This window comes from Somniosus microcephalus, chromosome 11 (genome assembly GCF_052327205.1).
Source record: "Somniosus microcephalus isolate GS21.2 chromosome 11, FLI_Smic_1.0, whole genome shotgun sequence".
NCBI lineage: Eukaryota > Metazoa > Chordata > Chondrichthyes > Squaliformes > Somniosidae > Somniosus > Somniosus microcephalus.
Window position 1 is genome coordinate 33,575,063 of NC_140997.1, and position 288,358 is coordinate 33,863,420.

Consider the following 288,358-nt stretch of genomic DNA (forward strand, 5'->3'; position numbering starts at 1 on the left):
GGGGAACACCTCGTAAAAGCACTAGAGTAGGCAAGAGAGCACTTAAACAAGCACTAGGAGCTCACATCAGTTTGATAATTAGTCTGTAGGCATTTGTGTGAACCAGTGAAATGATAAATGTTCTTGAAATCTATGGGGGGTGATTTTCCCACTGGAAGTGGAATGGAGGCGGGTTTCGGTTTGGGTGGATTTGAAACCCGCCTCCACTGATAATTTTCCCCTGATTGACCACTTGATTTCAAAGGTGTGGATTGCCCTTGGTCAATTAATGTTTTGGGACTGAAACTCGTTTCTGCTGACGTCACTTTTCCAGCCTGATTTTAGAGCTGTTGCTGCCTTGGATCATTCCATTGGATTTCTGCCTATGCTGCACCACCTGCTACATATTCTGAGAAACCACTATGTCCAATTCCAAGGCAAGGACCTCCCCGAGGTTCTCGGATGAGGCGCTGTAAATGTTGGTTGAGGGGGTGAGAGCTAGCAGGGAGGTGCTCTTCCCCTCATTTGGAAGAAAGAGGCCTCCCAAAGAAACCAAGACTGTGTGGGCTCAGCTGGCAAGGGATATAACCTCCAGATCTGTGTGCAGATTGGATGAATGTTTATGTGTTTTGCTGAAATGCCATCCCTGTTGGAAAGCATTAAAAACGATTTTATGCCAAAATGTTGGCATTATGGCACCTGTTCTTTCGCCTTAGGCAGCTCCACATTGCGGCCTCCGCGACACTTGCGTTGTCAGGTTGGTGGCCAGAGTGAAAGGAAGCCAGATAGTCATGTCCATTGTCAATGATGTCTTAAGATGGAGCCAAGGACATGTGCCAACTTGGGCAACCTATGCAAATCTGGCCAGGATAAGTTCATCCCTTCCATCCACGGTGGCATAGTGGTTAGCACTGTTGCCTCACAGCGCCAGAGACCCGGGTTCGAATCTGGCCTCGGGTGACTGTCTGTGTGGAGTTTGCACGTTCTCCCCGTGTTTGCGTGGGTTTCCTCCGGGCGCTCCGGTTTCCTCCCACAGTCCAAAGATGTGCGGGTTAGGTTGATTGGCTATGATAAATTGACCCTTAGTGTTAGGGGGATTAAATGCGTGGGGTTATGGGGATAGAGTGGGATATGTGTCGGTGCAGGCTCGATGGGCCGAAATGGCCTCTATCTGCACTGTGGGGTTTCTGTGATTTCTGTGATCCCGGGCAGCCATGTGCTCGCTTGCTGCTGCTGCTGCTGGTCGATACACCGGCGCTCTGACCTCCTCCCCACCCTCCTCCTGCTCCTCCTCCTCCTCCTCAGCCTCCCCATCCTCATCGGAGATCCATGGTGAAAGAAAATGAATAGCTCCCATGCTGCTTGCAGATGCCTCCATTGGGGAAGCGCTCATTGCAAGCAGGGAGAGGGTCTTCCAAGGAGGTCCCACAGTTGATAGATAGAAGCTGCAGCACCTCTGGCTTCGGAAGGCCTGCTAAAAGTGCTGAAAGACCTTTTAAAACAAAGTTCTGCCACCTGCAACAAATCCCTGATGAAATCTCCAATTTAATGTTTGAGCTGCAGCTGTGAGGAGACCACCCACTTGTCAACCCGTCAGGTTTAGCTGGCGTGGTTTAGGAGGGTCGTGGAACACGCTGAAATGGTCGAAAAATAACGAGGGCCTCTCAAAATAGGCTTAGAGAGGCCCTTAACAAGCATTTAAGCCTCTTAACGAGCTCTCTGGCCAGCTGCAAAACCGGCACCGGCAAAATCCTGCAGAGGCAGGTTGGAGGCGCGTTCTGAACCCGCACTCATTTTTTCTGATTTTCCCGCCTCCTCGGGCCTCAGAAAATCGCCCCCTTTGTGTGCAGAGAGTGTTCCTGTGGTAGTTGGTGATGCTGCAATGTTTTGTTGATGTGAATATCAATGTTGGTCTTCAGGCAGAAGCAGTTTATTGGAGGGTGAAAGAACTGGGAGTGATGTTGGACCTGACTGTTAATGTGGGGGGCAGGAAATGTTCAGCTGTGGTACTCTGCAATGAGCTGCTGCTGAAGGCCTCTAGCTGCAGGCAACTATTGGTCACTACCTGCTTCCTCACCATCCTCTTTGTCACCAGTATTGTCTCCCATATCATGCTGAAGGTCTCGTCCAATGGTGGCTCCATGTGTTGTCCCTGTTTCACAGCAAATTTATGGAGAATACAGCAAACCATTATTATACAGGACACTCTTCATGGGCTGTATTGCAGGAAGCCACCAGACCTATCCAGCCAGTGGAATCGTTGCTTGAGGACTCTAACAGTCTGCTTGATGAGAGCTATAGTTGAACCTTGGATCTGATTGTAGTGCAGTTCGGCTACCAAGTGTGGAATCCTGAGAGGAGTCACGAGCGAAGTGTGGAGGGGATAGCCTTTGTCCTCAAGCAGCCAGCCTCTTGCTTGCTGTGCAGGGGCAAAGAGTGGGGTGGTGGGGGGCAGGGATGGAGGATTACTACAATATAAAAGCACCATGCCAGCTCCCAGGAAAGTGGGCAAAGCCCTACATGATACTTTGCTAGTGATCATACACCAGTTGCACATTAACAGGGTGGTAGTAAAAGGATATTTACTAGTCCTAGCCCCTTTGGGGATATCCCAGATCAGGCGTATTTCTCAGATGTTCACTTTCAACTAAAGTTTGAGTTAGCCGAATCCTAAAGATGCTTAACTGGGTCTATCTCTCCCTAAAGGAAAGGAACAACACGAGAATGTTACCGTCCTCCAGACAGCACTTTTAATAAGTTTAGTTAGACTGTAACATCCTGGATATTATGAGGGTCCGGAGATCTCCTTCAGAAATGAACACTCCTCCAAAGAATGTACAGAGATTGGGTTCGCGAGTTATTGATACAGAAGACCTATGTGAGACAATTCTAAAAATATTAGAGATTTATTAAAAGAACCGACATGCAATTTACAGTTGGTGAATCAGTCAATCGCAACGTTAACAGTTCTAAAAAGAGAAAAAATATGATCTTTTTAACAGAGGATCTTACTTTTAAATCTTAACTTCGCTACAGTATTATAGTTCTTAAAATGTTCTATACAGAATATCCATCAATATCAAATCACCTTCAATCCCCGAGGTACAAAGAGTGGAAGACCACAGAGCCGCCTCTGTAGTCGAGAATCATCTTGCCCGATTAAAGCGAATCTGATATCCCATTTGAGACTTCAATATTTATACCCCTTTTCAGTTGTATCCCATAAGGTTTCTGCTGATCCATGTTAATTATCACTATTCATCTTTCTGCTGACCTCTTGCAATTCTTACTGCTACATCGGCAATAGTTATTGGGAGTTTTTATCATATAGGTGTGAAGACAGATGTTTCTTATCTTATGTGTCATCTTTAAGAGGTTTAATTTAAATCACTTATCCAGGGTTGACCATTGTTCTGTTCCCAAAAGGCCAGCCACTCGGAGCCACCCATTCTTCTCTTTCAATAAGGTTATTTATTCAGGGTCAACAACTTGTCCTGTTTCAATAGCCAGAATTCTTTCATAGCTATTTCATAGTTAGGTTTCTAAATTTCCAAACCCAGTTTGTCATGTTTCAAAGAATTTATAAGGTAGAGTTCCTTATAAGGTACTCTTCAGGGTCAACCACTATCTTATCTCAACAAGGCCAGAATTCTTTCATAAGATAGTGTATTTTTCTAAAAAGGTTATATAGTATATTCCTTCACAGTAGCCCTTTCAATTCATGAAGACAGTGTGGTTTTGTGAAGGGGCCCGCAGGGTGCAGTCAATGACATCTTGGTCTCGGGGGAAGCTGCAAACTGTGCAAACCCCAGAGCCCTATGCTGCTACTTTCGTGGAAAGTGATTAAAGTGTTTAGCAAACATACCATTAGACACCTGCTTTAATGCAAGCATGAACTGCAGACTGACTGATGTTACTGATATCCCCTGTGGCAGCCTGGAAGGAGCTGGAAGCAATGAAGTTGAAAGCTGCATTGACCTTGACTACAACAGGCAATGTGGTGGGAGCTGTGGCTGTTGGTTGTAGGCCTTGTTGCAGGAGGTGACACAATTCTGTGACAGCCTTCCTAGAAAAGCGAAACCTCCTTATGCACTGCTTCTCAGAGAAGCGCAGGTTTTTTGCCTTGGGCCTATACATTTTGTTGGAAGGATAAGTGTTCCCGTGAGCATGCCTCCCAGTAGCTACAGCGCTGTTTGATCCTTCCTCCTGTAGCTGCTCCTCCTCGTCTTCTAGCCAGAGGATAAGTGCCAGAAGGACCCCAATGACAAAAAAGTGCATTGCCAGAGCTGCTTCAGAGTTCAGAATATTGCACAGCCACAGCAAGCACTTCAACATTGTCTGAGTAACAAAGCAAAATGTCTCCCAAAAACCTAGCAGTATTTTAGCTGACATCAGGTGAATATCCCTTTAATTCCACTGGGAATGGCTGCCTCCCAACATACCACCCATGGTATGTGGGCAGGCTGAGGACTTGGCTGTAGTAATGTCAGTGAAGATGAAATGGCAGAGGGATCTTAACTGCCTCATTTGCTCCTAATTTGCATATATTAACCAGGCCCCTGCTGGTTTCCACCTGAGCAGTGTAGTGGTAAATCAGTGCCCAATCCTCCATGCAATTTTGATGTGACTACCACCCCATTTTTAGGTGTAAGCGGGGTGGGAGCAAGAGGAAAACCGCCGCCTAGGTATCCCGGCTGTTGTTCTACCCTCAACTAATACCAAAGATTGGCTGGTCATAAATTACTAGTCAGAGAAAGTCATGTTCAAGCTCTGCAGTGCTCTGGTCAGACCACACCTTGAATGCTGTGTCCTGGTCACGAAGACACAAGAGATGATGCCAAATCTTAGAGATCTTAAGCGATCTGAGTTATGAGGAAACAATGGAGAAACTTGGGCTCTTCAGTATTAATGTCTGAAAGGTGATTTTACAGAGGCATACAAGAACGCATGTCAACTGTGGCTCAGTTGGTAGCACTGTCAGAGTTGTTGCCTTTTGGATGAGACGTTAAACTGAGGCCATATCTGCCCTTTCAGGCGGATGTATAAGATCCCATAGCACTATTTCGAAGAAGAGCAGGGAAGTTCTCCCTGGTGTCCTGACCATAATTTATCCCTCAATCAACATCACTAAAAGCAGATTATCTGGTCATTATCTCATTGCTGTTTGTGGGAGCTTGCTGTGCGCAAGTTGGCTGCCGCATTTCCTACATCACAGCAGTGACTACATTTCAAAAAGTACTTCATTGGCTGTAAAGTGCTTTGAGACGTCCCGAGGTCGTGAAAGGCGCACTATAAATGCAAGTCTTTCTTTTAAAATGCAATGGAATAGGTAACTCTGGAAAATTACTTTAAATTAAACCATTTAAAGGCCTAGCAATTGGTCTTGGACGTGGCGTAAAACGGGCGGTATCGGATTGGCCGCCCCTTATACGCAGCACCTGATATTCAGTTCCATTGCAGCCACTGCCCGAGACCAATTTCTAGCCCTTAGAATCACAAGTTTTAACTTGCAACAGACAATTTTAGAACAGATGTCAGGAAGTGTTTCTTCACACAAAGAGTGATCAGTACATGGAATGGACTCCCGCATATATAGTGGAGGTGAAAGTCCTGGAATCATTTAAGAACCAATTGGAAACTGCAGTCAATGCTGGATGCATGAATTATGATGAGCTGAATGGCCTATTATCTTGTGATCTTCTAAAGCATTTTTATCAAGTTGGTTTAAGCTTTTGGGCCTTGTTAAAATGGAAGATTGGCTCCAAATGCTGGTACCAGTAGCAATGGATAGCCCAAAATAAACACAAATCCAGCTACAGTACTATTGTTTGAACTTGCACTAAATTTGCAATTTGGCTTGAATTCACACAGAAGTTATCATTTTGGGATCATAAACATTGGCCCGAATTTTGTGCTCTCAATGATGGCGTACACACAGCCATCAGAAAGGCCCCGCAAGTTCCAGGTTTCCACATGCACTGCACAGGCGTGAAAAGCCGGAACTTGCGATCTGTTAAGATTCGCCTTGACAGATCATCCGCAGCGACCCAAAAATCACTTCTGCTGGCACAGAGCTGGGCTATTTGCCCAACCACTGCCCAGCCAATGCCCAAGAAACCCTTACGCCTGGTAAAAGCAGGCATAGGGCCTGCTTTCACCAGCGTAAGGGTTAATAGAAGTCTTAAATTAAAAATGTTAAAATAAAAAATCATGCACAAACATTTAAAATTAGTTTATGTAACTGTTGGCCCGGATTAAAATGTTTAAAATTATTTTTCAAAACATTACATTTTTTTTGTAAATGCTTTATTGAAGGGACTTTTAATTAAATTTGAAAATGGGAACAATTATTTTTATTCCAGTTGTATAAATTATTTAATTATTTGGCGATTCCTAATAAGCTTATGGGGATTCCGTTTGTAAATGGAATCCCCATAAGCATATTAGGAATCCTCCTTTCTGATTGGAGGACCTGGCCCACGTGATCCCGGGGACGCTTCCGAAACGCCTGCATCCCTGAGATCCGTGGGCCTTTACACAGGCATACGCCAGCAGGCCCAAGACCTGAAGCCTCCGAAGCCCAGGAGCCTGAAGGTAGATGTGGATTATTTTATCGGTCGGAGACATACTCTGGAGGTACGCCTCCGACCACAAATTCCGGGCCATTATTATTGCCCAATTTATCGCCTCTATATGTTATTGGGATATTGTTAACAGGTATTATTTATTTAACACATTCTTTGGATTTTTAGTTGAGTTTGCAATCCTTTTTGTTATCCAAGATTTGCTGTGCTGTTCCCATTAATTTTTCTTCCTTTTCCTATTCTCCTGCAGGTCCTTGCTGGTATACAGTTGCCTCTCGCAAGTGGCCATTTTTCACATGTGAGTATCAGCTAACGATACACTTACAGGTGCATCACAGCTGAGCTCAAACCTGTCCTCACCTCAAATCCACACACATAGGGATCGATTTTGATTATGGGCGCCAAACAGGCATCCCAGTGCAGCTTGCTGGATTGAGGCCTCAGTATTGGGCCAGGGCGGCCCAAGGTAAGTTGCGATTGTAGAGGATGGAGGTCCCGGGCTGGCAGAGCTCCAGTTATTTTAGTGGAATCCGTAGGAGCACGCCACAAAAATAATTCTACAGTGATCTTTGGCGGGCCTCTTTTTTCAGTTGTGGCTCAGTGGGTAGCACCCTCGCCTCTGAGTCAGAAGGTTGTGGGTTCAAGTCCTGCTCCAGAGACTTGAGCACAAAAATCTAGGCTGACACTCCAGTGCAGTACTGAGGGAGTGCTGCACTGTTGGAGATGCCGTCTTTCGGATGAGATATTAAGCCGAGGCTCCGTCTGCCCTCTCAGGTGGACGTAAAAGATCCCATGGCACTATTTCGAAGAAGAGCTGGGGAGTTATCCCCGGTGTCCTAGCCAATATTTATCCCTCAATCAACATCACTAAAAGCAGATTATCTGGTCATTATCACATTGCTGTTTGTGGGAGCTTGCTGTGTGCAAATTGGCTGCCGCGTTTTCTACATTACAACAGTGACTACACTTCAAAAAGCACTTCATTGGCTGTAAAGCGCTTTGGGACATCCAGTGGTTGTGAAAAGCGCTATAGAAATGCACATCTTTCTTTCTTTCTTCCTTCGGCTCCATCACCCGTGTAACTGGTCGAGGACTGCATGGCGCAGGCTCCAATGAGTTCCGAACTAAAATGGCAATCGGGGTCCTATTTACGTCATAGTCTAATTTTCATACTAAAAGGGGGCCTATCGCCTGAAACAGGCAGGCACTTTGGACCCACCGATCAGCCCCCTGCAAAATGGAGCTGGCAGCATCTCCGGTGTTAATGGGGCAGTAAGGCTATCGGCCGCAATTTAACATCAGGGAGAGGGAATCAAAATCGACCCCATACACCTTCAGCAGGCATCACTGGCTAGGCAGCAGGTGTTGGAACCTGTGCTGATTTTCTCTCCTTAACCCAGGAGTACGAGGCCAATTTTAGCATTACTACTTCCACTCTGGCTGAGATGAGTGAACTCAGCACAGATCAGAGACCGAATATGGAAATTCGCTTTGGTACAGGACTCAGTACTCATTGCATTAAAGGTGCTGAGCCATCAGGGGACCTTTTTCTACTACTAAGTAACAGGTTCCTAAGCAATTTATAAAGTGTCATTACAGAGAGATAAAGTATTCACAGAGCTGATGGCAATTACCATTAGTGCTGTGGTAGCCTGCACATTTTGATGAAAGGGAAATCTTCTGAGCTACGCAAGGTGAATGAGATGCTGAGGCAACAGGTAATGAGACTGAAAGTAGAGGGAGATCGTCTGTGAAAAAACAGAGAAGGATAAAGGGTTCACTGATATCTGAATAACACGCTGAAAATACTGCATCATGAACTGCATTTATACAAACTAAACAACCAACAGATTTAATTTGGTAGCAATATAGTGAGTTTCTAAACAAAAAGCAAAATGCTGCCAATAATGGAAATCTGAAATAATTCAGTCCCCATTTTAATGTCATACATTCTGTCCTAATTTTTATATTTCCTTGATAAGTTCCTATGCCCATATTTATAACAGAAACTGGCAGAAGGGTGGAATTACATTGTGGCAAATTTACCTAGGCATTTTCCATTATAAATGGAAAAAAAATAGCACCATATTAAAAGGGGTACAGAAGAGACCTGGGGATTCACATACACAAACATTGAAGGTGGCAGTACAAGTTGATGGCCCAGATATTCCGATCGCAGGCATCCCGCAGGCGGAGGGCTGCGATCTGGAAAAATCTGCGCCCTGACCTGAGGGCTCCCGGGAGGTGCACAGTTCCAATGCTGGGCCTCTCCAAACTGCCGGTGCGCAGGGCCCACATATCCCAGAGGCGCAGGTAGTTCGCAGCGTCCCTGGGATCACGTGGGCCATGGGGAGCCAATCAGAGAAGGGAATCTCCCTTCATACATTTGACAGGAAGACCTGTCAAATATATGAATGGAAATCACCCCCCGAAACATAGTAAAACTTCAAATAAATTTTTAAAAAATCCATCACATTTTTAAAATGACTTGAAATTACATAAATTAACTATTTTAAACAAAAATTTAAATTTTTCCAAACAATAATTCAAGTTTTTAACGGGGCTAAAAATAAACTTACCTTTTTTTAAAAGTATTTTTAAATGATAAATCAGTGGAATTTTTTTTTTTTCAACTCTTACCAGGCGCAAGAATTGTAAGTGTTTTCTGCGGGCAGGGGGTCTCCAAAAAGCGGAACTCTCTGCCCGCAGAGGCCCTGCTCCAGGGTAGCCGGCGGATCTGTCGGGAGCTTTCTTGACAGATCGGAAATGCTGGTTTCCAGCGCATGCGCAGTGCATGCCTGAAACCAGCATTTCCGATGTCCCTACGGGTGAGTACACAGCGCGTACCCACCCATAGGGTTCGGAATTTCTGGGCCATCGATAAAGCTGTTAAAAAGCATATGGAATCCTTGGTTTTACAAATAAAGACGTTGGCCGGAATGTAAATCCACTCTCACAGACCCTGCTGTATCACTGCGTGAGGGGCAGTGCTCTGTGGAGCCGCTGTTCCTGACCCTGAAATGATGGATAAATTAGTGTTGTACAGTGAAGTGTCAGGACTGCCCGCGGCTCATTGTGGCTCTATTGGAAATCGATGGAGGTGAGGCTTCTCCACAGAGGATGAGAATTACCGAGGGCTCCAGGCTCCAGCTTTACACTGATGCTTCTCCCAGACTCTGTCATCACATTCTTTGCTGACCGCATTATGAAATTCAAGGGCCCGGCTCAATGCACAGGACAGCACAATGAGTCGTCCTGAACATCTTGCACATTCTTCGAACGCATCGGCACAGTGCGAGTTCAGTCAACCCGTTCAACCCGTGAGTCTGCTCAATGAGAGCTGCACATTGAGGGAGTGGAAGCCTTTGCGGTTGACAAAGACTCCTGGGTGATGATGGGGTGCCCTGATGGCCACATGTGTGCAGTCGATGCTGCCCTGCACCCATGAGAAGCCAGCCAGAGCGGCAAAGCTAAGCGCCCGCTCAGTAACACTGGCTTCATCAGTGTCAAAGTTGATATAATTGGCTGACTTGTCAAACATGGCATCAGTAATCTGTGTGATGCATCTGTGGGCAACCGACTGCGAGATGCCGCAAATGTCTGCTGTAGATCCCTGGAAGGAGCCTGAGGTGAAGAAGTTGAGGGCCTGAAAAGTACCTAATAATGATCCAAGTTAGCTCGGCCGCCCTGCTGTTCAGGTCATGGCCGCGCTGGCAAACATGCCCGAGTGAAAGGCACGTGGAGGCAGGATGACAGTGGGTTCCTGACCCGCGCCGAGATATTTCAACTTTCACTCCCGACTCACCTCCAATCCTGGCCACACGGACGCAAGAAAATTCTGGTCACGATTTTTAATATATTAGATGTCACCCGTGATGTTGCTCATGATGTGTCTGAGAATATACTGTTTTATAACGATAGTGATATTTGTGCAGTGTAGGGGATAATGTCAGGGCCACTGATGTACCGTGACTGAATTAATCAAATTCCAGTTTTATTGCAAGCTATTTGGGGATTTTATCTTGTGCTTTGGGGATTGAATTTCATGACTGTCTATTATTTTGTGAAAACTGTAAATGAGTGGCTGTTATTTTATCTGCTCATTAAACTATACATGAAAATAAATAAAAGTTACAACACAGAAACAGACCATTCGGCCTAACCAGTCCATATCAGCATTTACCCTCCCCATGAGTGTATAGTCTTAATCACATTTGCCTGCCCTGTTCCCCTATACCTTCATCCACTTTTCCTTTAATCACTTATCCAATCTAACATAGAATGTTGGCATAGCTTCTGCCTCAACCTCTAACCCTGGAAGTGAATCTCACAGCTGCACAATTCTTTGTGTAAAGAAATTTCTCGTGCTCCCTGTTTTAAATCTCTTACCTACGGCCCCTCGTTCTAGACCCCTCAACCAATAGAAACAGTCAGTATCCATCTATCCTATAGACATACTTTCATAATTTTAAACACTTCTATCATATCGCCCATGAAAAAAGTCCCAATTCTGCAACTCATTATACAGGAAACTTTCTGGTATCCGGCACTGACGGGACCGAGCTGTTGCCATTCCATCAAAACTGCTGGAGAAACCAGCGTTAATGTTAAAACATACGGAGCTTCTGAGCTCCGTGTGAAGCAACAAACCCTGTTGCTTAGCAACAGCTTCAAAACAGTCGGCGTAGCTTGCAAGCATCTCTGTAGCTAAGCAACAGCTTCAGCTAGACCTCGCAGAGCCATGACTGGAGAAAAAAAGCAACGAGAAGTAAAAAAACTTATCTGAACCGACTCCTGAATTTTGCCGGTGGATAGAGCTTTCCGGACATTTAACCTCCGGTTAAACGAAAGTTTCCTGCAGATATATATATATATATTTCCTCCAAGAAGGAAGAATCTTATTGTATTTTTGTTGTACCCACTCTCAAGTCTCAATGTCCTTCCTATAGTGTGGAGCCCAATACAGTACTCATACTGTATAGCAGTAAATGAGGTCTTAAGGTTTTAGATAGGCTCATCGCTACCTCTTGATTTTTATATTCTATACCTCGAGATAAAACCTAAAATTCCATTAGCCTTTTTGCAGCCTTATCAACCAGAGTTGCTGCTTTCAATGCCCTATGAACCCATATCCCACTGTTCTTCCACAGCACTCAGCCTACTGCCATTCAGAGTATAATTACTGCTGGTTCTTTGTTTTTAACCAAAATGTGTCACCTCACACTTACTGACGCTGAATTCCATTTGCCACTTTTTAGCCTATTCTTCTATCTTATCAATATAAGTTTGCAGCTTCTAAAGAATTTATTTCCTCTCCTATTTTTGGCATCATCTGCAAATTTTGACACCTGTTTTGTCTCTCTCTACTCCACCACCCAGTTCCATTTCCGGTCACCCCTAAGTGAGTACCAGCTTTCTGTGCCAGTTTGCGGGGGGGGGGGGGGTGTTGACAGGCATTGTCACAGAGTAGGGGGGACTGGACATTTAAAATGCACTAATACAATAGCAAAATACTGCGGATGTTCGAAATCTGAAATAACAACAGAAACTGCTGGAAACACTCAGCAGGTCAGGCAGCATCGAAGAGAGGAGAAACAGAATCAAGGTTTTGGGTCGAACCCTTCCCGAAACGTTGACTCTGTTTCTCCTCTCTTCAATGCTGCCTGACCTGCTGAGTGTTTCCAGCACTTTCTGTTGTTATTTAAAATGTACAGTTCTCCCGTGCTGTTAGAAGCACTTGTGAGTAATTCAACCTTGTCTCTCGGACTTGCGTATTAGGCTGCACAATGGTTGAGGATGGTGCTGTTCATGAAGCCTCTTCCTCCTTTTAGTTGTCGAAATATCCAGCACCATTCTTGACTGGATGTGGTAGGGCCACAGAGCTTTGGTCTGTAGGGCTACTTCGGTCTGTTTGTAACCTGCTCCTTTTGCTGCTTAGCAAACAAGTAGCCCTGTCTAGTAGCTTCACTGGATTTGTGCCTGAATGTCTAATGCTGCTCCTGGCATGGCCTTCTACACTCCCCACTGAACCAGGGTTAATGTGCTGGCTTGATGGTGATGGAGGAGTAAAGGATGAGTTGGGCCATGAGGTTACAGAATGTGGTGGTATACAATTGGCTGTTGCTGATGGTCCACCACACCTCATGAATGCTCACTTTTGGGCTACTAGATGTCACACTTAGCACAATGGTAAAAAGAAAGACTTGCACCTTTCATGACCTCAGGATATCTCAAAGCGCCAATGAAGTACTTTTTTTTTAATAGATTAACTGTTGTAATGTAGGAAACACAGCAGCCAATTTGCACACAGCAAGGTCCCACAAACAGCAATGTGTTAATGACTAGATCATCTGTTTTAGTGATGTTGATTGAGGGATAAATATTGGCCAGGACACTGGGGGTAACTCCCCTGTTCTTCTTCGAAATAGTGTCATGGAATCTTTTACGTCCACCTGAGATGGGCGACGGGTCCTCGGTTTAATATCTCATCTGAAAACCGGCACCTCCAACAGTACAGCGCTCACTCAATACTGCACTGGAGTGTCAGCCTAGATTATTGTGCTCAAGTCTCTGGAGTGGGACTTGAACCCACAACCTTCTGACTCAGAGGCTACCTAGTGAACCACACAACAACACGATGAACAGTGTCAAATTCACCATCCAATTTAAGTCAATTTCAAAAACACACTAAATGAAATTGTGGCAGAGCCACCAAGGGACTCTTATATCGATGTACATAATTATCTGTAACAGAATGAATCTGTACCTGTATTCGTTTTACTACATGTAAATAGCGCGGTCCCTAGAGGGTTAAGACCAAACGCGGTGACGTCACCACGTGGGTCACGTGACGTTCCCAATGGCGGGAAACGTGATGACGTCATGACGTCAGAGGGAGGAGCTCTCTCTCTCAGTCCTCGTGGAGCCAGCATTGAGCATAGACCTGTTTGTTAGTTCTCCTGCGTTTGATTGTTACTTCTGCAAAACAGTATTAAACTTCATTTGGTTAACAGACTGACTCGATCTCAGTCTTTTGATTAGGAATCTGACAATTCCTACAGTGGTGACCCCGAACTTTCGCGAACGATCTTCGCGGAGGAAGCGACGCGCAATGAGATGATGGAAGCGAACGCGGTGGCTTTGAAGCTCCCTCAGTTCTGGGAACAACAGGCGGCCTCCTAGTTCGTGCAAGCGGAAGCTCAGTTTGAACTGCGAAACATCGTGGCGGATCAGACCCGTTACCTCTCCGTGGTCTCCGCACTCGACGGCTCCACGGCTTCACGGATCATCAACCTGCTTGAAAACCCCCCGGTCAACGGCAAGTACAAAATGCTAAAAGCGCGGTTTTCAGCCTCACGAAGGCGGAACGCGCACGCCGTTTACTTACGCTGCCCGGGTTAGGCGACTCCAAGCCATCGGAGTTAATGTGCCAGATGCTCACGCTCCTTGGCTCCGAACCGCAATGCTTCCTCTTTCGAGAGTTGTTTTTGAGCCAATTGCTCGAGCAGGTACAGGCAGCCCTCGCAAGATCGGATGCTACGGATTGTGTCGCACTTGCCGCTGAGGCAGACACCATTTATGCGGTAACGCAGCAGTACTGCGCCGCCACGAGGCACCCCCCCTCGCGGATCCCGCCCCGACGCCTCCATCGCCCGGCTTGTGCTTTTACCACACCCGTTTCAGCGCGAGAGCCAGATGCTGTCGGCCTCCCTGCAGTTTCACGCCTCAACCGAAGAAAAAACACCAGCACCAAGTCCGGGAAAGGAAGCCCGAGCCTGAGGGATGTCCCACAGCCGCGATGGCGATCGGCGATTCCGGGAAGCTCCTTTATATTACTGATTCCATCTCCGGCCGACGGTTTTTATGCGACACAGGGGCGCAGTGTAGCATCCTGCCCACCTCCGTCCTCGACATCCGGACTGGGAGGCGTGGATTTCCCCTCCAGGCCGCCAACGGCGGTGCTATCCATACTTTCGGTAAATGGTGAGCCCAGGTGTGTTTCGGCGGACAGCGTTTTCAATGGGACTTCATCACCGCCAAAATCTCGCAAGCCATCCTCGGCGCAGATTTTTTATGCACCAACAGCCTTTTGGTGGACGTGAGAAATCGCCGTCTGATTAACACGGCCACCTGCAACTCCATCCCTTGTTTCCGCAGCACAGTTGTGTCGCACACGGTCTCCTGTGCTATGCCCGCGCCTAATGAATTCACTCGCCTGCTCAGGGAATTTCCGGAGCTAACCAAGCCTACTTTCTCCTCATCCACCACCAAACACGGCGTGGAGCACCACATCGCAACGACCGGCTCTCCGGTTTACGCACGAGCTCGGCGCCTGGAACCCACTAAACTCATGGCCGCTAAGGCAGAATTCGCCGCAATGGAGCGGTTGGGGATTATTCGCCAGTCGAATAGTCCCTGGTCCTCGCCACTCCATATCGTCCCAAAACCCGGTGGCAGATGGCAGCCATGCGGTGACTACCGACGCCTTAATGATGTTACAACTCCCGATTGGTACCCAATACCGCATATACAGGATTTCTCCGCGCATTTGGCAGGTAAGTCAATATTCTCGAAGGTCGACCTCGTACGGGGATACCATCAAGTGCCTGTACACCCCCAAGACATCCAAAAGACGGCGGTCATTACTCCTTTTGGCCTCTTCGAGTTCCTCCGGATGCCGTTTGGGCTTAAGAATGCGGCGCAGGCGTTTCAGCGTCTGATGGATTCGGTGCTGAGGGACCTTCCCTTTTTATTCGTCTACCTTGACGATATTCTGATCACCAGCTCCACCAAAGAGGAACACATCTGCCAGTTGCGCACCCTCTTTCACTGCCTCCATCAACATGGTTTGATAATCAACCCGGCCAAATGTCAGTTCGGCCTACCACATATCGACTTCTTGGGCCACCGCATCACTTCGGAGGGTGCGATGCCACTTCAGTCGAAGGTAGAGGCGATTACAGCGTTCCCATGGCCGCAGTCCATCAAGGCCCTCCAGGAGTTCCTGGGTATGGTAAATTTTTACCACCGTTTCGTTCCCAGGGCTGCTCAACTTATGCAACCACTCTACAAGGCTCTCAGGGGAAAGCCGGGTAAAGGGCCCTTGGTTTGGACGCCCGAGATGGACTGCACCTTCAGCGACATGAAGACCGCTCTTGCAAACGCAACTATGTTGGCACACCCACTGCCGGGTGCCACTATCGCTCTCACGACCGACGCTTCGGACTACGCCATAGGCGCCATGCAAGAACAGTGGGTCGGCGGCACGTGGCAGCCACTGGCGTTTGTTAGTCGCCAACTACGACGTAATGAGCGCAAATACAACACGTTTGACAGGAAGTTGTTGGCGCTGTTTCTGGCTATCCGCCATTTTTGATTTTTATTACAGGGACGCCACTTCACTGCGTTCGTGGATCACAAGCCACTGACGTTTGCTATGGCCAAGACCGCCGAACCATGGTCAGCTCGACAGCAGCGACAACTTACCTTTATTTCGGAGTTTACTACCGACATCCAGCACGTGGCCGGAAAGGACAACGTGGTGGCTGATTGTCCTTCGCGTGCGACTGTCCAAGCCGTTCAGCTGGGGATTGACTATTCCCAACTGGCTGCCGACCAAGCCACCGATCCGGAAACACAGGCGTTCCGTTCCGACTCCTCCTGCCTCCAGCCAGCAGATGTGCAGTTCTACTCAGCAGGCACCTCCGTGCTCTGCGACGTCTTCTTGGGGGATCCCTGCCCGATTGTTCTGACCTCCTGGCGTCGCAATGTTTTCGATGTCATACACAGACTTTCGCATCCTGGCGTGAAGGCATCTCAAAGATTACTGGTATCTAAATTCGTCTGGAGGGGGATGCGTAAAGATGTTTGCGACTGGGCTAACACCTGCGTTGTGTGTCAAAAATCTAAGGTTCAACGACATGTAAAAGGCCCCTTGGCCACTTTCAAAGTGCCAGAACGCCGTTTCTACCATGTCCACGTAGACCTCGTTGGGCCACTTCCGCCGTCACAAGGGTTCACACACCTCCTGACCATGGTCGACCGCACTACAAGATGGCCAGAGGCGGTTCCTTTGGTGTCTACTACCTCCGCTGATGTCGCCAGGGCTTTTATCTCCTCGTGGGTCGCACGTTTCGGTGTCCCGTCAGATATTTCGCCCGACCGCGGTCCACAGTTTTCGTCTGAACTTTGGAACGCTGTAGCCTCAGGTTTGGGCACCAAGCTCCATCGCACCACAGCCTACCACCCGCAGGCGAACGGGTTGTGTGAGCGTTTCCATCAGTCGCTAAAAGCGTCGCTAAGGGCCACCCTTCAGGGCACTGCATGGATAGATCAACTCCCGTGGGTTCTGCTTCGTTTGCGCACGGCGCCTAAAGAAGACCTGCAGTCATCTTCCGCGGAACTGGTGTACGGTCAACCACTCCGGGTGCCGGGCAATTTCTTGCCATCGCCTACAAAGCTGTGGTCCACGGCTGATCAACTCAGCACCCACCGAGAAACGGCTGACTCCGTTAAGCCGATTCCGACGTCACACCACGGCCTTCCTTCCTCTCATATTCCAATGGAGTTAAGGCAGGCCGAGTTTGTCTTCGTTCGCCATCGCGGTCCACTCCAGCCTCCTTATACGGGCCCCTTCCGGGTGCGGGAGGCAGGCGACAAGAGTTTTTTGGTCGACATCGGGGGCAAACCCGACTACATTTCGATTGACCGCCTCAAGCCCGCGCACCTGGACCTCGACCGGCCGGTCGAAACTGCACAGCCACCATGCCGTGGTCGACCGCCCGCTGCTACTATGTCCGAACAGATCGTTCCACCTGTCAGCCCATCTACCGCTCAACAAATTCCTCTCCGGGAATATAGGAGTCGTTCGAACAGACTTGTCCGACCTCCTCTTCGATTGACTTTCACTGTTAAAGACAATTCTGGGGGGGCGCATGTGGCAGAGCCACCAAGGGACTCTTATATTGATGTACGTAATTATCTGTAACAGAATGAATCTGTACCTGTATTCGTTTTACTACATGTAAATAGCGCGGTCCCTAGAGGGTTAAGACCAAACGCGGTGACGTCACCACGTGGGTCACGTGACGTTCCCAATGGCGGGAAATGTGATGACGTCATGACGTCAGAGGGAGGAGCTCTCTCTCTCAGTCCTCGTGGAGCCAGCATTGAGCATAGACCTGTTTGTTAGTTCTCCTGCGTTTGATTGTTACTTCTGCAAAACAGTATTAAACTTCGTTTGGTTAACAGACTGACTCGATCTCAGTCTTTTGATTAGGAATCTGACAATTCCTACAAAATATTGTTATACACAGAGATAAAATCCTACATTTTCCACTGAGAAAAATAAATAATAGGTTGTTTAAACTCAAACATGAACAAAAGCTATAACAGGTATAATCAGTGTAGTCTGTCATATAAAACGGAATCTCTGCTACTCTCCCTTTCACACACATTCAAATAAACCTTACCTTTATAAAGCGTTTGAAATTTGGCCTCTAGCTTTTCTTCAAATAATTTTGAAAAATGATCAAGCAAATATTGCTGGAAGCAGAAGAAAAGCATTCTATCAGTTGAGCTGAAGTAATGCTATGGATGCACATTGAACGTTCTCAGACTGTAATATCTGCCTTCAGCTAACCGAGATAGACTTCGGGTAAAAATATCAACTTCAAGCCCAGAGTTGTGGGAGAGGGTAAGATCTTCAAGTAAGAAAATCAAGTGAAAGCATTAGAAGATACAAAAGACAATCAATGTGTAAAGGTAACCATGTCATGGTGAATTATGTTACTTTTTGATGTTTTTAGTTTTGTTTAAGACTTTATTTGGCATAATAGAAATTTCAGTTACTGAGGAAAAAATGGTGGATGTAATTTTTTTCAAAACACTTTCCAATTTGGTCTTTCGGGATTTGTTGCTTCAGTAAGTCCTTAGTAATTTCTGACTGGCGGTATTCGACCTGCTTTCCTTCCATTTGATTAAAAAATTCCCAACAACAGAGTGCCACAGCAAAATAATGTAACAACAAAAAGTATGCACACTGGGGGAAAGGCTAGATCTATTATACATGTATTATAGATATAGAATAATCAATCACTAGTTAACCTCCTGTGCCTGTGGAAAAGTGGATGGGTTTATAATGAGGTAAAGTTATAAGTGAGAAATTGAGACTGAAAATGGATTTTCAAATGTAGTGAGCAGTTTGCTGAATTATAAAATATAATCAGTAAATGGATTGTTTAAAATTTAGTGAAAATTTAAATTATTATTATGGAATGCAATGAATACCCTAATTGGAAACAACAGAGAGCAATGAAGTCATTTGACAGAATATACAAAATGATTCATTCAGTTGCATTAGCATTTGTGGTATGAGTGCAAGGGAAACGCTGAAGTCCTATGCTTGTATTTATTCACATATGTGGTTAACTGTGGCATGAAATGTTAATGATGCAGCTCTGATAAATGAGAGGTTTGGGAAGTGAGAGGCATATAAGGTTCTGTTGTCATTTATATGCATATTTGCAGGTCAAAAATATATAAAGGAATTTCAAGTATTAATAACAGTTAAATTGCAATATCAGCTAGCCTGCGGAATCCAGCACAGGGCGGCAGAGCAGCTGATGACTGCCTGAGGGAAGATGATCTGTAAAATATTAATAATAATCAAAGGTAGCAGTGAATGTACCAGGAACTACTCCCCTCAATCACTAGAGTAGTTATGGGACAGTAGCTACAGTGGTGTAGATACAGAAAGTTAACAGTGGATCTGTCTGTTCTTTATGTGTTTTTAGCAGTCACTAAGGTGGGAGGCTATAAATCCATTTCGGGTGCGAAGGACCACGCGCCCAAACAGGGGAGCCCGAAGCCAATCCAAAATTTGACCTCAGGCCTCATTAATATTAATTGGCTGAGCTGCTAGCGCCTGTCTTCCATTTGAAGAAATGAATGTTGGGCTGCTTACCTCTCCGGCAGCGGTCCATAGCTAGGTCCCGGGGAGTGTGGAGCGTCAACGGGAGGGGGGAGGGGAGGAATGAGGGATGGGGAGGGGGACAATCGGTATAGAGTGGAGTCAGGGGGCACTCTTTCCCATACACTTTAGTGGTGGTCGCCTAGTAACTGCTTAAAAATCTCAAGCGGAACACTCTCCACTCTAACATTGAAGGCACCTCATTTACATATGTAAGAGGCTTAACACCTGTTCTAGGCAGCTGCCAATGATGCCTGAAGAATCACCCAACCCAATATCGGGTTGGACGTCTTTCAGGCATCCATTAGGGCACAGGACATTAAGCATCGAAATTGGCCCTCGTTGAGCCAGTTAAAACTGTTTAATTTTGGCGGGGGAGTTTCTTTATTCATTCCATCACACTCCTGCCTTGTAGATGGTGGAAAGGCTTTGGGGAACATAAGAACATAAGAAATAGGAGCAGGAGTAGGCCAATCGGCCCCTCGAGCCTGCTCCGCCATTCAATAAGATCATGGCTGATCTGATCCTAACCGCCAATCCACTATCACAGAACCATCTCCTGAATCTAACAGAATTAGACACATGAAATAGGAGCAGGATCAGGCTACACGGCCCCTGGGCCCGCTCCGCTACCCATAAGGCCATGACCGATCCGAACCTAGACTCATGTCCAAATTCCTGCCCGCTCCCCGTAACCCTTAATTCCCTTTACTTCTAGGAAACTGTCTATTTCTGTTTTAAATTTATGTAATGATGTAGCTTCTACAGCTTTTTGGGGCAGCATATTCCATGGACCTACCACCCTCTGAGTGAAGTAGTTCCTCCTCATCTCAGTTTTGAAAGAGCAGCCCCTTATTCTAAGACTATGCCCCCTAGGTCTAGTTTCACCCATCATCGGGAACATCTTCCCTGCATCCACCCGATCCAACCCCTTCACAATCTTATATGTTTCAATAAGATCGCCTCTCATTCTTCTGAACTCCAATGAGTAGAGTCCCAATCTACTCAACCTCTCCTCATATGTCCATCCCCTCATCCCCGGGATTAACCGAGTGAACCTTCTTTGTACTGACTCGAGAGCAAGTATGTCCTTTCTTAAGTATGGACACCAAAACTGTACGCAGTATTCCAGGTGCGGTCTCACCAATACCTTGTACAACTGAAGCAATACCTCCCTATTTTTATATTCTATCACCCTAGCAATGAAAGCCAACATTCCATTGGCCTTCTTAATCACTTGCTGCACCTGCATACTAACCTTTTGAGTTTCGTGCACCAGGACCCCCAGATCCCTTTGTACTTCAGTACTTTCCAGTTTCTTGCCATTAAGATAATAACTTGCTCTACGATTTTTCCTGCCAAAGTGCATAACCTCACACTTTCCAGTATTGTATTCCATCTGCCAAATCCCTGCCCACTTACTTAGCCTGTCGATGTCCCCTTGCAGGTTTTTTATGTCCTCCTCACTCACTACTTTCCCTCCCATCTTAGTATCATCTGCAAACTTTGATATGTTACACTCGGTCCCCTCCTCCAAATCGTTAATATAGATTGTAAAGAGTTGGGGACCCAGCACTGACCCCTGCGGAACACCACTGGTTACTGATTGCCAGTCTGAGAATGAACCATTTATCCCAACTCTCTGCCTTCTGTTAGATAGCCAATCCTCTATCCATGCCAGAATATTACCCCCAATCCTGTGATTTTTTATCTTAAGCAATAATCTTGTGTGGCACCTTGTCAACTGCCTTTTGGAAGTCTAAATACACTACGTCCACTGGTTCCCCTTTATCCACCCTATACGTTACTTCCTCAAAGAACTCCAGCAAATTTGTCAAACATGGCTTCCCCTTCATAAAACCATGCTGACTTTGTCCTATTAAATTATGATTATCCAAATGTCCTGTTACTGTCTCCTTAATAATGGACTCCAAAATTTTACCTACCACAGATGTTAGGCTAACCGGTCTATAGTTTCCAGCCTTCTGTCTACTGCCCTTTTTAAATTAGGGTGTTACATTAGCAGTTTTCCAGTCTGCCGGGACCTTTGCCGAGTCCAGGGAGTTTTGGAAAATTATTACCAATGCATCCACAATCCCTACCGCCACTTCCCTCAAGACCCTCGGATGTAAGCCATCAGGTCCAGGTGATTTATCCGCCTTGAGTCCCATTATTTTACCAAGTACCACTTCCTTAGTGATTTTGATCGTGTTTAGCTCCTCCCCCCCTTTAGCCCCCTGTTTGTCCAGCGTTGGGATATTCTTAGTGTCTTCTACTGTAAAGACTGATGTAAAATATTCATTCAGTGTTTTTGCCATCTCCATATTTCCCACCATTAATTTCTCGGTCTCATCCTCTAAGGGACCAACATTTACTTTAGCCACCCTTTTTCTTTTTATATAACTATAAAAACTCTTACTATCTGTTTTTATATTTTTTGCTAATTTACTTTCATAATCTATCTTCCCTTTCTTAATCAATCTTTTTGTTATTTTTTGCTGTCTTTTAAAGTTTTCCCAATCCTCTATCCTCCCACTAGATTTGGCTACCTTATATGCCCTTGTTTTTAGTCGAATACTATCCTTAATTTCTTTACTTAGCCACGGATGGCTGTCTTTTCTTTTACACCCTTTTCTTCTCAGTGGAATATATATTTTTTGGAAGTTGTAAAATAACTCCTTAAATGTACACCACTGATCATGTATCGTCTTACTCTTTAATCTATTTTCCCAATCCACTCTACTCAATTCCGCTCTCATACCTTCATAGTCTCCTTTATTCAAGCTTAGCACGCTTGTTTGAGATCCAACCTTCTCACCCTCTAATTGAATATGGAATTCAACCATGTTATGGTCACTCATTCCAAGGGGATCCTTTACTAGGACATTTTTAATTAATCCCATCTCATTACACAGGACCAGCTCTAAGGTTGCTTGCCCCCTGGTCGGTTCAGTTACATACTGCTCAAGAAACCCATCCCTAATACACTCAATGAACTCATCCTCAAGGCAGCCCTGCCCAATTTGATTTGTCCAATTAATATGATGGTTAAAATCCCCCATAATTATAGATGTTCCCTTATTACAAGCCTCAATTATTTCCTGATTGATACTCCGTCCAACAGAGTTGCCACTGTTCGGAGGCCTATAGACTACACCCACTAGTGTTTTTTTCCCCTTATTATTCCTTACCTCCACCCAAACTGTTTCATTATCCTGATCTTTTGACCCAATATCATTTCTCTGTATTACAGTGATTCCTTCCTTTATTAACATAGCCACCCCACCTCCCCTTCCTTCCTGCCTGTCCTTCCTGATCGTTAAATAACCTGGTATGTTTAATTCCCAGGCATCGTCACCCTGCAGCCATGTTTCTGTAATGGCCACAAGATCATACCCATATGTAGTTATTTGTGCCATTAACTCGTCTATTTTGTTACGAATGCTATGTGCAGTCAGATAGAGAACTTTCAAAGATGTTTTGTGACACTTAGTTCCTGCTTTTGCCCTTTTTATTACTTTACCTTTTACTCCATACCTTCTGCCCCTTCCTGACACGCTATGGTTTTTAATTTCCCCACTGCTACCTAAGTCTATGACCTTCTCTGTTGTCATTTTTATTATTTGCTCTCTAGGAATCTCCCCCCCCCCACTAGTTAGTTTAAAGCCCTCTCTACAGCCCTAGCTATATGATCCGCCAGGACTCTAGCCCCAGCACTGGCCAAGTGAAGCCCGTCCCAACGGAACAGCTCCCTCCTGCCCCAGTACTGGTGCCAGTGTCCCAGGAAGCAAAACCCATTTCTCCCACACCAGTCTTTGAGCCACGCATTTAACTCTCTAATTTTATTTGTCCTAGCCAAATTTGCTCGTGGAGGTAAGACACTCACCGCAGAATATCCAGCCTCTGACCTGCTCTTGTTGAAACAGTATTTATGTGGCTGGTCCAGTTAAGTATCTGGTCAATGGTGACCTCTAGGATGTTGCTGCTGAGCTTCTAGCATTCTCCTTTTAATTGATGGCTGCCCAGGTTCAGCACCTCTGCCCAGCTGAGTAGGGCTTGAAAAGGACGGAGCCCAGCGACGCGGACTCTCCACAGCTGTCCCTGCCAACACTCTCTGCTTGTGCTCACTTGTGCCATGCGATTCACCTATCTGTCTGAGAGGACCCACCGAGGTGCTCGTATCTACGTTGGTGCCTACAATGCAAGCGTCCTGTGACAGTGCCCTCAGCAGGAGTGAACTTCTTAAGAGTCTTCATCCTCTCTGGGCAGGGGCTCATGCTCTTTGTGTGATGGCCCTGGAGGAGAGAAGAGATGGATATGATTTAGTCATGGAACTTTACAAATGTTGAAATGCACATGATTAAAAAGTGATCATATTTGATAAAGAACTGAAATCAACTCCAGATGACTTTGTCTTGGAGGAGCTGAGAGTCAGAAAGTAATGTTGTCAGCCTGCTCCAATGCACTACCAGTCTCACCATCAATCTCCAAAGCCTCCTCCTCTGCCAGGTAAAGCTCCACGCTCTGTGGGGGTCTTGCCCCAGTCCTTACATTCTGTACGATAGCAAAATACTGCAGATGCTGGAAATCCTTACATTCTGTGCTCTCCTTTCCTGCAAGGTCGGCACAACAGACCTATGAGTGGCTCTGAGGTATGTGTGCATCCGATGGATGCAGTGCATTCAGTGAGGGTGACAAACAGGCAGATGCATCACGAGTGGCACTGACCTGCATTTGAGGATGTGTGCTGAGAATCAGGGAGCTGAATGAGGTGGTATCAGATGATATGCGGATTGGGATGACTGGCAGTGGTGGTTCATGGAAGGGGTTGGGGGGTGAGGGAGCGAGGATGAGATGATGTGCATGTAAACGGAACGATGGGTGCGGCTGAAAGTGAAGTGGGTGTGAGGATTGCTGTGAATGGAGTACACTTGACAAGACAGAGTGAGGGTTACACTACAAGATGTGGGTGCATCTGTAACTTTGCTCACCTTTGCTGACTTGGCCAGGTCATTGAAGAGTTTACGACACTGGATCCATGACCTCACGGTGACACCCCTGCTTCTCACCTCCTCTTCCATCTCCAGCCATGCCTTCATTATGTTGGCAGCAGGTTTCTTTTTGTCATTACTGGGAAAGAGGACCTCCATCCTGCCCCTCACTGCACCCAGTAGAACATCCAAGGCAACTCAGTAAACCTAGGGCAGTCTTAGTTCTCCTTCCAGCCAGCTCTATGTCGTCATAGCAATGCCCAATCTTCCAAGTTCCAAACTCCCTTCTCTGAACTGAGCCTCTAAATAGTTGCGGTGAAATCACGTCATGTGAGTTCGCGTCACATCTGCTCACGCGCAGTGGAGACAGGAAACGTGGAAGTAAAATGATAATGAGGCATCCCCATTAAAATTGGTCATTCCTATCTGGCTTGCAATGTTGAGCGTTCGTCACCCGCTATCACCCACACCCTCACCCCGTTCAGTTCCCGATCTCCGGGTTAATATCGGGGTCATCGTGTATTTTAAGTGGCATAAGCAATGGTATTGGATTACATGAGGATAGCGGTGACTGGCAGTGGTGGAGGGTCCACTAGTCCTGTAAATGGATGATGATTCTTACACAATCTCCTTTGATTATACTTGCATAACCTATTGCTTTGATCTGTTTAATGGTATTTATTAAATCATACGTATAATATTACAAAAATACTAAAACGAAGATTTTTTAAATCAGCGTGTCCATGCTCAGCACAGTTAGGATTGGAATCATTGTTACATCACGTGCTCCTCCCATCGGCTTGCACATTTTCAAGACACAGACTCACAATTGCACCAAACTTTTGTGAGCCCTAAACAAACATAAGTAACAGAACAAAATCACTTCTGATTAACTTCTACTTTGATTATAATGATGTACTACAACAATTTGAATCACAAATCAACAGGAGCAAATAGACGTGAGTCATTAACGCTGTCTTTACACTGTACCTGCTGGTCCAGTAACAACACAATTTCAGCAGCCTCTATGCCTCAGAAACTCTTCAATTTAATTTCCCTTCATAATACGCAACAATACATCTAATTATTTTTTCCACTCATTCCTGTGTGGATAATACTCGAGATAAAACTTTAACATTGATTGCATACATAAAGCTAACCTAAAGCTCGATTTCACTTTCTTGGAGGATGTCACACGTAAGGTAGCTGCTGTTTACCAGCATATCTGGAATTGGTATGTTTTGGCACACCAAGTTATGGGGACAGCTGCGTACCCGACGTCACTGCCAGGCAAAGAAACTCATTCTGAGTGAGTACATGTGCTGACTGCTGACTATAATCTACCGATTCCTAACAGAACCGTAAAGAGGCTGTAAAGTACTAACAGAGTTCGTGACTGATTTATTGATAAACCTGGCTTTTGTTCAAAGTTCTGAGTGTAGTTAATGGCATTTAGTAATTCAGAGTAAAAGAAAGTAACAGCAAGTTGAATGCCATGCTTTCTTTTTCATCGCCATTCTAATGGAGGAATGAGATCCCTGTACTGACTAGAATAAACAAAATCCAGAACAAATTTATGTGACAGCCTATTACTCAGCTTGGCTATAATGTGACATGTTTTTCAGGTTCACAAGAGAGATTAGATGCTAGAGGATGCATTTCTTTAATCGGAATAAAGAATTTTAACAGCATGTGGCCTTTAAACACAGATTTCAAACTAAGAATGAATTTAATGACTATGAATAAAATGATCTTTTATCTGGGTGTTATGCAGTTTTAAAAAATCTCTTCAAACACTAGAATTGGGATGCAATATTGAGGTAAAGATAAAGGACAAATTTTGGCCCTAGTATAAGAGGTTTTAGAATTGTCAACAGTCATAAAGTGGAAATTTTTCCCCTGCTGCCACCTCAAAGCTTGACCAACAAAAACGTACGTAACAGAATCTCTATTCTCAGCATGTTCACTTTCACTACAAAAGACGATGGCAGTGATACAAGGTCTTGCTGCTTTGGAATAAAGAATGGGTATAAACTATGTGGAAGTTTTTGCAAACATTCCACTGTTGTGGAACATTGTGCAGATTGGAGGTTTTGTTGAAGTTCAAACAATAGAAATGTTACCTCAGGGAGCACAGTCACTAATTATCATACTAAATGTGTGAGAATTCAGCTTGCATGTTACATTGTCCGGTGTAGTCAAACCTTGAGTTAATAGACTAAGAAGAGCGTTCACCTTAAATCTAGGCAGAACTGTTACTTGATGTGTGCAATTACATTCAAAACTGGGTAATTTATTTTTTGAAACTAAAGCTCGTTACCTTGGCCTTTTCATTCACAAGCCAATAACTGACATTGACAGAATGCAACAGTGTGTTGTAGGTCACAATAATTAATCTAACTCTTTAATTCTTTCCCACAAAGTTGTGACTGGATGTCATGGTGCTGTCTGGTGGGACAATGGAATGTCTTCAACCACAGCCTGTCAGTAATAAGAAAACTGCCAGACTTACAGGATCAAGTCTGCAGACCTGTTCCTGACAGCATCTTCATCATCATTAGCAAACCTATATTGTTATTGTTTTCCGAGGTCTTCTCTGTAATTAACCTTTATTGTAATTATGACTGATGGCGATTCTGACAGCATTCTGCATGAATTACTGTTTATATTGACATGGTTGCAAAATAGCAGAGATATGAATAGGCCAATTAAAAAGGAAGTGACTACAGTGTTCTCAAATGATCAAGAAAAGTTCCAATGAAAAGTTATAGATATGCTGAAATCAGAGAACATCGTATTTATGCAATGCCAAATCTAATTAAAGCGTTTAATTTAAAAAGCTCAATTTTTCATTTTATTCATCCCTTCACTGGCCTCTTGACATCCCATGAATCCTCTTCTTACTGCGAAAGCAGGATGTTTCCATGCCTACCATCAATGCCACTCAGTGATTGGCTGCAAGGACAGTGTGATTCATGCAAGATGAAATGAGCATTGCCAGTCTGGCAGACTTCTCTGCCATCTCCATTGCACTCTTTAAAGGGAATGCCTCACTTTTCCCTGATACACCACTCAGCAACCCAGCGCACAACTGATGAAATAGATTCGAATGAGCCAAGCAAGTTCCTAGGTCAGATAGCCTTGGGAATTATAGTCGTGAGCCTCAGCGAGGCAGTGAAGTGTTCGCCTGGTTGAATTATAGGGAGCATAACAAAATCAAATTCGATGTGTTATTCAGGATGAAAACTAACCTAAATCTTGAATCCAAGCGATCTAAAATCATGTGACTAGCTCCCCTAATGGTTTAGTTGGTGCTTGCAATATGTAATGGGCCGGATATTCCGATCCCTACGGGTGTGTACGAGCGGTGTACCCCCCAGTAGGGACATCGGAAATGCCGGTTCCAGGCAAGCGAAGGCGTAAGGCCTGCTTTTACCAGCATAAGATTTGAAAAAAGTTTAAAAAAATAATAATTTCACTCATTTATCATTTAAAAATACTTTAAAAAAGGTAAGTTTATTTTTAGCCATGTAAAAAACTTTAATTACTTTTTTCAAAAAATTAAATTTGTTTAAAATATTTCATTTATTGTAATTTCAACTACTTTTTAAAATGTGATTTTAAAAAATGTATTTAATGTTTTACAGTGTTTTTGGGGGTGATCTCCATTCATATATTTGACAGGTCTATCTACCAAGTGTATGAAGGGAGATTCCCTTCTTTGATTGGCTCCCCATGGCCCACGTGATCCCAGGGACGCTTGCGAACTGCATGCGCCTCTGGGATATGTAGGCCTTGCGGATTTTGAGTTGGAGAGACCCAGGAGCGAATGTGTACGCACCTCGAGAGCCCTCTGGTAAGTCCGTAGATTTTTTCCAGATCGGAGGCTTCCGCACACGGCAAGCCTCCGATCGAAAAATACGACCCATTATATGTAATACTGTCAGCTGTGGCTCAGTAGGTAGCACTCTCACCTTCGGAAGGTAGTGGGTTCCCCCAATCTTGTTGTAGAAAATAAAGGAAACATAGAAACATAGAAGATAGGAGCAGGAGTAGGCCATTCGGCCCCTCGAGCCTGCTCTGCCATTCAATGAGATCATGGCTGATCATCCAAATTCAGTAACCTGTTCCTGCCTTCTCTCCATATCACTTGATCCCTTTAGCCTTAAGAAATATATCCAACTCCTTCTTGAATATATTTAATGAATTGGCCTCTACTGCCTTCTTTGGTAGAGAATTCCACAGGTTCACCACTCTCTGGGTGAAGAAATTCCTCCTCATCTCTGTCCTAAATGGCTTACCCCTTATCCTTAGACTGTGACCCCTGGTTCTGGACTCCCCGACCATCGGGAACATCCTTCCAGCATCTAGTCTGTCTGGTCCTGTTAGAATTTTATAAATTTCAATGAGATCCCCTCTCATTCTTCTAAACTCCAGCGAGTACAAGCCCAATCGACTCAATCTCTTCTCATACGTCATTCCCGCCATCCCAGGTATCAGCCTGGTGAATCTTCGCTGCACTCCTTCCATGGCAAGTACATCCTTCCTCAAATAAGGCGACCAAAACTGCACACAATACTCCAGATGTGGTCTCACCAAGGCCCTGTATAACTGCAGCAAGACATCCTTATTCCTGTACTCAAACCCTCTCGCTACGAAGGCCAACATACCATTTGCCTTCTTAACTGCCTGCTGCACCTGCATGCTTACCTTCAGCGACTGGTGCACAAGGACACCAAGGTCTCGTTGCACTTCCCCTTTTCCCAATCTATTGCCATTCAGATAATAATCTGCCTTCCTGTTTTTGACACCAAAGTGGATAACCTCGCATTTATCCACATTATATTGCATCTGCCATGCTTCTGCCCAATCACCCAACCTGTCCAAATCATACTGGAGTTTCTCGGTATCCTCCTCACAGCACACACGCCCACCCAGCTTTGTGTCATCTGCAAACTTGGAGATATTACATCTAGTTCCCTCATCCAGATCATTAATATATATTGTGAATAGCTGGGGTCCAAGGACCGATCCCTGCGGTACCCCACTAGTCTCTGCCTGCCACTCGGAAAAAGAGCCGTTTATTCCAACTCTTTGCTTTCTGTCTGCCAACCAGTTCTCTATCCAAGTCAATACCTTGCCCCCAATCCCATGTGCTTTAATTTTACATGCTAATCCCTTATGCGGGACCTTATCGAAAGCCTTTTGAAAATCCAAATACACCACATCCACTGGTTCTCCCTTATCTATTTTACCAGTTACATCCTCAAAAAATTCCAGTAGATTAGTCAAGCACGATTTACCTTTTGTAAATCCATGTTGACTTTGTCCAATCCGGTCACTTTTTTCCAAGTGCTCTGCTATTACATCCTTTATAATGGACTCTAGCATTTTCCCCACTACCGATGTCAGGCTTACCGGTCTGTAATTCCCCGTTTTCTCTCTACCACCCTTTTCGAACAGTGGGGTAACATTAGCTACCCGCCAATCCATGGGTACTGTTCCAGAGTCTATCGAATTTTGGAAGATGACCAGCAATGCATCTACTATTTCTAGGGCCACTTCCTTAAGTACCCTAGGATGTAGATTATCAGGCCCTGGGGATTTATCGGCCCTCAATCCCATCAATTTCCCTAACACCATTTCCCTACAAATACTGATTTCTATCAGTTCCTCCTTTTCATTAGACCCTATGTTCCCTGACATCTTTGGGAGGTTATTTGTGTCCTCCTTTGTGAAGACAGAACCAAAGTATGTATTTAATTGGTTACCATTTCTTTGTTCCCCATTATAAATTCCCCTGATTCTGACTGCAAGGGACCTACGCTTGACTTCACCAATCTTTTTCTCTTCACATATCTTTAAAAGCTTTTACAGTCAGTTTTTATGTTCCCTGCAAGCTTACTCTCATACTCTATTTTCCCCCTCTTAATTAATCCCTTTGTCCTCCTTTGTTGAATCCTAAACTGCTCCCAATCCTTAGGTTTGCTGCTTTTTCTGGCCAATTAATATGTCCTCTCCTTGGATCTTATGCTATCCCTAATTTCCCTTGTTAGCCACGGTTGAGTCACCTTTTTTGTTTTATTGTTATGCCAAATTTGGATGAACAAATTCTGTAGTTCATCCATGCGATCTTTGAATGTTTGCTATTGCCCATCAACCGTCAACCCTTTGAGTGTCATTCCCCAATCAATCCTACCCAACTCGCACCTCATACCATTGTAGTCCCCTTTATTTAAATTCAGGACCATAGTCTCTGAGTCAACTATTTCACTCCCCATCTTAATGAAGAATTCTATCATATTATGATCGCTCTGACCCAAGGGGCCTCGCACAACAAGATTGCTAATTAATCCTTTCTCATTACATAATACCCAGTCTAAGATGACCTGATCTCTAGTTGGTTCCTGATGCGCTATCAACAATACCAAAGACTACGAAATGGACTGAAATGAAGTAGGCTTTTATTGACTAAGAACTAGAGCATGCCTCTGCTAGTGAATCCATCCTAAGAGCTCCTGGGGGAAGGGTGGTGAGTCACCTTTATACCCGGGCTTAGGGGTGGAGCCAGGGGCTGAGACATGCCTGGACTTGTACAGGGTTAACAGTGGTTTACCACACAAGCATGTACAGGTTAACAGTGGTTTACCACATTCACCCCTCGTTTAAAAAAGAGTCCGGCGGGGTGAAGTGTTTCAAAAGTTCGTATACAAAAGTCTCTCCGGGGGTCTTGTCTGCCGTAATGATCTTCGTGGTGCCGGTTGCGGCGGTTCTTTGCCCGCGGCCGCTTCTCGCGTGGGACGGAGCACTGGCGTGTCGTCCTTTCGGGGTAGGGATGGCACCGGCATGTCGTCAGTTCGTGGTGGACACCCCGGTGGTGCGTCGTGGGTAGTGGTGGTGGGTGGAGGTAGTGGATGGTGATCGGTGGTGTTTCGGGTGGTACCTGAGGGTGCGAGGTCTCGAATTGAGACTGTGTCCTCCCGCCCGTCAGGATACGTCACGTAGGCGTACTGTGGGTTGGCGTGGAGGAGGTGAACCTTTTCGACCAGGGGGTCCATCTTATGGCTCCTCACGTGTTTCCTGAGCAGGACGGGTCCCGGAGACGTCAGCCATGGCGGTAGTGATGTCCCCGAGGTGGATTTCCTGGGGAAGACGAACATCTTCTCGTGAGGGGTGGCGTTTGTGGCAGTACAGAGCAGTGATCGTATGGAGTGGAGCGCATCGGGGAGGACATCTTGCCAGCGGGAGATTGGGAGGCCCTTGGATTTTAGGGCGAGCATGGCGGTCTTCCACACCGTTGCGTTCTCCCTCTCTACCTGTCCGTTACCCCGGGGGTTGTAGCTGGTAGTCCTGCTCGTGGCTATGCCCTTCTCGAGCAGGTACTGGCGCAGCTCGTCGCTCATGAACGATGAGCCCCTGTCGCTGTGGATGTAATTGGGGAAGCCAAATATGGCGAGCAGGTCGTGGAGGCACCTGATGACTGTGGCGCTGGTCATGTCCGGGCAGGGGATGGCGAAGGGGAAATGGGAGTACTCATCAATAATATTGAGGAAGTACGTGTTGCGGTCAGAGGAGGGAAGGGGCCCCTTGAAATCGACGCTGAGACGTTCGAAGGGGCGGGTGGCTTTAATCAGGTGTGCCCTGTCTGGCCTATAAAAATGCGGTTTGCATTCGGCGCAGACCGGGCAGTTCCTGGTCATGGTCCTGACCTCCTCGATGGAGTAAGGCAGGTTGCGAGCTTTAATAAAGTGGAAGAACCTGGTGACCCCCGGGTGGCAGAGATCATTGTGGAGGGTCCGTAGCCTATCGACTTGTGCGTTGGCACATGTCCCACGGGATAGGGTGTCTGGGGGCTCATTAAGTTTCCCGGGCCGGTATAAGATATCGTAGTTGTAGGTGGATAACTCGATCCTCCACCGCAATATCTTATCATTTTTGATTTTCCCCCTTTGTCTGTTGTTAAACATAAATGCTACTGACCGTTGGTCAGTGAGCAGGGTGAAACGTTTACCGGCCAGGTAATGCCTCCAGTGCCGTACAGCCTCCACTATCGCCTGGGCCTCCTTCTCAACTGAGGAGTGTCGAATTTCGGGGCCCTGGAGGGTCCGTGAAAAGAAGGCCACGGTTCTCCCCGCCTGGTTAAGGGTTGCGGCTAGGGCGAAGTCGGATGCATCGCTCGCCACTTGGAAAGGGATGGACTCATCCACTGCGTGCATTGTGGCCTTCGCAATGTCCTCTTTTATGAGGGTGAAGGCCGCACGGGCCTCTGCCGTCAGGGGGAAGGAGGTTGACTTGATGAGGGGCCGGGCTTTGTCCACATAGTTGGGCACCCACTGGGTGTAGTAAGAGAAGAACCCTAGGCATCTCTTCAGGGCTTTTAGGCAGTTGGGGGGGGGTAGTTCCAGGAGGGGGCGCATTCGGTCGGGGTCGGGGCCGATGACTCCATTTTCCACCACGCAGCCAAGAATAGCGAGGCGCGCGGTGCGGAACATACATTTTTCTCTGTTGTATGTCAGATTCAGCCGTTGGGCCGTACGGAGGAATTTTTCTAGGTTGGCGTCGTGGTCCTGCCGGTCATGGCCGCAGATGGTGACGTTGTCTAGATAGGGGAAGGTGGCCTGCAGTGCGTTCTGGTCAACCATCCGGTCCATCTCCCTTTGGAAGACCGAGACCCCGTTGGTGACGCCGAAGGGGACTCGGAGGAAGTGGTAGAGGCGACCGTCAGCCTCGAAGGCCGTGTACTGGCGGTCCTCAGGCCTGATGGGGAGCTGGTGGTATGCCGACTTCAGATCAATCGTCGAGAATACCCGGTATTGTGCTATCTGGTTGACCATGTCAGATATGCGGGGAAGTGGGTATGCGTCTAATTGCGTGTATCGATTGATCATCTGGCTGTAATCAATAACCAGGCACTGTTTTTCGCCGGTCTTTACTACCACCACTTGGGCTCGCCATGGGCTGGTGCTGCCCTCGATAATCCCTTCCCTCAGTTGTCTTTGTACTTCTGATTCAATAAAGCTCCTATCCCCGGCACTGTACCGCCTGCTTTTAGTAGCAATTGGCTTGCAGTCTTTGGCGAGATTAGCGAACAACGGGGGGGGTTTGACCTTCAGGGTGGACAGGCTGCATACTTTGCGCGGCGCCGTGTTTAAATTCTGCTGGCTGCAGACTGTAAGTGGGGGCAGGGGCCCGCCATATGCCATCGTGACGCTCTCCAGATGGCACTGGAAGTCTAATCCTAGCAGTACGGGAGTGCAGAGCTGTGGCAGGACGAGGAATTTAAACTCTCTGTACTCCACGCCGTTCACTGTCAGAGTCGCTACACAGTAGCCGCCGACGTCCGCCGTATGGGACTTTGAGGCCATAAAGACCTGGTGGCGTGTGCGCATAACCGATAGGGAGTAGCGTCGCACCGTGTCGGGGTGGATGAAGCTCTCCGTGCTTCCGCAGTCGAAAAGGCAATTTGTGGCATGGCCATTTACCTTTACGTTCATCATGGACCTGGCTAGTTAATGGGGCCTAGATTGGTCCAGGGTGATGGAGGCCATCGTCGAGGTCAGTGGGTTGCTGTAGTATTCGCCCGCGCCGAGGGCCTGGTCCCGAGATGGTGTCCAAGATGGCGGCTCCCCCTCGGCTGGTGGTGTCCAAAATGGCGGCCCGCAAGGCTCACACGTGGTTGGTGGGGTCCAAAATGGCGGCCTGTATGGTTCACACGCAGCGCTGCTGGAATTGGGGGTCGATTTCGCCTTGCACACTCTCGCGTAGTGGCCTTTCTTACCGCATTTGGAGCAGGTCGCGTCCTTTGCTGGGCATTGCTGTCTGGGGTGCTTGGCCTGGCCGCAGAAGTAGCATTTCTGGCCTCTGGTCATTGCAGCTGTAGTTGGGCTGCTGGCGGCTTGTGGCCTTACCGGGTCCCAAGATGGCTGCTCCCGTGGCATCCACGTGGCCATCCGGTCAGGGGGGTAGGCGTCCATGTTCTGGAGGGCCACATCTAACGAGTTAGCGAGGGCCACCGTCTTCTGCAGGTCGAGCCCCCTCTGTTCCAGCAGCCTCTGCCGAGTATAGTTGGACCTGATGCCGGCTACGTAGGCGTCTCGGATGAGGTCTTCCGTGCATTCCTTGGCCGTCACCGCTTTGCAATTACAGTCCCGGCCGAGGACTCTCAGTGCCAGTAAATATTCAGCGCCCGATTCCCCGGGGCGCTGTTTTCGGGTAGCCAGGAGGTGTCTGGCGTAGACCTCGTTAACAGGCCTCACGTATTGTTCCTTTAGCGTCGCGATGGCGGCCGCGTAAGTAGTGGCGTCTCGGATGATCGAGTAGACTCGGTGGCTCACCCGTGAGTTCAAGACAAGCCGTTTCGCGTCATCTGTAGTGACAGTAGTGCTGGAGGCCTCCAGGAAGGCTTCGAAACAGCTCAGCCAGTGTTCAAAGTTATTGGCTACATCTGCTGCTTGAGGATCCAGGTCTAAACGTTCCGGCTTCAAGATTTGCTCCATGTTGAAAATTAGTCAATAAAATTGATGCGCTATCAACAATACCAAAGACTATGAAATGGACTTATATGAAGTAGGCTTTTATTGACTAAGAACTAGAGCATGCCTCTGCTAGTGAATCCATCCTAAGAGCTCCCGGGGGAAGGGTGGTGAGTCACCTTTATACCCGGGCTTAGGGGTGGAGCCAGGGGCTGAGACATGCCTGGACTTGTACAGGGTTAACAGTGGTTTACCACACAGGCATGTACAGGTTAACAGTGGTTTACCACAGTTCCTCAACATATTGGTCCAGGAAACCATCCCGTATACACTCCAGGAATTCCTCCTCCACAGTATTGTTACTAATTTGGTTAGCCCAATCTATATGTAGATTAAAGTCACCCATGATAACTGCTGTGCCCTTATTGCATGCTTCTCTAATTTCCCGTTTAATGCCATCCCGACCTCCGCATTACTGTTTGGAGGTCTATATACCACTCCCACTAATGTTTTCTGCCCCTTGGTATTTTTCAGTTCTACCCATACAGATTCCACATCATCAGAGCTAATATCCTTCCTTTCAATTGTGATAATCCCCTCTTTAACCAGCAATGCTACCCCACCTCCTTTTCCTTTTTGCCTATCTTTCCTGAATATTGAATGCCCCTGAATATTGAGTTCCCAGCCTTGGCCACCCTGGAGCCATGTTTCCGTAATCCCAATCATATTATATTCGTTTACCTATATTTGCGCAGCTAATTCATCCATCTTATTACGAATGCTCCTTGCATTAAGACACAAAGCCTTCAGGCTTGTTTTTTAACACGCTTAGATCTTTTAGAATTATTATTTACTGTGGCCATGTTTGATTTAAACCCTTGATTTCTCTGCCTGCCACTTTTGTTTTTCTCCTTCCTGTCTTTTGCTTTTATCCTTGTTTCCCTTTCCTCTGTCTCTCCGCTCAGGGTCCCAACCCCCTGCCATTTTAGTTTAAACCCTCCTCCAGAGCATTAGCAAACACTCCCCCTAGGACATCGGTCCCGGCCCTGCCCAGTTGCAAACCGTCCGTTTTGTACTGGTCCCACCTGCCCCAGAACCAGTTCCAATGTCCCAGGAATTTGAATCCCTCCCCCTTGCACCATTCCTCTAGCCACGTATTCATCTGAAATATCTTTCTATTTCTACTCTGACTAGCATGTGGCACTGGTAGCAATCCTGAGATTACTACCTTTGAGATCCTATTTTTTAATTTACCTCCTAACTCCCTATATTCAGCTTTTAGGACCTCATCCCGGTTTTTACCTATATCGTTGGTACCTATATGCACCACAACAACTGGCTGTTCACCCTCCCCTTCCAAAATGTTCTGCAGCCGCTCTGAGACATCCTTGACCCTTGCACCAGGGAGGCAACACACCATCCTGGAGTCTCATTTGCGGCCACAGAAACGCCTATCTATTCCCCTTACAATAGAATCCCCTATCATTATAGCTCTCCCAGTCTTTTTCCTCCCGTCCTGTGCAGCAGAACCACCCCTGGTGCCAGGAAGTTGGCTGCTGCTGCCTTCCCCTGGTAAGCCATCACCCCCCATCAGTATCCAAAGCGGTATATCTGTTTGAGAGGGGGATGGCCACAGAGGACCCCTGCACTACCTGACTGTGCCTACTACTCTGCCTGTTGGTCACCCGTTCCCTCTCTGCCTGTGCCACCTTTACCTGCGGTGTGACCAACTGATTAAACGTGCTATTCACGATGTCCTCAGCATCGTGAATGGTCCAGTATGTATCCAATCGCTGCTCCAGCACTGTAATGCGGTCTGCCAGTAGCTACAGCTGGACACACTGCACACATGGTTGTCAGGGACACAGGAAGTGTCCCTGAGTTCCCACATAGCGCAGGAGGAGCATACCACGGCACCGGGCTGTCCTGCCATGACTTACCCTTTAATTAATTCAAATTAAATTAAACAAATGAATCCCACCAATTTCACTACAGTTAAATGATATATTTAAGGGCCCTGATTTACAAGCTGTCCCCGCTACACCACAGAGAGCTTAAAAACTATAAACCACAGAGTTAAAGTTTAAAAAAAGAGAGAAATACCCACCAACCAATCACTTACCTGCTTTGTGGTGACGTCACACCTCGATTACTTTTTACTTCTCTCCCTCTGAGATTGGAGATTAGTAAGCCTACCCGCGCCTCGGGCTTACCTTATATACTGCCGCCGCTGGGATTCCCGCCGCTGCCGCACTGAGGCCTACCCGCGCCTCGGGCTTACCTTATATACTGCCGCCGCTGGGATTCCCGCCGCTGCCGCACTGAGGCCTACCCATGCCTCAGGCTCACCTTATATACTGCCGCCACTGGGATTCCCGCCGTTGCCGCAGTATATAAGAATTTTACTGATTAAAACACGTGACTTAGTTGAATGTACTGGCAAGATAACTTTGATGAATGTGTTTAATGAGGCTTTTGTACAAATTCAATAATGGGCCATAATTTGCTGTCAAAATAACGGTGAGGCCAATCGCACTCGCTATTATTTAAGCGTAAATGCTACAACAACTTGAGGCGAGGGCAGACGTCTTACTGTAATTATATAGGGCCCTGGTGAGACCACACCTGGAGTACTGTGTACAGTTTTGGCCTCCTTATCTAAGGAAGGATATACTTGCCATAGAAGGAGTGCAACGAAAGTTCACCAGGCTGGTTCCTGGAATGAGGGGATTGTACTATGAGGTGAGATTGAGTAGACTAGGCCCATATTCTCTAGAGTTTAGAAGAATGAGAAGTGATCTCATTGAAACATACAAAATTCTTACAGGCCTTGACAGGGTAGATGCAGGGAGGATGTTTCCCCTGGCTGGGGAGTCTAGAGCCAGGGGTCACAGTCTCAGAATAAGGGGACTGCCATTTAGGTCTGAGATGAGGAGAAATTTCTTCACTCAGAGGGTGGTGAATCTTTGGAATTCTCTACCCCAGAGGGCTGTGGAGGCTCAGTCGTTGAGTATATTTAAGACAGAGATCGATAGATTTTTGAATATTAAGGGAATCAAGGGATATGGGGATAATGCAGGAAAGTGGAGATGAGGTAGAAGATCAGCCATGATCTTACTGAATGGCAGAGCAGACTCGAAGGGCTAAATGGCCTACTCCTGCTCCTATTGCTTATGTTCTTATGTAAATTATGGCCCAATGTGTTTGCAACAGAGATGAGACTAAGGCCTAGAAATTGGCCTGAGGCGCCCAAGCGGCGCAAAGTTCGCCTGGGCAGTGGAATTTGCGCCGCGATCGCCGCATTAGCGATCGCCACAAATTCAGTTGAAGTGCCCCTAGAGGGAGACGGGGCGCGGCTCGAGGTGCTCCGCGTCCCTCTTAGGGCGCTGAAAGTGAATTTTGCAGCGCCACATGCCGCAGCGCCACATGCTGCGGCACGGCACGCTGCGGTACTGCAGGCCTTCCTCCCACTGTTAAGGGGGAGGGGCCTGCAACAGCGCGAGCCCCGATCGCGAGTGCCGGCAAAAGAGCCCGGCACCAAGGAGAAGTGCTGGGCTCTCGGGAAACAGCCGGCAATGCCGTGGGGGGGAGACCAGTAGGCCGGGGACGGAGGTGCTGGTAGGCGGCCGCCGAAAAAGCGGCCACCCCACACCTCCACCTTAACTTGCGCCTCTGCCAGCGCAGCAAGGCCCCGTGAACCGGGCGCAGCTACCAAATATCGAGGTCTAGGCGCGAATGGGGCGCTGCGCACACCGATGACGTCATCGGCGGCGGCGCAGCGCAAAAGGCTAACGCCACCATTAGCGTCCCTGCTGAATATCGCGGGAGGCGCAGCCAGTGGCGCTGCAGCCACTGACTGCCTCTTTAGGCGCTAACAGGTGGCGCTACTCACCCAATTTTTCCCCCTAACATTTTTAATACTTTAAACTCATGCATTGTCTATTTACTGCAAGCACCTTGCACAAATACAGCAACACCAACAATTTCTTGAAACCATTCAGCAGGTCAGTGGAAAGATGATGTTTCAAAAAAGGTCAGATTACAAATTACACCTCCCTCATTGTACAGGTTGTGGGAGCCCATGAAACCCTCCCGCTGTATAGGACTAACCACCCTATCCTTCCACTTCTTCACACTGTTCTCCAAGGCAGGAGTGCGAAGATACTGAAGAAAAATACTATTGCAGGTACATGAAGCTAAAATTGACAGGCATTTTATAATTTGAAAGCAGGCAATAAAATCAAAAGTAGCAGCTCTTCCTAATAGCTTATAGGGTAAATGTACTGCCCAGTGGGGTACGGAGCCTGGCAGACCAAGATGGTCCCTGGAATGTTAATTGTGTATTAATAGCTGCTTGCACTGCTCAGTCATTCCTCCCAACTAGTTCCCCCAGTGTGTCAATAGCAACATCCCATTTAAACCATCATATTCTGAGAGCTCACCCAAGGGCTCAGTGGGCAATAGAACTATTTGCTTAGCCATGCAGAACAGATTCTGAAGGGGCTTGACAGGGTAGATGCAGAGAGGATGTTTCCCCTCGTAGGGGAATCTAGAACTAGGGGGCATAATTTCAGAATAAGGGGGCACCCTTTTAAATCGGAAATGAGGGGGAATTTCTTCTCTCAGAGGGTTGTGAATCTTTGGAATTCTCTTCCCCAGAGAGCTGTGGAGGCTGGGTCATTGAATATATTTAAGGTGGAGATAGACAGATTTTTGAAAGGTAAGGGAGTCAAGGGTTATGGGGAGCGGGCAGGGAAGTGGAGTTGAGGCGAAGATCAGATCAGCGATGATCTTATTGAATGGCGGAGCAGGCTCAAGGGGCCAAATGACCTACACCTGCTCCTACGTCTTATGTTCTTATGTAACAGAAGGTCCTTGTAGTGTATGTGCTTTAAGTCAGAACTACTTTTTACAGCTCCTGTATACTGTAGTACCGGCAGTGAACACACCGGTATATAAGCTGTGTGCCTGCCTCTGTACCCCAGTCTAGAGATTACCCTCCTCCAGTAAAGACCTGTTATTTGTTTATGTACAGCATCCGTGTAATTATTTATCCACTGAACCACGGATCTAACAGTGGCGACAAGTGTTGATGCGAATCTACCTGCAACATAAAAAAAAAAATTAAAAATAAAAAAAAATAGACGAGTCCAGGAACACGGGCATCGACCGCGAGCAACCGCCCAGCAGTCAGGCAGAGATCCAACTTCGCTAGGGAGGCTGTGGAGAGCCGGGCTTGGTACCCCAGCCACAACGAGCAGTAAGAGACCGACGACAGGTCCAGAGCAGACCCTTCCCGAGCAGCGGCGGCTGGAGCCGACCGACGGCAGAGAGAGAGAGCCGGGCAGCGTCGACGGGGTAAGAAAGAGGGTGAAGAGAGCAGGGCGCAGCCGGGGATTGATCACCGAGCAGCGTCGAGGAAAAATACTGCAAACCGGAGAGAGAGAGGGTAAGAAACAGACGGGTTCTAGACTGAGCGGCGTCGACAAATATCAAGAGAAGAACGCGCAGAACACAGCCAGAGATCACGGGCTGATCAGGGTCCGCGGGGCGAAGCAAGGGGAGATGCCATTGAGCCGCGGAGAAGCAGGGAGCGCGCGGGAGGTGCCATTGAGCCGCGGAGAAGAAGGAAGAGTGCGGGAGACGCCATTTTGTGAAGCCGCAGCGGAGAAGACAGGCGAGCGCGGGAAGGAAGGAAAGCGCGGGAGATGCCATTTTGTGCCAGCGGAGAAGAAGGGGAAGCGCGGGAGGCGCCATTGGGGATAGTTAACGCACAACCAAGGATGCCGAAGAGTGGCAGTATCTCTACGTTCGACAATGAAGTCAAAGATTGGGCGACATATGTGGAACGTATTGAGGTGTACTGCAGGGCGAATGAAGTGCCAGATGCTAATAAAGCACTGGTGCTGTTAAATTTCATGGGTGCAAAAACTTATGGGTTACTGCGAAATCTAATAACTCCAGAGAAGCTGGTAAACAAGGATTTTGGAAGCATAGTAGAAATCCTACAGGACCACTTAAGCCCCACACCGCTGCTGATAGCAGAACGATTTAAGTTCCATAAAAGGAACCAACACAAAGACGAAAGCAATGCTGAGTACCTAACGGAACTGCGCAAGCTATCGAAATACTGCCAGCTTGGAGCGGACAGGCACGTTAAGGGACAAGTTTGTGTGTGGGCTACAAAGTGAAGGAACCCAGAAACGGCTTCTATCAGAAAAGGACCTTACGCTGGGCAAAGCTTTCAATATGGCAGTATCACACGAAGCAGCCGCAAGGGGCGCTGCAGAGATACAACGGAGACCGCAAGAATATGGCACCAACGAAATGACCTATGGAACAGGGAAGTGCTATCGCTGCGGCAGAACAACACATGACCAGAAAGATTGTTGGTTCAAGGACCAAGTGTGCAGACAGTGTGGGAAAGCAGGACACATAGCAAGAGTCTGCAGGTCTGGGAAGAAAACCAACAGTAAGAAATCTCCACAGGAGAAGTACAAAAAGGTACACCAGGTGATGGACAGTGGTTCAGACGAACAGAAAAGTGACACAGACTCCGGAAGCAAGGAGCTGGGTTGTCTGAAACTACATAATGTAACCGAAATAGAGGATCACCAGACTATCTGGGTTACTCTCAAGATAGACGGAGTCCAAGTGGAAATGGAATCGGACACAGGGTCAGCTCTAACAGTCATAAATCAAAGGGACTACAAGCGGCTATTTTCATACATACCCTTGAAAGCTACAGAGATTGTCTTGAAGACGTATACGGGGCAAAAAGTCTACCCCAAAGGAAAAATAAGGGTGAAAGTGACATATAAAGGTCAGGAAATACCTAAAATGGATATATATGTACTGCCAAATGGAGGACCACCACTGCTAGGACGTGAATGGATCCGGAAGATACATTTAGATTGGCATTCCATACAGGCACTGAAGGTGGAGGCCAAAAAGGATGACGACGTCACACCTGGACGACTGTCAAAAATGCTAACTGACGCAAAAGAAGTGTTCCAGGAGGGACTAGGAACACCAAAAGGAATAACAGCAACAATTAAAATAGAGGATAATGCAAGCCCAAAGTTTCTGAAGGCCAGACCAGTGCCTTATGCGATCAGACCAGTGGTTGAAGCAGAGCTGGAAGGGTTGGAACATTCAGGAGTACTGTCCAAAGTGGACTGGAGCGAGTGGGCTACACCCATCGTCCCTGTAATGAAGAGGTCGTTGAGTAATACGCCTGGGGAACCAAAGAAGGTCTGCATCTGTGGGGATTTTAAGGTGACAGTGAACCCAGTCCTTCACACGGTGCAATATCCGCTTCCACGAATTGAGGATATTTTCGCCTCGCTATCTGGTGGTAAACGCTTCACCAAAATTGATCTAGCCCAGGCGTACTTGCAAATGGAGGTAGAAGAAGCTTCGAAACATTACCTTACGATCAACACCCATAAAGGTCTCTATCAATACAACCAGCTGGTGTTTGGAGTAGCCTCGGCTCCGGCTATCTGGCAAAGGGCGATGGATCAGGTCCTGCAAGGGATTCCAGGGACCCAGTGTTATTTGGACGACATCTTGGTCACGGGCGAAAATGACGGTGATCACCTCGCTAACTGGGAGAAGGTGCTCACCAGATTAAAGGAGTATGGGCTATGAGCTAATCGCCACAAGTGCGAGTTTTTCCAGAAACAGATCTCGTATTGCAGCCACGTCATCGATGAAGAGGGGTTACATAAGTCCCCTGACAAGATTGAGGCAGTAGTCAAGGCTCCAGCACCGGAAAATGTGTCACAACCGAGGTCGTTCCTCGGGCTGGTAAACTATTACCACAAGTTCTTACCAAATTTGTCTACGGTACTACACCCGCTGAACACCCTACTGCAAACAGGGGTACCATGGAAGTGGGATGACGAACGTAGACGAGCTTTCCAGAAGTGTAAAGAATTGATCACATCAAAAGAGGTGTTGACCCATTTCAACCCAGCACTACCAATTCGTTTGGCATGTGATGCATCACCCTACGGCATTGGAGCGGTGCTGTCGCACAAATTCCCAGACGGGTTGGAGAGGCCAGTGGCCTTTGCGTCTCGGTCACTAACCTCAGCCGAGCGCAACTACGCCCAGATTGACAGGGAGGCCCTCAGCCTAGTATGGGGAGTAAAAAAGTTCAACCATTATCTGCATGGGCAGAAGTTCACCTTGCTGACTGACCACCAACCACTTGTCTCCATCTTTAATCCTAAGAAGGGCGTGCCAGTAATGACTGCACAGCGGTTACAAAGATGGTCCCTGTTTCTAGGGACGAATCAATATGAAATAGAATATAAAGGCACGAAACAGCATGGGAACGCTGATGGGCTATCGCGCCTGCCACTGCCTACGGTGGAGGAAGCACCAGCAGTGGACCCTATCGAGATATTTTATTCGTCGATAATTGAACGATTGCCAGTAACAAACGCGGATATAGAGAAGGAGACCCGCAATGATCCGACGCTGTCACGGGTATATGAATTGACAGTGAGGGGATGGCCAACACATGGCGACTCACTGTTGCCAGCATTCTCATCCAGAAGAGAACAGCTGTCAGTATGCCAGGGGACAGTGATGTGTGGATCCAGAGTGGTGATTCCACCCAAGTTAAGGGAGAGAGTGCTAAAGGAGCTACATGAAGGTCATCTGGGGGGAGTGAAAATGAAAAGCCTAGCTAGGGCTTATGTGTGGTGGCCGGGAATCGATCAACAAATCGAAGACCTAACTAAGAGCTGCTTAGGATGCCAGAAGGTCCAAAATGCACCACCACATGCCCCTCTACACCCATGGGAGTGGCCCTCCTCTCCATGGTAACGGGTGCATATTGATTTCGCTGGTCCATTCATGGACTCAATGTTCTTAATAGCAGTGGATGCTCATTCAAAGTGGCCTGAGGTGATAAAGATGTCTTCAACCACTACAGAGAAAACGATTGCAGTCCTACGGACCATATTTGCCAGAAACGGGTTGCCAGAGCAGATCTGCTCTGATAATGGACCACAGTTTGTGTCCGACGAGTTCCAAAAATTCATGAAAAGGAATGGGGTAAGGCATTACACATCCGCCCCGTATCATCCAGCCACCAATGGATTGGCTGAGAGGTTCGTACAAACCTTTAAGAAGGCGATAAAGGCCATGTGCGACGAGGAAATTCCACTACAGCATAAGATGGACAATTTCTTATTAGCCTACCGAAACGCGACACATGCAGTTACCAACCAGACCCCGGCCATGATGTTCTTTAACCGAAGGTTGAGATCTCGTCTGGACTTGCTCAGACCAAATGTGCGAAGAAATGTTGAGGACAAACAATTCCAGCACATCAACGAGAAGCCGACAAGGAGCTTCAATGTAGGGCAACCAGTCTTGGCCTGGGCCTATCGAACAGAGAAGTGGCAACCCGGAACGATATGTACAAGGCAGGGGCCATTAATGTACGCAGTGGATGTCGGGGAGAACATTGTGAGACGCCACGTCGATCAGATCTTAGCGTCACAGGAAGGCATCAACCCCATGTCTCGAGTACCTGGGGATGAACCCGACATACCGGTAGCATCTACTTCAGACCCAGTAGCAGTGGAACCCGATGAACTACCCGATGAAAAGGGGTCAGAATCGCCTCTGCACCAAGAACAAGAACCTCCGGAAAGGCGCTATCCCGAAAGGGTCAGGAAGCCGCCCCAAAGACTGAATCTATAAATGGACTTTTGTTATTAAATGTACATGTCAAAATGTAATTGTTATTTGAATATTAAGGGGGTATTATTAAGCTAAAAAGGGAGGAATTGTAGTGTATGTGCTTTAAGTCAGAACTACTTTTTACAGCTCCTGTATACTGTAGTACCGGCAGTAACCACACCTGTATATGAGCTGTGCGCATGCCTCTGTACCCCAGTCTAGAGATGACCCTCCTCCAGTAAAGACCTGTTGTTTGTTTATGTACAGCATCCGTGTAATTATTTATCCACTGAACCACGGATCTAACAGTCCTGAGTTCATATCTGGTCTGTCCTGCATTCTCTAGCCTAGGGTGGGGACAAATTTAGGCAGGATTCCCACTTCTGATTGCTATCCAAGAACCCCCGCTAGAAAGTGAGAAGGTGTGGCTATTGGTTGACGGGATCAGTTGAGCTAAAATGCCCTCTAAGTTGAATAGCCTGCTAGCACTCACTGTCTTGGATTCACACATGGAGAATGGCTACCTTGGCTGCTAACCTTGGCCTTCATAGCGAGAGGGTTCGAGTACAGGAACAAGGATGTCTTGCTGCAGTTGTACAGGGCCTTGGCGAGACCACACCTTGAGTATTGTGTGCAGTTTTGGTTGCCTTATCTGAGAAAGGGTGTTCTGGCCATGGAGAGAGTGCAGTGAAGATTCACCAGACTGATACCTGGGATGACGGGAATGACATATGAGGAGAGATTGGGTCGATTGGGCTTATACTCGCTGGGGTTTAGAAGAATGAGAGGGGATCTCATTGAAACTTATAAAATTCTAACAGGACTAAACAAACAAGATGCAGGAAGGATGTTCCCGATGGTGGGGGAGTCCAGAACCAGGGGTCACAGTCTAAGGATAAGGGGTAAGCCATTTAGGACTGAGATGAGGAGGAATTTCTTCACCCAGAGAGTGGTGAACCTGTGGAATTCTCTACCACAGAAGGCAGTTGAGGCCAATTCATTAAATATATTCAAGAAGGAGTTAGATATATTTCTTAAGGCTAAAGGGATCAAGGGATATGGGGAGAAAGCAGGGACAGGGTACTGAATTTGGATGATCAGCCATGATCTCATTAAATGGTGGAACAGGCTTGAGGGGTCGAATGGCCTACTCCTGCTCCGATCTTCTATGTTTCTATGTTTCTATGACCTCTGTGGAATTGTACCATGGCAAGAATCACCCTATTTCTGAGATTAAAAGGAAAAAATGCAAAGCCACAAAAGTAAACAGGCAAAACTATAAGAATAAAATTAATGTTATGGACATGGCTGGGGACTGTGTGTGGTATGGAACAACCTTAAAAAAAGAGTGCAAAGAACAGTGGCAGTAGAATAGGAAGCTAAAACAAACAAACAATAAAAATCAGTGTACCAGCCAATAGAGAGAGTGAAAGAGAGACAAAGAGAGAGACCAGGAGATAATTTGCATTTAAATACTTTTCACATCCCCAGGAATGTCCCAAAGCATTTCACAGACAATGGATAACTTTTAAAGTGACACTGTTGAAAAATGCTGCCAATTTGCATATAACAAGGTGCCATAAACAGCAAATGAGATAAACAACAACAGATAACTGACCTTTTTTTGATAGTATTATTTGATGGATAAATGTTGGCTAGGACACTGGAAAAATTCACCCGTTCTTCAAGTAGTGCCATTGAACCTTATACAGCCACTTGAACAGGCAGACGGAGCCTCGATTTAATGTTTCATTCAGAAGATGGCACCTCCGACATTGCAGCGCTCCCTCAGTACTGCACTGGAGTGTCAGCCTAGATTGTGTGCTCAATTCTGGAGTGCAGGTTTGAAGATATAAATATAGATCAGGATGAAGATTTAAAATGTGATCTGTTAGGGAGCAGGAAGCATCATTAGGTGTTAGCTATTACCAGTTAACCAACTAAACATCAGAGATATAAGGACCAATTTTAACTCCCAACTGGAGTGGACGGCAATCCCTTACAGGAGTCTTCATCGGAGGTCTGGCAGATTTTAACTGCCGACTTCACGCTGCTCATCCGTAGCGGGTGAAAAGCGCCGGCAGGGCGGGGACGAAGGTCAGGCGTCCAGAAGCCGTCCACTGGCACCAAGAGAAGCCTGCCAGCAGCAAGGTAAGCCCAGGAGGGAGAGGGTGTTGTGAGGGTCTCACGGCTGGGGGGCGGGGGGGGAAGCCCGACGGCCTCAACTTTCCTGTACCAGCCCAGGAGGACCACGCCTGTTCCTCCTGGCCCCGCTAAGGGAAGGTTTTTAAACTTTAAAGGCCTCACTGGCTTCCAAACAGCTTTACCTGGTGGAGTGGCCGTATTCAGGAACGGGTTGAATTACCATTGGGGTCTCGTGTACGTCACGGGACCCCAATTTGCATATATTAATGAGGCTTCAACTGGAGTCAGATGGGCGCCTCATCTGCCACCAAAACCAGCGGCATTAAAATAGGGAATCAGCAGGAACAGTGGGAAATGGAACTGCTCCATTCCTGCCAATCAGGCAGAATTACAATACCCCTATGGTGATGCATGCAATTTTTCTCATCCATTCCAAAGAGATATTGCAACACAAATTGAGAACAATTCTACAGAGATATTTGTACCTGTTGGGATGTGTCTGTCAAGGTAAAGTACCAGGATACAAAGTACAGAATAGAGCGATATTGTCACCTGGATTTTCTGAGCTCAGCCTCACAATAACCTCTCATGGGTCTTGATTATTTTCCTGGTTATCACCCTGGGCCTCTATTCATGCACACACACCCCAACCATTTCGATATTGCCTCAATGAGTTTCCAAACAGGAATTCTAAACATATAAATCCATGCTGAAACTCAAACAATCATATAATGCTTCTTGTGCAGTATTTTGGCAGTTAGAAACCAACTCATAGAAGGACACTAACACCCTGAAAGAAACAAGAATCTGTGCCAGCAAATAAGACCTTGGCTTGAACCTTCTGTGCATGTCAATAATCTAGTTTGTGATGACAAAGAGTGGCAGCTTTGACTTTTGTTATACTGGAAACAAAAATGAAGAAAGGACATATGCAATGTTTAATATGGAAATAAGAGCTCAATCAATAGAGTTCCATCTGAAGAATATTTCTCTATGGCGGTGTGAGGTGATGCATTTTGGACGGACTAACAAGGCAAGGGAATACACAATGAATGGTAAGACCCTAGGAAAGACAGAGGATCAGAGGGACCTTGGTGTGCATGTACATAGATCCCTGAAGGCAGCAGAACAGGTGGATAAGGTGGTTAAAAAGGCATATGGGATACTTGCCTTCATTAGCCGAGGCATAGAATATAAGAGCAGGGAGGTTATGATGGAGTTGTACAAAACGCTGGTAAGGCCACAGCTGGAGTACTGTGTGCAGTTCTGGTCGCCACACTATAGGAAGGATGTGATTGCTTTGGAGAGGGTGCAGAGGAGATTTACCAGGATGTTACCTGGGCTGGAGCGCTTCAGCTATGAAGAAAGACTGGACAGGCGGGGGTTGTTTTCCTTGGAGCAGAGAAGGCTGAGGGGGGACCTGATTGAGGTGTACAAAATTATATGGGGCATAGATAGGGTAGATAGAAAGGAACTTTTCCCCTTAGTAGAGGGGTCAATAACAAGGGGGCATAGATTCAAGGTAAGGGGCAGGAGGTTTAGAGGGGATTTGAGGAAAAACTTTTTCACCCAGAGGGTGGTTGGAATCTGGAACTCACTGCCTGAAAGGGTGGGGGAGGCAGGAACCCTCACAACATTCAAGAAGCATTTAGATGAGCACTTGAAATGCCATAGCATACAAGGCTACGGACCAAATGCTGGAAAGTGGGATTAGATTAGACAGGGCTTGATGGCCGGCACGGACGCGATGGGCCGAAGGGCCTCTTTCTGTGCTGTATAACTCTATGACTCTATGGGGGAGAAATTGGGTGAGTAGCGCCACCTGTTAGCGCCTAAAGAGGCAGTCAGTGGCTGTAGCGCCACTGGCTGCGTCTCCGGCGATATTCAGTAGGGGCGCTAATGGTGGCGTTAGGCATTTGCGCTGCACCGCCACCGATGACGTCATCGGTGTGCGCAGCGCCCCATTCGTGCCCCGTTCGCGATATTTGGTAGCGAACGCTGCAGTTGCGCCGCTCGCTACCCGCGCCCGGTTCACGGGGCCTTACTGTGCCGGCAGCGGCGCAAGTTAAGGTGGAGGTGCGGGGCGGCCACTTTTTTGGCGGCCGCCTGCCAGCACCTCCGTCCCCGGCCTCCTAACCCCCCCCCCCCGCGGCATTGCCGGCTGTTTCCCGCGAGCCCGGCACTTCTCCTTGGTGCCGGGCTCATTTGCCGGCACTCGCGATCGGGGATCGCGCTGTTGCAGGCACCTCCCCCTTAACAGTGGGAGGAAGGCCTGCAGTACCGCAGCATGCCATGCCGCAGCATGTGGCGCTGCAGCACGTTGCGCTGCGATAATCAGTTTCAGCGCCCCAAGAGGGACGCGGAGCGCCTCGAGCCTCGCCCCGTCTCCCTTGAGGGGCACTGAAACTGAATTTCTGGCGATCGGTATCACTCCGATCGCTGCGCTAAATCCTGCGCTCAGGCGACTTTTGCGCCACTTTGGCGCCCCAACCCAATTTCTAGGCCCCTGACTCTATGTTTAATATGGAAATAAGAGCTCAATAAATAGAGTTCCATCTGAAGAATATTTCTCTATGACGGGTCAATCATTTTTGTTTGTTTCAAGTAAACAATTATTAAAATGTAAAGAAGAAAATGACCAAAGTACCTTGTAATCAGCAGGCACTTAAATCATTTCTTGAACTTAGTATAACAACAGGGTAGAACCAGGTAGAACTGTAACAAGGATAGATACCCTATCGCAGACCTTTCCCTTTTGTTCCTCCCCTGCCCCCTTTTTTCTGGCTCTGTACTTGCTTAAAAGCTGTACATCTCTAACAGCTTCCAGTTCTGGTGAAAGGTCATCGACCTGAAACATTGGCCCAGATTTTTCTGGCGCATGCCCCGTTAGTTAGGCTTGTTCGTGCACACTTAGGTTTTTTAAAAATACGCCTACAAAGTTGCTGGAAGTACGAGTTGATAGTGCCGCAGCGAGGGCGACCGGGCATCTAGGACCTTGGTGAACAACGGGACAAACAGTGTATCCCCTTAACCAATGAGATTAAGGGATTAAGAATTAAACAGGAAGGACTGAGAAGGAGGGTGAATTAGAGTTGGGGAATTTAATGTCAAATTAGGTACAGGTCGGGGGTTAGGTGATCAGGGAAGAGGGAGGTCAGGGATCTCGGGGGGAAGGGAGATGGGGGATATGGGGGGAGTTCAGAGGTCAGGGCCAAGGCCTGGACATCAGGGGTCAGGGATCTTTGGGCCCCAGGGGTAACGATCATGATGGTGCTTTACAGGTAAGTAACTTCCCTTTTTTCTGCATGCGATCTTTAGGGTTAGTTTCACTGAGTACAGTCGGTGCTGGCACTGGTTACCTCGGGACAAAGCAATGTTGCAGCAGGGATCTGAAGCAGGTGTTCGGCCCCTTTGTTGCATATGCAAAGGGCCTAATGTCTGCTTCAGGCGTGGGTAAATGATGCCTCGTGTTTGTCCTTACCCAAGTGTGAGCACGCTTCCTGCCAGCCATTTTGGCCACATAGAAGGATACATCGCGTCCTTAAAAACTGGCACTACACGACCTAATGTCTAAGCCCAGAAGCCTTCTAGTACCTCACCTGTCCTTCATGTGTAAACCCAGAGAGTGGGTATTCAACTGGGGAGTGAGCCTAATCCTGTCCTCACCCAAACTCCAAACATAGAATCATAGAACGATACAGCACAGAAGGATGCCATTTGGCTCATCGTACCTGTGTGGCTCTTTCAAAGAGCTATCCAATTAGTCCCACTCCCCTGCTCTTTCCCCATGGCCCTGCAATGTTTTTCTTTTCAATTATTTATCCAATTCCCTTTTGAAAGTTACTATTGAATCTGCGTCAACCACCTTTTCAGGCAGTGCATTCCAGATCACAACAACTCGCTGTGTAATATTTTTTTCCTCATGTCGCCTCTGGTTCTTTTGCCAATTACCTTAAATCTGTGTTCTCTGGTCACTGACTCTTCTGCCACTGGAAACAGTTTTTCCTTATTTATTCTATCAGAACCCTTCATGATTTTGATCACTGTTAGATCCGTGATTCTGAGAGTATGATGTTTTTCAATAACTACACGGATGCTGTAACTTAACAATCAACAGGTGTTTACTGGAGTAGGATAGTCTCAAGACTGGGGGTACAGAGGCATGCTCAAGGCTTATATACAGGTGTGGTCACTGCCGGTACTACAGTATACAGGAGCTGTAAAAGTAGTTCTCTCTTAAAGGTACATACACTACAATTCCTCCCCTTTTAGATTAGCAGTACCCATAATATTCAAATAACAATTAACACTTTAACATGCACATTAAACAACAATAGTCCATTTATAGATTCAGTCTTTGGGGCGGCTTCCTGATCCTTTCAGGATAGCGCCTTTCCTCAGGTTCTTGTTCTTGGTGCGGAGGCGATCCTGGCCCCTTTTCGTCAGTTAGTTCATCGGGTTCCACTGCTACTGGTTCTGAGGTAGATGCTACCGGTATGTCGGGTTCATCCCCAGGTACGCGAGGCATGGGGTTGACTCGTTCCTGTGACGCTAAGATCTGATCGAGGTGGCGTCTCACAATGTTCTCCCCGACATCCACTGTGTACATTAATGGCCCCTGCCTTGTGCATATCGTTCCGGGTTGCCATTTCTCTGTTCGGTAGTCACAGGCCAAGACTGGTTGTCCTACATTGAAGCTCCTTGTCAGCTTCTCATTGATGTGCTGGAATTGTTTATCCTCAACATTTCTTCACACATTTGGTCTGAGCAAATCCAGACGATGTATTGATTTCTTTGTGGGTTCAATGATGAGACATTTATGAAAGAGAATGAGTTTTAATCTAAAGTCTGTTCAACTCTTTTATACAGCTTTTACAGGAGACACGATGCTGTGATGCATCTAGAACGAAACTGAAACTAAACTCCACTGCCTTGCTTGTCTCGGTCACATGACCTCTGCTGGTCAGGCACAAGCAATCAATACCTGCAATCATGCTGCTAAGGCATCATAATCGAACAGGCAAATACCATCTCTATTTGCTGATATCATTACATCTCCTTTCCTTAAAACAAAAGTATTTTACTTTTAACTAACAACATGTTTTCTTTGTATTAATCTGCATTTTAACTGTAACACTTAATGAACTTACATTATCATTATCATGATCAAGGTTTTTTAACCTTGTTTTGTGTGTTCACATGAAATATGAAAATACACTAGAACTTGAAGAGAGAATAAGATAACATTACTTCCTTCTATAACAAGAGTCCTTAAACTTGCTCAATTAGTCTCTCAGGAGGCTTCACGCGTCTTGAGGATTTTCTGATTGATTGTCCTTGAATCTGAGTTGTTGCCTCAGATGATTGGTTCTCAGCTGTGTGATCAGGTTGTTCAACAGTATCAGTCTTTTGACCTGCTGTGTGATCAGGTTGTTCAACAGTATCAGTCTTTTGACCTGCTGTGGCTGGTCCCATGAGAAGATCTCGATGATTTCTTCTCAGAACAGCACCCTCATCTGTCTGAATGGTGTATGATGTTGGTTGTACTTCACTCAGGACAGTTCCCTTCTGAGTCCATATGTTTGTTTTGTCTTTGAACCTTACTTGGTCACCAGTGTGGAGTTCAGGTAGGTTTTGTGTTCCTCTGTCATAGTAGTACTTTTGCTTTTCTTTCTGTTGTTCTTTGAACTTCCTCACTTTCTCCCCCTCTTTTGTTTTCAGGAGGTTCTCCGGGATGGGTAGGTTTGGCCTTAGCAGACGTCCCATAAGGAGTTGGGCTGGTGACATACCACACTCGAACGGCGTTGTGCGGTATACAAGCATGCTCTGGTAGAAGTCAGTTCCACTGTCTTTTGCCTTGTACCTCTGTCTTTTCACTGTCTGGACCGATTTTTCCACTAGTCCATTGGACTGTGGAAAGTGAGGACTTGACGTTGTGTGGACAAAGTCCCACTCTTTGGCAAAGTGTCGGAAACTTGCATTGTAAAACTGAGGTCCGTTGTCTGTGAAGACCTCGCTTGCCACGCCATGTCTGGAGAATATGGCTTTCATACATGTTATCACAGCATCTGCAGTGGTGGTGTGCAGTCTACAAACCTCTGGATACAGGACGTAATAGTCTGTGACTACAAGATAGTCCTTCCCTTGACATACGAATAGGTCAGCGCCTACCTTCTGGTAAGGTCTGTCTGGTGCTGGGTGTGGCTTTAGTGGTTCTACCGGATTGCTTGCTCGATATTTCAGGCATATTGTGCAGTTTGACACCTCATTTGTCACATCTTGGTTGATTCATGGCCAGTACATCACCTCTCGTGCTCTTTTCTTACACTTTTCGATTCCCAGATGTCCTCCATGGATCTTTTTTAGCATCTCTCTTCTCAGACTCTTTGGGATAACTATTTTACTTCCTTTGTAGATGATGTCTTCGACCACTGATAGTTCCGCCCTGCAGTTCCAGTACTCTGCTATATCAGGTGAGCAGTCTTGCTTCATGTTGGGCCATCCATCCAAGATGCTTTTTCTCAGTCGTCTCATTGTTTCATCTTTGTTTGTCTCAGTCTTTATGAGCTCCATTTTTGCATCTGCTATGGGCAGTGCACTTGTGATCATGTCCACGTAGGCATTCACTTTGTCATCCATTGTGGTGTTTGCGGGCTCACTTGGGTCTACAGCTCTGACAACGTGTCTGCTGTATGCATCAGCTTACCCGGTGTGTACACAACATTCAGTGTATAGCGTTGCAGCCTGATCATCATTCTTTGTATTCTAAGCGGACAGCTATTTAGTGGCTTTTGGAACAATGCAATCAAGGGCTTATGGTCAGTCTCTACACTGATTGCTTGTCCTGCCACAAACTGGTGAAATCTTTCACAGGCGTATGTGATGCTGAGCAGCTCCTTTTCTATTTGAGCATATCGCGTCTCCGCGTCTGTCATTGAGCGCGATGCATATGCAATAGGTTGCCAGTAGTCATATTGTTGCAGAAGAACGGCAACGAGCCCACTCTGTGATGCATCTGATGATATCTTGATGGGTCTCGCTGGGTCGTAAAACCTCAGAACTAGTTCCTCTGTGAGCAGTTTCTTTAGATTGCTCCATGACTTCTCATGCTCATGATTCCATTCCCATTCTATGTTCTTTTCAGGCGTGGGTTCGTATCCCACTTCTGACACCATGTGTTGATTTCTTTGTGGGTTCAATGATGAGACATTTATGAAAGAGAATGAGTTTTAATCTAAAGTCTGTTCAACTCTTTTATACAGCTTTTGCAGGAGACACGATGCTGTGATGTATCTAGAACGAAACTGAAACTAAACTCAACTGCCTTGCTTGTCTCGGTCACATGACCTCTGCTGGTCAGGCACAAGCAATCAATACCTGCAATCATGCTGCTAAGGCATCATAATCGAACAGGCAAATACCATCTCTATTTGCTGATATCATTACAGACGAGATCTCAACCTTCGGTTAAAGAACATCATGGCCGGGGTCTGGTTGGTAACTGCATGTGTCACATTTCTGTAGGCTAATAGGAAATTGTCCACCTTATGCTGTAGTGGAATTTCATCGTCGCACATGGCCTTTATCGTCTTTTTAAAGGTTTGTACGAACCTCTCAGCCAATCCATTTGTGGCTGGATGACACAGGGCAGATGTGTAATGCCTTACCCCATTCCTTCTCATAAATTTCCGAAACTCTTCGGACACAAACTGTGGTCCATTATCAGAGCAAATCTGCTCTGGCAAGCCGTTCCTGGCAAATATGGTCCGTAGGACTGCAATCGTTTTCTCTGTAGTGGTTGAGGACATTTTTATCACCTCAAGCCATTTCGAGTGAGCATCCACTGCTATTAAGAACATTGAGTCCATGAATGGACCAGCAAAATCAATATGCACCCGTTGCCATGGAGAGGAGGGCCACTCCCATGGGTGTAGAGGGGCATGTGGTGGTGCATTTTGGACCTTCTGGCATCCTGAGCAGCTCTTGGTTAGGTCCTCGATTTGTTGATCGATCCCCGGCCACCACACATAAGCCCTAGCCAGGCTTTTCATTTTTACCCCTCGCAGATGACCTTCATGAAGCTCATTTAGCACTCTCTCCCTTAACTTGGGTGGAATCACCACTCTGGATCCACACATCACTGTCCCCTGGCATACTGACAGCTGTTCTCTTCTGGATGAGAATGCTGGCAACAGTGAGTCGCCATTGGTTGGCCATCCGATCACCATCAAATCATATACCCGAGACAGCGTCGGATCATTGCGGGTCTCCTTCTCTATATCCGCGTTAGTTACTGGCAATCGTTCAATTATTGACGAATAAAATATCTCGATAGGGTCCACTGCTGGTGCTTCCTCCACAGTAGGCAGTGGCAGGCGTGATAGCCCATCAGCGTTTCCATGCTGTTTCGTGCCTTTATATTCCATTTCATATTGGTTCGCTCCAGAAAAAGGGACCATCTTTGTAACCGTTGTGCAGTCATCACCGGAACGCCCTTCTTTGGATTAAAGATGGAGACAAGTGGTTGGTGGTCAGTCAGCAAGGTGAACTTCTGCCCATGCAGATAGTGGTTGAATTTTTTTACTCCCCATACTAGGCTGAGGGCCTCCCTGTCAATCTGGGCGTAGTTGCGCTCGGCTGAGGTTAGTGACCGAGACGCAAAGGCTACTGGCCTCTCCAACCCATCTGGGAATTTGTGCGACAGCACCGCTCCAATACCATAGGGTGATGCATCACATGCCAAACGAATTGGTAGTGCTGGGTTGAAATGGGCAACACCTCTTTTGATGTGATCAATTCTTTGCACTTCTGGAAAGCTCACTTACGCTCGTCATTCCACTTCCATGGTACCCCTGTTTGCAGTAGGGTGTTCAGTGGGTGTAATACTGTAGACAAATTAGGTAAGAACTTATGGTAGTAGTTCACCAGCCCGAGGAACGACCTCAGTTGTGACACATTTTCCGGTGCTGGAGCCTTGACTATTGCCTCAATCTTTTCAGGGGACTTATGTAACTCCTCTTCATCGATAACGTGGCCACAATACGAGATCTGCTTCTGAAAAAACTCGCACTTGTGGCGATTAGCTCGTAGCCCATATTCCTTTAATCCAGTGAGCACCTTCTCCAAGTTTCGCGAGGTGACCACTGTCATTTTCGCCCGTGACCAGGATGTCGTCCAAATAACACTGGGTCCCTGGAATCCCTTGCAGGACTTGATCCATCGCCCTTTGCCAAATAGCCGGAGCCGATGCTACCCCGAACACCAGCCGGTTGTATTGGTAGAGACCTTTATGAGTGTTGATAGTGAGGTATTGTTTCGAGGCTTCTTCTACCTCCATTTGCAAGTACGCCTGGGCTAGATCAATTTTGGTGAAGCGTTTACCTCCAGATAGTGAGGCGAAAATATCCTCAATTCGTGGAAGCGGATATTGTACCGTGTGAAGGACTAGGTTCACTGTCACCTTAAAATCCCCACAGATGCGGACCTTCTTTGGTTCCCCAGGCGTATTACTCAATGACCTCTTCATTACAGGATCGATGGGTGCAGCCCACTCACTCCAGTCTACTTTGGACAGTATTCCTGAACGTTCCAACCCTTCCAGTTCTGCTTCGATGGCTGGTCGGATCGCATAAGGCACTGGTCTGGCCTTAAGAAACTTTGGGCTTGCATTTTCCTCTATTTTAATCATTGCTGTTATGCCTTTTAGTGTTCCGAGTCCCTCCTGGAATGCTTCTTTTGCGTCAGTTAGCATTTTTGACAGTCGTCCAGGTGTGACTTCGTCATCCTTTTTGGCCTCCACCTTCAGTGCCTGTATGGAATGCCAATCTAATTGTATCTTCCGGATCCATTCACGTCCTAGTAGTGGTGGTCCTCCATCTGGCAATACATGTAGGTCCATTTTAGGTATTTCCTGGCCTTTGTATATCACTTTCACCCTTATTTTTCCTTTGGGGTAGACTCTTTGCCCCGTGTATGTCTTCAAGACAATCTCTGTAGATTTCAAGGGTATATGTGAAAATAGCCGCTTGTAGTCCCTTTGGTTTATGACTGTTAGAGCTGACCCTGTGTCCAATTCCATTTTCACTTGGACTCCGTCTATCTTGAGTGTGATGCGCTATCAATTCTAATAAAAGGCTAGGCAGAGTTCAGAACAACAGGCTTTTATTAACTACTGAATTGCACTTCAGACAGATCAGGACTATGCCTCTAGTGGACGACCGAATGCTAGGAGCTGCCATGCGGCCGCTCTTATACTCGGTAGCCCAGGGGTGGAGTCAGCTGAGGCATAGTCAGGCACAACAGTGAAACAAGAGTGAACGACAACAACAACAACAACAGTGAACACAGTGAACTACAGTGGTTTACCACATTCACCCCTCGTTTAAAATTAAGTCCGGCGGGGTGAAGTGTATCAAAAGTTCGAGTAGGCGAGTCTGTCGGGCGGCCTCGTTTGCCGTCGAGATCTTCGTGGCGACGGTTGCGATGGTACAGCTTCCCATGACGCGTCTTGAGCGGGGTCCAGCACCGGCGTATCGTCCCCTTTGGTGTTGGGTGGGCGAGTGGGCTCCGGCTGGTCCTGGGGGCGCGGCATGCCGTCTACTGGGGTGGAATGGACAGGGGTGAGAATTGGGTCTACTGAATTTTGGGCCGTGTCGGAGGGGGTCGTGGTGGGGGGCAATGGTGGCGGGTCAGTGGACCCCGAGGGTGCCAGATCTCTAATGGAGACTGTGTCCTCCCGCCCGTCCGGGTATGCCACGTAGGCGTACTGGGGGTTGGCATGGAGGAGGTGAACCTTCTCTACCAGGGGAGCCATTTTGTGGGACCTTACATGCTTCCTCAGCAGGACGGGCCCTGGGGACGTCAGCCAGTGTGGTAGTGAGTTACCAGATGTGGACCTCCGGGGAAAAACAAACATTCGCTCATGGGGGGTTGCGTTGGTGGCTGTACACAGCAGTGACCGGATGGAGTGGAGCGCATCGGGTAGGACATCCTGCCAACGGGAGGTCGGAAGGCCCCTAGATTTTAAGGCTAGGAGGGCCGCCTTCCAGACCGTCGCGTTCTCTCTTTCAAACTGTCCGTTCCCCCGGGGGTTGTAGCTGGTGGTCCGGCTTGAGGCAATACCTCTCATGAGCAGGTACTGACGGAGTTCGTCGCTCATGAAGGACGAGCCCCGGTCGCTATGAATATAGCTGGGAAAACCGAACAGAGCAAAGAGGTTGTGCAGGCATTTAATGACCGTAGCGGTGGTCGTGTCCGGGCAGGGGATGGCAAAAGGGAAACGGGAGTACTCATCAACTATGTTGAGGAAGTACACATTGCGGTCAGAGGAGGGGAGGGGCCCTTTAAAGTCGATACTCAGGCGCTCAAAAGGGCGGGTGGCCTTGATCAGGTTTGCTCTGTCAGGCCTATAGAAGCGCGGCTTGCACTCTGCACAGACTGGGCAGCTCCTGGTCATGGTCCTGACCTCCTCGATGGAGTAAGGCAGGTTGCGGCCCTTAATGAAATGGAAGAACCTGGTGACCCCCGGGTGGCAGAGGTCGTTGTGGAGGCCCCGTAGTCTATCGATCTGCGCGGTGGCGCATGTGCCTCGCGATAGAGCGTCTGAGGGTTCGTTGAGTTTCCCTGGCCGGTACAAGATGTCGTAATTGTAGGTGGAAAGTTCGATTCTCCACCTCAAAATCTTGTCGTTTTTGATTTTACCCCTCTGCTTGTTGTTGAACATGAAAGCAACTGAACGCTGGTCAGTAAGCAGGGTAAATCGTTTTCCAGCCAGGTAGTGCCACCAGTGGCGCACCGCCTCCACAATGGCCTGTACCTCTTTTTCCACAGAGGAGTGTCTGAGTTCGGAGCCCTGGAGGGTTCGTGAAAAGAAGGTCACGGGTCTTCCCGCCTGGTTAAGGGTAGCGGCCAGGGCGAAGTCGGATGCATCGCTCTCCACCTGGAAGGGGATGGACTCGTCTACCGAGTGCATGGTGGCCTTGGCAATGTCATCTTTTATACGGTGAAAGGCTAAGTGGGCCTCCGCCGTCAGGGGGAAGGAAGTGGACTTGATAAGTGGACGGGCTTTGTCCGCATAATGAGGGACCCACTGGGCGTAATAGGAAAAGAAGCCCAGGTACCTTTTGAGGGCCTTGAGACAGTGGGGCAGGAGAAGTTCCATCAACGGGCGCATCCGGTCAGGGTCAGGACTGATGACTCCGTGTTTCACCACGCAACCAAGGATAGCGAGGCGGGCTGTGCGGAATATGCACTTTTCCTTGTTGTACGTGAGGTTTAGGAGTTGGGCCGTGCGGAGGAACTTATCAAGATTGGCGTCATGGTCCTGCAGGTCATGGCCGCAGATGGTCACGTTGTCTAGGTAGGGAAACGTGGCCTGTAACGCATTCTCGTCGACCATCCGGTCCATCTCCCTCTGGAAGACGGAGACACCGTTGGTGACGCCAAAAGGAACCCTGAGGAAGTGAAAAAGGCGGCCGTTTGCCTCGAAAGCTGTGTACTGGCGGTCCTCAGGGCGGATAGGGATTTGGTGGTATGCTGCCTTGAGCTCAATGGTCGAGAAAACGCGGTATTGCGCTATCTTATTAACCATGTCGGCTATGCGGGGGAGGGGGTATGCGTCCAACTGGGTGTACTTGTTGATAGTCTGGCTGTAGTCGATGACTAGGCGCTGCTTGTTGCCAGTCTTAACGACTACCACCTGGGCTCGCCAGGGGCTGGTACTATCCTCAATAATCCCCTCTTTCAGGAGCCGCGTCACCTCAGATCTTATGAAGGATCTGTCCCCGGTGCTGTATCGCCTGCTCTTTGTGGCGATAGGCTTGCAGTCGCGGGTGAGGTTGGCGAACGGGGGGGGGGGGTGATTTTGAGGGTGGAGAGACTACAGGTGGGGCGTGGCGGGCAATTTAAAAACTGCTGGTTGCAGACAGTGAGCGGGGGAAGAGGTCCGCCGTATGTCAAGGTGACACTCTTAAAGTGACAATGAAAGTCTAACCCCAGTAGAACGGCAGCGCAGAGATGTGGCAGGACGAATAGCTTTACATTTTTATATACGGAGCCCTTCACCGAGAGGGTCACTACGCAGTAGCCGCCGACGTCTGCTGAGTGGGATTTCGAGGCCATGGAGATCCGATGGCGCGTTGGCCGGACCGAGAGAGAATAGCGCCGTACTGTATCAGGGTGTATGAAGCTCTCCGTGCTCCCAGAATCAAAAAGGCAAGTTGTGGCGCGGCCATTTACCTGGATGTCCATCGTGGACCTGGCTAGCTGATGGGGTCTGGATTGATCCAGCGTGATGGAGGCCGCTGTGGAGTCGGTAGCGTCGCTGTAGAACCCCGGTGAGGCAGCGGTGGGTGAGTCGGGGGCCCGTTGGCAGAATGGCAGACAAGATGGCGGCGTCGGAGAGGAAGGACAAAATGGCGGCGCCCATGACGATCCCGATCCCCACGAGGCTGGAGGGAGGCAAGATGGCCGCTCCCACGAATCGCACGCGGTGCTGCTGGAGGTAGGGGTCTTCTGGCTTCTGCAGACGCCAGCGTAGTGTCCCTTCTTACCGCAGGCAGAGCAGACCGCGTTTTTCGCCGGGCAGCGCGCCCTGGGGTGTTTGGTTTGGCCACAGAAATAACATTTCTGGCTCGGGCGGGACATCGCTGCAGCAGTTGAGGCCAGGGCCCGTGGCGGCGCTGCGTCCCAAGGTGGCGGCGGCTGCGGCATCCATGAGGCGGCCGCGCGGTCCGGGGAGTAGGCCTCCATGTTCCGGTGGGCTACGTCCAACGAGAGGGTGAGTGAAATCGCCTTCTTCAGGTCGAGCTCGCTACTTTCCAGCAGTCGCTGCCGTGTGTGAGTGGACCTGAGGCCCGCCACGAGGGCGTCCCGGATGAGCTCCTCCGTATGTTCCGTGGCTGTTACATGCTTGCATTCGCAGGCTCGGCCGAGTTCCTTCAGCGCCCGTATGTATGCTTCTGTGGGTTCCCCGGGCTGTTGTTTGCGAGACCCCAGGAGATGTCTTGCGTAAACATAGTTGACCGGGCGTGCGTATTGCTCCTTCAAGATGTCGATAGCCCCCTGGTAGCTCGTAGCATCCCGGATAAGGGCAAAAGCTCGGTGGTTTACTTTAGAGTTCAGCACCCTGAGCTTGTCGGCATCGGCGGCGACGGTCTCGCCGGATGCAGTCAGAAAGGACTCAAAACAGTGCAGCCAGTGCGAGAACTTAGCAGTCGAGTCCGGTTCTTGCGGGTCGAGTTCCAGGCACTTGATCTTAAGAATCTGCAGCATCGTTTTTTTTTTTCAGTAGTTAATAAAATTGATGCGCTATCAATTCTAATAAAAGGCTAGGCAGAGTTCAGAACAACAGGCTTTTATTAACTACTGAATTGCACTTCAGACAGATCAGGACTATGCCTCTAGTGGACGACCGAATGCTAGGAGCTGCCATGCGGCCGCTCTTATACTCGGTAGCCCAGGGGTGGAGTCAGCTGAGGCATAGTCAGGCACAACAGTGAAACAAGAGTGAACGACAACAACAACAACAACAACAGTGAACACAGTGAACTACAGTGGTTTACCACAGAGTGTAACCCAGATAGTCTGGTGATCCTCCATTTTGGTTACCTTATGTAGTTTCAGACAACCCAGCTCCTTGCTTCCGGAGTCTGTATCACTTTTCTGTTCATCTGAACTACTGTCCATCACCTTATGTACCTTTTTGTACTTCTCCTGTGGAGATTTCTTGCTGTTGGTTTTCTTCCCAGACCTGCAGACTCTTGCTATGTGTCCTGCTTTTCCACACTGTCTGCACACTAGTGGGCATAGTCTATAGGCCCCCGAACAGTGGCAACTCTGTTGGACGGAGTATCAATCAGGAAATAGTTGAGGCTTGTAATAAGGGAACATCTATAATTATGGGGGATTTCAACTATCATATTAATTGGACAAATCAAATTGGGCAGAGCAGCCTTGAGGATGAGTTCATTGAGTGTATTAGGGATGGGTTTCTTGAGCAGTATGTAACTGAACCGACCAGGGGGCAAGCAACCTTAGATCTGGTCCTGTGTAACGAGACGGGATTAATTAAAAATGTCCTAGTAAAGGATCCCCTTGGAATGAGTGACCATAACATGGTTGAATTCCATATTCAATTAGAGGGTGAGAAGGTTGGATCTCAAACAAGCGTGCTAAGCTTGAATAAAGGAGACTATGAAGGTATGAGAGCGGAATTGAGTAGAGTGGATTGGGAAAATAGATTAAAGGGTAAGACGATACATGATCAGTGGTGTACATTCAAGGAGTTATTTTACAACTTCCAAAAAATATATATTCCACTGAGAAGAAAAGGGTGTAAAAGAAAAGACAGCCATCCATGGCTAAGTAAAGAAATTAAGGATAGTATTTGACTAAAAACAAGGGCATATAAGGTAGCCAAATCTAGTGGGAGGATAGAGGATTGGGAAAACTTTAAAAGACAGCAAAAAATAACAAAGAGATTGATTAAGAAAGGGAAGATAGATTATGAAAGTAAATTAGCAAAAAATATAAAAACAGATAGTAAGAGTTTTTATAGTTATATAAAAAGAAAAAGGGTGGCTAAAGTAAATGTTGGTCCCTTAGAGGATGAGACCAGGAAATTAATGGTGGGAAATATGGAGATGGCAAAAACACTGAATGAATATTTTACATCAGTCTTTACAGTAGAAGACACTAAGAATATCCCAACACTGGACAAACAGGGGGCTAAAGGGGGGGAGGAGCTAAACATGATCAAAATCACTAAGGAAGTGGTACTCGGTAAAATAATGGGACTCAAGGCGGATAAATCACCTGGACCTGATGGCTTACATCCTAGGGTCTTGAGGGAAGTGGCGGTAGGGATTGTGGATGCATTGGTAATAATTTTCCAAAACTCCCTGGACTCGGCAAAGGTCCCGGCAGACTGGAAAACTGCTAATGTAACACCCTTATTTAAAAAGGGCAGTAGACAGAAGGCTAGAAACTATAGACCGGTTAGCCTAACATCTGTGGTAGGTAAAATTTTGGAGTCCATTATTAAGGAGACAGTAACAGGACATTTGGATAATCATAATTTAATAGGACAAAGTCAGCATGGTTTTATGAAGGGGAAGTCATGTTTGACAAATTTGCTGGAGTTCTTTGAGGAAGTAACGTATAGGGTGGATAAAGGGGAACCAGTGGACGTAGTGTATTTAGACTTCCAAAAGGCATTTGACAAGGTGCCACACAAAAGATTATTGCTTAAGATAAAAAATCACGGGATTGGGGGTAATATTCTGGCATGGATAGAGGATTGGCTATCTAACAGAAGGCAGAGAGTTGGGATAAATGGTTCATTCTCAGACTGGCAATCAGTAACTAGTGGTGTTCCGCAGGGGCCAGTGCTGGGTCCCCAACTCTTTACAATCTATATTAACGATTTGGAGGAGGGGACTGAGTGTAACATATCAAAGTTTGCAGATGATACTAAGATGGGAGGGAAAGTAGTGAGTGAGGAGGACATAAAAAACCTGCAAGGGGACATCGACAGGCTAAGTAAGTGGGCAGAGATTTGGCAGATGGAATACAATACTGGAACGTGTGAGGTTATGCACTTTGGCAGGAAAAATCGTAGGGCAAGTTATTATCTTAATGGCAAGAAACTGGAAAGTACTGAAGTACAAAGGGATCTGGGGGTCCTGGTGCACGAAACTCAAAAGGTTAGTATGCAGGTGCAGCAAGTGATTAAGAAGACCAATGGAATGTTGGCTTTCATTGCTGGGGGATAGAATATAAAAATAGGAAGGTATTGCTTCAGTTGTACAAGGTATTGGTGAGGCCGCACCTGGAATACTGCGTACAGTTTTGGTGTCCATACTTAAGAAAGGACATACTTGCTCTCGAGTCAGTACAAAGAAGGTTCACTCGGTTAATCCCGGGGATGAGGGGATGGACGTATGAGGAGAGGTTGAGTAGATTGGGACTCTACTTATTGGAGTTCAGAAGAATGAGAGGCGATCTTATTGAAACATATAAGATTATGAAGGGTTGGATCGGGTGGATGCGGGGAAGATGTTCCCGATGATGGGTGAAACTAGAACTAGGGGGCATAGTCTTAGAATAAGGGGCTGCTCTTTCAAAACTGAGATGAGGAGGAACTACAGGTAGACTACCCTTTACCCGGACTTCCGAAAACCGAAACCCTCTAAAAACCGAAGGTTTTTTCGGTCAGCGTAAGTCCAGCGTAATTCGTGTGCACGATCCCCGTAAGTCGGCGGGGGTCGGGGTCGGCGGGGGGGTCGGGGCCGGCGGGGGGGTCGGCGGGGGTCGGGGCCAGCGGGGGTCCACGGGGGGGTCGGCGGGGGTCGGGCTCCGCGGGGGTCCGCGGGGGGGTCGGCGGGGGGTCGTGCGCACGACCCCCCGCCGACCCCCTCGCGGACCCCTGCCGACCCACCTTCCGAAATCCGAAATTCTCCGAAAACCGAAACACGGCTGGTCCCGAGGTTTTTGGATAAAGGATAGTCTACCTGTACTTCACTCAGAGGGTGGTAGGTCCATGGAATATGCTGCCCCAAATAGCTGTAGAAGCTACATCATTACACAAATTTAAAACAGAAATAGACAGTTTCCTAGAAGTAAAGGGAATTAAGGGTTACGGGGAGCGGGCAGGAATTTGGACATGAGTCTAGGTTCGGATCGGTCATGGCCCTGTGGGTAGCGGAGCGGGCCCAGGGGCCGTGTAGCCTGATCCTGCTCCTATTTCGTGTGTCTAATTCTGTTAGATTCAGGAGATGGTTCTGTGATAGTGGATTGGCGGTTAGGATCAGATCAGCCATGATCTTATTGAATGGCGGAGCAGGCTCGAGGGGCCGATTGGCCTACTCCTGCTCCTATTTCTTATGTTCTTATGTTCTTATGGTCCTTGAACCAACAATCCTTCTGGTCGTGTTTTTTCTGCCGCAGTGATAACACTTCCCTGTTCCATAGGACATTTCATTGGTGCCTTATTCTTGCGGTCTCCGTTGTATCTCTGCAGCGCCCCTTGCGGCTGCTTCATGTGATACTGCTATGCTGAAAGCCTTGTCCAGCGTAAGATCGTTTTCTGATAGAAGCCGTTTCTGGGTTCCTTCACTTTGAAGCCCACACACAAACTTGTCCCTTAATGTATCTGCTAGTCCCACTCCAAACTGGCAGTGTTTCGATAGCTTGCGCAGTTCCGTTAAGTACTCAGCATTGCTTTCGTCTTTATGTTGGTTCCTTTTATGGAACTTAAATCTTTCTGCTATCAGCAGTGGTGTGGGGTTTAAGTGGTCCTGTAGGATTTCTACTATGCTTTCGAAATTCTTATTCACGGGCTTCTCTGGGGTTATTAGGTTTCGCAGTAAGCCATAAATTTTTGCACCCATGGAATTTTACAAAACCAGTGCTTTCCTAGCATCTGGCACTTCATTCACCCTGCAGTGCACCTCAATACGCTCCACATATGTCGCCCAATCTTCGACTTCATTGTCGAACATAGAGATACTGCTACTCTTCGGCATCCCTGGGTGTGATTTAACTGTCAAAAATGGCATCTCCCGTGCTCTCCCTTCTTCTCCGCTGGCACAAAATGGCATCTCCCGCGCTTTCCTTTCTTCCCGCGCTCGCCCTTCTTCTCCGCTGCGGCTTCTAAAAATGGTGTCACCCGCGCTCTTCCTTCTTCTCCGCGGCTCAATGGTGTCTCCCGCGCTCTCCCTTCTTCTCCCCGTGGACACTGTTCAGCCCTTGAGCCCTGGCTGTGCTCTGCGCGTTTTTTTTTTCTGTGCGCCTTTCCCGTTTCCGCCGCTCGGTCCTGAACCCAGCTGCTGCTTTACCCTCTCTCTCTCCATTTTGTTTTTCCTCGACGCCGCACAGTTTTCAACCCCCGGCTGCGCCCTGTGCGCTTCACCCTCTCTCTTACCCCATTGACGCTGCTCGGCTTTTTCTCTGCCGTCGGTCGGCTCCAGCCGCCGCTGTCCGGGAAGGGTCTGCGCTGTACCTGTTGTCAGTCTGTTGCTGGATTGTCGTGGTTGGGGAACCAAGCCCGGCTCTCAACAGCCTCCCCTGCGATGTTCACTCTCTGCCGGACGACTGGGCGGTTGCTCGTGGTCGACGCCCGTGCTTCTGGCCTCGACTTTCTTCCACCGCCCTCCCGGACCGAATCCTCGAAGGGAAATGCAGAGTTGCAGGTAGATTCGAATCGACACTTGTCGCCACTGTTAGATCCGTGATTCTGAGAGTATGATGTTTTTCAATAACTACACGGATGCTGTAACTTAACAATCAACAGGTGTTTACTGGAGTAGGGTAGTCTCAAGACTGGGGGTACAGAGGCATGCTCAAGGCTTATATACAGGTGTGGTTACTGCCGGTACTGCTGTATACAGGAGCTGTAAAAGTAGTTCTCTCTTAAAGGTACATACACTACAATCACCTCTATCAAATACTTAACCTTCTCTGCTCTGAGGAGAACAACACCAGCTTCTCCAGTCTCTCCACATAACTGAAGTCCTTCATCCCTGGTATCATTCTAGTAAATCTCCTCTGCACCCTCTCTGAGGCCTTGACATCCTTCCTAAATTGTGGTGGCCAGAATTGGGCACAATACTCTAGCTGGGGCCTAACCAGTGTTTTACAAAGGTTTAGTATAACTTCCTTGCTTTTGTACTCTATACCTCTGTTTATAAAGCCAAGGATCCTGTATGCTTTCCAAAAGGGATCACAATGGCAATCAGGAGTGAGAATGCTGGAGGATTTCCCCTCTAACTAGCCTTCTTCCTAGCTAATAAGGAGGAGACTAAGTACAATTGCAGCATTGCAACTGCTGAATCAGCTGAGATCATTTAACTAGCATAAACCAGTATGGCTTGACAAATGGTGCTTTTGTACACTATGGTACTGGGGGAGAGACACTTGTTTTTATCCTTGATTTCTGGAGCTCCCAAAAGCAAGTTTTGTACCTTCTGTCATCGTTTGAATCGAATCTCTGATAGCTCAGCAAGGTTATTTATTGAGGTTATTTATTGAGTAGCATACCCAATCTAGAGCAGTAGGCTCCCAGGTTGGATTCCTGTGCTGAGTGATAATAAGGCCCTTTAAAAAAAAACAAGCACCCAGGGTTTATTTCTAGAGGGATAGAATTGTAAAGTAGAGAAGTTATGCTAAACTTCTGGAAAGATGAGAAAGAGATAAATGCTGGGAGTTATGTCCAAATAAACAGTCACATTGGTGTGGTAATAACTAGCTGCTTTTATTTTCAGACCTCCCTACCAAAGAATAATAAAGTAATACAAGAGAGACCTTGGAGTGTAATTGCTGCAATGTGCTTGTCTCATCAGGGAGCCATCTAATGTTCAGTTAATAAAATGCAAGTGCCATACACAGCACTTCCCTCCTCTCGGAATTACAAGGTGAAAATAATCATTTGTAAAAATGAGCCTGATTAATGGTTAAAAATCATTAAATAAAGAAATTCAGCCACTTCAACTTAAAATAACACGATTAAAACACATTAGCACTCTCCCGGGAATGCGCAGGAAAGATGGGTTATGTCGACACTAGAAACATAATGAAAACCACTACACTCACAGCTATCTTATAGTTCAAATGATTTAGAGGCTTCCTTGAGCTTTGGGGATAACTTCCAGTAGGTTTGACAATGGGTGAGCTGGGACTAATAAGAGGAGCAGTGCATGGCAACTTCTCAGGTTCAGTTTTAACACTGCCGGGTTTCAGAACCTTCTTCGGAGACCATCCTGGAGAATCCACACCAGGATCAGGAGTACGAGCAAGGTTCTGGGAGTTGGTTGGTCCGTTACACGTGGGGATAATATGCCGTTTTCTGAGGAGCAGTAACAGTTAATTCTTTAGGCATTGGTTGTAGGCCACCCTCAACATTATCATTCGTTACATCAAAGGCCATCGATTGATTCAGTTCTCATAACTGATCTTTATGACACTTCCACAGCATCCAACAAAACTAAAAATGTAACAGCTCCAATCTTCTGTTCAATAACATCAACACTCAATTTTTTCACATTCCCACGAAAATCAAGACGTGAAACTCTTTCTCCCATGCAATATTGCTTCGGGAGTTAGCGATCCAGCATTATGAAGTTTCCTTATGATGTTTTCAAGTCAGGTTTAAAAATATCAAAATGAGTACGTAACTTCCTCCCAGTGAATAACTCAGCAGGTGCCATAAAGGTGCCATAAGTATGAGTTGCCATACGATAACTCAATTTCTGATTCATGGTGCCAGGATCTTGTTACACCTTCTTGAGCGAAGTTTTGAATGTAAAACCCTCTCAACTTCCCCATTTGACAGCAAGTGTCTGGGTGCAGAACATGAGACACGCCATTCTTATTCAGAAATTGTATGTGTGAAATGGTGGTCCATTGTCAGAAACCAACTCTACAGCAAGTCCATATCGGGCAAACAAATACGGTTGCCATTGAATCTGTTGATGACATTGGAACTACTTCGAGTCATTTAGAATGAGAAGCCAAAATAAGTAAACTTTCTGCATCTTCAGCCCAGCGAAGTCAATATGAATACACTTAGTTGGCCATTGCCAAGTACTAGTTTCTACAGGGTTTACGGGTAAGTTGATCTGACAGGCTTGGCACTGATGAGCAGCATCTTCTGTGTTGCTATCTAGGGAAGGCCACCACATGTGCATTCTAGCTAATCCATTCATTCTTACTATACCAGGATGACCAGCATGTAATTCCTGGATCATGCGGTTTCAGGATTTAGGTGGAATAAGAACACAAAGTCCGCGGAGCAAACACCCATCTTTGATCAACATCTCATCTCAATGGCTACTGTATAAGTGTAGTTCTGCTGACAAAACTCCATCATCAGGTCTGCCATTCACCACATGGTACACAACACGGGATCGTGCAGGGTCATGTGTTGTAGCATTACATCTGATAGGATCTGCTCAGTAAATAATTTCTTGATGGCCAAATATAGCAATACATGAACCTGATATAGATAGGCAGGAGGAAAAATCTGCTTTGGCATTTGATTTTGATGGTTTAAACTCAATATCATATCTTATTAGCTGATAATTGTTCAGCCCATCATTGAATTCTCATCGAAGCTAAAACGGGTGTTCCTCGCTTCTCAATTTGAAAGCAAAAGGCCTATGCTCAGTATAATGAAAAGAACAACGCCCGAATAAGTACGTGTGAAATTTCTTCACTCCGAATATGATTGCAAGGGCTTCACGCTCGTTCTGTGACTAATTGATCTCGGAGGAAGTTAAAGAGCAGAAGACAAACGTTATCGGTCATTCGGTAAGAAATCACAGTTCCTATACCCACTTACAACACATTGGCCCCGATTTTCGGCTTGTGTGGGAAATGGTCGGGTTTCCCTGAATATGGGGTTTCTGGCACACAAAAAAATGTGTCAGCCAGCTCCACGCAATTTTCCCTCAAGTGGCCAATTAATTCCCAGCATGTGGGCAGCCTTGCTAATTGTCCAATTCGTGTCAGAAAGCCCCACAGTATTATGTCATCATTTGTGGTGCTTTCAAGGTCCATAGCAAGCACTGCATCCTCTGACGGCTTCCAAACAAACCATACAGGATGGCAGAGGAGCCTGCAGCAGCTGTGGCCAGTGCCAGACCTCGAGCTGCCTCCAAATGCGATGAAGCTTCACTGCAGGCATTATTGGATGGGGTTAGGGCCCACAGGGAGGTCCTCTTCCCTAGGTCAGGCAGGAAGAAGCCTCCCACTGAGACCAAGGCTGCATGGATGCAGGTGTCAGCAGATGTCAACTCGAATGTGCATGTAACCTTGGCATCACATCTCTAACTCCTTCCTCTACTCCCCCACAGGACCATCGAGAGCCCCCGTCCCCACTGTGGAGGAGGAAGAGGCTGTGCAGCCAGACTCCTCAGAGGAAGCTCCAGCCTCTGAGGGCGCAGCGTCAGCAGAAGTAAGGGCACCCAGCACCAGCGCAGATACTCACACCTCGGGGGGACCTTCGAGACATAGAGTAGTGTTGTCACCTGGTGCTTCACAGCTCACAAGTGAGCCTCAGCAGATTCTGGAGACAGGGACAGCAGTGGAGAGTCCTCGTTGGAGGGCGCAGGACTCTGCCAGCTCAGCTCAGCTGTGCTGCATGTCGGCCCTCTGCCTCTGGGTCCATCCGTAAGAGAAGAGGTGATGGATCTCCATGCACAGATGCAGGAGTCTCTGGCAGGTTTTGTCTCCCGGGTCGCTGCGAGTGTGGAGCAGATGGAGGAGTCCATAGCGACCATGAGCAGAGCCTTTGTGGAGTCATTGGCGCATGAACGCATCACCATGGAAAGGTTGGCAACCTCCATGGAGGAGATAACTCGCCAGGGTACGGAAAACATGGTGAGTGCTCATAAGAGAATGGCATCTCTTGAGCAGCGTTGGCCATCTATTGAACAGAGAAACCAGACCTTCATGGAAGTCCTTCTGAGTAGGACTGCCAGTGCAGAAACGGGTCCCCATGGCCCCCTAAAGCGCAGCAAGGTGCTCTCAAGCCACTTCCAAGCGCTGGCCCCTTCTGGCCTGTGCAGCTTCAGGTGAGTGAGCAGCAGCCTGGTGCTCGTGGTGCTCATCCTGCTGTTCCTGGTTTTGCTGCTGCCGCCTTTGCTGCTGGAGATCCTCTAATGGCAAGAAGGGAAGGAAAAAAAGGCATCCCATGCTTCTCGTAGATGCCTCTGCTGAGGAAGCGCTGAGTGAGGGTGGCGAGAGGGGCTCCCCAGGAGATCGTATTGGAGAAGTGTGTGAGGCTCCAACCTTCCACAGCTGTGCCCAAGCCTTGAAGAAGTAGCCCCAAACCTGCAACAACAAGGTCCTTCAACATACAAGTGCTGTCCCTTTAAATTGCAGCTTCTCCGATTGACCTGCAGCTGACAGCAAGCAAGCCGGCAAGCTTCACGCCAGGTCTCAGCAGCGGGGTTCCCCGCAGGCGTGTTTTGCGTGGGGAACCCCTGAAAGTCACAAGGGCACCCTAAAATCGGCTTAAACAAGGTGATAATTGATCATTACTGTTCCGACGGCCAGTCCCGCCAGTGACCCGCTTTTTCGGCGATTTTTCGGCCCCCGGCTGCATGAAAAGCTGCCCGACGGCTGCCAGAAAATTGACCCCATTAACTGATAAAATCTGCAGCAAATTAGGATCACAGGCCCCGATTTTAACAGTCCCCACCTAGCAGAAACCGGACCGGGTGGGGTGCAATTAAAATAGATATCTCGGGGGTTGTGGGGCTGGAGGAGATTACAGCGATAGGGAAGGGCTAAGCCATGGAGGGATTTGAAAATCAAGATGAGAATTTTAAAATCGAGGTGTTGCTTAACAGCCAATGTAGGTCAGCGAGCATGAGTGATGGGTGAATGGGACTTGGTGCGAGTTAGGACATGGGCAGTAGAGTTTTGGAGGACCTTAAGTTTACGGAAGGTGGAACATGGGAGGCCGGCCAGAAGTGAGTTGGAATAGTCAAGTCTCGAGGTAAAGTTGTTGGGCTAGAAATTCATCTACTTACCGCCACTCCATAGTGCCATGAAATGACGACAAAATGGCAGCAGCCGTTCTTTCACCATCTGGTGGCAGGTCCCACGGCGGCCGCCATATTCCTCTCCTGCTTTGCGCTACTGGTAACTGTAAAAAGTCACACAACACCAGGTTATAGTCCAACAGCTTTATTTGAAATCACAAGCTTTCGGAGCGCTGCTCCTTCTTCAGGTGAAGTGGAGAAATGCATAAAGACACAGCTTATATAGTCAGAGAATCATGTCAGATGTTTACAGGTAACCTTTCCAACTGCCATTAATCACACCTCGGCAGAGAGATAATCACAGCAGTCAAAGGTGTGAATGGTGTCCAAACAGGTCAGTCAGGGAAACATTACATCAAAGAACAATGAGGTGGGGTCACAAGGGGTCAAATATTGCAGATGCTGGGGTCTGTATGAAAAACAAAAAAACAGACAAAAAACATTTTTTTTTTTTTTGGCTGGAAATCACAGCAGGCCCGGCCGCATCTGTGTAGAGAGAACAAGCCAATGGCGACTCGAGTCTGGATGACCCTGCATCAGGTGGGGTTACATGTAGCGTGACATGAACCCAAGATCTCTGTTGAGGCCGTCCTCATGGGTGCGGAACTTGGCTATCAGTTTCTGCTCGACGATTTTGCGTTGTCGTGTGTCTCGAAGGCCACCTTGGAGAATGCTTACCCGAAGATCGGAGGCTGAATGTCCTTGACTGCTGAAGTGTTCCCCGACTGGGAGGGAACACTCCTGCCTGGTGATTGTTGCGCGGTGTCCGTTCATCCGTTGTCGCAGTGTCTGCATGGTCTCGCCGATGTACCATGCTCCGGGGCATCCTTTCCTGCAACGTATGAGGTAGACAACGTTGGCCGAGTCACATGAGTATGTACCATGTACCTGGTGGGTGGTGTCCTCACGTGTGATGATGGTATCTGTGTCGATGATCTGGCATGTCTTGCAGAGGTTGCTGTGGCAGGGTTGTGTGGTGTCGTGGTCGCTGTTCTCCTGAAAGCTGGGTAATTTGCTGCGAACGATGGTCTGTTTGAGGTTAGGAGGCTGTTTGAAAGCGAGTAGTGGAGGCGTGGGGATGGCCTTAGCGAGGTGTTCGTCGTCATCGATGACATGTTGAAGGCTGCGAAGAACATGGCGTAGTTTCTCCGCTCCGGGGAAGTACTGGACGACGAAGGGTACTCTGTTGGTTGTGTCCCGTGTTTGTCTTCTGAGGAGGTCTATGCGATTTTTCGCTGTGGCCCGTCGGAACTGTCGATCGACGAGTCGAGCGTCATATCCCGTTCTTACAAGGGCGTCTTTCAGTGTCTGTAGGTGTCCATCGCGTTCCTCCTCGTCTGAGCAGATCCTGTGTATTTGCAGGGCTTGTCCATAGGGGATGGCTTCTTTAACGTGGTTAGGGTGGAAGCTGGAGAAGTGAAGCATCGTGAGGTTGTCCGTGGGCTTGCGGTAGAGCGAAGTGCTGAGGTGTCCGTCTTTGATGGAGATTCGTGTGTCCAGGAATGAGATTGATTCTGAGGAGTAGTCCATGGTGAGTTTGATGGTGGGATGGAACTTGTTGATGTTATCGTGTAGTCTTTTCAGTGATTCTTCGCCGTGGGTCCATAGGAAGAAAATGTCGTCGATGTATCTGGTGTATAGCGTTGGTTGGAGATCCTGTGCAGCGAAGAAGTCTTGCTCGAACTTGTGCATGAAGATGTTTGCGTATTGGGGTGCGAATTTGGTCCCCATGGCTGTTCCGTGTGTTTGGCATTCTCCAAGGTGGCCTTCGAGACACACGACAACGCAAAATCGTCGAGCAGAAACTGATAGCCAAGTTCCGCACCCATGAGGACGGCCTCAACAGAGATCTTGGGTTCATGTCACGCTACATGTAACCCCACCTGATGCAGGGTCATCCAGACTTGAGTCGACATTGGCTTGTTCTCTCTACATGGATGCGGCCGGGCCTGCTGTGATTTCCAGCCCAAAAAAAAAAAAAAAATGTTTTTTGTCTTTTTTTGTTTTTCATACAGACCCCAGCATCTGCAATATTTGACCCCTTGTGACCCCACCTCATTGTTCTTTGATGTAATGTTTCCCTGACTGACCTGTTTGGACACCATTCACACCTTTGACTGCTGTGATTATCTCTCTGCCGAGGTGTGATTAATGGCAGTTGGAAAGGTTACCTGTAAACATCTGACATGATTCTCTGACTATATAAGCTGTGTCTTTATGCATTTCTCCACTTCACCTGAAGAAGGAGCAGCGCTCCGAAAGCTTGTGATTTCAAATAAAGCTGTTGGACTATAACCTGGTGTTGTGTGACTTTTTACATTTGTCCACCCCAGTCCAACTCCGGCATCTCCACACCATGGCTACTGGTAACTGGCAGTGCCCTGGAAAAAAAATGGCGACGTGGTGACGTCAATCGGCGTGCAGCGCCAACTTAACGTCACCAATGCGAACTTCAACACTGGCGCTGATTCCTAAGCATGCCAGGTTAACTCGGCGTGCAAGCAGGTTGACAGTGGCGATGTCTGGACCTCTTAAAAGGACACACACATCATTCAGGTAAGTTTGAATTTAAGGGTTTGGACTGTGTTTTTTGATTTTATTGAATAGGTGGCTTGCTGCAATAGATGTGAAAAGTTTTCTTAAGTGTGTAGGGAGTGCTGCTGGATGCTTTCAAGGGCTCAGATGGTAAATGAAGGCCTTTGAGAAGACAAAATATGCTGCGAATACTCAGCAGGTCACGCAACATCCGTGGAGAGAAAAAACAGAGTTCACGTCTCAGGTGGACATGCTGCCTGACCAACTGAGTATTTCCAGCATTATATGCTGTCATTTCACATTTACAGCATCCGCTTGCAGAGGGAAGAGGAAGACGCAGACGAGGAGGAAGCCAAAGAGGAGGAATCATGACAGAAGGATGCACCGCAGACAGCCCCTTTGTGGCCGGGATATCCGGGATGGAATCATCTGCCTGCGGTCCCATTGGCTGGGCATGCTGCCTCTTCTTGTTGACCCACTGGCTGGGCAGGCTGCATTTCTTGGGTGTGTGAAATGAGGAAGGCACAAGGGTGGAGTTGTGCTGATGGGAGGGTGGGAAAGCAGGAGGTGCAAGCCAGAAGGAGGATAACGTACGAGGATACCAGCATCTTGTATCCTTTCAGCCGCGCCGCTGGTCAAGGGCTCAGCCATGCCCCTGCCAAGAATGGCCTGCACCGTCTCCTCCAAGGGGGTGAGGTGAGGCTAAGAATGGGAGATGTGCCTCGACATTGGTGCAGATTGTTGGTAGCTGAGTGAATGGGGGTTGTGAATTGAGCAGTGTGTGACGCTAGTGGTGCAGTTGGTAGGAGATGGCTTTTGAAGATACATTCACTGACCTTGGCCAGTGGTCTGAGGTCATGTAGCTTCTTTGGGCACTGGAGCCAGGTGGTGGGGGGCGACACTTCTGGCAGTGATGACCTTAGTGATGTACTCTCTATCGTTCTCTCTGGTGGGCCTCCTGTCTCCTGTGGGTAGAGGGCCGCTTTTGCAATGTTGACCCCCTGCACAAAGCTGGAGTGCTGTGTGTGAGACCCTCGGTGCCCCTTCACTGGATTGCTGAGCCATTTGTGTTAATGCTGAGGCAGTTTTCTGATTTGTTGAGGTCAGGAAGGTAATTCCAGCTTTAACAGCTGAATATTCACATTTGGAACTTCTTTTAAATGTTGAACATTTTTTAAAAGGCAGAAAGGGCTGAAAAATGTATTGATTCACTGCATTTTATTTTGTGTTAGTCCAGTGTGCATGGCCCCTTTAAATCTCAGCCCTCTTACTAATAGTAAGATTGGGCAGAGTCAACATGGATTTATGAAAGGGAAATCCTGTTTAACAAACCTATTGGAGTTCTTTGAGGATGTAATTAGTGGAGTAGACAAAGGGGAACCGGTAGATGTGGTGTATCTGGATTTTCAGAAGGCCTTCGATAAGGTCCCACACAAGAGGTTGGTGAACAAAATTAGGGCACATGGAATTGGGGGTAATACACTAGCATGGATTGAGAATTAGTTAACAGACAGAAAACAAAGAGTAGGGATAAACGGGTCTTTTTCAGGATGGCAGGCTGTGACTAGTGGGGTACCACAAGGATCGGTGCTTGGGCCCCAGCTATTCACAATCTATATCAATGATTTGGATGAGGGGACTAAATGTAACATTTCCAAATTTGCTGATGATACAAAGCTAGGTGGCAGTGTCAGTTGCGAAGAGGATGTGAAGAGGCTTCAAGGGGATCTCGACAGGCTCAGTGAGTGGGCGAGAACATGGCAGATGGAATATAATGTGGATAAATGTGAAGTTATCCACTTTGGTAGAAAAAACAGAAAGTATTTCCTAAATGGTGAAAGATTGGGGAATGCAGATGCTCAAAGGGACCTGAGTGTTCTTGTACATGAGCCACTGAAAGTGAATGTGCAGGTACAGCAAGATATTAGGAAGACAAATGGTATGCTGGCCTTCATTACAAGAGGATTTGAGTACAGGAGTAAAGAAGTCTTACTCCAATTATATCGGGCCTTGGTGAGACCGCACCTGGAGTACTGTGTACAATTTTGGTCTCCTTACCTAAGGAAAGATATACTTGCCATAGAGGGAGTGCAACGAAGGTTCACGAGATTGATTCCTGGGATGGCGGGACTGTCATATGAGAAGAGATTGAGTAAACTAGGCCTATATTCTCTTGAATTCAGAAGAATGAAAGGGGATCTCACTTAAGCATACAAAATTATTACAAGGCTTGATAGGGTGGATGCTGGGAGAATGTTTCCCTTAGCTGGGGAGTCTAGAACCAGGGGCCACAGCCTCAAGATAAAGGGTAGGCCTTTCAGGACTGAGATGAGAAGAAATTTCTTCACATAGAGGGTGGTGAATCTTTGGAATTCTCTACCCCAGAGGGCTGTGGCGGCTCAGTCATTGGGTATATTCAAAACAGAAGTCGATAGATTTCTGACTAGTAAAGGCATCAAGGGATATGGCGATAGGGCCGGTGAATGGAGTTGAGGCAGAAGATCAGCCATGATCTCATTGAGTGGTGGAGCAGGCTCGAGGGGCCAAATGGCCTACTCCTGCTCTTATTTCTTATGTTCTTATTACCACAATTCCCTGCGAGCTCCACAGCTTCGCTCACAGAAACTGCGGGAAGCTGCAATGCCGGACCTGGACAGGAACTCCGTCCTGGATCCTCCAGCAATGCCACCAGGTCGGCGTTGCATGGTAGGTGAGCGCTGTGCCACCTATCTCCATGCCCACCCACCCCCCCCCCAGACCAATTTCACTCCGTTAGCGTTGCGGCCATTTCCAGCGGCCGTTAACTGCCGGCAACTTTGTTGGAAAACACAAATTTTTCCCCCATTGTGTCTCTAAATGTAATTAATCTTAGTATTTACAAAGGCTTTTTTTGAAGCTGTTAACAGATACAACATTTACTGGGACTTTACATAGGTAGCAGGTCAAGTTGAGAAGGCTGTTAAAAAAGCATGTGGGATCAATGGCTTTACTAATAGAGGACTAAAGCAAGGAAGTTCTGCTAAACCTTTATAAAACACTGGTTAGGCCTCAGCTGGAGTATTGTGTTGAATTCTGGGCACCACACTTTAGGAAGGATGTCAAGGCCTTGGAAAGGGCGCAGAGGAGATTTACTAGAATGGCACCGGGGATGAGGGAATTCAGTTATGTGGAGAGACTGGAGAAGCTGGGATTGTTCTCCTTAGAGCAGAGAAGGTTAAGAGGAGATTTGATAGAGGTATTCAAAATCATGAATGGTTTTGATAGAGTAAATAAGGAGAAACTGTTTCCAGTGGCAGGAGGGTCGGTAACCAGAGGACACAGACTTAAGGTGATTGGCAAAAGAACCAGAGGTGACGTGAGGAAACATTTTTTTTACACAGTGAGTTGTTGTGATCTGGAATGCACTGCCTGAAAGGCTGATGGAAGCAGATTCAATAGTAACATTCAAAAGAGAATTGGATAAATACTTGAAGGGAAAAAAATTACAGGGCTATGGGGAAAGAGCAGGGGAGTGGGATTAATTGGATCGCTCTACCAAAGAGCCGGCCCAGGCACGATGGGCGGATTGTCTCCTTCTGTGTTGTATCGTTCTCTGATTCTATGATTAGCTCCTCTGAGTTCACAAATTTCACTGGAACCAGTGAAAATGGTCATTAAACCATAATATGAGAGATTTCAAAATATATCTCAGTGTTTTCAATAGATAAATAGCTACTATTTTTAATGAACAAGGGAATTAATCATATCATTATTTTACCAAAATTATAGTTCATATATTGTGTACTTTGGAAACTGAAAAAAGTAATTGAGCAAAGGGTTACAGCAATACACAGATATTTATCATGTTCATTTGGGATATGGTTCAATAAACCAGCATATTAGCTCCACAGTGACAAACACATTATAAACTTGCTGTAGTTTATAACTGTAATTATTAGGACATTAAAAATACTTTGTTAGCAAACATATTGCAGGTGGTATTGCTTGTTGTTGGGTGATAATGACCCAGACTCTTAAGCATCATATTTGTTGGCCTTTATTTTTCTTTGAGTTGCACAGATCTGAAATAGATCCCTGAGGCCTCGTCTCTATACATCCCATCCCTAGAGAGTGTAATGCTCTGTGCTCAGTGTGCAATTAAAAACAGAACGCCTGATGAGGGAAGCAAAGCTAGTGCTTTGCCTGCTGATCCCACTCATAAACAACCTCTGAGGTTAGGAAGCTTATCATTTCGCTTCTGGGGACACCAGTTGCCATCCACTTTCATATTCTGCATACCACTTTTCAAGAGCAGACTGTCGAATAATCCCCACCTGGACCTGATGGCCTGCATCCTAGGGTCTTAAAAGAAGTGGCTACAGAGATAGTGGATGCGTTGGTTGTAATATTCCCTCGCGGGGGAATCTAGAACTAGGGGGCTTAGATTCAGGATAAGGGGTCGTCCATTTAAGACAGAGATGAGGAGGAATTTCTTCTCTCAGAGGGTCGTGAATATTTGGAATTCTCTACCCCAGAGAGCTGGGGAGGCTGAGTCAGTGAATATATTCAAGGCGGAGATAGACAGATATTTGAGCTACAGGGGAGTCAAGGGTTATGGGGAACAGGAAGGAAAGTGGAGTTGAGGCCAAGATCAGATCAGCCATGATCTTATTGAATGGCGGAGTCGGCTCGAGGGGCCGAATGGCCTACTCCTGCTCCTATTTCTTATGTTTAGGACTGCAGTAATGTTTCTGCACCAGCAGCGTCCTCAGATAAGTGGGACCGGGAAAGGGGTGACCAGGCGCTGACTGCCTCAGGGCAAACCAATCTTGCAGAGGGGGCCTCAAATAGGCATTAGGCCCCCTTATTTGCATATGCAAAGAGGCTAACATCTGTTTCAGGCCTGGGCACTGCACTCCGATTTTATGGCCTTTACCAATATGGCAGGTGACGCATTTCTGGCTCGTAATGAGCGTGTATTTCCTGCCCACCATATTGGAGGCTTAAAAGTTCACTTAGTATCTGAAAAAGGGCAATGCACGGCTGAATTTCTAGTTCACTCAGTTCAAGATTGCTGCAATATCATTACAACATACGTCAAATACAATATATACTAGGATTGACTGATGAACCTGAAATCTAAAATCTAAATCTGGATTTTTTTTTAATGGATATTTGTCATAATCTAGATTTGGGGCAATCAGACCTTTTTTGAATGCAATTGACCCTTTAATAAAATGGCAGAACAATTTTACACAGGAAGTAAAGGTCTCTCTCTATGCTCACCACCTCTTTCTGTGACCTAGCAAAGGTTTCTGTTCATCATGGAGAGGCACAGTAACAAAAATATTCATTATATGGTGGTTCAGTGCTTGTAACCTGGAAACTGCTATGAGCAATGTTAATATATAAATGTTTAATGTGCTCATATCAATCTCCTCTTGCTGCTATTTTAACAGATAAATAAATAGGTTAAAACCTCTGTTAAGACACCAGAGAAATATGGGGGTAATTTTTAACCCCCAAAAATGGGTGGGTTGGGGTCGGGCGAGATGTAAGAAATCTCAAACCCAACCCCAAACTGCCTCCAACCCCTCCAATTCCAGGTTTCACAGAGACGGAACAGGGGGCGACCGGCCAACCTGCTTCACCATTTCAATATGATAACGAGGCTGGGAGCCCCACATTTAACCTGTCTTACAAGTTTAACTCTGGCTGGCCAGGATTTCTGAGCCTCGGGAAACCCGGCACCTCAAGGAAGGCGAGGACAGCTTCGGGGAAAAGGTAAGAACTCTTACAGCACTGCTTGTGGACCAGGAGGAGCAGGAGTGCGTTCTCGCAGCCCATCAAGCTTGCCTTCTTCCCTGACATCGCATCTCCCCGTCATCCAAAGACCCCCCGCCCAGGATTGGGACACCCCACTCCCCACGCTCCCACTAGCCCAGCAGCAGGTTTGGGAGTTGGCCGACTGGGAGCTAAGCCTGTCAATCAGGCTGACTTCCAGGTGGGAATCCTGTAGAAAAAAAAGACGCACACATCCCGACCAAAGTTCCTCCCCCCCACCCCCGCCCTGCTTACGAAACCTGCCCCTGTCAATATCGGTGCCATGATAAAAGAAAAAGAAAGAATTTTATTTATGTAGCGCCTTTTACAACCTCAGGATATCCCAAAGTGCTTTACAGCCAATGAAGTACTTTTGAAGTGTAGTCACTGTTGTAATGTAGGCAATGAGCACGCTAAGCTGAGCAGGAAGTTGTCCCGATCAACATTCCTCCCTCAAGCTATGCCACAGAAAACATTAACGGGCCATTCATTTTGTGACTATTTGTGGGATCTTGTATGCATCATGTCTGCTGCATTAGCCTGCATAACAAAAGTGTCTGCACTTCAAGATAATTCATTGCATGTGAAATACTTTGGAATATTTCCGAGAGACTGAAGAGTGAGGCCTGGGAGATTTTAACTCTCGGGTCTCATCAGCCTGCCTCGACACTGACTCCCGCCCAAAGCTGGCGGGAATGTGTCACTGCCAGTGGGCTGGATTGGAAGCTCACCGGGGGACCCATAGAAATGGTCACTGGCAGGGTAAGTGAGGGTGGGGAGCGGTGAATTGGCAGAGTTCCTGATCGGTGGAGGGGGAAATCTGGGGGCTGGGGAGGCCAAAGATATCCTTGTGGGGCCAGGAGAAGCACAAAAAAAATAAACTTACCTGGGCCTCCTGTAGATACTGCCTGCTGCTAACTTTCACAGGCGGATCTGAAACTGTGTGATCCTTGGTTGGCCCACTGGTAAAATGGTGTGCATGTCATTGGGACGTCTTTGCCATTTAAATTAGATGGCTACTCCTCTTTGGTGACTTTAAGCAGTGTAGTCTCAGTGCTGTGGTGGAGCAGCAGCCTGATTGGGGGGCCAAAAATGGAGTGGTGGGAGAGAAGGGAGTCCAATCATTAGAGAGGAAGGGGCAAGGAACTTGGGACCAGCCCCTTCTGCTGGTATTTGCATGTGGGAAGCAGTGGAAGAGTGGCCAGCTGCGATCCCAGCAGGGGCGACAGGAGAGACATTCAGGTCAGGCGGTGAGATGCTCGTGGGCCTTACTGCCCAATTTTGCCCCTTTTTCTACCCCATCCCACCAGATTATGGGCAAGATAGCAGAGGAAAATCCAGCCCTTGGCGTCCACAGTGAGAATGGAGGGTGCAGTGCGAGATATTTGGAGGAGACGTTTAATAGTGGAGAAGAGATTGGAAGTAATCCTGCTCTCTACGATGATCTTGAAGTAGTATAAGGACTTGGCTGTAGCAAGGGGTTGATGGTAAAGCCTTCAGTGGTACACATTATGAAAAGTGCCTACGAGAAAGTTAAAAGCTAACTGCAGGATTTAACTGTTTACAAATCACTTGAACTTCCCATTCACCTTTTATGGTAACATGGAAAGTACATGAAGCAGCACATCTGCCTCCAGAGGTTGAGCAGTTGTTTGTTACCCCTGGTGCTGTGGGTACAGTCGCCATCCCTCCAGGATTGTCCTGGAGTCTCCAGGAATTAAAGATTAATTTCCAGGGCACTTTTCCTTTTACTTTCTTTGAACACTTTTGTTTATTAGTTATAAAATATTGGAGATGGGGAAAAAGGCTATTTGAGTGACAGTCAAGAATCATCCAATTAAGTAATGAAGAGTCCAATCACTTTACACTTGGTATGGGCAGATCGGGGGACCTCCTCGTGGGACTGCTCCTGGGCCTGGCCAAAGTGGCCATCAACTGGTCCAGGCAGCGGGCAGTCGAGGGGGGTCGCTCGGCCCGATTGCCTGCCTCTCTTCCGCGGCCACGTTCGCGCCCGGGCAGCCCTGGAGCTGGAGCACGCGGTGTCCGCCGGCACGCTTGAGGCCGTCCGCAACCGGTGGACACCGCAGGGGGCTGGGGTGCATCATCACCCCCGGCAACCAAATTTTAATTTAATTTGTTAAGTTTTATTTGATGTTTGAAGTTACAGTTTACTCGTTTGTTAGTGTGTACTAAAAGGTTACACTTGGTATGGGAAAGCGGTGCACCACAAGATAGACATGTCAGGTAACCAATGGTGGGAGTGTGGGGTCGGGGCGGGTGAAGGCGGGAGGTCATGTCATGAAACCTCTGGGAATACATCCAACCAGAGTTGGTAACCCTAGCTGTGGAATCCATCCTTAATATAAATGGTGCAAAATCCATAGCTTCGGGAGCCCCAGCACACTACAGAATAATTTCTATTTAAATATAATCACAATGAACAATATTATCTGAACCCTTTGATTTGTTTAACCCCATTTGAATTAGGTGATTTCTCTGTTCACCATAAAATATTCGTCCATTGTGCTTTCTGCAAACACTCAATGCTTGTTGCTGCACTTAAAAGGTAAGTTTCAACTCATACTGCAGGTGTAACCTTCAGTACCTTCTTGCCTACACCGAGTCCTATTGCTTAACCAAGGGCCTGTCCATTTTCCATCCTTTATCTCTACCAGCCTCCTGGGCCACTCAGGTCCTGATTTACAAGCTGTCGTGGCCAGGTGTAATACCCAGCAGAACTAATCAGTGTTAATTAACCCCAGTTGGATCCATTTAATCGTTTACTTTGCTGAACCCTTATATTTGGCTGTATTTTTAAGAACAGGTGCTGCAGTGAATATTACCTCCTGCGTTCTTGTGACAAAACATTTCATGCTTGAGATTCCTTTTAATTTCCTGAAATATTTCATCAAATGATTTTTATTGTTTACAAAAGCAGTTTTTAAAAAAGTGGGCCACTTCCTCTCTGTGCTAAAACTGTAGCCACATTTTGTACACCATTCAGGTTTAATGCTGAGCGCCTTTCGACAACTTGCTTTAAATAAAAGCTTTTCAGACTCTTACCAGAGATGGTTAGTCAGCAGTTCTGGGTCATGTTTGCTCATTTATTTTCAATTGGCACAAACCATAAGCTTACAGCAGCAGATGCACATCAGAAAGAAGCAAGCCAAGGGCTGCAGAATTTTTCTTTGCATTTATCTCAGCACCTTAATTCTGGGGGATGCAAAAGTTGTATTTGTTTAAAGGCTAATTTTGTTTTCCAAAATTGGTGTAGCAACAAAACATGAAGCGAACTCAATTTACATCTGCAAGTAGGAATAATGTCACCTGTGGGGAAAATGTATTTTTGTTTCTTGGTCTGTAAGGAATGCTGTTGTTTTTTCGTGATTCACCAATTAATTTTTTAAATACCGGTGGCAAGAAATTGTTCAACTGCAACACTTAAAAGTTCAGGATCTTGAATCTATAGTCTAGATTTTGCAATCAGCATTATTTTAACAGAAGTGCTAATTTAAATTCTTCTTATCGTGTCCACGGACAGTTTATACATAGCCCAGCCAGAACTGGACACATTTTTGCGCCTTGTTGTTGAATTCGGCAAGATCTGCAATAGTGCAAACGATGGGCATTGCAGGAGATGTTGCATAGTCTGTGCCTCAGTTCCACATTCACAAGTTGTCGGGCTGGTTGAATATCCCCATTTGCTTAATGACACCTTTGAGCAACCTACACCGGTCCTAAGTCTGTTAAGGCACTTCCAGGTTGCCCAGTTGCAATTAGCTCCTGGGGGAAGGCTTTCATCAGGTAAAATTTCCATCGCTGGGGGTTGTTCAAGACTGGCGAGCCGGTCTTTCCACAAGGCGATGCGGGCTTCAGATGAGGTTGATTGTAATGGAACAACACTGTTCATGAAGCTCTTCCTTGACTTTAGGCGGCTGGGTGTAGGTGTATGACAATGCAGAGGGTGCCTCTCATCTGATGTTTGACGGAGTCGCTCTTTCTTGCTGGCTACCGTTCTTCTTATATCAGGGGGAGCGATACCCACCAGGATATATAGGCTGTTGGTGTTTGTTGGTTTTAAGCAACCTGTGATAAATCGGCAGCTTGCATTCAGAACGGCATCCATCTTCTTGGCATGAGTAGACCTTTCCCATGCAGGGCAGGCGTATTCGGCAGTGGAATAGCAAAGAGCAAGTGCACTGGTTTGCAATGTTTTCGGGCTTGCTCCCCATCTTGTGTTAGTGAGCTTATTCAGGATGTTGTTTCGTGCGCTCACTTTTGCCTTTGTCTTCTCGATTAATTTAAATGAATTATGGTATATGTTAAAATAACAATTAGAAAATCTAGGGAGGAAAAATTCGGTTGAGTAGCGCCTCCCGTTGGCACCCTAAGAGGGCGCTAACGGGGCGCAAAGCAACTAGCGCCCAAGCGCAGCGATGTTTGCACCGCTCGCAAAATTGACCAGACATTTTGCAGCAGCATTAAACACTACCGTCACGATCTCCTGCGCCCGCAGATCGTGACATCAGTCGAGCGTGCAACACCCCTGTAGCGCCCCGGACCGGATATTGAGTCACGCCCCCTGCCTTTCCGCCTGCCGCTAGCAACGCCAGGTAGAGGCGAACGTTTTGCAGTCGAGAAGGGACTGGGGGAGCGCTATTTAAAGGCGGCCCTTTCCTGCCTTTTCTTGTCAGCAAAATTTTTGGTACACGTAGGTTGAGAGGGAGAGGCGCGTCTGGAAAGATTTAACACTGTCCTAAGGAGTTTTGGCCCTCAGCACCACTTTTGAGGTTCCTAAGTGCGAAGCTTTTTCCCTGGGCCTATCCATCGGTAGTACCAGCACAATTGATGTACAGGTCTCTCCAGGCCGAGATTCAAGGCTGCAATGAGCAGGGTGTGGCTGGACAGCAACATTGACCCTCCCCTTTAAGAACTGGCCAGCGCCAACCTGTCTGTGTTCCATTGCTAACTGACATCACCTAAGCTTCGCCAGCGCTCTGAGGTAGCGCCTCATTCCTCAATGTCAGTGCCTTAAGACATGTGTGTAGCGCCTGATTTAGCACTCAAATCACCTCCAGGAGCGATAGAGGCCAAGTTTGCAATCGGAGGCGATAATTAGCGCTGGGCGCTAAACTTTACGCCTGGCCGATAATAGCGCCCCAAATGGGGCGATACCAAATTTCTCCCCCTAGGACTATACTTCACATTTTATTGCCAAATGAATTGAAGTGGAGCATGAGCTGCGAACGAGTAAACACTTTACAATCCTCTTCATTCAGAGCTGCTTAGTTCAAATTTTCTGATAATTAAAATCCTTTTTAGCACTAAATACCCACTTTGCCATGTTATTTACTTAACTCAACTTATTGAATCGTTCAGGTTTTTTTTTTACAAACGGTAAATTACTTCAAATTATGAGTAGACCCTATTCTGAGAATCTAGAATTGAGCATCGATTGGATAGTTCACTAAGCAGCAATCCTGAGTGAGTAAAGGTATCATCCAGTACAAAATTGAGATATACAGGCCAAAGTGCCACAGGTTTTCTTCCCAGTCTGTGCTGAGCTAGTTGATTTCAACCAGGGCAGCTATAGAGGGACTATAATTGGCCTCAGTTGGTATTACTGTGCTGGGACAGAAGGTTGTGGGTTCAAGCGCCACTCCAGCACTTGAGCACATAGTCCATTTTGACACTGCAGTGTGTACTGTTGGAGTGCAGTGTTGTTGGAGATGCGGTCATTCAGATGTGTTGTTGATCTAAAGCTCGGGTGGATGGAAAACATCCCATGGCTCTATTCAAAGAAGATCAGGGAGTTCTCTCAGTGTTCCGGTCAACCTTCCTTCCTCAACCAAATGAGGCCGGCAGACCTCTTTACGCGCGTGCAGCAATCCAATTTCTTGATCATAATATCCTGTCCCGTTAACTAGGGTGTCCTTATTGTTACGCCTCTGGGTAACGCTATCCTATAATTAGACTTTGGGCAGTACAGGCACACTCCTGAATGTAAAGCGCTCAGACCGCTTTTGGGAGTGACCAGCACCACTTTATTCATGATAATTTCTAAGGCCGACCTGAAACTTAAACAACATATTCCTATCATTTGCCTCTAATCAGTTCAGTGATATTGAGAAGAAATAAAAAATGACCTGTAGTTAGTGTTTTGAGGTGGGGAGGTTGTTTGGATATAATGAATTATAAGCTATTTATTAAATTTGCCAGTAACAGATTCACTTCATTAATGAATCCACTGTGGCGGAGCCACCAAAGGACTCAGAGTGGTTGTACATAATTCCTTTAACAGCAATGTAGTTACTACCTGTGTCTGTACCTTTAATTACACTGTTTAACTGTACTATGTCTAGTTACCTTTACAGCGCGGTTTCAACGTGATGATGTCATGTCGTTAGTCACGTGATTCCCCAATGGCGGGAAGAACGTGATGACATCATGACGTCAGCCTTCAGACCAGAGGAGCAGTCCTCGTGGAGCCTTCAAGGAGAGCAGACCTGTATTCGATGTATTCCAGCAGTTTCCAGTTAAAACCTGTTTTGTTCCATTAAAATTCGTTATTTTGATTGCCTGAGTTGAACTCAGTCTTTTCGTTAGGAACCTCCGTTCCTACATTGGTGACCCCGACTTTCGTGAACAGTTTTCGCGGAAGATCTCCAGCATGGACACGAACGCCGTGACTCTGAAACTGCCACAGTTCTGGGAGCAACAACCAGACACCTGGTTTATCCAGGCTGAAGCCCAGTTCGCCATCAGGAACATCGTTGCAGATCAGACCCGTTATTACTACGTGGCCTCCGCCCTCAACAGTGCAACTGCCTCACGGATCGTCAGCCTCCTCGGTAGTCCTCCTACTGACAGCAAGTATGATACGATAAAGGCACGGTTGCTACAGGTCTTCGGGCTCTCGAAGTCAGAGCGCACTCGCCAGCTCATCACGATGCCTGGCCTTGGGGACTCCAAACCGTCCAAGCTCAGGAGCCAAATGCTCATGCTCTTGGGTGCCGAACCGGAATGCTTCCTCTTCCAGGAGCTTTTCCTCTACCAAATGCCGGAGCAGGTACAGGCTGCCCTAGCCAGATCCGACATTACAGACAGCGCCGAGCTTGCTGCCGAAGCCGATAAGATTTTCACTGTAACCCAGCAGTGCTGCGCGGCCACAAGGCACCCATCCCCCACAGGTGCGGCTCCAGCTCCTCCTGCAGCGGGCTGGTGCTCCTACCATGCCCGTTTTGGCGCGAAAGCACGACGCTGCCGCCCCCCCCCTGCAGTTTTTCGCCCCCCAACAAAACAAAGCTCCTGCAGCATTCCTGGTGAAGAAGGACCGGGTCTAACGGGCGCTCCGCGGTTGCGATGGCCGTCGGATCTACGGGGAAACTTCTTGAAATCACCGATTCCCTATCGGGTCGACGTTTCCTTTGTGACACCGGGGCGCAGTGTAGCATTCTACCTGCGTCGAAGCTCGATATGCAGGCTGGGAACCACGGTTTTTCCCTCGTAGCGGCTAATGGCGCAGCAATTCGAACTTTCCGAAAGCGGCGGGTCCAAGTCTGTTTCGGCGGTCAGCGCTTCTGTTGGGAATTCATCACGGCCACAGTCTCACAGGCCATCCTAGGGGCGGATTTCCTGTGTGCCAACAGCCTCCTCGTCGATGTCCGGCACCGCCTGTTGATCAACGCGGCCACCTTCCACTCGATTCCGTGCTACCACGGTGCCACCGTGGCGCGCTCTATTGCCTGCGCTTTCCCTCCTCCGGATGACTTCACTCGGCTCCTCGGAGAGTTTCCGGAGCTGACAAGGCCCACTTTCTCCTCCTCGGCCACGAAGCATGGTGTTGAACATCATATCACCACTACTGGCTCCCCGGTTTATGCGCGGGCTAGAAGGCTCGAACCCGGCAAGCTCGCGGCTGTGAAAGCGGAGTTCGACACAATGGAGCAGCTCGGGATCATTCACTGATCCAATAGTCCCTGGTCTTCGCTCTCCACATTGTTCCGAAACCGGGCGGCGGCTGGCGGCCATGCGGTGACTACCGAAGCCTGAACGACGCCACCACTCCTGATCGGTACCCGATTCCGCATATTCAGGATTTCTCGGCCCATTTGGCGGGAAATTCAATCTTTTCTAAAGTTAACCTCGTCCGGGGGTATCACCAGGTTCCCGTGCACCCGCAAGATGTCCCGAAAACCGCAGTCATCACCTCTTTCGGCCTCTGAGTTCCTGCGGATGCCGTTTGGCTTGACGAATGCGGCACAGGCGTTCCAGCGCTTTATGGACTTCGTGCTCCGAGACCTAAGCTTCATCTTTGTCTACCTTGACGACATTCTCATCACCAGTGCTAGCAAAGAAGAGCACATCTCCCATTTGTGTACCCTCTTTACGCGCCTCAGCCAGCACGGTTTAATCATCAACCCGGCCAAGTGCCAGTTCGGCCTGCAGCAGATCGATTTCTTGGGACACCGCATAACATCGGACGGCGCCGTCCCCTTAATGACGAAGGTGGAAGCGGTTACCTCTTTCCCGCGCCCGCCAACCGTCAAGGCCCTGCAAGAGTGATGCGCTATCAATTACTCATAAAAGACGGAGAGTTAGGAGAGTAACTAAAAGGCTTTTATTAACAAAGAACAGAGCATGCCTCTCGTGGTTGACTGGTTTCCAAGAAGGCAGGGGGCTGCAGAGCAGTCACCTTTATACCTGGGCATGTGGGTGGAGCCAGGGGTGGAGCCAGCTGAGGCATGCATAGATACAACAGTGTGCAACAACAACAACAACGGTGAACAACAATAACGGTGGTTTACCACATTCACCCCTTGTTTAAAATTGAGTCCGGCGGGGTGAAGTGTACTAAAGGTTCATGTAAGTAAGTCTATCAGGTGGCCTTGTATGCCGTCCTGATCGTCGTGGTGGCGGCGGTGATGGTGCAGCATCCAACGTTGACTCTGGCATCTCATTGAGTGGTTGGGTGGTCAATGACGGGTCCTGGGGCTGCAGCATGCCGTCTACAGGGGTTGGGTTGTGGGTAGTGGTGGATGGCAATGGTAGTGTTTCAGGGGCACCCGAAGGTGCGAGGTCTCATATGGAGACTGTGTCCTCCCGCCCGTCCGGGTACGCCACGTAAGCATACTGGGGGTTGGCGTGGAGGAGGCTCACCCTCTCGACCAGGGGGTCCGTTTTATGGGACCTCACGTGCTTCCGCAGTAGGACGGGTCCTGGAGACGTCAGCCATGTCGGTAGCGAGGTCCCCGATGTGGACTTCCTGGGGAAAGTGAACATTTTTTCATGGGGGGTGGCATTGGTGGCCGTACAAAGCAGTGACCGAATGGAGTGGAGCGCCGCAGGGAGGACCTCCTGCCAGCGAGAGGTCGGAAGGCCCTTAGATTTTAAGTTTAAGAGGACGGCCTTCCAAACCGTCACGTTCTCTCTTTCCACCTGGCTGTTCCCCCGGGGGTTGTAGCTGGTGGTTCTGCTTGTAGCAATACCTCTCGTGAGCAGGTACTGACGGAGTTCGTCGCTCATAAAGGATGAGCCCCGGTCGCTATGGATATAGCTAGGGAAGCCGAACAAGGCGAAAAAGTCATTCAGACCTTTAATGACCGTGGTACTGGTCATGTCTGGGCAAGGGATGGCAAACGGGAAACGGGAGTACTCATCAATTATGTTGAGGAAGTACACGTTGCGGTCAGAGGAGGGGAGGGGCCCTTTAAAATCGACGCTCAGGCGCTCGAAGGGGCGAGTGGCCTTGATCAGGCTTGCTCTGTCTGGCCTATAAAAATGCGGTTTGCACTCGGCACAGATTTGGCAGTTCCTGGTCATGGTCCTGACCTCCTCGATGGAGTAGGGCAGGTTACGGGATTTGATGAAATGGAAGAACCTGGTGACCCCCGGGTGGCAGAGGTCATTGTGGAGGGTCTGCAGCCTATCAACCTGCGCGTTGGCGCATGTACCACGTGATAGGGCATCTGGGGGCTCATTGAGTTTCCCGGGCCGGTACAAGATATCGTAATTGTAGGTGGAGAGTTCAATTCTCCACCTCAAGATCTTGTCGTTCTTGATTTTGCCCCTCTGCATATTGTTAAACATAAAAGCTACTGAACGCTGGTCAGTGAGCAGGGTAAATCGTTTTCCGGCCAGGTAATGCCTCCAATGTCGCACCGCTTCCACAATGGCCTGGGCCTCCTTTTCGACAGAGGAGTGTCGAATCTCGGGGCCCTGGAGGGTCCTTGAGAAAAAGGCCACGGGTCTCCCCCGCCTGGTTAAGGGTTGCAGCTAGGGCGAAGTCGGATGCGTCGCTCTCCACTTGGAAAGGGATGGACTCATCCACTGCGTGCATAGTGGCCTTCGCAATATCTCTTTTTATGAGAGTGAAGGCAGCACATGCCTCTGCTGTCAGGGGGAAGGAGGTGGACTTGATGAGGGGTCTGGCTTTGTCCGCATAGTTGGGCACCCACTGAGCATAGTAAGAGAAAAACCCTAGGCATCTCTTCAGTGCATTTTGGCAGTGGGGGAGGGGGAGCTCCATAAGGGGGCGCATTCTGTCGGGGTCGGGGCCGATGACTCCGTTCTCCACTACGCAGCCAAGAATGGCGAGGCGCGTGGTGCGAAACATACATTTGTCCTTGTTGTATGTTAGATTCAGCCGCTGGGCCGTACGGAGGAATTTCTCTAGGTTAACGTCATGGTCCTGCTGGTCGTGGCCGCAGATGGTGACGTTGTCTAGATAGGGGAAGGTGGCCTGCAGCGCGTTCTGGTCAACCATTCAGTCCATCTCCCTTTGGAAGACCGAAACCCCGTTGGTGACGCCGAAGGGGACTCGGAGAAAGTGGTAGAGATGACCGTCAGCTTCAAAAGCTGTGTACTGGCGGTCCTCAGACCTGATGGGGAGCTGGTGGTATGCCGACTTCAGATCAATCGTCGAGAACACCCGGTATTGTGCTATCTGATTGACCATGTCAGATATGCGGGGGAGTGGGTATGCATCTAACTGGGTGTAGCGATTGGTCGTCTGGCTGTAGTCAATAACTAGGCGCTGTTTTTCGCCAGTCTTCACTACCACCACTTGTGCTCGCCATGGGCTAGTGCTACCCTCAATAATCCCTTCCTTCAGGAGTCTTGCTACTTCGGATTTAATGAAGCTCCTATCCCCGGCACTGTACCGCCTGCTTTTGGTAGCGATGGGCTTACAGTCGCGGGTGAGGTTAGCGAACAAGGGGGGGGGAGACTTTTAGCATGGAGAGGCTGCAAATGGTGCGCGGCGGGCGATTTAAAAGCTGCTGGCTGCAGACTGTGAGTGGGGGGAGGGGTCCGCCGTACGCTAATGTGACACTTTTAAGGTGGCACTGAAAATCCAACCCCAGTAGAACGGCAGCGCAGAGATGGGGCAGGACAAGAAGTTTAAAATTTTTGTATTCTGTGCCCCTTACTGAAAGGGTCACTACACAGTAGCCACCGACGTCTGCTGAATGGGATTTGGAAGCCATAGAGATCTGATGGCGCGTTGGCAGGACCGGGAGAGAGTAACTGCGCACCGTGTCGGGGTGGATAAAGCTCTCCGTGCTCCCGCTGTCGAAAAGGCAGGTAGTGGCGCGGCCGTTTACCGTAATGTCCATCATGAACCTGGACAGTTGGTGAGGGAGAGATTGGTCCAGCGTCACAGAGGCCAGCGTATGGTCGAGCGAGTCGCTGTGGTCGTCAGACGAGGCGGTGGTTGATTCCGGGTCACCCGCGATTGGAGTTGGAGGCGTCCAAGATGGCGGACAAAATGGCTGCGCCCATGATCCCGATCCCCACGCGGCTGGAGGTGTCCAAGATGGCGGACAAGATGGCTGCCCCCACGGTTCACACGCGGCGCTGCTGGCGTTAGCGGTTTTACCTTTGCAGGCGCTGACGTAGTGTCCTTTCTTCCCGCAGCCAGAGCAGGTAGTGTTTTTCGCCAGGCAGCGTGCTCTGGGGTGTTTTGCCTGGCCACAAAAGTAACATTTCGGGCCCTCGGACATCGCTGCAGCAGTTGGTGCCGGGGGTGGCGGTCCCATGACCCAAGGTTGCGGCGTCCACGGTGCGGAGCGGTTAGGGGAGAATGCGTCCATATTCCGGTGGGCCGCGTCTAGCGAGAGCGCGAGGGACATTGCCTTCTTCAGGTCGATTTTGCCCTTCTCCAGCAGTCTCTGCCGGGAGTAGTCGGACTTGAGGTCCGCAACGAAAGCATCTCGGATAAGTCCCTCCGTGTGTGTCGCGGCCGATACCTCTTTACAATTGCAGGCTCGGCCGAGTATCTGTAGTGCCCGTAGGAATGCCTCCACCGATTCCCCGGACTGCTGTTTGCGGGATCTCAGGAGGTGTCTGGCATAAACCGTATTTACCGGGCGTGTGTATTGTCCTTTTAGCAGATCGATAGCCGCCGCGTAGGTAGCCGTGTCCTGGATGAGTGTGTAGACTTGGTGGCCCACCTTGGAGGCCAGGATTTTTAGTTTGTTTCCATCTAGTGTCACGGCTGAGGCTTCCAGGTAAGCTTCGAAGCAACGCAGCCATTGTGCGAACTTGGTAGATGAACCCGCCTCTTGAGGGTCTAGGTCCAGGCATGTTGGTCTGAGGGCATGCAGCAGCGCCTGCTGCTCAGCGTTTGGTGCCGTCCTTTGCTGCAGCGCCTGCTGCTCAGCGTTTGGTGCCGACATTTTGTTTTTGTTAATAAAATTGATGCGCTATCAATTACTCATAAAAGACGGAGAGTTAGGAGAGTAACTAAAAGGCTTTTATTAACAAAGAACAGAGCATGCCTCTCGTGGTTGACTGGTTTCCAAGAAGGCAGGGGGCTGCAGAGCAGTCACCTTTATACCTGGGCATGTGGGTGGAGCCAGGGGCGGAGCCAGCTGAGGCATGCATAGATACAACAGTGTGCAACAACAACAACGGTGAACAACAATAACGGTGGTTTACCACAAAGAGTTCCTGGGGATGGTCAACTTCTATCACCGATTCGTCCCTAAGGTGGCTCAGCTTATGCAACCCTTGTACAGGGCCCTCAAGGACAAGTCCGGTAAGGATCCAATCAGCTGGACAGCCAAGATGGACCAGGCATTTGTTGTGTCGGTACCTTTCTACCTAGACACAATTTAGGACTCAGAACTCAGAGATTCAAACATGAAGTGCTTTATTGGAAGGAAAGGAAGTTCTGGCAAGTTCTGAACAAAAAGAGCTAAACTTAACAGAGAACACCCAACCATTTATCTCCTGTGACAGCGCCACCACAGGTGGGAGGAGAACACACAATAGAACACACAATACATAACATTTCCTCCCCTCTTAAATGGAAGGTCCACATTATTCCTCAACAGGTAAGTTACTTTCAATGCACTCAACGAACCTAGGGTAGAGGTAGACTGCCTCAAACCCTGACTTTACCCTGGGGTTTATTCTGCCCCAGTCTTGTGGGTAAGTCACTAAGCCTACAGATCCAAGCGTCTTGGAGGCCGCCGCTCTCTGACAGGATACCGGCGGTCATCGCTGGCTTCCACAGCAGTAGGCATTGACACAGGCCTAGATAGAGAAGGCGCCTGTGTCAGTCGAAATTCAGGAGTTTGCACAGGTGGAACAGTCTCTTTGACGTCCTGTGTTGGAGAAGAGCACTGTGGCAAAGGACGCTGGTTTGCGGTATCATCCAGAAACAGTTCAGGCCAACCAGCCATTGGAGCCTCTGTGGCTGTCTCTGCTCCTAGCAACAGTTGATCTGTGTGTCTTCTCCAGACGACGTCCTCAGCAGTCTCAACCATGTAAGACACAGGGCCCGTCTGCGCGATCACCGTAGCAGGAACCCATTTCGGTCCAGTGTTGTAGTTTCGAGCTAGGACGTGCTCTCCAGGGTGAAACCGTCTCTCCTTGGCTCTTTTCTCTCTCTTTTCAACTTGAGCTTGTTGTTGACAATGGACAACCTGTTCTGCCCTTGGAGGTTTGAGTAAGTCAACACTTGTCCGCAACTGCCTCTTCATCATGAGCGAAGCGGGGGAAGTTTTGGTTGTGGCATGCGGCTCGTTCCTGTAGGACAACAGGAAGCTGTTCAGACGTTGGTGGATTGAGCCCTGACCTTGCGATGCCTTCAAGGCGTGCTTCAAAGTTTGCACAAACCTTTCTGCCTGGCCGTTAGTAGAGGGATGATAGGGCGCAGACCTGATGTGTTGGACACCATTTACATGCAGGAAAGTTGCAAACTCCTGTGATACAAATTGTGGACCGTTGTCACTTACGAGTTGTTCCGGTGAGCCATAACGGCTGAACATCTCACCAAGTTTCTCAATTGTTTTCTCTGCCGTGGTAGACCTCATCACAGCGACCTCCGGCCACTTGCTACGAGCATCCACAACCACCATAAACATCTTCTCTTCGAAAGGACCGGTGAAGTCCACATGTACTCGCTGCCACACTTCTGCAGGCCAATCCCAGGGGTGTAGGGTTGCCAGCTGATGAACATTCCAGACCCTTTGACATGGGAAACATGTTTTGGCTTTCTCCTCAATGTTCCCACCGAGACCTGGCCACCAGAAGTAGCTTCTTGCCATTTCCTTCATCCGAACCATCCCACTGTGGCCTGTATGAAGTTGTTGCTGTATAGATTCCCTCAGAGGTGGCGGAATGATGACACGGCGTCCACAAAGAAGACAACCTGCCTGGACGGAGAGCTCATTTCTTTTTGAAACGTAAGGTTTCAAACTAGGAGAATCTCCTATAGCTCTCCCTCGAATGACATCGTCCATTACCTCAGACAGGACTGGATCGTTGCGGGTGTACCTTCGCACCTGAACTGCAGTGACAGGTGCTCCCTCCACTTGTCTAAAGTAGAAGATGTCTATCTGACGAGGCTCTGGGGGAGTAACAGGCAAGGGTAGTCTCGAGAGGCCGTCTGCATTGCCGTGCAAGTCTGATTTGCGATATTTGATGTCGTATGTGTGTCCTGACAACAGTAAAGCCCACCTTTGCATCCTGCTTGCAGCGAGAGATGGAATTCGGTGTGGGGCCCGAAGATTGAAGTCAATGGACGGTACTGATGACATTTTCGAATTCCAAAAACGATTCCCAAGGCCTCGCGCTTGATCTGCGCATAGTTACTCTTGGCCTTGTTCAAGGTGCGTGATGCGAAGGCGATAGGTTTCCCTTCACCCGAAGGCATGATGTGGAATATGACTGCTCCCACACCATATGGTGATGCATCACATGCTAGCTGCACGGGTAGCTTTGGGTCGAAGTGTGTCAGGACCTCCGATTTCAGCAATGCTTTCTTTGCTTGGGCGAAAGCTTCGTTGCACAGTTCAGTCCATTTCCATATTTTGCCTTGACATAGCAACTGATGTAATGGCTTCAGCAATGTTGCTAAGTCTGGAATAAACTTCCCATAGTAGTTAGGTAGCCCCAGAAATGAACGTAACTGGCTCACATTCTGGGGTGCTGGGGCCTCCACGATCGCCTTGACCTTTGACGGCGCCTTGTGCAGGCCAGTAGCGTCAATCACATGCCCCAGGTACTCAACTGAAGACTGAAAGAATTCACATTTGTCTTTACGAACTCTGAGTCCGTACTCTTTCAGTCATAGTGTCGCATCCAAGTTCAGAAGATGATCCTCCTCATTTGTCCCAGTGACAAGGATGTCGTCCAGGTAGCAATGGACTCCTGGCAGTCCACTCAAAATCTGATCCATTGCCCTTTGGAATAGAGCAGGGGCCGACGTAATTCCAAACGGAAGGCGGCAGTACCTGTATAGCCCCTTGTGTGTCACAATTGTCAGCAGCTCCTTTGATTTGTCATCGACATGCATTTGTAGATAAGCCTGGCATAAGTCTATTTTGCTGAACTTTTGCCCTCCGGCCAGGCCCGTAAAAAGATCATCAATGAGGGGAAGAGGGTACTGTTCCGCAGAAAGCACCGGGTTAATAGTCACTTTAAAATCCCCGCAGATTCGAACAGATCCATCCTTTTTCAGGACAGGAACAATGGGTGTGGCCCATTTGCTCATGCTCACAGGCTCCAGGACTCCATTGAAGAGTTCTGCATGATTGTTTAACACTGCAGTCAGACCTGACTCCCCTTTTGACATCATGCGGACTGCAGGCCAGTCCAGCGTGATTTTCTCTAGCCACGCACGTCCCAGTAGCGATGGGTAATTTCCCTTTACCACATATAGTGGCAGTTTTGCAGTCTGTCCATTCAATTTAACTGTCACCTCAATGACGCCTCTCATGGCCACAGGTTCGCCGGTATACGTCTTTAGCACAATGTTTGTTGGCTGAAGGGTAAGATGCTTTAGCATTTTGTTGTAGACAGTGTCTGAAACAAGGGACACAGCCGCGCCTGTGTCCACCTCCATCCGCACTGATTGTCCCTCCACCAGTGGTGACACCCAGTAGCCATTTAAATCACCTGCAACCGTCAGTATGTGCACCTCTTCCTCCTCAGAGGTGTCGCTCCCCTCTGTTTTGCTTGTTCCATCATACTGCACTGAATGAACACTCTTTTTCCTCTCTTGTCCAAATACAGACATTTTGCTTCCATGCTTCCCAGCTCTGTCTGTTCTTTTTTTACCTCTACAGGCGCGTTCAATGTGACCCTTTTTGCCACAATTTCGGCATTCCAGCTCCGTACACCAGCAGTCATTAGCGTGATGGCCCGTTTTCCCACAACGGTAACATGTGCCGTTCCGCGCACCTATAGGCTCAGACGACACCTTGTGAACTCTCCCTGTTGAACTCAACTGGTGAGCCTCCTTTTCTGCCATCTCCATGGAGACACTAACTTCAATGGCCTTTTCATGAGTAAGGTTGTCCTTAGTAAGAAGGCGCTTCTGTGTGGCTGCATTTTGCAGACCACACACAAGTCTGTCTCTAATGGTGTCATTCAGCACCTCTTTGAACTGGCAGTGTTCCGACAACCTTTTTAAAGCAGCAATAAACATCGTCACTGATTCCCCCTCCTCTTGATTCCGTTTATGAAATCTAAATCTCTCAGCAATAACCAGAGGTTTTGGTGAAAAATGTGCTCCAAGAATTTCCACTAGTTGCTTATATGTTTTAGTTCCTGGCTTATCTGATTGCACGAGGCTGCAAAGTAAATTGAATGTCTTCGGCCCGATTACACTCAAAAAGGTAGGCACGACCTTTTCATTTGCCACCGCATTCGCCAATACAAAATAGTCAAAACGTTCTGTATAAGCGCTCCATTGCTCCACATTTCCATCAAAATCACCGATGTTTCCTAATATAGTAGCCATCTCACGTTTCAAATTAAATTTTCTGTTTACTCACTGCACCCGTAACGTACGCAGATTCGTCCGCTCCTCGTTGCCACTTGTTGTGTCGGTACCTTTCTACCTAGACACAATTTAGGACTCAGAACTCAGAGATTCAAACATGAAGTGCTTTATTGGAAGGAAAGGAAGTTCTGGCAAGTTCCGAACAAAGAGAGCTAAACTTAACAGAGAACACCCAACCATTTATCTCCTGTGACAGCGCCACCACAGGTGGGAGGAGAACTCACAATAGAACACACAATACATAACAGCGTTCGTCAACACCAAGAGCGCCTTGGTCAATGCAACCATGCTGGTGCACCCACTTCCAGGTGCCACCATCGCCCTTACCATGGACGCGTCAGACTACGCCATCGGCGCAGTGCAAGAGCAGTGGGTCAATGGCACGTGGCAACTGCTGCTGTTTTTCAGCCGTCAACTACGGAAAAATGAAAAAAAATACAGCACCTTCGATCGGGAGTTACTGGCCCTTTTCCTAGCCATTCGCCATTTCCGGTTCTTATCGGAAGGACATCCCTTCACGGCTTTTGTCGACCACAAGCCTCTATCGTTCGCCATGGCCAAGACCGCCGAACCGTGGACCGCTCGTCAACAACGTCAACTGATGTTTATTTCCGAATTTACCATGGACATTCAGCATGTGTCTGGTAAGGACAACCTGGTGGTGGATTGCCTCTCCCGTGCGATGGTCCACGCAGTTCACCTGGGGATCGACTACACCCTCATGGCTGCAGATCAGGCCTCAGACTCTGAGGTCCAATCATACAGAACCGTCCCCTCCAGTTTCCAAGCGACCGACATCACTTTCCAGGCCACAGGCGCCACGCTCCTTTGCGACGTCTCCATGGACGTTCCCCGACCTATCGTGCCGGTCGCATGGCGCCGGAAGGTGTTTGATGCCATACACGGGTTGTCGCACCCTGGGATGAAGGCTTCACAATGGCTTATGTCGGCGAAGTTCGTCTGGAAAGGTATGCACCTCGATGTCTGTGACTGGGCTAATACCTGGGTAGTCTGCCAGAAGGCCAAGGTCCAGCATCATGTTAAAGCTCCAGTGGCTACGTTCGCTGTTCCGGAGCGTCGTTTCCACCACGTGCATGTGGACCTTGTGGGGCCGCTTCCGCCTTCTCAGGGTTATACGCATCTCCTCACCATGGTGGACCGCACCACTAGGTGGCCAGAGGCAATTCCTTTGGTTTCCACCACTTCGGCAGACGTTGCTAGTGCTTTCATCTCCTGTTGGGTTGCCCGTTTCGGGGTACCGGCGGACATCTCTTCCGACCGTGGGCCACAATTTTCCTCGGAGCTTTGGAACGCTGTAGCTCAGGGGTTCGGCACCAAACTTCATCGCACCACCGCCTATCATCCACAGGCGAATGGCCTTTGTGAGCGATTCCACAGGTCGCTTAAAGCTGCCCTTCGGGCCAGTCTTCAAGGTGCAGGATGGGTGGACAGACTTCCATGGGTCCTTTTGGGTCTTCGTACGGCGCCCAAAGAAGACCTGCAATCGTCCTCAGCCGAACTCGTCTACGGCCAGCCTCTCCGAGTACCAGGGGATTTCCTCCCTTCTCCCACAGAGCCATGGTCCGCCTCCCAGCAACTCGTTAGCCACCAGGAAGCGGCCAGATGCTTCGCTCCGGTGCCTACATCAAATCACGGCTTACAGAACTCCCACGTGCCAGCAGTACTGAAGAATGCTGAGTATGTATTCATCCGCCATGGCGCTCACCGGGATCCGCTCAAGCCCCCTTACACTGGTCCTTTCCACGTCATCGAACCAGGAGACAAATCCTTTTCGGTTGACATCGGAGGAAAGCCGGATCACATTTTGGTGGACCGATTGAAGCCGGCTCACCTGGACCTGGACCGCCCAGTCATCGTCGCTCAACCACCGAAACGTGGCCGACCGCCCGCAGCCGCCATGCCAGATCAACCAAAGCCGCCCGCCAATTCGACCATGCTCGCCGCGCTTGCTCAACCACAATCGCCTGCCAGCTCGACCATCGATCATCAACTTCCTCTGCCAGGTTATCGAAGTCGATCAGACAGACTTGCCAGACCTCCTCCTCGTCTCACTTTTCCTGTTAAAGACAATTCTGGGGGGGGGGCGCATGTGGCGGAGCCACCAAAGGACTCAGAGCAGTTGTACATAATTCCTTTAACAGCAATGTAGTTACTGCCTGTGTCTGTACCTTTAATTACACTGTTTAACTGTACTATGTCTAGTTACCTTTACAGCGCGGTTTCAACGTGATTACATCATGCCGTTAGTCACGTGATCCCCCAATGGCGGGAAGAACGTGATGACGTCATGACGCCAGCTTTCAGACCAGAGGAGCAGTCCTCGTGGAGCCTTCAAAGAGAGCAGACCTGTATTCGATGTATTCCAGCAGTTTTCAGTTAAAACCTGTTTTGTTCCATTAAAGTTCGTTATTTTGATTGCCGGAGTCGAACTCAGTCTTTTCGTTAGGAACCTCCGTTCCTACACCACTTTATTTCACGTTTACTCAGATTAACCAGGCAATTATTCCTTTTGTGTTTCAGCTGGAATTCTTAAAATAAAAATCAGGTTGAAGCATGAAAATAACTGCACACACTTAATGAGAAGGTAATGTACAATACAATTTAATAACCAAATGGTTCTTTCCTGTGTTCCAAGAATTATCTTAAAGGAGATTGCATCACTGCAGAGTAATAAATATACATCGGAAATCTCCTTGGGGGTTCTCCTGATCAGCCCCCGTAACTTAGGTGGAAGAGAAACCCAAGGTAAACCCCATCAACAGGGTTTACATCTTAGCAACAGTGTTTTGAGGTATTGGAAAAGAGTGGGGGAGGAGGGGGGGGAAATTGGTCCCCGTCGCACATATTTCTTGAGCACGAAATGGACATAGAGGGACCAATTTTGGGGTGAAATCTCCCGCACCCGATGCCCCCCTGGAAGTGCGCCAACCGGTGACTTCTCAGTGCTTTGGACACCCTCCTAAAGCAGACGTTAGAACCCTTTGTATATGCTAATCAGGAGCCTAATGTCTATTTCAGGATCCCGTTGCCAAATTGAGCAAAAATTAGGATGGTCCACGAATGTTCCACTCAATTTTTCCAGGTCTGTGGCAGTCTAACCAGGGATCCTTTAAAGGACTTACCTATGAGCCAGCTTGGCGTCCAAGCCGGACGATTATGGGAAAGCCCAGAGCGGCAAGCTGCAGCGGGCACCCAGTTGACATCTGCAGCTCGCCTATATTATGGAGATGAGGCTCGAGGTCCAATTTGGAGCGAGCACCAGGCCTCGAGCTTTGGGCACGAATATTCAATGCATCATGGATTTCATGCCGATTCCTGGTAATAAGTCAATGTTTCCCCCAGTGAGTTAGAACACTGTCTGGTGTAACACTAAGCCATGGGGAACAGAAAGTTTATTTTCCTATGTTAGAATAAAATTTTGCTGGACAAGATTGCTGGACAAGATTTTGCTGGAAAAGACACAAACAACAAATTCGCTGACTGGGACTAATTGAATCACTGCACAGTGAGGCATGCCACGCTTACGCATGGCTGGAACAAAGTTCATCTCATGTCCTGACTGGGACTAATTGAATCACTGAGGACTAACAAGGTTCACTGGTATCCTATCATCGAACTAATCACTTGTATCCTATTATCGAACTAATCACATTCCGCCGGGGAACAAGACGGAACGAAGACCTGAAGAGGCAGAATTGGCAACACAAGTGTGTAAACTCCTGACTGGAGGAAAATAACAATATGCGCTAATAAACGAATTGATTGGATGAATGTAAATGATCTAAAACCAACTTCTTGGAATTGTATATAAGCTCGGCACGTACTACAATCAGGGAGAAGGTGCTCTCGCAGACCGTGTGGTTGCAGACGCTTCTCCCAGAGCTCTGTCATTTAATAAAGTTGTCTCTCTTACTCAAAGTCTAGTTTCCGAGGAATCATTTTTCCTACAACACCTGTTTGTGCTGAGTTGTTGCTTTTAATTCACTATTCAATTTTTTGTAGTTTTCACTTCCTTTTCTGAAGGCTTTCATGGTTCCATGGTGTGAGCCCCAAGATTATTCTTCACGTGTGAACCTGGCATGCTATTCAAATGTGGAGGACATTATTACAGAGGCAGATCTTGTCCTCAATTCAGATCCATACATGTGCACCTTCCAGATGAGGTCACTGGATGGCAATCATGGGCAGGAACCTTGGCTAATTTTTCCCTCCATAGTCCAAGGGGACAAAGAAAGAAATTAATTTATATAGGGCCTTTCACATCCTGATGATGCCCCAAAGCACTTCAGATAGAATGACTAACGTTTTAAGTGTAGTTACTGTTATGCAGGCAAACATGGCAGTCAACTAGTGCACATACAAGCCATAGATACAAAGTTAGGTAGGAAAGTAAGCTGTTAGGACGCAAAGAGGCTGCAGAGGGATTTAGCCAGGTTAAGTGAGTGGGCAATAACATAGCAGATGGAATATAATGTGAAGAAGTGTGAAGTTATCCACTTTGGTAGGAAAAACAGAAAAGCAGAATATTTTTAAAATGGTGAGAGACTGAGAAATGTTGGTATTCAGAGGGACCTGGATGTTCTTGTACACGAATCACTGAAAGTTAACATGCAGGTACAGCAAGTAATTAGGAAGCCAAATGGTATGTTAGCCTTTATTACAAAAGGATTGGCGTATAAGAGTAAAGAAGTCTTACTATAATTATTTGAGGCCTTGGTGAGACCATACCTGGACTACTGTGTACAGTCTTGGTCTCCTAACCTAAGGAAGAATATACTTGCCTTCGAGGGAGTGCAACAAAAGTTCACAGGACAATCCCCTCATCCCAGGAATCAGTCCGATGAGGAGAGATTGAATAGGCTAGGCGTTTAGGAGAATGAGAGGTGATCTCATTGAAACATATCAAATTCTTAAAGGGCTTGACATGGTAGATGCTGGGAGGATGTTTCCTCTGGCTGTGGAGTCTAGAACCGGGGGTCACAGTCTCAGAATAAGGGGTCGGCCATTTAGGACAGAGATGAGGAGAAATTTCTTCACTCCAAGAGTTGTGAATCTTTGGAATTCTCTACCCCAGAGAGCTGTGGATGCTCAGTCATTGATTATATCCAAGACAGAGGTCGATAGATTTTTGGATACTAAGGGAGTCCAGGGATATGTGAATACTCCAGGAAGGTGGAATTGAGGTAGAAGATTAACCATGATCTTACTGAATGGCAGAGCAGGCTCGAAAGGAAGAAGCGAGATTGACCAGCTGGGCTGCCTAACGAGGGCAGCGAGTAAGTCCTGTGCATGATGTGGTCAGTCACAATCAAATTTGGCAAAGGGGCCTTAAACAGGTGTTAGGCCCCTGATTTGCATAGGCAATGGTCCTAATGCCTGTCTCAGGTGGGCACCGTGGACAACTACAGGGCGTCCTAACCAATACGATAGTGGGCACTGTGGCGCGGACTGTTAACAGGCAGTTAAATGGCTGTAATCCCTTCCTGCCTCCAAGGAGATGGGACCCGGTGCGAGACGTCTACCCACCTCCAGTCTGGTTTTGCACACTTTGTACAAAAATAATAGGGTGAGCAGCTCATTGTAAAAGGCACATGCGTGATGAAATGCAAGTACAAAGAAAGCGACATGATGTTGGACTTTTACATTGTTGACACTCGAGCACCTCCAGTGCTAGGTCTAAAGGCATGTTTAGACATGGACCTCGTCAAGCTAGTGCTATCATTGACAGCACCAGTTGAGAAGCAGACAGTCATGGAGGAGTTTGCTGATGTTTTCAAAGGAATCGGACTATTTCTAGGTGAATGCACTATTCACCTTGACCCAACAGCAACCCCTGTGGTTTGCCCACCGAGAAGGATACCCCTTGCTCTACGTAGTCACCTGAAGGAGGAGCTGCAGAGCATGGAGAATACAGAAATCATCGTCCAGGAAACAGAACCGACAGAGTGGGTCAACGCATTAGTAGTGGTTGAGAAACCACGTACAGGCAAGCTCAGAGTCTGTCTTGACCCCAGAGATTTGAACAAGGCTATCAAACACCCTCACTACGCTCTACCAATGCTAGATGACATCACACCCAAGCTAGTGGGAGCACGTTACTTCAGTGTAATGGATGCACGATCAGGATACTGGACTATCAAGTTCACGGAAGAGTCATCTAAGCTAACAACGTTCAACACACCATTTGGACGCTACCGATTTCTGCGTTTACCATTTGGTCTTATCTCAGCTCAGGATGAATTCCAGCGGACGATCGACGAAACCTATGAAGGCCTTGATGGAGTAGTCGCAATTGTAGACGACATCCTCATCTATGGCAGGAATAGAGAGGAACATGACAGGAACCTCCGTGCGATGCTACAAAGATCATGGGAGAAAGGTATCCGGCTCAACCCCGAGAAAAGCATAATTGGATCCACCGAGATCAGTTATTTCAGGCATCGCCTCTCAACTGATGGCATTAAGCCGGATCCAGAGAAAATCTCCGCCATCAAGAAGATGGAGCTGCCAAAGAACCGCGCAGAGCTAGAGACAGTACTAGGCATGGTTAACTACTTAGCCAAGTTTGCCCCAAGCCTCTCCGAAATCAATGCACCCATGCGTCAGTTGCTCAAACAATCCAATGAGTTCCTGTGGGACAAACAACATGACACAGCATTTCAGAAAATGAAACACCTAATCACCAGAGAACCAGGACCAGTTCTTGCCTGCTTCGACCCCAACAAAGACCTCAGACTACAAGTGGACGCGTCAAAGTATGGACTAGGTGCAGTATTACTGCAAGAAGGAAAGCCCGTCGGCTACGCTTCCAGATCTCTCACAGACAGTGAAATCAACTATGCTCAAATCGAGAAAGAGCTATATGCAATTCTGTTTGGATGTAAGCGTTTCCACCAGTACGTCTATGGCCAACAAGTCATTGTGGAATCCGACCACAAGCCCCTCGAGTTAATCATGAGGAAACCACTAGCCGCAGCCCCACCAAGGCTACAGAGAATGATCCTTCAGCTACAGAAGTATGATTTCACAATCATTCACCGTCCAGGCAAAGACATTCCTGTTGCAGACACGCTCTCCAGAAAGTCTCTTAGCTACCAGGACAGCAGCCTCAGTGAAGGCATGGATGTGCAGGTGCACATGGTGTACAACAGCTTACCTGTGAGTGACTCAAAACTGAAGGAGATCCGAGCAGGAACAGCGAAAGATGCACAACTCACACTGCTGAGCAAAGTCATACACAAAGGATGGCCTGAGGAAAGGAGGAAATGCACTCAGAGCATATCTGAATTCTGGAACCACAGAGATGAACAGTCACAAATCAATGGAATCGTCTTCAAAGGGGAGAAAATCATCATTCCAACCAGTCTCAGAGAAGAGATGTTGACAAAAATTCATGCTGGACATATGGGCATGGAAAAATGCAAACAAAAAGCACGTGACATTATGTTTTGGCCCGGAATGTGCAAACACATTGAGGACATTGTCGGAAAATGTTCCATTTGTCTAGAACGCCACCCATCAAATGTCAAAGAGCCCATGATACCTCACCGTATCCCAGACAGGCCCTGGCAGGTCGCGGCAACGGATCTGTTCACATGGAATAACGAGGACTACATAGTGACTGTTGATTACTACAGCAGATTTTTTGAGCTGGACAAGCTTCTGAGCACCACAACTGCAGCTGTGATCCACAAGCTAAAGGCAGCCTTTGCCATGCATGGCATGGTAGAGACTTTAGTCTCAGACAATGGCCCCCAATGCAAATCAAAAGAGTTCGATTCGTTTGCCAAGGCATGGGATTTCACACATGTCACATCAAGCCCACATTACCCTCAAAGTAATGGCCTTGCTGAAAAAACTGTCCAGATTGCAAAAACACTCATGGACAAAGCCAAAGCGGAAAAAAAGGGACCCCTACATCAGTCTCCTTGAGTACCGCAACACTCCGGTTGACAACTTCAAGTCACCAGCACAGCTGTTGATGGGCTGTAGCTCACACTCATCCTTCAAGCTGTGATACTCACTCAGAGGAATTAAATTAACCTGAGCTCCAGTGTCTAGTTTAAACCTAAGCTCTGTGCCCTGTTTTCCTATCTCAATATCTGCAAAGGTTTGCTCAGTCTCTGAAATCTGTTTTTTCTGCAACACATAATCAATAAACAGTTCCTCTGCATTTAGCTCTCTATCTGGCATTTGGCTGTCACTCACTGTGAGTACTGCTTTCCAAAAACAGTCCTGCAAACTTTAGCAAAGTGGTTCCATTTACCACATTTAGCACATTGCCTTCCTTTGACAGATGTGGAGATGCCGGTGTTGGACTGGGGTGGACAAATGTAAGAAATCACACAACACCAGGTTATAGTCCAACAGCTTTATTTGAAATCACAAGCTTTCGGAGTGCTGCTCCTTCGTCAGGTGAAGTGGAGAGATGCATAAAAACACAGCTTATATAGTCAGAGAATAATGTCAGATGTTTACAGGTAATCTTTCTAACTGCCATTTATCACACCTCGGCAGAGAGATAATCACAGCAATCAAAGGTGTAAATGGTGTCCAAACAGGTCAGTCAGGAAAACATTACATCAAAGAACAATGAGGTGGGGTCACAAGGGGTCAAATGTTGCAGATGCTGGGGTCTGTATGAAAAACAAAAAAAGACAAAAAACACATTTTTTTGCTGGAAATCACAGCAGGTCCGGCCGCATCTCTGTGGAGAGAACAAGCCAATGATGACTTGAGTCTGGATGACCCTACGTCAAGTGGGGTTACATGTAGCGTGACATGAACCCAAGATCCCGGTTGAGGGCATCCTCATGGGTGCGGAACTTGGCTATCAGTTTCTGCTCGACGATTTTGCGTTGTCGTCTGTCTCGAAGGCCGCCTTGGAGAATGCTTACCCGAAGATCGGAGGCTGAATGTCCTTGACTGCTGAAGTGTTCCCCGACTGGGAGGGAACACTCCTGCCTGGCGATTGTTGCGCGGTGTCCGTTCATCCGTTGTCGCAGTGTCTGCATGGTCTCGCCGATGTACCATGCTCCGGGGCATCCTTTCCTGCAACGTATGAGGTAGACAACGTTGGCCGAGTCACATGAGTATGTACCATGTACCTGGTGGGTGGTGTCCTCATGTGTGATGGTGGTACCTGTGTTGATGATCTGGCATGTCTTGCAAAGGTTGCTGTGGCAGGGTTGTGTGGTGTTGTGGTCACTGTTCTCCTGAAATCTGGGTAATTTGCTGCGAACGATGGTCTGTTTGAGGTTAGGCGGCTGTTTGAAGGCGAGTAGAGGAGGCGTGGGGATGGCCTTAGCGAGGTGTTCGTCGTCATTGATGACATGTTGAAGGCTGCGAAGAACATGGCATACTTTCTCCGCTCCGGGGAAGTACTGGATGACGAAGGGTACTCTGTTGGTTGTGTCCCGTGTTTGTCTTCTGAGGAGGTCTATGCGATTTTTCACTGTGGCCCGTCGGAACTGTCGATCGACGAGTCGAGCGTCATATCCCGTTCTTACGAGGGCGTCTTTCAGCGTCTGTAGGTGTCCATCGCGTTCCTCCTCGTCTGAGCAGATCCTGTGTATTCGCAGGGCTTGTCCATAGGGGATGGCTTCTTTAACATGGTTAGGGTGGAAGCTGGAGAAGTGGAGCATCGTGAGGTTGTCCTTGGGCTTGCGGTAGAGTGAAGTGCTGAGGTGTCCGTCTTTGATGGTGATTCGTGTGTCCAAGAATGAAACCGATTCTGAGGAGTAGTCCATGGTGAGTTTGATGGTGGGATGGAACTTGTTGATGTTATCGTGTAGTCTTTTCAGTGATTCTTCGCCGTGGGTCCATAGGAAGAAAATGTCGTCGATGTATCTGGTGTATAGCATTGGTTGGAGGTCCTGTGCAGTGAAGAAGTCTTGCTCGAACTTGTGCTGAAGATGTTGGCGTATTGGGGTGCGAATTTGGTCCCCATGGCTGTTCCGTGTGTTTGGGTAAAGAACTGGTTGTCGAAGGTGAAGACATTGTGGTCAAGGATGAAGCGGATGAGTCGTAGGATGGCGTCTGGAGATTGGCTGTTGTTGGTGTTGAGTACTGAGGCTGTCGCAGCGATGCCGTCATCGTGGGGGATACTGGTGTAGAGTGCCGAGACGTCCATCGTGGCGAGGAGTGTTCTTGGTTCAACTGGTCCGTGGGTGCTGAGTTTCTGTAAGAAGTCTGTAGTGTCACGACAGAAGCTGGGGGTTCCCTGTACGATGGGTTTCAAGATGCCCTCGACGTATCCAGAGAGGTTCTCACACAGGGTTCCGTTGCCTGATACGATAGGACGTCCGGGTGTGTTGGCTTTGTGTATCTTTGGGAGGCAGTAGAAGTCTCCCATGTGGGGAGTACGTGGGATGAGAGCGTGTAGGATGCTTTGAAGGTCTTCCAAGGCAGCCTTCGAGACACACGACAACGCAAAATCGTCGAGCAGAAACTGATAGCCAAGTTCCGCACCCATGAGGATGGCCTCAACCGGGATCTTGGGTTCATGTCACGCTACATGTAACCCCACCTGATGTAGGGTCATCCAGACTCGAGTCGTCGTTGGCTTGTTCTCTCCACACAGATGCGGCCGAACCTGCTGTGATTTCCAGCAAAAAAATGTGTTTTTTGACTGTTTTTTGTTTTTCATACAGACCCCAGCATCTGCAACATTTGACCCCGTGTGACCCCACCTCATTGTTCTTTGATGTAATGTTTTCCTGACTGACCTGTTTGGACACCATTTACACCTTTGATTGCTGTGATTATCTCTCTGCCGAGGTGTGATAAATGGCAGTTCGAAAGATTACCTGTAAACATCTGACATTATTCTCTGACTATATAAGCTGTGTTTTTATGCATCTCTCCACTTCACCTGACGAAGGAGCAGCGCTCCGAAAGCTTGTGATTTCAAATAAAGCTGTTGGACTATAACCTGGTGTTGTGTGATTTCTTACATTCCTTTGGCAGGGCAGTGCTCCTTTTCCCCATGCACCTTGTTTCCACAATATCCACAGTTTTTGAAGCGTTTTACGTCTGTGTCGCTCATTTTTAGAACTATCTCTGTTCTTTCTGTTCTGAAACACGCTCTCTGGGCGGTGTTCTTTGGTGTGTGTCTATTAACTGCGTGCACTGTCTGTTCACGCGAGCTGCTTGTGGCGCCAGTTATGGTTTTCAACTGTGCTTGGGCTATCTCGTGCGATCTAGCTATGTCCATAGCTTTGTCCAGCGTTAGCCCGGACCCAACATTCAAAAGTTTCTCTCTCACTTTAGCTGAATGTATTCCAAACACGATGCACTCTCTGACCATCTCATCTTTATCTGCATATTCACAGTCTTTTACCAGCAGTTTTAACTCAGTCACGAACTGTTCAAACAACTCACTAGCTCCTTGTACTTTCTCCTGAAACTTGTACCTAGCGAATATCGTATTTGTCTTGGGCATTTCATATGATTCAAAACGATCAAAATAACTTTCCAGTACCTTTGCTTCATCCGCGGTGAGAGACCATGTGTTGAAAATGTCTCTCCCTTTTTCTCCAATCCACAGGAGTAGGTAGCTGCATCTTTCTTCCTCCCCTTTGCTTTTCAGTGGACCCGAGAACATCAACTCCATGTGTTGTTTGAACTTGTGCCATTCTCTATGTAAGTTCAAAGATTCCCAATCGATTCAAGGCAAGGGCGCTCCAACAATGTCCATTTTCAATCCCTGTTCTGACATCATGTCTTGTTTTGCACACTTTGTACCAAAATAATAACTTGCAGGACAACAGAGTATTGCAGTTTAACTCTTTTATTAAGCATTAGGTCTGTCATCTTATTCATAGCAGCACAGTGGGGGAAGCCCGGCATTAGGACCCCTTGCCTGGGTCTTCAAAACAATAGTAGTCCTTACAGATGCCTGCAGGCCAATGACAACTCAGCATGTGATCACATGTGAATATAATAGGTATTCCTTACAGGTGCCTGCAGGCCAATGATAATTCAATATGCAAATGTTACAGAGACGGCTTGGGGGCGGGTTGGGCACCCACCCCCAAATTCTGCCTTTTTCCAGGCAGTCCCACCTCCATACCCACCTCCCCAGGCCTGGCAAGATCATGCCCTTTGTGTCCTACTCACAACTTACTTTCCCACTTAGCTTTGTATTAGCAGCAAACTTGGATACATTACACTCATTCCCCTCATCTAAGTCATTAATGTAGATTATAAATAGCTGAGGCTCAAGCACTGATCCTTGTGGTACTCCACTAATTACAGCCTGCCAACCTGAAAACATACAGAGTGACTGTCAAAGCAATTCCCCGTTCTCTCCTTGAAAAATTATTTAAAAAACCATGCACCCTGTCACTTTCATGGGCTGATTTGCTTGTTTTTGGCATTACCTTTTTTTCTAAATAATTTCTAACTGCAAAATTTGACCGTCTGCATTTCAGCATAAATGCCTGGGTCCAGACTTGCACCCTGCAGTCTTGTGGCGGTACCACTGGTTGTCCCTTACATTGAGACACATAATTCCCTTTAACTTACCTTACTGTATGTTTAACTTACCTTTTGGGGCCGTTGCCCTTTTAACTTACCTGTTGGGGCCATTGCACCTTTAAGACGCGCCATAGCGCGCTGACGTCACGTCACGTACAACGTGATGTGCGTGCGCCGGCACAGCCCGGCCTAGCGTCTTCGGCCTCACCGGCCAGCCGACGGGAGCGACGCAATCTTCCGCTCCTGCGGCAAGCACCGGCACAGCCCGGCCTCCCGACTTCAGCCTCAACGGCCAGCGACGCAACGACGCGCATCACGTGATGCCTTAAGCGCGGGAAACGTGAACAACATGATGACGTCACAACACAAATGCGATGACGTCATCACGCTCCCCACAGGACTGCGAACTCAGTCCTCGTGGAGTCCCCGCTGGGCAAGACCTACACCACGGTGCTCCTACAGTCAGCCATCTTACCTGCTATCTTACCTGTTGTAATTAGCCTGTTCCTGTAAATAAACAACTTGTTAATAGTTCGTCGAAGTCAAACTCTCTTATTTAGTGGCGATCTACACAAACCGCTACATTGGTGACCCAACGACGTGAGCACGGGAGCTCATCAATTCCTACGCTACAATTGGTGAACCCGTATCCGTGAACGATTTTCACGGTAGCAACGCGCAGCCTGACCCTCGTCTTCCCACAAGACGACCAACGCACAACCGACGAACAACCATGGAACAGCAACTGCCTAACACCAATTCCACCACAAGCGACCCCGTCTTTGCGAACGTCTTCGCAACGGAAGCGCAGCTTGGAGGTGAGCCCGTTTTTCACGAACGATTTCACAGAGGTAGAGCACGACCAACGGCAACCGTCGTCCACCAGCGCTACAATTGGTGGGTTTGTGAACATCTTTCACAAACGAAGCACGCTATGGAAGCATCAGCCGTTCTGCTGTCGCTACCGCAATCCAGGGAGCCACAGTCTCCCTCGTGCTTTATGACGGTAGAAGCCCCGTTCGCCGAGAACATCGATGCGGCACAGACCACGCACGTGTTCGCGGTCTCCGTATTCGACTCTTCTACCGCCATACGGATCGTCCGCCTCTACGTCTAAAGCAACAGCAAGTATACATCTCTCCAAGCGTGGGGTACAGCATGTTCGGGCCCACAAGATCGGAGCGCGCCCCGCGGGGATACCACGAGGACTCACCCCCGCAAAACACGAGGACGCACTCCTCGCGCACGAGGACACATCCCTCGTGAACACCGACGACTCCTTCTCCACCGACGACGCACCAGCCCTTCAGCCTGCTGGTTGTGTTACCTACTACACGATTCGGCGTGAACAAAAGCATGCCGCCCGCCCGGCTGTTTTCTCCTAAATCTACAACAGTTTCAAGTGTTGCCGCCCTCCAGGCAGAGTTTACCCCGCCTGAAAGCAACAACAACCTGGACCGTTGCTGCCCTTTATCCAGTTTTCCCTTTAGCAAACGTCTACTGAAGATGCACACGTCGAGGACGGGTCCAACGGGCATCCTGCGGCCGCGATCAACCACGTGAAAGTTGCTGGCCTCACCGATCACTGATCAACGCAGCAACTCTTCACCCTCCGTTGTGTTATCGTCGTAGCACAATGGCACGCACCGTTCCATGCGTTCCAGCCTCCCGAAGGTTTCACTCACCTGTCGGCGAGTTCACCGACCTCACCAGTCAAGTCCTCCTGGATCGCCCGTCGGCGTTCCTGCAGATTTCGTCGGAACAAGGACTTGTTTCAACATCAACGGAGACATCACCCGCGTCCGCCCAACCTGCCCGTCACTCTGACAAGGCCTGCTGTTTCGCACGTCTCCACGGTCCTTCGCCTGACGGATACGTTTTATTCGCCACGACGCGCGTAAGGATCCACTCACGAGCAGCATCTTCATACCTCGCCTACCAAGTCGAGACAGCATGACCGCCGTGACCACCAGCTCGTCAGACCATCTCATCCTTGGACTTTCGTTAAAGCGAATTCTGGGGGGGCCTATGTGGCGGTACCACAGTTGTCCCTTACATTGAGACACATAATTCCCTTTAACTTACCTTACTGTATGTTTAACTTACCTTTTGGGGCCGTTGCCCTTTTAACTTACCTGTTGGGGCCATTGCCCCTTTAAGACGTGCCCTAGCGCGCTGACGTCACGTCACGTACAACGTGATGTGCGTGCGCCGGCACAGCCTGGCCTAGCGTCTACGGCCTCAACGGCCAGCCGACGGGAGCGACGCAATCTTCCGCTCCCGCGGCAAGCACCGGCACAGCCCGGCCTCCCGACTTCGGCCTCAACAGCCAGCGACGCAACGACACGCATCACATGATGCCCTAAGCGCGGGAAACGCGAACAACGTGTTGACGTCACAACACAAACGCGATGATGTCATCACGCTCCCCACAGGACTGCGAACTCAGTCCTCGTGGAGTCCCCGCTGGGACAAGACCTACACCACGGTGCTCCTACAATCAGCCATCTTACCTGCTATCTTACCTGCTGTAATTAGCCTGTTCCTGTAAATAAACAACTTATTTATAGTTCGTCGAGGTCAAACTCTCTTATTTAGTGGCGATCTACACAAACCGCTGCAGTCTCCTCTTTAAAACCACACTGACTGTCCCAGCCTCTCTGTTTCCCTTTTCTCGCTAGGTTCCCAGCAAGTGAGAGGGCTGAGTCTTCAATTGCTGCCCTAGTCAGGGATTCACCAGTCGGCCTGTCAACCAATCCAACGACCTCTGCTTCTAAGAGTATATTCTCAGTAGACATCACATGCTGGGCTCACATGAATAGAATTTTCCTCGCCATAATAAATCTGGTTATTGGAGACAAGATAACAAATTGCATAATGTTCCCAGCCATTGCAGACAACAATAAGGACAGTTGGTTGATTAAAAGAGCAACTCTCCTCCCACATGCCCCCACCAACTCAGTGGTTTTTAAATGTGTACAAGCTCACTTTGTTTTAAAACACAACACTTAAACGTAACCTATTCTCAAATCCTTAAAGTGAAGTAAAAAAAAGATTCAGGGGTAAATTTAGAAACATAGAAGATAGGAGCAGAAGTAGGCCATTCGGCCCCTCGAGCCTGCTCCGCCATTCAATGAGATCATGGCTGATCATCCAAATTCAGTACCCTGTCCCTGCCTTCTCCCCATATCCCTTGATCCCTTTAGTCTTAAGATATATATCTAACTCCTTCTTGAATATATTTAATGAATTGGCCTCCACTGCCTTCTGTGGTAGAGAATTCCACAGGTTCACCACTCTCTGGGCGAAGAAATTCCTCCTCATCTCTGTCCTAAATGGCTTACCCCTTATCCTTAGACTGTGACCCCTGGTTCTGGACTCCCTGACCATCGGGAACATCCTTCCTGCATCTAGTCTGTCTAGTCCTGTTAGAATTTTATAAGTTTCAATGAGATCCCCTCTCATTCGTCTAAACTCCAGCGAATATAAGCCCAATCAACCCAATCTCTCCTCATACGTCATTCCTGCCATCCCAGGTATCAGTCTGGTGAATCTTCGCTGCACTCCCTCCATGGCAAGAACATCCTTCCTCAGATAAGGCGACCAAAACTGCACACAATACTCAAGGTGTGGTCTCACCAAGACCCTGTACAACTGCAGCAAGACGTCCTTGTTCCTGTACTCAAACCCTCTCGCTACGAAGGCCAACATACCATTTGCCTTCTTAACCGCCTGCTGCACCTGCATGCTTACCTTCAGCGACTGTTGCACAAGGACACCCAGGTCTTGTTGCACTTCCACTTCTCCCAATCTATTGCCGTTCAGATAATAATCTGCCTTCCTGTTTTTGCCACCAAAGTGGATAACCTCGCATTTATCCACATTATATTGCATCTGCCATGCATCTGCCCAATCACCCAACCTGTCCAAATCATACTGGAGTTTCTCAGCATCCTCCTCACAGCACACACGCCCACCCAGCTTTGTGTCGTCTGCAAATTTGGAGATATTACATCTAGTTCCCTCGTCTAGACCATTTATATATATTGTGAATAGCTGGGGTCCTAGGACTGATCCCTGCGGTACCCCACTAGTCACTGCCTGCCACTCAGAAAAAGACCCATTTATTCCAACTCTTTGCTTCCTGTCTGCCAACCAGTTCTCTATCCAAGTCAGTACCTTGCCCCCAATCCCATGTGCCTTAACTTTACACGCTAATCTCTTATGCAGGACCTTATCGAAAGCCTTCTGAAAGTCCAAATACACCACATCCACTGGTTCTCCCTTATCTATTCTACCAGTTACATCCTCAAAAAATTCCAGTAAATTAGTCAAGCATGATTTACCTTTTGTAAATCCATGTTGACTTTGTCCGATCCTGTCACTGTTTTCCAAGTGCTCTGCTATTACATCTTTTATAATGGACTCTAGCATTTCCCCACTACCGATGTCAGGCTTACCGGTCTATAATTCCCAGTTTTCTCTCAGAAAAAGATAGTGCCCCCGTGGCCGATTTTCCCAGGTAGTGCCCCGAGAGGGAGGAGGGGAACTACTGGAAGCACCCCACATCCCTCTTGGGGCGCTGCGAGCTAATATCGCAGCGCTACGTGCTGCAGTGCCATGCGCTGTGGTACTGCAGGCCTTCCTCCCCTTATTAAAGGGGAGGGGCGTGGCGTAGCGCATCCATGGCGCCCAGCTGGGCCGGCAGGGATTGGGAGGAGTGCCGGGCTCATGGAGAGCAGCCGGCACACCACGGGGTGGGGGGGCTTCACGGGGGCCGGGGGCAGCTTCGGGGGCAGGTGCTGGCAGATGGCCAGCAACAAAAAATGGCTGCCTGCCACCTCCCCTTTAACTAGCGCCGCCCCGGCCGCAGGTAGGCCCCCCTGACCCCAGCGGCCATAGCGTCTGGCGGTAAGTCGGGGGGCGCCACCCAATATTATAGCCGGGGCGCAGCGCCACGCGGTGCTAACGGTTAGTGCCGCCGCTAACCTCCCGCTGAATTTTGTGGGACGTGTTAGCAGTGCCGCGCCCGGGCGCTAGTTGATTTGCGCCCCGTTAGCGCCCTCTTAGGGCTGTACCGGGAGGTGCAAATCAACCGAATTTAGCCCCCTAAAAATCCTGAAACATGACAGCATCATACAACAAATTGCCCGTCATTTGTGCTTTAGAAATGCTAGGCATGATGGGTGTCTGTGTGTCCTTCATATCCAGTGTTGTTACTATCGATTTTAAATCCCCCAAAGGAAGTTGATTTGATTGTATGGCAATCAATTAAATTCTCTGTAGTATGGAAAAGAAAAATATGCCTTTTTGTGGCTGCTGACCATGCGACACTGCGGCACGTCTCAGAGGCCAATCTCCAGCCACCCCCAGGCAGACTCTGGGGAGCCTGCCAAGGTGATTTAAGTGGCCCTGGCCCTAGGAACTTGGGTGAGGGACACTGGCATAGTCTTGTTGTGGGTGGAAGTTCTGCCCTGCCAAGATCTAGACCATCAACTGTAGGAAACAAAGAAACTATTGTTGAACATTAAAGTTGTGCTAATAGATATTAGTAGATATTCTGAAGTTTTACTGGATAACCTTTTGAGGTCAAATTTTGTAGAACTTTCTCGCAAGAGATTAAGTACATGGGGCATGAGAGGGTAAATTATATACATCATAAGGGTAGGATCGGGCTTGATGGCCCAAAAGTCCTTTATTTATTTCATGCTTTCTTATGTTCTTTTCTTTAAATGTTCATATGGTGACACTCAAATAAACACTTGCACCGTGGCAATTTGACATCACTTATAGAGAGAGATGGTGTAAATCCTAAGTGTGAATGTAGAATCAGTCTCAGCTGCTGTAGAGGGCACTAAGATAAGTCAGATGCCTTCCACTGGCTTTACCCCAGTAAAAAGAAGGCCTATTGAATGGCATTTTGTAAGCTTTTAGGAAAATTGACTAAGTCTGCAAGCAGGTGAAAGTACAGCATCTGCCAGCTAAATTATGACAGCAGAGTGGAATTAGGCAACAAAGCAAGGGACAAACAAAAAGCCATTAAGGGAAAATCCTCTTGCTTTTAATAAATCATGCTTGGGCAGGTGTGATGTTGTATCGGGGCGGAAGAGGCAGATGCAGGCTTAAATGTAGGCTTCGTAAGACCAAATAGGGATCCAGGAGAGAGAGGTAGAAAAGCGCAATCAATTATAACTACACAAAACCTAATTAAGGCTCACTGCAATAAATATTTCTAAGATGGCTCTGTGACTGTTCCTCTCAGATTTCAGTGTCTGTCCATTATTAAACCTTTACTTTTATTTCAGCGCACGTGTTTCCTCAAATCGTTTAGTTTAAAATTTGAATATAGAACTCTTCTGATCTGAAGTAAAAGGTTTAGTGAATTTATAGGGATGTGCAATAGATACGCAATTGATAAACTTGAGCAGAAATATTCTGTAATGATTGTAGGATTTATTATATTTTGTAAGATTACAAGAGTTTCACTGGGCATGATGGCAGTAACATGATGATCTCCTAATTTGTGAAAGCCTATTTAATACACTGTACCAGTAATTATTCTCCCAAGGTGAAAGGAATTGAATGGAGGCTGACTGCCATTTTTTCTTACTTGACAATGCACTTTCCCAATGATAGCATACATTTATCTCCATTCTGCTATTTCTGTGCCAAACAATTCTTATTAATATATTAGGCCTGATTTTCTTTTATAGTACTATACTGCCACTGCACCTGCACTCAGCCTTCTCAACAATGTTTTTCTATGAAAAGGTGTTTTAGCCCCATAATTGGGCTTCTCATTTATATTGAAATGGGGTTGTAATGACACGAATGGCACACAGATGCACCGTTACCATCATTCCTGCTGCCACCAAGGGTTTTTGATGAGGCCGTACAAGCTGCAAAGGCCGCAGCTTGCCAATACAAGAAAATGTAGCTTTTCAAATTAACTATTATATCAATAAGGAATGGTGTGGAAATGCCGGTGTTGGACTGGGGTGGACAAATGTAAGAAGTCACACAACACCAGGTTATAGTCCAACAGTTTTATTTGAAATCACAAGCTTTCGGAGCGCTGCTCCTTCGTCAGGTGAAGTGGAGAGATGCATAAAGACACAACTTATATAGTCAGAGAATAATGCCAGATGATTACAGGTAATCTTTCTAACTGCCATTTATCACACCTCGGCAGAGAGATAATCACAGCAATCAAAGGTGTGAATGGTGTCCAAACAGGTCAGTCAGGAAAACATTACATCAAAGAACAATGAGGTGGGGTCACAAGGGGTCAAATGTTGCAGATGCTGGGGTCTGTATGAAAAACAAAAAACAGACGAAAAAACATTTTTTTTGCTGGAAATCACAGCAGGTCCGGCCGCATCTGTGTAGAGAGAACAAGCCAATGACGACTCGAGTCTGGATGACCCTACGTCAGGTGGGGTTACATGTAGCATGACATGAACCCAAGATCCCAGTTGAGGCCGTCCTCATGAGTGCGGAACTTGGCTATCAGTTTCTGCTCTACGATTTTGCGTTGTCGTGTGTCTCGAAGGCTGCCTTGGAGAATGCTTACCCGAAGATCGGAGGACCTGCTTTAGCGACTGGTGCACAAGGACACCCAGGTCTCGTAGCACTTCCCCTTCTCCCAATCTATTGCTGCATGATGCGCCAGGTTGGCACCACCCCACACCAATACCACAAAGCATCCCTACAATGCCCAAGCCATTCCTTTCACTCTCACCACCATGGCGGGGGGAGGGGTGTTGGTACCTGTGGTAAACCACTTTTATCATTCACTATCGTTACACTATGTTTATATCGTTACAACAGTGTAAACAGTGATAACCATAGTGTATCACTACACAAGGTCACCTCTTGTCACGCTGTTATACCTGGGCTGACCACAGCTGACTCCGCCCATGGCTCCGCCTGCTTGCCCAGGTATAAAGGTGGTCGACTGGCTGGTATTCCTCCTTGTTGGACCCGATCACCCACGAGGGTGGTCTCTGTTATTTAGCCAATAAAAACCTATAGTTACTATCTTAACTCGTCGCTTTTCATTGAATGAATTGATAGGTATATCAATTTTATTGGCTAAATTTTGAAATGAGTGGATCGTAGCAGCCAAACAACCAGCCAAACGGCCAGCTACAACAGCCACAGCAGCCGGCCTGGCTGCGAGCCCTCCGACCGCCGTACCTGGATCTAAACCCACAGGCAGCGAACTCAGCCCTCGACTTCGAACACTGGCTGAGCTGTTTCGAATCCTACCTGGGAGAATCCGGTGTGCCTCCGGGATCCAAACTAAGAGTTCTGACCGCCCAGGTGAGCCCTAAAATATTTGCATTCATCCGGGACCTTGCTACATACGAGGACGCCCTCAACCTGCTGAAAGAGCAGTACCGGAGCCCGGTAAATTCTATGTATGCCAGACATCTCCTAAGATCCCGCTCGCAACAGCCAGGAGAGTCTGTAGATGAATTTTTACGGGCGCTACAAACACTCGGCAGGGACTGTGACTTTAAAGCTGTAACGGCTGCAGAAAATACTGAAGGGAATATCCGCGATGCCTTCGTGAAAGGCCTTCGGTCCGACTACTCACGGCAAAGACTGCTCGAATCAAAGGACCTCGACCTGAATACAACTGCAGCCCTCGCTCGCTCTCTGGAAGTGGCCCATCGGGACCTCGAGGCGTACTCCAGGTACTGTGCTGCGCGACCCTGGGACTCGGGCCCGACCCCGGCCGCAATACCCCTCGCACCGCCGCCTCTGGGACCTACCTCAGCGTTGGCGTCCCAGAACCGATCGGGACCGCCACCCCCGGTACCGGCTGCGACATCGGAGCCCCGCGATCGGGCCGCCGGCTGCTTCTTCTGTGGCCAGGCGAAACACCCAAGGACGCGCTGCCCTGCAAGAAACGCGACTTGCTCCGACTGCCACAAGAAAGGCCACTTTGCGAAGGCCTGCAGGGGGAGAGCCACAGACGCCAGCAGTGCCTCATGCGAGTTGTGGGGGCGGCCATCTTTCATCAAGGCCACAGATGCCAGTATCCCCTCGTGTGAGTCGGGGGCGGCCATCTTTGATCAAGGCCACCGACGCCAGCAGTGCCTCATGTGAGTTGTGGGGGCGGCCATCTTCTCCGCCATTTTATTCAATGTCGTGGGCACCGCCATTTTGTCCACCACACTCGACCGCCACCTTGTCTCCAGACCCGACCACCGCCTCACCCGCAGACTACAGCAGCTCGCTCAGCCATACACTAGCCTCCGTCACCTGTCCAAGTCCATGATGGACATCAAAGTAAACGGCCACGCCATGACCTGCCTGTTCGACAGCGGAAGCACGGAGAGTTTCATCCATCCAGACACGGTGAGCCACTACTCCCTCACTGTCCGGCCAACGCGCAACCGGATCTCGATGGCGTCGAGGTCCCATTCTACAGACATCAGCGGCTACCGTGTTGTGACCCTGTCGGTTAGGGGCACGGAGTATAAAAATTTTAAACTCCTCGTCCTGCCCCAGCTCTGCGCTGCCGTCCTACTAGGGCTGGACTTCCAATCCCACCTTCAAAATGTCACTTTGGCATACGGTGGACCCCTCCCCCCACTCACAGTCGACAACCAGCAGCTTTTAAACCGCCAACCGCGTACCACCTGCCGCCTATCCACCCTCAAGGTCCCGCCCCCCTCCCTGTTCGCTAACCTCACCCGCGACTGTAAACCCGTCGCCACCAAGAGCAGGCGGTACAGCGCCGGGGACAGAGCTTTTATTAGCTTTGAGGTGCAGCGTCTCCTGAAGGAGGGCATCATCGAGAGGAGCAACAGCCCCTGGCGTGCCCAGGTCGTAGTCGTTAAGACCGGCAATAAAAACCGCCTGGTCATCGACTACAGCCAAACCATAAACCGGTACACCCAGCTGGACGCATACCCCCTTCCCCGCATATCTGATATGGTCAATCAGATTGCACAGTACCGGGTTTTCTCTACCATCGACCTTAAGTTGGCCTATCACCAACTCCCTATCCGCCCTGAGGACCGCCAGTATACCGCCTTCGAGGCGAATGGCCGCCTCTACCACTTCCTTAGGGTTCCCTTCGGCGTCACCAACGGGGTTTCGGTCTTCCAAAGGGAGATGGACCGGATGGTTGACCAGAACGGGCTGCAGGCCACGTTCCCTTATCTAGATAACGTCACCATCTGCGGCCGCGACCAGCAGGACCACGATGTTAATCTGGAGAAATTCCTCCGTACGGCCCAACGGCTGGACCTCACTTACAATAAGGAGAAATGTGTGTTTAACACCTCGCGTCTTGCCATCCTCGGCTGCGTAGTAGAGAACGGAGTCATCGGCCCCGACCCCGGAAGAATGCGCCCCCTCATGGAGCTTCCCCTCCCCCACTGTCCAAAGGCGCTGAAGAGAACCCTGGGGCTCTTTGCCTACTATGCCCAATGGGTGCCGAATTATGCGGACAAAGCCAGACCCCTCATGAAGTCCACCTCCTTCCCCCTGACGGCAGAAGCGTGCGCAGCCTTCTCCCTCATAAAGGGAGACATTGCTAAGGCCACAATGCACGCGGTGGATGAGTCTATCCCTTTCCAAGTGGAGAGCGATGCATCCGACTTCGCCCTAGCTGCAACCCTTAACCAGGCGGGGAGACCTGTGGCCTTCTTCTCAAGGACCCTCCAGGGCCCTGAGATCCGACACTCTTCGGTCGAGAAGGAGGCCCAGGCGATCGTGGAGGCAGTACGATGCTGGAGGCATTACCTGGCAGGCAAACGATTTACCCTCCTCACCGACCAGCGTTCGGTCGCTTTTATGTTTAATAACAAGCTGAGGGGCAAAATCAAGAATGACAAGATCTTGAGGTGGAGAATCAAGCTCTCCACCTATGATTATGATATCTTGTACCGGCCTGGTAAACTGAACGAACCCCCAGATGCTCTATCACGAAGTACATGCGCCAACGCGCAAATTGATAGACTGCAGACCCTCCACAACGACCTCTGCCACCCCGGGGTCACCAGACTTTACCACTTCATTAAGGCCCGCAACCTGCCCTACTCCATCGAGGAGGTCAGGACCATGACCAGGAACTGCCAAACCTGTGCCGAATGCAAACCGCATTTCTTTAGGCCGGACAGAGCAAGCCTGATCAAAGCCACCCGCCCCTTCGAGCGCTTGAGCATCGATTTTAAGGGGCCCCTCCCGTCCTCTGACCGTAATGTGTACTTCCTCAACATCATTGATGAGTACTCCCATTTCCCCTTTGCCTTCCCCTGCCCAGACATGACCAGTGCCACGGTCATCAAATGCCTGAACGACCTCTTCGCCTTGTTCGGGTTCCCGAACTATATACATAGCGACCGGGGCTCATCCTTCATGAGCGAGGAACTTCGCCAGTTCCTACTAGCGAGAGGTATTGCTGCAAGCAGGACCACCAGCTACAACCCCCGAGGGAACGGCCAGGTGGAAAGAGAGAACGCGACTGTCTGGAAGGCCGTTCTCTTAGCCTTAAAGTCTAAGGGCCTCCCAACCTCCCGCTGGCAGGAAGTCCTCCCGGCAGCGCTGTATTCCATCCGGTCACTGCTTTGCACGGCCATTAACGCCACCCCCCATGAACGAATGTTTGTCTTCCCCAGGAAGTCGACTACGGGAACCTCGCTACCAACATGGCTGACTTCTCCAGGGCCCGTCTTGCTGCGAAAGCACGTGAGGGCCCATAAAACGGACCCCCTGGTCGAGAGGGTGGACCTCCTGCATGCCAACCCCCAGTACGCCTATGTGGCATACCCAGACGGGCGGGAGGAGACAGTCTCCTTACGAGACCTTGCACCCTCGGGCACCCCTGAGACACCACCGTTACCCCCCACCACCCCCCCAAATCCAGCCCAGGTAGACGGCATGCCGGAACCCCACGAGCCTTCGCCGACCACGCAGACACCAGCATTAACATCGGACACTGCACCACCGCCGCCGCGCCGATCAGAAAGACTTACGAGGCCTCCGGACAGACTGACATACCCGAACTGGTAGTACACTTCACCCCGCTGGACTCAAATTTAAACAAGGGGTGAATGTGGTAAACCACTTTTATCGTTCACTATCATTACACTATGTTTATATCGTTACACTATGGTTATCACTGTTTACACTGTTGTATCACTACACAAGGTCACCTCTTGTCACACTGTTATACCTGGGCTGACCACAGCTGACTCCGCCCATGGCTCCGCCTGCTTGCCCAGGTATAAAGGTGGTCGACTGGCTGGTATTCCTCCTTGTTGGACCCGATCACCCACGAGGGTGGGCTCTGTTATTTAGCCAATAAAAACCTATAGTTACTATCTTAACTCGTCACTTTTCATTGAATGAATTGATAGGTATATCAGTACCATTATGTCTCACCAGTCACTGTAACTCACTAAGCCACTTCCAAAGGTACACACAAATCTGTCCAAGAATGCGAAGTGTTAAAAATAAAGATTTCACTGTATGACAGCACATTACCAGAAACTTCACCTGAACATTGGCTAAACCACCCAAGTGCCTACCCTTTTGTGTTGTTAGTTGGTATGATTGGACTAGGATGAGGGTGAGTGTGAGGGGTGGCTAGTGAAATGGGAATGTGATAATGTAGATAACATGTCATTCTAGAGTGGTACGCTAGATGGAGCCGTAGAGCTGTATTGCTGTGTATATAGTTGTATGTGTTTAAGACTACACTACCCACGATGCACTAGGCTACCCACAAGGCAGTAGTCAAGATGGCTGCCTGCACACAGAAGTACACATGCTGGATCTCTACAGATGCTGTACCTAGAGAACGTGTACTGAATAAATGATTAGCTAGAAGCTAGCTATTCATAATAAGAATGTCTAGTTATTAATGAACATAACATGGTACCAGGATTGGTGAAGATCTGCTCAAAATTGTGAAACGCGACATGGAGAATTTGAAGCCACCGGAGTTTTTGAATCTCACGGGAAATGTTAACTACAATTGGCGGACTTTCAAACAACAATTCGAACTCTACATTGCTGCCATCGGGTTCGGTACGAAGCCAGATGCAAGGAAAATAGCGTTGCTGCTCACGGTTGCAGGCCCACAGGCGATAGAGGTATTTAATACATTTGTATTCAATCCAGAGGAGAACAGAGAAAAATTAGACGATGTGCTAAAGAAATTTGATACACATTGTTCTCCCAAAAAGAATGAAACCTATCAAAGATATGTGTTCCGTTCAAGGACACAGCAGCAAAATGAGACTTTTGATAGCTTTGTGACCGATCTGAAACTGAAAGCATAGACATGTAATTTCTCTGAACTGAAAGCATCCATGATTCGTGACCAGATTGTGTTTGGTATTCAGGATAAAAAGGTCAGGGAACATCTGTTGAGAGAAACCGAACTGACATTGGAAAATGCTGTGAAAATATGCCAAGCCAGTGAGCTAGCTCGACAGCACGCAAAGACTTTCAGTGAAATCAATAATGATGCGATTGTAGTAAGTGCTGCTGTCAGTGCTGTGTCCTACAAGGGGAAGAAATATGGGCAGAACAGAAATGAAAAGCAATCGGAAGGAAGGAAATTTTAATTGTAAATGCTGTGGTTACAAACACCAGTTAAGACAATGCCCAGCGTTTGGAAAAATGTGCACAAAATGTCATGGAAAGAATCACTTTGCCAAACAATGCTTTTCAAAAGTAACAACAAAGAAAGGGCAACAAGTCAATATGATTAAGGACACTGATTTAAGTGAGACATTTTTTGTAGGAATGGTGTCATGTGACAATGTCAAAAATGATACAGAAAATGTGCAGCCCTCAGATATGGACAATGCTGAACATAAAATTAATGCAGTAAAAGAGGACAAATGGATGATCCCACTGCAGGTAAATGGGGTATTAGTTACATTGAAGCTAGACACTGGGGCAAAAGCAAACTTAATCAGTATGAGTGACATTAAAACATCAAAGAAAAGCCCAAAATACAGAAAAAGTCAGTACTACTGAAGAGCTATAATGGACAGAAAATAGATAGCTTAGGTGTATGCAGACTTAAAGTGACAGTCAAAGACAGTGCATCATCTCATGTTTTCTGTTGTGGCTGAAGGACTTGATTCACTACTGGGTGATAAAGCTTGTGAGGACTTAGAACTGGTCAAGAGAGTCTACCGTATAAACTGTGCCATAAGCAGACCAGATGACTCAGTGGATTCTGTAGTGAGTAATTTCCAGGATGTGTTCAAAGGATTTGGAGTTCCACCATTCACTTACAAGATCCAGCTAAAGGAGGATGCTCAGCCAGTGGTACATGCTCCACGAAGAGTTCCAGCACCCCTGCGTGACCGGCTCAAGAAGGAACTGGACAGAATGACCACACTAGGAGTCATCAGGAAAGTCAAAGAGCCAACAGACTGGGTTAACTCTATGGTATGTGTGAAGAAAAAGAACAATGATCTAAGAATATGCATGGATCCAAAGGACTTAAATGCAAACATAAAACGTGAACACTACCAGATTCCCAAGCGAGAAGAAATCACCAGTGAAATGTCAGGTGCCAGATACTTCACAAAGCTCGATGCCTCACAAGGATTTTGGCAACTAAAACTGGATGAAAAGAGCACCAAATACTGTACCTTCAACACACCATTTGGCAGGTATTGTTTCCTCAGAATGCCTTTCGAGATAATATCTGCATCTGAAATCTTTCATAGAGTGATGGAACACATAATTGAATGTCTGGAAGGAGTTCGGGTCTATGTTGATGACATCATCATCTGGGGCTCCACACTGAAAGAACACAATGAGAGACTGACTAAAGTGCTACAGAGCATATGCCAGAATGGACTGAAGCTCAACAAAGCCAAGTGTCAGTTTGGCGTCCAGGAAGTCACTTTCCTAGGAGATAATCTATCTGGTAAAGGAATAGAGCCAGATATGGAAAAAGTAAATGCCATACTCAACATGCCCCGACCCACTGACAAAAAAGGAGTGCTACGCATCATGGGGATGATAAACTTCATTGGAAAGTTCATTCCTAACTTGTCAGCCAAGACAGCCTGTCTGCGAGACCTGCTACATAAAACAAATGAGTTCGCATGGACAGAAAGACATGAACAAGAGTGGATGAATCTTAAAACAGTGCTGACAACCACACCTGTACTCACTTTCTTTGACCCGACAAAGAGAATCAAAGTTTCAACGGATGCATCAAAAGATGGCCCAGGCGCGGTCTTGCTACAAGCAGAGGGTGAAGATTGGAAGCCTGTTGCCTATGCCTCCAGGTCTATGACTGATTCTGAGTGTCGATACGCCCAGATTGAAAAGGAATGTCTAGGCTTGGTAGTTGGACTAGAAAAGTTTCATGGCTACATATATAGACTTCCCACCTTCACAGTTGAGACAGACCACAGCCCACTGGTTGCCATCATTAAAAAAAATCTGAATGAGATGTCTCCAAGGATTCAACGACTCATGATGAAGCTGCAAAGATATGACTTTGAACTGATCTACACACCAGGCAAATACATAGTGTTAGCAGATGCACTATCCCGAGCACCCACAATGAGTCATGTGAGCTCTACTGAAGAAGACGTGGATGTTCATGTGAGTATGGTCACTGCTGCGCTGCCCGTGTCAGACACAAAATCAAAGCTAATAGCAGAAGAAACAGTAAAAGATACAGGCCTAGAAATTGAGTTTGCGCTGCGCCAGGGCTTTAGCGCCGGAAGTTAGCGCCGGCGCTAAGTCCCTTTGCGCGCGCCAAAAATTCAGTAGCGCCGCGCCCAAACGGCTGCCGGCGCTACTGAAGGGTTTTAGCGCCTGAAAACTGGCGCAACGCGCCGCATTGCGGCGCTATTCCGGCGCTGCGGCGCCCGCTGCGGTGCGGCAGGCTCGGGAAGTGTAGGCCTCCTCCTTCCGTTAAGGAGGAGCTGCCTGCACCCGGCCGCGGCCCGCGCAAATCTCCTCAAAAATGAGCCCGGCACCTCGGACAAGTGCCGGGCTTGCATCTGTTCCGGGGGGGGGGGGGGGGGGGGAGAAGTCCGGGGAGGGAGCTGCGGGCAGGCGGCCGGCGGGAAAGCGGCCGGCCGCCGCGCCTCCTTAAAGCGCTGGCGCAGACTCCGGCAACACTCGTTTGCTGGAGTCTTAGTTGCGGCTGCCACTGGCGAGGCGGCCGCAACTGAATTTCGGCTTGGGGCCGGGTTACCACGGCAACCGGGACGCTGCGCACACCGATGACGTCATCGGTGCCGGCGCAGCGCTACCGGTCTACCGCCGCGGAAGGGCCCCAGGCAATTTAGGAACCGGCACCAATTGCAGCGCTAGGCCCTCTAGCGCCGCAAAATCGGTGCTAAGGGCACTGAATTTCTAGGCCACAGTGTTACAAACAGTAATAGAAAACATTCATTATGATTGGCCAAAAGGTTCCTGTCCAAAATACTTTCGCATAAGGTCAGAATTGAGTGTTGCAAGTGGACTATTACTAAAACAGAACAGAATAGTCATTCCACAGGCTCTACGTCAAGACATGCTCAAAAGGATTCATGAGGGACACCTCGGAATTGAAAAATGCAAAAGGAGAGCAAGAGACACTGTTTATTGGCCTGGCACAAATAAGGACATTGAGAACATGATAGGCAAATGTGAGACATGTCAGAAACACCAAAACAAACAAAGGAACCAATGATAGTAGCTGACATACCAACAGCACCATGGCAAAAGGTTGGTATGTACCTTTTTCATTTGAATGGTAAAGAATATCTAATAGTGATTGACTACTATTCTAACTATCCTGAGATGGCGCTGCTCTCAAGCACCACAGCAAGCAGTGTCATAATGCATGTGAAATCCATCTTCACCAGACATGGAATTCCCAGGATTGCCATTAGCGACAATGGTCCGTGCTTCAACTGTAAGGAGTGGCAACAGTTTGCAGCACAGTATGACTTTCAGCACATCACATCCAGTCCTCTGTATGCTCAGTCGAATGGTAAGGCAGAGAAAGGTGTTCAAGTTCTCAAGCGGCTACTGAAGAAAGCAACAGAAAGCAAGTCTGATCCTTATCTTGCCCTGCTGAGCTACCGAGCCTCACCTTTAGACTCTGGTTCTTCACCTGCTGAACTCCTAATGGGTCGCAAGTTGCGCACCACGCTACCCTGCTGTGCAAAAGAACAGCAAAGTAAGGAACTGAGACAGAGACTTCAACTGTTAAAGCTGAAACAGAAATCATACTGTGACAAGTCATCCAAAACTCTAAAACCATTGACAAGGGATGATGTTGTCAGGATTGAGGATCCAGATGCATGGAACAGGAAAGCTACAGTTCTTGAGGAAGTACAACCAAGGTCATACACTGTTAGAACTGAGGAAGGACAGATTCTCAGGAGGAACCGCCGTTCCCTCCTAAAAACACAAGAAACTATCCAACAGCAGATTGATGACAATGCCGCAACTGAATCTTGTCAGTCACCACCAGAACAATCTCATGCAAACACATCAGACTTACCTGTGTTAAGAAGATCCACACGTGAAGTAAAAAAGCCCGATAGACTTAATCTTTGAGTGCAAAGAAAAACTATATTGAAAATGTATTGACTGTTGTGAAAATGTTTATGTTTATAGAGCACTAACAAGTGTTACTGATATCATCTTTATCGTTTTTCTTGAAAGTTGATTGATATTTATTTTGTTAACCTCAAATAAAGGGGGATGTAATGATCAATAACATGTCATTCTAGAGTGGTACACTAGATGGAGCCGTAGAGCTGTATTGCTGTGTATATAGTTGTATGTGTTTAAGACTACACTACCCACGATGCACTAGGCTACCCACAAGGCAGTAGTCAAGATGGCTGCCTGCACACAGAAGTACACATGCTGGATCTCTACAGATGCTGTACCTAGAGAACGTGTACTGAATAAATGACTAGCTAGAAGCTAGCTGTTCATAATAAGAATGTCTAGTTATTAATGAACATAACAGTGCAAGGTAAGTTGGTGTGAGTAAAGATGTGCAGGAGTAGGGTAGGGTAGGCAGAGTGATGGTGATGTGATGAGTGGCACAGCAGGATGAGGTTGAGTGTGGCTTGGCAGTAATGTTTCGTGATCTACTGAGACCATGGAAAGGTTTGCACCACTGCAGCCCGGTCCTCCTGATGACATCCCTGCTTGTGTCCTCCTGTGCAATGTGCAACCAGGCTGTGTTGATCTCCTGGGGAGGTGTCATCCGCCCATTGGAAGGGAAGAGAACCTCCCGGTGTGCTGTGACTCCCTCCATAAGCATATGGAGGGAGTCATGGGAGAGCCTGAGTGCAGTCATGCACCTTTGTGCAGTGCTTGTCTGTATTTGCAGCACCTCAATGCTGTAGAACACTGACAGTACAACTGTCAAAATCAATTTGGACATGGCCCCTTTAAAGAAACCGGCTGATGACGTGTCATCAAATGGCATCATCAGACCCGCTTCCTTTTAATTGGCCTGCCTAGTCAACATAAAATCACTTGGAGAGTGCGGGCTGGAACAGGCAGCGGGCTGGGACCGCGCTATCGACCCTGGCCGCCCCGGACCTGCCTCGGTCAGCAAAATCACGGCCTTAGTGGGGGAAAAATTCATGTGGTTTGTGCCACACATTAGCGCCAGGAGATGGCGTTGAAATGCCATTGACAGCTGTAACGACATATCGGTGGTGCTGGCAGCGCTGCTGGTAACCTCGATTGCCAAGGAGCTCGCCATGATGGAGAGCGTGGCGTCAGTGGGTGTGCAATGCTCACTGGATGCCCAATCTCCAATATTGGATTTAGCCACTTACCTTAATGGCAGCGCAGAACAACGACAGGGAGAGCTGGTGTCTACAAGCAGAAAGCAGGCTGCAGCAGTGTTATTTAAAGGCACCATCCCCAATCAGCTGCACCTGACAGGGTTTTGCAGTTTCAGTGCCTGTTTGCTGCTTCCTGCAACTGAAACAGCTCTCTTTAGTTATTTCAAGTTTTTTAGGTGACAGGCAGTGTTGATTCAAGTGCAGAAGTCACTCATTATTTGTTAAAGGCTTCTGCTCACCACACTTCTTCACAGTCATGGGGGCTGCAGGATTGCTGGATTACCTCAGGAAGACGAGGAGGAGGAGGAGGGGTAAGAGGACGAGGAGGAGGAGGAGGAGGAGGAGGAACAGGAGGGAGGACGGAGGCAGTGAGACAATCAGCCTTCTGGATGGGCTGTCCATGACTTGCTCATCAGACTCCAATTCACATGAATGAAACCCCAGATCCCCGTAGCTCACCACATCGCCATCATACAATCTCTGTCTCATGCCATATCACAGTGTCCTCCTGGGTGCAAAGGTGAAATGAGAGACCACAAAATAGTCCAAACACCATTAATAAATGTATCTATAAACATATCACACATATCACATGAATTCTAATAACTAATGACCCTTGTGCCTGCCATATTTGAATAGCTGTCATTGTGTGCAAGGAGTGAGATGTGGGTGTGAGTATTGCTAGGTAGCGATTGTTGGAGGGTGAATGCTGGGGGTGTGGTGCATTGAGCAGTGTGTGAAGTTTGTGGTACAGATGGTGGAATGTAGCATTTGTTGAAGCCTTCACTCACCCTGACCACCGTGTGGGCTCGTTAAACTTTCTCCTGCACTGGGTGTGGGACCTGCGGACCACAGTGCTGCCTGTAATGTGGTGCGCCACCTCCTTCCACATAATATGGCAGACTTGTGGCAAGGGCCTCCTGCCAGTTGGTACAGGACCACCCGCCTTCTCTCCACCGCTAAAACCAATGTCTCCAAAGCTTCATGGGAAAACCCCCGGGCTCTCTCCTGGGGCGGTGATCTGCCATCAGCATTTGTAAATAAGTGCTCCTTCTCTTTGTTCTTCTTCTTATGGTTGTTGAGGCAGCTGCACACCCAACAATGCTGAGAATGAGGTGCTGCAGCAACAAAGGACCTCTCCTTTAAGCAGTGAAAAAAGCCTGTGGCAATCATTACTTGCATTTAGACTACACCTGATATTGGTCCGTCTTTTCAGTGTAACGCCAATGAGCTTGGGTTTTTAGATGAGAATCATGACTGCAATCATTTTAATGAGCGAGGACGAATTTTGCATGCAGTCTAGATGATTTTCAACTAGTGCTACTTAATCATTTTTAGTCTAAACACCGCCCATTCCTTGGCTATAATGAATTTCTAGCCCCTAGGAAAATTCAGCGAATCAGCATCCCAGTACGTACTAAGCCACACTCAAAGGGAAGTGCGGGCTCAGACCTATGTTTCTTTTGAGAGTGGCTCGAGTTTGGATCGCTGCTTTTTACAGCCAGAAGATAGTCTTCCCAAGCTGTGCCTAGTTAACTGATCTTAACCAGGTAGCAGTAAGGGTGCTAAAATTAGTCCCTCTTTGCTTTCCAGTGACTGCAGCTGAAAAGTGCGCGAGTATGAACATCGGGTAAGGACTGGATGCAGCTTGGCTGTGCTGCCTGCTTGTTGGAATAACCTGCCAATACTCACAGCTAAAGTTCACACAGAAAGAACGATCATTTGGCAGGATACCGGAGGGGCAATGGAATTGCGCCCCAGGGAGGGTCAGCCTCTTGAAACCATGAAGGGGGATAAGAGGAGAAAATTGGGAGGAGGGGGTGAAAAGACATCAAAACATAATTAAAATAATTGCTTGGTGAAAAGTTTAATGGTTAATCACTGATCACCTCATCCAAAACATCGGTGAATGATTTATTTATAGTCATTTCTGCAGAATGTTTCCTCTAAGGTGCAGTTGTTGTTCTGGTGTACTGACTAGTCCCATATGAGGGTACTTACAAAAAGCTTTCGCTCCCTCGGCAGATTTTACATTGTCCTCGCTTACTTCGATGGCAGGAGTCCAGCATCCGTGTACCGGCTCCCTGTGTTTACACTGCTTAATCCCACTCTCTTATCCCAGTGGCATTGACTGTAGACCCTCGCCAGCAATCCAAACTAAACAAGCGGAGGTGTAACAGTGCTTTTGATGATTGGGTACTAGTGTGGTATGCAGACCAGAGGGCCCTGGGATTGATTGTTACTCTGTGTGAAATTAGCTGGGACCACTACACTTGTGGTCTCAGAAACCCTGTGAGAGGGAGGGGGAAATGCAGGACAGGGCTCCCGCCCCTGATCGCTAACCTTTGACCGAACTGGATGTCGAGTGAGACCGATCATGCTCAGTTGTGATGCCCTCCATGGTGGAATTGCTTGTCTGCACTCATTGTATAGGAGGCTGCAAGAAGAATAGACAGTTGGACAAGGTGCTAGAGTTGAGGCCTATGGATCTGTACCCAGGACGAGTTGTGGAGAAATCTGGGAAAAAGTTTGCATTTTGATATTGTACCGATAAAGTTTATATTTCTGCTGTTTCTAGCAATTTTTGTTTCTTTGGTACCAGTGAAAATAAATTACAATCTAGGTCTGAAAGACAAAGAAATGAATCAAAACAACTTAACTTGTAAGGAATTTGGTGTAACAATTTATCATCATATACTCCTTTAACTATACCTAGCGTGGAGCAGGAGCATTGATCAGTGAACCACTGTGAGCCAATAAGTACACATCCCACAAATCCCTTTCATGTGATTATCTTCACTGAAAGCCAGTCCCGGCCAACAGCCAGGAATTTGTCTGTGAGCTTTAATGACTCAGATGGTGGTCTGTGGAAGGAGCAATGAAGTAAACAAAAGGCTGTAGTAAAAAGGGTTGTACAAGTCAATCCCGCTGCTTTCTTTGCCTCCACAATGTGGAGGGAAATACTGAGGAGAGGGGGAGGGGCACCTGGGAAGTTTTTGCCTCCTTTTTCACTCAGTTTCCCTCCATACAAGAAAACAAAGCGGCTTTGACAGACAGTTGCTGATTACTTAACTCAATAGTGGTTTTGTTTCTGTGGCTTTTCACCTCTGAGGTTACAAAGAACAGATTACGTTTAAGTAATAATTATTTTAACCGTTTACGTCCTGGAATGTCCTTGGCAACTTTCCAAATACAAGCAGTTTTTAAAAATACAATAGACCATGTATTCCATTTCTCCTTGGGGTGGAATTCTGCCGTCGGGAGAACGGAAGATCTGGAGGTTGGAGTGGAACCAGTCTCCGCTGGGCTCCTGCTCCCTCAATGCATCGACAGCAAATCCTGAAGGAACGAATTCTTCTGCCTGTGTCCCACATCCAGCCTTCACTTTGGGGATGTGTAAGGCCCTGCGGTATGGAAGCCTGCAGAAAACAAGTATAGGCGCTGTTCTGGGCTGCAAGTGGGCCCCACCAGGAAGAAAATCAAACAGCAATTCATCTCCGAGAGATCGGTTGTCATGTGATTTGGTGCCCTCCATCGAAGGAGCAGCTGTACATAAGGTTACATCCAAGGATCTTTGGCCAAACCAGCCTTTTGCCTTGCCCACCATGGAGTGGCTACCTGTTGCTCGTAAATCATACCACTTACACTGTGTGGGCTGCTGATAAGAACTTAAGAAATAGGAGCAGGAGTAGGCCATTTGGCCCTTCGAGCCTGCTCTGTCATTCAATAAGATCATGGCTGATCTTCTGCCTCAATTCCATTCACCGGCCCTATCACCATATCCCTTGATGCCCTTACTCGTCAGAAATCTATCGACTTCTGTTTTGAATATACCCAATCCTGAAGGAAAGAATGGACGCACACCCTCCAATACATTAATGTCCACATCCCTGGGATTTGGGGCAGGGCAGCATGGTGGCATAGTGGTTAGCACTGTTGCCTCACAGCGCCAGGGACCCGGGTTCGAATCCGGCCTCGGGCGACTGTCTGTGTGGAGTTTGCACATTCTCCCCGTGTTTGCGTGGGTTTCCTCCGGGTGCTCCGGTTTCCTCCCACAGTCCAAAGATGTGCAGGTTAGGTTGATTGGCTATGATAAATTGACCCTTAGTGTTAGGGGGATTAAATACGTGGGGTTACAGGGATAGGGTGGGATATGTGTTGGTGTAGGGGTTACGGGGATCGGGTGGGATATGTGTCGGTGCAGGCTCGATGGGCCGAAATGGCCTCTATCTGCACTGTGGGGTTTCTGTGATTCTGTGATGTTGGGTGAACGATCTATTCAAGTCAATGGAAAGGACAATCAGAGGACCGATTTGCAACCACCAATTTGCTGCTCCCGCTGAAACAACAACAACAAATAGCACATTTAACGCTGTAATGCACCTCAAGGTGCTTCACAAGAGCATAATCAGACAAAAATTGACACCAAGCCAAAGAAGGAGACATTAGGACAGGTGACCAAATACTTGGTCAAAGAGGTAGGTTTTAAGCAGGGCCTTAAAGGAGGAGGGAGAGGTGGAGCGGCTTGGGGAGGGAATTCCAGAACTTAGGGCCTAGTTGGCTGGAGGCACAGCCACCAATGGTGGAGCAAAGGAAGTGGGGGATCCACGAGAGGCCAGATTTGGAGGCAGAGTTCTCAGAGGGTTGTAGGCCTGGAGGAGATTACAGAGATAGGGAGGGGCAAGGCCATAGAGAGATTTAAACATGAGGATGGGAATTATAAATTAGAGCCATTGGTGAACCAGGAGCCAATGTAGGTCAGCGAGCAGAGGGGTGATGCGTGAACGGAACTTGGTATGAGTTAGGATACAGATAGCGAAGTTTTTGATGAGCTCAAGTTTATGTAGCGTGCAAGATGGGAGGCCGGCCAGGAAAGCAATTGAATAGTTGAGTCTGGAGGTAACAAAAGCATGGGTGAGGGTTTCAGCAGCAAATGGGCCGAAGCTGGGGCGGAGGTGGCAGTAAGCAGTCTTGGTGATGGAGAGGCTGTGGGGTCACAAGCTCAGCTCGGGGTCAAATAGGATGGCCAAGTTGTGACAGTCTGGTTCAACCTGAGACAGTGACCAGGGAGAGGGACGGAATCAATCGCTAGGAAATGGAGTTTGTGGCGGGGGCTGAAGAAAATGGCTTCGGTCTTCCAAATGTTTAATTGGAGGAAATTTCGGCTTATCCAAGACTGGATGTTGGACAAGCAGAACAACACAGAAGCAGTGGACTTGTTGAGAGAGGTAGTGCTGAGGTAGAACTGGATGTAAAAAATATCCCCCTAGATGTTTCTCCTTAAATCAGCACCTGGTGGGGAACATACAACTGAATGGGTTGAGATGCCAGCTCTGGAAGCACCACGTTAAAACTTATATCAATGTTCCTGCACTGTCCTGATTGATATGAAAACTTTGTGCAATTGTTATATGTATTCCATTAATTATTATATTTAAACAGGCCTAAGTAACCTGAGCTTTTCCCATGTCCATTCACGCGCACACTTTGGCTGCCGCTCCGGATCCGAGCCATTCAATACATCTCTCCTTTTTCCCCCTCTTTTCCTTTCTCTCAATCCCTCCTTGACCGTTCTCTTCAGTCATCGTGCCTCCTTTCATTTCTCCTCTCTCGGATACACTGCCCTCCCAAATCCCTACCCCAATCCTTCATTACCCTTCAACATTCCTACACTCCTGCCGCCGCCCCAGGCTTGACTCCCTCTTAGATAAGCCAACAACTTCCCTCTGTGCCTCTCTTGGCATCCTACGAAGGGCCCATGGAGGCACTCGTCGCTGCCACCTTGCGAGCAGCAACCCCAACTGTCCCATCCTACGCTCTCGCCGACCTTCCTGCCCAGCGCGCCCACTGGGGGCAAATCTTGCCAATCTCCTCCCCATCCAACTCATCCCCCCCCCAGTGCTGACCCTGTGGACGCTGGTAGTGGGGCAGTCATCACCGACCCTCTCCACATCTCCCTCCAGAATGTCCGTTCACTTGCGAACAAGGCCCTTGCCATCCATGAGCTTATCATGGATGACTGCATCGACATCAAGGCCCCACTTGGCTGAGGGGTGATGACACTGTACCCTTAAATGAAGTCTCCCCGTCAGGCTATACCTTCCACCACTTGCCTCGTTCAGACCATCGTGGTGGCAGTGTGACTCTCATCACCAAATCACACTTTGGTCTGTCCCCCTACTCCTCTGGCACTTTCTCCTCCTTTGCGCATCTCACCTTATTCCACCCCTTTCATTTAAAATTCTTCTTCTCTACCGCCCACCCAAGTACCATAGCATTTTATTACAGAGATATCTTCACTGTTCTCCCTCAGCCCTGCACCAAACAACTTCTTGTCCTCGGTGATTTCAACGTCCATCTCAATTCATCATGCTCTCTCTCCTCTGAGTTCACTAGCCTCCATTCCTCCCTTAATCTCTCCCTCCATGTAAAGTCCCCAACCCATATTCACGGCCACCCCCTTAACCTTGCCATCACTCGTGGCCTCACTACTCCCATCGTGTCAATCGCAGATAAGGCCATCTCTGACCACTTCCTCGTATCGCTCTCCACTCACATCCCCCTTCCAACCAACGCCGCCCCCCCCACCCCCCCCCCCCCACCAACTCTACTTCCTTCTGTGTCCGCCCCTGGAAAAACTCTCTCCCATCTCTCTTACAACTGCACTTATGAAATCCCAACTGTCCAGTCTTTGGCCCTCCATTCACCATGACATTTCTGCAGCTACCAATCTGCTCAACCACACCCTCCCCACCACGTTTGATGTCCTAGTCCCTATTAAAACAATTACTCTCTCTCACCCTGGCTGCTCCCCCTGGTACGGCCCTCATCTCCGCTCCCTTAAGTCCAAGGGACGCAGACTTGAACGGATATGGTGGACAACTGGTTTAGCCATTCACCGCCAGATCTGGCTGGACCATATAAAGCACTATCGGGTCCTGCTCTTGTCTGCCAAAATTGCTCATTATTCCAGAATCATTCTCAAATGCAAAGATAAACCCCGGTTCCTATTCTCTACTGCTAGCCATCTTCTTAAACCCCTCTCCCCTGTCTCCTCCACCCTCACCTCCGACAGCAAGTGTGAGGAGCTCATGGACTTCTTTGTCTCTAAGACTGAGACCATCTGTTCAGCTGCCTCTGCCACTTCCCTTCCTTCCCCTAGCCCACTGGGCCAAACTTCCTCTAAGGTTCCCCCCTGCCCTAGCCCTGAATTCTCATCTTTCTCCAGTTTCTCTCCGATCTCCCCTCATGACCTCTCTGCGCTCATCTTGTCTACGAGACCCACTTCCTGCTCCCTCGACCCTATTCCCACCAAACTGCTGACCACCCAACTTCCTTTTCTGGCTCCCATGTTAGCTGACATTGTTAACGGTTCTCTCTCCTCAGGTACTGTCCTGTTCTCCCTCAAATCTGCCATCATCACCCACTCCTCAAAAAACCAACCCTTGACCCCCTCCGTCCTTGCAAATTACCACCCCATCTCCAACCTCCCTTTCCTCTCAAATCCTTGAACGTGTTGTCACCTCCCAAATCCGTGCCCATCTTTCCCGCAATTCCATGTTTGAATCCCTCCAATCAGGTTTCCACCCTTGCCACAGTACCGAAACGGCTCTCATCAAAGTCACAAATTACATCCTTTGTGACTGTGACAAAGGTAAACTATCCCTCCTCGTCCTTCTTGACTTGTCTGCAGTCTTTGACACGGTTGACCACTCCAACCTTCTCCAACGCCTCTCCACCGTCATCCAGCTGGTTGGGATTGCACTCGCCTGGTTCCATTCTTATCCATCTAATCGTAACCAGAGAATCACCTGCAACGGCTTCTCTTCCCGCTCCCGCATCGTTATCTTTGGTGTGCCCCAAGGATGAACCATGTACAGCAGGCACCTCAAAGCACTGGAGAGGTACCACCAACGCTGCCTCCGCAAGATCCTGCAAATCCATTGGCAGGATAGGCGCACCAACGTCAGTGTTCTTGCTCAGGCCAACATCCCCAGCATCGAAGCTCTGACCACGCTCAATCAGCTCCGATGGACGGGTCACATTGTCCGCATGCCCGATACGAGACTCCCAAAACAAGCGCTCTATTCGGAGCTCCAGCACGGCAAGAGAGCCCCAGGTGGGCAGAGGAAACACTTCAAGGACACCCTCAAAGCCTCCTTGAAAAAGTGTAACATCCCCACCGACACCTGGGAATCCCTGGCCCAAGACCGCACAAAGTGGAGGAGAAGCATCCGGGAAGGCGCCGAACACCTCGAGTCTCTTCGCCGGGAGCAAGCGGAAGCCAAGCGCAGGCAGTGCAAGGAGCGCACGTCAACCCAAGCACCCCACCCACCCGCCCCTTCAACCACCGTCTGTCCCACCTGTGACAGAGACTGTAGGTCCCGCATTGGACTCATCAGTCACCTGCGAACTCGTTTTTAATGTGGAAGCAAGTCATCCTCGGTTACGAGGGACTGCCTAAGTAAATAAGCCCCAAGGATCTATCCTTGGCCCCCTCCTATTTCTCATCTACATGTTGCCCCTTGGCGACATCATCCGAAAACACAGCGTCAGTTTCCACATGTACACTGACGACACCAGCTCTACCTCACTACTTCTTCTCTCGACCCCTCCACGGTGTCTAAGTTGTCAGACTGCTTGTCGGATATACAGTTCTGCATGAGCAGAAATTTTCTCCAATTAAATATTGGGAAGATTGAAGCCATTGTTTTCCATCCCCGCCACAAACTTCGTTCCCTAGCCATTGACTCCATCCCTCTCCCTAACATCTGTCTGAGGCTAAACCACATTGTTCGCAACCCTGGTGTCATACTTGACCCTGAAATGAGCTTCCGACCACATATCCGCATCATAACTAAGACCGCCTATTTCCACCTTCGGAACATCGCTCGTCTCTGCCCTTGCCTCAGCTCATCCGCTGCTGAAACCCTCATCCATGCCTTTGTTACCTCTAGACTTGACTATTCCAATGAACTCCTGGCTGGCATCCCACATTCTACCCTACGTAAACCTGAGGTCATCCAAAACTTGGCAGCCTGTGTTCTAACTCACATCAAGTCCCGTTCACCCATCACCCCTGTGCTCGCTGACCTACATTGGCTCCTGGTTAAGCAATGCCTCGATTTCAAAATTCTCATCCTTGTTTTCAAATCCCTCCATGGCTCGCCCCTCCCTATCTCTGTAATCTCCTCCAGCCCCACAACCCCCCGAGATATCTGCGCTCCTCTAATTCTGGCCTCTTGAGCATCCCTGATTATAATCGCTCAACCATTGGTGGCCGTGCCTTCTGTTGCCTAGGCCCTAAGCTCTGGAATTCCCTGCCTAAACCTCTCTGCCTCGCTACCTCTCTTTACTCCTTTAAGACACTCCTTAAAATCTGCCTCTTTGACCAAATTTTTTGTCACCTGCCCTAATTTCTCCTTATGTGGCTCGGTGTCAAATTTTTTGTCAATCAATACTCCTATGAAGCGCCTTGGGATGTTTTAATACATTAAAGGCGCTATATAAATACACATTGTTGTTGTTAGTGTGAGGAATTAAATGAGATGCTTATTTTCCCACTTATTTTTTTCCTTTCCCAATGACCGAGCTGATCCTGGGAAGGGCCTCAAACAGGCTGCTGTTTTTCGTGGGCCCAGGAGAAGGAGTTTCCGCTGCACTTGCAACAAAAATACAGTGGCGCAGTGGCAGTAAGTCCAAGGAAATTCGGGCCCCCTATCTCTAGTGATGTCCTATCTATAGTGACCTGAGAACAGTTCTAATGCTGCCCTCATGCTTTCTTCCCTGTTGTTTGGATTTGTCTTCTAATTCCCTCTGCTTTTTTCTCAGTGTCTTTTCAGTTTTTCTCCATTGTCCCCATGTTGTTTAAGTCTTGCATCACAATAGATTGTGTACTCAATCTCAGCCATTGAGAGCAGAGCAGCACTTCCCAGAATGTGCTCGTAATTTATGTTTATGATGATTGTGCAGAGCACATAATAGAACTGTGAGCCTGCAGGCGAGTGCTCCTGTGTTACCATGGCTCGAGTCACTGCAGACGCTGATGTTCTGAAGCAGCATAGAGCTCCCCCAGTGGCCTAGCGAGTTTAGTGAATAGCTTCCTCTCTATTTTTCTCACTTTTGCACTGAGCGACTCCTTACCCTGATGATTTCAACCTACACCTAAATTTCCCTTGCCTCTTCTCGTCCAACTCCTCTGTACTCTTGTCCTCGCTCAAACTCACCCTGTACAATAACCCCCCCGTGCACAACCATGGTCATCCCTTTGATCTTGCCATTACATAAGGCGTTGCCATCTCTTAGGTTTCAATCATTGATTGCTTCCATGTCTGTCTCAACATTCACATTCACTAATCTCCATTCCAGCTATCCTCAGCCTTTGCCCCTGGAAAGAAAACAACACTCCCAGATCTCTTACCAGCACCAGCATCAACTCACAGTTCCCCCCTCCACCCGGGCCCTCCACCTACTATGACGTTCCTTATATTTTTTTATCTGCTCAAGAGCTCCCTTTTATGCCTACAACATGATGGAGGGTGTCCTCAGTGTGAAGATGGACTTCACAAGGACTGTTCGGTGGTCACTGCTACCAATACTGTCATGGACAGATGCATCTGCGACAGGTAGATTGGTGAGGACGAGGTCAAGTAGGGTTTTTGCCTCGTGTTGGTTCTCTCACCACCTGTCTCAGGCCCAGACTGGGCAGTTATGTCCTTCAGGGCTCGGCCAACTCAGTCAGTACTGATGTAACCAAGCCACTCTTGGTGATGGACATTGAAGTCCCTCTCTGAGTACATTCTGTGCCCTTTCTACCCTCAGTGCTTCTTCCAAGTGGTGTTCAACATGGAGGAGTACTGATTCATCAGCTGAGGGAGGGCGGTAGGTGGTAATCAGCTGGAGGTTTCCTTGCCCATGCTTGACCTGAAGCCATGAGACTTTGTCGGGTCTGGAGTCAATGTTGAGAACTCCCAGAGCCACTCCTTCCCGACTGTATACCACTGTGCCGTCACCCCTGGTGGGTCTGTCCTGCCGGTGGGACAGGACATGCCTAGGAATGGTGATGGAGAAGTCTGGGACATTGGCTGAAAGATATGATTCTGTGAGTACGACTATGTCAGGCTGTTGCTTGACTAGTCTATGGGGCAGCTCTCCCAATTTTGGCACAAGCCCCCAGATGTTAGTGAGGAGGACTTTACAGGGTCGACTGGGCTGGGTGTGCCTTTGTTGTGTCCGAAGCCGGTGCCGAGGGGTTGGTGAACTCTTTTTCGAATGCACCTCTTACACTGTTGAGCTCAATATTGCGCTAGTTTTAAGAAGTGGATTTTTTGCTCAAGTTTCCACTCACACTCATTTGCAAATCGGTGGACTTAATCTTCCATGAACCAGTGCAATCGGGCAGCATTTAGAATGTAATTTTTTTTAAATTGTATTATATTCCTTGGTATATTTAAGAGTGGTAACCCGATGCAGTTTAATTAATACAGCTGAAAATGGGTTTATCCCGACAAAATAATCAGAGTGTCTAGTCCACCACCTGTGAATAACCTGATTTTAAATAACTGAAAATGACTTAAAAAAAGCTATACAGAACCATTTACTGTTACATTGTTCAGTAGTCAGTTTCTTAGTAAATTAAAAAAATTATATTTAAAAGTTATTAAAACATGCCGATTGGTGTCCTTGCACCTAAAAAAAAAAGGCTTAATGTATAAGAGCCTCCTCGAAGGCCCACAAATGGGCGCAATTAGCGGAAACTCGCAATGGCGATTAATTCAATCTGGGTGGGTGGCCAGTTTCCAGCGTAATGTTTTTTAGACTTGCTCAAAAGATCGCGGAAACTCGATTTGTGCTGGACCTAATTTGCACTTAAAATTCCTCGATCTTTGGCGCGGGTTTGGCCGATTTCAGGCGAATTGTGCTGAATAAACCAGCGCAATAAAACAAAACAAAACTTAACCAATAAAACTAGTATCAGTCCATAAGGGGTTGGTGAACTCTTTTTCGAATGCACCTCCTACACTGTTGAATAAATGGCAGTATTTTGGACCAAACAGTCTTTCATAGTGCGATGTTGTACGTACGCGACTCAAGCTTCAGTTCATCCATGGAGCTCGCAACTAAAGCTTCTGGAGAACTTCCCCAGTACTTAAACAGTCAAAAAGTCTGAGGGGACGAACAGTCCCAATGACAGGTGACCGCTGTGCTGAGCCCACTCTCCATATTATTTTGCATGGAGGCCTGAGGTCTGCAACAAGCCAACGATTCCTCGTGTCCTTCAGTGCAGCCAGTCAGTGCAAAGGACACTGGGAGCCTGCACATAAAGTATGCACCACCCTCCGCTCAGCACTCCCCACCACCCCTTGCCCCCTTACAACCTCTGCCCTGCTGCCGCTTCTCCCTACACTTTCGACTACCTGCTGATGCCCAAAATTCTGGCTCCTGCCTCCTTGGAGCTCCTGACACATCATGAGGGCCAAATGCATGAACTGAGCTGGATTCTACACAGGAGCCCTGATGTCAGATCAGTCAGTCATTCACGATTTAAATTTTTTTTAAAATCTATTTCATAGAATGCTGCTGAGTAGATGCTCAAATGTTGCCTGGTTTCTGCTGGCCTGTTAATGCCTTGACCATGTACAATTTAAATAAGACCCAGCAAGAGCTGCTGCTCATTATCATTACAGGAGTCCTGTAGAGATTAGATTATCTCTGGTCTTTCAAATAAGCAGGATCGACTGCAAACCAATATGGTGGGAATATTGTGTTTAATCAGAGTTTAAGATGGAATATAACACACTAGTAATACAGCAAAAACATACGACCGTGACAAGCAGCTGGTACCGGTCCTGATTGGACAGATGGCTGGTGTGTACGATGAGTTCTCTGGCTTACGGCCTTTCTTCCTCTCGTCTAGAACCTCCAAGAATGGGTCCACTCCCGGAAGAGTGTTAGACCAACCCCATTCTTTTTTCGCTCTCCCCTCCACCGTTTGTACGAAGAACTTTTCGGGTCTTGCTTTTATTCCCTTTTTAGGGGTGGGCCTGATGTACAATATGGACAGGACCATTTAGCCTGTAAGGGTTCTTCTTAAACCAAGGTGCCCAATGGTATGTCGAGTTCTTTGTCTTAACTTTCAGATGAAAACCCTCCCCTAAGGGGTCTCATGCTTTTCCCTCACTTGTCTTTCCTGTTTATACATTCTGAAGGCCCATCCATCTGAATTCCTCTTTTCTCTCCTGTCCTTATCCTCCCAAGTTCAGTCAGACACGCCATTCTCGGCCTTCAGATGTTCGTAGCTGCTTGTTATCAGTTATTTATGTTCACACTGTTCATGCAGCTTTAGCTATGCAAACCTATCTATTTCATTCCATTATCAGAATATTGTACCATGGAATGAATCATTAAATTCCCAAAGATATCCTCTATTCTATTCTCACACACTGGTTAACTTACACATTTTAAAGCAGCTCTGTTAAACAAAGTCAAAATCCTAACTTAGCATTATAGTATGGTTATTAGCAGTAATGGAAGAAATGTAGGCGTTGAGCCTTAGTTGGTCAAGTTAAAGATATATAAAACAAAGTCAAAATCCTAACTTACAAACGGCAGATAGCTAGCCTCGAAACAAGATTATTTATGACTGTCACAATGCGGAATGCTATAACATCCGCAGAGAACCAAAACACAAGCAGATTCTAAGCATCTATCTAATTATTCTAATAGTAGTCTGAAGAGACTTTTTTTTGTCTCAAGTTCTAATACAGTCATGTAAACACAGTCTTATTCACGTCACAATTTCATTCGCATAACCCCATATATTTTGGATACCCTAATTTCTAACAGTCCTGCCAGAAGTGCCTGCATATGGGCATCGGGCGAAGACAGTATTGGGCTTGGCAGCGATGTGCCCACAGTCACTAACACTCACTTTCAAGATTCAACTAGGAATAGTAGTAACTTGATTAAGATACTAGTGGAGCACCAACACCCATAGAAACCTATCAGAGCAAAAAATCAATATGCTTCAGGGGTGGGATGTGAATGGAGGGAGGAGATGGGAAGAAAAATTAGCAAGAAAATTGGCAAGGTTAAGAAGATTTAGAAAATTATCCATTCGTTTCTTTCTGAATGTCTGTTACCACTCATGAACCTTGGCTACAAGAGGTTATTCAATCAGGTGTTTTCAGAAGTTCCAGACAGGTAAATCGTGTTCTCACAGACAATAACAGGCACAGTTTTTCTACATTTTATATGGTGAACAGAAGAAGTGGACTGCAATGGCAGAATTTGTTAATCAGAATGAGAAACAGTTGCAGTCACCGTTTGTGGTTCACTGTAAGCACAAAACCTTTCCATCTAACTAGCGGCACAAATTCTTCTCTCACTCCACTTCGTGAATCAGGTTTTACACTCATACCTGATTTTAAATAACTGAAAATGACTTTAAAAAAACTATACAGAACCATTTACTGTTACATTGTTCAGTAGTCAGTTTCTTAGTAAATTAAAAAAATTATATTTAAAAGTTATTAAAACATGCCAATTAGTGTCCTTGCACCTTGCACAAGCAAACAAGTGGCAGCTGAAACAATTAAGCTGCTTTTATTTGTGAGATTTCAGTTTTTGCATTGAGTTTGTGTGGCTGCTTCACATTAAAATGCGCTGCGTACATGTCACAAATCTGTTTGCTCTGCTGTTGGGATTTCACAGAAGCTGCAAATCCGTGCAGTTAGAACTAGGCCCACGTCTGCTGTCTGATTCGAAACCAACTGCTGTTTTCTCCTCTTTCACAACATAGAACACCAGGGCCAAGTTGGCATGTGAATAGAGTAACTTGCTTGACCAATCAGATTCATTTCAGATCAGACCAGAACATTCTTTTACTTTTATTGCTGAGAAAGTGGATCGGACAATTTCGGTTGTCTGGAGTTGCTTTGTTGTGGTTAAGATGTTTTGTAGGTGCCATCATGCGGAGCTCAATTTATTTCACAAAGCTAAATCTAATTATCCAGATCTCTGCGCACAGTACAAAACACTAACACTCATATAAAGAACACATTTAAATCCAGCTGTGTTTTTTTTTTGAGTGTAGTAAATTCCTTTACTTCACCTTTTCCTCTCCGTACTGTTCGCGCTGGTCCAAGCGGGCTGATTAAGAGGATGACCTACTCCCAGGGTCCCACCAGTATTCAGCCAGCTGTTAGGAGGTGAACAGCAACTTTCCCTATCTTGCCCCCGCTGGAACCAATTGGAAGCACAGGCACCGACTGATAGCAACTTAACTGTGATCAATCACCCAGTGATGGAGGAGAAAGAGAGGATAAAACCTCCATCCCTCTGCTGTCTGCCTCCTAGTGCTGGTTCAGTCATATTGAAGAAATCTTAATTGATCTAAAACTGTAATATACTCAAACAAAGGAAGATTGTTTCTTTACTTCAGCAAATAAGTTATATTTGACTGTCACATTCAACTACCATTTGAAAAGCTGAATCATAGGATAAATATTTAATCAGGTTAGAAAAGCAGTAAAAATAACTTCTTCTTAGGCAGTCCCTCGGAAACGAGGATGACTTGCTTCCACATTAAAAATGAGTTTTCAGGTGACTGATGAGTCCAATACAGTCTCTGTCACAGGTGGGGCAGACGGTGGTTGAAGGGGCGGGTGGGTGGGGTACTTGGGTTGACGTGCGCGCCTTGCGCTACCTGCGCTTGGCTTCCGCTTGCTCCCGGCGAAGAGACTCGAGGTGTTCGGCGCCTTCCTGGATGCTTCTCCTCCACTTTGTGCGGTCTTGGGCCAGGGATTCCCAGGTGTCGGTGGGGATGCTGCAATTTTTCAAGGAGGCTTTGAGGGTGTCCTTGAAGTGTTTCCTCTGCCCACCTGGGGCTCTCTTGCCAGGTCGGAGCTCTGAGTAGAGCGCTTGTTTTGGGAGTCATGCAGACGATACCAACATCGGAAAATATCAGGGAATAATTGGAGGATAAATGAACATTGGATGATCAGGAACTGAACACACTACTACCACAAGGCCTCCTATCACTTTGCCCACCCAACTACCAGAGATGGATGTACCCCTCCCACAGGCTGCTTTATCCCTTCCACTAGGGGAGAGGCGGGAGGGGGGTTGGGGGTAAATTTTGATTTCGGGTAAAAATGGAAAACGGGCGCCTGCCATACATTTCTCCTGAGTTTCATTTCTAAGCCAGTGGAAATGATCATTGGGAGAGACGTATTACGGGTGGATGATCCGATATTGCCCATTGTACACATTTACCCAAAGTGAAAATTACCTACAGGGACTGGACAGATGTGCCATTACCATATTTCTAGTAGAGTCTCAGCTGGCAGCTCGCAAATGATGCAATTATAGGCAGTAGAAAGTACATTTAAATAAGATTCCTTCAAAGTGTACTCTACAGATAAAATAATTTGGTCCAAAGTTTCTTTAAGTTAATTTTATTTGTGTTAAGTACACAGATAGATGCCTGAAATAACTTGAACTCTGCTCTATATTAGAATCAATTGTTCTGAGAAGAAACAGATTTGTTTTTCCCTGTTGGACAAGTTGGTAAAGCCATTTCCCAGAGCCATATAGACCAGAAGGTTGCAGGTTTTATTCCTGGATTGTGGTCAGTTAGCTGAACCAGGGCAGCAATGGGTTGTTGCAATAAGCTGCAGTGCCCTGGGCTAGGAAGAGAAATAAATCAGGGAGAGTTCCTGCTCCTGGTCTTTTTCTAGTGACTCTTCAGGTTCAGTGCGTGCATGTGGACATTGGGTGAGGACAGGGCTGGGCTCAGCAGCGATGCCCATTGAGTTGAATAGTCGATTGATATTCACTGCGTAGACTCGGCCATGAAGAATGGCCGATAGGATGAGGCATGAGAGGGCTGTAGCTTCTGCCCATGGAACCACAGTCAGTCTCTTCAGGGAAGAGAGGAGAAAATTGTCACTCCGCCCAAATAATAGAAAACTGGATTGCGATGTTTGGGAAATATCAGGCACATATTATGAAGAATACATAATTTTTATTAATTTTAATAAACATTGGCTTTTATTATATCCAAAGTGAGTATTGGGAGGAACTTAAATCACTGGGTACTAATTAAAATGGCAAACTATCAATTCGGCAACTGACAGCTGTAATCTTTATGATTTATTTGTGGTGGGATTAGACGGTTAGACCATTCTAGGTACTGAAGGCAGGCCCTCCTGTGGTTTAGTAACTAAATTGTCTGAAGGATTAAATGGCTTGAAATGCTCAGCTGGGGCTAAACCAACTGGAACAAAAAACCAGCAACAGGAAGCAAAGAACTAAAGTGCTTCCTTGTCTAAAGCAAGTGGCAGCAGCAGTTAGCACTCCAGGAGTGCAACAATTGACTGCAGCAAACTACTGTTCACACAGTGTCCATATATTAAAGAGGCACCATCATCAGTAAAATGTCTTTGGCAAATCTTTTTTCATTTACTTCTAAGCCTGCAGAGTGATGATATAAATTACGTCAAATGAAATGTAGCATTATGTCACTTGAGCAACATGCCATTGTAATGAAAATGAGGCTGAATTTGTCCAGTTCTTCTCCCTCCCCAAGCAAAAAAGATTTGCCAACAATTTTTCATGAAACAAACCCTCATTAAGAGAATATTTTTTGAACATCTGGAATTTTCTTTCGATAAAAAGTTATTTTCAGTTGAAGTGTTTGAAGAATTTGTTGTATATTGAAAAGTGACTTTACATCACAGCAGTCAAATAAATCACTACTACCTTCTAATAAGCAAATTCTTTACTGCCTGTGACAGAGCTTACATGATCAAAGCTGTTGGAGGTCTGTCCATTCAGAGACAATAAAAAGTAGTCATTTGCAAACAGCAAAGCCGATGACGCTCCGCTATTGCACTAACTTGCCCAACTGGAGCAGTGGGTTTGTAGTGTGTTCCTATATTAACACATAAAAGAGACAGAACCCTATTTTCTGAGTGCCAAGTCACTGTCAAGTGGAAAATAGCTGGCCTGGCTTGCTGTAATTTAGAGAGCTTGCCGATTCGGAGAGGGAGAGAGAGAGACACTGGTACTGCTACCTAGGGAGAGAAAAACACTTTTGACTAACTGGCAGGCGAGTTCAGGAAAGAAGCAAGGTAAAAAGGACAGAGATGCATAAGGTTCTGCTCTCTTTCAAAGCAAGGGGCACACAGGAATCATTTTTGTGTTTCAACAAAAGCACTAATAAAATGTTTTATCTCCCCAAAGTGTACATTTTAGTAGCTTTGCTTTATAGGGTAAAACAGATGCACACCAACAGTACTATGGGCCAACTGCCCTGGTGGCCTAGTGGGTAAAGGTACTGCCTAACATAACAGAAGCCACACAAATCAAAAGGTCCCAGTTCTATACTGTACCAAAGCAACAGGAGGTGTGATGCAAGTAGCCACAGCTCCTCTGGGCTAGTGAGGGAGCAAAATAAAAATCAGCCAATGTTCCTGTTTCTGACCGCTCTCCAGTGACCTTTACTGATTAGTGCCCCTGTGTGGATGACAGGGATCAGGCTTGGCTGTCATCCCCTGTGCCATTGTATAGGCTGTTGACACTCTTTCCTGAGGGGATTCTGTGGCCTCCCACTGTAACTCTGCTGGGAGGCCAGCATTACCCCCAGCAAAATGGTGAAAGCCCGGCCTACCCCTTACAAGGCAAATGACAGGCCAGGGGCAGGGTCAAGGGTGAAGACTCCCTAAACCGAGTTCTTGTTCCTTTTCCACAATTGGAACCTTGCGTTCCAGTGGTGGCTGGTTCACCTTGTGAGGTGAAGCTTACTGACCTCCACAAAGGTGTGCGTCAGGGTAAACCAATCTTGGAGAGGGGCCCTCAAACAGGTGTTAAGCCCCTTATTTGCATGTGCAAAGGGTCTTCAGGCATGGGTAAAGGACGCCTCCTGTTTGTCCATATCCAATATGGTGGGTGGCGCACTTCTGGCCGCACATGTGCGCCGCTTCCTGCTGGCCATATTGGGGGCCTTAGTAGTCCAAGTAATGCCCAAAAAACAGGTGCTACGCAGACCAATTGCTAGGCCTTTGTGTTTTCTTTACATTAATAATTATTTTAGCCCATTTTCATATGAAATTGCACATTAATATATATTTAACCAGTTGATGAATTGGGGTTCAATATAATCACAGTTGTTAAAGACAGGGCCTCATTTAAATAAAAGTATCCATAGTCCTGCCACAACCTGACCGGATTCATCACCTGGCCAGTGGGCGGGAACAGGAATTTGGCGGCTGGAGGTCACTGCCAGGGACCTATGGGGAGGGTTCCTGGCAGTCAATAGGAGGAGGAGTCTGGATGCAATTAGGGCTGGGGAGGGGGTAAACAGCGATCAGGAGGAGGCCAGGGCAGGGGAGGGGGACGGGGAGGGGGTAAACAGCGATCGGGAGGAGGCCAGGGCAGGGGAGGGGGACGGGGGGGGGGTAAACAGCGATCGGGAGGAGGCCAGGGCTGGGGAGGGGGGCGGGGAGGGGGTAAACAGCGATCAGGAGGAGGCCAGGGCTGGGGAGGGGGGCGGGGAGTGGATAAACAGCGATCAGGGGGAGGCCAGGGCGGGGGAGGGGGTAAACAGCGATCGGGAGGAGGCCAGGGCTGGGGAGGGGGGCGGGGAGGGGGTAAACAGCGATCAGGAGGAGGCCAGGGCTGGGGAGGGGGGCGGGGAGTGGATAAACAGCGATCAGGGGGAGGCCAGGGCGGGGGAGGGGGTAAACAGCGATCGGGAGGAGGCCAGGGCTGGGGAGGGGGGCGGGGAGTGGATAAACAGCGATCAGGGGGAGGCCAGGGCGGGGGAGGGGGTAAACAGCGATCGGGAGGAGGCCAGGGCTGGGGAGGGGGGCGGGGAGGGGGTAAACAGCGATCAGGAGGAGGCCAGGGCTGGGGAGGGGGGCGGGGAGTGGATAAACAGCGATCAGGGGGAGGCCAGGGCGGGGGAGGGGGTAAACAGCGATCGGGAGGAGGCCAGGGCTGGGGAGGGGGGCGGGGAGTGGATAAACAGCGATCAGGGGGAGGTCAGGGCGGGGGAGGGGGTAAACAGCGATTGGGAGGAGGCCAGGGCTGGGGAGGGGGTAAACAGCGATCGGGAGGAGGCCAGGGCTGGGGAGGGGGTAAACAGCGATCGGGAGGAGGCCAGGGCGGGGGAGGCCCTGGGACTCCTTCGGGGGCCTGGTGGGAGCACTCCTGCTCCTCCTGGCTCACAAAGAGTTCTGGGAACAGTAATTTATAAAGACTTACCTTGACCTCTTCAAATTAATATTATGTCTTTTCAATATTAAGCAGGCCCCCACATGCTTTGAGCGGGAGCCTCCCCAATGGCATGATTCTCCATCATAAAAATTATGAATGGCTGGGAACACAGCGGGTCGGAGCTGGAGGTAGAGTTTTCAAATTTTAACCTCTCTCACGCACCATTCTCACTGGGTGAAGGGGGCTAAATTCCAGGCCAACAAGAATAGAATAGACAAAGACAAACTGACCAATCGAACTAACTACATTTCTGCCACATTCCTAAAGGACATGAGGCCAATCCTAAAATGATCTGTGGTTCAATGAGGATATATCCAGGATGCACTTTTCCCCAGTAGCTCTACATTTCCGACCTGTGCTATGCTTGGCTCGATCCCATTTTCTAAGTGGAACACTCAAACTGAACCCACAAATCTCGCTATAGTCTATACTCAGACCAATCTTTCTGCCAAATTAATAGCAGGGCGAAGATATAGCCCTCAAGTAATCATTGTTCACTGCCCTGTGGCTACTAAATTCTATTTTCATTTTTGAAAGGATGTACAGTACTTTTCCGATTATTTTAAGAGACTTTTCATGAGCACGCTAAATTATTTACATATAAGCTGATACAATGTTAATTCAAAATAGTGTACTTCTAATTTCCAGTAAAAGGGAGGCCTGGGTAACTAGTAAAGGATTGGATGGAGTGTTGTCCTTTCGTGTTTTGAATTCAGTCCATTCTGAATGGATGAGTCTCTGTTGTTGCCCTAAGGAAAATAGGTCTGTTGAGGTCTCAAAGTAATTACAATTGGACATTCCACAACCAAACACTGCACATAATTCAGCATTGCACTGGCAGTTTCCCTTGGAGAGCCCATAGGATGACTGGTGTAGGAAATGCAAACGTTACACTTGTGATCATGTCACATAGTTGCTGTGCTTTGTGGTTCCCATGGCAGCCATCACATCAAAATGTCTGCACAGACCTTTAAGAACAAAGGGATGGTATTTAACTCTTACCCTCTTTTGATGTATACAATAGGGAGTAATACATCCCAGCAAGTAAACATTTCATTACTAATTGTAAATATGTTACCAATAGATGGTTGTGTTCTTCACTTCCGCCATGCTGGAAACAATAGCATTCCATTTAAGGCAATAAATAGTGACACATATCCAAGTTACAGTCTTGCATTTCTTAAAGGCTTAATGATTTTGGGTGTGCATGCTCAGTATATAAGTGCACATTATCTATCACCTCCTGCCATTCATAAAATGCACTAAAATCAATATAATCGAGGCTTGGAATATTCAGTGTGTCTCGCAAGTCTCCACTTAAGTTCTTTGCCCATTATCTTTAAAAGAAATGTTCAGGAGACTGTCAGATTCAGTGTGCATCTCCTACTATTCACTTTTTTTTAAATTGGAAGAGAGGTTGGGAGGAAAGACTGATGAGCGGCTTTGGTGAAGGATTCCTGTTTGTATAATGTGCACCGTCTATGTACTGGAGCACTTTCAATGCCATCAGCTATGACTACCTTGGAATTCTCAACAATATTCTTTGATACTGAGTGAAAGAAAAAAAATAACTTGCCTTTATGAAGCGCAGTTCAATTCCTCAGGACATCCACTGAGAAAAATCATTGAATTTCAAGCACATGGCAGCCAAGAAAAAGACTCAGACAAAACAAGGATTTAAGGATAAATGGAAGAGAATTTGATCTGGGGCTGGAAATTTCTCCCCAGAAATGTTAAACATCACTTGATTATAGGAAATGATGAATTACACAAGCACTGTCTGTTGTGAAGATATTGACATCTTGGGGCTGGAGATCAATGATATGATCACATGATGCCTGTACTTAAACCAGGCACCGCCAGTCTTAGTCACTCCAGGGGTGAAATTGACCCTGGTCTGTAGTGCAAAATGGGTGATGGCGAATCGGCAGCCCGTTTTACACCCTGCCCGATTTTGAAGTCAATGGGAAAGAGAATCGGACGGGTTGCATAACGGACTGCCGATTCGCTATCGCCCGTTATGCACTACCCCACCCCACCCCCTCTACGCCTGCAAAGAAAAAAAACAACACATGACTGAAACTGACCTCCAGAGTGGAAACTTAAATATCTTTTGGAGCATTTATACTCCAAGTTTAAAGTAAGTGAGAAGCTGTTTCAGCTTTGCACCAATGGGGGGGGGGGGGAATTTTGGTCTCCTAACCACCCAGTATTTCAATGGGAACCGAGCAGTTGCAAATTGAAAATAGAGAAAAAAAACTCACCGCTGGTTTCCCACCTGAGTCCCGTTCGATTTTCGAACAGGCTCTGATTTAAGTGACCAGAGCTCCCACCACAAACAGACATGAGTCTAATGATTATATTTAAATTTGGGTTCTAAGACACATTTAGAACCCAGACATTATTTTGGTCTCTACCCATGATGCTATCGCCAGTTCCTCAGACACAGGGGGCTGGATTTTGTCAATGGGGAGCTTTTGGAGGCGGGACTCCCACTTTTTGTGTTGTAGTCCCGCCTCCATCGACTTGTGGCCAACCCACGCTATTTTCCCTTGATTGACCTTGTTAAACCCGCCCAGCGGGCTCAGCAGGCCAATTAAGAGACACCTGGTTACTGGTGACGTCAGTGATTGACATTTCATCTGTCAAGGGCTTTTGACAGATGAAAAATCAGCGTTTGACAGCTCTGTGAAGCTGTCAAACACTGACAATCTGTCTTCTAACTTGAGTCCTTCTACTCAGACTCAGTTAGAGAGCTCTCCAGACCAGAAAGCAGAGGCTGCAGCTTTTGACAGTTCAGCGGCCATTCTGCTTTCTGTGCCGGTGAGCTGAGGGACTCCCGAGAACTGAAGGAAGGAAGTCTGCAGGAGAAAGTAAAGGTAAGTAAAACTTATTAAAACACTTTACACTTACCTCACGCACTTACCGCTGCACACACGCACCCATCACTCGCCTGCACAACGGACATCTCGACCCCTCCAACCCCTGCAGACCGACAGTCCGCCTCGCTAACTTGGCGTGGTTCGGAGCCGTCGGCCAGCCCACACTTCAGGGTTAAAAATAGGGATTAGGCAAAAAACTGCCTGTTAACTACCTGTTAACAGGCAGTTAATTGGCACTAATCCCCTTCCCGCCTTGGGGAGGCGGCTCCCAGCACAGGTCGGATACCCAGCCTCCTGGGACATTGGCACGGAGGCGGGATGGGTTCCTGCCCCCCGATTCTGCAATTTTCCCACCACTCCCGCCTCCAAACCCGCCTCCTCGGAGCTTGGAAAATCGAGCCCAGGAATAGGAGTAGGTTATTCAGACCACTCGCGCTTGTTCCACCATTCAGTGAGATCATGGCTGTTTTGTATCTTAATTCCATCTACCCACCTTGGTTCCGTAACCCTTAATACCCTTGCCTAACAAAAATCTATCAATCTGCGTTTTGAAATTTTCAAGTGACCTAGCCTCAACAGTTTTTTTGGGGAGAGAGTTCCAGATTTCCACTGCCCTTTGTGTGAAGAGGTGCTAGCTCTAATTTTAAGGTTATGCCCCTTATCTGGACTCCTCCACCAGCAGAATTAGTTTCTCCCTATCTAGCTTATCAATTCCATTAATCATCTGAAACACTTCAATTTGCTCAACCCTTAATCTTCTATACTCAAGGGAATACAAGCCTGATCAAGCCCTCATCCCACTTCCACACAAATGTATTTATGGCATGAGTTCCTGGATAACGACCATAAACAGGAATCTGCCCAGTTTTACCCTCTGAAGCCAGGCTGCTCAAGTCATCATGTGCAATACATCTACTTCTATCCTGGCTGAGATCAACTAACCTATCAAAGAATGGGGATCAAACTGGGACATTTCTGGTCAATTTGGCTCAGATACAGGTATGTTGGCCTTCATAGCGAGAGGATTTGAGTACAGGAGCAAGGATGTCTTGCTGCAGTTGTACAGGGCCTTGGTGAGACCACATCTTGAGTATTGTGTGCAGTTTTGGTCACCTTATCTGAGGAAGGATGTTCTTGCCATGGAGAGAGTGCAGCGAAGATTCACCAGACTGAAATCTGGGATGGCAGGAATGACGTATGAGGAGAGATTGGGTCGATTAGGCTTATATATTCGCTAGAGTTTAAAAGAATGAGAGGGGATCTCATTGAAACTTATAAAATTCTAACAGAACTAGACAGACTAGATGCAGGAAGGATGTTCCTGATGGCAGGGGAGTCCAGAACCAGGGATCACAGTCTAAAGATAAGGGATAAGCCATTTAAGACTGAGATGAGGAGGAATTTCTTCACCCAGAGAGTGGTGAACCTGTGGAATTCTCTATCACACAAGGCAGTTGAGGCCAATTCATTAAATATATTCAAGAAGGAGTTAGATATATTTCTTAAGGCTAAAGGGATCAAGGGATATGGGGAGAAAGCAGGGACAGGGTACTGAATTTGGATGATCAGCCATGATCTCATTAAATGGCATAACAGGCTCGAGGGGCCGAATGGCCTACTCCTGCTCCTATCTTCTATGTTTCTATGTTTCTATACTGATTGCAGAAACATGCTGAGCCATTGCGAGTCCAGGGCCATTATCCTGAGCAGAGTAGATCTGTCTTTTTACTGCATAAATAATATTGTAATAGTACTGTGACCTCACAGGGTTTATCTACTTCTGTAAACACAAGCTTATCAGACAGAACACAAATTGAAAAAGGTTTAAAATGTCAATCTATAATTAGATTCTATCCAGGTGAAGATGGGGCCCACTGTGTAATCCATCACAAAACATCTGTTTGAGTAGATCTTGTGTTTGATATAATATGAGACTGAAAGTATTATCCATCTCATTGACTGAAAGCCAGTAACCACCTGCATGTCGTCTGTCTCCTACAATCCATTTTGTAAGGTTAGAGTTCAGCAGCGCAGCAGGTGATCATTGCAACATTGTATTTTACCTGTTGTTACCTGATCTGACTCATTTGTTTATTGACCGAATCTGCGGCTGTTGATGTATTCACTGCTGACTCCCGTGGGATTTTCATTTGTCGTTCAGAAGAACCAATGTTGGGAAACTTTGGGAGCAAATTGATCAATTATTCCCTAAAGGACGAGCAAAGTAAGGAGTGTAGATAGGGGTTAACGGAAGCATGCTTAGGATGGATGAATAAATAATCACCACAACCATGTGCTGCACTAAGCCAACTATACCAGGAACTGGGGACGTTCGTGCAGCTCCACTCATCGGTGGCACAACTGAATTCTGCATGTGCGAAGTGATGCTCTTTGTAGTTTCAATGCACTGTACCACAATGGAGACCCAAATCACTGTGCTCATAGTAGAGCATGCGCTGGTTGTACTGAAATCAAAAACTGTTCACAAATGTGTTTAAAATTTTGCTGCACCTAACTCACAGAGGAAATCTTCACCCTGCCAGAGATTGGTTGTTATACTGGCTGACCTAAAAATTCGGACACGTGGGAATCACAGGGATCATCCCCTGCGCCTGAATGGTGAAGTCTAAGGTGTCCCTGATATAAGACCTCGGGCTTCACTTCCATTGAGCCAGAGGGGTGGGGGGTTGGGGGGGGGGCGGTGGGCGAGGGAGCTGTGGCCAGGGCGTGGGGTGGGGGAGGGTGCGGCATTCAGGTGAGTATAGTTTTAAAACTTATCTTGTGCCCATTAGGCCATAAGTAGACCTGGTTTTCCTGAGTGCCACCGGCTCAGGGCAAACCAATTATGCAGTGAGGGCCTCAAACAGGCGTTAGGGGCCTGCAGCCAGTTTCAGACGTGGGCATTACGTGATGATTTTTTTGTCTTTACCAATATGGCGGGACAAGTGAGCATCGGCCATCTGCTCGCCATATTGAAGGCTTAGGAGGCCATTTAGAGCCTGAAAAATGGGTGCTGCTCTGCTGAATTTCTAGGCCCCCATGTCTAAAAGCCTGCTGATGCTCAGGGGGGTAATTGTAAACCCACAGGATCTGGTGGAGCGCCAGTTTTACTCTCCATTGAAGTAATATTGGGTGGGGTTTGAAACCAGCTCATCGGTTGCCCAACAGACGGGTTTGTTTAAAATCCCCCCCAACCCCACCCTCCCCAGTGTCACACATGAATAATGGTTATTTAGGCTAGTAGTACTACACACTAACAACCGTCACTTCAGGCAAGTAAGGAACCATTCTACTCACTGTTCTACTCACCGCTCTACTCACCGCTCTACTCACTGTTCTACTCACCGCTCTACTCACCGCTCTACTCACTGTTCTACTCACCGCTCTACTCACTTTTGTACTCACTGTTGTATTCACTGTTCTACTCACCGCTGTACTCACTGTTGTGCTCACTTTTGTATTTACTGTTCTACTCACTGTTCTACTCACTGTTCTACTCACTATTCTACTCGCTGTTGTACTCACTTTTGTACTCACTATAAGAACATAAGAACATAAGAAGTAGGAGCAGGAGTAGGCCATATGGCCCCTCGGGCCTGCTCCGCCATTCAATAGGATCATGGCTGATCCGAATCTAGACTCACGTCCACTTCCCTGCCCTCTCCCCGTAACCCCTAATTCCCTTATCTGCTAGGAAAATGTCTATCTCCATTTTAAATTAATTTAATGTTGCAGCTTCCACAGCTCTCTGGGGTAGCAAATTCCATAGATTTACTACCCTCTGAGTGAAGAAGTTTCTCCTCATCTCAGTTTTGAAAGGGCAGCCCCTTATTCTTAGATTATGCCCCCTAGTTCTAGTCTCACCCATCAGTGGAAACATCCTCACCGCATCCACCCGATCAAGCCCCCTCACAATCTTATATGTTTCGATAAGATCGCCTCTCATTCTTCTGAACTCCAATGAGTAGAGTCCCAATTATTCAACCTTTCCTCATACGTCAACCCCCTCATCTCCAGAATCAACCGAGTGAGCCTTCTCTGAACCGCCTCGAGAGCAAGTATATCTTTTCTTAAATATGGAAACCAAAACTGCACGCAGTATTCCAGGTGTGGCCTCACCAATACCCTGTATAACTGCAGCAAGACTTCCCTGTTTTTATACTCCATCCCCCTTGCAATAAAAGCCAAGATTCCATTGGCCTTCCTGATCACCTGCTGCACCTGCATACTAACTTTTTGTGTTTCATGCACCAGGACCCCCAGATCCATTTGCACTGTAGCACTTTGCAATTTCTCTCCATTTAGATAATAACTTGCTCTTTGATTTTTTCTGCCAAAGTGCATAACCTCACACTTTCCAACATTATATTGCATCTGCCAAATCTCTGCCCACTCACTTAGCCTGTCTATGTCCTTCTGCGGGTTTTTTATGTCCTCCTCACTCACTGCTTTCCCTCCCATCTTTGTATCGTCGGCAAACTTGGATATGTTACACTCGGTCCCTTCCTCCAAATCGTTAATATAGATTGTAAAGAGTTGGGGTCCCAGCACTGACCCCTGCGGAACACCACTAGTTACTGATTGCCAGCCCGAGAATGAACCATTTATCCCAACTCTTTGTTTTCTGTTAGATAGCCAAACTTCCACCCATGCCAGTATATTACCCCCAATCCTGTGATTTCTTATCTTGATCAGTAATCTTTTCTGTGGAACCTTGTCAAATGCCTTTTGGAAGTCCAAATACACTACATCCACTGGTTCCCCTTTATCCACCCTGTATGTTACATCCTCAAAGAATTCGAGCAAATTTGTCAAACATGACTTCCCCTTCATAAAACCATGCTGACTCTGTCCTATTAAATTATGTTTATCCAAATGCTCTGTTACTGTTTCCTTAATAATGGACTCCAACATTTTGCCAACCACAGATGTTAGGCTAACTGGTCTATAGTTTCCAGCTTTTTGTCTACTTCCCTTCTTAAATAAGGGTGTTACATTAGCAGTTTTCCAATCTGCCGGGACCTTTCCTGAGTCCAGGGAGTTCTGGAAAATAATCACCAATGCATCCACAATCCCTACCGCCACTTCTCTCAAGACCCTAGGATGTAGGCCATCAGGTCCGGGGGATTTATCTGCCTTAAGTCCCATTATTTTACTGAGTACCATCTCCTTAGTGATTTTAATCGTCTTTAGCTCCTCCCCCCCCCATTGCCCCCTGTTTGTCCAGTGTTGGGATATTTTTAGTGTCCTCTACTGTAAAGACTGATACAAAATATTTGTTCAGCGTCTTTGCCATCTCCATGTTCCCCACCACTAGTTTCCCGGCCCCATCCTCTAAGGGACCAACGTTCACTTTAGCCACCCTTTTTCTTTTTATATAGCTGTAGAAACTCTTGCTATCTGTTTTTATATTTTTTGCTAGTTTACTTTCATAATCTATCTTCCCTTTCTTAATTAATCTTTTAGTTATTGTTTGCTGGCTTTTAAATGCTTCCCAATCTTCTATCCTCCCACTAGATTTGGCTACTTTATATGCCCTTCTACACACTGTTCTACTCACCGTACTACTCACCGTTCTACTCACTGTTGTACTCACTATTCTACTCACTATTCTACTCACCGTTCTACTCACCGTTCTAGTCACTGTTGTACTCACTATTCTACTCACTATTCTACTCACCGTTGTGCTCACTGTTCTACTCACTTTTGTACTCACTGTTCTACTCACTGTTGTACTCACTGTTCTACTCACTGTTGTACTCGCTAAACACTGCTTCGAGCTGTGGGTGCAATGTTTCCGGCCCAGCTGCTGTTGCTGAATCATAGAATCATACAGCACAGAAGGAGGCCATTCGGCCCATCGTGTCTGCACCGGCTCTTTGAAAGAGCTGACCAATTGGCCCCACTCCCCTGTTCTTTCCCCATAGCCCTGCAAATTTCTACTTTTCAAGTATATATCCAATTCCCTTTTGAAAGTTACTATTGAATCTGCTTCCAACACCCTTTCAGGCAGTGCATTCCAGATCATAACAACTCGCCGTGTAAAAAAAAAAAAATGCTCAGCATTTCACCCCAACACCCCGGAATTTTGGCCAGTTATCTTAAATTTGTGTAGTTTGTTTATCGACCCTGCAGCCAGTGGAAACAGTTTCTCCCCATCCACTCTATCGAAACCCTTCTTAGGGGGAAAAATTCGGTTGCTTTGCGCCTCCTGTTAGCACCCTAAGAAGGCGCTAACGGGGCGCAAAGCAACTAGCGCCCGGGCGCGGCAATGTTAACGCCGCTCGTGAAATTGACCAGTCATTTTGCGGCGGCACGATACACTACCGCCGTGATCTCCTGCGCCCGCAGATTGTGACATCAGTCAAGTGTGCTACGCCCCGGTAGCACCCCAGACTAGATATTGAGTCACGCCCCCACCGCCTTAGTGCCTGCTGTTAGGAACGACAGGTAGAGGGGAACGTTTTCAAGTCGGGAAGGGGGTGGGAGAGAGCTATTTAAAGGCGCGCGCTTACTGCCTTTTCTTGTCAGCAAAATATTTGGTTTTAACGCTGTCCTAAGGAGTTTTGGCGCCAGTCTGTCTTCCTTCCATGGTAATTGACATCGCCTGAGCTTCGGTAGCGTTCTGAGGTAGCGCTTCACTCCCTGACGTTTGCACCTTAAGAGAGGAGGATCCAACAGTCATCTGATTTCTACAAAGTAGAAAGGTTTGATGAGTCCTCAACACAAGGGCTCATCAAACTACACAGCATGTCAGTGTTTGACAGCTTCAAAAATTCTTGACAGATGACACGTCATACGTTGGCGTGCTCTGTCACTGACTTCCACCTAATTGACCTGCTGAGCCCGCCCGGCGGGCTTAACAAGGTCAATCAGGAGAAGATCCCACTGGTTGGCCAGAGACTGATGGAGGCGGGACTGAAACCAGGCAAGCAGCAGTCCCACCTCCAACACGCCTCCATTGAGAAAATCCAGCCCAATATTCCAGCTGAGGCCTAACCAGTGTTTTATAAAGGTTTAGCAGATCTTCCTTGCTTTTGTACTCTATGGGGGTGATTTTGCCAATGGGGAGCTTTTGGAGGCGGGACTCCCACTTGTCAGGTTTCAGTCCCGCCTCCATCAACTTCTGGCCAACCCATGCTATTTTCCCTTGATTGACCTCGTTAAGCCCACCCAGCGGGCTCAGCAGGCTAATTAAGGGAAAGCCGGTTGCAGAGAACGCCAACGTATGATGTTTCATCTGTCAAAAATTTTTGACAGATGAATTGTCATCGTTTGACAGCTCTGTGAAGCTGTCAAACACAGACATTCTCTGTAGTTTGATGAGGTCTTGAATTTCAGACCTCATCAAACCTCTTTCTTTTGCAGAAATTAGATGGTGTTGCATTGGAGAATGCAACGGCCATCTGTCATCTCTACCGCGGAGGTGTGAGACTCTCCGCATACCCACCAACTGAAGCCTGCAGGAAGAAACAAAGGTAAGTAAACTTTTTCTAACACTTTGCACTTACCTCAGATACTCACCTCTCCACACTTGCACCCATCACTCACCTCCACAGCGCACTTTTGGACCCCTCAGACCCCCGCAGACCCACTACTCGCCTCGCTGACCTGGCGGGTTTCGGAGCCTTCGGGAAGCCCGCACTTGTGAGGGCAAAAGGGGGATAATCCTATTTTCTGCCTGTTAACTACCTGTTAACAGGCAGTTAATTGGCTTTAATCCCTTCCCACCTCCAAGGAGATGAGACACGCCGCGGGACGGCTACCTGCCTCCTGGCAAGATGGCATGGAGGCGCGTTGGGGGCGGGTTTGGCACCCGCCCCCAAATTCTGCCATTTTCCCGGCAGTCCCGCCTCCATACCCACCTCCCTAGGGCTGGCAAAATCGCCCCCCTATGCCTCTACTTATAAAGCCAAGCATCCCGTATGCATTTTTTAACAGATATATCAACTTGTCCTGCCACCTTCAAAGATTTGTGTACATAAACCCCCAGGTCACTCTGTTTCTGCACCCCCTTTAAAATTGTACCATTTAATTTATTTTACCTAATTTTTCCTTACAAAATACATCACTTCACACTTCTCTGCATTAGCTTTCATCTGCCATATGTCTGCCCATTTCACCAGCCTGTCTACGTCCTCCTAAAGTCTGCTACCATCCTCCTCGCTGTTTACTACACTTCCAAGCTTTGTGTCATCTGCAATCTGTATACCCAAGTCCAGCTCATTTTAAAATATCAGAAAGAGCAGTGGTTCCAACATCGACCCCGGGAACACCACTGTATACTTCCCTCCAGTCTGAAAAACAACCGTTCAGCACTACTACCTGCTTTCTGAAGTGGATTAAATATGTTTTGTGGGCATAAGAAATATATTTAAAGGGACCGATCTAGAAGCAATAAACCCCACTACTGCCAGGCCATCGGCGCCATTATTTTTGAGTCTAAATGGCAGCAGTGTGAAAACTGGTGCCAATCCAGTAAAATCACGATCGCCATTGATTTTAATGAGGCGGGGCTATGATAAGTCGCTTCTCACTGTTCTCAGCGAGGTAACAGCGCAAAAGGCCCAGGACTATATAGAGTGGCATAATTAATGCCATATGTCCCTTACTCAATCATTTCCTGTTTCTCTTGTGCTGTTTAAGAGTCCCCACCATGTAGATGCAACTCCCAGGAAAATCTGGGTCACTTTATCCACAATATATTGGTTCTAAAAGCATCGGGGCAAGCAAGTGTTTTCATATGGGTTGTGTACACTCTGAGTATCCCACCATAGTCGGTGACAATTTCAGATTGGCTGTGGGTAGGTATTCCCCATTGAAGGGCTCAGAAATTATTCATTTGAATTCAGCTGTTTTAATGTCATTGTGCCCTGATGATGCAGAGCTGGGGAAGAAAGAGTGGGAAGATCCCTACGAAGTATCCACTGCCCAAAATAAAGTTTATTAGTGATTCAACATTTTTCATAAAGACTGAGGGGGAAAAATTCTAATTTTGCCGCCCCGAAAAAGTTAGTGCCCCTGCGCCGTAAATTCAGTAGTAGCGCCCCAAGCAGGAGGTGGAAAGTGCTCCCCCTCCTTCTTGGGGCGCTACCAGTGAATTTCACGGTGCTACGTGCAACAGCGCCATGTACGGCGGCACATAGCGTCACGTCATTGCAGGCCTCTTCCCCTGATTAAAGGGATGGGGCCTAGCCGGGGCCCTGCTGGACCACCGGGGACCAGGGTGCCAGGAAAACAGCCCGGCACTCAAGAGGAGTGCCGGGCTGAGTGGTCGCGGCCGGCACCCCGCACACAGAGGTAAGAAGGAGCAGGTACTGGCAGTTGGCCATGAGAAAAATGGCCGTCCAGCACCTGCCCTTTAATTTGCGCCTCTGCTGCTGCCAAAACGCCCCCTGAACCGGTCGGACATATCGTCCAGCGATAGGTCAAGGGGCGCAAGGGAAGTTTGCAGGCGGGGCGCTGTGCACAGCGATGATGTCATCGCCAGTGGCGCAGCGCCACAGGGCGCTACCGCCGCCGCTAACCTCCTGCTGAATTTCGAGGGAGGCGTTAGCAGCCCACGCCCGGGCGGAAAGCAACCCAAATTTTCCCCCCTGAGAATTTTCAACTAATTTCTAAATTGCATTCTTAAATCTGCATTCGCACCACAAGTCACTGCAAAGGGCCTTTGGCTTTGCACCTGCTAATGCTCTGAGGTGTAAATTGTGTCTAGAGTCCAAACTGACTTTGAAGTGAAGTGGAGTGAAACTCTCTCCTCCTAAGGGTTCGCAACTATGCTTTATTCTGATGTCAGCTTGGGCTCCTGACTCTGATTTAGGCTGCATTTATACAATAACTGCAGCATCAAAGACTGAAACCACTTTGCACCCACAAGAGATCACTTGCTTTACATCACAGCACATCTGTATTGAAAGGACTAGGATAAAATCAATTATCCCTGGGCTCTAAACAGGAGCTCTTTCTAGGAGGCACCTCTAAAATGGTAGGTCTCATTTTGAAACTTACTGTAGTAGCATACAGACCTTTAATAGGTTCATACTTCGACACTCAGGTCTTTCAATACCAGATCTGTATAAACATTCTTATGTTCTTTTGTTCTTAAGCCTGTAGCACTCATGAAACACATATTATTTATTAATACAGTTAAGTAATACTAATCATATCATTGTGTGAAGCCATACATATAAAACACTGAAAAGAACATCAATTTCTTTTAAACAAGAAATTTCTGGCTGGAAAGTGTATGAGCTGGATTTTCCAAGCCCCAAGGAGGTGGGCATGGAGGTGGGACAGCCGGTAAACTCGGAGAAAGTGGGGACGGATGGCAAAGCCGCCCCCATCCCGCCTCCGTGCCCTTTTGCCAAGAGGCGGGAAGATGTGCAACTTCGGGTCCCGTCTCCTGGAGGCTGGAAAGGCATTTAATCCTTTTAACTGCCTGTTAACAGGTAGGGGTGTAGGAGACTTGGAGGAGGCCTGTGGCAGTCGGAGGCACCTGGAAGTAAGGTGTTGAGGTGAGTGATGGGTGAAAGTGTGGAGTGGTAAGTTTTAAAATGTGTTCACTTACCTTGTTTTCTTCCTGCAGCCTTTAACCGCGGTGGATCGGGAGAGCTGACATCCTGCTTGCCAATTTCACAGAATGGCTGTTGGAACCTCCGTTCCAATAGCCATGTGAAATTTACAAATTTGAAAGGTTTGATGAGTCCTCAACACAAGGACTCATCAAACTAAAGAGAATGTCAGTGTTTGACAGCTTCACAGAGCTGTCAAACACTGACATTTCTTCTTTGAAGAAGTCTTGACAGATAGCACGCCCGACTGTTGACGTGATCTGTCAGTGACTTTCTCCCTAATTGGCCTGCTGAGCCCACAGGGTGGGCTTAACAAGCTCAATCAGGGGAAATTCCCTCTGGTTGGCCAGACGAGGATGGAGGCAGGACATTGACACGACAAGCAGCTGTCCCGCCTCCAACTTGCCTCCATTCACAAAATCCAGCCCAGAATATGAGGAGATGGGTGCGAACATGGTTTAGCTTAGCTGTAATTCCCCTATAGTTGAATAGCCCACCAACACTCACTGTGTAAGCTCACTCATTAATAATGGCCACTGCAATGAGGCAGCAGATCATAGTGGAACTGGACCGCAACAAAATTCAGTGCCTTCAGGAAGGAGGGAAGAAATTCGAGGCACCAATTCTGTGTATATTTTTTCAATACCCTTCCAACTGAAGCTTTGTTTGAGGGAGGAAAGTACTTTTACTTCGTACATGACACATGAGAGGATTATTGTCCCTCCATAAAACAACACAAACAGACTGGTAATGTAACTCTATCGATAGAGCATGTTTTATTTAAGAAGCTTGCTGACTCATTGAAACGTTTGCTTCACTTTACCCTTGTGGCACTAAGATGCAACACTAATTTACTTCAGGTGTTGAAAGCAGTATCCTGATACTTTCGATACTTGAGAAGACAAGATGGAGAACCTCTACTTATTTTATTTTGGTTGTTCAGGTGAGAATTGATGTTAGAACTGGGGCATAAAACATTGTCTACTTGGACCACTTTTGAAAATAAAGCATATCCTATTCACTAGCCAATTGATATTTTACAGTACTCGACATAGATATTGACACATTGGGTATATTTTTTCCCTTTTTTAATGTTAGCGAAAAGGTTTCTCACTTTTTACTCACATTGTTTTTCTGGTGAACATTAACAAAGAGAGGAAAATATAGTCTGATATTTTTACAGTTCTATGATCCTCAGTTTAGTTCTTCTCTCCACATTCATTGCACTTTCTTTCAGCCAGGAATGCAGGATGATGTGAGCTGCAGAAATCTGCATGTCAACTATCTGTGTCACTCCCCAATAAGCTGAAAGCAGGTACACTCAGAGTCCCTGAGCTGAAAGCAGGTGAAACTGGTGGTCACAGCAAACAGATCTTTTCCCCTGCTTAGTCTGAGACAGGTGACAACTTTTGTTCAATGCAGTTTCAATGTTTATTCGACCACCCTTTTAATGCTTTAATACGCTACATGAGATACAAACTGGCGCCCAACTAATAGCAGGCTTTTTCTTTCCTCACCAATTTTGTTCGGCCAATCTTTCTTTTCTTCCCTCCTATCTTGAAGGTGTTCACTCCTTGCTGGAGTGGGGTTCCCAGGCACCCTTCAGTGCCCCCCACCATGTGGTCATTATTCATATGTGAGACTCAACAATGAGTATTGGGAACCTATTTATAGGAACATAGCAACAGGAGTAGGCCATTGAGCCCCTCGAGCCTGTTCCACTATTCAGTGAGATCATGGCTGATCTGTGACCTAACTCCAAATACCTGCCTTTGTCCCATATCCCTTAATAGCTTTGGTTAACAAAAATCTATCAATCTCCGATTTAAAATGAACAATTGACCTAGTATCAATTGCCATTTGCGGAGGAGAGTTCCAAAACTTCTACCATTTTCTACTACTTTGCGTGTAGAAATGTTTCCTAATTTCACGCCTGAAAGGTCTGGCTCTAACTTTTAGACTATGCCCCCAAGTCCTAGAATCCCCAACCAGTGGAAATAGTTTCTCTCTAGCTACCCTATCAGTTCCCCTTAATATCTTGAAAACTTCGATTAAATCACCCCTCAACCGTCTAAACTCCAGGGAATACAACCCTAATTTGTGTAATCTGTCCTCGTAATTTAACCCTTGAAGCCTGGGTATCATTCTGGTAAATCTACGCTGCACTCCCTCCAAGGCCAATATATCCTTCCTAAGGCGTGGTGCCCAGAACTGCTCACAGTACTCCAGGTGTGGTCTAACCAGGGCTTTGTATAGCTGTAGCATAACTTCTACCCCCTTGTATGCTAGGCCTCTGGATATAAAGGCCAGCATTCCATTAGCTTTTTGGGTAATATTTTGTACATGTCTATGATATTTTAATGATCTATGTACATGGACCCTGTGGAAGTACAGTTTCTCACTTAGACACAAAATGGCTTCCTGGGCATAGAATAAAAACTTAAATGGCCGACAGCATGATTCACTAACCAGTCTCTCGGGAACGAGATAATTTAGGAATGCTATATACGTACTCCTTATTTGTGATAAGCTTAACAAGGAGCCTCATTATACCAAACAAACAGCCAAGGACATGATAAGGTAAACATCGGCCCACAGGCCTAGTTGGTACAGTGAGAGAACAGAGGGAACAGAGAGATCCCATAATAAAGGATTAGTTAATCTTATCCCAAGGTATTTCCGTTCGTTATTCTAACGCAGCCCGGAATACATTGTTTCAATAATTCGCAAGGTCTGTGCCTTTGTAATCAGTTATGATTCAGTACTATGTCATGTGGCATAGAAAGCCTGTTTTGCTTCTATACTGTATAAATATACTACAACTCCTGTATTACTTTGAAGAGGTCTGATGTAGCCCTTGACTACACAACTCTTCCCTTGCAAGTAAATAAAGCCTGTCTTTAACGATACTTTGTGTTTAAAGAGTCTTACTCTGGAGTCGAGACTTCGACAGTATTACTTGGAGGTTCCACCGAGATCGCTTGCTGCCTTTCGGTAAGTCACGGACAAGGACATCGTGAATCTCTAATGACAGATCCTGAATGGCCACAGTGATGCTTTATCACATAAAAGGATTTCTCATTAGATATTAAGTTGGTGTGGTCTGTTTCTTCCGACGAGAGTACTGCGATCTAGTTAAGACTCATGTTTTAGACTTGAGTTGAATCCTGTAACCTTTGCTTCTTTTATTGTTGACCACTGAAAGGAGGAGAATACTGACAACTCAAGTCTTTAAAGAAAAAAAAGTATCGGGCAAAGAAGGCAAGAGGAAAGTCGACAGGGCTGAGTCCCAGACAGATAAGGTACCAAGTTAAAACTGCAGTATCAAGGGTGGGTCCCTTGAGCCGGGGCGGAGTCCCGCGGCAGAAAGTATCATTTGAGAATTGTCACTGTAATTTTTTAAGATCTGTATTATCAGGTCCAGGATTATTCTCTGTTGAGATACCTTCTACGAGGGTTCAAGCCCCTCGCATTAAAGCATAAGGATTTTATATGAACATAGAGGTTAAGAATTATCGTGACCATTGTTTTCCGTTTTGTTTGTTGATTGTTGACAACATTAAGACAGAAGACTTTCACATAAAGTATAAGTTAAAAGTTAAGGACTCAGTTTGTAGTGGCGTATAACGCAAACTGAGAATTGACTATTTGTTTAGTTTAAAGTATAAGATAAATGTCTGAATATTTGGTCTGTTTGCCTGTTTGGGCAGCTGCATTGCTTATCATTTCTTTGACTGTTGTCACTACTTGTTATTTTTCATCACTTGTGGTCCTTTGGACAGTCAGTAATAATCGTAAGGGGGTAAGGGGTGAAACTTGCGATCTAGAAGAAGAGAGCCTAGTTAAAAAAAAAACATACAAACTAAGATGGGAGCTGCACAGAGCAAGATCCCAGAAAAAAAAGGAACTCCCGCTTGTTATGTCTTTACCTACTATGGTCAGATATCCATAAATGATTTACCTAAGTGGGCTAGATGGACCAAGAAAGACAGACACCCTTTCCCCGTGGATGGTACATTTAATCTAGATAGAATCACGTGTCTAGAAAACTGCCTAGCAGGCAGAGACCCAAGGAGAAGGGGTGCAAAGTCAGTAAATTGGTCTGCCTTCTCAGATTGGAAAAGGGAAGCAGAAAAACGTAAGGAACACAGCATATTAGCTAGTAAAATTGAGAACAAAAATAAGAAAAGAGATCTAATGAATAAATTGATTAAACAAGAAAAGGTTACGCTAATGCCTTTAAGACAAAACCCGAAGCCTACCGCTCCTCCCTGTGAATATCCTCCCATGCCCACGACTCATTCCAGTGGCGACGAGGATGAGGGATGGTTCAGAAGACCAGCCCCGCCTCCTGAATACGAAGTGCAACAACAAGGCGCAGCGGGTGGTGAATCACCCGACCCCAGTGCTGTAAGTCAGGAGAATATAATCAACACTAGATAAGATAATTGAGACAACTCAGAAAAGGGATGAAGACGTTGAGGATTATATAGAAAGAATGGAAGCAGTTATGGGACAGCATTCGGGTATGACAAAAGAAAATTACCAAATCCCTTTAATTAACGCCCTTGTAAACGGCCTCAGAACAGAACTTAAGGAACCGTTGACTTTAGTTTGCCTTGACTGGAGACATAAAACCATTCCTGAATTGACACAAATCTTGAAAGGAATACAGGAAAGGAATAAAGATCAAAAGAATAAAGTTTCTTTGTTAATGGAGCAAGCAGCTTCTCCAGCCCCGACCCCCAGACTACTATTTATTATCAGGGCCACTACAGAGGACGAGGTAGAGGGTATAACAGAGGCGGATTTAGAGGAAATAGTAGAGAAGGGACTGGCAGAGGCCAGTGGAACGGAAGAGGCACAAACTCTCCGTGTTTTAACTGTGGTCAGATCGGACACTGGAAGTCCAACTGCCCGTTCCCCAAGCAGCAGAATCAAGGATGGGGAGTAGCCCCAAACAATGTAAATACCCAAGCCCAGGTTCACACTCGTCCGCAGACAGGTTTTACAACAGGGAATCCTTGGGGAGGTCAAAATACGGAAGGACAATTCGGATACCCAGGGCAAAATTATTCAGCATGACACGGAGAAACGGCCCCGAACAATACCCACACTCTCCAATTACCACTAGTATCGCTAAATTCTAGAGATGAGCCATATCTATCCATAAATATGCAAGGCAAGAAAGCCCCTTTTCTCATCGACACAGGAGCCACAACCTCACTATTGACAAAACAATACGCTACAGGAATTCCATGCACTGACAAGGATGTTACCTGCATAGGACTTTCTGGTGTCTCACAGACTCTGACATGGTCACAACCGTTACAAGTACGAGCAGATAATTTTTCTGGCCAACATGCTTTTTTGTTATCAGACGACGCCCCCATGAACCTTTTAGGGAGAGACTTGTTGTGCAAAATGCAGGCAACAATAATTTGTTCAGAAAAGGGACTGCAGATACACGTTCCGACCGATAGATGTACTATGTGCCTTTTACAAGAACAGCTGGCACATGAATCTGCATTGCACTGCCTTTTATGAAGGCACGGGAAAAGACACGACTATAAAAGACAGTTACTCAATTGGATCCCGTTGCATGCGGCCTGCCTGGATGCCTGCCAATTCTAGCTGCTGCCTATTATGCTGTACAACAAGCTCAAGGTATCACGCTCAATCACCGGACTATTTTATTTGTGCCACATTCAGTTGAGGTGCTATTGACAAAATGTGCCACTCAACATCTGACGTCAGCCCGCAGCAGTAAATATGAGGTTGAGTTATTATCCAACTCTAATCTCCTAATTCAAAGATGTTCAGCCTTGAATCCAGCCACGCTGCTACCCACAGAAGAAGACGGAACTCCACATTGCTGCGAAATGATCACCCAATTGGTGACTAAGCCCCGAACAGATTTATCAGAAACTCCTATCTCCAATAGTGACTTAGCGTACTACGTAGACGGGTCAGCCCTTAGGGATGACAAGGGATCACCTAGGGCTGGGTATGCCATTTCAGATGATCATTCAGTTGTGGAAGTCATAGAGTCATAGAGTCATAGAGTTTTACAGCACAGAAAGAGGCCCTTCGGCCCATCGTGTCTGCACCACCCATCCATCCCTGTCCAGTCTAATCCCATTTTCCAGCATTTGGTCCATAGCCTTGTATGCAATGGCATTTCAAGTGCTCATCCAAATGCTTCTTGAATGTTGTGAGGGTTCCTGCCTCTACCACCCTTTCAGGCATTGAGTTCCACATTCCAACCACCCTCTGGGTGAAGAAGTTCCCCCTCAAATCCCCTCTAAATCTCCTGCCCCTTACCCTGAATCTATGCCCCCTTGTTATTGACCCCCCTACTAAGGGGAAAAGTTCCTCTTTATCTACCCTATCTATGCCCCTCATCATTTTGTACACCTCAATCAGGTCCCCCCTCAGCCTTCTTTGCTCCAAGGAAAACAACCCCAGCCTGTCCAGCCTCTCTTCATAGCTGAGGCGCTCCATCCCAGGTAACATCCTGGTGAATCTTCTCTGCACCCTCTCCAAAGCAATCACATCCTTCCTATAGTGAGGCGACCAGAACTGCACACAGTACTCCAGCTGTGGCCTCACCAGCGTTTTGTACAGCTCCATCATAACCTCCCTGCTCTTATATTCTATGCCTCGGCTAATGAAGGCAAGTATCCCATATGCCTTTTTAACCACCTTATCTACCTGTTCCGCTGCCTTCAGGGATCTATGTACATGTACACCAAGGTCCCTCTGACCCTCTGTACTTCCTAGGGTCCTACCACTCATTGTGTATTCCCTTGCCTTATTTGTCCGTCCAAAATGCATCACCTCGCACTTTTCAGGGTTAAATTCCATTTGCCACTTTTCCGCCCATCTGACCAACCCGTTTATATCGTCCTGTAGCCTGAGGCTTTCCTCCTTGCAATTTACCACCCCACCAATTTTCGTGTCATCTGCGAACTTACTGATCATACCTTTTACATTCTCATCCAAATCATTTATGTAGATCACAAACAACAAGGGACCCAGCACCGATCCCTGAGGTACCCCACTGGACACAGGCTTCCAGTCACAAAAGCAACCTTCGACCATCACCCTCTGCCTCCTGCTCTCACTACCTCAATCATTTTCAGCGCAACAAGCAGAACTCTTCGCTCTTACCAGAGCTTGTATATTGGCTACTGATCAAACTGTTAACATTTATACCGACTCCAGGTATGCTTTTGGAGTTGCTCACGATTATGGACAGGTCTGAAAATTAAGGGGATTTCTAACTTCCTCAGGATCAACTATTAAGAATGCTGAGCAAATCAATAATCTTTTGAAGGCTCTAGTGTGTCCCACTAAGATTTCAGTTATTAAATGTCAGGCTCATACAGGTAGTCAGGATCAGATATCCCTGGGTAACGAGTGGTCAGATAGAGCTGCTAAATCAGCCGCTCTGTCGGACACAGGGCCACTGGTCTCAGCCTTTGTTTTGCGTCAACAAAAATCAGATAATGACCCACCTTCTATTAATGATGTTTTAGCCTTTCAGTCACAGGCTAACTCGGACGAAGTGTTAAGTTGGGCAAGGGATTTTTGCTTTAAAACGCCTGAAGGGGTATGGGTTCACCATGACGGCCGCATGGTGGCTCCAAAATCTTTACTTCCATGGATTGCCCGATGCGTTCATGTGTTCACGCATGCGGGCAAAGGGGGGATGGCAGACTATATTAATCAAACATGGTATGCACCAGGTATTTCGGCAATTGCAAAACAAATTAGTGAAAGGTGCACCATTTGCCAGGAAATGAATCCAGGCAAGACAGAGAAAGTACAGGCTGCCTCCCACCCAAATCCATCAGGCCCTTTCGTACATTTACAAATGGATTTTATTGAATTACCGCCATGTTTAGGATTTAAGTATGTGTTAGTAATTATAGATATGTTTTCAAGATGGGTCGAAGCCTTCCCATGTAAAAAGAATGATGCTGTAACAGTAGCAAAGTGCTTGTTAAAAGAAATCATACCAAGGTTTGGAATACCTATGCAGCTTTCAAGCGACAGAGGATCGCACTTCACTGGAGCAATTATAAAAGAACTATGTAAAGCTTTGCAGATTAACCAGCATTTTCACTGCAGTTATTATCCACAATCCGCAGGACTGGTGGAAAGACATAATGGAGTGCTGAAGAATAAACTTTCTAAACTTTGCAATGAAACTGGACTTAAATGGGTCGAACTATTACCCTTAGCATTGATGATAATGCGAGCAGCAACTAACAGGACAAATGGACTGTCTCCACATGAGATTGTTATGGGACGACCCCTAAGACTGCCATTCTCAGCACCATTTATGGTGAAACAAATGGACATTCATAAAATGGACGAGGCTATGCTAAACTATTGCATTGCATTAACTAAATGTATTTCCAGCTTTCACCAACAGGTAAAGGAAGCTCAAACGAGTCCAGCAGAGGGAAAGCGCCATGACTTGAAACCTGGAGACGACGTCTACGTGAAGGTTTTTAAAAGGAAGAACGGTCTGCAACCACGCTTCGAAGGACCATATCAAGTGCTCCTAACAACAAACACAGCCGTAAAGGTCAAGGAAAGATCTTCCTGGATTCACGCATCCCACTGCAAGAAGGCACTGAATAGAGACAATTGAATTTTGAAAGACTCCAACAATGAAGGCGTTACTTATATTTTGTATACTAATCGGACTACTGAGTCTAATATGCCAAGGAGATGAAGAAAGATCCCAAAAGAAACGAGAATTACACGTGAATACTTTTTTGTACATGTCTTACGAATATGCTAAAGCTGTTGGTAAATCCAGTTGTTGGGTCTGTGCCCATGTGCTTATTCACACCACGGGGGGAATTCCCCGAAGATCGGTTCCCTTTAATACATCTGAAACAGCAGAATGGGTGATAAGCAAAATATATACATATATATACTCCACATGCTCTCCTCTTTCTGCAAAACACATTTTCCATTTAAATAGGAACTGCAGGCTAGGAAAAAGAGAGAGGACTCCTTTCAACAACAAGCCAGTGTCGTCGACTTTGTGTATCACTTGGTCCGCACTTTGGGGGCTTACATAGAAGCACTTGTGCTTAGGAGAACCCCACAGGTTAGTTATAAACTGTGTGGGCCATGAATTAGTCCTCTATAAGCTGCTGTTCCCTATCTTTTAGAAAGTGCATAGTGGCACCCGCACTGCAGGCTAATATAAGCTGCAGGAAAATTAGAACACTGCAGGCTAATATAAGCTGCAGAACTATACAAAGACATAAACCTGAAATCAAATCAAACATAATTAAACCCTACAAGAACACACGCCCAAACACTAAGACTAGACAAAGAAGAAAGACGATCTTAAACAAGGTCAACCATCAATACAGGTAAATCCCGGGGATGGTTCCAAACGGAAAAGAAGTCGGTATCCTTGGCTAAAATCTAAATTTAGTACGAGGACCGATAGGAAGAGGTTAATTTCAGTTATATTGTCCTAGTAAGGACAAAAGGGAAGAATGTGGAAGTACAGTTTCTCACTTAGACACAAAATGGCTTCCTGGGCATAGAATAAAAACTTAAATGGCCGACAGCATGATTCACTAACCAGTCTCTAGGGAACGAGATAATTTAGGAATGCTATATACGTACTCCTTGTTTGTGATAAGCTTAACAAGGAGCCTCATTATACCAAACAAACAGCCAAGGACATGATAAGGTAAACATCGGCCCACAGGCCTAGTTGGTACAGTGAGAGAACAGAGGGAACAGAGAGATCCCATAATAAAGGATTAGTTAATCTTATCCCAAGGTATTTCCGTTCGTTATTCTAACGCAGCCCGGAATACGTTGTTTCAATAATTCGCAAGGTCTGTGCCTTTGTAATCAGTTATGATTCAGTACTATGTCATGTGGCATAGAAAGCCTGTTTTGCTTCTATACTCTATAAATATACTACAACTCCTGTATTACTTTGAAGAGGTCTGATGTAGCCCTTGACTACACAACTCTTCCCTTGCAAGCAAATAAAGCCTGTCTTTAACGATACTTTGTGTTTAAAGAGTCTTACTCGGGAGTCGAGACTTCGACAACACCTAAGTCTCTTTGGACATCCACTGTTTCTAGCTTTTCACCATTTAGAAAATATTCTGATCTATCATTTTTAAGTCCAACGTGGATGACCTCACAGTTGCCTACATTGAAATCTGTTTGCCACAGTTTTGCCCATTCACTTAATCTATCAATATCCTTTTGTAATTTTATGCTTCCGTCTACACTGCCTACATGCCACCTATCTTTGTGTCATCGTGAAACTTGGATATGTAGCTCTCTATCCCATCATCTAAGTCGTTAATAAATACAGTGAATAGTTGAGGCCCCAACACCGATCTCATAGAAACATAGAAGATAGGAGCAGCAGTAGGCCATTCGGCCCTTTGAGCCTGCTCCGCCATTCAATGAGATCATGGCTGATCATCCAAATTCAGTACCCTGTCCCTGCCTTCTCCCCATATCCCTTGATCCCTTTAGCCTCAAGAAAGATATCCAACTCTTTCTTGAATATATTTAATGAACTGGCCTCCACCGCCCTCTGTGGCAAAGAATTCCACAGGTTCACCACTCTCTGGGTGAAGAAATTCCTCCTCATTTCAGTCCTAAATGGCTTACCCCTTATCCTTAGACTATGACCCCTGGTTCTGGACTCCCCAGCCATCAGAAACATCCTTTCTGCATCTAGTCTGTCCAGACCTGACAGAATTTTATAGGTTTCGATGAGATCCCCTCTCAATCTTCTAAACTCCAGTGAGTATAAGCCCAATTGACACAATCTCTCCTCGTACGTCATTCCTGCCATCCCAGGTATCAGCCTGGTGAATCTTCACTGCACTCCCTCCATGGCAAGAACGTCCTTCCTCAGGTAAGGTGACCAAAACTGCACACAATACTCAAAGTGCGGTCTCACCAAGGCCCTGTACAACTGCAGCAAGACATCCTTGTTCTTGTACTCGAACCCTCTTGCTACGAAGGCCAACATACCATTTGCCTTCTTAACCGCCTGCTGCCCCTGCATGCTTACCTTCAGCGACTGGTGCACAAGAACACCCAGGTCTCTTTGCACTTCCCCTTCTCCCAATCTAATGCCATTCAAATAATAATCTGCCTTCCTGTTTTTGCCACCAAAGTGGATAACCTCACATTTATCCACATTATAGTGCATTTGCCATGTTTCTGCCCAATCACCCAACTTGTCCAAATCGTACTGGAGTTTCATGACATCCTCCTCACAGCATACCCTCCCACCCAGCTTTGTGTCATCTGCAAATTTGGAGATATTACATCCAATTCCCTCGTCCAGATCATTAATATATATTGTGAACAGCTGGGGTCCTAGGACCGATCCTTGCGGCACCCCACTAGTCACTGCCTGCCACTCGGAAAACGACCCGTTTATTCCAACTCTTTGCTTTCTGTCCGCCAACCAGTTCTCTATCCAAGTAAATACCTTGCCCCCAATCCCATGTGCCTTAATTTTGCACGCTAACCTCTTATGCAGGACCTTATCGAAAGCCTTCTGAAAGTCCAAATACACCACATCCACTGGTTCTCCCTTATCTATTTTACCAGTTACATCCTCAAAAAATTCCAGTAGATTAGTCAAGCATGATTTACCTTTTCTAAATCCATGTTGACTTTGTCCGATCCTGTCACTGCTTTCCAAGTGCTCTGCTATTACATCTTTTATAATGGACTCTAGCATTTTCCCCACTACCGATGTCAGGCTTACCGGTCTATAATTCCCCGCTTTTTCTCTGCCACCTTTTTTGAATAGTGGGGTAACATTAGCTACCCTCCAATCCATGGGTACTGTTCCAGAATCTATCGAGTTCTGGAAGATGACCAGCAATGTATCTACTATTTCTAGGGCCACTTCCTGGGATGTCGATTATCAGGCCCTGGGGATTTATCGGCCTTCAGTCCCATCAATTTTCCTAACACCATTTCCCTACAAATACTGATTTCTTTCAGTTCCACCCTTTCATCAGACCCTATGTTCCGCGGTATTTCTGGGAGGTTATTTATGTCCTCCTTTGTGAAGACAGAACCAAAATATGTATTTAGTTGGTCTGCCATTTCTTTGCTCCCCGTTATAAATTCCCCCGATTCTGACTGCAAGGGACCTACGCTTGACTTCACCAATCTTTTTCTCTTTACATATCTATAAAAGCTTTTACAGTCAGTTTTTATGTTCCCTGCAAGCTTACTCTCATATTCTATTTTCCCTTTCTTAATTAATCCCTTTGTCCTCCTTTGTTGAATCCTAAACTGCTCCCAATCCTCAGGATTATTGCTTTTTCTGGCCAATTTGTATGTCCTCTCCTTGGATCTTATGCTATCCCTAATTTCCCTTGTCAGCCACGGTTGAGTCACCTTTTTTGTTTTATTTTTATGCCAAACTGGGATGAACAACTTCTGTAGTTCATCCATTTGGTCTTTGAATGTTTGCCATTGCCTATCCACCGTCAACCCTTTGAGTGCCATTCCCCAATCAATCCTACCCAACTCGCTCCTCAGACCATCGTAGTTTCCTTTATTTAAATTGAGGACCCTAGTTCCTGAGTCAACTACTTCATTCTCCATCTTAATGAAGAATTCGATCATATTATGATCACTCCGACCCAAGGGGCCTCGTACAACAAGATTGCTAATTAATCCTTTCTCGTTACGTAATACCCAGTCTAAGATGGCCTGATCTCTGGTTGGTTCCTCGACATATTGGTCCAGGAAACCATCCCGTAAACACTCCAGGAATTCCTCCTCCACAGTATTGTTACTAATTTGGTTAGCCCAATCTATATGTAGATTAAAGTCACCCATGATGACTGCTGTGCCCTTATTGCACGCTTCTTTAATTTCCCTTTTAATGCCATCCCCAACCTCCGCCTTACTGTTTGGAGGTCTATATACCACTCCCACTAATGTTTTTTTCCCCTTAGTAGTTCTCAATTCTACCCATACAGATTCCACCTCATCAGGGCTAATATCCTTCATTACAATTGTGTTAATCCCTTCTTTAACCAGTAATGCTACCCCTCCTCCCTTTCCTTTTTGCCTATCTTTCCTGAATATCGAATACCCCTGGATGTTGAGTTCCCAGTCTTGGCCGTCCTTGAGCCACGCTTCTGTAATCCCAACCAAATCATATTCGTTTACCTCTATTTGCGCAGCCAATTCATCCAGCTTATTACAAATGCTCCTCGCATTAAGACACAAAGCCTTCAGGCTTGTTTTTTTAACGCTCTTAGACCTATTAGAATTATTATTTACTGTGGCCACGTTTGATTTAAACCGTTGATTTCTCTGACTGCCACTTTTGTTTTTCTCCTTCCTATCTTTTGCTTTTATCCTCGTTTCCCTTTCCTCTGTCTCCCTGCTCAGGTTCCCAACCCCCTTCCATTTTAGTTTAAACGCTCCCCCACAGCACTAGCAAACACTCCCCCTAGGACATTGGTTCCAGCCCTGCCCAGGTGCAGACCGTCCGGTTTGAACTGGTCCCACCTCCCCCAGAACCGGTTCCAATGTCCCAGGAACTTGAATCCCTCCCCCTGGCACCATTCCTCTAGCCACGTATTCATCTGAAGTATCCTTCTATTTCTACTCTGACTAGCACGTGGCACTGGTAGCAATCCTGAGATTACTACCTTTGAGGTCCTGTTTTTTAAGTTACCTCCTAACTCCCTACATTCTGCTTTTAGGACCTCATCCCACTTTTTACCTATATCGTTGGTGCCTATATGCACCATGACAACTGGCTGTTCACCCTCCCCTTCCAAGATGTTCTGCAGCCGCTCGGAGACATCCTTGACCCTTGCACCAGGGAGGCAACACACCATCCTGGAGCCTCGTTTGCGGCCGCAGAAACGCCTATCTATTCCCATTACAATTGAATCCCCTATTACTATAGCTCTACCACTCTTTTTCCTCCCATTCTGTGCAGCAGAGCCACCCCTGGTGCCAGGAAGTTGGCTGCTGCTGCCTTCCTCTGATAAGCCATCCCCCCCAACAGTACTCAAAGTGGTATATCTGTTGGAGAGGGGGATGGCCGCAGGGGACCGCTGCACTACCTGCCTGCGCCTAGTACTCTGCCTGTTGGTCACCCGTTCCCTTTCTTCCTGCCCAACCTCTACCTGCGGTGTGTCCAACTCCGTAAATGTGCTATTCACAATGTCCCGAGCATCGTGAACGCTCCAGTATGCATCCAATCGCAGCTCCAGCACCGCAATGCGGTCTGTCAGTAGCTGCAGCTGGGTGCACTTCCTGCACACATAGTTGTCAGGGACACAGGAAGTGTCCCTGAGTTCCCACATCTCGCAGGAGGAGCAGATCACAGGGCCGGGCTGTCCTGCCATGACTTACCATTTAATTAATTGAGTTTAAATTAAATCAATCAATCCCACTAATTACGCTACAGTTAAATAGTTTACCAACAGTCCCCGCTACACCAGAGAGACCTTAGAAACTATAAAACGGAGTTAAAGTTTAAAGAAAGAGAGAAATACTCACCAACCAATCACTTACCTGCTTCCTGCTGACGTCACACTTGGATTACTTTTTACCTCTCTCCCAGAACCTGGATTGGTTGGGCCTTGCTGCCTCAGGCTGCTCCTTTTATCCTCCGCCGCCTCTGGTGATCCCTCGCAGGTCCGCTGCCTCTCCGGTCTCAGGGCTCTGGGCCTCGCTGCCTCAGGCTGCTCCTTTTATCCTCCGCCGCCTCTGGTGATCCCTCGCAGGTCTGCTGCCTCTCCGGTCTGTGGGATACCACTTGTCACATCCTGCCAATTAGAGTACCTGCCCATTATCCCTACTCTCTGGGGGGGATTTTAACTCAGGTGCGGGATGGTGTCGTGTTATCCGAATTTCGTGTTTCCCACACGAATCTAAATGGATGTGGGATTTGATGCAATTTTAACTAAATTGGCCAGTTGATTTCCAATGTGTGGGAAGCCTTTGCAAATGGGTTTGTCATGACTGAAAGCCCCCTCCGATTATGTCATCATTGCTGCTGCATTTAAGGTCCACAGCAAGCCATGCTTCTTCTGCAGACTGCCAAGCTTCTTGACTGTGCAGTGTGAGGGAGCTGCAGCCAAAATGACAAGCGGGCGGGCCAGATCAGCTCCTTGCTTTGACGAGGTGGCCCTACAGGCATTAATGGATGGGGTTAGGGCCAACAGGGAGGTGATCTTCCCTTTATCAGGGAGGAAGAGGCCTCCCACTCAGACCAAGGCAGTGTGGATGCAGGTAGCTGAGGAGGTCAACTCCTTGGGAGTCACCTGCAGAACCTGGATACAGTGCAGGAAAATATTTCATGACCTTCAGCGCACTGAAAAAGTGAGTATGACTTTCCCATCACCCTCAATCTGATCCCCATTGCCTCTCCTCACCAGCACTCAGCTTTAGCAATCTCTTCCTCCACATCCCACTTGACACTGACATCCATGCACCCTTACCCATTCCCTTTCTCTCTATGGTCACATTCACATAACTATTCAACTATGCAGCCATCACACTCCCTATCACTGTGATGCTATGCAAACAACTGACAACACACAGGGAGGGGCCCTTGGTCTTGCAACCTCACTCCATCTTTGTCTCCTTCTAAGTATCTATGCTATGCAATCTCTACACTCACTGTTTCATTCTCACTCAACCTCAGTGTCAACAACTTATCTTATCTCAATAGCCTGTATGCTGTTTACAGCTTTTTCATTGTTAGGTTTTTAGAATTTGAAGCCCAGTTTGTCATGTTTTAATAAAGTCAGAATTCTTTTATAGAATGGTGTATTTTTCTGAATAGGTATATTGCTTATTCCTTCACACCCCTGCCCATTACTTTAGTCGCCTCTGAAAAAATTCAATCAGGTTTGTCAGGCATGACCTACCCTTTACAAATCTATGCTGGCTCTCTCTGATCAGCTGAAAATTTTCAATGTGTTCAGTCACTCTATCCTTGATTATAGGGCCTGAATTTGCAGTCGGAGGTTTCCCACGGGCGAATGTCTCCGAACCGCAAGAAAAGTACAAACCTACCCGATGGTCCTAGAAGTTCGTAGACTCGTGCTCCTGGGCCTCTACGCGTACACATGCGTAAAGGCCCACGTATCCCAGGGGCGCACGCGGTTCACAAGCACCCCTGGGATCACGTGGGCCAGGCCAACCAATCAAAAAGTGGATCCCCATTATGCTTGTAGGGATTCCATTTACGTACGGAATCGCAATAAGCATGAATAGGAACCCCCTAAAAAACACAATTACACACCAGTTAAATAAAAATAAATCATTACATGTTCAAAATTAATTAAAATACAATTAAATCAAACATTTAAAACAAAAATTTAATTTTTGAAAAATAAATTTCAACAGTTTAAAGGGCTAAAATAACCTATAACTAATTTTAAAGTTTTTTTATGTTTAAATAATTTTTTGAAATTATTTTACTATTTATTTTAATTCTTACCCTGGTAAAAGAAGGCCCTACGCCTGCTTTAACCAGGCTTAAGAGTTTCACGGCAGTAGTTGAGCTCCGCCAGCAAATGTCCACTCCCCGGGGATGCGGTGGATCTGTCAAGCTGAAACTTGACAGATTGCAAGTTCTGGGTTTTCGCGCATGTGCAGCGCATGTGGAAACCCGGAATGTGCGGTGCACTTACGGTCACGTACGCACCGCATACGCGGTCATGGGCCCCAGATAATCCGGGCCATAGACTCTAGTAATTTCCCGACAGCAGATGTTAGGCTAACTGGTCTATAATTCCCTGGTTTCCCTCTCTCACCTTTCTTAAATAGTGGAGTGACATGCACAATATTCCAATCTAAAGGAATGGTTCCTGAATCAAGAGAGCTTTACTTTGGAAGATTGTAGTTAGGGCATCTACAATGTTCTCAACTACTTCTTTTAAAACCCTGGGATGGAAACCATCTGGTCCTGGGGATTTGCCACTCTTTAGTGCCATTATTTTCTTCATTACTGTTAATTTGTTTACATTAATTTTGGTGAGTCCCTGTCCCTGATTCAATATTAGTTTCCTTGGGATGTCCGACATGCTATCCTCTTCCTCTGCTGTAAATACTGACACAATGTAATTACTCAATATGTCCACAATTTCCTTATTTTCATTGACAGTATCACCGTTATCAGTTTTCAAGGGGTACACATTGCCCCTGACAACCCTCTTTTCCTAATATAATTGTAAAAAAAAATTGTGTTGATTTTGATATCCCTTGCAAGTTTCTTTTAATACTCCATTGTTTTAGCTTTTACTATCTGTTTTGTTACCGCTTGCTGTTCTTTGTATCTCTCCCATTCGTCTAGATCTGTACTTTTTTTTGCATTTTTGTGTGCCTACCTTTCACACTGCCAGCGCGCACACATCCTGTCCGTGCTATCGCCCTCACCAATTTGGCGAACAGTGCGGGCTGCGCCGCACATGAGCAGAAGCAAGGCGGACGCCATTTTTTTTCAAAACCAGCCGCCTTAACTACCGCACTAAGGTGCTGAATTTTGCGGCGATTATATTCATTTTAATTTTCTGATTTTTGATGAAATGCAAAAGTAAAATACTGTCTCAGTTATAAGGAGTGAGATGGATCATGAACATACCCTGTAACTGAAAAAAACCATGAAATCTGTGCAAAAAGTTGTAATCGAATGGAAAAGCACAATTCATATGTTTACAGAGACAGATGCATTTGCAAAATCATTTTGAAATTTAGCTTTCATTCAGTCACTGAGCAGAAATATTTCTATGTTACCTCTTCACATAAAGGGCATTACAGGTTCTTTAACAGTTGGGGGAAAGGAGAGGACAGATAAGGAGTTCATCATTTCGTTGTACATTCAGTATTGATAAGTTGATGCAAAGCTATATTTCATGCATGGAGTCTGTTGTAATTGTCAGTTTATGAACAGCTATTAAAGTGTTAAAAGTAGTTTTAGACTTTGCTGAGAATAACTGTTTCCTGTGAATGACAGAATAAAAATGGTCAAAATTGTGATCTTATTTACAGACAGTTGCGATAACAGATATGGGGGTGATTTTGGCAATGGGGGCGCGTTGGAGGTGGGACTGCTGCTTGTCAGGTTTTAGTCCCGCCTCCATCGACTTGTGGCCAACCCACGCTATTTTCCCTTGATTGACCTTGTTGAGCCCGCCCAGCGGGCATAGCAGGCCAATTAAGGGTAAGCCAGTTACAGAGAACGTCAGTGTATGACTTTTCATCTGTCAAAAATTTTTGACAGATGAATTGTCATCGTTTGACAGCTTTGAGAAGCTGTCAAACACTGACATTCTCTGTTGTTTGGTGAGTTCTTGCACTCAAGGCTCACCAAACCTATTTTTTGAGCAGAAAGCAGATGGCTGTTGCATTGGAGAATGCAGCAGCTATGCTGTCATCTCTGCCATTGAGATGCCGGAGCCTCCGCATCCCCAATGATTGAAGCCTGCAGGAAGAATCAAAGGTAAGGAAACTTTTTCTATCACTTTTCACTCACCTCACATATTTACCTCTCCACACTTGCACCCATCACTCACCTCTACAGTGCACTTTTGGACCCCACAGAGCCCCGCAGACCCACTGCTCGCCTCGCTGACCCTGGCAGGGTTTCCCAACGTCGGGAAGCCCGCACCAATGATGGAAAAATGGGGATAATCCTCTTAACTGCCTGTGAACTACATGTTAACAGGCAGTCAAGTAGCTGTAATCCCCTTCCCGCCTCCAGGAGATGGGACCCGGCGCGGGTCGGGCACCCGCCTCCTGGGAAGATGGCACGAAGGCAGGTTGGGGGCGGGATGGCTACCCACCCCCAGATTGTGCCATTTTCCCGGCAGTCCCGCCTCCAAACCCACCTTCCCAGGGCTGGCAAAATCGCCCCCTACACTCATAATCTGAGAAAATATAAACAACACCTTTTTGCATTTGCAGGCTTGCGACAAAGGATATAAATATGGAAAATAAGGGCAATAGAAATCATGCAAGAGGCTGCACCAATATTATAGTGCTGAAGATGGGATGGGGAACTTGATCACTCACTGGATGTGAAAGGCAGAGAGGATGGCAAAGAGGATAAGAGACAATTAAATCAAGAGAAGGTGTTGAGTAGGAGGCTAATGTGCCTGATATGAAGAAAAATATCAATTACGATGCAGAAAGTGGTGCAGAAGCTAAAGAACCATATAATTGTGGGTATATTGAAGTATGAGTGGAGATGTTAAAGATATGTCTATTGTGTATTCCTTGAGGTTACTCTCAGTAATTTGGGCTACAATCAAAGAATCAAAGGATGAAAGCTATTGCAAGTATTAGTGCAGTGCTTTCAGGAATGGTGATCACAACATGCAGCACTTCAAAACAATCATACTGCTGCTAGTTGATGGTAAAGAAATAGTCAGTAATTTGCAGTTCAGATCAAGATCAATAAATAACTTTGTGAAACTATATTAAGGCCAGGACAAAGCACAGTGCATCAAATGTTCTTTCTGAGCTTGTTGATTGAGCAGGGCTGAAAGAACATTACATTACACATGTAGTTTGTTAGCTGGAAAGCTTCTTGTGTTACAGCGGTCAAAGTAGCATGACCGACTGACATCAGAGCAGAGGTTTACTTCTGCCCTGTGCCTGGGTAAATTTGGATTCGCTAGGTGCAGGGCAGAGGGAAAAGGAGTGGAGACCCGTTATGTCAGAGCTCTCCCCGCATGGCATTTTTCTAGGACTTCCTGGGGCTTCGCATCTGAGACGCAACTGGGCTTGTGCCTGTAGTGGGCACAGGGCCAATGACCTATTCTGATGACACATTACATTCTGCATTGAATTTATCAAGTTGAGATACAGATATAAAACGCAGAGATTAGGGGCTGGATTTTCATTGGGCTGTGGAGTCGGGATTGGAGGCGTGTGGGGGTTTAAAATCCCGAAATCAGGTGTCCCGACCCCATCCCGCCTCCATGCCAGTTTCAAAGGAGGCGGGTACGCGCCCCGCACTGGGACCCGCCTCCCCGAGGCGGGAAGGGGATAAGTGCCAATTAACTGCCTGTTAACAGGTAGTTAACAGGCAGTTTTTAGCCAATCCCTATTTTCATTGTTGAAATGTGGGATTCCCGACGGCTCCAAACCACGCCAAGTTAGCGAGGTGGGCCGTCGGGATGAAGGGCTTGGAGGGGTTGAGATGTCCGGTGTTCAGGTGAGTGATGGGTGCATGAGTGCAGAGGTGAGTGTGTTTGGTCTGTGTAAAGTGTTTAAAGAAGTTCTACTAACCTTTACTTACCTTTACAGCCTTCCTTCGTTCAGGTCTCAGGAGTCCCTCATCTCACCGGCACAGAAAGCAGAATGGCCGCCAGCTGTCAAAATCTGCAGCCTCTGCTTTCTGTTCCGGGGAGATCTCTAAATCATCCTGAGAGGAAGGAATTAACCTGGAGTACAGATTGTCAGTGTTTGACAACTTCAAACAGCTGTAAAACGCTGATATTTCATCTGTCAAAAGGTCTTGACAGATGAAATTTCAATCTGTGACGTCACCTGTTGCCGGGTGGCCCTTAATTGGCCTGCTGAGCCCGCTGGGCAGGCTCAACAAGGTCAATCAAGTCTAAATCGCATGGGTTGGCTAGAACTCAATGGAGGCGGGACTACAACCCCAAAAGTTGTAGTCCCGCCTCCTACCCGCCTCCTCAATGAAAATCCAGCCCTAGAGGTAAAATAAAAAGAGACAAGAGTCAGAAAACATCATCCCTCTCTCCCCTTTTATGCTTCCTATCTACTGGCAAGAATAGGGAGCATTCCCAAACTCCTGCTTTATTTTCATGACACCACTTATTGGCCACCTCAGTGTAGGGATGCCATTAAAATTGGCGCCATTTCCTCCCCCAGGCCCCTGCCCACTGGAGTGTTCTGAGTGTGTGCAGGCCAAAGACTGGCAGACAGGGTTTTATTCATAATTTAACTACCCCACTGCCCTCCAGGAAGCATTTTGCGATTTGGGACCATTTGGCTGCTTATTTCCTTCAGCAGGCAAAAGGCCCAGACTTTGAAGGCCCAATGCTTAGCTGCAGATTTGCTCTTAATTTTTAGGTGCGCGGCCCAGCCACTAATCTTGGAGTTCCTCTGGGTCATGCAGATGGTCTGAGGGGCTGGGTGGGCTGGTGGTGAGGGAGGTGAAAAGATATGAAGCTGCCTTTCATAGTGCACCCACTGGACACCCAGAAAGGAAAAGTTACCCTCATTAGTCAGTATAGCGTCAGCAAGAACGGAAGAAAATACAAGTAAGCATGGAATGAGAAAATATCATTCAGCCCATCAAACCCAATCCTCCCATGAACCACATCCAATTTGGTCGATCGTGGACTTTACCCTACCCATTAGGATCTGAATATTTTCTACCTGAATATGCTGTTAAAATACTTACGAGATTCTTCAAAACATTGCATAAAGAGGCTTGGGACTGTTCCTACATCTACAATAAGAGCTCATAAATAAATAGTTTAATATGGAAAGAGTGAAATAAGGGATATTAACCTAAACGCAGTATTTTATAATTGAGGTTATACAAATGTGCTGATGATTCTATGCAGCTGCCATCTTGAATTCCAGCTGCATATATTTTAATGACTTGGATTTGGGGGTACAGGGCTCAACTTCAAAGTTTGCAGATGACATGAAACTTGGAAGTGTAGCAAACAGTGAGGAAGATAGTAATAGACTTCAAGAGGACATAGGCTGGTCGAATAGGTGGACACATTGCAGATTAAATTCAGCGCAGAAGAGTGTGAGGTAGGATGATTGAGGAGAGGCAATACATACAAAATGGTACAATTTTAAAGGGAACCTGGGGGTGTTTGTGCACAAATCTTTGAAGGTGGCAGGACGGGTTAACAAAGCAGTTAGTAAAGCATATGGGATTTATAAATAGAAGTATAGAGTACAAAAGTCAGAAAGTTATGCTGAATTTATATAAAACACTAGTTCAGCCCCAGCTGGAGTATTGTGTCCAATTCTGGGCACCACACTTTAGGAAGGACGTGAATGCTTTGGAAAGGGTGCAGAAGAGATGGTTCCAGGGATGAGGGATTACAGTCACATGGATAGACTGGAGAATCTGGGCTTGTTCTCCTTAGAGCAGAGAAGGCTAAGAGGAGATTTGATAGAGGTGTTAAAAATTCTGAAGTGTTTAGATAGAGTGGATGGAGAGAAACTGTTTCCATTGGCTGAAGGGTCAATAACCAGAGGGCACAGATTTAAGGTGATTGGCAAAAGAACCAGAAGCGCCATGCGGAAAAACGTTTTTACACAATGAGTGGTTAGGAATGCACTGCCTGATACAGATTCAAAAGGGAATTAGATAAATATTGAAGGAGAAAAAACTGCAGAGATACAGGGAAAGAGTGGGGGAGTGAAACTAACTGAATTGCTCTTCGAATGAGTCGGTGCAGACTCAATGGGCCGAATGGCCTCCTTCTGTGCTCTACTATTCTATGATTCTATGAAATCCCCATAAAATTATTCTGCTCCACAACAGGAGAAACAATAATGAATACTGCCTGATATTAACCTGCTTTTCTAAGCAAGCAGCAAAGACCTTGCCTGAAGCTGGTGGGGTCTTCTTTAAATATGTTATTTGGGGTCTGACGATGTCATCGGGCCCAGACTGCAATTTTAACTCAGGCTTGAGTGGGGAAGCCATTGCAGTGGTATTCCCCAGGGGTCAGTATTAGGACCACTGCTCTTTTTGTATTATATTAATGACCTGGACTTGGTCATAGACCTTGGATGTAGCATAATTTCAAAGTGTGCAGATGACACGAAACTCAGAAATGTAGTAAACAATGAGGAGGATAGTATCAGACTTCAGGAGGACATAGACAGACTGGTGAAATGGGCAGACATATGGCAGATTAAATTTAATGCAAAGAAGTGTGAAGTGATATATTTTGGTAGGAAGAATGAGAGGCAACAACAACTAAATGTTACAACTTTAAAGGGGGTGCAGGAACAGAAAGACTTGGGGGTCTATGTACACAAATCCTTGAAGGTGGCAGCACAAGTTGTGAAGGCTGTTAAAAAAGCATGTGGGAACCTGGGCTTAATTAGTAGAGGAATAGAGTACAAAAGCAAGGAAGTTATGTTAAACCTATATTAGGCCTCAGCTAGAATATTTTGGCCAATTCTGGACACCACACTTTAGGAAGGATGACAAGGCCTTGGAGAGGGTGCAGAAGAGATTTACTAGAATGGTACCAGGGATGAGGGACTTCAGTTATGTGGAGAGGCTGAAGATGCTGGGGTTGTTCTCCTTAGAGCAGAGAAGGTTAAGAGGGGATTTGATAGAGGTGTTCAAAATCATGAATGGTTTTGATAGAGTAAATAAGGAGAAACTATTTCCAGTGGCAGAAGGATCGGTAACCAGAGGGCACAGATTTAAGGTGACTGGCAAAAGAACCAGAGGCGACATGAGGAAATATTTTTTTTACACAGCGAGTTGTTGTGATCTCGAATGTACTGCCTGAGAGGGTGGTGGAAGCAGATTCTATAGTAACATTCAAAAGAGAATTAGATAAATACTTGAAGGGAAAAATTTACAGGGCTATGGGGAAAGGGCAGGGGAGTGGGATTAATTGGATAGCTCTACCAAAGAGCCGGCACAGGCACGATGGGCCGAATCGCCTCCTTCTGTGCTGCATCATTTTATGATTCTATTCTATGATATAGTTGAAGCCAAGGACTGATCCCAATAATACAGCCCAGTGTACAAGGGAACCTAGGCCTCATTTTAGAAATCCACAGATTACAAGAGATCAGACCTGTGATATTTAGATCACCAGAAAATTGGATGCATACCATACTAATGTACATGAAGGATGTAAACATTATCACTTGACTGGGAAGTATAAGAGCTTATCATTTTTTTTTAATATTGAAAGAGTGCTTAGCTTTATTTCCAAGAAATACTGAGCAGCAGTGCACAAAGGGACATATACTGTATTCGCTGCTCACGATGCGGTCTCCTCTACATTGGGGAGACCAAACACAGATTGGGCGACCGCTTTGCGGAACACCTCCGTTCAGTCCGTAAGGGTGACCCTGAGCTTCCGGTCGCCTGTCATTTTAATTCACCGCCCCATTCCCACTCTGATCTCTCCGTCCTCGGCCTATTACACTGTTCCAATGAAGCTCAACGTAAGCTCGAGGAACAGCACCTCATCTTTCGATTAGGCACTTTACAGCCTTCCGGACTCAATATCGAGTTCAACAATTTCAGATAATAATCCCTGCTCCCATTTTTCATGCAGTATGATTTTGCCATTCCCATTTGCAACATTTTCACAGTATGTTCTTTCAATTCCTTCCTCCCCTCCTAAACCCCACCCCACCCCCCCCCTCCCCCACCCCCCTGTCTCTGCACCTGCTTAATATCTGTTACATTTCCAGCTTTTTCCAGTTCTGATGAAGGGTCCCAGACCTGAAACGTTAACTCTGTTTCTCTCTCCATGGATGCTGCCTGGCCTGCTGAGTATTTCCAGCATTTTCTGTTGTTATTTCACAAAGGGACATTGCCTGGCCCGAAGTGGTGGAAGGGCATGATATGGAGAATGGTGTTACACAAGTTAAGGAGGGCATTGTACTACTCTGTAGAGGTACATTGTCATTTATAAACAGGTCGCGGTATCTGAACACAAATGGTCAGAATTTCTGCACTTCAGATATTTAGAAATAAACCCACATGCGGATAACTTTGGATTTTAATTTAGTTTGCTAGTCATCCCTACTTTCCATGTTAGTTACTGAGCAAAGTCAACACTTCATAAAAACCTATGAATGATCTTCTAAATAGGCACATGTCAAAACTTAAATATTTTTAAATAAGACTAAGGTAGGGCATTAAAACTGACAATAAAGCTCAGCATCACGGTATGTAATTCCAGAATATGATCACAGCTAATAATAGCTATTAAGTGAAAGGTGTCATCACTCAAACCAACATCTATAAAATGGCTAGTCACACCTAGGCAGTTGTTTTCCTGCCCTCAGTTGCTCAGTGAAGCCAGGCTAATTAGCAGCTAATTACCCAGGTAAAGGAATACAATTCATTATGGGAGTCAATGAACCCATGTAGCTTTCAGTTTCAAACAGATTTAGAAGAATAGTTCTTATTTAGTTCTTATTTTTAGGGGGTGATTTTTGTGTTTATCGTGATACATACTAAGAATATTTTTTTCCAGGATCAACATAAAGCACACCCAGGCCAATACAGTTTATTTCTAATTCAAAATTTCTTAATTCAAATTATCTATAAATTCAAATTGAAATCATGTAAAATGCTGCCCCTATAGTGTTTTATTTACAGGAAACTTTGTGCTATCCGGCACCGACGGGACCGAGCTGTTGCCATCCCATCAAAACTGCCGGACAAACCAGCGCTAATGTTGAAACATATGGAGATTTTGAGCTCCGTATCTGGCAACAAACCCTGTTGCTTCTAAACAGTCGGCCGTACCTTGCAAGCGTCTCTGTAGCGTCTCTGTAGCTTAGCAACAGCTTCAGCGAGACCTTGCAGAGCTTGACTGTTGAGAAAAAAGCAACGAAAAGAAAAAAAAACTAACGAAATGGCTCCTGATTTTTGCCGGTGGCTCGAGCTTGCCGGACATTTAGCCTCCGGATAACACAAAGTTTCCTGTAAATTGCTTGATTTGCATTACTGGATAATTGGTTTTTGAACAAATGACGTTGTAACATATTAGACACAGACTGACAGTCCTTTTACACAGCATTAACAATGGACCTTAACATTAGGCTCATACTTTAGTGCACCCGTGTGATATTTACCTATTCTACATTGTATGCAGCTACTAAGTTATTTGCAGTTTTGTGGTATAGACTTCCATTTACTGGGAATGGAGTTAAGACCCACATTGATTTAGGAACCTTAGGCCTAGAAATTCAGTGGCGCCCCATTTGGGGCACTAGCATCGCCAGGGCACCGGAAGTACCGCCCCGGAAGTAGCCGTGGACGCCCTCCGCAAATTCACTTTGAGCGCCCCAGAGGGAAGCGCGGCGCTACTCGAGGCGCCCCGCATCCCTCTTGGGGCGCTGCAGCTGAAGATCGCAGCGCAACGTGCCGCAGCGCCACATGCTGCAGCATGGCGTGCTGCAGTACTGCAGGCTTTCCTCCCCTTCTTAAAGGGGAGGGGCCTGCTGCAGCGCGGTCGACGATCGCGAGTGCCGGCAAAAGAGCCCGGCACCGAGGAGAAGTGCCAGGCTCTTGGGACACAGCCGGCACTCCACGGGGGGGGGGAGGTTCAGGAGGCATGGGACGGTGGCGCGGAGAGGTGCTGGCAGGCGGCCAGCAAAAAAAATGGCCGCCCCACACCTCAGCACCTCTACCGCCGCAGGTAGGCCCCCCTGAGCCGGTCGCAAATTGCAACCGGCGTTAAAGCAGGGGGCGCTACTAAATTTCACGATCGGGGCAGTAGCAGGGCACTGCGCACACCGATGACGTCATCGGTAGCGGCGCAGCGCTAACAGCTAGCGCCGCCATTAGCGTCCCGCTAAATTTAGCGGGAGGCATGGCCAGTGGCTTCTGACCCACTTAGCACCCTCTTAAGGCACTAACTGGTGGTGCAGCCCACTGAATTTCTAGGCCTTAGACTTCCATTGATCTGTGCTGGTTTCAAATCCATGTCCCAGGGAATAAAGGATAATGTTCTGAACCACTGCACCGCCCAATCCTCTATAAGGTCGAATAAAGCAAACCTATTGGGGTAATCTTGGGATGAATTCACTCGCTCTTTTTCTGGTTTTGAGTGAGTCCTGAACTTGAAAAAAAATTGTGTAATAGAAAAGTATTTAGAAATAATAGGGATAAGTTTCACCTTCAGTGGAGATGGAAATTGAGTGTGTTCTATAATGGGTAGGTGCCAGATTACTGCCCAAGCAGTGATGGTGAAAATTAGTCCCTATTTTTCAAATATCAGAAAGCTTACACATGTAGAATAACATGTTTAATTATGGCCATTTATAACCCATCCAAAATGTGATTTGAGGGAAACAAAGGTATTAAAAAGTTATTTAGTATAAACATTTACTAGTGGCTTACCGAGGCCCCGTCTGCCCTCTCAGGTGGATGTAAAAGATCCCCCTATTTCAAAGAAGAGCAGGGGAGTCCTGGCCAATATTTATCCCTCAACCAACATAAGAAAAACAGATTATCTGGTCATTATCACATTGCTGTTTGTGGGAGCTTGCTGTGCGTAAATTAGCTGCCACGTTTCCCACATTACAAGAGTGACTACACTTCAAAATTACTTCATTGGCTGTAAAGCGCTTTGAGATGTCCGGTGGTCGTGAAAGGTGCTATATAAATGCAAGTCTTTCTTTCTTTACCAATGCAACGATTGCAACAACTTGTATGCCTCAACTGTTAACAGTAGAATTAATATTTTGTTCCTGCCATCACCAACTTTTTAATTCCTCACTTCTCCCTGTTCCTCTTCTCCTGATGATATGACTCATGCTTGGTACGGGTTCCAAGTGACCAGAAGCTGCCCATTCCCTTGCCCAAGTCCCCATTGGGAGAGCGAAGTTCTCAATTTTCACAAGTAGCACTCTTGCTACTCTACCAGGGATGCTATTCTAAATGTGTGTGGGCAGAGTAGATTATAACTACGCATTGTCACCCGCCTATAGCTTGCAGTGACATTACTGATAGGCTCACTGGTGCATTAATTTCTTCATCTCATCTGGACAGCCAGTTGTGCTAGTGGTGCCTGTTGAATCATTAATTCCCCATGAGTTATTAGAAAGAAAGTGCCTTTCACAAGCTCAGGACATCCCACAGGGATGAGTAGATATTGGGCAGCAAAGGAAAACTACAGATCATAGGGAACATGGGGTCTGCTTATGGGAACGATTGCTGCCATTGAATCTGAGGGAAAATTGAGTGTAATCCCGAAACTTATAACAATTTGAGGCAGCGGTGAGATTCTGGGAGGACTTGTTGAACAAAGTGTTTAAAATTTAAAATGGACTAAAAAGAAACAGTGATATTTTAAAATATTTAAAAGATGTAATAGCAGAGCACTTGGAAAACAGTGACAGGATCAGACAAAGTCAACATGGATTTACAAAAGGTAAATCGTGCTTGACTAATCTACTGGAATTTTTTGAGGATGTAACTGGTAAAATAGATAAGGGAGAACCAGTGGCTGTGGTGTATTTGGACTTTCAAAAGGCTTTCGATAAGGTCCCGCATAAGAGATCAGCATGTAAAGTTAAAGCACATGGGATTGGGGGCAAGGTATTGACTTGGATAGAGAACCGGTTGGCAGACAGAAAGCAAAGAGTTGGAATAAACGGGTCTTTTTCCAAGTGGCAAGCAGTGACTAGTGGGGTACTGCAGGGATCGGTCCTTGGGCCCCAGCTATTCACAATATATATTAATGATCTAGACAAGGGAACTAGATGTAATATCTCCAAGTTTGCAGATGACACAAAGCTGGGTGGGCGTGTGTGCTGTGAGGAGGATGCCGAGAAACTCCAGTATGATTTGGACCGGTTGGGTAATTGGGCACAAGCATGGCAGATGCAATATAATGTGGATAAATGCGAGGTTATCCACTTTGGTGGCAAAAACAAGAAGGCAGATTATTATCTGAATGGCAATAGATTGGGAGAAGGGGAAGTGCAATGAGACCTGGGTGTCCTTGTGCACCAGTCGCTGAAGGTAAGCATGCAGGTGCAGCAGGCGGTTAAGAAGGCAAATGGTATGTTGGCCTTCGTAGCGAGAGGGTTTGAGTACAGGAACAAGGATGTCTTGCTGCAGTTGTACAGGGCCTTGGTGAGACCGCACCTTGAGTATTGTGTGCAGTTTTGGTCGTCTTATCTGAGGAAGGATGTTCTTGCCATGGAAGAAGTGCAGTGAAGATTCACCAGGCTGATACCTGGGATGGCAGGAATGACGTATGAGGAGAGATTGGGTCGATTGGGCTTGTACTCGCTGGAGTTTAGAAGAATGAGAGGGGATCTCTTTGAAACTTATAAAATTCTAACAGGACTAGACAGACTAGATGCAGGAAGGATGTTCCCGATGGTCGGGGAGTCCAGAACCAGGGGTCACAGTCTAAGGATAAGGGGTAAGCCATTTAGGACAGAGAGGAGGAGGAATTTCGTCACCCAGAGAGTGGTGAACCTGTGGAATTCTCTACCAAAGAAGGCAGTAGAGGCCAATTCATTAAATATATTCAAGGAGTTGGATATCTTTCTTAAGGCTAAAGGGATCAAGGGATATGGGGCAAAAGCAGGGACAGGGTACTGAATTTGGATGATCAGCCATGATCGCATTGAATGGCGGAGCAGGCTCGAGGGGCTGAATGGCCGACTCCTGCTCCTATCTTCTATGTTTCTATGTTTCTATGTTAACCGGATCAAAAAAGGTAGGCAAAGAAATTGAGTCCGTTCAATTAACTGGAAAAATGAGGCAACAAAGAGTGAGTTTCAACTAAAGGAACATAAGTTACAATTAAGAGAGCGGGCGCTTCGGGCAGTGAAAGTACAAGAGCAACGCGAGCTGGAAGAGTGGGATCACGAGCAAGGCAGACCGCAGGAAGAGAGAGAACAATGTGAATGAGGCCATCAGGGAGGAGAAACAGAGCCAGCATGAGGATGAGGAGAAGCAGAAAGAGCAAACCTGAAATATGTAAATAGAAACCCAGTTGTAAAATACAGGCATCAAAGGATAGCTAAGAAAATTGCAGGTTTTCCCCCATTATGTAAGTATGGTAGAGGTAACGGAGAGGCAAAAGACGAATAAAGATCATTGAGACATGGATGCTGAAGGCACATTTCTGCTGTGACGCTATTGCTCTTTAGCAGAATAACTAGAATACATTTTATATACGTATCTAAAATTACCTGTTTTAGATTGGAAGGAATGGTATTTTCTATAAATGATGTAATATTTCTATTTCCACAATATTTCATCAGTGCTGCGCTTGCCATTATCAAGTGACCGGTTCTGATGACACATTGCGATAACAGAACATATAGCTACAAAAGGTTGTGATTGTACCCATCTGTCTGTTATACTGAAGCAGAGCATTTGTAATAAATGCCTTCAAAAATAAACAGCCAGACAGGTGCATTTTTTGGTAATTGTATATTAGCATTGCCACGATGAGCTTGCCTCCCCAAGTGCTGGAACCTGTTATGCTGCAGTGGTCAAACACTTAACGTAATAAGGAGAACTCCTTCAAATTAAACACAATTGGATGAGTCTAATTAGAGAGAAACATCTGCTCTAGCTCATTCGGTGCTGAATTTTCTATTCATTAGAAAACTTAGAATTAACAGAAATGCTTTAAAGGCATTTATAAAATGATTTTTAACTTAGTACTTCTGTAAAACACAACGGCCTAGAAATTGGCCTGGGCGCTGGAATTTGCGCCGCGATCGCCGTATTAGCGATCGCCGCAAATTCAGTTGAAGTGCCCCTAGAGGGAGACGGGGCGCGGCTCAAGGCGCTCCGCGTCCCTCTTAGGGCGCTGAAAGTGAATTTCGCAGCGCTACGTGCCACAGCGCCACACGCTGCGGCACGGCACGCTGCGGTACTGCAGGACTTCTTCCCACTGTTAAGGGTGAGGGGTGTGGTAAACCACTTTTATCGTTCACTATCGTTACACTATAGTTATCACTGTTATATCGTTACTCTATGGTTATCACTGTTCACACTGTTGTATCACTATACGAGGTCGCCTCTTGTCACGCTGCTATACCTGGGCTGACCACTGCTGACTCCGCCCGTGACTCCACCTACCTGCCCAGGTATAAAGGTAGTCGACTGGCTGGCATTCCTCCTTGTTGTATCCGATCAACCACGAGGGTGGGCTCTGTTATTTAGCCAATAAAAACCTATAGTTACTTTCTTAACTCGTCGCTTTTCATTGGATGAATTGATAGGTATATCAATTTTATTGGCTAAATTTTAAAATGTCGACACTTGAGCAGTCAAACGACCAGCCAAACGACCAGCCAAGCGACCAGCTAGACGCCCAGCTACAACAGCCACAGCAGCCGGCCTGGCTGCGAGCCCTCAGACCACCGTACCTGGACCTAAACCCACAGGCAGCAAACTCAGCCCTCGACTTCGAACACTGGCTGAGCTGCTTCGAAGCCTACCTGGGAGAATCCGGCGTGCCTCAGAAATCCATGCTAAGAGTTCTGAACGCCCAAGTGAGCCCTAAAGTATTCGCACTCATCCGGGACCTTAAAACATACGAGGACGCCATCAACCGGCTGAAAAGACAGTACCAAACCCCGGTAAATTCCATGTATGCCAGACACCTCCTAAGATCCCGCCCGCAACAGCCAGGAGAGCCCGTGGAGGAATTTTTACGGGTGCTACAAGCACTCGGCAGAGACTGTAACTTTAAAGCGGTAACGGCGGCAGAAAATACTGAAGACAATGTCCGCGATGCCTTCGTGAAAGGCCTGCGGTCCGACTACTCATGGCAAAGACTACTGGAAGCAAGGGACCTCGACCTGGACAAAGCTGCAGCCCTCGCTCTCTCTCTAGAGGTGGCCCATCGGGACCTCGAGGCATACTCAAGGTACTGTAACTCGCGACCCTGGGACTTGGGACCGACCCCGACCGCGATACCCCCCGCAGCAACCCCCCTGGGACCTACCTCAGCGTCGGCGTCCTGGACCCGATCGAGACCGCCACCCCCGGTACCGGCTGCGACATCAGACCCCCGCGATCGGGCCGCCGGCTGCTTCTTCTGTGGCCAGGCGAAACACCCGAGGTCGCGCTGCCCAGCCAGGAACTCTACCTGCTCAAACTGCATGAAGAAAGGCCACTTCGCTAAGGCCTGCAGAGGTGGATCATCAGAGGCCAGCAGTGCCTCATGCGAGCTGTGGGGGCGGCCATCTTCCTTCAAGGCAACAGAGGCCAGCATTGCCACATGTGAGTCATGGGGGCGGCCATCTTTGATACAGGCAACCGACACCAGCAGTGCCTCATGTGAGTTATGGGGGCAGCCATCTTCTCCGCCATTTTGTCCAACCTCGTGGGAGACGCCATTTTACCCACCACGCCCGACCGCCACCGTGCCTCTAGACCCGACTACCGCCTCAACCGCAGACTACAACAACTCGCTCAGCTATACACTAGCCTCCGTCACACTGGACCAGGCCCGCCCGCATCACCTGTCCAAGTCGATGATGGACATCAAAGTGAACGGCCACGCCACGACCTGCCTGTTCGACAGCGGAAGCACGGAGAGCTTCATCCACCCAGACACGGTGAGCCACTACTCCCTCCCTGTCCTGCCAACGCGCAACCGGATCTCGATGGCATCGAGGTCACACGCCACAGACATCAGCGGCTACTGTGTTGTGACCCTGTCGGTTAAGGGTACGGAGTATAAAAATGTTAAACTCCTCGTCCTGCCCCAGCTATGCGCTGCCATCCTACTAGGCCTAGACTTCCAATCCCACCTCCAAAGCGTCACGCTAGCATACGGCGGACCCCTCCCCCCACTCACAGTCGACAACCAGCAGATTTTAAACCGCCCACCGCGTAACACCTGCGGCCTATCCACCCTCAAGGTCCCGCCACCTTCCCTGTTCGCTAACCTCACCCCCGACTGCAAACCCGTCGCTACCAAGAGCAGGCGGTACAGCGCCGGGGACAGAGCTTTCATTAGCTCTGAGGTGCAGCGTCTCCTGAAGGAGGGCATCATCGAGGGGAGCACCAGCCCCTGGCGTGCCCAGGTCGTGGTCGTTAAGACCGGCAATAAAAACCGCCTGGTCATCGACTACAGCCAGACCATAAACAGGTACACCCAGCTGGACGCATACCCCCTTCCCCGCATATCTGATATGGTCAATCAGATTGCGCAGTACCGGGTATTCTCCACCATCGACCTTAAGTCGGCCTATCACCAACTCCCTATCCGCCCTGAGGACCGCCAGTATACAGCCTTCGAGGCGAACGGCCGCCTCTACCACTTCCTTAGGGTTCCCTTCGGCGTCACCAACGGGGTTTCGGTCTTCCAAAGGGAGATGGACCGGATGGTTGACCAGAACGGGCTGCACGCCACGTTCCCCTATCTAGATAACGTCACCATCTGCGGCCGCAACCGGCAGGACCACGATGTTAATCTGGAGAGATTCCTCCGTACGGCCCAACAGCTGAACCTCACCTACAATAAGGATAAATGTGTGTTTAACACCTCGCGCCTTGCCATCCTCGGCTGTGTAGTAGAGAACGGAGTCATCGGCCCCGACCCCGAAAGAATGCGCCCCCTCATGGAGCTACCCCTCCCCCACTGTCCAAAGGCACTGAAGAGAACCCTGGGGCTCTTCGCCTACTATGCCCAATGGGTGCCCAATTATGCGGACAAAGCCAGACCCCTCATGAAGTCCACATCCTTCCCCCTTACGGAGGAAGCGTGCGCAGCCTTCTCCCTCATTAAGGGAGACATTGCCAAGGCCACAATGCATGCAGTGGATGAGTCCATCCCCTTGCAAGTCGAGAGCGATGCATCCGACTTCGCCCTAGCCGCCACCCTTAACCAGGAGGGGAGACCGGTGGCCTTCTTCTCAAGGACCCTACAGGGCCCTGAGATCCGACACTCGTCGGTCGAGAAGGAGGCCCAGGCGATTGTGGAGGCGGTACGACGCTGGAGGCACTACCTGGCAGGCAAACGATTTACCCTCCTTACCTGCCAACGTTCGGTCGCTTTTATGTTTAATAACAAGCTGAGGGGCAAAATCAAGAATGACAAGATCTTGAGGTGGAGAATCGAGCTCTCCACCTATGATTATGATATCTTGTACCGGCCAGGTAAGCTGAACGAACCCCCCGATGCTCTGTCACGAATTACATGCGCCAGCGTGCAAAGTGATAGACTTCAGACCCTCCACAACGACCTCTGCCACCCCGGGGTCACCAGACTTTACCACTTCATTAAGGCCTGCAACCTAGATGGGTCGGAGAGGAATTTCCCAGATTTTTTTCTCCCAAATTGGCCATTGGGTCTTTATCTGGTTTTTCGCCTCTCCCGGGAGATCACATGGGTTCGGGTGGATGCAGAGTGATAGAAGATTTGAGGTTAGGATCAGATCAGCCATGATCTTATTGAATGGTGGAGCAGGCTCGAGGGGCCGATTGGCCTACTCCTGCTTCTATTTCTTATGTTCTTATGTTCTTATGCCCTACTCCATCGAGGAGGTCAGGACCATGACCAGGAACTGCCAGACCTGTGCCGAGTGCAAACCGCACTTCTTTAGGCCGGACAGAGCAAGCCTGATCAAGGCCACCCGCCCCTTCGAGTGCCTGAGCATCGACTTTAAGGGGCCCCTCCCGTCCTCTGACCGTAATGTGTACTTCCTCAACATTGTTGATGAGTACTCCCGTTTCCCCTTTGCCTTCCCCTGCCCAGACATGACCAGTACCACGGTCATTAAATGCCTGAACGACCTCTTCGCCTTGTTCGGGTTCCCAAACTATATACATAGTGACCGGGGCTCCTCATTCATGAGCGAGGAACTCCGTCAGTTCCTACTAGCGAGAGGTATTGCTGCAAGCAGGACCACCAGCTACAACCCCCGAGGGAACGGCCAGGTGGAAAGAGAGAACGCGACGGTATGGAAGGCCATCCTCTTAGCCTTAAAGTCTAAGGGCCTCCCAACCTCCCACTGGCAGGAAGTCCTCCCAGCAGCGCTGCATTCCACCCGGTCACTACTTTGCACTGCCATCAACGCCACCCCCCATGAACGAATGTTTGCTTTCCCCAGGAAGTCGACTACGGGAACCACGCTACCAACCTGGCTGACCTCTCCGGGGCCCGTCTTGCTGCGAAAGCACGTGAGGGCCCATAAAACGGACCCCCTGGTCGAGAGGGTGGACCTCCTGCACGCCAACCCCCAGTACGCCTATGTGGCATACCCAGACGGGCGGGAGGACACAGTCTCCTTACGAGACCTCGCACCCTCGGGCACTCCGGAGACACCACCTTCACCCCCCCCCACCACCCCCCCAATTCCAGCCCAGGTAGACGGCATACCGTAACCCCACGAGCCTTCGCCGACCACGCAGACACCAGCATTAACACCGGATAATGCAACGCCGCCGCTGCGACGATCAGAAAGGCTTACGAGGCCTCTGGACAGACTGACATACCAGAACTGGTAGTACACTTCGCCCCGCCGGACTCAAATCTAAACAAGGGGTGAATGTGGTAAACCACTTTTATCGTTCACTATCGTTACACTATAGTTATCACTGTTATATCGTTACTCTATGGTTATCACTGTTCACACTGTTGTATCACTATACGAGGTCACCTCTTGTCACGCTGCTATACCTGGGCTGACCACTGCTGACTCCGCCCGTGACTCCACCTACCTGCCCAGGTATAAAGGTAGTCGACTGGCTGGCATTCCTCCTTGTTGTATCCGATCACCCACGAGGGTGGGCTCTGTTATTTAGCCAATAAAAACCTATAGTTACTTTCTTAACTCGTCGCTTTTCATTGGATGAATTGATAGGTATATCAATTTTATTGGCTAAATTTTAAAATGTCGACACTTGAGCAGTCAAACGACCAGCCAAACGACCAGCCAAGCGACCAGCCAGACGCCCAGCTACAACAGCCACAGCAGCCGGCCTGGCTGCGAGCCCTCAGACCACCGTACCTGGACCTAAACCCACAGGCAGCAAACTCAGCCCTCGACTTCGAACACTGGCTGAGCTGCTTCGAAGCCTACCTGGGAGAATCCGGCGTGCCTCAGAAATCTATGCTAAGAGTTCTGAACGCCCAAGTGAGCCCTAAAGTATTCGCACTCATCCGGGACCTTAAAACATACGAGGACGCCATCAACCGGCTGAAAAGACAGTACCAAACCCCGGTAAATTCCATGTATGCCAGACACCTCCTAAGATCCCGCCCGCAACAGCCAGGAGAGCCCGTGGAGGAATTTTTACGGGTGCTACAAGCACTCGGCAGAGACTGTAACTTTAAAGCGGTAACGGCGGCAGAAAATACTGAAGACAATGTCCGCGATGCCTTCGTGAAAGGCCTGCGGTCCGACTACTCACGGCAAAGACTACTGGAAGCAAGGGACCTCGACCTGGACAAAGCTGCAGCCCTCGCTCTCTCTCTAGAGGTGGCCCATCAGGACCTCGAGGCATACTCAAGGTACTGTAACTCGCGACCCTGGGACTTGGGACCGACCCCGACCGCGATACCCCCCGCAGCAACCCCCCTGGGACCTACCTCAGCGTCGGCGTCCTGGACCCGATCGAGACCGCCACCCCCGGTACCGGCTGCGACATCAGACCCCCGCGATCGGGCCGCCGGCTGCTTCTTCTGCGGCCAGGCGAAACACCCGAGGTCGCGCTGCCCAGCCAGGAACTCTACCTGCTCAAACTGCATGAAGAAAGGCCACTTCGCTAAGGCCTGCAGAGGTGGATCATCAGAGGCCAGCAGTGCCTCATGCGAGCTGTGGGGGCAGCCATCTTCCTTCAAGGCAACAGAGGCCAGCATCGCCACATGTGAGTCATGGGGGCGGCCATCTTTGATACAGGCAACCAACACCAGCAGTGCCTCATGTGAGTTATGGGGGCAGCCATCTTCTCCGCCATTTTGTCCAACCTCGTGGGAGACGCCATTTTACCCACCACGCCCGACCGCCACCGTGCCTCTAGACCCGACTACCGCCTCAACCGCAGACTACAACAACTCGCTCAGCTATACACTAGCCTCCGTCACACTGGACCAGGCCCGCCCGCATCACCTGTCCAAGTCGATGATGGACATCAAAGTGAACGGCCACGCCACGACCTGCCTGTTCGACAGCGGAAGCACGGAGAGCTTCATCCACCCAGACACGGTGAGCCACTACTCCCTCCCTGTCCTGCCAACGCGCAACCGGATCTCGATGGCATCGAGGTCACACGCCACAGACATCAGCGGCTACTGTGTTGTGACCCTGTCGGTTAAGGGTACGGAGTATAAAAATTTTAAACTCCTCGTCCTGCCCCAGCTATGCGCTGCCATCCTACTAGGCCTAGACTTCCAATCCCACCTCCAAAGCGTCACGCTAGCATACGGCGGACCCCTCCCCCCACTCACAGTCGACAACCAGCAGATTTTAAACCGCCCACCGCGTAACACCTGCGGCCTATCCACCCTCAAGGTCCCGCCACCTTCCCTGTTCGCTAACCTCACCCCCGACTGCAAACCCATCGCTACCAAGAGCAGGCGGTACAGCGCCGGGGACAGAGCTTTCATTAGCTCTGAGGTGCAGCGTCTCCTGAAGGAGGGCATCATCGAGGGGAGCACCAGCCCCTGGCGTGCCCAGGTCGTGGTCGTTAAGACCGGCAATAAAAACCGCCTGGTCATCGACTACAGCCAGACCATAAACAGGTACACCCAGCTGGACGCATACCCCCTTCCCCGCATATCTGATATGGTCAATCAGATTGCGCAGTACCGGGTATTCTCCACCATCGACCTTAAGTCGGCCTATCACCAACTCCCTATCCGCCCTGAGGACCGCCAGTATACAGCCTTCGAGGCGAACGGCCGCCTCTACCACTTCCTTAGGGTTCCCTTCGGCGTCACCAACGGGGTTTCGGTCTTCCAAAGGGAGATGGACCGGATGGTTGACCAGAACGGGCTGCACGCCACGTTCCCCTATCTAGATAACGTCACCATCTGCGGCCGCAACCGGCAGGACCACGATGTTAATCTGGAGAGATTCCTCCGTACGGCCCAACGGCTGAACCTCACCTACAATAAGGATAAATGTGTGTTTAACACCTCGCGCCTTGCCATCCTCGGCTGTGTAGTAGAGAACGGAGTCATCGGCCCCGACCCCGAAAGAATGCGCCCCCTCATGGAGCTACCCCTCCCCCACTGTCCAAAGGCACTGAAGAGAACCCTGGGGCTCTTCGCCTACTATGCCCAATGGGTGCCCAATTATGCGGACAAAGCCAGACCCCTCATGAAGTCCACATCCTTCCCCCTTACGGAGGAAGCGTGCGCAGCCTTCTCCCTCATTAAGGGAGACATTGCCAAGGCCACAATGCACGCAGTGGATGAGTCCATCCCCTTCCAAGTCGAGAGCGATGCATCCGACTTCGCCCTAGCCGCCACCCTTAACCAGGAGGGGAGACCGGTGGCCTTCTTCTCAAGGACCCTACAGGGCCCTGAGATCCGACACTCGTCGGTCGAGAAGGAGGCCCAGGCGATTGTGGAGGCGGTACGACGCTGGAGGCACTACCTGGCAGGCAAACGATTTACCCTCCTTACCGGCCAACGTTCGGTCGCTTTTATGTTTAATAACAAGCTGAGGGGCAAAATCAAGAATGACAAGATCTTGAGGTGGAGAATCGAGCTCTCCACCTATGATTATGATATCTTGTACCGGCCAGGTAAGCTGAACGAACCCCCCGATGCTCTGTCACGAATTACATGCGCCAGCGTGCAAAGTGATAGACTTCAGACCCTCCACAACGACCTCTGCCACCCCGGGGTCACCAGACTTTACCACTTCATTAAGGCCTGCAACCTGCCCTACTCCATCGAGGAGGTCAGGACCATGACCAGGAACTGCCAGACCTGTGCCGAGTGCAAACCGCACTTCTTTAGGCCGGACAGAGCAAGCCTGATCAAGGCCACCCGCCCCTTCGAGTGCCTGAGCATCGACTTTAAGGGGCCCCTCCCATCCTCTGACCGTAATGTGTACTTCCTCAACATTGTTGATGAGTACTCCCGTTTCCCCTTTGCCTTCCCCTGCGCAGACATGACCAGTACCACGGTCATTAAATGCCTGAACGACCTCTTCGCCTTGTTCGGGTTCCCAAACTATATACATAGTGACCGGGGCTCCTCCTTCATGAGCGAGGAACTCCGTCAGTTCCTACTAGCGAGAGGTATTGCTGCAAGCAGGACCACCAGCTACAACCCCCGAGGGAACGGCCAGGTGGAAAGAGAGAACGCGACGGTATGGAAGGCCATCCTCTTAGCCTTAAAGTCTAAGGGCCTCCCAACCTCCCACTGGCAGGAAGTCCTCCCAGCAGCGCTGCATTCCACCCGGTCACTACTTTGCACTGCCATCAACGCCACCCCCCATGAACGAATGTTTGCTTTCCCCAGGAAGTCGACTACGGGAACCACGCTACCAACCTGGCTGACCTCTCCGGGGCCCGTCTTGCTGCGAAAGCACGTGAGGGCCCATAAAACGGACCCCCTGGTCGAGAGGGTGGACCTCCTGCACGCCAACCCCCAGTACGCCTATGTGGCATACCCAGACGGGCGGGAGGACACAGTCTCCTTACGAGACCTCGCACCCTCGGGCACTCCGGAGACACCACCTTCACCCCCCCCCACCACCCCCCCAATTCCAGCCCAGGTAGACGGCATGCCGTAACCCCACGAGCCTTCGCCGACCACGCAGACACCAGCATTAACACCGGATAATGCAACACCGCCGCTGCGACGATCAGAAAGGCTTACGAGGCCTCTGGACAGACTGACATACCAGAACTGGTAGTACACTTCGCCCCGCCGGACTCAAATCTAAACAAGGGGTGAATGTGGTAAACCACTTTTATCGTTCACTATCGTTACACTATAGTTATCACTGTTATATCGTTACTCTATGGTTATCACTGTTCACACTGTTGTATCACTATACGAGGTCACCTCTTGTCACGCTGCTATACCTGGGCTGACCACTGCTGACTCCGCCCGTGACTCCACCTACCTGCCCAGGTATAAAGGTAGTCGACTGGCTGGCATTCCTCCTTGTTGTATCCGATCACCCACAAGGGTGGGCTCTGTTATTTAGCCAATAAAAACCTATAGTTACTTTCTTAACTCGTCGCTTTTCATTGGATGAATTGATAGGTATATCAATTTTATTGGCTAAATTTTAAAATGTCGACACTTGAGCAGTCAAACGACCAGCCAAGCGACCAGCCAGACGCCCAGCTACAACAGCCACAGCAGCCGGCCTGGCTGCGAGCCCTCAGACCACCGTACCTGGACCTAAACCCACAGGCAGCAAACTCAGCCCTCGACTTCGAACACTGGCTGAGCTGCTTCGAAGCCTACCTGGGAGAATCCGGCGTGCCTCAGAAATCTATGCTAAGAGTTCTGAACGCCCAAGTGAGCCCTAAAGTATTCGCACTCATCCGGGACCTTAAAACATACGAGGACGCCATCAACCGGCTGAAAAGACAGTACCAAACCCCGGTAAATTCCATGTATGCCAGACACCTCCTAAGATCCCGCCCGCAACAGCCAGGAGAGCCCGTGGAGGAATTTTTACGGGTGCTACAAGCACTCGGCAGAGACTGTAACTTTAAAGCGGTAACGGCGGCAGAAAATACTGAAGACAATGTCCACGATGCCTTCGTGAAAGGCCTGCGGTCCGACTACTCACGGCAAAGACTACTGGAAGCAAGGGACCTCGACCTGGACAAAGCTGCAGCCCTCGCTCTCTCTCTAGAGGTGGCCCATCAGGACCTCGAGGCATACTCAAGGTACTGTAACTCGCGACCCTGGGACTTGGGACCGACCCCGACCGCGATACCCCCCGCAGCAACCCCCCTGGGACCTACCTCAGCGTCGGCGTCCTGGACCCGATCGAGACCGCCACCCCCAGTACCGGCTGCGACATCAGACCCCCGCGATCGGGCCGCCGGCTGCTTCTTCTGCGGCCAGGCGAAACACCCGAGGTCGCGCTGCCCAGCCAGGAACTCTACCTGCTCAAACTGCATGAAGAAAGGCCACTTCGCTAAGGCCTGCAGAGGTGGGTCATCAGAGGCCAGCAGTGCCTCATGCGAGCTGTGGGGGCGGCCATCTTCCTTCAAGGCAACAGAGGCCAGCATCGCCACATGTGAGTCATGGGGGCGGCCATCTTTGATACAGGCAACCGACACCAGCAGTGCCTCATGTGAGTTATGGGGGCAGCCATCTTCTCCGCCATTTTGTCCAACCTCGTGGGAGACGCCATTTTACCCACCACGCCCGACCGCCACCGTGCCTCTAGACCCGACTACCGCCTCAACCGCAGACTACAACAACTCGCTCAGCTATACACTAGCCTCCGTCACACTGGACCAGGCCCGCCCGCATCACCTGTCCAAGTCGATGATGGACATCAAAGTGAACGGCCACGCCACGACCTGCCTGTTCGACAGCGGAAGCACGGAGAGCTTCATCCACCCAGACACGGTGAGCCACTACTCCCTCCCTGTCCTGCCAACGCGCAACCGGATCTCGATGGCATCGAGGTCACACGCCACAGACATCAGCGGCTACTGTGTTGTGACCCTGTCGGTTAAGGGTACGGAGTATAAAAATTTTAAACTCCTCGTCCTGCCCCAGCTATGCGCTGCCATCCTACTAGGCCTAGACTTCCAATCCCACCTCCAAAGCGTCACGCTAGCATACGGCGGACCCCGCCCCCCACTCACAGTCGACAACCAGCAGATTTTAAACCGCCCACCGCGTAACACCTGCGGCCTATCCACCCTCAAGGTCCCGCCACCTTCCCTGTTCGCTAACCTCACCCCCGACTGCAAACCTGTCGCTACCAAGAGCAGGCGGTACAGCGCCGGGGACAGAGCTTTCATTAGCTCTGAGGTGCAGCGTCTCCTGAAGGAGGGCATCATCGAGGGGAGCACCAGCCCCTGGCGTGCCCAGGTCGTGGTCGTTAAGACCGGCAATAAAAACCGCCTGGTCATCGACTACAGCCAGACCATAAACAGGTACACCCAGCTGGACGCATACCCCCTTCCCCGCATATCTGATATGGTCAATCAGATTGCGCAGTACCGGGTATTCTCCACCATCGACCTTAAGTCGGCCTATCACCAACTCCCTATCCGCCCTGAGGACCGCCAGTATACAGCCTTCGAGGCGAACGGCCGCCTCTACCACTTCCTTAGGGTTCCCTTCGGCGTCACCAACGGGGTTCCGGTCTTCTAAAGGGAGATGGACCGGATGGTTGACCAGAACGGGCTGCACGCCACGTTCCCCTATCTAGATAACGTCATCATCTGCGGCCGCGACCGGCAGGACCACGATGTTAATCTGGAGAGATTCCTCCGTACGGCCCAACGGCTGAACCTCACCTACAATAAGGATAAATGTGTGTTTAACACCTCGCGCCTTGCCATCCTCGGCTGTGTAGTAGAGAACGGAGTCATCGGCCCCGACCCCGAAAGAATGCGCCCCCTCATGGAGCTACCCCTCCCCCACTGTCCAAAGGCACTGAAGAGAACCCTGGGGCTCTTCGCCTACTATGCCCAATGGGTGCCCAATTATGCGGACAAAGCCAGACCCCTCATGAAGTCCACATCCTTCCCCCTTACGGAGGAAGCGTGCGCAGCCTTCTCCCTCATTAAGGGAGACATTGCCAAGGCCACAATGCACGCAGTGGATGAGTCCATCCCCTTCCAAGTCGAGAGCGATGCATCCGACTTCGCCCTAGCCGCCACCCTTAACCAGGAGGGGAGACCGGTGGCCTTCTTCTCAAGGACCCTACAGGGCCCTGAGATCCGACACTCGTCGGTCGAGAAGGAGGCCCAGGCGATTGTGGAGGCGGTACGACGCTAGAGGCACTACCTGGCAGGCAAACGATTTACCCTCCTTACCGGCCAACGTTCGGTCGCTTTTATGTTTAATAACAAGCTGAGGGGCAAAATCAAGAATGACAAGATCTTGAGGTGGAGAATCGAGCTCTCCACCTATGATTATGATATCTTGTACCGGCCAGGTAAGCTGAACGAACCCCCCGATGCTCTGTCACGAATTACATGCGCCAGCGCGCAAAGTGATAGACTTCAGACCCTCCACAACGACCTCTGCCACCCCGGGGTCACCAGACTTTACCACTTCATTAAGGCCCGCAACCTGCCCTACTCCATCGAGGAGGTCAGGACCATGACCAGGAACTGCCAGACCTGTGCCGAGTGCAAACCGCACTTCTTTAGGCCGGACAGAGCAAGCCTGATCAAGGCCACCCGCCCCTTCGAGTGCCTGAGCATCGACTTTAAGGGGCCCCTCCCGTCCTCTGACCGTAATGTGTACTTCCTCAACATTGTTGATGAGTACTCCCGTTTCCCCTCTGCCTTCCCCTGCCCAGACATGACCAGTACCACGGTCATTAAATGCCTGAACGACCTCTTCGCCTTGTTCGGGTTCCCAAACTATATACATAGTGACCGGGGCTCCTCCTTCATGAGCGAGGAACTCCGTCAGTTCCTACTAGCGAGAGGTATTGCTGCAAGCAGGACCACCAGCTACAACCGCCGAGGGAACGGCCAGGTGGAAAGAGAGAACGCGACGGTATGGAAGGCCGTCCTCTTAGCCTTAAAGTCTAAGGGCCTCCCAACCTCCCGCTGGCAGGAAGTCCTCCCAGCAGCGCTGCATTCCACCCGGTCACTACTTTGCACTGCCATCAACGCCACCCCCCATGAACGAATGTTTGCTTTCCCCAGGAAGTCGACTACGGGAACCACGCTACCAACCTGGCTGACCTCTCCGGGGCCCGTCTTGCTGCGAAAGCACGTGAGGGCCCATAAAACGGACCCCCTGGTCGAGAGGGTGGACCTCCTGCACGCCAACCCCCAGTACGCCTATGTGGCATACCCAGACGGGCGGGAGGACACAGTCTCCTTACGAGACCTCGCACCCTCGGGCACTCCGGAGACACCACCTTCACCCCCCCCCACCACCCCCCCAATTCCAGCCCAGGTAGACGGCATGCCGTAACCCCACGAGCCTTCGCCGACCACGCAGACACCTGCATTAACACCGGATAATGCAACACCGCCGCTGCGACGATCAGAAAGGCTTACGAGGCCTCCGGACAGACTGACATAGCAGAACTGGTAGTACACTTCGCCCCGCTGGACTCAAATCTAAACAAGGGGTGAATGTGGTAAACCACTTTTATCGTTCACTATCGTTACACTATAGTTATCACTGTTATATCGTTACTCTATGGTTATCACTGTTCACACTGTTGTATCACTATACGAGGTCGCCTCTTGTCACGCTGCTATACCTGGGCTGACCACTGCTGACTCCGCCCGTGACTCCACCTACCTGCCCAGGTATAAAGGTAGTCGACTGGCTGGCATTCCTCCTTGTTGTATCCGATCACCCACGAGGGTGGGCTCTGTTATTTAGCCAATAAAAACCTATAGTTACTTTCTTAACTCGTCGCTTTTCATTGGATGAATTGATAGGTATATCAAGGGGCCTGCAACAGCGCGAGCCCCGATCGCGAGTGCCGGCAAAAGAGCCCGGCACCAAGGAGAAGTGCCGGACTCTCGGGAAACAGCCGGCAATGCCGCGGCGGGGGGGACCAGGAGGCCAGGGACAGAGGTGCTGGCAGGTGGCCGCCGAAAAAGCGGCCGCCCCGCACCTCCACCTTAACTTGCGCCTCTGCCGGCGCAGCAAGGCCCCGTGAACCGGGCGCGGGTAGCGAACGGCGCTACAGCGGCGTTCGCTACCAAATATTGTGATCAGGGCGCGAATGGGGCGCTGTGCACACCGATGACGTCATCGGTGGCGGCGCAGCACAAAAGGCTAACGCCACCATTAGCGCCCCTGCTGAATATCGCGGGAGAGGCAGCCAGTGGCGCTACAGCCACTGACTGCCTCTTTAGGCGCTAACAGGTGGTGCTACTCACCCAATTTTTCCCACAACAAATTTTTACAATAAAACACATAGGGGTAGAAATTCTTGTAGGCCCATTTTCAGGCCGAGAAGTGGGTTGACGTCGGCAAGACTTGCCTAATCACTTGGGCAGGACATGACTGGTCAATTGGTCAGGGGCTCTCATTATAATGAATTAGCTCAGCTGCCATTGCTAGTCCTGTTGTTGATTGGCAGCTCACCTAATCGAGGCCTTCAATTCCCAGCGTTCCTGCCATTAATTAAAGCCAGCCTGCACTTTAGCTGCAGGCAACATAAAGGCAGCTAAAGACCCCTCGCTTTTCCAACACTGCAGTGGAGATCCTGCTGGAGTAGGTCAGTAGGAGGAGGGATGTCCTCTTCCCACCAAGTGGTAGGACGATATCCTGCCAATCTGCTCAGCAGCAATGGGCACGGGTGGCAGAGGGCACCAGTACCAGAAGCATCGCACCACGGACCTGGCTCAAATGTAGGAAGTAGTTTAATAACATGACCAGGGTTGCTCAGGTAAGACTCCTAACTGCAATCTCCTCATTCTCTGTCTAGCCCTGCACTACCTTAAACCCTTGCACTCACCACCCTTCCCTGCTCCGAGAACCAGCACTCTCCCCCGTTCACTGCAGCGCACTTCACTCCTTCTGCTCCAAATGGCACACTCTGCACCTCCTACTTGCCTCACGAGTACTGCCTTCACCTCCTCACATCTCTGCCACCCATCACACACCAGCACCACTATTTGCCCTTGACGAGCACATTTTCAAATCATCTCACTAGGCGACTACTAACACTCTCCCTTTCTTTCTTGCAGGTAAAGCTGGTGAACAATAATAGAGAGGAGGCGAGGACAGGAGAAGGCAGAGCATCCATTCAGGTTCTCTCCCCACTCTAGGAGCAAGTCATGGAGATTGTGAGGATGGGTCGCGTCAGGGGTGTTGTGAGTGGCTAAGCTTCAGAGTGCAGCATGCAGGGTTCTGGACTATTTTTCACTCTGTGCTTTCATATTGAAAGCTCACTCTCACACATTGGCCCCGACATTTATGGGGAGGTGGGGAGGGAGCAGGGTTGACTTTTAACAGCAGGACCTCATTTGAATTTTTTCTTCCATTTCCCACCCAGCAGCTGGCCATATGCAGAGGCAGGCCGGCTGTCAGGCGGGAAGGCCTGCGGTAGAAGGCTGAGGCTGAGGACCGGAGAGGGGGAAGAGAGGGAGGGAGGGAGAGATTACGGGGGGCAAAAGATTGCAAGTGGAAGGGATCACGGGGAAGGGGGGAGATTGTGGGTTGGCATCGGATTGCACAGGTTGAAGTTTGGATCATGAGTGTTGAAGTTTGGATTGTGGGGGTTGGAGTTCGGATTGTGAGGGTTGAAGTTCAGATCACGGGGGTTGAAGTTCAGATTGCAGGGGTTGAAGTTCAGATCGCAGGAGTTGAAGTTCAGATCGCGGGGGTTGAAGTTCGGATCGCAGGGGTTGAAGTTCAGATTGCAGGGGTTGAAGTTCAGATCAGTGGGCTTGAAGTTCAGATTGCAGGGGTTGAAGTTCAGATCAGTGGGCTTGAAGTTCAGATTGCAGGGGTTGAAGTTCAGATCAGTGGGCTTGAAGTTCAGATTGCAGGGGTTGAAGTTCAGATCGTGAGGGTTGAAGTTCAGATCGCAGGAGTTGAAGTTCAGATCGCGGGGGTTGAAGTTCAGATCACAGGAGTTGAAGTTCAGATCGCAGGAGTTGAAGTTCAGATCGCGGGGGTTGAAGTTCAGATCGCGGGAGTTGAAGTTCAGATCGCGGGGGTTGAAGTTCGGATCGCAGGGGTTGAAGTTCAGATCACGGGGGTTGAAGTTCAGATCGCGGGTGTTGAAGTTCAGATCGCAGGTGTTGAAGTTCAGATCGCAGGGGTTGAAGTTCAGATCGCAGGTGTTGAAGTTCAGATCGCGGGTGTTGAAGTTCAGATCGCGGGTGTTGAAGTTCAGATCGCGGGTGTTGAAGTTCAGATCGCGGGTGTTGAAGTTCAGATCGCGGGAGTTGAAGTTCAGATCGCGGGGGTTGAAGTTCAGATCGCAGGAGTTGAAGTTCAGATCGCGGGGGTTGAAGTTCGGATCGCAGGGGTTGAAGTTCAGATCGCGGGTGTTGAAGTTCAGATCGCAGGAGTTGAAGTTCAGATTGCGGGGGTTGAAGTTCAGATCGCAGGAGTTGAAGTTCAGATCGCGGGTGTTGAAGTTCAGATCGCAGGAGTTGAAGTTCAGATCGCGGGTGTTGAAGTTCAGATCGCGGGTGTTGAAGTTCAGATCGCAGGAGTTGAAGTTCAGATCGCGGGGGTTGAAGTTCAGATCGCGGAGATGAAGTTGATTACTCGGGGACAGTCGGCCTATCACGGGAAGGGAAGTAACTCACGGCAGGTTAAGCTTGGGGGTCTGGGGGATCACTGCTTCTGACACCCTGAGTCTGTGGAGAGAACATACTATTTCAGGATAAACTCCACCATTATTCTTCCTCCCTCTAGATCTAGGTAACCTTCATGAGCCATGGCACCAATTGTCTCCACAATCAGCTTCTTGGCATTGTTGTTGTTGTCTAGAAGCGTTAGTTTCAAACCAGCCACAATTTGGGCCTTCCTCCTTTCCAGCTGTGAAGGGACAGCCCTGATGAGGTGCTTGAGGACACTTAGTGTTCCCAGTCTAGTTTGTGGATTGTTGGTCTCCAACTGGGGGAGAAGGAATTCCATCAGTGAGTCAGCATGTGCTTGGGCCAGAACAGTGTAGCAGCCAAGGATCCGATTGCGATGCTCTGCAGCGAGCCGGTTATCGCAATCCACTGGAATACAAAACTGTTCCTGCAAGTTGCTAAGCAGACCCTCCATCTGTGTTCTCAGACTTTTGCTTCCCATATTGACAGCAGTAGCTACAATCTGACACAGACTACAGGTGATAGCAATGTGTTGGGATTGAAATTTGTACAGATCCAGGATTCCAGGAATTAACCTTGGCAGTTCTACCTCTAGGCTGTCTTTGGGCATCAATGTGGTGGAGTAGCCCAGAGCTTCCACTATTATGATATTTAATGGAGACTCCTCCTTCTCAAGCCACTTATTGAAAAGCAAATCATAAGCAATGTTCATCTCATTGGCGAAGGATTCTTTAGTCACTGTTGTCTGTGGGCGCTTCTCTACATCATCCACGTAGAGTAGGATGTTCTTGGATGTAAACGCGCCCAGTGCTGTGGCAAACACTGCTTTATGGTAGTCTAGCTTGACCTTCTTCAGTACTGGAATCATAATCTCCAGGACGGGCTTTATTAAAGGTACCATCTCATTGACATGGGCTGATAAAAGCCTTATCAGTGTTTTGACCATGTAAACATGGGATGGATACCCTTTCTTCATATCTTCCAGTGTAACTGCCAGCACTTTTTGTAAAAATCCTAAGCCAATGGTGACCAGGAGGTTACATGCAGCTTCCTGGCTTAGCTTCTGTGCCTCGATCAGCGTGGTCGCTCTGAGGGAAGCCATAACGATGAGAGAGTCAGCCACATGGTGTTGAATGAAGCTGACTTTGTCTTGGACGATCATCTCCACGGTGTTCAGAATGACTGTGCTCTGATCATCCGGGAGCCAGACACATTGCCAGAGGTAGCGACGGCAAGTGAGGAGGACATATTCTGGCCACTGCTGGCCCAGTCTGCATATCGTCTGGGATGTTTCTCGTCGAGTGTTGTCATCATCATCGACCAGTCTCTTTAACAGAGCCATCAAGAAAGCGTCAATTTTTCTACCTGGTTCTTGCGCCATTCTTGGGGTCTCGGTGGATTTGTCTGCAATTTGTAATATCACTGCAGCAGGGGTATAAGGACAGAAGAAAAGACCATTTGACGCATTGGGCTAAAAATTCAGTTGGGGCGCCCAGCTCGCCTGGGCGCCGGAATTACCGCTGTGCGCGGAGCCACTTGCGCCATCGGGATATTCAGTTTCAGCGCCCCAAGTGGAAGCCGGCCGCTAAACAAGGGTTTCGGCGCCCCGCTTGGGGCGCTGAAACTGAATATCGGCGCGCAAAGAGCCGCAGCGCCACCCGCTGCGGCACGGCAGGCTGCGGTACTGCAGGCCTTCCTCCCACTGTTAAGGGGGAGGTGCCTGCAACAGCGCGATCCCCGCTCGCGAGTGCCAGCAAATGAGCCCGGCACCAAGGAGAAGTGCCGGGCTCTCGGGAAACAGCCGGCAATGCCGCAGGGGGGGGGATGTAGGAGGCCGGGGACGGAGGTGCGGGCAGGCGGCCGCCGAAAAAGCGGCCGGCCGCACCTCCACCTTAACTCGCCCCACTACCGCCACAGGTAGGCCCCTGTGTACCGGTCGCTGTTTGCGGCCGGCGCGACCAAATATGGCCAGCGGGGCGATAGCGGGGCGCTGCGCACACCGATGACATCATCGGTGGCGGCGCAGCGCTACAGGCTAACGCCGCCATTAGCGCCCCGCTAAATATCGCGGTGGTTGTGGCCAGAGGCGCAAAAGCCCTCTTTGGGCGCAAACTGGTGGCGCAGGCCACTGAATTTCTAGGCCATTGACTTTAGCTCCAGAAAACCAGCTCCCAGCCTAGCAACCAACTGTATGGTGAACCCCTTCAATATTCTGAATTCATCCCCTTACCTGGTGGATCATTCCAAATGTTGATCACCCTTTGAGTTAGAAATGCACTTTTCATTCATTTTAATGAGGTCTATTTTTCTTCACTTGGCATGACAGGACTCAACTTAATATTTAGGGTTCACCTTCTCTGTGCCAATGATTGGCTTTCTTTTTTATCAATTACAAAGTGTAGAGTCTGGTGTGTGATGGACGTGTGCGAGACCCAAGGTTTCTTTCTGTGTAGTGGTGGACATCTCATGAGATTACATGTTGGGTGAGGTGGGGTAATGGTGGAGGTGGGGTGCTGTCATTGAAGGTGTTGATGTCATACAGCAAGTAGTTTCTGAATGAAGTGAGATTGAATTTGTGTGGGTGTGAGATTCCAGATGGTGAGTGATGGGGAATGTGGTGTGTCTCAGAGTACGGGAGTGGTGTGTGAGACTGGAGATGGTGAGTGATGGGGAATGTGGTGTGTCTGAGAGTACGAGAGTGGCGTGTGAGATTGGAGATGGTGAGTGATGGGGAATGTGGTGTGTCTGAGAGTACGGGAGTGGTGTGTGAGATTGGAGATGGTGAGTGATGGGGAATGTGGTGTGTCTGAGAGTACGAGAGTGGCGTGTGAGATTGGAGATGGTGAGTGATGGGGAATGTGGTGTGTCTGAGAGTACGGGAGTGGTGTGTGAGATTGGAGATGGTGAGTGATGGGGAATGTGGTGTGTCTGAGAGTACGGGAGTGGTGTGTGAGATTGGAGATGGTGAGTGATGGGGAATGTGGTGTGTCTGAGAGTACGAGAGTGGCGTGTGAGATTGGAGATGGTGAGTGATGGGGAATGTGGTGTGTCTCAGAGTACGGGAGTGGTGTGTGAGATTGGAGATGGTGAGTGATGGGGAATGTGGTGTGTCTGAGAGTACGGGAGTGGTGTGTGAGATTGGAGATGGTGAGTGATGGGGAATGTGGTGTGTCTGAGAATACGAGAGTGGCGTGTGAGATTGGAGATGGTGAGTGATGGGGAATGTGGTGTGTCTCAGAATACGAGAGTGGCGTGTGAGATTGGAGATGGTGAGTGATGGGGAATGTGGTGTGTCTCAGAGTACAGGAGTGGCGTGTGATTGCAGATTCCCCAACATGCGTGCTATCTAGGCCCCAGCCCACCAGTTTATCTGGTGCTCCATTGATGTACCCAGTGGAAATTGAGGTAAGGTGGCCTGGTCTGTCACAATATAGCGGACAGAATTATGCGCATGCTTCCTGCCCAAAATTTTGGGGACTTAGGAGGCCATGTAGTGCCTGAAAAACATGGGCCATGCATCCCAAATTCAAGACCAAAATCATCTAGTAGAAAGAGTTAAGAACTTGGTTCTCCTGGATCCCCCTGTGATCCTGAGGTCAAACACACCCCCTGTGCTCCAGGATCCCCATTTCTCCTGAAATTAGACAGCCCTGCTAGTGCTGCTGGAAGCTAGGACCTTCTCTCCCTGCTCCCAACCCTGGGAGTTTTCAGACCCTCCCCAGTGCCTCCAGACCCTGCCCAGGGCCTTCAGCCCCTCCCCAGTACCTCCAGACCCTCCCCAGTACCTCCAGACCCTCCCCAGTGCCTCCAGACCCTGCCCAGGGCTTTCAGGCCCTCCCCAGCCCCTCCAGGCCCTCCCCAGGGCCTCCAGACCCTCCTCAGCACCTCCAGCCCCTCCCCAGTGCCTTCAGACCCTCCCCAGGCCCTCCAGACCCTCCCCAGGGCCTCCAGACCCTCCTCAGCACCTCCAGCCCCTCCCCAGTGCCTTCAGACCCTCCCCAGGCCCTCCAGACCCTCCCCAGGGCCTCCAGACCCTCCTCAGCACATCCAGCCCCCTCCCCAGTGCTTTCAGACTCTCCCCAGTGCCTCCAGACCCTCCCCAGTGCCTTCAGATACTCCCCAGGGCCTCCAGACCCTCCCCAGTGCCTCCAGACCCTCCCCAGTGCCTGTAGTCCCTCCCCAGTGCCTCCAGACACTCCCCAGTGCCTGCAGACCCTCCCCAGGGCCTCCAGACCCTCCACGCAGTGCCTCCAGTATCATGTGTCAGGAATCACACTGTCTGTGTCACGCTCACACTTCACTCACTCTAATATTGTATTCAGAAAGTTTAAACAAATCACAATTCAAGTGCTTCATAGCTTACCAATCAGAATAACAATAATCAATTCTACACAGAAACTAATCAGCTGCTCCCAGGTACCCAGGTAAACAGCACAATTTATAACACAACAAACATGTAAAAACATAAAAAATCTGCTAAATATATTCCAATTTTCCCAGAAATGTTCTGCCATGGGGCCTATGTTTTGCCATAAGCCTGGGGCTTGAGTATTGCCCTGAGGCCAGTGTCAGCACTCCTGTGTGGCGGGTTTCTAGCCGTCTGGTGCAATGCCACAGATATCCTGCCAAATCCCGCAGCGGAGTTTTACCAGAATGGTACCGGGGATGAAAGACTTCAGTTAATTGGAGAGAATAGAGAAACAGGGGTTGTTCTCCTTAGTGCAGAGAAGGTTAAGAGCAGATCTGATCGAGGTGTTCAAAATCTTGAAGAGTTTTGACAGAGTAAATAAGGAGAAACTGTTTCCAGTGACTAAAGGGTCGGGGACCAGAGGTCACAGATTTAAGGTCATTTGCAAAAGAGGCCACATGCGGAAATATTTTTTATGCAGCGAGTTGTGATCTGGAATGCACTGCCTGAAAGGTCGGTGGAAGCAGATTCAACAATCAATTTCAAAAGGAAATTGGAAAAACACTTGAAGGGGAAATTTTGCAGGGCTCTGTGCAAAGAGCGGGGGAGTGGGATTAATTGGACAGCTCTTTCAATGAGCCAGCACAGGCACGATGGGCCGAATGCCCTCCTTCTGTGTTGTTGTGTGATTCTATCATTCTATGAGTTGCCAAACCAACAGGCCATCCTGAGTGCTTCTACACCCTTACTTCAAGAGCTTCCAGGCCTCCCCACCCGTGTTAGGGCTTCCTGCCCCGTTGCTCACCCATCCCTCATGCTCGCCAGCTTGCCCGCCTGGCTGTGCAGGGTTCCTTTCCGCCCCACCTACTCGCCACCCATTGTCCCGCAGAGATTGCTGGTGAGTGGGGAATGAAGTTGCTGGTGAGTGGGGAATGGGTTGTGCTGAGTAGATAAGTGGTTGTGGTTGTGAGTGAGTGGTGAAAACTCGATGAAGGCCAGTGGGATGAGCTTTGAGTAAGGAAGAGAGAGACTGAGAGCAGAGACGCGGAAGAGACAGGCGAGGGAAAAGGTTGTCAGGAAATTGAAATGAAACTCATCCCATGCTAAATCCTGTCGGACTGGCCATCTCTCCCGGCTCCGATTTGCCTCGTACCCTCCACTGCCGCTGGCCGTCCAGAACAGGAAATGTACCCTCAGGGTTTAGTGCAGGAAATTTAGACAGCAGTGGCTTTAGGACCATGCAATTGGATGGGGCTCCGAGCCAATCACGGACCCCGAGTGGATCCAGTAATAGGACAGTTAAGAAATGGGAATGGCTGATCCTGATCATTTAGTCAACTATTTTTAAATTATGTGAATAAATGAAGGAGCATAGGAACAGGAGTAGGCCCCTTGAGCCTGTTCCACCAATCCCCAACCCCCATAGATGGGACATTGTGTGTGGGTCACGGATTGTTAACAGGTTTATTGGGTATGAAGTGAATCGTGACACTGTCATGACTTCTGGATTTTGTCCAGTCCAATGCTGACACTTTCCACACATGCACCGAACTTTCCGAGAAATCAACCAGGTCCAGAGGGAGGAGAGGGAGAGCGTGGTGCGGGTGTAAAGGGGGTGAGGTTGGAAGAATGTGATCTGTCTTGCCATCTGGATCACGTTCTCGCTCTCACTCCCCCACCCCTTTAGACCTGGATCACGTTCTTCCCCCACCCCCACTGTGCTCGCCATGCTCTTTACCCCCCTGCCCCCGAGTTCCTGACCTTCTCTCCCACCCACCCCCGAGTTCCTGACCCATCTTATCCTCTCTCTCCGCCTCCGATTACCTCTCGCTTCCCCCTCCAATCACATCTCTCTCCCCCTCTGATTCCCTCTCTCTCTCCCCCCTACAATCTCCTCTATATTCCCCCTCTGATTTCATCTCTCTCCCCTCACCGATCCCCTCTCTCTCCCCCCTCCGATTCCCTCTCTCTCGCTTCCTCTCTCTCTCCCCTCCTCTCTATCCTCGCACTGATCCCCTCTCTCTCGCCCCTCCGATTCCCTCTCCTCTCCTCTCTCCCCTTCTCTCTCCCCTCCTCTCTCCCCTCTCTCTCTCTCCCCCCTCCGATTCCCTCCCTCTCCCCTCCTCTCTCCCCCTCTCTCTCCCCTCCTCTCTCCCCTCCTCTCTCTCCCCCTCCGATTCCCTCTCTCCTCCCTCCGATCCCCTCTCTCACTATCCGATTCCCTCTCTCTCCCCTCCTCGCTCCCCCTCTCTCTCCCCCCTCCGATTCCCTCTCCCCACTCCGATTCCCTCTCCCCTCTCTCTCGCCCCCTCTCTCCCCTCCTCACCCCCTCTCTCTACCCCCTCCGATTCCCTCTCTCCCCTCCGATCCCCTCTCTCTCCCCCTCCTCTCTCCCCCCCTCCGATTCCCTCTCTCCCCCTCCGATTCCCTCTCTCCCCCACTCCGATTCCCTCTCTCCCCCACTCCGATTCCCTCTCCCCTCCTCTCTCCCCCTCTCTCTCCCTTCCTCTCTCCCCTCCTCTCTCTCCCCCTCCGATTCCCTCTCTCCCCTCCGATCCCCTCTCTCCCCCCTTCCGATTCCCTCTCCCCCCCTCCGATTCCCTCTCTCCCCCACTCCGATTCCCTCTCCCTTCCTCTCCCCCTCTCTCTCCCCTCCTCTCTCTTCCCCTCCGATTCCCTCTCTCCCCTCCGATCCCCTCTCTCCCCCTCCTCTCTCCCCCCTCCGATTCCCTCTCCCCCACTCTGATTCCCTCTCCCCTCCTCTCCCCCTCTCTCTCCCCTCCTCTCTCCCCTCCTCTCTCTCCCCCTCTGATTCCCTCTCTCCTCCCTCCAATCCCCTCTCTCACTATCCGATTCCCTCTCTCTCCCCTCCTCTCCCCCCTCCGATTCCCTCTCTCCCCTCTCCTCTCTCCCCTCCTCTCTCTCTCACCTCCGACCCCCTCTCTCTCCCCCTCCTCTCTCTCCCCCCTCCGATTCCCACTCCCTCTCCCTCTCTCCCCTCCTCTCTCTCTCACCTCCAATACCCCCTCTCTCCCCCTCCGATTTCCTCCCTCTCCCCTCCTCTCTCACTATCCGATTCCCTCTCTCTCCCCACCTCTCTCTCTCCCCATCTCTCTCTCCCACTTTGATCCTCTCTTCCCACCCCCACCCTGCCGAGTCACCACCGGATCCAGTGAGCTTCTCCTTACGGAGTTGAGGACAGCGTGGTCCAGGGTGCCGGCTGTAACTCTTGGGTACTGAGCAAGCGGAGCTTGGGTAAACAGCGCCCATGCACAGAAGAGGATCGGGTGCGCAGGCACGGCTCTGTGATTCCGCGTACCTGCACTGAAGGCCGCAAAGATGTTAGTGCAGAGAATCACAGCATTGTTTTAATTGCTGTGACTATTCCTGTTCAATCTGAAGGGAAATCTCACTGATAAGGCATTTCAATTCTTGGGATAATTCTCAACTAAGGATTCCTTCTTTCGTTTACTCACAGTCTGAAGTCACTCTTTGTCCTCTTCGATGACTTTTGCCTGATATTCTGAGGAAGAATTATCTCCTCGCTTAGAATGTGATTAATTTAAGAAATTAATTCTGTAAACAAAGAAATTTTGATCACAACAGATTCGGATCATTTACGAACTGAATTCTGGAAACAAATGGTTTTGAACACCACAGTTCCTGATGAGTTTTAAACTGGGTTGTGTTAACTAACGATTTTGGATTTGCACAGGTTCTGAAGACTTTGGTAAGGTTTAAACAAACTTGCCCCCTTACTTGTCGAGAGCTTTTCAGCATCTGCACTTCAGCTACTGGTGAAACCCACTTCCCTCTGTGTTGCCATGGTTTTCACTGTGATGTCCATGTGACATAACCTCCTCAGTCACAATGTGGAGGGTGATGCAGGCCCGAGGTTGAGAGCCCTCCACTGCCGCTGGCCGTCCAGAACAGAAAATGTATCTTCAGGGTTTAGTGCAGGAAATTTAGGCAGCAGTGGCTTTAGGACCATGCAATTGGATGGGGCTCCGAGCCACTCACAGACCCCGAGTGGATCCAGTAACAGGACAGTTATGAAATGGGAATGGCTGATCCTGATAATTTAGTCAACTATTTTTACATTATGTATTAGGAAGGAACATGGGAACAGGAGTAGACCATTCAGCCCCTGAGCCTGTTCCACCATTCAATTAGATCAGGGCTGACCTGTTTCTCAACTCGATCAACTCTCTTTGGTTCCGTAAGCCCTACTACCCTTGCCCAACAAAAATTGATCAATCTCAGTTTTGAAATTTTCTATCGACACCCAGCAACAGATTTTGGGCAAGAGAGTTCCAGATTCCCACGAAGTGCTTCCTAACCCGTTGCTCACCCATCCCAAGTGCTTGCCAACATGCCCGCCTGCCTGTGCAGAATTGCTTTCTGCCCCACCTATTTGCCCACCCATCGACACACAGAAGCCGTGCACTTACTAACCCCCACTTGTCTCTCCACCCACGCTGCCTCCTAACCTCCTTGCATGCCCGACACCAAAGCTTTGTCACACTGGTATGTGTGAGGCCTCACCAGGTCCTGGTGTCTCCCAAAATCATCCGCCACACCTCTCATAAATGCTCTTTGGTTCCGAGTTTTTAATCCAATTCCTTCTTTCGTTCCCCCTTCTAGCCTGAATTCCAATGGATATTCCGTTAATTAGGGCTCATTTTATATGAACCTTCCATTACTGTACCCGCTGCCCTGTACACCACCTCTCTGGTTTCTTTCAACAATCTCTTATAGATGCCTTCTGAGACATGGAGATTAAGGGGCTGATTCTCCCCGGCTGCTAATGATAGGCAGTAAGAGGGGGAGGCGATGAACACAGGGCCAATGACCCATTTACATCACTCCAGGATTACCTGGGCCTTCCTCAAAGGGCCGGTCCTGGGCCTGCTCGTGTTCCCATGGAAACGAGGCAGCAAGGAGGCATTCCTGGCTCTTCAGTCCTATTTTCCTGTCCTTGTTTTAATTGCTGTGACTATTCCTGTTCAATCTGAAGGGAAATCTCACTGTTAAACCATTTTAATTCTTGGAGTAATTTTCAACTAAGGTTTCCTTCTTTCATTTACTCACAGTCTGAAGTCACTCTTTGTCTCCTCGATGACTTTTTCCTGATGTTGTGAGGAAGAATGATCTCTTCAGTTATATTTTGATTAATTTAAGAAAATAAATCAGTAAACAAACAATTATTGATCACAACAGATTTGGATCAATTTACGAACTATATTCTGGAAACCAAATGATTTTCAGCACCACAGTTCCTGATGAGTTTAAAACTGGGTTGTGTTAACTAACGATTTGGATTTGCACAGATTCTGAAGACTTTGGTAAGGTTTAAACAAACTTGCCCCTTACTTGTCGAGAGCTTTTCAGCATCTGCACTTCAGCTACTGGTGAAACCCACTTCCCTCTGTGTTGCCATGGTTTTCACTGTGATGTCAGGTGACATAACCTCCTCAGTCACAATGTGGAGGGTGATGCAGGCCCGAGGTTGAGTGTCCATATAAGGACTGCAAGCTGTTTGAGGCTGGCTGGGGTTAAGCACAGATTGAGATACACTCGGGGCAATTTTAATCCAAGCCGCCCGTCGGGAAACTGACGGGATTTGGTACAATGTTGGTTTCACACCCGCCCGATCTCACTCTCCATTAAAGTCATCATGTGGAACATAAACACCAGCACAGAACTGATGGGCTGAATGGCCTGTTTCTGTGCTGTAAATTCTATGTAAATGTTGATTCATTTCCCCATATCCTGGACTCTGGAGTGGCCCATTTTGTGAAACTGATGAAGTGGAGGAGGGAATGGTGAGCTGTTAGTGTAAAGCTGGCTAAAGGGGCATTAAGCTACTATTACCATTACCATCAAGCCAGGTGATCAACCCTGGTTCAATAAGGAATGTGGAAGAGCATGCCAGGAGCAGCACCAGGCATACCTTCAAATGAGGTGCCAACCTGGGGAAGCTGCAACACAGGACTACATGCAGGCTAAAAAGCAGAAGCAGCATGCCATAGAAAGGGCTAAGCGATCCCTCAATCAACGGATCAGATCAAAGCTCTGCAGTCCTGCCACATCCAGTCATGAATGGTGATAGACCATTAAACAACTAACAGGAGGAGGAGGCTCCATGAATATCCCCATCCTCAATGATGGCGGAGCCCAGCACGTGAGTGCAAAAGACAAGGCTAAAGCGTTTGCAACCATCTTCAGCCAGAAGTGCCAAGTGGATGATCCATATCAGCCTCCTCCTGAGGTCCCCACCATCACAGAAGCCAGTCTTCAGCCAATTCGATTCACTCCACGTGATATCAAGAAATGGTTGAGCGCACTGGACACAGCAAAGGCTGTGGGCCCTGACAACATCCCGACTGTCGAGAGAAAGAATTGGATTAAAAATTAGGAACCGGTGAGGCCTCACATTTACCAGTGCAACAATGCGGGGCGGATGGGAGGCAGTGTGGGTGGAGAGACAGGTGGGGTTGGTAAGTGCACAGATTCTCCGGGTCAATGGATGGGCGAGTAGGTGGGACAGAAAGCAACTCTGCACAGGCATGTGGGCAAGCTGGCAAGCACCTGGGATGGGTGAGCAACGAGGCAGGAAACACTTCTTCACACAAAGGGTAGTGGAAATCTGGAACTCTCTCGCCCAACAATCTGTTGAAGCTGGGGGTCAACCTCCCTGCATTGATCCACTGGTAAATGTAAGGCCTCACCAGGGCCTGTTCGCTCCCAAAATAGACCCCCTCCCCACCCCCATCTCCACACCTCTCATAAATGCTCTTCGGTCCTAGTTTTTAATCCCATTCTTTCCCTCGTTCTCCCATCTAGCCTGAATTCTAATGGCTATTCCTTTAATTAGGGCTCATTTTCTATGAACCTTCCATTACTGTCCCCCTTGCCCTGTACACCTCCTCTCTGGTTTCTTTCAACAATGTCTTATAGATGGCTTTTGGGACATGGAGATTAATGGGCTGATTCTCATCGGCTGCTAATGATAGGCAGTAAAAAATGGTACTGGAGAAATTAATGGGACTGAAAGTCGATAAATCTCCTGAACCTGATGGCCTGCGTCCTAGGGTTTTGTAAGAGGTAGCTATAGAGATAGTGGATGCATTGGTCATGCAATTTTTAAAGGTTGTATCAATGATTTGATCCTTGATTGTGCCTTCTACCATGATTATAATTGCCAGTGGAAGCAGAGTTGATCTCTCATTTTCCGCTATAAGAATGAATTGAGACCATTTGGAATAAACAGACTGAGCACTTTTCAAAGTGACTGGTGAACCTGCATCATGTTGGTTAGCCTGTTAATAAGTGTTGTTGTTATTTGTATTAAGTGTGGAAACGACATGAAGGGTTCTTTATACAATAAATGCCAGAATGAATTTTAATGGCAGCTGTGGTGAACACAATTCATTTTATTTGTGCGGCAATGTTCCCTCTAATTATTTTTTTGTGCGCGGTCCCTTTAAATTTGCAGTATCTCTTCCAGCGGCAGGAGCTGGTGAGCGGCCTGCACCTGACTTCGCCATTGGTCCGCGGCCGCGCACCTTCGGAGGAACATTGATGTGCGGCCCTCAACAGCTCAACAAAACTTGTTAACCAGCCCTCCAGCCCAAGTAATTGCCCATCCCTGCCCTACACTGTCCCATCAGACTCCAAGGGGTAGATATAGTACGGGTTAGACACCGTGTAAAGCTCCCTCTATACTGTCCCATCAAACTCCCAGGGCAGGTACAGCACGGGGTTAGATACAGAGTAAAGCTCCCTCTACACTGTCCCATCAGACTCCCAGGGCAGGTACAGTACAGGGTTAGATACAGAGTAAAGCTCCCTCTACACTGTCCCATCAGACTCCCAGGGCAGGTACAGCACGGGGTTAGATACAGAATAAAGCTCCCTCTACACTGTCCCATCAAACACTCACAGGGCAAGTACAGCACGGGTTAGACACAATGTAAAGCTCCCTCTACACTGTCCCATCAGACGGTCTGTGGGTCTGATGCAATGTATGTCCACTTACAATCTGCCTGAACAAACCCGTTCAACTGAGATATCCTGAACCTTGAACGGTCAGAGTGCTGACACTCTGAGACACCTTTCTTATCTCAGTACCTCTCTGAATGTGTTATTAGGCACTTGCAGAGATTCCCTGCAGCGGTTTCCTCTTCCCATTTCCTGTGATTCCCAAATAGTCTCCCAGCCTCATTCCACCCCTGAACCCCTTGTCCTCGGACACTCTGATCCTAAAGAGAAACAAGACACGGATGTGAAGCTGTGATCAATGCAGTAAGTTTTATTTCTGAGTACAGCCCATTATTCTGACAGCAGTGATACAGGGTCAGGGGTTACGGGACCTAAACAATCAAACAGAGCCGGCTTCCTGTAAATGAAGGTTTCATTTGGTGAGAACGTGGAGAACTCGGGCTGGTGGGAATCTGTCACTGGATTTTTCACTGCCGGTCTGCAACATCTGAACCCACCGAGGACGGATAGTGAGACAGACAGATATGTAGGGTGAGTTGGAGCAGTCGCTGGGACTGGTGAATGATTCCAAATAGAGATTCAGTTGCTGAGGGTTTGCTGGAGTTGTTTGCTGCTGTTAAATACAGGAATCAAATTAATCAGAATGCATCAATTTAAACAGAAAATTCAGCACTTTCTGGGGAGGTGAATGGCCCAGGCACATTGATACTGAACAGTATTTAGAAAGGAACGGAACAAGGGGAAGGGAAAACACAGACACACATACAGAAACACAGACTCTCACACTCGCACACATACACATAGACACTGAACTGTACACAGGCGTATAAACAGCCGCACAGATCAACTAACAGACAGGCACACACTCACAGACAAATACACATGCCTCTAAATGGTGAGAAGTTAGGAGCTGTAGATGAGCAGTGAGATTTAGGTGTCCAACAACAGAAATCACTAAAAGCTAGTGGATAGGTATAAAAGCTAATTAAAAATGCTAATGGGGATATGTTAGCCTTTATCTCGAGGGCTGGAATACAAAGGGGATGAAGCGATGCTTCAGCTGTACAGAGCTCTGGTTAGACCCCACCTGGAGTAACTGTGTTCAGTTCTGAGCACCGCACCTCAGGAAGGATATATTGGCCTTGGAGGGGGAGCAGCACAGATTCACCAGAATGACACTGGAGCTAAAAGGGCTCAATTATGAGGACATGTTGCAGAGACTAGATAAATATTCCTTGACATATAAAGGATTAACTGGTGATATAATTAAAGTGTTTAAGAGCATAGAATCATAGAATCACAAGGAGGCCATTCAGCCCATCAAATCTGCGCCGGCTCTTTCGAAGAGCAATACAATTAGTTCCACTCCCCCGCTCTTTCCCCATATCCCTGCATTTTTTTCTCCAAGTATTTATACAATTCCCTCGTGAAGGCTGTAAGGGGTTTTCCTGAGAGATGTCCCTGAGGTTTCTCTCTCTAGAGGCCTCTCTCTCTTGCACAGTAAAACCTTGAGTGGTTCGACCCACTCGCCCCTTAGATTCTATACTCTGGACTTTGGGGCAGGAACTACAATGTAGAGAAAACTCTTGTAGACCAAGTTTGATGAAACAAAATGAAATTTTATTGCATAAGGAAAAATATCAAATCAAATGCAAGCAGATAAGGGAGTACATGGGAGGGAAAAACTCACAAACAAATCATAACGACACAGTACTAACTAAGGCAAATACAGGCATCTTATACTCTACAAAGATCATCATGAAATAAGGAAACACACGGAACATCGAGGGACAACAACTCATGTTAATTGTACCCTTAAATCCACCCCCTTATAAAACCTATCTAGATCTGATTGTGAAGGGCCAGAGACATGCTCACCAATCCCACTAGGAAGTGCAAGGTTTTGAAATCGAGTCTGTGTTTGGTCCTTTCAGGCGTTTCGTCTCCACGTGGATCGTGGAGCCCCTGCGAGCTGCGCCACACCTCTCTCCTGAGGTGGGGGTCGGGGGCGGCTGGACACCGGCGGGCCTGGATGTCGGTGGGGTCGAGGATCGTCGGCTCGACCCTGGTCAGAGGAGCCTTGGGCTGGCTCCCATTGCTTCTTCAGTTTGTTTTTATCTCTTCTCCTTCCAACCGGGGTGGCTGGAAGGTTTCTTCTCTTGGGGTTTTTATTTTTTTGTTTCTTCTCCCAAGTTGGGTCGATGGCCTCTCGTTCCGGCAATGGCCCGGGGATGGTTGATGATCTCCCGATGTGTTTCCCCGGGGCAGGACGCCGGCTTCGAGACGGCCTTCTCGATGTTAGCTTTCTTCTTCCTCCTGCGAGTGCCTGCTTCTTCTTCTGGCTGTGATTCAAACTCTCGCCTCCAACTGCCGAAAAGTCTCCCAGATATACCTTTCTCCCAGAAACTTCCGTCTCCCGCCCAAAATCAGGTTAGTCTTTGTTTTACTTTTGGCGGGCTGGGAGCACAGCGGGGTAGTTATTATATTTTTTAATGTTTTAAACGGCCGGTAAAGGCCCATCTCTGGTCTGGAATGACCTCCATTGTTTTTAATGTCCTGCTGATCTCGTTATCTAGTCCTGGGTGCTGTTCTCATGAATATGAAATTGTCCCCTTTTGTCTGGGTCAACATTTTGATGGCCTCTGTCTCCAGGCCGATCTTGACTGGATCTGCATCTAATCCATATGCATACGTGTGGGTCTGGTTTCGTTCTCTCAGAAACGGCTTCCAGAACTTGCTGTGGGTTGAATCCACAAAGCTGTCTGAGGTTGCGCAGGAACCATTTTAAAATGTCCCAATAAGCCGGTCACATGGTATGGTGGCCATTTTGTATGCCCCTTTTTCCTGGGCTTCTTTTAAAACAGTCTTTAAAATCATGGCCTCTTCTGCCATTTGACCCTTATTAATACAAAGTCCAATTTTGTGAATCCTACAAAGGCTACTATTGAATGTGTTTCCAGCACCCTATCAGGCAGTGCATTCCAAATCCTAACCACTCGCTGCATAAAAAAGTTTTTCCTCACATCACCTCTGGTTCTTTTGCCAATCACCTTAAATCTCTGCCATCTGGTCATCGACCCTTCAGTGACTGGAAACAGTTTCTCTTTATTACCCACCGAGATATACCCTCTGAGATCTCTGCGCTCCTCTAATTCTGGCCTCTTGAGCACCCCGATTTTTATCGCTCCACCATTGGTGGCCGTCCGTGAGCTGCCAAGGCCTTAAGCTCTGGAATTCCCTCACCAAACCTCTCCACCTCGCTTTCCTGTTTTAAGATGCTCCTTAAAACCTACCTCTTTGACTAAGCTTTTAGTCATCTGCCATAATAGCTTGTGGTTTGGTGTCAAATGTTGTTTGATAACGCTCCTGTGAAGCGCTTTGGGCCATTTTCTACGTTAAAGACACTATATAAATACAAGCTGTTGTTATTTACTCTATCTAAACACTTTTTAACACTTTTAAACATTTTAAACACCTCGATTAAATCTCCTCTTAGCCTTCTCTGCTCTAAGGAGAATAATCCCAGCTCCTCCCGTCTATCTACGTAACTTTAATCCCTCATCCCCGAAACCATTCCAGTAAATCTCTTCTGTACCCTCTCCAAAGCCTTCATGTCCTTCCTAAAGTGTGGTGCCCAGAATTGGACACAATACTCCAGCTGGGGCCAAACTAGTGTTTTATATAGGATTAGCATAACTTCCTGGCTTTTGTACTCTATGCCTCTATTTATAAAGCCCAGGATCCCATATGCTTTATTAACTACAACTGCTTTCTTAACCTGTCCAGCCACCAATGATTTGTGCACAAGCACCCCCAGGTCTAGGGTCTTGCACCCCCTTTAAAATTATTCCATTTAGTGTGTCTGGTTTCTTATCATTCTTCCTACCAAACTGTATCACCTCGCACTTTTCAGTGTTGTATTTCATCTTCCATGTGACCGCCCAATCCACCAGCCTGTTCATGTCCTCTTGAAGTCTATTACTATTTTCCTCATTGTTTTCTACACTCACAGGTTTCGAGTCAGCTGCAAATTACGCTCAAGTCCAAGCCCCAATTCAAATGGACACAGGAACAGGGAATGGGAGAGGGAATGGGTGACCGCCAAACAGAAGAGGAGGACCAGGCAGGTAGTGCAGGAGTCCCCGGAGTGCAACTCGCTCTCCAACCGAACTTCAAACCCCGCAATCCAAACTTCATTACATGGAGTTTGAAGTTCAGATCGTGAGGGTTGAAGTTCAAATCGCAGGGGTTGAAGTTCGGATTGTGGGGGTTGAAGTTCAGATCACAGGGGTTGAAGTTCAGATCGTAGGGGTTGAAGTTCAGATCGCGGGGGTTGAAGTTCGGATTGTGGGGGTTGAAGTTCAGATCACAGGGGTTGAAGTTCAGATCGCAGGGGTTGAAGTTCAGATCGCAGGGGTTGAAGTTCAGATCGCGGGGGTTCAGAGTACTGGTGGGGGTGATGGTTCCTCTGGGGAGAGCTGTCGGGTTTCCCAAGCCCTGGGATCCCGGACCGCAGCTGTTAAATCCACGTGCTTCTAAAATCTGAGGCACGCTGTCTTATTTAAATATTATAATTCCTGACCTGCCTCTCAAGAGCGGGTTACTTGAGTTACCGGCCCCCAACCCACCTAGGTACGTTTGTGGCGGGTCGGGGTCAGGTTTCCCATTTAAAAAAATGTAACCCCCCCCTCGATCCGCCCCCACCTATCCTGGGGGGGTTAGAATTTCCCCCATTATGCGTGACAAAGAGCAGCTACTTACAGCAGTCACTCTGTCTCTGCTTATCCTTCACACTAAAACCTAATCCTTATCCCTCTCTTCCTTTACAGGTCAATACAATGTAGAGCGCCCGGAGGATGAGGAGCTGACAGAAAGCATCACAGAAGATGGCACTGCATCCTTGACCTTACTTTTGAGCACCAGCTCAGAGATTGTCACCATGTACATTAAAGAATAGGATAGAGGGATCTGCACTGGGAGACTCATCGAGCACTAGTGCACAGGAGCAAGGGCAGGGGAATGGGACGGCCGCATCCTAGCCCCACTGCACAGGGCAGAGATGAAGATTTAAAGACTGATCCCTATACACCAGGACCTTTTAAGTCCACTGAGCAGCCTGCCAGAGAGCTTGTGCACAGTGGCAGAGATCATAGAGGTGTCCGGCTTTTGCTTATGTGGGGTCGTCAGCAAAGCATTCAGACCATGCAGTCAACCATGCAGCACGTGGTCAGCTCTATGAACACTGCAGTGGGCCCCACAATGATGGAGCCTCTGGTGACAGCTCTGACACCTTTGTTGGGTACTCAGACTGCTTCGTCTTCTTCCTCGTCCCCTTCTTCATCTTCTTCTTCCTCGTCCCCTTCTTCATCTTCCTCATCCCCTTCTTCATCTTCATCTTCCTCATCCCCTTCTTCATCTTCCTCATCCCCTTCTTCATTTTCTTCCTCATCCCCTTCATCTTCCTCATCCCCTTCTTCATCTTCTTCTTCCTCGTCCCCTTCTTCATCTTCTTCTTCCTCGTCCCTTCTTCATCTTCATCTTCCTCATCCCCTTCTTCATCTTCATCTTCCTCATCTCCTTCTTCATCTTCATCTTCCTCATCCCCATCTTCATCTTCCTCATCCCCTTCTTCATCTTCCTCGTCCCCTTCTTCATCTTCATCTTCTTCGTCCCCTTCTTCATCTTCATCTTCCTCGTCCCCATCTTCATCTTCCTCGTCCCTTCTTCATCTTCATCTTCCTCATCCCTTCTTCATCTTCCTCATCCCCTTCTTCATCTTCCTTGTCCCTTCTTCATCTTCATCTTCCTCATCCCCTTCTTCATCTTCCTCGTCCCCTTCTTCATCTTCATCTTCCTCGTCCCCATCTTCATCTTCCTCATCCCCATCTTCATCTTCCTCATCCCCATCTTCATCTTCATCTTCCTCGTCCCCTTCTTCATCTTCATCTTCCTCGTCCCCATCTTCATCTTCCTCATCCCCTTCTTCATCTTCATCTTCCTCATCCCCTTCTTCATCTTCATCTTCCTCGTCCCCTTCTTCATCTTCATCTTCCTCGTCCCCATCTTCATCTTCCTCGTCCCCTTCTTCATCTTCCTCATCCCCTTCTTCATCTTCCTCATCCCCATCTTCATCTTCCTCATCCCCTTCTTCATCTTCATCTTCCTCGTCCCCTTCTTCATCTTCATCTTCCTCACCCCATCTTCATCTTCCTCATCCCCTTCTTCATCTTCATCTTCCTCGTTCCCTTCTTAATCTTCATCTTCCTCATCCCCTTCATCTTCCTCATCCCCATCTTCATCTTCCTCATCCCCTTCATCATCTTCTTCTTCCTCGACCCCTTCTTCATCGTCCCCATCTTCCTCTTCTTCTTCCTCATCCCCTTCATCTTCATCTTCCTCATCCCCTTCTTCATCTTCCTCGTCCCCTTCTTCATCTTCATCTTCCTCGTCCCCTTCTTCATCTTTATCTTCCTCATCCCCTTCTTCATCTTCTTCTTCCTCATCCCCTTCTTCATCTTCTTCTTCCTCATCCCCTTCTTCATCTTCTTCTTCCTCGTCCCCTTCTTCATCTTCATCTTCCTCATCCCCATCTTCATCTTCCTCATCATCTTCTTCATCTTCATCTTCCTCGTCCCCTTCTTCATCTTCTTCTTCCTCGTCCCCTTCTTCATCTTCATCTTCCTCATCCCCATCTTCATCTTCCTCATCATCTTCTTCATCTTCATCTTCCTCGTCCCCTTCTTCATCTTCATCTTCCTCGTCCCCATCTTCATCTTCCTCATCCCCTTCTTCATCTTCATCTTCCTCATCCCCATCTTCATCTTCCTCATCCCCATCTTCATCTTCATCTTCCTCGTCCCCTTCTTCATCTTCATCTTCCTCATCCCCTTCTTCATCTTCATCTTCCTCATCCCCATCTTCATCTTCCTCATCCCCTTCTTCATCTTCATCTTCCTCGTCCCCATCTTCATCTTCCTCATCCCCTTCTTCATCTTCATCTTCCTTGTCCCTTCTTCATCTTCATCTTCTTCATCCCCTTCTTCATCTTCCTCATCCCATCTTCATCTTCCTCATCCCCTTCGTCATCTTCTTCTTCCTCGTCCCCTTCTTCATCTTCTTCTTCCTCGTCCCCGTCTTCATCTTCCTCGTCCCCTTCTTCATCTTCATCTTCCTCGTCCCCATCTTCATTTTCCTCATCCCCTTCTTCATCTTCATCTTCCTCATCCCCATCTTCATCTTCCTCATCCCCTTCTTCATCTTCATCTTCCTCGTCCCCTTCTTCATCTTCATCTACCTCGTCCCCATCTTCATCTTCCTCATCCCCTTCATCTTTTTCTTCCTCGTCCCCTTCTTCACCTTCTTCTTCCTCATCCCCTTCTTCATCTTCATCTTCCTCATCCCCTTCTTCATCTTCCTCGTCCCCTTCTTCATCTTCTTCTTCCTCGTCCCCTTCTTCATCTTCTTCTTCCTCGTCCCCTTCTTCATCTTCATCTTCCTCATCCCCATCTTCATCTTCCTCATCATCTTCTTCATCTTCATCTTCCTCGTCCCCTTCTTCATCTTCATCTTCCTCATCCCCATCTTCATCTTCCTCGTCCCCTTCTTCATCTTCATCTTCCTCGTCCCCATCTTCATCTTCCTCATCCCCTTCTTCATCTTCATCTTCCTCATCCCCATCTTCATCTTCCTCGTCCCCTTCTTCATCTTCATCTTCCTCGTCCCCTTCTTCATCTTCATCTTCCTCGTTCCCATCTTCATCTTCCTCATCCCCTTCTTCATCTTCTTCTTCCTCATCCCCTTCTTCATCTTCTTCTTCCTCATCCCCTTCTTCATCTTCATCTTCCTCATCCCCTTCTTCATCTTCCTCGTCACCTTCTTCATCTTCATCTTCCTCGTCCCCTTCTTCATCTTCATCTTCCTCATCCCCTTCTTCATCTTCATCTTCCTCGTCCCCTTCTTCATCTTCTTCTTCCTCGTCCCCTTCTTCATCTTCATCTTCCTCATCCCCATCTTCATCTTCCTCATCCCCTTCTTCATCTTCATCTTCCTCGTCCCCTTCTTCATCTTCATCTTCCTCGTCCCCTTCTTCATCTTCATCTTCCTCGTCCCCTTCTTCATCTTCATCTTCCTCATCCCCTTCTTCATCTTCATCTTCCTCGTCCCCTTCTTCATCTTCATCTTCCTCATCCCCTTCTTCATCTTCCTCGTCCCCTTCTTCATCTTCTTCTTCCTGGTCCCCTTCTTCATCTTCTTCTTCCTTGTCCCCTTCTTCATCTTCATCTTCCTCGTCCCCATCTTCATCTTCCTTATCATCTTAATCTTCCTCGTCCCCTTCTTCATCTTCTTCTTCCTCGTCCCCTTCTTCATCTTCATCTTCCTCATCCCCATCTTCATCTTCCTCATCCCCTTCTTCATCTTCATCTTCCTCGCCCCTTCTTCATCATCTTCCTCATCCCCTTCTTCCTCGTCCCCTTCTTCATCTTCTTCTTCCTCATCTTCATCTTCCTCATCCCCATCTTCATCTTCATCTTCCTTGTCCCCTTCTTCATCTTCTTCTTCCTCATCCCCTTCTTCTTCTTCATCTTCCTCATCCCCATCTTCATCTTCCTCATCCCTTCTTCATCTTCCTCGTCCCATCTTCATCTTCCTCGTCCAATTCTTCATCTTCCTCACCCCATCTTCATCTTCCTCATCCCCTTCTTCATCTTCCTCGCCCCTTCTTCATCTTCCTCGCCCCTTCTTCATCTTCCTCGTCCCCTTCTTCATCTTCCTCGTCCCCTTCTTCATCTTCATCTTCCTCGTCCCCTTCTTCATCTTCATCTTCCTCGTCCCCTTCTTCATCTTCATCTTCCTCGCCCCACCTTCATTTTACTCGTCCCCTTCTTCATCTTCCTCGTCCCCTTCTTCATCTTCATCTTCCTCGTCCCCTTCTTCATCTTCATCTTCCTCGCCCCACCTTCATCTTCCTCGCCCCACCTTCATCTTCCTCGTCCCATCTTCATCTTCCTCATCCCCTTCTTCATCTTCATCTTCCTCGTCCCCTTCTTCATCTTCCTCGTCCCCTTCTTCATCTTCATCTTCCTCATCCCCTTCTTCATCTTCATCTTTCTCGTCCCCTTCTTCATCTTCATCTTCCTCGTCCCCTTCTGTAATTCTTCTGCCTGCAAGGCTTGGCCACTCTGATTTTCATAGTTGTGTTGCATGCAGCAATCCACTACAAATCTAGAGACTTGCTCAGGGCTATGCTGCAAGACTCCACTGGATCGGTGCAGGCACTGGAACTTTTGTTAGAGGATGCCTATGTTTTGCTCAATGTGTGCTCTTATTCTTGTGCGACTCTCATTGTATCAGCGCTCCATGTGTGTGCCCAGGTTCCTGACATGAGTCAGGAGCCAGATGTAGAGGGGATACCCCCTGACTCCAAGGAGTCAGCCAAACACCCATTGGTCTGGGTCGAAGACAGGGGGATTGAGGATTGGTGCAGTATGAAGGTGTCATGACTACTGCCAGGATACTGGGCACAGACATGCATTAGTCACTGCCTGTGGTCACACACCTGATGAACATTCAAGGGGTGGAACCCTTCCTATTATGAAACATGGCTGGGTTGTGATGGGGAGAATGTAGGGCAACGTGATTGCAGTCAATGAAACCTTGCACCTGGGGAAATCCAGCGATGCAGGAAAATCCGAGAGCTCTCTCCTCCTGATCAGCAGCGTCTATGGGGAAGGGGATTGTAAAGTCCGCGCCTCAATAATACACGGACTTCGGGAGAACAGTTTAACAGGTACTTTACTGAACAAGAGGCAGCTTGAAACTGAAACTACAGAGGCCTGCTAGGGCCTTTTATACAGGGGTGGTCACTGCTGGTACTGCAGTCTAAGACCAGTTATTCCCTTAAAGGTACATACACAACAATTCCTCCCCTTTTAGATAAACAGTACATAACATTCATTTACCAACTAAATAATAACTAATTACAATTACAATTTTCTCAGTAATATATACATCAACTGAAATAGTCATTTATAAGTTCAGTCTTTGAGGAGGCTTCCTGATCCTGACTGGATAGCGCCTTTCTCGAGTATCCTGTTCTGGCGGTGGAGTCAATTCTGGCTCATTGTCATTGGTTGGTTCGTCAGCTTCCAATACCCCTGCTTCTGAGGTAGACGCAATCTGTACTTCGGGCTCATTACCAGGTGCACATGCTTGTGGTATAGGTTTGGCTTGTTCCTGTGACTCTAGAATCTGGTCAGCATGGCGTCTCACGATGCTCTCTCCAACGTCCACTGTGTACATTAGTGGTCCCTGCTGTGTGCATATCGTTCCTGGCTGCCATTTTTCTGTTCGGTAGTCGCGGGCCAAGACTGGTTGCCCTATCTTGAAGCTCCTGGTTGGCTTCTCATTTATGTGCTGGAACTGCTTATCCTCAACATCTCGTCTTATGTTTGGTTTGAGCAAATCCAAGCGACATCTTAGTCTCCGGTTGAAAAACAGTATGGCTGGAGTTTGGTTGGTTACTGCATGTGTCGCATTCTGGTAAGCAAACAGGAAGTTATCCACCTTGTGTTGCAGTGGTATGTCGTCATTATACATTGCCTTTATGGCCTTTTTAAAGGTCTGAACAAACCTCTCAGCCAATCCATTTGTGGCTGGATGATATGGGGCAGATGTGTAATGTTTCACCCCATTATTCTTCAGGAACCTCCGGAAATCCTCAGGCACAAACTGTGGGCCATTGTCGGAACAGATCTGTTCTGGCAACCCATTCCTGGCGAAGATGGTCCTTAGGACTGCAATAGTTTTCTCCGTGGTGGTGGAGGACATTTTAATGACCTCTGGCCATTTCGAATGGGCGTCCACAGCGATTAGAAACATTGAGTCCATAAATGGACCAGCGAAATCAATGTGTGCCCGTTGCCATGGAGATGAGGGCCACTCCCATGGATGTAGCGGGGCCTGTGGTGGAGTGTTTTGGACCTTCTGGCATCCTGTGCATCTCTTGGTCATATCCTCGATTTCTTTATCGATTCCCGGCCACCACACAAACGCCCTGGCTAGGCTCTTCATTTTTACCCCTCCCAGATGAACCTCACGAAGCTCATTAAGTACTCTATCTCTCAACTTGGGTGGAATTACCACTCGGGATCCACACATCAAGGTTCCCCGGCACACTGACAGCTGTTCCCTCCTTGGCGAGAATGCTGGCAACAGTGAGTCGCCATATGCTGGCCATCCCTTCACCGTCAAATCATAGACCCGAGAGAGTGTCGGGTCATTTCGGGTTTCCTTCTCAATACTTGCGTTTGTAACAGGCAAACATTCGACTATGGTCGCATGGAATATCTCCACAGGGTCCACTGCAGGTGCTTCTTCCGCCGTATGCAATGGTAGGCGCGACAGCCCATCAGCGTTTCTATGTTGTTTCGTACCTTTGTACTCTATGTCATACTGATGTGCCCCTAGAAAAAGTGACCATCTTTGCAGCCGTTGCGCCGTCATCACCGGAACGCCCTTCTTTGGGTTAAAAATTGAGACCAGGGGTTGATGATCAGTCAGTAGGGTGAATTTCTGCCCGTGCAAATAGTGATTGAACTTCTTCACCCTCCACATCAGGCTGAGGGCCTCCCTGTCAATCTGGGCGTAGTTACGCTCGACTGAGGTTAGCGAGCGCGATGCAAAGGCTATTGGCCTCTCTGAACCGTCACGGAATTTGTGTGACAGCACTGCTCCAATGCCGTAAGGTGACGCATCACATGCCAACCGAATCGGTAGTGTTGGGTTGTAGTGGGCCAATACTTCTTTTGAAGTGATTTGGCATTTACATTTCTGAAAGGCACGCTTACACTCATCACTCCATTTCCATGTTACACCAGTTTGAAGGAGGGCGTTCAGTGGGTGCAGAATTGTAGATAAATTCGGCAAGAACTTATGGTAGTAGTTCACCAACCCGAGGAACGACCTCAGTTGCGACACATTTTCTGGTGCTGGAGCCTTGACTACAGCATCAATCTTGTCCGGCGACTTATGCAACACTTCCTCATCAATCATGTGGCCACAATACGAGATTTGTCTCCTGAAGAACTCGCATTTGGGACGGTTGGCTCGTAGCCCATATTACTGCAATCTTGTGAGCACCTGTTCCAGGTTGGCAAGGTGTTCATTGTCATTTTCGCCCGTAACCAGGATGTCATCCAAATAACACTGGGTCCCCGGGATCCCTTGCAGGACTTGTTCCATTGCCCTCTGCCACATAGCCGGGGCCGATGCTACCCCAAATACCAGTCGATTGTACTGGTAAAGGCCTTTGTGAGTGTTTATCGTGAGGTATTTCCTAGATGCTTCTTCCACCTCCATTTGTAGATACGCTTGAACCAGGTCAATCTTTGTAAAATGTTTCCCTCCAGATAGTGAGGTGAAAATATCTTCTATCCGCGGAAGCGGATACTGTACTGTGTGCAGGACTGGGTTCACAGTCACCTTGAAGTCCCCACAGATGCGAACCTTCCTTGGCTCCCCAGGCGTGCTGCTCAATGCTTTCTTCATTACAGGAACGATGGGTGTGGCCCACTCGCTCCAGTCCACCTTAGACAGCACCCCCGAACGCTCCAGACTCTCCAGTTCAGCTTCCACAGCTGGGCGTATCGCGTATGGCACCGGTCTGGCCTTGAAAGATTTTGGGGTTGCGTTATCCTCAATCTTTAGAAACATAGAAACATAGAAACTAGGAGCAGGAGTAGGCCAATCGGCCCTTCGAGCCTGCTCCGCCATTCAACAAGATCATGGCTGATCATCCAAACCCTAGCACCCGGTCCCTACACCGACAGCCATCCCACCCAAGCCCTATCCCCGTAACCCCACATATTTAATCACCCCTAACACTAAGGGCCAATTTTTATCATGGCCAATCAACCTAACCCGCACATCTTTGGACTGTGGGAGGAAACCGGAGCACCCGGAGGAAACCCACGCAAACACGGGGAGAATGTGCAAACTAAAGGTTGCCTTTACTCCTTTTAGAGTCCCAAGTCCTTGTTGGAACACCTCTTCCGCGTCAGATAGAATTTGTGACAGACGTCCAGGTGCGACGTCATCATCTTTTTTGTCAGTCACAGTTAGTGCCAGAATGGAATGCCAATCCAATTGTAGTCTTCGGATCCATTCACGTCCCAATAATGGTGGTCCTCCATCTCGTAGTATATACATGTATAGTTTCTGTGTTTCCTTTCCGTTATATTCAACTGGCACCCTTGTTTTTCCTCTGTGGTAGACCTTTTGCCCCGTGTATGTCTTCAATACAATGGACGTGTCCTTCAAGGGTATGTGTGAGAATAGCCGCTCATAGTCTCGTCGATTCATGACAGTTAGGGCTGATCCTGTGTCCAATTCCATCTTCACTGGGGACCCTGCTATCATGAGGGTGACCCAAATGTTTCGGTGATCTTCTTTTGCGATCACGTTGTGTAACTTTAAACAACTTAGTCGCCTGCTCCCGGAGTCCTTATCACTCTCCTGATCTTCTGAACTACTATCTGTCAGTTTCTTTACTTTCCTGTACTGTTCCTTAATAGTTCTTGTCGTGTTGGTCTTCTTTCCCGACCTGCAGACTCTTGCTATATGTCCCATCTTCCCGCATTGCCTGCATATTTTGCCTTTAAACCAGCAGTCCTTCTGCTCATGGGTTGTTCTGCCGCAGCGATAGCACTTTTTGGCTCCATACGCCATTTCGTTAGCGCTGTATTCTTGTGGTTTCTGTTGTATTTCCGCAGCTCCCCGTGCTGCTGCTTCGTAGGATACTGCCACGCTGAAAGCCTGTTCTAGCGTCAGGTCCTTTTTTGAAAGTAGTCGTTTCTGGGTTCCTTCACTCTGGAGCCCGCAGACAAACTTATCCCATAAGGTGTCTGCCAGTCCTGCTCCGAACTGGCAGTGCTTCGATAACTTGCGTAGTTCCGTAAGATAGTCAGCATTGCTCTCATCTTTGTGCTGGTTTTTTTTATGGAACTTGAATCTTTCTGCTATCAGCAGTGGTGTAGGGCTTAGGTGTTCCTGTAAGATATGAACAATCTCCTCAAAACTTTTCTCCATTGGTTTAGCTGGGGTAATTAAATTCCGCAATAGGCCGTACGTATTCGCACCCATCAGATTTAATAATACCGATGCCCTCTTTCCATCGGCCACCTCATTTGCCTTGTAGTACACTTCGATTCTTTCTACATACGCGGTCCAGTCTTCTACCTCGTTGTCAAAAGCAGTGATACTGCCACTTTTCAGCATCTTGGGCGATTTTAAATGGCGCCTCCCGCGCTTTTGCTTCTTCCCCAATGGAATAAAATGGTGTCTCCCGCGCTTTTGCTTCTTCCCAACGGGATAAAATGGCGCCTCCCACGCTTTTGCTTCTTCCCCTTACTGCCATGCTGCTCCTAGCATTCTACGGGGTAATGGCGGCGACCCGCAGCTTCGGCGCGTCTCGCTTTCCTACCCCCCCATTTAGTTTCTCTCCGCTGTCCTGTTCTCGAGCACCGACCGCGCCCTGTGCGCTCCACCCTCTCTCTCTTGGTTTCTTTTCCCGGCGACGCTGTGCGGCCCGATTTGTAGAACCGCTCGATCGAGCTTGAGCCCGCCACAGTCCGGAAGGGTCAGCGCGCTACCTGCTACCAGCACGATTCGCTGGAACCACAGTCTCTCCCGCAATTCTCCAGCACCGATGGATTCTTTGGGCGGTTGCCCTCGGTCGACGCCTGTTGCTCAGACTACGACCTTCCAGGACCTTCCTTTCAGGCGAGATCCCCATGAGATGATGCCACACTGCAGGTGAGTTCGAACTTACTCGTCGCCACTGTAAAGTCCGCGCCTCAATAATACACGGACTTCGGGAGAACAGTTTAACAGGTACTTTACTGAACAAGAGGCAGCTTGAAACTGAAACTACAGAAGCCTGCTAGGGCCTTTTATACAGGAGTGGTCACTGCCGGTACTGCAGTCTAAGACCAGTTATTCCCTTAAAGGTACATACACAACAGGGATGTATTGCTCTCTCCTTGCAAAGAGAGCAACCGTCACCTGCTTGATGGCCGTGTGGACAGCAAACTGACTGATGGTTGCTGATGCCACCTGTTGCAGCCTGAATGAACCTGTGGCATAGATGTTGAGAGCCACCTTTGTCTTCACAGCAACAGGCAGAGCTGTGTGTGCTTGGCGTTTGGCTCCAATTCCTGCTGCAACAGGTGACAGAGGCCAGTGACCGCCGGCCTGCTAAAGCACAGCCTACTCACACACTGCTCCTCTGATATGTTGCAACGCCTCCTTGGCTCTTGTATCCTTCGCCGTCTGGTTTGGCCCTCCACGGGTCTTTGCTGCTGCTGTTGCCTCGGTGATAATTCCAGCAACAACCCCATTGTTTCTGGCCCTCCTACAACCAATGGAATCAAACAGTGCAGCTGCAGCCAGAAGTCAGCTGTCCAACTGCTCTGTCCTCGGAAATAAAAACAGAAAGTGCTGGAACTACTCAGCAGGTCAGGCAGCATCTGTGGAGAGAGAAACAGAGTTAACGTTTCAGGTTGATGACCTTTTGCCTGAACTACAGCCAAAACAGCCAAAGAAATGGCTCCAAAAATTCCCAGTGGCCAAGAACAACTTTCCAGCGACTTACCTTAATAGACACAGGGATCCCTTTAAATTGCGCTGCTTCCACCAGCTTCCCAAGTGTTGGCCCCACGTTTTTCTGAGCAGGTATAAGAAAGCGCGAATGAAAGCCTCCCAGGTACCAAAATGGCGGCAGACACTTTTTGTGCATAGTTCCACGTACGACTGCAAAGTTTATAAGCTCAATGCTGATTTTGCGCTCAAAAATTCGGCAGGATATGAAGGAACATCTACCCGTATGTTTTACGAAGATAATCATTGAAATGAATGGATTACAAAATTCAGTCATTACTGCTTTTCAATACATTTTAGCATTCTAATTGTTTACAGCAAAATTAAACTGATACACAAGGAACCTTATGGGGGGCCCCAGATACCTGATCCTGTAGCCAGTATTTTTAGGTGTATTAGCTTACACTTAAAACACTGGAGGTATTAAATAAGGAACTGCTTTGTATACATATGATGAAAGATGTGCATGGAACACAGAGGTGCTGCCTTTATATGAAGGTGCCCGGTTGAGAAGTGAGTTGAGGTAGTTGAAATCTAACACCATTCAAATGGCAGCATATGCTGTATGTGATCATAATATCTAGGAATAATTAGCAAAGTGGTCTGCGGGTTATTTGCTGCAACCATGAATCTGTTCTGTTACAATCTATCACCTTTTCTTCAGTTTATCACATTGCAGCAATCTCCACAATTGGAAAGAACTTTCCCACCGAACCTTTCCAATTCATTAAACTGATTCTAATTAACGGCTGGTCCACGGTGCAGCTTAAGTTTATCGAAAGAACATTGTCAATTACAGCTTCCTTCGGTGCACCAAGAGTCACCTTTACTGACATTTAATATTTAAAAGATTTGTGTTGGCAGCTGAATTACAAAAGAATAGGTTTGAATGCATTGAAACAAAGTTTGATGTGTATTGAAATAAAAACAGAAAATGCTGGAAATACTCAGCAGGTCAGGCAATGCCATTTACACCTCATCTAGACTCATCTTTTGTTTCTTAACTTGTCCCATTACCATCTCCTTTTGCTTTGCACCATCATCCCTTTTGTCTTTTAATCTCTCCTGCCTTCCACCCTATCACAGACCTCCCCTTTTGTTCTTTCCTCCCCTCCCCCGCCCTTTCCCTGTCCCTACAATTGCTTAAAAATCTGTTACATTTTTACATCATCCAGTTCTGATGAAGGGTCATCGACCTGAAGCGTTAACTCTGTTTCTCTCTCCATAGATGCTGCCTGACCTGCTGAGTATTGCCAGCATTTTCTGTTTTTATTTCAGATTTCCAGCATCTGCAGTATTTTGCTTTTGTATTGATGTGTATTGATATTAAAATGAGAAAGCGTGGACATTTAGGGGGAGAAATTCGGTATTGCCCCGTTTGGGTCGCAATTATCGGTCGGGCGCAAAATTTAGCGCCTGGCGCTAATTATTGCCTCCGACTGCAAACTTAGCTTCTATCACCCCTGGAGGTGATTGGAGCGCTAAATCAGGCGCTGCACACCTCTCTTAAGGCGCAAAGGCCAAGGGGCGAGGCGCTAACTCAGAGCGCGGGCGCAGCGCAGGTGATGTCAGTTAGCGATGGAACACCGATACACTGGCGCCGGTCAGTTCTTAAAGGGGAGGGTCAATCTTGCTCTCCAGCCACACCCTGCTCGTTGGAGGCTTGAATCTCAGCCTGGAGAGACCTGTGATTACATTTTCCAGCCAAGGACTATGGAGAGGGTGAGAGAACGAGCTCAGCGCTTCAGCGAGCGGGCCTTGGAGGCTCTGGCTGGCGCGGTGGAGCGCAGAAGATCTATACTCTACCCTGAGAGTGGCAGGAGGCCTTTGCCACGTGACTACAGAAGAGTGTGGAGGGAGGTGGCTCAGCACGTCTCCTCCAGGAGCATGGTGCCCAGGATCCATACTCAATGACGCAAAAAGTTCAATGACCTCACTCGGGTCGTATGGGTGAGTAGCTTTTTTTCAATACCTCTCCATCCCTCCATTTCAACCTCACTCTATGGCCAGCGGGTCTTAAAACCCCAATGCCCAACACTCATCCAACACCTATGGCCCTCTCATGAAACACACATGCACATTCCACACCTTGCATACATTAAGGGCTATTCAACTATAGGAGGCACATCAGGCAAGACCATGGCTGTATATTTACTTAGACACCATCCTTTTTCTTGCAGGCCAAGCTATCTCATAATAGGAGACAGCAGCAACAGACGGGTGGAGGGCAGCCTCAGCTGCAACCCCTCAGCGATCTTGAGGCGCGTCCACAGGATTGTGGCAAGCCAGGTGATCGGTCCCATCGCCCCTGGAGAGGCCAACCCCGTTCAGGACAGCAATGGTAAGGTCATCAGCTTTCTCACCTCTCTCATTCCACTTGTCCCTCACAACACCAGCCTTTGACACTTTCAATCCAACTTACTAAATCGCTGCACTCATTCCTCCCTTACTGCCACCCTGTCCTCATGCTAAAGCCACTCTTGTACCTCCCTGCTTTCAGATGGTGATTCACCAGCTGAGGCGACGGGCCCTCAAGCTGCCAGTGGGAGCGAAGCCGCAGGCGAGGAGGAAGAGGAAGCCGAAGCCTCAGTGCCACCCTCTCCCAAGGAAGCCCATGCCCACACTGGGACCACGTCTTCCCTGCAGGGGGCCAGGGTCTGATGAGGGAGAAGCTCCGGGACCCTGCGGGCTGCAGCAACGCGATGTGGCTAGGGAAGCTCAGGGGCCTTCTAGCTTTTTTTAGGTGCAGCAGAGAATTCAGCTTTAAGAGCTGAAGACTGCCATTTGGGGCTTAATTTTAATGTTTTTTTCACTTAATTTTAATTTTAATCCGTTTTGAACGTGGCCATAAACCCGAGGCCGTGGTGTCATTGGCAAGTTTCTGTCGATGTCCAATTTTTTCCCCCAATCTGTTTAACAGAATTCTCTACAGTATTCAATCATTTCAAACAAGCAAAATACAAATGATTCTAGCTTTACCATGGAAAAGTGTCCATTTTACTTTTTTTTTATCTGATTAATTTCTTCCATTACAGGCTAAAGGAAGAATCTGACCATATGCAGGATTGGAACATTTTCTGCACTCAGTGCTTAATACCTTGCACTCGCAAGACATGCATTTCCGTGGGTTAGATACAGCAAGGGGTTCCCTCTACAACATATCATGCATGAGTCAGAAGGTTGTGGGTTCATAGACCCACTCCAGGGACTTGAGCACAAAAATCTGTGGGAGTGCTACACTGTTGGAGGTGCCGTCTTTCAGATGAGACATTAAACTGAGGCCCCATCTGCTCTCTCAGATGGGCGTAAAAGATCCCATGGCACTATTTCGAAGAAGAGCAGCGGAATTATCCCCGGTGTCCTGGCCAAAATTTATCCCTCCATCAACATCACAAAAACAGATTATCTGGTCATTATCACATTGCTGTTTGTGGGAGCTTGCTGTACGCAAATTGGCTGCCGTGTTTCCTACATTACAACAGTGACTGCACTTCAAAAAATACTTCATTGGCTGTAAAGCGCTTTGGGACGTCCGGTGGTCGTGAAAAGCGCTATATAAATGCAAGTCTTTCTTCCTTTCTCTCAACATAGATTAAATACAGTAAGTGATTACCTCTACACTCAACATAATTATACTTAATTATAATTACCCCCCTGGTGGTATTGTTTTCTGTAAAATTCCCCAATAGTACATTTATGAATTATGGAAAGTTTTGAGTTGTGAACTTGCATCCGCTGAGAACTGGGAATTGGGCAAGTACATTTCATTACCCTTGATGGCCAAAGAGGTGAATGTTTCAGCTCAGGAGAGGGGAAGAGAAAATCAGAGTCAAAGCCATCATAGGCAACCCCTGCATTGAAGCACCTCGGTGATCATTCTCTGAATGGCAATAGGTGGAGATCCTGGAAACAGGTTGACAGCATTTTCATCTAAATTTATGACAAAACTGTAATGTATGTAATGTATATATACCTTAAGGGAGAGAACTACTTTTTACAGCTCCTGTATACTGTAGTACCGGCAGTGACCACACCTGTATATAAACCCTAAGTAGTGATCTGTACAGTTAGTTCTAGAGTAACCCTCATTCAGTAAACACCTGTTGAATCGTTCCCTGCAGTCTGTTGTCTGATTATTGAAGGACACAAGATTAAGATACACGGACATAACATTGGCGACGAGGCAGATTCGAACCTACCTGCAACTCTGCATCACCTCCCAGGGATTCGCTCCTGGAGAACAGTGGAAGAAGGTCGAGTCCAGAAGAACGGGCGTCGACCACAGGCAACCGCCCAGTCATCCAGCGGAGATTTGAGCATTGCAGGGGAGGCTGTCGAGAGCCAGGCTTGGCTTTCCAGTCACGGTGGTCCAGTGAAACAGGCTGGCAACAGCTCCTGCGCAGACCCTTCCCGGACAGCGACGGGCTAGAGCCCGACCGAGCGGCACAGAAAAAGGCCGAGCAGCGTCGACGGGGGAGAGAGAGAGGGCAGAGCGCACAGGGCACAGCCGGTGTTCAGGACCGAGCGGCGTCAACGGGGGAGAGAGGCGAGAGAGAGCAGAGCGCAGCCGGTGTTCAAGGGCCGAGCAGCGTCAACGGGGGAGAGAGGCACGCAGGAAAACACGAGGCGCTGCCATTGCCATGAGGACCGCAGAGAGCGGCATTGGCAGCAGCGCAGGAGCAGCACACGAAACCCACAGGGCGTCGCCATTTGCCACGAGGACCGCCGAGAGCGGCGTTGGCAGCAGCGCGGGAGACGCCATTTTAAGCCGCAGCGGGGAAGAAAGGAAAGCGCGGGAGACGCCATTTTAAGCCAGTCTAACCACACCCAAAAATGCCGAAGAGTGGCAGTATCACAGCATTCGACAATGAAGTCGAAGATTGGACGACATATGTCGAACGCATAGAAGTATACTGCAAGGCGAATGAAGTGCCAGATGACAAGAAAGCGCTGGTATTGTTGAATTCAATGGGTGCAAAAACGTATGGCTTACTATGAAACCTAGTAACCCCAGAGAAGCCAGTAGAAAAGGATTTTGAAAACATAGTGTCAATCCTACAGGACCACTTAAACCCCACACCGCTGCTGATAGCAGAAAGATTTAAGTTTCACAAAAGGAACCAGCATAAAGATGAAAGTAATGCTGAGTATTTAACGGAACGGCGCAAGCTATCGAAACACTGCCAGTTTGGAACAGGATGAGCAGATACTTTAAGGGACAAGTTTGTGTGTGGGCTACAAAGTGAAGGAACCCAGAAACGGCTTCTATCAGAAAAGGATCTTACGCTGGACAAGGCTTTCAGCATTGCAGTATCACATGAAGCAGCAGCATGGGGAGCTGCAGAGATACAACGGAGACCGCAAGAATATGGCACAAATGAAATGTCATACGGAACAGTGAAGTGCTATTGCTGGGGCAGAACAACACACGACCAAAATGATTGCTGGTTGAAGGACAAAGTGTGCAGACAGTGTGGAAAAGTAGGACACATAGCAAGAGTCTGCAGGTCGGGAAAGAAAACCAGCAGAAAGAAATCTCCACAGGAGAAGTACAAGAAGGTACATAAGGTAACGGAGAGTAGTTCAGACGAACAGAAGAGTGATACAGACTCCGGAAGCAAGGAGCTGTGTTGTCTGAAACTACATAATGTGATCAAAACGGAGGATCACCAAACTATCTGGGTCACGCTCAAGATAGCAGGAGTCCAAGTGAAAATGGAATTGGACACAGGATCAGCCCTAACAGTCATAAACCGAAGGGACTACAAGCGGCTATTCTCACATATACCCTTGAGAGATACAAAGATTGTCTTGAAGACGTACATGGGGCAAAAAGTCTACCCCAAAGGAAAAATAAGGGTGAACGTTATATATAACGGCAAGGAAACACCAAAAATGGACCTATATGTATTGCCAGATGGAGGACCACCACTACTAGGACGTGAATGGATCCGGAAGATACAGCTAGATTGGCATTCCATACAAGCACTGACTGTAGATGCCAAAAAGGATGACGACGTCACACCTGGACGACTGTCAAAAATGCTAACTGACGCACAAGAAGTGTTCCAGCAGGGACTCGGAACACTAAAAGGCATAACAGCGATGATCAAAATAGAGAAAAATGCAAGCCCAAAGTTTTTTAAGGCCAGACCTTATGCGATCCGCCCAGCCGTCGAAGCAGAGCTGGAAGGTTTGGAATGTTCAGGAGTACTGTCCAAAAGTGGACTGGTGCGAGTGGGCTACACCCATCGTTCCTGTAATGAAGAGGTCGTTGAGTAATACGCCTGGGGAACCAAAGAAGGTTCGCATCTGTGGGGACTTTAAGGTGACAGTGAACCCAGTCCTTCACACTGTACAATATCCGCTTCCGCGGATTGAAGATATTTTTGCCTCGCTATCTGGAGGGAAACTCTTCACTAAGATTGATCTGGCCCAGGCGTACCTGCAAATGGAGGTAGAAGAAGCCTCGAAACAGTACTTCACGATCAACACTCATAAAGGTCTCTACCAATACAACCGGCTGGTGTTCGGGGTAGCATCAGCTCCGGCTATTTGGCAAGGGGCAATGGAACAAGTCCTGCAAGGGATTCCAGGGACCCAGTGTTATTTGGACGACATCCTGGTCACGGGCGAAAATGACAGTGATCACCTCGCCAACCTAGAGAAGGTGCTCACTAGATTGAAGGAATATGGGCTCCGAGCTAATCGCCACAAATGCGAGTTTTTCCAGGAGCAGATCTCGTATTGTGGCCACGTTTTTGATAAAGAGGGGTTACATAAGACCCCTGAAAAGATTGAGGCAGTAGTCAAGGCTCAAGCACCGGAAAATGTGTCACAACTGAGGACGTTCCTCGGGCTGGTGAACTACTACCATAAGTTCTTGCCGAATTTGTCTACCATACTACACCCACTGAACACCCTACTGCAAACGGGGGTACCATGGAAGTGGAGTGACGAATGTAAACGAGCTTTCCAGAAGAGCAAAGCATTGATCACATCAAAAGAGGTGTTGGCTCATTTCAACCCAGCACTACCAATTCGGTTGGCGTGTGATGCATCACCCTATGGCATTGGAGCGGTGCTGTCGCACAAATTCCCGGACGGCTCGGAGAGGCCAGTAGCCTTTGCGTCTTGGTCACTAACCTCAGCCGAGCGTAACTATGCCCAGATTGACAGGGAGGCCCTCAGCCTAGTGTGGGGAGTGAAAAAGTTCAATCACTATCTGCACGGGCAGAAGTTCACCTTGCTGACTGACCACCAACCACTTGTCTCCATCTTTATTCCAAAGAATGGCGTTCCGGTGATGACTGCGCAACGGCTACAAAGATGGTCCCTTTTTCTAGGGGCGCACCAATATGAAATCGAGTATAAGGGCACAAAACAGCATGAAAACGCTGATGGGCTATCACGCCTGCCATTGCCTACTGCGGAGGAAGCACCAGCAGTGGATCCTGTCGAAATATTTCATTCGACTATAATTGAATGCTTGCCAGTAACTAACGCTGGTATAGAGAAGGAGACCCGAAATGACCCGACACTGTCTCGGGTATATGATTTGACGGTGAAGGGATGGCCAGCACATGGCGACTCACTGTTGCCAGCATTCTCATCCAGAAGAGAACAGCTGTCAGTATGCCAGGGGACCTTGATGTGTGGATCCCGAGTGGTAATTCCACCCAAGTTAAGGGAGAGAGCGCTCAATGAGCTTCACGAAGGTCACCTGGGAGGGGTGAAAATGAAAAGCCTTGCTAGGGCTTATGTGTGGTGGCCAGGGATCGATCAGCAAATCGAGGACCTGACAAAGAGCTGCTCAGGATGCCAGAAGGTCCAAAATGCACCACCACATGCCCCTCTACACCCATGGGAGTGGCCCTCATCTCCATGGCAACGGGTGCATATTGATTTTGCTGGTCCATTCATGGACTCAATGTTTTTAATAGCCGTGGATACGCACTCGAAATGGCCTGAGGTGATCAAAATGTCCTCCACCACCACGGAGAAAACTATTGCAGTCCTACGGACCATTTTTGCCAGGAACGGCTTGCCAGAGCAGATTTGCTCTGATAACGGACCACAGTTTGTATCCGAAGAGTTTCGAAGAGTTATGAAAAGGAATGGGGTAAGGCATTACACATCCGCCCCATATCATCCAGCCACAAATGGATTGGCTGAGAGGTTCGTACAAACCTTTAAAAAAGCAGTAAAGGCCATGTGTGATGACGACATTCCACTGCAGCATAAGGTGGACAATTTCCTGTTAGCCTACAGAAATGCGACACATGCAGTCACCAACCAGGCCCCAGCCATGATGTTCTTTAACCGAAAGTTGAGATCTCATCTGGATTTGCTCAGACCAAATATACGAAGAGATGTTGAGAGTAAGCAATTCCAGCACATCAATGAGAAGCCGACAAGGAGCTTCAATGTAGGGCAACCAGTCTTGGCCCGCGACTACCGAACAGAGAAATGGCAACCAGGAACAATATGCACATGGCAGGGGCCACTAATGTACACAGTGGATGTTGGGGAGAACATTGTGAGACGCCATGCTGACCAGATCCTAGAGTCACAGGAACGAGTCAACCCTATGTCTCGGCTATACGTACCTGGTGAGGAACCTGACGTACAGGTCGCATCTACCTCAGAAACAATAGCATTGGAAGCTGATGAATCAACTGACGACAGGGTGCTAGAATCGCCTCCGCACCAAGAGCGAGACACTCGGGAAAGGCGATATCCAGAAAGAATCAGGAAGCCTCCCCAGAGACTGAATATATGAATGGACTATTTTCATATAACATTGTATATTAAAAATATTAATTGTTAAATGAGTATTATGGTACTGTTAATCTAAAAGGGGAGGAATTGTAATGTATGCAATGTATATATACCTTAAGGGAGAGAACTACTTTTTACAGCTCCTGTATACTGTAGTACCGGCAGTGACCACACCTGTATATAAACCCTGAGTAGTGATCTGTATAGTTAGTTCTAGAGTAACCCTCATTCAGTAAACACCTGTTGAATCGTTCCCTGCAGTCTGTTGTCTGATTATTGAAGGACACAACATTAAGATACATGGACATAACAAAAACAACCTTCTCCCATTTCGTACAGTATTTGTGCCATCTTAGCGAACATAATGGCCCGGATTTTAAGGTCAGCGGTGAAGGGACGGCGCTTGCCGCTGACCTCGAAGAAAGCTGCCCACAAAGATTTAGCGAGCTATAGAGCGTAGACTTCCTCTACTCCGAAATCATTTATAGGGGATCTGTGGCATCCAGCAACAGGGCAGGCAGCAGGCAGGCTGATCAGCCAATCAGATTGGAGAATTCTCAGACAGCAAAGCAGGAAGTAAGAAGCATGGAATATAATTCACATTTTAATCATTGTACAGAGAGTGAAATACAGATTGGGACATGCACATGGGATTAAGGGAAAAGCTAAAATATCATAAACAAACTTTAAAAATCGTGCAATTTTTAAATGTTCTTCTGAGGGAATCAGATTCCACAGTTGTAAAATTAGTTTTTCAGGGCTAGAGAGGTTGTTCAGCAGTAATTGTGACTTAGAACGCCATTAAAAACTCAGTTACTCCTGACTGAGCAAGGCTTAGCATTTTCATTGATTTTTACAGCAAGAATAGTGAATAAAAAGTTGAAGTTCATGGCAAATCACTGATTCTGTGCTGATTGCGTCTGCTAAGACTGCAACAGCGCACCCTGTGGAGGAGCAGGGTATCACAGACAGCAACTTCCAGATTTCCGCGTTTTACTGTGCATGTGCGGACGCCAGAAGTTGCTGTCGGTTTTACACAGTAATGATGGCAAGCACTGACAGTTTTGCCATCATTACAACCACAAATCCTGGGCCAATATTTTCCCTTCCTTTCCCATCAATTATCCCTCCTCTCTTTCTCAAAGCATTGATTTTTTGTTACAGTTTGATTTTATAGGCCCTGTTCAGTACCTCACCCAAGTGGCTGCTATTCATGTGTTAACCTAGACAAGAAGTGTTTGAGCACTGAATCTAACTTAGCCCCCACCCCACCCCCTTTTTCCATGTTCATATCAACCAAGGCAGCTCAGATAGAGGATCAAATCCGGGACCTTCCTAGTTTATATGACTCACTGTATAAAGTCACTAGCCAACAGTGGAGCTGTCACCATTAGACTACATGCAAGCCTTGATCCTGACCAACGATTCCACCACAAACCCAATTCACGTATGAACCAGGGTCAAGCAAGGCTGTGTCATCGCACCAACACTCTTCTCGATCTTCCTTGCTGCAATGCTCCATCTCACCCTCAGTAAGCTCCCCACTGGAGTGGAGCTAATTTACAGAGCAAACAGGAAACTGTTCAACCTCCGTCGCCTCCAGCCCAGATCCAAGGTAGTTCCATCCTCTGTCGTCGAATTACAGTATGCAGACGACGCTTGCGTCTGCGCTCACTCGGAGGTCGAACTCCAAACCATCGTCAACACCTTCACCGAAGCGTACGAGAGCATGGGCCTTACACTAAACATCCATAAGACAACGGTCCTCTACCAACCTGCCCCCGCCACACAGTACTGCCCCCCGATTATCAAAATCCACGACAAGGCCTTGGACAACGTGGACCACTTTCCATACCTCGGGAGCCTACTGTCAACACGGGCAGATGTCGACGACGAAGTCCAACACCGCCTTCAGTGTGCCAGTGCAGCCTTCGGTCGCCTGAGGAAGAGAGTGTTTGAAGACCAGGACCTCAAACCCAACACTAAGCTCATGGTCTACAGAGCAGCAGTGATACCCGCCCTGCTGTATGCCTCAGAGACATGGACCATGTACAGCAGGCACCTCAAAGCACTGGAGAGGTACCACCAACGCTGCCTCCACAAGATCCTGCAAATCCATTGGCAGGATAGGCGCACCAACATCATTGTTCTTGCTCAGGCCAACATCCCCAGCATCGAAGCTTTGACCACGCTCAATCAGCTCCGATGGACGGGTCACATTGTCCGCATGCCCAATACGAGACTCCTAAAACAAGCGCTCTACTCGGAGCTCCAGCACGGCAAGAGAGCCCCAGGTGGGCAGAGGAAACGCTTCAAGGACACACTCAAAGCCTCCTTGAAAAAGTGTAACATCCCCACCGAAACCTGGGAATCCCTGGCCCAAGACCGCACAAAGTGGAGGAGAAGCATCCGGGAAGGCGCTGAACACCTCGAGTCTCTTCGCCGGGAGCAAGCGGAAGTCAAGCGCAGGCAGCACAAGCAGCACACATCAACCCAAGCACCCCACCCACCCGCCCTTTCAACCACCGTCTGCCCACCTGTGACAGAGACTGTAGGTCTCGCATTGGACTCATCAGTCACCTGCGAACTCATTTTTAATGTGGAAGCAAGTCATCCTCGGTTCCAAGGGACTGCCTAAGAAGAAACAAACATCTTCAACTCATTTGCTAAGGCTGTAAAGTGTATTGTATTCACTGCAAGCCATTAGCTCCTCAGCAACCAGTAAACAATGGACAATAAGCAAAATGCATTACCTGGGAGAGATCATCAAAATACATTTAACACTTTGTATGAAAAAACAACAGGCAAAAATAACTTTTTGATTAAAATATTGCCAGAATTGGTTGAAATAACAATTCTATAAGGAAAGCAGTGTTGGCCGTTCACGTGGAGGCGCAAATCAACCGAATTTAGCCCCCTTAGTGTCCATGGTGAGAGTGTGAATCTCTTAATTGGCTCAAAGTAAAACATCAGGAAAGCAGAACTGAAGAATGTCTGAATCAAAAGCAAGAGAAGTGGCTAGAAAACTGCAATGAAAGCAAGAAAGAGCCTGCAGTTATATAACGCCTTTCACAATCACAGGACATTACAAAGCACTTCACAGACAATGAAGTACTTTAAAGTGTAAGTTACAAAAACAACCAACCCTTGAATGACTAGTCAGGAAAACCTACTGATAAAAGTAAAGAACAAACTAATCGAAAGTGAACTAATCGACTCACTCAATAAGCTTAAGGCAGACCTTGCAGTCTCAGCATGCGATTTCCCAGGATACATCAGCAGCATTTAGTTAGCCTAACTGATATAATGCGCCTCTTCAGTTTCTTACACTATCTATTTGATTGTTTAAAGAAAGGCTAGAGGACAAATTTTAAAAGCTTTAGTCAGGTAAAGTTTAAATTGATTGCTTTAATTAAAACAGAGAGCCTGTGTGCATGTGAGTTAGGGGAAGAGGGAGAGACAGAGGAAAGAAAGAGCGAGATGTAATGGGAGAGTGAGAGAGCACAGGACAGACTATACTGATTACATGCCTATTCTGGCTTATTTTGTGTTTGAACTAGAAGTATTCTATTAATTTCAAAAAGCATATTATGCTGAGAGATAAGAAATTGGATATGTGGAGACTCTTGAAATGTGGGGACTATTTCCACTGCAGCAGAGAAGAGATTGAAGTATTTTTTAAATTATGAAGGGTTTTCACAGGATGAATGGGAAAGAATATTTCCTCTAATTGGAGAGGGGCCATCAATTTAAAATTGTCGCTGAGAAATGTGGAGAAAGGCAAGGAGAAATTTCTTCATACAGAGTGGTTAGAGCATGAAATGCTTTGCCATAGGGAAACGTTGAGGCAGCTACCATTGTAAATTTTAAGGAAAAAGTCACTAGCTCATTGAAGCAGGGCACTGGAATTACTTTAAAATTGCTCTCTAATGGAAAGCGCCTGTGCAAACTGGTTATGCTATAATTACACCCTCCCCCCAGTGGAGGCGCTGTAGCCCCACCACTAGCGGGAAGATATAATAAAAGTTTGACGTTTACGTAGGTACTTTATGTTATAAATGTGGACATGGGAATCCATCATGGAAATATAAAAATGATAGAATGTATGACATTAAAATGTATATTGATTTACCTCTTTACTCCCTGGTTCAATTATCCCTATCCTTTAACCTCACCACCTGTAGACATGTCTCAACTTGCTGTGGGAGATTAAGCATAAAATGTAAGTTGTTGTTGTTGTTGTTAATACCTGCTAAAATAGCAAAGCGGAATTTGATATGAGCACATTAGTGTTCATGCAGTATCACTGCAAATGTAATGTTGGTACAGCATCAATATCTGCAGGTTTGGTCACTATTAGATCACATTTAGGACTGACAGGTTGAAACTGAAAAAAAAATCCCAACAATTTTTTGTGTAATAGATTTCTAAATTATATTTTTCATGTTCATACGTACTATTTTGGGACAGGTTACCATGATGCATAAACATGGTTCACAATTTAATCCACTGTTTACAACACCCTTGCCACCAAGCACAATAAACTACTCACAGCACTTGACGAGCAAGCTATCAGGGCTGGAACATTTCACTCACTGATTCACCTGGCACAAGTACCTATTATTTTTGGAAAGCTGAAATGCAATCAGCTTCCTAGTAACACCAGTGTGTTTGTTCCTCCCTCTCTAATGTTCCCATTTCTATCCTTGCTTTCTGATTGCAGCTATTCACTCCCCTCTGCCTTCTCAATATCTGTAACAAAAAATATATTATTTCTATTTTTTTTAATGTATTTGTTTCAGCAAAGAACAGTTATTGGCAAATAAAACTTACAGGGAGGGGAAATCAATGTTGGTGCACCCCACAGAAAAAAAAAGATGTTCCCTTTTATTTTAGTTCTTAGGCAGCCTTGTAGAGAGACCTGATGTGAGAACCCATTCAAAATAATACTGATCAGCTTAGCTTTCTTAAACATAGAAACATAGAAGATAGGAGCAGGAGTAGGCCATTCGGCCCCTCGAGCCTGTTATGCCATTTAATGAGATCATGGCTGATCATCCAAGTTCAGTACCCAGTCCCTGCTTTCTCCCCATACCCCTTGATCCCTTTAGCCTTAAGAAATATATCCAACTCCTTCTTGAATATAGTTAATGTATTGGCCTCTACTGCCTTATGTGGTAGAGAATGCCACAGGTTTACCACTCTCTGGGTGAAGAAATTCCTCCACATTTCTGTCCTAAATGCCCTACCCCTTATCCTTAGACTGTGACCCCTGGTTCTGGACTCCCCGACCATCGGGAACATCCTTTCTGCATCTAGTCTGTCCAGTCCTGTCAGAATTTTATAAGTTTCAATGAGATCCCCTCTCATTCTTCTAAACTCCAGCAAGTAAACTCCAGTGAGTCTTGACTCATTCATGAAGAATGACCACTTGGACAATATAAAATCATTGAATCATAGAATGGTTACAGCACAGAAGGAGGCCATTCGGCCCATCGAGCCCGTGCCGGCTCTCTGCAAGAACACTTCAGCTAGTCCCACTCCCCCGCCCTTTCCCCGTAGCCGTGCAATTTTTTTTCCTTCAGGTACTTATCTAATTCCCTTTTGAAAGCTGTGATTGAATCTGCCTCCACCACTCTTTCAGGCAGTGCATTCCAGATCCAAACCACTCGCTGCGTAAAAAAGTATTTCCTCATGTCGCCTTTGGTTCTTTTGCCAATCACCTTGGCCGGAATTTTCAGAGGTAAGAATGGGTGGGTTGGATGCGTGGGGCGAAGTGTAAGTTGTACAAATGTAAAACCCGACCCCAACCCACCTCCAACCCGCCCACTTTCACCTTTCACTCAGGGGGGATGGGGTGAGGAGGCAGGCTGCCAATCCGCTGCCAGGAGGCAGGCTGGCAATTTAAATATGATAATGAGGCCTGCAGCCTCTGCTTTAAGCTGCTTTGCAGGTTTTACTGCAGGTGGCCGGAAATCGTGGGACTCGGGATTCCCGGTGGCTGCAGCGAGGCGGCCTCAGCCTCGAGGAGCAATGCTTGTGGACCGGGAGGAGCAGGAGTGCTTCCTCCCAGCCCCCCGAGCTCCCCCACCATCAGCCTGCCCCTCCCCGGAGTCAGGGATCCGACCTCCCCCAGGGATCGAACACCCCTCCCCGTGCCTGGAGCACACACTCGGGATCACGACTCAGCCCCGGGGCAGGGATCGGACCGCCCCCGGGATCGATCTCACTCCCCCCGGGGGTTAGAGATCGTATCCCCCCCCAACCATCCTGGGCCCAGCACTTACCTAGTCCTGTGGCCTCCTTGTCCACGATCCTCGCACGACTAGAAATCAGCCTGTCAATCAGGCTGACCTCTGGGCGGGGAAACCACCCTTCACGTCGCACGCACGCTGTGGATTTAAACTCCACAGCTTGCCAGGAAACCCAAACTTCCAGGTTTCCTACCGTCTCCTGGGTCCCCCCACACCTTGCGGGTGGGACCCAGGAAAATCCAGCCCCTTAAATCTATGTCCTCTGGTTTTCGACCCTTCTGCTAATGGGAACAGTTTCTCTCTATCTACTCTGTGTAGACCCCTCATGATTTTGAACATCTCTATCAAATCTCCTCTCAACATTCTCTGCTCTAAGGAGAACAACTCCAGCTTCTCCAGTCTATCCACGTAACTGAAGTCCCTAATCCCTGGAACCATTCTCATAAATCTTTTCTGCACCCTCTGTAAGGCCTTCACATCCTTCCTAAAGTGTGGTGCTCAGAATTGGACACAATACTCCAGTTGAGGCCGAACCAGTGTTTTATAAAGGTTCATCATAACTTCCTTGTTTTTGTACTCTATGGGCTGAAAATTCAGTAGGGTTAGCGCCCATTTTGCGGCGCTAGAGGGCCTAGCGCCGCAATGATAGCCGTTTCTGAAATTCACTTCGGCGCTGCCATCGGCGTTAGCCGGTTGCGCTGCGCCGGCACCGATGACGTCATCGGTGTGCGCAGCGTCCCGGTTGCCGTGGCAACGCGCCCGAACGCCGAAATTCAGTTGCGGCCGCCTCGCCCGTGGCAGCCGCAACTAAGACTCTGGCAACCGAGTCTTACACAAGTTAGCGCCGGCGCATTAAGGTCGCGTGGCGGCCGGCCGCTTTCCCGCCGGCCGCCTGCCCGCACCTCCCTCCCCGGACTCCTCCACCCCGCCCCCGCGGAACAGATGCGTCTGGCCTGCAAGTCCGGCACTTGTCCCAGGTGCCGGGCTCATTTTTGAAAAAATCAAACGGCCAGCGATCGGGAGGAGGAGGCCTGCACTTCCCCAGCCTGCCGCACCGCATCGGGTGCCGCAGCGCCGGATTAGCGCCGCAATGCGGCACTCAGCGCCCATTGGGAGGCACTCACGCCCGCCAGTAGCGCCGGCAGCCGTCTGGGCGCGGCGCTACTGAATTTTTGGCGCGCGCAAGGGAATTAGCGCTGGCGCTAAATTTCCGGCGCTAAAGCCCTGGCGCGGCGTCAACTCAATTTCTAGGCCTATGTCTCTATTTATGAAGCCCAGGATCCCGTAAGCTTTTTTAACCACTTTCTCAACCTGCTGTGCCACCTTCAACGATTTGTGCACATATACCCCCAGGTCCCTCTGTTCATGCACCCCCTTTAGAATTGTACCTTTAGTTTATATTGCCTCTCCTCGTTCTTCCTACCAAAATAATAATAATAATAATAATAATAAACTTTATTGTCATTGTTAGTGCACAAGTGCAGTACAACGAAATGTAGGCTTGCGGCTCCCGAGAGTGTACATTTAGATTAAGACATTTAAACATTCAACATTCATTTGGTTTGTAATACATTAACATAAACATAATAAAGTGCATTGATTTCATCTTCCACATGTCCGCCCATTTCACGAGCCTGTCTATGTCCTCTTGAAGTCTATCCCTATCCTCCTCACTGTTCACTATACATCCAAGTTTTGTGTCGTTTGCAAATTTTGAAATTGTGCCCTGTACACCCAAGTCCAAGTCATTAATATATATCAAGAACAGTAATGGTCCTAGAACCGACCCCTGGGGAACACAGTGGAGTGCCGCTATCACCAGTGCAACTGTATCCTTGGATGAATCGCTGCCTATAGGAGAAGAAGGAAGAAGCACTCGCTTCATTCTCTTCCCCCACGTGAGTGATGCTCTTTTTTCAATTATGTGAAATATTAAAAAGTTCTATTAGCCATGTGGTGAATAATTTTACTAAGATTCATGTACATAATATCGCCTTAAATACTAGAATTATATACAATGGGGGCGAAATTGGGTGCCTGTGCACCTCCCGTTAGTGCCCCCAGGGGCGCTAACGAGGCTCAAATGGCTTTGCGACTGGGCGCTGACATCGACTCCCGCCATAGTTGGCGGGTGTTTTGTGGCGGCACTACGGCGCTGCGCCCTGATCGCTTTCACCCGGAGATCATGACGTCATCGCCGTGCACATCGCCCCGGTAGCGCCCCGGACCCGAAATTGACTTCTGCCCCCTGCAGCAGCGCCAGGCGAAAACATCGACAGCTGCAGGAGGCGTGCATCGGGCGGCCGCTTCGGGGGCGATGCTTAAAGGCGAGGTGGCCGAGGTAAGTAAAAAAAAACTTACCTTTCTTGTTCCAGTTTTTTTTGCGGGTTCCTGCCCGCGATCGATCAGCCTGTCTCTCTGCTTGAGTGCCAGGCTGATCGCGCGGGATCGCGGCTGCCTTGGTGGCCCAGGCATGTACTTTTTAAATTGCAGAGCCTGCAGCGATGGCCCTTCCCTTTAAGGGGGGAAGGAGCCTTTGAACGCGGCAGCGCTGAACGGCCCGGTGTGCAGCGCTGCTGAAGTCTCCGCCCCGCCTGCTGCTGATTGCGCTCCAAGAAGGAAGTGAGTGCTTGATTTAATGCTCCACCTCCTTCCTGGAGCAGAAATGGTGAATTTATCAAAAGTTTGAAATCGTTAGCACCTGGCGCTAACTTTTCAAACTTTTAAAAATTAGCGCACAAACAGGGCGATAGTGAATTTCTCCCCCTTTATTACTTTGCTCCACATTTTATTTTTCCATAAAATGCACTGAGACATCAAAGTAATAGTATCTGATCTGGTTTACGAACTGTTTGGAATTACATAGAAATTGCAACATGTAAACAGGCCATTTGGTGTTCAACCTGTTGTGTATGTCCCTTTAAGGGAATAACTGGTCTTAGACTGCAGTACCGGCAGTGACCACCCCTGTATAAAAGGCCCTAGCAGGCTTCTGTAGTTTCAGTTTCAAGCTGCCTCTTGTTCAGTAAAGTACCTGTTAAACTGTTCTCCCGAAGTCCATGTATGATTGAAGCGCGGACTTTACAGTGGCGACGAGTAAGTTCAAACTCACCTGCAGTGTGGCATCATCTCACGGGGATCTCGCCTGAAAGGAAGGTCCTGGAAGGTCGTAGTCTGAGCAACGGGCGTCGACCGAGGGCAACTGCCCAAAGAATCCATCGGTGTTTGGAGAATTGCTGGAGAGACGGTGGTTCCAGCGAATCGTGCTGGTAGCAGGTAGCGCGCTGACCCTTCCAGACTGCGGCGGGCTCAAGCTCGATCGAGCGGCTCTACAAATCGGGTCGCGCAGCATCGCCGGGAAAAGAAAACAAGAGAGAGGGGGTGGAGCGCACAGGGCGCGGTCGGTGCTCAACAACAGGACAGCGGAGAGAAACTAAACGGGGGGGAAGGAAAGCGAGACGCGCTGAAGCTGCGGGTCGCCGCCATTACCCCGTAGAACGCTAGGAGCAGCGTGGCAGTAAGGGGAAGAAGCAAAAGCGCGGGAGGCACCATTTTAAATCGCCCAAGATGCCTTGGCTTCTTTTGGCCACTCCTCGGACTATGCCATGGATGACCTATCAGGATTGGCCCTGTGCTGGCCTCCTGAAGTAAAAATGCCATCACGGTGCCAACGACGTCATCGGGCCGCGCCATTTCAATGTAATGAAGACCGCCACTTGTCAGGGGCGGGTTGCCTGTTCCCCGGCAACTTACAATGGCAGGCCAGGAACGTGGCGCTGTCCCCTGCCACCTTAACCCGCTGCCAGGCAGGGGGGATTAAAATCTACCCAACAGACTCTGGATTATCACTAGAAGAACAAAGGGAGAAGTTTGAAGATTTCTTTTTCACACTGAGGGTGATTGGAATTTGGAATGCTTCACCACAAGTGGCTATTGAGAAAGGAACTGTGGGGTCGAATTTCCACGGGGATTCTCCCAATCGTCCACTACAACATTTATGCCGTTTCGCAGGGGTTTCCGCAGATTGCCCACTGCAATGACAGTGGATGATCGGGAGAACCCCTGTGGTATATTCAACCTCAATATCAACATTTAAAAGGTATTTGGGGAAAAATGTAAAAGGACTACTGTAATATAAAAGGATAGGGGAAAGGGCAGGAATGTGGGATTAGAGTAGCTAGCTCCAGTTGAAGAGTTTGTATCAGCAGAGATGCAATAAGCCAAATAGCCTTCTCCTGTACAACATTTCTATGATTCGATAACAAAGAATATTATAACTTATACCTACAACATTAGTGTTATGTAAACTGTAAACTGTTATTAAAAATGGCTCACTTACAGAAATTGTCATTTCCTTGGATTGGTCATTGTTAAGCGATGCTGTTGACTTGAGAAGTTCTACTTGTAACGCATTCAGCAGTTCATTTCCCAGCAGACATCATTTCAGTAGAATGTGTTGACCTTTCTGGGCTTGCGTAATTAATAAGGGCACTTCCACCCTAATTATATTCTTGAGTCAGCTGAAAGGTCATTTTCCATTGTGAGGCACTTTTGTATATAGCTAATTAACAAAGCTGCTTGTAACCGATCTGAATTTATGGAGCACTGGGTAACACAGATTAGTTTTTAGGTTTTTTAAGCTACATCTGCAGATATTCTTTATATCACTCCTTGTTTTGGTAATAACCAAATTCAGATTCTTAAAAATACTATGAGAAATTAATTTCATAAATTTTACAGTAAAGGAATTGTACTGTGGGTCGGGGAATAAAATTGAACAATATTTTCCATCACGTGTTTTTAAAAAAAAAATCAGATGAACAGTAAGGTAAAGCTCCCATAGCACCTCAAAGCCTATGCGTGCTATATTGCTGTTTTTCATATCAGTGATTTCGCTTATTTACACATGAACAAAAATCAAGTGATAATGTCTTGGAACCTTTCAGTTAAAAATAAATAAGGTGGAGATAATCTGAACCATTTTCCCTGATGGACAATCCAGCCCCCATTACATAAGAACATAAGACATAGGAGCAGGAGTAGGTCATTTGGCTCCGCCATTCAATAAGATCATGGCTGATCTGATCTTGGCCTCAACTCCACTTCCCTGCCCGCTCCCCATTTAACACCTAATACACATCTCAGGTAGTGCTAACTGCTCCCTACTTATTACCCAGACAAGATACTGTTTCATTTAGTTGCCTTAACTGATCCAGAGGCTATCCATATCTATCTGAATAGGCTCTAGGCCCTAGCATCCTGAAATAAACAAAGTTGTTTGACATTTTACTTTTATTTGGCTTATCTGAGCTATTAAGGTCAATGTTTGGGCTTCACTAGATTCACAAAGATAAGTATGAATGAGGGAGGCCAGTCGATATATCTAGCTGATTCTTTCATGAAAACCTATCATCAGAGTGTCTAACTTCTCAATTCAAGAGTTTTTGCCTCTGCTATCCTACCCAGAAGGCCATTCTAGGTCTAATCACTCTTTGTGTGAAGAACTACTTCCTGACATCAGTCCCCAACTTGCCTTCTAGTTATGGCTCAGCTTGAAATAATGCTACAGATTTATCATTTCCCGTCTGCTTACTATTTACTTAGTTCGATCTTTTCGTGACACAATGATAAGCAGTTCTTCCTTCACGGTGCAGTTATCAGACAAATTACTGAAACACTATTAGCTGTGGCTAGCCCTCAGCATTACAAATCATTCTATATGCAAGTTAAATATGCACACTTCTGGATGTCTGAATGCCATTGTTGTTAAGTATGTGTATTGTATTGAACAATTAACACAAAGACTTAAACGTATAACTCAAACAGGTCTTTACTGGTTGGAGGTAGGGACTACACGTAGATCTTTACTTCATGCCCACAGGCGGGAACTGAGGGGAGATCAGTACCCACAGTACTATTTATACCCCTATGGCCAGGAGTGGTACTGCGTATCACTACGCCCTACAAGTAGTGCAGTCCTGTCCATAGGTTCAAAGTAGCACACATATTACATACACAACATTCCTCCCTTCCTAGCTTTACAGTCATCTCCCCATTTAACATAACGTAATAACATATATACATATATAACTTCAGGTTTACATAACAGAATAACATAGATACATAGATAACTTCATGTCAAAACAGATCACAGATTCAGTCTCTGCGGAAAACAGTTCACAGATTCAATCTCTGTGGTGTAGTCGGTTCACGTTGCTGGAGTGACTCATTCAATAGTCCTTCCATGGATTTAACAGTTTGAACTTCCGAACTGAATTGGCTCCGTTCGGAGGGACCACGTGTGTGATCTGGTAGAGGTAATAATGGTTCAGATGGGTCATCTTCTGTTTCGACTTTTCCTTTTCTGCTTCTTGGAGACTCTCTGGGCTCCGTCAGCTGCCAGCTGCATGCGCAGTTCCTCCTTCTCTTCCTCCTTTTTCCGTAGTAGAGCCACCTTCTCCCGATGTTCTGTAGACTTTCGGTGCTCCTCCATGATTTCTGTATGGTGGGAGTCGAAGTTACAAGTTGGGCAGGACAGGACATAGTAATATTCGGTGTCATCCTGATCTAGGCCAGCGAGAGGGTCTTCTATTTCCTCCATACCCAGCTGGGCGTTAGCCAGCTTTTGTTCCAAGTCCAGACATCTTTCCTGAAGAGACTTCTTCATGCGTACCTCTTCATCCAGCTTTTTCTGGGCTTTCAGCAAGTCGTTTACTAATGACCTCATTTGAGATTTTACTACTTCAACTTCTTTTGGAGATTGATTGATCGGACTATTCAATCCCTCTACCGGAGCAGCTGTTTCAGCGGTCTGTTGTTCTACGTTGACGTGAGTCAGCGTACTTTTGGCATCCAAGGGCTGCTCTGTTGCAGTCATCTCAGTCTGTGTTGCCACCTCAGCTCTTCCAATAACCTTTGAGAGCTCCGAACCCCTTTCGTTTGAATATTGAAGTTCGTGTTCAAGTTTTTCCCATTTCAGAGTCCTGTCCTTCAGCATATGCAGGAGTTGGCTGACCGTTAACTCCTCTGACATCAGACGTTTTGTGTGCTCCTGCTCCATTTTCTCCATCAGCTGCTTCTGTTGTCTTTCCAGATTCTCCAACTCTATATCAAAGAACTCTTTCGTTGCATTCAACTCTTGCTCAAAACGGCGAAGCATTTGTTCTAATTGCTGTTGTAGTTTGAAATGGAGTTGAGTTCGAGCCCGGTGTCCCTCAGAAATGGGCACATCAGTAGACTTGCCAGACTCAGAATCCACAGTTAAACTATGTTGTTGTTGCTCAGTGGAATTCTGTGCTGAAACTTTGTCTTTTGCACCTGAGTTGGGCTTACCATCATCCGTTCCAGAGTCTGGGCCGACTATCTTCACCGAGTTCTCACTCGTTATTGTTTGTAGGAAATGCCAGTCCATATTCATTTTCCTAATCCACTCCCGTCCTAGTAGTGGAGGACCTCCTTCAGATATCACATATAAGTCCATTATTTGACTGTCTTCGCCCTTGTGGACCACTGCAACCTCTATTTTCCCGATGGGGTACACTCTTTGCCCCGTTTATGTTTTCAATATAATCCCCGTATCCTGTAGGGGAATATGTTGGAATAACTTTCCGTAATCTTTCTTATTTATGACCGTCAATGCCGATCCAGTGTCCAATTCCAGTTTTACTTGGACTCCTTCTATCTGAAGAGTAACCCAAATTGTCTGGAGGTCTGCACCCTTACCAACGTTGAGTACCCTTAAGCTAGCCAGTTCAATACTGCTTGCGTCTGAATCGGACTCCTGTTCGGCCACCTTGTGTACCTTTGCGTATTTCCCTTGCGGTGACTTCTTGTTGCTGGTCTTCTTCGCTGACCTGCATACTCTAGCTATATGTCCAAGCCTACCACAAGTTCTACATTCTTAGTTTTTAAACCAACACTGGTTCTGATCATGCGTTGTCTTTCCACAACGATAACATTTGCCAGAACTCACACCCAATTTGTGTGCACTGAGCTCCGGTGACCGTAGCTGCATTACTGCCGTGCCTCTCGCTGCGGCTTCGTGTGCTGCTGCCATAGTGACCGCCTTCTCAAGCGTCAGCTCATTCTCCTCGAGCAGTCGCTTTTGTGTATCCTGTTTAAATAAACCACACACAAATTTGTCTCGAAGTGCCTCTGTCAGTCCCGTTCCAAACTGGCAATATTTCGCTAATTTACGCAATTTCAGCAAATATTCAGCATTGCTTTCATGCTGTAGCTGCCTTCTGTCGTAAAATTTAAATCGTTCCGCTAGCATCAGCGGCGTGGGGTTTAGATGATCTTTCAGGACAGTAACAATCTCATCGAACGTCTTATCCGCCGGTTCATCTGGTGATAACAGGTGTTTCAATTGCCCGTATGTCTTCGCACCCATTAAATGTAATAATGTTAGAGCTTTATCTTGGTCACGAATTTTATTGGCCTTACAATAATTTTTTACTCTTTCAACATATATGGCCCAATCTTCGAGGTCACTATCAAAGGTACTAATATTCCCGTGTTTAGGCATTGTAGATTTGCAATTTCTCAGATTTTATTTTCTTTACTTGTTATCAAAGATGGCGGCTTCCCGCTCTTGCCGTCGTCCTCCGCCCACAAAATGGCGGTTTTCCCACGCTTGGCGGTCTTCACCCGTCCCCCGACGCCGTCTCCCTTCAGCCCCCGAGTGCGGCCCTTATCTTCGCCGTGATCGCCCGAGTGCGGCCCTTATCAGCAGATGCGATCGCTGGATAGCGAAGTGGCTCCCGACCGAAGCGGCTCTTGCTCGCTCCCTCCCGGGCTCTGGCTTACCCGCTCGCGCGTTTCACCGCGGCTCTTATCAGGGATTGCGATCGCCCTTATCTTCTCCAACTTCCCCAGCCCTGTCTTTGCAGCCAACACTGCACGGCTTACCCCACCACCTAGGTTGAACAAGGAAACTGCAGAAAGACTTCTGTCAGTCGCTGGAAGCTGTCAGGATGGCTGCTGCATTCCAGTGCTCAGTCGCTGATGGAGGCTTCAGAGTCCTAAAGCCTGTCGCTTCTAGTGGGGTGGTGATGTTTGAAACCTCTCTTCAACTGCCGCAGGGTAAGAACCTGACTCGTCGCCAGTGTTAAGTATGTGTATTGTATTGAACAATTAACACAAAGACTTAAACGTATAACTCAAACAGGTCTTTACTGGTTGGAGGTAGGGACTACACGTAGATCTTTACTTCATGCCCACAGGCGGGAACTGAGGGGAGATCAGTACCCACAGTACTATTTATACCCCTATGGCCAGGAGTGGTACTGCGTATCACTACGCCCTACAAGTAGTGCAGTCCTGTCCATAGGTTCAAAGTAGCACACATATTACATACACAACAATTGTGGTCCAACATCACTACGTAGATCAGAGACCCTGCATTTTACTACGTGCCCAAAACTTGTAAATTTGAAGTTGTCTTCCACGGTTGATTTGCTATTTGGGTATGTACTGTAATAGCAACGAGCACCATTGACACAAATTCATCCTCGGGGTGAAGGTTTTTTTGTCTGGGCAATATTCCACACAACTTGATACCAAGCTAGCCACCATTTTGGTTTGCTTAGCAAATTAACTTAAAACTTCTTTCAGTTAACTTTTCATTAAAAAAAAATACACTGAAGTGATCCTTTCAGAAAATCCTCATCAAATATGCTCCTGATTAGTGCTGACATTAAGTTTTAAGATTTGAATGGAGTCAAACTGTCAGGGCGAAGGAGATTTCCCATTTTGCTCCAGAAAAAAGTCGGTAAGCTTCCACTCTGGTAATGGTGAGCAATGTTCATCCTCATATTTCCTTTCCCTCTTGCATTTCATCCATCATATTGATGGATGTCTTGTGCATTATATTGGACTATATGGACATCCAGAAGGCATTTGATAAGGTTCCACACAAGAGACTGTTGGTGGAGGCAACCTATTGTACATGAGTAGGGAATTAGATAGGAGGTAGGAGACAGAGAGTTGTATGTACACTAATTGGCAGGATGTGACTGGTGGTGTCCCCCAGGGATCTGTACTGGGGCCTCAGCTCTTCACTATATTTATCAATGACTTAAATGAAGGAATAGAGAGCTGTACATCCAAGTTTGCTGATGACACTAAGTTAAGTGGCACAGTAAGCAATGTTCCCCCTAATTTTAAATTTAGGTGTGCTGTCCCTTTAATGGGCTGCGCGAAACTTCACATGGAAAAAGCAGGTCCCAGGATGCACAGGACCAGCAGACAGCTGTGTGGCCGTGTGGTCGTGCTGCTTAGAGGGAATGTTGACAGTAAGTAGTGTAGATGGGAGCAGAAAGTTGCAAGGGAACATTGCTAGATTAAGTGAATGGGTAAAACTGTGACTCCTGCTCTGTGGGTCCCAACCTGAGGTGGTGCCAATCCGGCCTTTGTGCCCCATTCCTTTCAAATACCACTTTACACACAGCATGTGCTGTGACTGTGTGTGACTGTGGCTGTCAAATCAAAAAGCTGTACCTAGCGGAAGCCTGCCCAAAGGTCAAAGAGGCACCGAAGGGCCATGTGTTGGCCACTGCTGCTGTATAAGGTCCTCTCCCTCATTTGTTTCCCTTCAAGGCTGATGAGTCAGAAATTTCTTCAAAGCTGCTCCCACTCCACTGCTATAACTTTGTCAGAAGTGTTGTGGAAACCCCATTACGGGTGCAAACAGGGTTTCTGCCGCACTTCCTGTAAGATTATAGTGGTGGAGCAGGAACAACCACAAGGACATTCCCAGCCTATCTCCATAGCCACTTGGGTCTTTTATCCAATGTTCATGTAAAGTTTCTGTTAATGTGCTGTCAAACATTGAAACCTTTATTTTCAACACTTTCCAGTCTTGGACAGATTTGTGTGCACCTTTGGAAGTGGCTGAGTGAGTTGCAGTGAATTATGAGACATAAAAGTACCCCCCGCAATGGTGGTGAGTGTGAAAGGAATGGCTTGGGCATTGTAGGGATGCTTTATGGTGTTGGTGTGGGGTGGTGCCAACCTGGAGCATTATGTGGCAACCAGGGTGTGCAGCGTCGAGTGAAGTAAATCTGGCCATGGTGAGGCCACCCCTGGCGTCCCGGGCAGCAATGTGCTCGGGTGCTGATGCCTTCTGTCCTGTGCAGCATCAGGTGCTTGAGGAGAAAGCTGGTGTTGTTGTTGGTGCTGCTGGTATGCTTGGTGCTGCTGGTGTTGGGGCTGATCGTGGTTGGATTCTGAGGACCAAGGTGAGAGAATATTGATGGAATAGATGGCAGGTGAAGTAGAAATGACAGAAGCATTCTGTCAATGGTAAGAGAGTTCTTCCAATGAGGTGAGAGTGAATGGAGGGTGGAAAGTGGAAAGCCTGCAGAATCTGTGCTCAAAATGGACTGAGAAACAGCTTGTGGCTGAGGAAAGTGATGATCTGTCAGGTGGGAGCTTTTACTGTACATTTCACAGAAATCACAGAAATCACAGAAACCCCACAGTGCAGATAGAGGCCATTTCGGCCCATCAAGCCTGCACCGACACATATCCCACCCGATCCCCGTAACCCCTATACCAACACATAGCCCACCCTATCCCTGTAACCCCACGTATTTAATCCCCCTAACACTAAGGATCAATTTATCATAGCCAATCAACCTAGCCACATCTTTGGACTGTGGGAGGAAACCGGAGCACCCGGAGGAAACCCACGCAAACACGGGGAGAACGTGCAAACTCCACACAGACAGTCACCCGAGGCCGGATTCGAACCCGGGTCCCTGGCGCTGTGAGGCAACAGTGCTAACCACTTTGAAGTGGTCAAGTAATTAGCTGGAGCAATGGCCTCTGAAATCCTGCCTCAGGTTGACAGCCGTGGTCCCTGAACAGTGTGGTTCCCGTGGCCATGGAGTTAAAGTGAAAAGGTAAGTTAAAAAGCCTGTTAATGATCTGTCAACTAGATGCTAATGAGTTTAATTGGGTCGCCCGCCGCTGCCTGTCGAGTCTGCTCAGCGCGGACAGACCCAACATTGGAAAAGGTGCATTGCAGCGGGTTGACAGCGGGGTCCCGACCCGCTGTCAAAAAAATCAAATTTCCTACCCGACCCGCCACTGATCCCACCCGCTGACCCCTCCCGGAAATTCCGGCCTCGGATTTCTGATGCAATTGGGTACATTTTCATTGGATTGATTCTTTGCTGTGTTTTAGCACTCATTCCTATATAGTCCAAACAACCTCAGGGGAGTGCTTACCACTCTCCACACCAGGACTTACCAGGAATGAAATTTCATTTTCTGCACCTTTAAACCTGAGTCTCTAAGAGATGTTAACACGGAATCAAATTAGATGTGCAGGGTACAAGTGGAAACTACCGCAGTCCAGTTAACTCTTACCTATTAACAATCTTTAATGATTGACCTTTTATCTGCCTCAAAATAAACCCAGGGAAGAAATTGCTTGAACTTTCCTGTAACCAACCATGCTAACTAAATGTTAAAGAATAAATAAATCTGTTATCCATGGACTTATGGCAAGATTGATTTACTGGTTTAGTGTAGTTTCTGGACAATTTGGAAAAAAAAGACCGAAACAGTTGAATTACCACTAAGTCAGGCCAACTATTTCTATTTTGTTGACGGTTCTTTAATCCCCAAGCAGTAATCTTCTGTATGCTAAATACAATTTGTAATCCTACACCTATAGTACTGACATGCCTGCACATGCACCCTTTGACTGATATAATGATACCGAAAGGTTAGTCAGAACAGTGTGACATTCTTTTATTCCGCTTAGCATGAGCCACTTATCAAACAGTTCATTTATTTCTGGCCAAAAGATAAGTTTCAGGAAACTGAGGAAGAAACCACTACCCATTCATTTTAACTTTAATCGTGTTGGGGGCGGGGTGAGGGGGGGCATTGGAATTATACTGAGGATTTTAACTCAGTGACAGTGGGCATCCCCAATAGCCCAGCATGTGTATTCAGTGAGTAGCAGAGCCACAAAGTCCTAAGTTCAAACCCTAGCCTGTCCTGAGTTAGTTGGTCTCAGCTGGAAAGCTGGAAGTGGAACCAAAATTCACCTCAACGGGGAAACAAAACATTGGCCAGGATTACTGTTCCTGGTGATGATTCCCTGTCGGAAGTGGATGTGTGTGTACATGAATGTTGGGCAAGAACAGGATTGGTTTTGGTTGTAAATCTCTCCCCCTCCACCATATCGAATAGTCTCTCACTGCTCATGAATACTGGCCGGTCGAGTGAGGTACCAGAGTGCGAGCGGTACCCATGGAACCTTGCTCCAGCAAGGAGCCAATGCCTTATCAGTGGACAAGAGAACGATGATGGATAAATAAATCTCAGTAAATGTACTTGATCAATTGATTGCGAACTTGGAACTATTTGATTGGTTACTTATATACTCTATTTTCTTCAAGGTTGTTGTGTTTTCAAAGGTATTCAAAATTTTGTAAACAAAGGTAAAAGAAAGTATAAGCAGCATTCCTATTCAAGACTGAGAGACCATTGTTTTATAGCTAATGATTTACTTGAAGTAAACTTGTGGCTAGACACTGTTACATTACATGTGATGGGTTAGAACCAAGTACAGAATAAAAAATGCTGGAAACACACAACAGATCATCAGCATCTGTGGAGAGAACAGGTGGGTTAATGCTGTGGGCGTGGACCCTCCTCCACAACTGTTGTGAAGCAGGGTCCACACTTGAAACATGACCTTGCCTGTTCTGTCTGCAGATGCTGACTCACCTGCTGTGTGTTTGCAGCATTTCCTGTTTCTGATTCAGATTTTGACATTCTGCAGTATTTTGCTTTTAACCAAGTAGAGAATGTCGGTTTAGTGACCGAAACATTTCTTGAGTATGGTGAGTAAGTGGAAATCTGCCGAGGGTCTTTTTTATAATGGGATCAGGTGGTCTTGTAATATACAGTATATTAAAAATTTCTCTGATCTGTCCAGCAATCAATCTAAACTAAAAAGTTCCACTGACAGGGCTATTATGTCAAGATTTTCCAAAGTCAAAGGTCTATAAATTCGTCCCCACAGCGCCCATTTATCGGGCGCTAACTGACCTATTAAGCCCCAAATATGGCGGGCAGGAGGCCCGCGCACTTTTCCAGCCGAAAGTGAGCCACCCGCCATATTGGTGAAGGAAATAAAAAGGCATCCATGGCCCAAGCCTGAAATAAGTGTTGGGCTCTTTGCATATGCAAATAAGGGGCCTAACACCTGTTTGACTCCAACACATGTGACTTTCTTTTTGAGCAGGCTGCCCACCCGGAAGCCAGCCTGCCTGACGGGCTTGGTTCCCTGTCAGGCGGGGAAAGCTCTGGAGGAGGCCGCAGGCAAGGAGCAGATAGGGAGCCTGCAGCTGGGTTAGTGGGAACGTGGGTGGCGGTGGCGGGGTGGGGGGGGGTACCAGATATTGGAGGGGGTGGTCGGCAATGTTCCCTCTTGCAGTAATGGAAAAGGGCCCGTGCAGGCCACTCACTGGCTTTTCCGTCATAAGTACCACACACGAACAGAAATTTAAAGGGACCACGCAGTAAAAGAAACAGGCCACGCAGAAGAAAGCGTATGTTTGTATGTAAAGCGCAGTTTACAGGGAACAATGGTGGTTGGCGATCCCTGGGGGTGGGGTACGATACCTGGGTGGGTGGGGGGTTCCAGATCTTGGGGGGGGTGGTCGGTGATACCTGGGGTGCGGTGGGTGTCTGCCGATTCCTGGGGGATTCTGATACCGGATTGGGGGGGGTGGTCTGATCACTGGAGGTTTGGTGGCTGGTCGCCGATTTGGGAGGTTCGATCCTCGATCCTCGATCCCGGGGGGTGTCTGATCCCCAAGGGGTCCAATCGCGGGGGTGCGGGGTCTTTGGAAGAAGATAAATTTGGTGGGCTGGGGGGGTAAGCACTCCTCCCCACAAGTAGTGCGGAAAGACATTTGCTTTTCCACGAAGCAGTCCTCACCTCCCTTTAGCTGTCGGGTTTGCCGAGTCCCGAGAAACCCGGCCAGCCAGGGTTAAACCTGGAAGATAGGTAAAATATGAGGCACGCAACCTTATCATAATAGTTAAATGGCCAACCTGCCTTCGGGGAGTGGGTTGGTTGTCTGCCTCCCATCCCGCCTCCATTAAAACCTGAAGTGGGTTGGGGTTGGGTTTGAGATTTTAAAAATTTTAACATCCCACCCGACCCCAACCCACCCTGTTGTGGTTAAAATTATCCCCTGACATGAATCTTGTCATTCATGTGGAAATGACTTAGGAAATAATACTGGGCGGCCTGCTGGTGGCGCTGTCCAGGGAGAGTATAAATATTCGGGCATGGGCCCAGCTTGCTCAGGACATTCTTTAACAGGAATTAGTGAAGGACACAACTTGATCTCCATGTTGAAAAACAGTTGATTAAAGCTTTGTTTAACGCTTAGACCAAGTGCCTAGTAGTTTTCTTACATCGCCCCCAATGTAGTTTTAATGGGAGACTTTCATTTTTACATAGACTGGGAGATGCGAGTAGCTCAAATAGTAAGCTCAGGGCTGTTTTCTGTTTTAGAACCAACAAGGGAACAGGCCATACTGGATTTAGTGATGAGTAACAAACCAGAATAAGTTAACAATCTGACGATAAGGGAATATCTTGCAAATAGTGAACATAATATGAGTGAATTTAATATTAGGTTTGAGAGGAAAAAGTGAGAGTCACAAACTAAGGTTTTAAATTTAAATAAGGCAAACTTTGAAAGGATGAGAAATTAATTGATCACAGTAAATTAGGCTGAACTGTTATTGGTTAAACCTACAAACTATTCAAAGAAGTATTTGGTGCAATACAATGCCAGTACATGCCCCTAAAAGGAAAATGTTCCACTTGTGCAGTTAAGCAACCATGGTCAACAAAACAATATAAGAAACTGTATCAAGCTAAAAGAAAAGCCTATACAAATGCAAGGAAAAGGAGAAATCCAGTCGGCTGGGAGAGCTGTAAAATGCAACAAAGGGATACAAAACAATCCCTGTGTCTGAACAGTGAGGCCCGAGGTGCACGCGATATTGGGCCTTGGGCCTCATTATCATTGAGCCGGCGAGCTGCGGACACTAACAGGCAAAGCAGAATGGAAGATCGGGCCGCTGCGACCTCAGCAGCGACTCTCAGGTAAGTGGTTAAAGAGGACCTGGAAGGGGAGGGAATCAGGTCGGGACGTAGCAGTGGCCAGAGGGTGGCAGTGGTGTGGCCTGGGGGAAGTAGCGGCGGCCTGGGGGGAGGTAGCAATGGTGATCGGGAGGTGGGGGGGGGTGGTGCATGGTGGCCAACAGCGATCCGCGTTCTTTGAATGTGGTGTTGAGGGGAGCACTCCTGCTCTGGGTTAAGCTGGCATGGAAAGAAGAGGAGGCAGGCAGTGCAGGAATCTTCTGGGATTGTGGCACTCGCAAACCGGTTTTCAGTGCTGAGTACTGGCAATGGTGACGGTTCCTCGAAGGAGCGCAGTCTAAAGCAAATCCACTGCACTGTGGGGCAAATGGCTGCATGGGGGGCACAGCAAAGTGTAGAAATGCAGTTGTCATAGAGGATTCAATAGTCAGGGGGATAGATAGGCATTTCTGCAACTGCCGATGTGAGTCTCGCATGGTGTGTTGCCGCCCTGGTGCCAGCGTAGAGGACATCACAGAACTGTGCGGAACATTCTGCGGGGTCAAGGAGAAAAGCCAAAAGTTGTGGTCCATGCTGGAACCAATAACATAGGAAAGAAAAAGTTTGAGATCCTACAGGCATAGTTTCAGGAGCTAGGGAGGAAACTAAAAAGCAGGACCTCAATGGTGGTAATCCCTGGATTACTCCCAATTCCACGTGCTAGTGAATATAGGAACAGCACGATAAAACAGCTTAATACGTGGTTAGAGAAATGTTGAAGGAGGAAGGGCTTCAGATTCCTGGGGAATTGGGACCAGTTCTGAGGCAGGAGGGACCTGTACAACATGGATGGGTTGCACCTGAACAGGGCTGGGACTCATGGGAAGGGTAACTAGTGCCATGGGGGAGCGCTTAAACAAATTTTGAAGAGAGTGGGGAACCAAGATGAAACATCAGAGAGGAGAAACAAGGTGCATAGAGGGTTGGGAGAGACAAACAGCATTAGAGTAAAAAGTACTCCAGAAATAGGAGGGATCAGACAGGCAAGCAACGCAAAACAGACATGGGGAGAGAAATTCGGTACCTTAGCACCTCCAGGGTAGCGCTAACGGGGCGCGACCAGCTTAGCGACCGGGTGTGGCAATAATACCGACGCCCGCAACATTGAAGTGGAGGTTTGCGGCGGCGGTTACCACTAGCGCCACACTCTCCTGCGCCCGGAGATCGTGACGCCATCCGGCTGCGCAGCGCCCTGGCTCAGAAATTCACCCTCGCCCCCCTGCCTGAGCGCCTGCCGTTAGCAACGGCAGGTAGAGGAGGCAGTATGCAGTCGGCTGAGCGCTGGAGGAGCACTATATAAAGGCGTCAACATCCAGTTTATTTTTAGTCGGCAAGGAATGCTGCCTTGTCAGATTGACATAGGCAAACAGGCGTTTTGAGCGATTTCAGCATTTTTCACCTGAAGGAGTCTTCTGCTTCAGAAAAATTATTCAGTTTCATTTAGGTGAGATTTGAAAGTGCAACATTTCCATACTTTAATGGGGGCTGTACTGGACCTCTCCCTCCAGCGTCAACGTTGGAGGCAGCGGAGGCAGCGATAAAGATTGCCAAATGTGGCCAGAGGGAGGAGGGCCAACAGGAGGCCTTACCCTCCCAGGGTATTCCGGCAGCATTTCTCCTACATCAATTTCAATGAGGAGCAGTGTCTTAGGAGGCTCCGCTTCACCAAGGAGATGGTCACAGATCTCTGCCACCTCCTGCAGCCAGACCAAGCCTCACATCAGGAGCACCACGGCTCTCTCAGTGGCAGTCAAGGTCACCGTCCCTCTCAATTTCTACACCAGCGGATCCTTCCAGTGTGCAACAGGAGACATTTCTAATATAGAGCCGGCCATTGCATCATCCGCGAGGTCAGAGATGCTCTCTACAGCAGGAGAAGGGACTACATTTCCTTCCCCATCACCAGAGAGAAGCAGTGTAAGCGTGCATGTGACTTTGCCAGGATAGCGGGCTTCCCCATGGTGCAGGGCGTCATTGACTGCACCCACGTCGCTTTGCGGCCACAGCATCACAATCCAGAAGTATTCTGTAACTGCAAAGGCTACCACTCACTTAATGTGCAGTTGGTGTGCGACAACACACAGCGAATCCTCACTGTCAATGTCCACTATCCTGGCAGCAGCCTTCATCCTGCGCCAGACCAGTGTGCAAACATTCTTCCAGCCACCACATCAAGCTCACTGCTGGCTGCTGGGAGACAAGGGCTATCCGCTCTCCACCTGGCTCATGACTTCCCTCTGCAACCCAACACTCCTGCCCAGCACTCATATAATGAAAGCCATGCTGCCACCAGGAACATTATTGAGCAGACCATCGGAGTGCTCAAACAACGGTTCCGCTGCCTTGACCGCTCAGGAGGAGCCCTCCAATACTCGGCTGAGCGGGTGTCACTTTTCATCATCGTCTGCTGCATGCTGCACAACTTGGCTATTATGAGGGCGCAGCCATTGCCACCAGGCATTGCCGCACCGCCTCAGGAGGAGGAAGAGGGAGACGAGGAGGAGGAGGAACAGGAGGATGAACAGCAGCGACGGAGGAGTCCACCATCCTCTGCAGAGTGGGAATGATGGGCTCCATGGTGTGTGCAGAGCTCTGTGCAATGTTGGAGGTGGATTCCTCCACGCTCCTTACCATTGCCGAGAGGCTCTCGGGCACCCTTGTCATTGCACCTATCACCTCCGTGTGCATGCTCATCACCCTTCTTGTGAATGCCTCCCCATCATGGTCCTCAGCTGAGTCCTGCGCAGCAGAACTCGCCCTCCGGGGAGCTGCCTCCCGAGCTACTCTGTCCCCCTGGCCTTTCTGCAGCCCACTCGTCCCTGGTGCATCACCCAGTGCAGACCCCTCTGCTAAACTTGCCTCTAAAGATCGCATAGTGCCAGTATCTGAGGTGGTGCCTGCGGGTGAGAGATGCAGTGATGCGGTGCTTTGCTCCTCCTCCTCTTCTCCTTCCTCACTCTCAGTGAGAGGCTCAGGGACAGGCTGGTCATCTGGTTGCCAATTCTCTGAAAGCATAAGGGCACAAGACTCGTGTTAAGGTGAGGGGAGGGGGCAGGAAGGAAGCAAGGAATGCAGGCAGTATCAGGAGCTGGAAAGTGGGAAAGGTTTGTGGTGTGAGTGGGAAGTAGGAGAAGGGATGAACATACCCTTGTTGCCCCCCAAGGGGGTTGATGTTGCCGACGGCCTCGGTGCCCACCACCTGCTGCCCAATGATTCGCACCACTCGCTCCGCCAGGTCTGAGAGCTGCTGGAGCTGCGCATCACCCCCGCCTGTTCTCTGCTGCTCCCTCCTATTGTGGGCCATCTTGGCCTGCAAGAGAAATGAATGTGTGTGAGTCAGATTCCAGCTATGTGTTTGGGAGATATTCCTGCCATTGCTGAATAGCTGTGATTGTAGGCAAGGCGTGAGATGTGGATGTGAGTTTGAGTAGGTGCAGATACTTGGTGGGTGAGTGGTGGGGGTGTGGTGGTTTGTGCAGTGTGTACAGCCTGAGGTTCAGGTGCTGGTATGTAGGACCTGTTGAAGCATGTACTCACCTTGACCACCCGAGTGAGGTCATTGAATTTCTTCTGGCATTGTGTCAGGCTGCGTATGACCACAGTACTGGCCGAGACCCCCTGGGCCACTTCCCTCCACTTTGCCCTGAAGACCTGGGGCAATGGCCTCCTTCACTCCAGTGTCCGGGAACAGCACTGCCCTCCTTCGCTCCACTCCCGCGACCAATGCCTCATCCGTGAAATGACAAGCTCTCTCCCTGGGAGTGGGATCAGCCATCACGATCAGGCGAGTGAGTTGTTAGCAGGTCGCCTTCACAGCCAACAAAGCTGATAATGAGGATCTGCACAATGATGCAACCTCCCCTTTAAGAGTTGGAAGGGGCCAGTGTGAAGGATCATTCCTGATTGCATAGCACCTGAAATTCATTATCGCTCTGCTGGTAGCGCCCCTATAGCGCCCTATTGAGGTAATTAGCGCTTGATTTAGCGCTCCAGTTTTTTCCTGGAAAGCATTGATCAAAGATAGTGTTACAGTCCTGGAAAGTGATGATGTGCTTAAGGGTTCTAAGACAGAATCTATTTGACTAGAGTTAAGGGCCTAGAAATTCAGTTGGCTGCGCCAGCCGTTAGCGCCTTAGGAGGAGCAGATCTCAAGCGCTAGGCGCTTAGCGCCCGGGCGCAGCGCGATCTGCGCCTCGCCCCAACTTCAGTAGACATTTAGCGCCGGCGCAAAGTCTTTGCGCGCGCTCATCTGCACGCACAGATCATGACGTCATTTCGTCGTGCAACGCCCTTTGTGCGCCCGGAACCGGAACTTCACTCGCGCCGCCCCATTGTGCGTCGGGCGGCCCTAACGACTGTTGAGTGGAACGGTACACAGCCGAGGCGGGCCGCGGGGAGCGCAAATTAAAGGGCACTTACCCTGCACTATAAAGGGCAGCCATTTTGCAGCATTCACTCTTGTGCAACGGATTTTTGGAGAGAGACCAAGGAAGAGAGCTTACTGCTTTGGCCCAACACTAGGACAGGTATTTTTGGCTTCAGGCCAGAGCTTTGCAATTCTCTTTGCCTTCATTGAGATCTCAGTGTTTGCCAGCATATTGTGGGGGCTGCATTGGGTGCCAACGCTGAGTTTCAGCATTATGTCGGAAGGGCTTACAGACGCCGTGAGAGAGTGGCAGCCCTGGCTAGACGCAGAGGGGGCAACAGGCGTCGCCAAGTGAGGCCTTACCCACCCAGGGTATACCACCAGCAGTTCTCCTATCTCAACATGTCTGCCGCGCAGTGTGTTAGGAGGCTGCGATTCAGAAGGGAGGTGGTTGCAGACATCTGCCAGCTGCTTCACAGAGATCTGCATCCACAGCTGATGCGCAGGATGTCTCTGTCGGTGGCAGTGAACTTCTATGCCACCGGCTCCTTCCAATCCGCTGCTGGGGACATCGCTAACATCTCCCAGTTCGCCGTGCATTGCTGCATCCGCCAGGTGACCAATGCCCTTTTCAGAAGGAGACGTCAATTCATCTCCTTCCCCATGACCCTGGACAAGCAGCAGCAGCGTGCAGTGGGATTTGCAAGAATAGCGGGCTTCCCCATGGTGCAGGGCGCCATTGACTGCACGCATGTGGCTTTGCGGGCACCTCTGGAGCATGCCGAGGATTACCGCAACTGGAAGGGCTACCATTCCCTCAACGTACAGCTGGTGTGTGACCACAGGCAGCGCATCCTAGCTGTCAATGCCCGCTTTCCAGGCAGCAGCCACGATGCCTTTATCCTGCGACAGACAACTGTGGCTGACATGTTCCAGGCACAGCCTCACCCAAGAGGATGGCTTATCGGGGTCAAAGGCTATCCTTTGTGTACCTGGCTCATGACCCCGCTCCGCGCGCCCACGACCCCTGCTGAAGAGGCATACAACGAGAGCCATCAAGCGATCAGGAACCTCATCGAACAAACAATCGGCATCCTGAAGCAACGGTTCCGCTGTCTGGATCGCTCCGGGGGAGCCCTCCAGTATTTGCAGGAGCGAGTCTCCCAATTCGTCGTCGTTTGCTGCATGCTGCACAACCTGGCTATCCGCAGGACTCAGGCACTGCCACCTCACGTTGGACCACCACCTCAGGAGGAGGAGCAGGAGGAGCATGAGGAGGAGGAGGAGGAGGAGTACCAGCCCAGGAGGGAGGCAGAAGGTCCAAGGGCCGCCCGTCGGCGGCTTATTGAACGTCATTTCTAGGCCCCCTGTCAGGGAATGGCTTGTGCCAATGAAAGAACATGATTGCAGCCGCTCCGCAAGCCCTCAGCCGGTTAAGGCAACAAACACTTCAAAGATCAAACATGGACAATGTGAATAAATAAAATGGTTTATTGTACAAACTCAGGGTCCTTCCCACATGAAAACCAAAAACACACGAAACCCCCAAAAAACACTCACACACATGACTCACTCCCACAACCTGGGGAGGATTAACAAAAGATGTAAACAAAAATGGCCTTCATCCTCGGCCTTCACAAAACACCCATTCCAAAAAACAAAACATTTGGACACACCCTCTACTTTGTGACCCGCGAGGGCGATGCCTTCTGCAAACTTTGGCGGCCCCTGCACGCCCTGCTGCTCCTCCTCAAAGTGAGGCCAGTGGCTGCTGCAAGGCTGGGGGCAGGCTCCTGAGGGGCACATGTCGTGACGGCAGATGCCCTTGGGGGTCGGCCTAGACGAGGTCTGGCCCTCGAGGGGCCGGCTGGTGAATGCTGCAGCTGTGGCTGGGCAGCATCAGTCGCTGCAGCAGCTCGTGGCAGCTCCACTGGGGGAGTGGCAGTGGCGGCTGGAGGAATGGGGGCAAGCTGGCGGATGGCAGGCGCTCGCTGGTCGCCTGAGACACTGGCACTCGCCCGGGCCAGCACTGCAGCATGCGCAGCAATCTGCCGAGGGACAGACCGCTGTGCTGCTGCAGCGCGCCGGGTGCCCTGGCGATGCCTGGCTGACACAGCGAGTGTGGCAGCAGTGAGTGCCCGTGTTGCCCTGTTCTGTGACCGCATCAGAGCAGCCAGTGACTGCACAGCACCACTGATCACCTGGCCAGTCGCTGCCTGAGCTGCCCCGAATTCCGCCCGACTCGCTGCCTGATCTGCCCCGAATTCCGCCAAACTGGTGGCCTGTGAGGCCCCGAATTCGGTCACACTCTGAGACAGGGACTCGATGGCCTCAGGCATCCGTGCCACTACCCCCATGAGCTCCGTGTGCCGGCGCTCCGAGTCCGCGGACATGTCCTCGAGGCGGCGCATCTCCTTGGCGTTGACCGTCTCCGGACTGGAGGCCGGACTCTCCCTCTGGGGAGAAGGCCGCCGAGCTGGCCGACCCTTCCTGCGTTGCTGGATGCCGCTGGGCCCAGCAATTGGACTCCCCTCCGACCCTTCCCCCCTCTGGGGAGAAGGCCGCTGAGCTTCCACCCCCCTCCCGCGTTTCTGCAGGCCGCTGGTCCCAGGAGCTACACTCCCCTCCGACACTTCCCCCAGGCTCCCCTCCAGGGAAAACGTCTCCCCTACATTGGCATGGCTTGCCGCGGCTGAGGGTTCCCCTGATGGGCCGCCTTCCTCTTGCTCCTCCTCCTCCTCCTCTTCTGAGGGGCTGTCACTGGCAACTTCAGGGACCTCCTCCTCACCATCTGAAAGCAGGAAGGCACAAGAGTAGCTTTAGAGTGAGGAGAGGGCGTCAGCGAGGGATGCATGAGTGGTGGCATTCAGCGCATTGGTCGGACAGTGGCAAAGGATGTAGATCTGATGCGCAAGTGGGACGAGAGAGGTCCAAAAGGTGATGTCCTTACCATTGGTGCCCAGAACAGGGTCGGCATCTCCAGATGCAACGGGGCCAATCACCCGGGCACCCATGATGCGCTCCACGCGCTGTTGCAGCTCGGTGAGCGGCTGGATCTGGGGTCCGCCTCCCCCGGTCTCAGTCCGGCTCCTCTTATTATTGGCCTGCTTGGCCTGCAAGAGAAAGGACGGCCTCTAAGTACAGTGTGTAGCCCTGATCTTGTGTGTACTGCCTCCCATGGTGGAATAGCCTGGCCAGTGTGTAGCCCTGATCTTGTGTGCACTGCCTCCCATGGTCGAATAGCCTGGCCAGTGTGTTAAGTGCACAATGTGCAATTGATGTTCATGACTGTCCCATAGCTGCTGCATGAGGGCTGGCCATTAGGGCTTTCAGGTCCCTTTGCCCATAATGTGAGGTGCACATGCAAGGATGAGGAGGACACTGGAAAGGGTACTCACCCTGACAATCCTGGCGAGGTCATTTAGCTTTTTGCGGCATTGTACAGCGCTCCTGGGGACCTCACTGTTGGATGTCACCCTGGTGGCGACATGCCTCCAGGCTTTCCGGTAGACGCGGGCCGCCGGCTTCTTGCCATTGTCCGGAAACAAAATATGGCATCTCTTCTCCACAGCGCCAACCAGCACCCTCAGATCATGCTCTGAGAAGCGCTGCGCTCGTTCACGGGCCTTCTCCATCATTTCAGGCGCTATTTGGGTCCAGCAGCAGTGTTCAGGCCTAGCTGGAGGGCTGCAGTGTCCAGGGCATGGCAGCAGACCAACTCGACCCTTCCCCCTTAAGAGCTGGCCGGCGCCAGGGTGTCTGCTGTCAATCAAGAAATGGCCGCACCTGCGCTGCGCCCGGCCTCGGCGGTATCGCTCAGCACCTCTGGCTTAGCGCCTAAAGAGAGCTGTGCATCGCCAGTTTTAGCGCTCGAGCAAACTCTTAGGGCGAAGCTAATGAATATCGGCGAAGTGGCCTCGAATTTGCGGCGGGCGCAAACTTTAGCGGCCGCCCGACTTTACCGCCCCAAAAGTGGCTATAATGAATTTCTAGGCCAAGGAGTATGATGGGAATTATTACGCTGCTGGGTGTGTACAATAGACTACGAAATAGTGGGAAGGAGATGGAGGAGAAAATCTCCACACAAATTTCAGAAAAATGTAAAAACAATAGAGAAGTGATAATGGGTGACTTCAATTATCCTAACATAGACTGGGGGAAAACCAGTGTAAAGGGCAATGAGGGGGAGGAATTCCTTAAATGTGTACAGAAGAACTTTCTTGATCAGTATGTTTCCAGCCCAACAAGGAAGGAAGCAGTGCTGGCTCTAGTTCTGGGGAATGAAGTGGAGCATTTTTCAGTGGGAAAGCATTTGGGAAATGGTGATCACAATATCATTAGGTTTAGAGTAATTATGGAAAAAGAGAAGGAAAAATCAAAGGTGAAGATACTCAACTCTAAGAGGGCTAGTTTCAGTGAGTTGAAAAGGGATCTAGCTCAGGTGGAATGGAAACAAAGATTATCAGGTAAAACAATGAATGAGCAATGGGAAGCCTTCAAGGAGGAGATAGTTTGGATTCAGACATTCCTATGATGGGGAAAAGGAAGGGCATCCAAAGCTGGATGACTAAAGAAATTGGGATTAAAATGAAACAGAAAAAGGAGGCTTATAATAAATTTCAGGTTCATAATACTGTAGAGAATTAAGCAGAATACAGAAAGTGTAGTGCAGAACTATAAAAGGAAATAAGAGGGGCAAATAGAGTGTAAAAAGAAAGAACGTCTTGCATTTATATAGCGCCTTTCATGACCACTAGACGTCTCAAAGTGCTTTACAGCCAATGAAGTAATTTTGAAGTGTTATATTTAAATACACGGTTGTATTTTGGGACATGCGGCAGTCAATTTGAGCACAGCAAGGTCCCACAAACAGCAATGTGATAATGACCAGATAATCTGTTTTTGTTATGTTGGTTGAGGGATAAATATTGGCCAGGACACTGGGGATAACTCCCCTGCTCTTCTTCAAAATAGTGCCATGGGATCTTTTACGTCCACCTGAGAGGGCCTCGGTTTAACGTTTCATCCAAAAGACAGCACCTCCGACAGTGCAGTATAAGATTAGTGGGTAACATAAAATGGAACACTAAAGTATTTTATAAATATAACAAAGAGTAAAAGGATAGTCAAAGGAAGGATGGGGCCGATTAGGGACCAAAAGGAAATATTCTTGTGGAGGCAGAGGGCATGGCTAAGGTACTAAATTAATACTTTGCATCTGTCTTCACTAAAGAAGATACTGCTAATGTCAGAGTAAAGGAGGAGTGGCTAGAGAAATTGGATCGGATAAAAATAGATAAAGAGGATGTACTTAAACGGTTGGCAGTGCTCAAGGTGGAAAAGTCACCCGGTCCAGACGGGATGCATTCTAGGTTGCTGAGGGAAGTAAGGGTAGAAATAGCAGAGGTGCTGACCACAATCTTGCAATCCTCCTTGGATATGGGAGTGGTGCCAGAGGACTGAAGGGTTGCAAATGTTACACCCCTGTTCAAAAAAGGGGAGGGAGATAAACCAGGTAACTGCAGGCCAGTCAGCCTGATGTTGGGGGTGGGGAAACTTCTGGAGACCATCATCCAGGACAAAATTAATTGTCACTTGGAAGAATGAGGGTTAATAAATGACAGCCAGCATGGATTTGTTAAAGACAAGAGTGTCAGACAAACTTGATTGAGTTCTTCAGTGAAATAACAAAGAGGCTGAATGAAGGAAGTGCAGATGATGTTGTGTATATGGACTTTCAGATGGCGTTTGGTGAAGTACCACATAATAGACTTGTTAGCAAAATTGAAGCTCATGGGATTAAAGGGGCAGTGGCAGCATGGAATCAAAATTGGCAAAGAGATAGAAAGCAAAGAGCAGTGGTGAACAATTGTCAGACAGGAGAGAAGTATACAGGGTGTCCCCCAGGGGTCAGTGTTGGGACCACTGCTCTTTTTGATATATATTAATGGCCTGGACTTGGGTATACAGGGCATCATTTCAAAGCTTGCAGATGACACAAAGTTTGGAAATGTAGTCAACAGTGAGGAGAATAGTAACAGACTTCAGGAGGACATGGACAGCTTGATGAAATGGGCAGGTACATGTTTAAACTATGTAACAGTAGGAATAGACTGGATGTTAGGCTGTTCTTCGTTTCCCAGAGAATTGTGAGCCTCTGGGATACATTACCGACTAGTGTAGTGGGGGCTGACTCTCTGTATGCATTCAAGAGGGAGCTGGATTGGTTCCTGACTGGGGCAGAGATCGTATCGGATAGAAGATAAATGTCTTTACATATAACACGTGGTCCATGTGATCTCCTGGGCTGGTTTCAAATGCCTGAGGGGGGTCAGAGAGGAATTTTCCAAAGTATTTTTTTCCCTTATTGGCCCTGGATTTTTTTCTCTGTTTTTTTGCCTCTCCCAGGAGATGACATGGCTGCGGGGGTGAGTGTGAGGTGGGTGGTGGGAAGAAGTGTTTAGCCATGATGGTCGAGCCATCATGGTGTGGGGCAGGCTTGATGGGCCAGCTGCTCTTTTCCTGCCCGTCAATTTTGTATGTTTGTACGGCAGATGAAATGTAATTGAGAGAATTGTGAAGTGATGCATTTGTGAAGGAAAAATGAGGATTAGCAATAAAAAATAAATGGCATAATTTTAAAAGGAGTGCAGGAATAGAGAGAGCCAAATACACAAATCTTTGAAGTTGGCCGGACAAGTTGATTTAGCTGTTAAAAAATAGGGGATCCGTGGCTTTATAAATAGAGTACAAAAGCAAGGAAGTTATGCTAAGCCTTTATAAATTACTGGTTCGGCCTCAGCTAGAGTGTCGTGTCCAATTGAAAGGATGTCAAGGCCATGGAGAGGATGCAGAGGAGATAGATCAGAATGATACCAGGAATGAGGGACTTCAGTTATGCGTAGAGACTAGAGAAGCTGGGATTGTTCTCCTTAGAGCAGAGAGGTTAAGGGGAGATTTAATAGAGGTGTTCAAAAATATGAAGGGTTTTGATAGAGTAAATAAGGAGAAACTGTTTCCACTGCCAGGAGGGTTGGTAACCAGAGGGCATAGTGGTTAGCACTGTTGCCTCACAGCGCCAGGGACCCGGGTTCGAATCCGGCCTCGGGCGACTGTCTGTGTGGAGTTTGCACATTCTCCCCGTGTTTGCGTGGGTTTCCTCCGGGTGCTCCGGTTTCCTCCCACAGTCCAAAGATGTGCGGGTTAGGTTGATTGGCTATGATAAATTGACCCTTAGTGTTAGGGGGATTAAATATGTGGGGTTACGGGGATAGGGTGGGATATGTGTTGGTGTAGGGGTTACGGGGATCGGGTGGGATATGCGTCGGTGCAGGCTCGATGGGCCGAAATGGCCTCTATCTGCACTGTGGGGTTTCTGTGATTCTGTGATTCTGTGACACAGATTTAAGATAATTGGCAAAAAAGCCAGGGGGGAAATTAGGACAATTTTTTTTATGCAGTGAGTTGTTATGATCTGGAATGCACTGTCTGAAAGGGTGGTGGAAGCAGATTTATCCAATTCAAAAGGGAATTGGATAAATACTTGATTTGCGGCACTATGGGGAAAGAGCAGAGTGGTACTAATTGGATAGCTCTTCAAAGAGCCAGCACAGACATGATGGGATGAATGGCCTCCTTTTGTGCTGTATGATTCTATGAATCTATGAATATTCAGCTTTTCCTTCCCCAATGTGTAACAATCTTTTGTATGCTTCCATATTCTACATATATACTTTACTAATCTAAGTTTTTACACTCTGCAATCAGCAATCTGATTCACAAAAAGGCATGTTTACATCAACATTTGGAATAATTGGATTTGGTGTACATTCTGTAGACCTCCAAGAATGAAGAAAGGCAATTAAAAAGATACCTTGCAATTTCAAATCTCAGTAACATATACTCCACGATACGCTGCTCCCTTTGCAATATAATTTTATTCCTTAATACTTTTAAATCTGAGATAAAAGTCAGTCACTTCAGCAAACGTTATTATTTCAGTTAAGTAAATGAATGATACTTTTTTGAGAAAATCAGCCTCGACAGTTCACTATGCAAATGTCGATTTTTTTTTTACCCCAGTTGTCAATAGGCTTTCAGGCTTATCTGAATGACTGGGATTTCTGCAACACCTTGTGTGGCACACTACTAAATAAACAATGTTCACGTACAATGCAAAACTGAACTTTATGACCCATTGCAAAAGCATGCCATTGGATATCTGAGACAGTTGCACAGTAATTAGCAGCGTTACAAGTGGTTGTTCCAATGAAAAGGCATGCGAAGAAAGATTAATAGTTTGCAAGGCTTTGGCAAGGTCTAATTGTGCTGGGTTATCCATCAACACCAACCAGTGGCTTCCACCTCATTAACAGGAGGCTACTTACGTTCTGTGATGTCACTAGGGCAAGTGCAGGCTTGCCTGTGGGAATGTGGCAAGAATTCAGCACGCACATTCTGTGTATTTAATGATTAAAAGAGAGTATGTAAAAAGTTCAGTCAAAATTATAGCTCACACTCTAATGAGTATCGGGGATGAAGGCAAATAGTTAGCATAACAAAGGGTACACACTCCAGGAAGGTGCGCTTTATTTTTACATAACCGATTTACTTTTCTTTAGAAGTCATTTCTGATTCACTTCAGCACTGCACTATCATATCGTTTATTTGTTTGGAGCCAAACATATTCAGTAGAAACATTCTTTTTAAGTTGGTTTGAAAGTGCCAGTAAAATATTTCATTATATCATCATTAGGCTAGTTCCAACAACAAAAAATGGTCCTAATAATGTATTGTACTGTATTATTTATAGGACTTTTGACCTAAACTGAGCCTTTTACAACTTTCTGTCCTATTCAACTTGGTGTGCGTAGTAACAAATCTAGTCAAAATATAAAGTGAAATCATTACATTCATTTGGATTTAAAGACAAGCTTAGCCCGGTTCCAGCTTGCAGTGTAGCTCATCATTTCCACCTTGTGGATGGAACATGTCCTTTCTCTCCTTCCATTCTAACTTGGCGATTCTTTTGAATTTTGATTTCAACCATTTCCAGATCCTGAGTGCTCTCAAGTTCCAAAGTGATGCTTTTCTTTGTGTCAGCTGAAAATCTTGTTAATCAGATTAATAGATTTAAGTCATGCATTGGTGCTACATAATTGAGAGACACAGACACAAAGGCAAAACAAACCTGAACAATCTCAGAATCCTGAAAAGGTTAAATTAGTCTGAAATGTACAGCGTTACTGTTCTAAAGGACTGTAGAAGCAGTTGCCTTATGGTCATTACTATAGTTTTCAATATAGGCTTCATTTCTTAGGTACTTAAGAGATGGGATTTTATTGGGCACCTAGCGGTATATATTACACTGAATAGTTGTTGCTTATAGACTTCACAAACAACCAAAGGGAATACTTTACATCAGTGTACAAACAAGGCCATGGTATGATTGAACAATATCAAAATGGAGTTCCATTTTCTAAAGTGACAAAGGTAATTTTTGCCATGAAAGATTTGTATAACATTGATTTTAAATTAACTAGCATTTATCTTACCAATTTAATTTTTCTCAGTTTTCTGATTTTTTTTCCCACAGCTACACCCAGCCATTAAACAGGGATTGACACTGGTATAACCTACTGCGGCCAATCAAGGAACCAGGCAAAGAAAAAGAATTGGCATGTACCTAGAAATGATAGCAGCAGCAAACGGTAACTCCACTGTTGCTTGAACTGTGCATGGTCGGCTAGTGCCTCATTTTGCTCGAGAACAGTGACTCAACACAAATGCACCAACAGACTTTCACTCAGAAAAAAGAACTTCAAGATTTATAGCTTTCTTCATTAGCAGCCTCGATAAATCATCCAGACCGTAAAACCTATCAACCATTTTGTGCCGACTTCCCAGAACATGGATCTAGCAGTCAGGACCTGCTGTTCCCGATAAGTAAACAACATTTGGTGCAAGAGGTTATTCATTTGACTAACTGTACTTAACCAAAGCAAAACAATTGTTATCTTCAATGATACAAAATCTACCTCAGCACTTTATGGATCCTTTCTGTTTCATTAATGAAATGTAACATGGATCTCTTAATTACTGTCCTCTATGATCAAATTTGAAATACATTATTTTATTAGTAATGCACCTTAAGTTACAATCCTATACATCATTAACAGAATCAGTTGATATATATATACATTGTTTAAGGAAAAGGTCTCGAGTTATATTTTTTCCTATTTGAAAAAAATAGTAGAAATGCCCATTTTTGTCTGTAATTCAATCAGCCAACAAAAATCACTGGAACAATGGCCCCAAAATGCGTGTTCCATCTGAACGTAATTTTGCTAGTGGTAATGAACGTGCTACATCAGTAATAATAATGCCTTAATGCTTATCAAGGCAGCTAGCAACCCACGTAACTGGTACAAATGCCACAAAGTTTGTTCCTTCGGTTGTGGGGTGCATAAAAATGTGTGCAGACGGGCTCACTGCCAAGCTCTAAAAGCCCAATTTTCAGACGAAGCCATGCAGGCGCTGCTCGCTACTGCAAAGGGAGAAAAAGAAACACAGTTTTAGTGGCGGGAGGACAGCAACAAAATACACAAAGCAGACAACCAGTGCGGTCATTGATCACAGAGAGAGTCAATGCAGTGTCAACGACTTAAAGGACTTGGCAGGAGGTCAGGAAGAAGCTCCATGATTTAAAAACAAAAGCACAAGCACAAAGGTAAGGTGTGACTATTCCTGTAAAGTAACAGCACAGGACGTATATGCACGTCAAGGAACGTAGCAGCTCTTCAAAGATAAATGCTGAAAATGAGAAAGGTTGACAAGGATGTAGCAAGTGCGGTTGTAAAAGTGAAAAGCAGTGTTATACAAATTTAATATGTCATGATGAGAACGAGAATGTATCTTCTTAGGCAGTCCCTCGGGACCGAGGATGACTTGCTTCCACATTAAAAATGAGTTCGCAGGTGACTGATGAGTCCAATGCGGGACCTACAGACTCTGTCACAGGCGGGGCAGATGGTGGTTGAAGGGGCGGGTGGGTGGGGTGCTTGGGTTGACGTGCGCTCCTTGCACTGCCTGCGCTTGGCTTCCGCTTGGCTCCCGGCGAACAGACTCGAGGTGTTCGGCGCCTTCCCGGATGCTTCTCCTCCACTTTGTGCGGTCTTGGGCCAGGGATTCCCAGGTGTCAGTGGGGATGTTACTGTAAAGTCCGCGCCTCAATAATACACGGACTTCGGGAGAACAGTTAAACAGGTACTTTACTGAACAGGAGGCAGCGTCAGACTGAAAATACAGAAGCCTGCTAGGGCCTTTTATACAGGGGTGGTCACTGCCGGTACTGCAGTCTAAGACCAGTTATTCCCTTAAAGGTACATACACAACAATTCCTCCCCTTTTAGATAAACAGTACATAACATTCATTTAACAACTAAATAATAACTAATTACAATTACAATTTTCTCTGTACGATATACATCAACTGAAATAGTCATTTATAAGTTCAGTCTTTGAGGAGGCTTCCTGATCCTGACTGGATAGCGCCTTTCTCGAGTATCCTGTTCTGGCGGTGGAGTCAATTCTGGCTCATTGTCATTGGTTGGTTCATCAGCTTCCAATACCCCTGCTTCTGAGGTAGACGCAATCTGTACTTCGGGCTCATTACCAGGTGCACATGCTTGTGGTATAGGTTTGGCTTGTTCCTGTGACTCTAGAATCTGGTCAGCATGGCGTCTCACGATGCTCTCTCCAACGTCCACTGTGTACATTAGTGGTCCCTGCTGTGTGCATATCGTTCCTGGCTGCCATTTTTATGTTCGGTAGTCGCGGGCCAAGACTGGTTGCCCTATCTTGAAGCTCCTGGTTGGCTTCTCATTTATGTGCTGGAACTGCTTATCCTCAACATCTCATCTTATGTTTGGTTTGAGCAAATCCAAGCGACATCTTAGTCTCCGGTTGAAAAACAGTACGGCTGGAGTTTGGTTGGTTACTGCATGTGTCGCATTCCGGTAAGCAAACAAGAAGTTATCCACCTTGTGTTGTAGTGGTATGTTGTCATTATACATTGCCTTTATGGCCTTTTTAAAGGTCTGAACAAACCTCTCAGCCAGTCCATTTGTGGCTGGATGACATGTGGCAGATGTGTAATGTTTCACCCCATTATTCTTCAGGAACCTCCGGAAATCCTCAGACACAAACTGTGGGCCATTGTCGGAACAAATCTGTTCTGGCAACCCATTCCTGGCGAAGATGGTCCTTAGGACTGCAATAGTTTTCTCCGTGGTGGTGGAGGACATTTTAATGACCTCTGGCCATTTTGAATGGGCGTCCACAGCGATTAGAATCATTGGGCTGAAAATTCAGTAGGGTTAGCGCCCATTTTGCGGCGCTAGAGGGCCTAGCGCCGCAATGATAGCCGTTTCTGAAATTCACTTCGGCGCTGCCATCGGCGTTAGCCGGTTGCGCTGCGCCGGCACCGATGACGTCATCGGTGTGCGCAGCGTCCCGGTTGCCGTGGCAACGCGCCCGAACGCCGAAATTCAGTTGCGGCCGCCTCGCCCGTGGCAGCCGCAACTAAGACTCTGGCAACCGAGTCTTACACAAGTTAGCGCCGGCGCATTAAGGTCGCGCGGCGGCCGGCCGCTTTCCCGCCGGCCGCCTGCCCGCACCTCCCTCCCCGGACTCCTCCACCACCCCCCCGCGGAACAGATGCGTCTGGCCTGCAAGCCCGGCACTTGTCCGAGGTCCGGGCTCATTTTTGAAAAAATCAAACGGCCAGCGATCGGGTGAAGGCAGCGCCTCCTTAACGGGAGGAGGAGGCCTGCACTTCCCTAGCCTGCCGCACCGCATCGGGTGCCGCAGCGCCGGATTAGCGCCGCAATGCGGCACTCAGCGCCCATTGGGAGGCACTCACGCCCGCCAGTAGCGCCGGCAGCCGTCTGGGCGCGGCGCTACTGAATTTTTGGCGCGCGCAAGGGAATTAGCGCCGGCGCTAAATTTCCGGCGCTAAAGCCCTGGCGCGGCGTCAACTCAATTTCTAGGCCATTGAGTCCATAAATGGACCAGCGAAATCAATGTGTACCCGTTGCCATGGAGACGAGGGCCACTCCCATGGATGTAGCGGGGCCTGTGCTGGAGCGTTTTGGACCTTCTGGCATCCTGTGCATCTCTTGGTCATATCCTCAATTTCTTTATCGATTCCCGGCCACCACACAAACGCCCTGGCTAGGCTCTTCATTTTTACCCCTCCCAGATGACCCTCGTGAAGCTCATTGAGCACTCTATCTCTCAACTTGGGTGGAATTACCACTCGGGATCCACACATCAAGGTTCCCCGGCACACTGACAGCTGTTCTCTCCTTGGCGAGAATGCTGGCAACAGTGAGTCGCCATATGCTGGCCATCCCTTCACCGTCAAATCATAGACCCGAGAGAGTGTCGGGTCACTTTCGGTTTCCTTCTCAATACTTGCGTTTGGAACAGGCAAACATTCGACTATGGTCGCATGGAATATCTCAACAGGGTCCACTGCAGGTGCTTCTTCCGCCGTAGGCAACGGTAGGCGCGACAGCCCATCAGCGTTTCCATGCTGTTTCGTACCTTTGTACTGTATGTCATACTGATGTGCCCCTAGAAAAAGTGACCATCTTTGCAGCTGTTGCGCCGTCATCACCGGAACGCCCTTCTTTGGGTTAAAAATTGAGACCAGGGGTTGATGATCAGTCAGTAGGGTGAATTTCTGCCCGTGCAGATAGTGATTGAACTTCTTCACCCCCCACACCAGGCTGAGGGCCTCCCTGTCAATCTGGGCGTAGTTACGCTTGGCTGAGGTTAGCGAGCGCGATGCAAAGGCTATTGGCCTCTCTGAACCGTCACAGAATTTGTGTGACAGCACCGCTCCAATACCGCAAGGTGACGCATCACATGCCAACCAAATCGGTAGTGTTGGGTTGTAGTGGGCCAATACTTCTTTTGAAGTGATTAGGCATTTACATTCCTGAAAGGCACGCTTACACTCATCACTCCATTTCCATGTTACACCAGTTTGAAGCAGGGTGTTCAGTGGGTGCAGAATTGTAGATAAATTCGGCAAGAACTTATGGTAGTAGTTCACCAACCCGAGGAACGACCTCAGTTGCGACACATTTTCCGGTGCTGGAGCCTTGACTACAGCCTCAATCTTGTCCGGTGACTTATGCAACCCTTCCTCATCAATCATGTGGCCACGATACGAGATTTGTCTCCTGAAGAACTCGCATTTGGGATGGTTGGCTCGTAGCCCATATTCCTGCAATCTTGTGAGCACCTGTTCCAGGTTGGCAAGGTGTTCATTGTAATTTTCGCCCGTAACCAGGATATCGTCCAAATAACACTGGGTCCCCGGGATCCCTTGTAGGACTTGTTCCATTGCCCTCTGCCAAATAGCCGGGGCCGATGCTACCCCGAATACCAGTCGATTGTACTGGTAAAGACCTTTGTGAGTGTTTATCGTGAGGTATTTCCTAGATGCTTCTTCCACCTCCATTTGTAGATACGCTTGAACCAGATCAATCTTTGTAAAACATTTCCCTCCAGATAGTGAGGCGAAAATATCTTCTATCCGCGGAAGCGGATACTGTACTGTGTGCAGGACTGGGTTCACCGTCACCTTGAAGTCCCCACAGATGCGAACCTTCCTTGGCTCCCCAGGCGCACCGCTCAATGCTTTCTTCATTACAGGAACGATGGGTGTGGCCCACTCGCTCCAGTCCACCTTAGACAGCACCCCCGAACGCTCCAGACTCTCCAGTTCAGCTTCCATGGCCGGGCGGATCACGTATGGCACCGGTCTGGCCTTGAAAAATTTTGGGGTTGCGTTATCCTCAATCTTTATGGTTGCCTTTACTCCTTTTAGAGTCTCAAGTCCTTGTTGGAACACCTCTTCCGCGTCAGATAGAATTTGTGACAGACGTCCAGGTGCGACGTCATCATCCTTTTTGTCAGTCACAGTTAGTGCCAGAATGGAATGCCAATCCAATTGTAGTTTTCGGATCCATTCACGTCCCAATAATGGTGGTCCTCAATCTCGTAGTATATACATGTATAGTTTCTGTGTTTCCTTTCCGTTATATTCAACTGGCACCCTTATTTTTCCTCTGTGGTAGACCTTTTGCCCCGTGTATGTCTTCAATACAATGGACGTGTCCTTTAAGGGTATGTGTGAGAATAGCCGCTCATAGTCTCGTCGATTCATGACAGTTAGGGCTGATCCTGTGTCCAATTCCATCTTCACTGGGGACCCTGCTATCATGAGGGTGACCCAAATGGTTCGGTGATCTTCCTTTGTGATCACGTTGTGTAACTTTAAACAACTTAGTCTCCTGCTCCCGGAGTCCTTATCACTCTCCTGATCTTCTGAACTACTGTCTGTCAGTTTCTTTACTTTCCTGTACTGTTCCTTAG

The 288,358-nt window shown here is 48.0% G+C and overlaps 1 long non-coding RNA gene across 1 annotated transcript; it reads left to right on the top strand.

Annotated features, from left to right (window-relative positions):
- The first annotated feature begins 164,798 nt into the window (after positions 1 to 164,798).
- On the top strand, positions 164,799 to 172,141 carry LOC147110462 (uncharacterized). Its single transcript, XR_015079925.1, has 2 exons — positions 164,799 to 165,381; positions 170,510 to 172,141. It is a non-coding gene; the product is annotated as an uncharacterized LOC147110462 (long non-coding RNA).
- Positions 172,142 to 288,358: the final 116,217 nt, after the last annotated feature.